The sequence below is a fragment of the Lissotriton vulgaris genome, chromosome 7, assembly GCF_964263255.1.
Source record: "Lissotriton vulgaris chromosome 7, aLisVul1.2, whole genome shotgun sequence".
Lineage (NCBI taxonomy): Eukaryota > Metazoa > Chordata > Amphibia > Caudata > Salamandridae > Lissotriton > Lissotriton vulgaris.
The window spans coordinates 1,195,821,398-1,196,109,755 of NC_141695.1; the positions used below are offsets into that span (position 1 = coordinate 1,195,821,398).

General features: G+C 48.2%; 1 protein-coding gene across 6 annotated transcripts; it reads left to right on the forward strand.

Annotated features, from left to right (window-relative positions):
- Window positions 1-15,356: 15,356 nt before the first annotated feature.
- On the forward strand, window positions 15,357-146,069 carry CD2BP2 (CD2 cytoplasmic tail binding protein 2). Of its 6 annotated transcripts, none has more exons than XM_086931693.1 (7): window positions 15,357-15,449; window positions 28,856-28,964; window positions 46,139-46,280; window positions 47,252-47,409; window positions 47,561-48,137; window positions 113,092-113,180; window positions 145,436-146,069. In XM_086931693.1, exons 2-7 carry the CDS (start codon window positions 28,887-28,889, stop codon window positions 145,544-145,546), a joined length of 1,155 nt encoding a protein of 384 aa, XP_086787819.1. In that variant the 5' UTR covers window positions 15,357-15,449; window positions 28,856-28,886; the 3' UTR covers window positions 145,547-146,069. The 6 variants fall into 6 exon arrangements, with proteins under 6 accessions (XP_086787819.1, XP_086787823.1, XP_086787821.1 ...); XM_086931697.1 differs by having other exon boundaries at window positions 15,381-15,500; XM_086931695.1 differs by lacking the exon at window positions 15,357-15,449 and adding an exon at window positions 28,449-28,572.
- Window positions 146,070-288,358: the final 142,289 nt, after the last annotated feature.

Below are 288,358 nucleotides of genomic sequence, written 5' to 3' on the forward strand. Positions count from 1 at the left end.
TTTACAGGGTTCATCAAATTATGAAGAATTATACTGTTACAACCACTATGGTCATCACTATTTGCATAAATCTGCACAACCAAGAAATATTTTTACTTACAATCAATGGGAACACTGCCCAACCGCACCTAAAGGAAGTTCTAAAACATTTTTCAAGAAATTTCCATACTTCTCAGGGTTTAACATCAGTGATGCAGAAACGTTTTATTTTAAAATGTTAAATAAGACAGGAATGAAAAACATGCTGACAAATACTAAACTGATTTATTCTGAAAAGTTTTATGACAAAATGTCTACATTTGGTTTTGAATTTTGGAAAAATAACATTGAAACAAAAACCATCTGGGGAACAAAAGACTGGCAGGTACAAGGTCTAGAATTATTATTTAGAGCCTGCATGAACCCAGAACAAATAATATTCCTGAATGATACCATTCAACAAACTACTTGTCTTGGTTTAGCTAAGATAAAAGACTTAAACAAACCGTCTATTCCGAAGCCCATACCTGATTACAATAGCACTACAGATGTGGAAATAGACGTATCCCACATTTTTCACCAAAACAGAACGAATCCTGATTGGAAAAAATGGTTGATATGGCCCACTGACACAAACAACTGTCAAAATAGATTCCTGAATAAAATACAGGGGTTCAAAATGACCAGGCCAGACCCAAGATATTCCCAGAGACAACATCCAGGGATAGTTACAACATACAGTGTAAAGAAATTGTGCCTTGAGTGGCTACATAAATCCACACTGGCTGAAATTAAGCAACACTTGACTTTACTTGAAGAAGGTGCTGACTTGTGAGATTTCATAATGGGACCTCGCAAACAGCGTCAAAAACGTTTCATAGCGGCTGGTATATACGATGCATACAACGAAGCTTAGAAAGTAATGCAAATTGAAACAGCAGAAAAAATACGAGAAATTCATCGTATACATTTGGAAAAATCACTTTCTGTTGTGGACAATGGGTTAACGACTCTGTCTTCCAGAATATATTCACTGGACGGTATTGTATCATCTGTCTTTGATATAATAGAGCAAGACCTTCGACACGGTCAGCCACGCAATCCTGATCAGGAGACTGGCGGAGGTTGGGGTATCTGGCCTGGCCCTTGAGTGGCTGGTGTCGTATCTTGATCACAGGCACCAGGTGGTAGCCCTGCCACCCTTTAAATCTAACATCAGGAGGGTTGGTCAGGGCGTACCCCAGGGGTCGGCCATCAGCCCCATTCTATTCAATCTTTACCTCCGCCCCCTGATCATGTTGATAAAATCTTTTGGCATAGCAGTCACCAACTATGCCGACGACACCCAACTTATCTTCTCGTTTGAGGGTAAGGAGGCAGTGTCACAGGAGGTCTTCCATCGCTGCATGAGCACCACGGCAGAATGGCTGGGCAATAACTCCCTGCAATTTAACAGCTCGAAAACCGAGGTGCTGCATTGCTCCTTGGATCGTACCCCCAGGCCTCTCCCACAGGATTTTTGGCCTCCTGACTTTCAAGGTACCAGCCTGCCTGCTGAATCCGTTCGAAACCTGGGGGTGATGTTCAGCTCCGGTTTGCAGCTAGACGTATCAGTGAAGAGAACTGTGGCCACTTGCATGGCACTGCTCTGTTTGCTGCGAAAGATCTTACACTTGCTCCCTGTACAGGCTAGACCAGAGGTAGTGCGGAGCATAATTTTAAGCCGGCTTGACTACTGTAATGCACTACTTCTGGGGGCACCTGCTACTTTGGTGGGAAAATTACAACGTGTACAGAATTTTGCAGCCAAATTGGCACTTTCGCGCTGACGCCTGAACTCTTCTGCCAAGGCACTTAGGGACCTTCATTGGTTGCCAGTCTCTCAACGGATTGATTTTAAAGCTCTGGGCTTGGTATTTAGGGCTCTTCACGGACAAGGTCCGTCCCCTCTGCAGGACCTTTTCTCTTGGTACACCCCGTCTAGAACACTCCAGTCAGCCTCGGCCTACTTGGTGGTAGTACCCAAGATTCTGAGATCCCGGATGGGTGGTCGGTCCTTCAGGTTCACCGCAGCGAGACTGTGGAATTCCCTTCCGCTGGGCCTGAGGGGTTTGGAAGACCTCCCTTCTTTTAAGAAAGCCTTAAAAACCTACCTGTTCCCTAGAATAATGTAAATGGATCGGATGCTGGAAACCTCATGTATGTGTCATAACAGTCTAAGCGCCAGGATGCCCGTCGGGTGACAGATACTGCGCTATACAAGAATGCCTATACATACATACATACTTGCTAATGTTACAACATGGTCAGTCCCAATTACGTTTTATTGTACAGCTTGGCTGGACGTTGCAAAACCTACGTTCAGGCTACGTGCCATGGCGTCTAATTAATGTAACGTCATTATTCTCTATCTTTAACCTTACTGATAAAAAAATCAGTTTGGCACAAAAAGGAGCAAACTATACAATTCTGAGCATTAAAAAACTTGAGAGATTACCATTGACAATGTCAGAAAGACCTGTCATTGAATGGATAATACATGGAACGATTACAATTCCGATAACAACTTTCCAGTTCAAATATTGCCAAGAATATATACCAGCAGGCCAGTATGAAAGGTTGGGTAAAGGATACATCAAATCAACCTGGGATTTACCTTACACACACAAATGTTATAGTGAAAGGAAAAAGGAGGTATTCCTTAGTGGTAATAATTGAAATAAATCACTAAGCGGTACACTTCTGTGTCAAGGTATTAACTTGCATGGAGCTTTCGAAGGGTCTTCAAATAACCTTTCATGTCACCTGCAAGGCACTCCTGCAACACAGATAGAACCATTCTTCAGACAACTCTCCAACGGTAGCTATGTTGTAATAACTGACCACAGCTGTTGTGGATTGGTGCCAGGAGAATGTTATCTCGTTACTGTTACTTCCAGGGTGGTTTGCTGTATGCAAGTATTGTATCCAAACAGCAATCCAGACATGGAGGCGGCAATATGGCCTCATGTGAATATCTCTTCTATTCGAATTGATACTTTAAGCAGAATGAAGTCTATTCTTTTACAGACGACTGTGCCTTTGACATCATCCAAAGAAACGTATGACCTGCAAGTTGCAAGGACAGCTGCAGAGATACATACCCTTTTATCGACAAATTGCCCTGTGCTTTTCGCAAAAATGTTAAGCCAAATTTTAAACATGTCTGATACCAGTGGCATCGCACATGTATTTAAGACCATTTTTTCAGGACTGTTAACACCTTTTGAAACAGTTCTGGGCATCTTGCCGAATTTTGTCCATTCTGTCTTTGGCGACCTACCTTTAATTTTGGGACTCGTGGCAGGAATTTAATTTTTGTTCCTTCTGCTCGGATATGGCAAGCCAATCCACAGACAAGACTCCAGCAACGATGGAAGAAACGATCCTATTAATACGATACCGAGACCGTATCACTAAGGTCCTCGGATTGGCCCGGCTAAGAGATCTGAATACAACTTGGTTTCTTTCATTCAGACCTATCTGGCAAGATTGCATCTTACCTGTGCTTCGATGTCTGCTATGCGGAGAAGAATTCGTGTTGGAAGTCTGTCTTACACTACCATCAGCAGTACCAATGGATATCGATACTTTGCTAGGTCCGGTAACGACTCATGCAACATGTTGTCCCAAGCGGCTACCAATTCTGATGACGGCATTCGTTGAGACTTCACCATTACGAATAGGTGGCGGTGAAGTACGAGAGGAAAGCAGCACCAAACAGGTACAACCTTCTGTGAGCATTGCTGATCCAAACATCGATGATAGCAATCACGCTCCAAACTGCACAGTTACAGCATTTTCAAACTTGGTCGAACTTTCACCTGATGTGGTAGACCAATTTTTTGCGAGTCTGTCTGATATGATGTTCTCCCCTGAACAACGAGAATAACTTTTTAGAACAACAATGACACAGCATTCCCTGAACTCTGAATTCGACCTTCAGTTTTGTTAAACAATGCTACTAAAAACATTTGGGACTATTTTTTTATTCCCTTCCCCTGAAAGCAAAATACATTTTTTTTCACTTCAAAAATATTTACTCTTTTTCTGGCACATGGTACTCTGCTTAAAGTAGAACTATTCTTGGAGAACAGAGCTTCTATCTATAGAGACGTTAGAGACAATATTTTACCTCAGCCTCTAGCACATGTACAATGTCGTATAAGTATGTGATGAAATGGTCTCGACCTTCTCTTCTGTATACAGAGCCATTTCATGTGTAATTTCATTTATCATTTTCGCAATTCATTCAGCTGATATACATGGACTTAACTGAAAGATAACCTTACTTGAAAACGTACAGTACCAATACTCATTTTCGTGTATAAACCATACACCATTTCAAATGCAATTATGTATTTTGGGGTGGGTTGGAAAACACACATGTATCGTATGTTTACTATTGCTTATTTTTTAGTAATGATGGACATTAATCCGTGGAGTGGGTGTTGTATTTCTATCTAGGACCCTAATTCGATATTCCCGATTCATGCCCTTATGTGGTTATAATCAATAATATTCTTATAAAGGCATAAGAATCAGATCCATATTTAGTAAATAGCCCATGCAGTCCAAAGCACGGCAAGGCTACTCCCATAGACTCCTAGAAAGCACAACGCGTTCTTTAAACAAACCAAGCCTTCAGCAGCCCAGGAAATCCCCTCCTGCTTCTATTTTGATTTACACAAGAAGTCCTGGAGTCCAGAAAGAACTGTTAGTTCTTAGTGACGTCTTATGTCCAACCTTATGTCAAACCCGGCACCCTTCAGGTATAAATATACCAATGTTGCCTTAAGCAAACACACAGTGGTGTGCAGCAGAGCGGTTATCTACTTATCCGGAGCCCAGCTGATGCGAGAGCCGAAGAAAACCGCCCCTCCCCTTTTGACGCGCTGGAGAAGCTGCCTTTTCTCACGCCGAGAAAATCCAGCTCCGGGGTTCCCAAGTTGCCCTCGCGGGTTGCTGGGAGATCGAGTCCTGAAATGCGAGATACAAGACCTCCTTCATTCTAGAACCAAGGTACGGAACTGATTAAAACCTTAGAGAGAATTCTTGATTCCTATACTTGGCAAAAACCCCAACATAACTTAAAAACTGCAACTTACTTACTCCTTCCCACGTATTAGGCTTAGGTCAGGTACACTGGGGTAGGCGTATCTTAGAAGCATCAGTTGAGTTTGTTAGTTAATGTTTTTATGTATGTATATATTTTATCCGTTTTAAAGTATCATATGGCTAAGAAACCATATCAATGCTTTTACAGTATTATTTCATAATACTACTTTTACTGTACGCACTTTACTTTATGATGAGTATTGCAATTATGGCAATTCATTTCTCTTGCATGAGAAAGAAGACTGCTCAATAAAATAACACCTTTTTATTGAAAACGCCTGTCTCTCTATTTCTCTGTACTCTGGTGAAACTAAGAATGCACGATTGACTGAGTGAAATAGCTGCCTATTGTTTTCACACGACTCTAGAGATACACTCTTTATTCTGAGGGAGCAAAGTTGTCATGTTTATGTGGTTGTCAGAAACTGAATCCCCTCTTGTCTAATCAGGGAAGTTCACTCCTCCCTGTTCATTCAAGAAAGTTTATAGTGACCTCTGAGCTAGCTGGCAAACCTAAATTAAGTTTAACATAGTCAGTAGAGACCTAGATGACCTCAGTCCTACGTCTACACTGCTGTTTATGTTATTCCAATGCACAGAGCCTATTGGAAAAATAGGAACTACACTTCACTGCGAATACGTTTCACTTTCCATATGCAGCAACACCACCCAAATATGCAGACTGCACATCTTTTACCACCCCTCCCCAGGCAGGAATGACACCTTCACTGACCACCTCATGAAAAGCATCATAGCCAAGATTTCCCCCAACTCTAAAAACATCGTTTTTGGCAACTTCAACTTGCACTGGAACAACCTCAAGGACCCTCCAGTCAATGCCGTCCGAGATTTCCTGGCCGACAAAGCCCTTACCCAAGCCTGCACACTCTCAACTCACTCGAATGGTGCCACTCTTGACTGGATCATCGATAAGGAATCAGTGGTCAAGCTTATCTCTATAGACCCATGCGATTGGTCTGACCACCACACCATCACCTTCCTTCTGCCTGGCACCCACCAGACCTGGGCTCCACAACCTGTGATTCCCCAACGTTGATTAGAGACACCAAGAACCTTGATCTCTGGAAACTGGCTGCTTGTTGTGAGACTGACCTCCCACCCCCCCTCATATCACTACGGCCAACAACTTCACTGAACACTATTCAACGACCATATCCAACAATCTTGATGACCTTGCTCCTCTAAAACGAAAAAGAACCCAAATCAAAGACAGGAACCCCTGGTTCAATGGATCACTCAACAATGAGAGGAGATACCTCCAACAGACAGAATTAAACTGGAAAGAGCACCCGTCAGCAGCCCATCTAAAACTTCTCCGACAGTCCAGAAATACCAACAAAAGGAAAATCCTCAACTCAAAAGAAGAATTCTTCAGAACAGAACTGGAGAACACCAAGAACAGACCGTGCAAACTATTCAAATTAGTCAAACACCAATCTAACAAGCTGGCAAAAACCTCCAAAGAACCCCCCAAATCTCTAATATCTTGCGCTCTGCCTCTTCTCTCCACGCTGCTCCCTCAGACATCACCCAAACACCAAGCTCACTGGTCCAACTTCAAATTTTATGACAAACATTCTGTTTTGAAAATTCTATCCTCCCTAAACCCGAACAACCACTTTAATGACCCTCTCCCCTCTAACTGCTTAGCCGCTGCCTCTCAGGCTATCATCCCTTCTTGGACGGCAATAATCAACGCCTCCATCCTACAGGTATTGATACCGGACTCTCTTAAAGCCGGCCAAGTCATCCCCATCGTAAAAAAACCTACGATGGATCCTACTTCACCTGACAACTATAGACCTATATCAAATATCCCACTCCTAGCTAAATTTCTGGAGAAATGTGAGCAACAGCAGTTGAGCCAACACATCACCAACTTCCACCTACTAGACGACTTCCAATCTGGGTTCAGACCTGGTCACAGCACTGAAACCACCCTCCTCCACATCGTGGATGATGCCCTCCAAGCCCTTGACCAAAGTAAAACCTGTCTCCTAATCCTCCTAGGCCCATCCTTGGCTTTCGATACGGTCAACCACGAAGAATTCCTTGAACGCCTCAAAATCAGGATGGGACTGGATGGCCCCATTCTTGAATGGTTTAGGTCCTTCTTCCGGAATCGTTCACAGAGATTCCTAATCAATGGTAACTTATCCGCTCCCTCTCCGATCACGGTTGGAGTACCCCAAGGATCAACACTGTCCCCCACCCTCTTCAATTTCTACCTTGAACCGCTCACAGAAGTGCTACTCACCGCCAATATCTCTTACCAAATGTATGCCGACGACACCCAGATCTACATTAAAATCTCTTCTCCTGAGGACATTCTTTCCCTGAATGAGGCCTTGAAGTTGACTGTCCTTGGCTCACCTCTAACCAGCTCTAACTTAACGCAAAGAAAACAGAATTTCTTCTAATCTCCCCACCTAAAACCAACCCTGACATCCAGGAATGGATCAAGGCGATCACAGAGTTAAACTGCCCGCCAACCATAGTGGACTCTGCTAAATCCCTTGGAATAACCCTAGACTGCAGCTTGAGTATGCGTGGCCACATCAACTCAATGGCCAAAACAGCAAGATTTCATCTGAGCTACCTAAGAAACCATAAACCCCTAAAAATGGCAATCCAGGCTCTAGTCATCTCCAGACTGGAATATGGATGCTCTACCCTTGAAGGTCTACCCAAGATCTCCCTGGCACAATTAAAAGCCTGCTTCAATGCTGCCGCCAGACTTCTAACAGGGTCAAAGAAATTCAACCACATCACTCCACACCTTAAAGCTCTGAACTGGCTTCCTCTAGAGGCCAGAATCCAACTTAAGCTGGCTTGCATCACTCACAAGGCTCTATACTCTAACTCACCTGTATTCCCCCCCAAAAAACTTGTGGTATCCAGAGGAGCCAGAAACTACTGGTACGCCAGAGACCTCTTGCTCCAACCAGCACGCTTGCAAAAATTTTTTTTTAGAATCGGGCCTTCTCTGGGGCCGCACCAAGAATATGGAACTCACTCCCGCCCGCCATTAGAAGAATTCCGCCTCTGGCACGCTTTAAAACTGAGGCCAAAACTTTCCTAATGGGCAAATTCCTCTCCTAATGCTTGCATTCAATCACCTCAGCAACTTTGTTCTACCTTCTGTTATGGCCTCTCCATGGTGTTCCGGATGATATCCACCTGGTACCTCTGGGCTTCCCACATGGGATTCAAGACCGCCTGTTTCTTATAAAATGTATCTACCTCTTTTTATCCCAAATGTATACACCTGTTTTTATCCCAAATGTATTCACCCCTCCTAAGTTCTTTTGTATACTACTTGTCAATCCTGTAAAGCGCTCAGATACCCTTACAGGTCTAGTTCGCGCTCTATAAAACAAATAAATAAATAAAAATATCATGGCACACTTTTTCATGTGCTATGGAAGCCACAGGCAATGATAATAGGGCCTGTATGTTGCTTATAGGAGCATATTTACAAGGATTGTCATGAAGCTGTTTTCACGCTGCTTGTCGTCAATTTTGGTACCACTGCATTTTGCCAATTCCTACCGCCACATTTGCCATATATTTACAATACGTGGCGTTAGGAACAGCTAACGGCTGGGGAAAATTACGCTAACGTCAAGGCAAAAGGTAACAAGTTAGCGTGGAAATAATGTCGCTCGGCCAATCAGCGGCAAGACGTTTCACACTAGTCGGCCTAAATTCACTTTTCAGCGTCTATCAAGAAACAAAAACGTACAAATACGCCACTAAGGGAAAAAGAAAACCTGAATGCAGAATGGAGCAGCCAGGACTAAGCACAGCATAAGATAACAAACCCCCCAACCCCACCAATGGACATGATGACCAGCCAGAGTCCAAGAGGAAAAGGAAATGCAGATTCAGTTAGGAGGAGAATGAGATCCTGATTGCAGAGGTGACGGAGAATCTACACCAGCTCTTCGTCAGCTCCGAGGTGTCATTGGGGACCAAAAATGCTATATGTCAGTCCATAGTCAACAGGGTGAACGCCGTCGCAGAAGTCAAGAGGATAGTGATGGACTGCAAGAAGCTCTGACATGATGACAAGCGAAAAACGAAGCAGAAATTGGTAACCAATCTACAGGCAGCATTGCAGAACGGAGGTGGGAGTCCAGCGCTCCAAGAGAAGCTCTATCTCTTGGAGGAGCACTTTTCCACAGTCATATTTGAGGAGTCGGTGGTTGGAGTAGAGGGACAGGACAGTGTCATCAGAGCTATCAAGGCTATGTATCTGGACCCAGTTGCAAGAATTACTGTTATGGGTGAAAAGTCGGATACGTTTAAGATACAGAGAGGGACGCGCCAGGGCTGTCCCTGTTCCCCTATCCTCTTCTCTCTGAATATTGACCCCCTTATTCAGAAAATACTAGACGGCCCCAGTATCTCCCCAGTGATTTTTAATGGTCATGCCAACAAGATATTAGCATATGCAGATGATTTGGCCGTTATCACGACGAATCCCCAGCAAGCACTCCCGGTTTTAGTACAGATGGCGAAGGTTTTTGGTCTAGGTTCAGGGTATCTCCTTAACGAGTCCAAAACACAGATAATATGTACAAAAAATATCCTGAAATCTGATTCAAGATTTGTGGACTCTGCTGTCTATTTAGGAGTAAAGACCAATGCTTCTGTGGCTAGAATGGTTGAAGAGAATTACCCCCCTTTAATTAAGTCCATAGAGGCTGAATTAAAAAGGTTGGATGTGATGCATCTTTCTCTGGTAGGAAGGGTTAATGCTCTTGAGATGGTAATGTTCCCCAGAGTGTTGTATTTGTTTAGAGTCATACCCCTTTTTATTGAGGAAAAAACTATGAAACATCTTGAATCTGTCTTTATTAGGTTTATATGGCAGTATGGCAAGGTCAGACGTTCTACGAGTCTTATGTCATTACCGAGGGAAAGGGGCGGGATGGCACTCCCAAATCTTAGATTGTACCATCGGTCTTGCCTCTTGATTCAAATGTCTATCTTTTTCCAATTCGATACTGGATCTGTGGAAGAAATCGCAAACCAGAATACTCAGGGCCCCCCCCCCACCTAATTTTTGAGATTCTGGGGGGGGGGGGGGGGGGGGGGGGGGGGGGCATAGCAACTGGCCTGTTGCTGACCGAAGTGGAATACAGGTTTTATAAGAAGGCCCGATTTAAGACTTTTATGGGGCTTGGCAGGTATGGAAAGCCATTCTAAATTGTTTTAATGCCCCTAAAATTAATCCCTATCTCCACCTGGAAAATTCAAGTCTTTTTCCTCAGTTAAGAGCTGATAGGAACCTTCAGGCCTGGAAGGGATGGGGGGTTAAGACCATTGGTGATCTAATGGAAGGGGGTGAGATAATTGGGTTCGAGGAAATGCAAAGGAGGTATGGCGTCCCTGCTAATCAGTGGCTCATTTACGGTCAAATCTCCCGTACTTTAATGGCCCTTAGACCAAAATTGAAGCCTCTGATCGAATTTCCTGTGGTTGAGGCCCTGGCTAGAGGGTGTAGGAAGATTAAAGTAGTATATAATCTTTTGGTCTCAAGGATTCAGGATGATGTAGGGAAGGTAGAAAGTGACTGGGCAATTAAATTGGGAAATCCGGATGTTGATTTGGATCTTGCACTATGTCTAAACAAAAAGCATTTTCGGGCATCTAATTTACGGGCTCAGCACTTTAAAACTGTTTTTAATCTGTATCATACACCAGCCAAATTATTTGCGTGAGGTGCTAGGAATGATGATTGCTGCCCTAGATGCAATACGGGTCAAGCAAACTTAGTACATATGTTTGCTACCTGCGTTCGGCTGGGCCCAGTTATGGATGCGATTATGAAGTTTTAGGAGGGGCTGCTAGGTCACAGAATCGATCTATCCCCAACACTGATGTTAATGGGCACAGATTCTAAACTGGCACTGACAGAGGATGAGGCAGCCCTGGTCTTTATGTTGGTTGCTGTGTTAAGAATTCTGATCTCTGCTGGGTGGAAAGATGTCACAGCCCCCACTTACCAGATGTGGCTCTCAAGATTTTTAGGTATACACAATATAGAGTCTTGTTTATATGAATTTAAAGGGGTTAAAAAACGGGAGATGGGCAGACGTTTTTTGGGCCCCTGTTACGAAGTGGAGGGACGACAGAATCTGAACCTGATCTGTATTGTTTAATATATTAGTAGACAAAATGTATTTTATCCCAATACTATGAATTGTGCTTTTATGTATTTGTATTTATACTATATTTGAGTGTTATTTCTTTGTAACCGCACTCCTGCGTCAATCGTTTTATCGCTGTGTTTATGCTAAATTAATTCCTATGTCCATTTATTGCACCGCATCCTTCAGTGATAAAAAAAAAAGGATTAGAACTGGGTCCTTATGACTTAGCCTGAGCTGTATATAAACAGGCTGTGGATGTTCCTTAATTATTGACGTCCACCTACGAGACCTACTGAGGTCATCCAGCAACTTAACAGTATTACTCATTTTGAACATCAGTGTAGGAAGGTGGATACCTGACTATGGTTACCCCAGATTTTTTGCCTAGTGTTTAGCTGGTTTTCGACTTAGTTGGACTGGGATCCTGCTAACCAGGGCCCGAGGCTATCTGCTCTCACTGTAAAATGGACTCCATGTATTTTAGGTACATCTCCAATTGGATATTGGGTCACCTTATGATCCCCTGTAAAGTGTACCATAGGTACCCAGTGCATAGGTGCATCCAAGGCCTACCAGGGGCTGCAGCATGTATTATACCACCCCTGACTGGCCATCCAAATTGACACAATTGGCTGATCACTCAGCTGGGGCAAGGTGGTGTAATCACCCTTTGCTTTAGATATAGTATACCTATATCTAACCTTATATATAAACACATATACACCTATAAGTCACTCCTATGGCAGGCCTTAACAATCCTGGAGGCAGAGTGCTTGATTTTATGTGAGATGGTGCTCTAGCATGAGCTGAGCCTGTCTGCAGCTTTCGGAACCATGTCCTTATAGCTGGTCTATGATATAGCCATACCATAAACTCTTAAGTGCATTATCATCCTCGCGGTTGAATGCTAACTTTAGTTTGGCTTTATCAAAACATGTCTTCTAAGGTGTCATGCGCTTTGTAATACTACCCCATCTCCAGTTCTGGCGACCGGGGTAGCATTCCACCCTTTTAGAGGGAGAAGACATGTTGTTCCTAGTAATCCTGGTAAAGTTAACCAGAGCCTCAGCATCACAAAATAGATGCTGCTGCCACAGTCACAAGTCTGACCTCCTGCTGCTGGGAGTCCTTCCAGCGAGGGAGGCTTGGACAATAGGTTTCCTGTCTTGGGAGGTGCAGCACCACCCCAGACAGGCCATAGTGTATTGGGACAGGGAGGGCTGAAAGAAATGAGACACTGCCTGGGGCACACAAGGTGCTCCATGCATAGTCCGGTTGAAACCAGTTGCTGGGGCACTCCAGCCCCAGCTCTGGTGCAAAACTGGACAAAGGGAAAGGGGTGTAACCACCCCCTTCCCTGGTCCCACCCATAGGAGGGACCTAGCAGGTAATCCATCCCCTCAGATTGGTTTATAGGTAGGAGCTGAGTCAAGGGACTTTAGATTTATCCTGAACTGAAACTTGAAATGAAACTCTGGACCTTCGACATTCTATTGCAACTAGAGGACTGAGGAATCTCCCTTGTGGTCAAGGAGTGACCACCCTGTGCAAACAGTCACCATCCAGCGATCTGCGGTTTACTTTGTCAGCGCTCCTGCTGGAGCCCGAGCACACAGTCCGACAAGAACCAACCTTCCAGACTTCCTTGAGCCCGATCCACAGCCACAGCAAAGCTGAGACCCGTGGAGGTGACGAGAGACGTGGGACCGGCCGTCTTGAAAAACCTGCACTTTGCTACTTGTGCAGCTTCCGAGGAACCCTCGAAGTTGTGCATTGGGGATTGAGAAGCCCCAGCTCCGAGCACCTTCTACACAGAAGCACAACCCTCCACACTCCAAGAGTGCCGTGTGGGGCCTGCTAGTGTTTTTGTGCTCGACGCAACTGTCTGGTCACTTGCCCGTTGCCTATTGACCTCTGTGACGACGAACCTTCGAATATACACCGCTGGCCTGGTTGCTCCAGGCGGGCCCTTGCTTCCCTGAAAAGGAGAAGCCCCCAGACCTTGCTGGTCTGCAACAGAAGCCATCTTCGATTCATGCGTTGGTTGCCTTTGCCAAGGCTTGTTGACTCCAATCCGGAAGCCGACACCGTCGACAGCGAGATCCTTCGTGGGACAGTCCGTGCCCAGCTCCTTGTCGTCGTCGACACCTCCTGGACCACGTGGCTGCAGCGACAAGCTTCACGACATCACCTGATTGCTTCACGACATCGCCTGGTTCCTTCCTGGTCACTGGCTAGTGACCCAGACTCTGTTCCCTCTGCTTTCAGGTACTCTTCATCCTCGATCCGCCCTTCGATCCAACCGGACACTTCTCTCCTGGTCGCCCGCAGCATCTTTTCACAGGTCTCCATAGGATTCAGCGCCGAAACCTGACACACTTTGACACCTATGCACCCGGCTCCTGTGGGCGAGGTAACGCGAGTACTCTGGTGCTCCTGTGGGTATTGACTATCCTAGTGTCCTAGTTTTCAGTGGCTTTCTCCTAGTCCATCCGGAAGTGTCCTAAAAGAACTAGTTTCCAATTATTTTGTTCCCATTGAATCCCTATGGTAACTCGCATGTGTGTTAAGACACTGCACACGCTTCCCGTGGGCCTCCTGCTTCCTAACCTTTGGTAGTACAGCGTAGCCCCAGCGATTCGCTAGGCCTATTCCTTGTTCGTGACGTGGTTCTTATACCACTATTTTAGTATATGGTTTTACGTGCCCCATGGACTCTACTGAATATTGTGTAACTAATTGCATGATAATTAGGTATCTTGTTATGTGTTTGTGCCTCTGACCTCATAAAGAGTTTAGAGGGGTTGTGTTAGTAATAAATACATATATATTTTATATATAACCTGTGTGGTGTCCTTTAATTTGGTATTAAAGGGGTTACATATGGTAAAACAGCTGGCTTCACATGCCCTCTTGAGTTTAGCCTAAGACTGCTTTGTCCATGCTACCACTAGGATAGCTGGTCTATAAGGTTGACTTTACAACCATCACCATAAGGGTTGTTTGGACTGATACAGGGTGTCCACTAGAATAGTGGACATCACATATCGGGCCAACTTCTCACAATCAGCAACACTGATGCTCCTGGGCAGTGCTTGAAATGGAAATATAGAAGTGCAAGTACTCCTTGTTCCAAAGTACCCGTTTGCTTTACTCTCCCATTAAAGGTATTAGAGCAGAGGGCGGGCGTAGCTTGGCAAGAAATACGGGGGGGGGGGGGGGGGGGGGGGGGTTCAGACAATAAAGTAGACATATCATGTCATCACATATCACAACTTATGTGAAGCAGCGCATGAATGAGGCTTAAGGGCCAGTGGAAAGGGAAAGCAGGTTTAAGACTTGAGAGTATGTGTGCGTGAGTTTTTGTCTTAGTATTTACAAATGTCAGTTAACTCCGACGGACACCTTACCATACCCGACTGAAAGCTCCTATACCCAACTATTTATTGAATGATCCATTGTTACCACTTCCAAATTTAAGAGAAGCAGGTAGGAAGTACAAGTACCTTTAGTACCTACAAAATAAAAGCACTGCCCCTACAGCGTATGGGTACGATGCAGAATGCGATCTGTGTATGTGCGCCATGCGAAATGTGACAGTGGTATGGGTGCCATGCAGAAGTTCATGCGCAAACGGCAAGTGGTCTGACATGTCAGGGGAGTAATCAACTTAGAAGCAGAGTTCAAATAGAACCAATGTCACAAAACTAACGGAGTACCTATTTTTACTACGTGTTAGAAATGCCGCATGTCCCTTAGCAAAATGCCACACTGGCCGAGACCCGTATGACTGGCACCTGTCCAGCCTGAGCACCAGGAACAGGGGTAGCAGCAGCCAAGGTGTCCGCCGCTGTCAAAAGAGTACATGCGTATGCCAGCCAGAGCCTCACAGCCGAATATCGCTTTAGAATTCTGTGGGCTGTTTCAGGATTGGCTGAGGTGTCAACAGTACTCAAATCACAGGTCGGCTTACACATTGGTGGTACCGCCTATTCCTAGACTCCGCAACGCACTTGTAAAGCCTTTCAATTGGTTGGTATTCGACCCGGAAGTTCTAAAATTATACATCCGTTAAAACTAAAACAGATCAACACACGACGGAATTGTTAAGCTGAAATCACAGGCGGTCGTGTAAGTTGTGGAGAGGTGGTTGCCCCCTAAGTAAATGCGCAGAAATACAGAGTAAATATACGTGTCTGCCCATGCTAGGTGTGTGGTTGAGTGCTCAAATTAGGACGGGTAATGAAAAACCCCAGTCGAAGAACATTTGCAGATCAGTGTGACTGAATGTTCTTAGACTGAATGAAATAAGAAGCGAGGAAGGGCAAGATTCAAATGCAGTGACCACTTCGGATGATTCTCAGAATTTTAATAAATGACTGTTACATTACAATTTTATTGTCCGCTGACGGTAGTATTGTTATAGTAGCCCGATTGATACAGATATTGGGATCCATTCAAGAAGATGTTTTGGGGGTGGCGTGGGTTGAGGTGCTGTGGTATTGACGTTAATTGGCAGAAATGTGTTCGGCGGACAGCATTAAAAAGAACTGATTCCGCAGGGATGATATCTGCCGATTTAAAATTAATGTGCTAGTTTGCCGGCATACAGTTAAAATGGTATTAATTTGGTCTCGTTTGAACTCTCAGCTGAATAGGAGTCGGCGGTGGCCTGCGTTTTTGCACTAACATTGTGCCAGTTTCAAATACTCAGTTTATTTTACATTATATTGGTAAACATGTGAATGTCTGGGTGAAATATTGTTTACACCTTCTCTCAGGATGTTTCACTTAGTACTGCCTAAACGCACTAATTTGCTTTGAGTTGATTAGCTGTCCGATTGCATGTTTACATTGGTTTTGCGTATTTGCGCAAACACTGTACTAGCTTTAAAACTACTTATTGGTTTTAAGATATACTGTAGACGTAATTATGTATTGTAGGGTATAATGATTGATTGCACTTTTCCTCAGGATATATTATTCTACGATGTTATACATAGTATAATACTCTGCAAAAAAAATACTAATGTTTTATGCTGGAAAATTGTTTTGGTTTTAATTAACTTAAACAATAAACTTGAACTTGCATACAGGTTTCTGATGGTGCCGTTCCAGTTATGTGCTGTTGGCAGAGCCGGCACTTGCTCAGATAGTGCCCTGGGCAGAAATAGATGTGGCGCCCTCGCTGCTGAATCATATGAGACGGAGTGGGCCCCTTTTGTGTTTACAGCTCAGTCTACAACTATATACAGTACGGACTGGCCTTTGAACACAAACATCTTTGATACTCTGCCCCACACTCACCAAACTCACCTACTGCTTAACTCATTCACCCTGATGCCAAGTTGTTTGGGGGCGGGTGAGAGGGAGATTGTAGTGTAACAAATTGAACTGATGAAATATTTAAACAACACATGCACCATGTTAAAATGAAACAAAGTACTTTTACACTAATGTACTGGAGCCAAGTGAAAGGGGCGCTGCTGTTTGCATGACCTTCAACAAGCCAAATCTGTTCCCCCTGTGAGGATTGGCTTCCTATTCCTGGGTCCAGCTTGCCCATAACAAAAGCTGACTCTGATTGCTGGATTGAGATGCTTGGGGGACACTAGCCCTGATAGTGTTACGATTAACCAGGCAGCACTTTATATAACTGAGTGTTTGAAGTGAAGTCCATAATCCCTTCTATAGATGTCTAATTGCTTCTCAGTCAGCACAGGCATCAATTAGGGTGAACATTTCACTTCAAGGCATTACCGACACTGCTTGCTGTCCTAAATATTAGGCATACAATTCATTTATTTAAGGTGTGTTAGTCTAATTAGTTCACTGGAAGCAAAGTAAGACTACTGTAGCCTGAATTCATTAGGTTATCTCACAAAAGTCCAGATCTGAAAATGTCTAATGACCTAGAAGCAGGTGGTCACCCTAACATTCACTGATCAACTGACTCCCACTCACGGTCTGCAGTAGTGTATAGACTCCCTTCACTCTTTGTGTTGCTAAATATGTGCTTCTCCAGTCCCTTCCATGGGGCTACGTGTTGCATTATCTACCGCCTTCATAGTAGTGTCTTTGCCTCATTCCATATGCACTGAGAAGTCATTTGTTTGTGGTGCCAAGACACCTATGCCTTTCTCACATCTTAGCAGTGCTTAACACTTTTTTCACTCCTCGTGTTCCCCGTGAGAGAAGAGAAAACAGTTTAAGATGTCCTACTCGAGGGGCGCCTTAAACGGCCTGCCCGTTTGACTCTGCAGCATGTACGCTCCTTAAACCGACTAAGGCATGTTTTGGATGACACTATCAGCAGTGCTAGCTCAGAAGACTCCTGTCCCATGGATCTTAGGAGGAGAGTACAACTGCGTCCTGGACTTGCAGCTTGATTGTTCTCACTCCCCCATACGATCAGACAGAACGTTTGGTGACTTGGGTGATGCTCTAGTTGTTGAAAGATGTGTGGAGGACTCTTAAACCTACCTCTCGAGTTTACTCTCTTCATTCAGCACTCCACTGTCTGTGCGACTCAACCTTGTATTGTGATCCCACATCCTGCTGGCCTTCCCAGCTGTAAATACTTAGGCCGCGTGGTGTTTGACCATGATACCACACCATAGACTTGCAATGAGGGTATCCCTCATCCTACGACCCCTTTTACCCCAAGACTGTCTGGAAGATCCAATATTCCGGGATGCCCAGTAAACATATATCTGCAATTAATTTTCTGGCAGCGATGGCGCGGCCTCTAATGCGCTCCTTGAATGGGATCTCTTCAAGGTGGTCTCCTGTGGTATCTGCCTTCAAGAAATAGTAGGAGTCCGTCGTACTGTTGAAAGAACACACAGAGGTGGAACATCGTTGCCATCATTAGAACTTCAGGCTGAGAGGGAAGCTTCTAGTCGGCCTGTACTGGAACAGGCTGAGCACCACCATGCCTACCGTTGGAGCACCTGCAGTGTTTTAACCCCACAGACTTTGCAGCTAAAACCCATATAGAGGGCGATAAATCTGGCCACCTTCTTACAAGGTTAATTTGATAGGAGCAAAGGGAGGCCCCCATCCCCAAGTTGGTCTCCCCTTCAGGTATGGTCCTCCATACACAAAATTCTTTCAGAATTCTAAAGATATTACTTCCACATCTATAAAGCACCCAAGTTGATACTGGAAAGGACAGCTGACTCATACCGTACACACCTCACTTGGCTAAATATCACTGTGGCTCAACGAGACACCTTAGATTCAATCATAACACCGGCGGATGTTAAGCGGGTAATCCAGGACCTGGCCAGGAACAAGACTCCAGACCGTGACGGCCTCCCTATAGAATATTATGCACATACGCTAATGTCTTAGCACCTTGCTTAGCTGTTGTATACAAAGAGGTCCTTCAGGAGTTTTTACTACTCTCCATCACCAAGCCAGATCGGGATCCAACCATACTGCTTCTCACTGCCCTATTGGGGGCTGAGTACAAAATCTTGGGTAAAATCTTATCCGCCAGATATGCTGAATACTACCACAACTTATTTACCCAGACCAAAATGGGTTAGTCCGAGGACGCAGCACTTCCCATAACCTTCGACGCCTGTTCCACGTTCACAATTAGGTCCAGAGACCTTTCCTTTTTGCGGTGTGCCTGGAGAAGGCATTCAACTCATTGGACTGAAGCTATATTTTTCAGGTCCTGGAGCGGATGGGCATAGGCAACCGCCTTCTGGCCTACCCCGTTCCCAATACACAACCCCCCTTTCGTGAGCCTGGGTGGAACAATACATCTCCAACGCCTTCTCAGTCGAACTCGCACGCCACAGTGGTATCCTTTCTCTCCCTTGCTCTTTGCAATGGCCATAAAACCCCTTGCTATCTGACTGCTGAGATGCTATACACTGGGGCATCTCCCCTGCGTACAGGATACACGCATTGTCAGTGTACGTTACTATCTTTTATTCTTTCTCCACAATGTCCACGTAGACCTCATCCAAAGTGCATTGTAGTAATTTGCCAGACTATCTGGCTTAATGGTCAACGGGAACAAATCCTCAATCTACCCACTTCACAAATACCTGACCCTACAAGAAATCATTCTGGGTGGCGCTTGTCTTACCTGCAGTTCGTGTTTAAGAATTTGAATATAGCATACTCTTTCTGGTCTTTTCGATAGCAATCTGCACCCCATACTTGTTTCGTTGAAATACCGGACGTCTTACTGGGAAAAAAAACACTGGCAACAACTGGGAGGATCACACTGTCAAAGATGATGATCCTACCATGACTATCGTACTATTTTTCAAATCTCCCAGGGATACCCCCTCGTAGCTTTTTTCGGGAAGTCGACACTGCTGACTGATCTCATATGGGGAACTGGTCGCCACTGGATTGGCTTGAAGAAGTTATAATTGCACACGGATAGGGCGGACTTGGTGCTCCTTCCTTCAAGGTATATTGTTTAGCAGTCCAACTGCAATTGATGTCTTGGTGGATAGCGTACTGCAATCTCAGAGAAACATGCCACCACTCCCCATCGCTTTCTGCCTCTGCTATTAGAAAACTCCTGCTCCTGCAGGGGTCCACTGGACCCCCCTCCCGCTTGCTGCAAGTACAGTTAGGCTACAAATGCTTGATTTGAACCCACACTGTAACACGTTCTCCCCTATGCCCCAGCGTTTCCTCTGCAGAGCCTTTCCCAGTTACCTGGGCACATATACAGCCTCAGCTTTACGCAGCTGGCGAGATTGCTCTCTGCACACAGCGATGACCTGTTTCCGGACGGCCACCTTTTTTCCTTTGAATAGCTCCAAGCAGACTTTGACCTTCCGGCTGGAAAGTTTGTCACCTGCCCCTAACTCCATAATACTTGTCATATACTATGGCTGACCAGTGACGAAGAGCCCCCTACACACGCACTACAGCATGTGCTCCTCACCTTGGGAGAAGGAAGTCATTGGATCCCATGGCTCTATAGATTGATCCGTAGCCACACCAGCATTTCCATAGGACCCCTTCACACCATGTGGGAAGAAGATATAGGGAGGATGCTAAATGACACGGAATGGACAAACTCACTGGTGTTCCTTCATACTGTCTTGAAAAATGGCAGGTTAAAAAAAATATTAAAATTCATATCCTTCACCATGCTTATTTGACCCCCCGCACAACCCAACCAGTATTTTCCCACTGTAACTCATGAAATACGGATTTCCAACACATGCTAAGATTCTTTCCCACCCTGTCCAACTACGAGTTATTCATGTCACACTTTGCGACGTCACTGAGCTCACTAAATTATACACTTGGGAGGCCTTTGGTTTTTTTGAATGCTGAAAGAAACCCACTGTCCACACTCGTTCTGCTGCCATTGCTTTGTAGCTGGCTAAGAAAACACTCACCCTGCATTAGAAGGACCTGTTTGCTCCAGGACTGTCAGCTTGGCAAGGTGCAGGACGTAAATGGGGAAAGACAGTGGAAACCGCCCTCTGCTATGAAGAGGCATGCCCCATCCGCAGACGTCTTGTACCCCTGGAATATGACACACTTTTGACACATTCCTGTCCTTTTTTTTCTTCCCCATTTCACCTTATGTCCCCTGACTATCTCCCTCCATGAATCCATCACACCAACACCTCTGCTCCATGAGCCCACCACATGCACTACCCCTGCACCTGTGTATGCAACCCCCCCACCCTCTTGTGCTCCCCTCTAATCTCCCCCTTGCCAACACTTGCTACATAATCACACAATGGACGTGCCTTCCTGCTTACCCTTGCAACGCATCTACATCGTAACCAAATTACCACATGCCCTACAGCAGTCAGTACCCATCACCGTATCAGCCTTTGAACCCACCTCTTCCCATCTAGTTAAGTGGTTTCACATTACCCTTTTCATATACTCTTTGATACTGATGGGGATTATATTATTGATTTATCACTCGAAAAACACATTATGACTCGGTGTCTCCAAATGTACTTTGTTTTCAAGAATGTTTGTTTATTGCTTTCATTGAAAAGCTTTGTTTCACCATGCGTGATGTGAACGTGGGCAAATAATTTAATTAATTGAGGCGACATTTTCTTCATTATCACATATGAGAGCACCTTCAAATGTGCGAGTTCAGCATGTCTGCTGTATAAAAAACTCTTTTGTATGATTTAATAGACTACACTTTCTTTCCATATATAATACAAATCTGGCCTCATACAGGATACGTATGACCCCTGATTTGCCTCTCAGTTCATTAACAGCATTTTCATCAGGGCAGGGACATGAATGTTTATCAAATCAGGTTTAAAAACTATCACTTTTAATACATAACTAATCAATCAATCATGGCATTTGTAGAGCGCACTACTTACCCGTGAGGGTCTCAAGGCGCTGGGGGGTGGGGAATGCTGCTACTGCTCGAAAAGCTAGGTCTTGAGAAGTCCTCTGAAAGTCAGCAGTTCTTGGATCTGCCGTAGGTGGGTGGGGAGGGCGTTCCAGGTCTTGGCGGCTAGGTGGGAGGACAATCTGGCGCCGGAGGATGCTCTTCGTATACGGGGGACTGTGGCGAGGCCGGCGGAGGGGAGATGGCCGGAGGGGGTGTAGATGCTGAGTTTTCTGTTGAGGTACAGTGTCTGGTGTTGTGGAGTGACTTGTGGGTGAGGAGCTTGAAGGTTATCCTCTTGTTGACGGGGAGCCAGTGCAGGTCTCTCAGGTGGGGTGTGATGTGGCTGTGGCGACGGATGTTGAGGATCAGACGTGCAGAGGCGTTCTGGATGCGTTGCAGCTGTCTCAGGAGTTTGGCCGAGGCTCCTGCGTAGAGGGCGTTTCCGTAGTCCAATCTGCTGCGGACGAGGGCCTGGGTTACCGTTCTTCTCGTTTCGGTGGGAATCCACTTGTAGATCCTGCGGAACATGCAGAGGGTGTTGAAGCAAGAGGAAGAGACAGTGTTGACCTGCTTAGACACGGAGAGGGTGGAGTTAAGGATAACCCCTAGGTTGCGTGCGTGGTCGGTGGGTGTTGGGGCTGTTCCCAGTGCAGTCGGCCACCAGGAGTCATCCCAGGCCGAGGGGGTGGATCAGAGGATGAGGACCTCCGTCTTGTCCGGTTCAGCTTCAGTCGGCTGTTCCTCATCGATTCGGCGACGGACTTCATTCCTTCGTGGAGGTTGCTTTTGGCGGTGAGGGGGTCTTTGGTGAGGGAGAGGATCAGCTGGGTGTCGTCGGCAAAGGATATGATGTTGAGGTTGTGCGGTCGGGCGACGTGGGGGAGTGGTGCCATGTAGATTTTGCACAGCGTTTGGTTGAGGGATGAGCCCTGAGGTACGCAACAGATGATCTTGGTGGCTTCGGAGCAGAAGGGGGGAAGGTGGTCGCTCTGTGTTCTGCCAGAGAGGAAGGATCTGGACCAGTCCAGAGCCTTCTCTGGGATCCTGGTGTCATGGATGCATGTTCGTAGTGTGCAGTGGCAGACCGTGTCGAAGGCGGCTGACAGGTCCAGAAGGATGAGGGCCGCTGTTTCTCCGTTGTCTAGCAGGGTCCCGATGTCATCAGTGCCGGCGATGAGGGCAGTTTCGGTGCTATGGTTGCTGCGGAACCTGGATTGGGATGGGTCCAGGATGCTCCTTGAGGTAGCGGGTCAGTTGCTTGTTGACGGTCTTCTCGATGACCTCCGCCGGGAACGGGAGCAGGGAGATGGGCCGGAAGTTCTGGAGGTCCCTGGGGTCCGCCTTGGGTTTTTTGAGTAAGGTGTTGATCTCTGCGAGCTTCCAGCTCTCCGGGAAGGTTGCTGTTTCGAAGGAGATGTTGATGACTTTCCGGAGATGGGGTGCGATGGCTGTGCTGGCTTTGTTGAAGATGTGGTGTGGGCATGTGTCTAACGGAGATCCGGAGTGGATGGTGTTCATGATCTTGATGGTGTCGTCGTTGATGATGTTGGTCCAGGCGAGCAGGCGGTTGGTGCGGATGGTGGTCGTGGGGGCGGAGGTCTCGGTGGTAGTCGGGGCGGTCGTGGCGTTGAAGCTGTCGTGGATGTCTGCACTCTTGCGGTGGAAGAAGGTGGCCAGCGAGTCGCACAGGTCTTGCGAAGGTGGGACGTCATTGGTGTTGGAGCTAGGGTTGGAGAGTTCAGTGCCTAAAGCATTAAGTGATAGCCCACTGTCATTTGTAATCAGCAGATTTTACATTGAAATGGCCACAAACATTCCCACTGGCATGCAGTTTACTGATAAAACTATAGTTAGGGCCTCATTATGATTTTGGCCAGAAAGGCTCAGAACGGCATTCGGATTTTCCCAATCCGAGTCGGAATCCATGTTTCTGACCGACTCGGAAACATTTCCGACCCGTTGATTACAATGGTAGATAACCGTTCGGTCTGTCCGACTCCGTTCCGGCTGGCATTTGGAGACTTCTAGTCGGTTGGAGCAGAATCGTACTGCTCTACGGACCGTTTTTCCGACCAACGTATTATGATGTCTGATTCGGACATCCTTTCCGACTCTGTTTGTCTGACACACCTGTAGGCCTCCAGTTGGGACCCCTAGGGGTACCCATGGGACCCCTCTTTTCAACCATGCATAGTGTGTCAAGCACCATGGGGTGCCTGCTGCAAGGTTTTCTGCAACCACTTCTTACTTCAGTGGGAGCCTGTGTTGTTGGTCGGAACACGGGCTCCTGTAGAAGTCAATGGAAGTCTGACCGAACAGTGTTCATAGCGGTTTGTTGGACTCCCTGGACCTGAGTTGGTCGGAAAAGATTCCGACAAGGAACCAACATTGTAATGAGTTCCATAGTGTGCAAACAATAGTTTCTACAAATATGTGTCATTTACGCATCAACAAGTAAAGTGTTCTGGTTTGTTTTGCTCCTATTTAACTCTTTGTTTGCATCACAATTCTTAAAAACAAAAAAGTGCATTTGTAATTCCTGATATATATTGAAATATTTGTAATATTATTTTACAGGAAATTTATTTAAATATTATGTCAGCAAAAAACTGATATCTTCAGAGAGCTCACTTGACAAAAATCTCGAAGTTTAGTAAGAGAGAAAAATAAGCATCATTTTCCAATCAGCAATTAGTAAAAAGACAAACTGATGTTTGCCCTTTTTCCTTAAACAGACAGCAAATGTGTCAAGATAAAAACAAGATTTAATGGTATCTTTATCGCTTATTCACTTTCTGAATGAACAGAACACCTGTTCCTTTCGAGCCTAAGTTTACTCGCCGGATGGGATTGGTAGGTCCTAAAAATAACTTGACCTGATAAAATTGTATTCACAATTGAGAGTGGGCAAGAAGATTTTTCAAGGCCCGATGACATTGGTCGCGATACCAACTTGTCCAAGTCCTGTGCTATTTCCTGTTGTTCTAAAATCTCCTGGATGTTCTCAATCCATATCAACAATATGTCTCTTGGCATTATCCCTCCATTTCCGTATTTAGGGGTGGTTTTCGTCAGTCATTTATTGTGGTTAACTTGAGTTTCAGCCTGGCACATAACGGCCAATCCAATGGTTACCTTAATAGGCAATAAGCCATTTGTTCCACTCTTGCAAATATAGAAGACCCAGTGTGTAACAATTGCTACGTTTTGTGCTGGGGGTTTGAGACTCACTAAAAACAGTTTTTTTTATAATTAAAAGTTAACACATTTTGTCGCTGTTTGCTGTTATTACCTTTGAGTTCCTCCCATTGTTTTTGTCACTAGGAGTTGGGTCTAGGCTACTTAGATGATCAAATTACAGTGGCCCCTTCTAGTATTGATTTCCATCTGGTCCAACCCCAACACTATATTTAACCACTGTATTATCCTGGATTGCTTCGAGATTGAGCACTGTATGAAGACCCCCTTACCATAGTGCAAACTGCAGTGGAATCGAAACATATCTCTTGTCTGATCAATTCAGAGGAAATCTTGCTCTTTGCTAGATATCAATTTGACACGATTTCAACTTCTGTGGTTCCCTTTAGGTCAGTATTGTACTACAAATACTGGTGTCCCAATGATTAGGACTCCGTTCAGTCTCTTTCATAATTTAAAAAAAATATATCATTCTTTCATTACCAAAACGTTGTTAATGCTAGTTCTTAGGAAATGCAATTTTACCAAATGCATTTCGGCATTCTGTTATTAACAAATTTCTGATTGACACTTGTGTTGCTGTTGGATCATTTGTAGAACTGGCAGTGCGTGCTCGCAATACCATGATGTTTTAAGCAACTGTGTATTTATTTTGTTGCATGACTTTTATGATTATTTTAATATAACCAAATAAAATGTTTTATCTATATATAATGTTCATTGCACTTTTACAATGGCAATGCTATTCACCACATCCTCCCTAGGCTATACCAATCACTTAAATACAATACTTCAAAGAGCAGCAGGATTGATCTTCAAGCAAAATAAATCTTACCACTATTACCAAATACTACTCTCCCTCCTGTGGGTTGCCTATCACTGCTGAATCAGACTATGTATTGTCCCCTTTTTATTTATACAAAGACAATATGACTTCCTAGTGTAACCTTCTGGGCCAGTGTCTACTCACATTAAATCTGCCTCCTCTTTCCTCCATTTTTGCATTCACTTCCCTACGACCTCAAATCAGTAAAATACTGTTATTTATTTTAAATAATTGAACAGGTTGCTACATTTTATGCCCAGCATCTCTTCCCTTTGCACTTACTTAGAAGAATGGGTTCAAATACACTTTATTCAGATGACATCGTATCCATAAAAGCACAAATAACAACAGCAAACAAATAAAAACGTGCAGGTTAAAAAGTTGTAATAATCATTAAAACCACAACAGCATACAATGTACAATGATATTATGATTCATTCATAAAAGGCATAAAACCTAGGGATTGGACATCGTTTGTCATGCTCGAGCAGAAATTTGCCAGTGCGAAAAAACAACTCTTCATCGTCCCGGTTAAGTACTTTTAAATAGGCATGTTCCAGACTGATGGGTGTGCGTTTTTTTAAAATAGGGAGTTACGAACCACTTAATATACTGTAAATAATATTTGCAGAAGAACAGAAAGTGATGGATAGATTGTCCGCTCTGACCATCGCACGGGCATGTAATATGATCAAGGTCATGATGGTAACCAAGAGGGAAACATAATTCCAATTTAATGGTACCAGCCCTTAAGAGAAAAAGGAGGCTCCTCTCCCAATGGCTCATTGGCAGTCTGATATAATTAGCCAACTGGTGTGCACAATCCGCAATGGCCATTTAGCTATGGACAAGAGGTTCATTGTATTCCTTCTCATATATTTCTGTTCTATATAATGAGTAGAGTGCGCTCCTGAGCTCACTTTTATTTGCGGCCATCGCAGTACTAGGGTCTGTGTAAAGGCTTTTCTTATTGACGCTACAAAGGCTCTGGTGCTCCCCTGACATCCATGGTATGTCTTTACTTAGTAGAATGTTATCCAGCACTGTCGTTTATTGACTACAATTAATTTCTGATTCTTCTGAATCAGATATACAGTGGCCAGGCCAGTGAAGGCTAACTTTTTCCTGCTTGGTTCTAACTAGTAGGCAGGGAGGGTGAAAGTCAAGCTGTAACTGCACGCACTGATCAATCAATTGAAGTGTAGCTGTTGATAAGAATGAGCACAGGGGCTTTTATTTTCAATGATATTTCAGGGTGAATCTGTTCAAATGCGCTATTCAGTATTCTGACAGTCGGTCAAATGGGGATGGAGAAGGGGGGGTGGGGTGTGAGGAGATGATTAATGGGTATTGTACCTGGCAGAGCTGGAGCAACTAGTTTGGGATTGAGCACTATGTGGGATCCAGCTCCCACAACAGACATCTGAAATAAAAGTCCACGTAGGCAGTACCTGCAGTCAGCAGGGCACAGGAGATGTGAGGAGAAGAACAAACAGAGAGAGGGTGGTTCGCTAGTGGTGGTACTTGATACCACAAGCAGCAACGTTTTCAGTCGCAGTTGCAGGAACACATATTTTGGATGTCCTCCAAAACTGTCCTGTTTGTTGGGAATAAATGGATTAGGGAAATTGTGCATCTTTAGACTTATTAAAAGATTCAGTTCGAGTCTGTGCTGATTCCTTGGCAAATAGACAAAGATTAAAGCCATCGTAAAGCTGGGCCAGATATCTTACTCTCTGGTGACAATAGAAACCCGCTGCTCCTTATCTGGCAGAGTTTGGAACTCTGAATAGCAACACTTTGAACTGGGCACAATCTTAGTGTCTGCCATTGGAGCCCACAGAATGAAAAAGTAATAAGGTAGCTGCCGGCACAGACAAATAGTTAAGAGTACAACTAATTCCTAACCAGTGATCGTGGATAAATAGTAAGATACCAATATTGGGTGTCACACATATCCAGCCAATGAAAGGGAAACATTAACACTCGCCCAATAATCATGAGATAAGTAATACTCAGTTAGTGATGGAGTCAATGATATGAAACTCCTTACACGATCAGTAGCACACAAGAAGTAATGTGCGAGCAATAATACCACGCCAATAAATAATTCTACTCAATATTTTGGATCTCTTATACCAAATAATAAGGGACACAGTCGTATGTAGCAAAGATGAAGAGTTATAATAGCAACACGTTGGACAGTGAGAGGGATTAACTGTACCCATCAATAACAGAATTTTGTAATGCCCACTCTATATTAGGCTTTTGGTAAGAAGTAATTTATAGTCGTCACCCCCAGCAAATTAAGAGGAGGATAATAACTCAGCCTGATCAATAATAGTAACAGTAATACATAATAAAATAATTGCTTGATCAATAATAGTTAAAAGATTTTACTCTGACAGATGACAGGTGATCCTTAATGACTAGCTAATGACAGAGGATCAAAATAACTATCCACTGCTGATGTATGAATTGTTTAAACATAACAGCCCTCTTTTCAGCCTCATTTTGTCATTCACTGTGTGTTCTGTAATATGAACACCCCGCCCGTACTGGCTGTTTCTATAGCCTACTAGTGCTAAGCCTAACCCTGCTTCCTGTTCCTCGAATATCTTAGCTTCTCTTAGGGGAGTTGTTCGGCATATTTGCTGCATGCGACTGATAAGAGTATCTTGTTGTAACAGATGGCAAGAATTACTGCCCGCCTACCTCATGACACAATTCGCACACATCAGTTTGTGTTTACTGCGCCACCACTGCAATAGTTTTTTATGGACACCTTATGTTAGCAGTATTTGACTGAACAGTAAAGGTGCATGCCGAAAGGAAGATCATTGGAAGAGCGGGACCTGAAGGTGGCTGTGACTGGGAGTAGTGGTGCAGGCTGTTGTATGCTGAGACTCTTAGACGTCAGTTGGTGTGCAGTTGCTCCTTCTTGCTTTGGTCAGGCTAGTACATGCTGCTACGTTAATTTCTTGCTTTGGGTTACTACTCACAGAGCCTTGTGTGCAGAGATGGATATGTTTCCAAGAAACGCTCATTTAGGTCCCTGACGCTTGCTTCCCTTCCTCCACATTTGCCTTGAACATTCACTCATGTCCTTGGTAGTCTTTGCCCTCATGTCTCTCTCTATTTCAGGTAAGGTGTGTCCACATTGAGAAGGCGGACCATGTCTAAACGCAAAGTAACCTTTGAGGAAGCTGCCGTAGATGAGCAACTGGAGGGCCTACACCTACCCAAGAAAAAGGTATGGGATTAAGTGTTGGAAATAAACGGGCGGCATTCTTGATCAGAGCATTTTTTAAACTCCATGATCACCTCTAACTTAAGCTTGGGACACAATGACAGCAAGGTATTGTCCACTTGATTTGTTTACACCACGGATATGAGATTTGAGCAGTCTTTGGATTTGCCCTAAATGTATCTTCTTGCGTCTCTAAAAGACCATCTATATATGGGGACTGTGAATTTGTATGCTTGGTAACTTCCTGATGTGGGGGAGCATGGTAGAGAAAGGTTATCAAAATAAGCACCACCGTAGCACCTTACACTTAACTCCTTAAGAAAATTGGGGTGCACTTGCATTTGAAACAGAAAGGAAGGGTGCCAGAATATCTCTGCCTCCCACCGGGACTAGTCCCTGAGTGCTGGGTAGCTCTTCTTTAGGATGAACTCTGTTTACTATTTTGGTCTAAATTATAGACAGTCAAACAAGGAACAGCTGTGTTGTCTTACAACCCAGAGGCTAGCAGCGCTACAGCAAATGTATAGATTGTGCCACAGGCCCAAAACCCAAACTTCCCTCCACCACCCCCCCCCCCCCCCCCCCCCCGCCTGCACTAATGCCAAGGATATTGTTTATTCTCTGACTCGCCAAGACCCACACAGGTGTCTTCCCACTCCACTCTGTTTTCCGACAGGGCTGCACGTAGCAGCTGCTTTACCAGTGCGGTGGGGACCATTTTCAACACCTTGATATATTGAGGACAGGTGAGCTCATTGAACTTGGATACGAAGACTGCTATGAAAGAGGGGCCCATAACTCTTGATACAAATTAAATGAATTCTCTAAAGTTAGGCTAGGATTTTCTATACTAAAAGGGTGCCATATTTGCTGGAGCCAAGCAGTGTCATCAGGGACTGTGAGTTCCCCTTAAGAACAAGATTGCCTGTTGTGCTGCTCCCAGGGCCAGCGCTATATGTCGGCCTTCCCAGGACCGCATGAATACTTCAGTGGATTGGGCAAGCTCAACAGCACATATGCTGGAAATTGTGGGATTTGTGTGTCCAAGAATTTGTCCACATCATCCTGGACCCCTCCTTAATACCTGATCAGTTTAGGGAAGTACCCAAGTAGGTGTTCCAGTACGCCTGTACCCCCACAACTTCTCTAACAAGTCTTGATTCGTTCGGGACCCCATTTCATTAACCTAGTGGGGGTCCAATACCAATATGTGGCTATTTTTACTGCAGTTTATGTGCCTGGTGTGTTGTGTAGCGTCTCATTCTGTAGTAGATATCTTCTCATTCTTTGGATATTCTCTCTCCCTATTTCTGCTTCTCACCTTTTCTACCCCTCGTGTTTCTCACGTTGCAAAGGTTTTGCTAGTAGGGAGTTTAGCTTGTAGATTTGTTGCATATCTCTATCCTTCAAAAATATCTATCTTTCGAACGATGTTGGTGCCCTGTGAATCTGCAGTTTAACCGTGGAGTGCAGCACCCAGTGTCTTATCTGTAAGTAGTGTGTCTATTCTCACTCGGGAAGCATGTAGTCTCTTTGCAACTGGTCAAATGAGATAATCTTAATGTCATCAAAGAGGTTCCTAGCTCTTTTACACCCGCCTCTTGCCAAGGCATGAATTGGTTGGGATGCATGCCTGAGTTGAAATTTGAGTTGGCCAATATAGGGGTCATCGGAGAGGGAAATGGAATCCCAAACCGCAAGGGTAGCTCAGGTTATGGGAAGGAATATATGCCGTATGCCCTCTGTTTAATTGACAACCAGGGTACTTTCCAAACATAGGTACCTGCCACTGCCTGGTCCATGAAGCACCCAGGTTTTCTGAGGATGCCGACCCCACTCCACAGTGTATATGAGTTGTGCCGCTTATTAGTATTGTGATATGTAAGGTATCCCCAACCCACCCGGAACGGGTGGTCTGTATGTTTGGAGGTGATGCATGCGGGGTCTACTCCCTTCCCACACAAAAATCAGTTGACCTCAGTATGTAGAGTCTTAAGAGTGCTGTGGGGAGGGGTGTTAGCGGAAGTGCTTGAAACATGAACAGCACCCTAGGCAAAATAGTATTCTGAATCCTTCCTATCCACAAGTGTCTGTAATGACACCACATCGGCAGGTTATTTTTCACTTGTTTGATTAGCTCCTGATAGTTGATATCTGCCGTGCTAGATGTTGTGGGTGCTACCTGAATCCTCAGGTATGATATGGATGCTTCTGCCCAGGTCACCGGATGGCTAGCACTCAGGTGATTTTGGTGCACCGGCAACACTGTCAAGTTGAGCACCTGAGATTTCTGTAAGTTGATTCAGAACTTCAACACCTCCCCAAGTCTAAATCTCAATGTTTTTTGGCAGTAATGGTCAAATCCCCACCACACCGCTGTATTATTATAAAATGAAATACAATTGGGTTCCTAAAGCCTAGGGTCGAACTGCCTTACAACCCTGTTATTCATGTGTAAAAATGCCTCATAAAGGAAGCACTCATTCAGTTAAGTATAATATCTCATCTATTCTGGATTCATTGAAATTAATTCATCCCAGTAATTATTTCAAGAAGAGAAGATGTCCACCTCTATGGCATCCAATAAGGAGACCAAGATGGCGAAAATTAAGTATTTTCCAACCTTTATTATTTGTCACCGCTTCCTTAAAATCAAACAATCTGCAGCCCATGCAACATGTTCCTCCTCACTGCAAGACTTCATCACGGCTATCAAGAGGTAGGGAATTTGGAGTAATCCTACTGGAACACTATCTTGCATCTTGAAATGCCAGTTTGTATGGCCACTCCAAAATGTTGATTCAAAAGGCACACTTTATTCTTTCCAATTTTGACTTTTTATTTGAAGGAGATTGGTACTGACAGATATAGGAAACAGGCATGGAATCCAGGTTTGCCCTTGTTATGCAAACCTTTTTATGACGTGGTTTAAGAGGAGGGCACGCCTGATCACCAAAAGCAGAGGAATGGTCCTAATATATATAATTCTGGGGTCACTTCATAGATGTTCTAATGCCAGAGGAATGGACAAGCCTGTGTTTACGTTTGTGGTCCTTTTTAGTCTTCGCCATTCTGGGGAGTACATAATGCACGTACGCTATACTAGTGGCCCCGGGGTTTGTCGCCTCTTGGGGGTTCTGTTGGTGTGCAGTGTCTCTGTGGCTAGCGGTGCTTGCAGTCGCACTATGCTCTTTGATGGCCCCCTTAGCAGGGGGTTGATGGCTGCTCACACCCTGGGCGGAATCTATTGCTTGCCTCCCCGTATTTTCCCACTCATCGTGTTCCGCTCTGGGGTGTATTATTCATAGGCCAAAGACCTGGACCCTGTATTCACCTCTTATGTTACCAATGGGGGGACACTCTGACATGGCTTCCCCTCTTCGGCAGTGCCCTGGGAAGTCTGCTGGTTGGTCTCAGAGTAGGTATGTTGTTTATAGGCCAGGGACCTGGGCTCTGTATTCACCGCTCGTGATTCCTGTAAGGGGGGCTTTGGGTTGATCCCCCTCTCCCCGACAGGGCCCAGGGAAGTTTATCTGGCAGGCCTCGGTGTCTTACCACTGTGTCGGGAGGTGCATGCTCACTATGCTCTGGGTTGGCCAGAATGCGCCTGCGTTTATGCTATTGCAGGCAGCAGGGTTGAGAACCCCCCCCCATCCCCCGCCATGGGTACAGTCTTGGCCCCTCTATAATTGTTCTGGGATCATACCCCGGGGTCGGTTGATGTTACTTGGTCAGGGCCTCAGCGCCATCTTGTGAGTGCTGTAGCCCGTTCTCTCGCTTGTCTGACGGCGATCTGTACCATCCTCTGCTGGCCGCCTGAGCAATGGAACATCCTGGGTCTCAGCACAGTGGGGGTTAGGGGTCGGTAATCACACTAGAATAACTTATTGCTCACTGGAAAAAGGCGCAGAAGGGTAGAGGAGCGAGAAGTGTCTTACACGGCCGCCATCTTACGCCCGCCTCCTGTTAGCTCTTTTAAACTCAATGTCCCTCCTCATCCCTCTCTGTTCCAAATAATTAGTGAACATTGTCTATTGTGTGCTAAACCAGTTGTCAGAAGGAACCCCATGATTGTCATCTTTCTGCACCCCTCAAGCTAAACGTTGAATAAATCCTGACCCATCCCCTTTCATTTGGGGTTTTTCTTTACTTGCCTCCTCAAGTTTGTCTCCCAGGACCTTGCCCTCACGTAAGTGTAATGAGATCACAGTGCTGTGTGGGTCTGTTATGTTAAATTCAGAAATCTGCACTGACTGTGGTTTATAGCCAATGAGGGCAATGTGGTGAATGCACTTTTCAAAACTGCGCCTGAAGTGTACAATCTCACAAAGAGTAATAAGAAGGGTCTGACCCGACCCAACACTGGTTAAACACTCTCCACACTGCTGCCTAGGGCGTATTTTTTGGACTAGCCTTTGTTAAAAATAGAATTACAATGAATTGGTTAGGAAAGGACCTGGGCTCTGGCAAACTAGAGATTAAGATCATGGCAGATGATAGGAGTCACAGTTGTGGAAACAGCTCCGAGATCCAAAGAGGGGCTAGGAGATCCCCGGGAGAGCACGTCTAATGGATGCAAGAGACTTGATGAAGTCTTTCAATGGTTGTGGTTCAAATGGTCCAAATCCAGCTCTGTTGAGAGCCGACACGACTTAAATCGAAAAGGTTACGAATAGTTTTAATGTTGAAGCAGGAAAAAAATATAGTTCTTGTGAACTTCCAGGGATGTGGTATAACACAAACTGAGCAATCCTACTTCTGTATCAAAAACGACTTAAGAAGAATTAATGTCCCAGCACACCCATACCAGAAATAGTATGGCATTGCTGTTCTTCTAGGTTGTTGTGAGGTTTTAAGCTCATAACCAATTCTGATCCCGTTTTTGGAAATGGGCTGCCTGTGGCGTGAATATTGATCTATCATATAGTTCCCGATTTCTGTATGATATCAGCAACTCTTGTCAACCGTTAGCCTGTGTGGACAATGCAGTCTTACTTGCCACAATGAAAAATCTCTACTGCACCTCATTTAAACCTTCCGTCTATTTTACCTGGCAAGAGACCTAGTTGAAAGCTGCTTCTAATCATAAGAAATGTTTATCAGCGATGTTAAACCACATTGGCCACATCAAACAGGAAAAATTTCGCAAAGGCCACCATTTTAATATCTTGGCCTTAATTTTTCATCTAATTCCAGATGGTTCAAATCTCTAAAGTTATCTACAGCACATGAACCTAATTCAGACTTTTCTTTTTAGGTCTCGCCTTTACCATTCCGCAGGAATGGGAAATGGGGAGAATTCAAGTCGGCTATTTTCTCTTCAAACCAAAGGGCTTTCAGTCGCGGTTTTCTTGCAGTTCACGTGAATCACGTGAGCAAACATGCACGAGCATTCACTCCTCTCCTAGCAGCACTCCTCCCACACCAGCAACTCCCCCCTCCCACACCAGCACCTCCCCTCTCTCTCCCCGCAAACACAGCCTTGCCCTTTCCCACACCAGCACCTCCCCCCTCCCACACTAGCACCTCCCCTCTCTCTCCACGCAATCACAGCCTTTCCCTAGCAGCACTCCTCCCACACCAGCACCTCCCCCCTCCCACACCAGCACCTCCCCTCTCTGTCCACGCAATCACAGCCTTGCCCTAGCAGCACTCCTCCCCCTCCCACACCAGCACCTCCCCTCTCTCCACGCAATCACAGCCTTGCCGTCTGGTATCTGCCTCATCATCCTTGTCCTCTAGTTCCAACTCTCCATTGAGGTGCGGAGGTTCTTCAAGCAGCGATTGATGCTGTTTCACTGCCGCCATGTTCAAGAGAGAGAGCCTAGGTCTGACCGGAACACTGTGGATCCTAAAACAACTCTGATTCAGGGGACCCGGGTTTCCGCTCTAACATCACTCTATGATTCAGCCATCACCAGTCAAAGGGGATGCCGGGACAGCTGCACACAACATTACGGAGCGCTCATCTGTAAACATACAAAACGGACTTCACCACTTTTTTTCCACCGAGGGCTCCTTATAAAAACACGGTAAAAATAACCAATTAAAAACAAATGACATCATATTTGTAACTGCAGCTCGTGAGAAACCATTTCAAAATGAGCTTTAAGTTTTCACGAGCAGCTGAGCTATACTATTTTCGATATGACAATCACATTGGAATATAGAGATCGTAATAACCATGCACGTATTCTGACGCTTTTAGCTAGTTAGGAATACATTTTCACAAACACTTGGAAAGCTCAGAGTATTCGGTTCTCGCATTCACGCCCCCCACCAGGCTCTCCCGCCCCCATCAGGCTTCCCTCCTAATCCGCCTGCCTCCCCTCGCGCATTCACACCCCCACCAGGCTCTCCCGCCCCCATCCGGCTTCCCTCCTAATCTGCCTGCCTCCCCTCGCTCGCATTCCCGCCCCAGGCTCTCCCGCCGTGGAAAATAAAACCTGAAAACTTTACTTTTTTCTTTAACACTTCATAGACTGGCCCTGCTATTCATTTTGTAATTCATGTTTTTCGGATATGAGAACATTAAGATTTACTTTTCGTCACTTTAAAACCAAAGCTCCCTTTAATCGTTTTGGAATATTGCCATTTAATGCGACACAGTGACAATAATCCCTAGCTGTTCTCCTCCCCTGCACTGTCCCCCCCAGCATCTGCGCTGTAATCTCACACCAACCTCTGCCTACCTCCCCATAGCCACTGAACCTCCGCAGCCCCGTCTCCCGCCGGCTTCCAACTGGCCTCCAATTTGTCCCAAGATCGTATTGGCAGCAGGATCTCGTGTGTGTAAGGAATATCTTAACGCATGGACACGCAGTTGCCCCGGGGCGCGTGGGCCAGACATGCGATGTCGCCCTTCCCTCCTGTTGTTTTGTATCCACAAGCGCTATGGGAGTCTGTGGGCAGCAGTTTGGACTGTGTTGATGCATATTTTGAAAGCCTGTTGCTCCCTGACTTTGCTGCTGTAGGTGAGCAGTCCCAAGTCCATTTAACCCACTATCTGCTATATTCCAGCAACTAAAAGCTACACATTTCCTGTGAGGAACAGAGACCACAGAGCCCCCACATTACGTTGAATTCGGACCGTTTACACCATGTTAATTGCACTCCCGCCCCCATCCGGCTTCCCTTCGGCCTCTCTCCAGGCCATGTTCCCTCCCCTGCCAGAGTCCACCCCGCCCCTAATTTATCTCTCACATCAAAGCCCCCAGGACCCCCTCCCCCGCTCCTGATCATCGCAGACTCCCACCCCCCCGCCCCCCCCCCCCGTCATCCACATCCTCGCGTTGCAGCTCTCTCGTCCCGGGCTGCTCGCCCTCTCCTTCGGTCCTTGCAGACCCCCTTACTGTCCGCCACATCCCCTCATCCCGACCACCACAGAACTCCGCCGTTTCTTCATGGACCCTTCAAAACACCAGATGCCATCGCCCTATAACCCTAGGAAACTACCCAGCTCCCCCTCTAACTACCCAGACTCAGTCATAACCCTTACCCTCAGCCCTCGCTCACCCCCGCAAGACCTCCAGCTCACGGCCCCCCCCCCCTGCAGACTCCTGTAGTATCTTAAAACCCCCCTCCGCGCATCAAGGAACACTACGTTTCATTGCCAATACTACACCTGCCGTAGAGCCGATTCATTGTAAATAGAATGTTCCTCCCGCACTGGCGGTGCTCCTAATAACGATGCTATCTTATTTGACAAATCATTAATAAAAACAGTTTTCTTCCCAATACACTAATATTTAGTGTAAATTTAGTCCGCCGGTGAGTCAGCCCGGATCGGCTGCCCTCCCCCCACCTGTGTGTCTCAGGGACACCACCACACTACTCAGGGACACCACCACACCACTCAGGGACACCACCGCACCACTCAGGGACACCACCGCACCACTCCGGGACACCACCACACCACTCAGGGACACCACCACACCACTCAGGGACACCACCACACCACTCGGGGACACCACCACACCACTCGGGGACACCACCACACCACTCGGGGACACCACCACAGCCCTCAGGGACACCAACACACCACTCAGGGACACCAACACACCACTCAGGGACACCACCACATCACTCAGGGACACCACTACATCACTCAGGGACACCACCACATCATCCCTCAGGGACACCACCACACTACTCAGGGACACCACCACACTACTCAGGGACACCACCACACCACTCAAGGTCACCACCACACCACTCAGGGACACCACCACACCACTCAGGGACACCACCACACCACTCAGGGAACCACCACACCACTCAGGGACACCACCACAGCACTGAGGGACACCACCATAGCCCTCAGGGACACCACCATAGCCCTCAGGGACACCACCATAGCCCTCAGGGACACCACCATAGCCCTCAGGGACACCACCACAGCACTGAGGGACACCACCACAGCCCTTAGGGACACCAACACAGCCCTTAGGGACACCAACACAGCACTCAGGGACACCACCACACCACTCAGGGACACCACCACACCACTCAGGGACACCACCACACCACTCAGGGACACCACCACACCACTCAGGGACACCACCACACCACTCAGGGACATCACCACATCACTCAGGGACACCACTACATCACTCAGGGACACCACTACATCACTCAGGGACACCACCACATCATCCCTCAGGGACACCACCACACCACTCAGGGACACCACCACACCACTCAGGGACACCACCACACCACTCAGGGACACCACCACACCACTCGGGGACACCACCACACCACTCGGGGACACCACCACAGCCCTCAGGGACACCAACACACCACTCAGGGACACCAACACACCACTCAGGGACACCAACACACCACTCAGGGACACCACCACATCACTCAGGGACACCACCACATCACTCAGGGACACCACTACATCACTCAGGGACACCACCACATCATCCCTCAGGGACACCACCACACCACTCAGGGACACCACCACACCACTCAGGGACACCACCACACCACTCAGGGACACCACCACACCACTCGGGGACACCACCACACCACTCGGGGACACCACCACAGCCCTCAGGGACACCAACACACCACTCAGGGACACCAACACACCACTCAGGGACACCAACACACCACTCAGGGACACCACCACATCACTCAGGGACACCACTACATCACTCAGGGACACCACCACATCATCCCTCAAGGTCACCACCACACCACTCAGGGACACCACCACACCACTCAGGGACACCACCACACCACTCAGGGAACCACCACACCACTCAGGGACACCACCACAGCACTGAGGGACACCACCATAGCCCTCAGGGACACCACCATAGCCCTCAGGGACACCACCATAGCCCTCAGGGACACCACCATAGCCCTCAGGGACACCACCACAGCACTGAGGGACACCACCACAGCCCTTAGGGACACCAACACAGCACTCAGGGACACCACCACACCACTCAGGGACACCACCACACCACTCAGGGACACCACCACACCACTCAGGGACACCACCACACCACTCAGGGACACCACCACACCACTCAGGGACACCACCACACCACTCAGGGACACCACCACACCACTCAGGGACATCACCACATCACTCAGGGACACCACTACATCACTCAGGGACACCACTACATCACTCAGGGACACCACCACATCATCCCTCAGGGACACCACCACACTACTCGGGGACACCACCACACCACTCAGGGACACCACCACACCACTCAGGGACACCACCACACCACTCAGGGACACCACCACACCACTCAGGGACACCACCACACCACTCAGGGACACCACCACACCACTCAGGGACATCACCACACCACTCAGGGACACCACCACACCACTCAGGGACACCACCACACCACTCAGGGACACCACCACAGCCCTCAGGGACACCACCATAGCCCTCAGGGACACCACCATAGCCCTCAGGGACACCACCATAGCCCTCAGGGACACCAACACAGCACTCAGGGACACCACCACATCACTGATGTACACCACAAAATCAATCAGGGATACCACCACACCACTCAGGGACACCACCACACCACTCTGGGACACCACCTCATCACTCACGGACACCACCTCATCACTCACGGACACCACCTCATCACTCACGGACACCACCTCATCACTCACGGACACCACCACATCACTCACGGACACCACCACATCACTCACGGACACCACCACATCACTCACGGACACCACCACATCACTCACGGACACCACCACATCACTCACGGACACCACCACATCACTCACGGACACCACCACATCACTCTGGGACACCACCACATCACTCTGGGACACCACCACATCACTCTGGGACACCACCACATCACTTTAATACACCACCACATCACTGAGCACCATAACAGCATCACTCAGCACCACAACAGCACTGTCCTTACTGGCTAACAACAAGCATTCCCATAGCCAATAGGACTCGCATTAGGAAAGTGTAAGCTATTGGCTTTGTAAATAACAATGCTATTAATTTATATATTTTCAATGCCAACACATATTAAAAAAAAATAATTGTCATTTACAATACCAATAGCTCACACTTTCCTAATGCGAGACCTATTGGCAACGCCAGTGCTTGTTTCTTGTATGGTTATCTTCCTGTGGCGCCGCTGCTTGGGGCTGACAGTGGCAAAGTCGATGGCACTATGACTTATGAAATTAAAATAAAGTGATCCTCTGCCAAGTTTGCAAATAATAGAAAATGTGTTTCTCAAATCTGTTATCTTTCCCAAAAGCTACATGACCTTCTTTCGTCTGGGTAGAAGTAATAATGAACGGTATGACATTAAAACAGCATGAAGCCAAGGCATTGCCCTGTCTGAGTTTTGTTTAAAACGGCATGAAGCAGAGACATTGCCCGGTCTGAATTTTGTTTAAAACGGCATGAAGCAGAGACATTGCCCTGTCTGAGTTTTGTTTAAAACGGCATGAAGCAGAGACATCGCCCTGTCTGAGTTTTAAATAGTTTCTATCCATTGAACTGGTAAAACGTTCTCCAGGTTTAGTAGGAGTTCGAGGCGGCTTTAGGTGACTCGCCATGTCCACTTTGTGTATAAACCCCTGTAACCTTACTCTTGGAGCAGGTCTGCTGGCAATTAAATCTTCAGGTAGTGGCACGCCAAAGAGAAGACTGGGCTTGTTCTTTCTGTAACAGGGCATCTTCTTTCTATTCCTAAATTGGAGAATGTATTAGACCTGCTTGAATATCTTACCTTACATTTGCTTCCTGAAAGGAGGTCAATGTAGTTGTATATTGGCCTGAACTTCTTTATGTTTAAAGATGTTGGAGGCAGTTGCCTAATACTGCTTTAACATGACTGGGGTTTTTAGATGAAGTAGAATCATTGTTTCATGTCACGATGGAGTGACCATTTCCAGGAGCATTAGATATTAAATTACCCAACTTAATATAGAAGGAAAACTGTGATAGCAACTCTATTTAGGTTTCTCTTTTGAGCCGCTATTATTAGGGTGGGCATTGGCATCCCCTCTTTACTTCTGTTGGGATTGAAAGCTTGCTGTAATTTCTTAGTACGTGTATATGAAATCTGGCATTCAGCAAGACCGTTTGATTTTACCTGTTCATCCAGCACTCTTCTTTCATTGGTCTGTTATGGTCATCAACATTTTCTTCCACCCACTGCACCATACAGGATAGAGAAATGGGTTGACCCACTTCAGCCATTAGCTAATTCACCGTGAGGGACCACATTCTGCACTTTTAGAAAGAACATTTCTTCCCTTCAGCTGCCGTTTTGCTCAATGACCTTTCGAACAGGGAGCAGAACAGATGACGTTTTAAAGCATGTCCTTACCTGCTTTGCTATGTTGTCGGAAGTGTGCCAAGCTGCTGGTTCTGATGTGAATCATGCCAGTACTTTCCTGGTGGCATGGTAATATGACTAGTGTACCTGTGAAATGTGGAGGTCCGCCCTCCCCCTGCTCCACATTGTGGCAGGAACCAGCACACTAACACTGGAGCCAAGTGTCAGTGGGTGGCAGTACCAGTTAGGGGGTGCAGGAGTGTTGTTCTTGAACACATACCAGAAGGCATTTGAAGGTACCCCTGAGTCACAAAACTTGACACACAAAAGTCTGCACTTGGAGTTGATTGGCAATAGTACCTTTTTGCGAAATATGCCCATTCTAAAGATCTGTAAATCTGCCACATTAAGCTGTTTATGTGCTCCCTGAAAATACTAGAGCAGATAGTCAGATGCAAGAATTCAAAGATTTGACAAGCAGCGCTAAAGAATGTTTTCAAAACTGCTGAAACCCTAATGCTTCTACATAATTTGTAGACATTATCTGAATCTGTAATTTGTTTGTGGTGCATATACTGCAACTTACCTGTAATAGCTTGTTTTGTAAAGTTCAGGTTCACTGTGGTTTTCTTGAAGCTAATTAACGTATGTTTGTTAACCAACACCACAGTATTATTTTTATCAACCCCTGGAGGATGAAAGACTAAATTGACCTGTCATCATTGAAACCTGTGACCACATGGTGAAACATAGATCCTTGCCGTGGATGCATTGTCCACCGAGTCACCAAAAGGTCGTCCCGCTTCAACTTCCGCCACCTTAACAACTGGCTAGATGGTACCCGGAACAGAGACAAACCGTTCCTGAGACGGCAGAAAAAGCGTTCAATGCCATCCATTGGCCCTTTCTGAAATCGGTACACAAGAGGTATGGCTTTGGGCCCCACTACCGAGCCTGGATTGATTGACTTTATACAGATCCGATCGCCAGAGTGCGACTGAATGGCGAAAGGGGCACGAGGCAGGGTTGTACATTATCCAATTACTATTTACTTTAGCACCAAAACCCCTGACGGTTAATAATACGTGTGCATCTTAATATCACGGGCGTCCCGGAAAGGGAAGAGATATCTGAGGATGAAAGGATATCCCTCTACGCGGATGATATCCTCCTATATGTGACAAACCTGTGGAGAACACTCCCCTTCTTGTTCAAAGCCTTTGAGACTTACCAGACCCATAAAGGATACAGGATACAAATGGACAAATCAAGTGTATTCACAGCAGGTCACGAGTTAGATCAAGCTAATGTTCCAGGGTGTTTGACAATAACCCAGGATGGTTTTAACTCTCTGGGCATGTACATTACCTTGAATATGTAAGTGAGCTTACATCATAATATATATAGAGTGGTGGCGAACTTTCAAAATGATGTGGACCGATGGAAAACGCTACCACTGAAGCTCCTCGGCAAAGCAGCTATGTATAAGACAACACTACCAAAGCACCTGTACATGCTTCAGAACACATAGCATAAACTGGCGGATGAAGTGTTAAATAAGGTAGAGGGGATAGTCCAGATGTTTATTTAGGTTGACGCAGCCCCTAGAGTGGTGCTCTGCACACTGCAGAGAAATCAGTACAATGGAGGCATATCCCTCACTGATATTAGAGCCTATTACTGGGCGGCGCACCTCGTTGTTATCTGCGACTGGATACACGCCCCAAGTGACCACCCCGCATATGCACTGGAGCAAACTCAGGTTCCTACTCTCACAGTCAGCATCTCTAAGGGGGGATGGGCATGAAGTGGTTACTCTTGGCAACGCAAGTGGTGATAGATATATGGCGAAAAGCAGAAAAGGGAATGTACTGGGATAACCGTGTGACACAGGAGACCCTACTATGGGCTGGAACATGTTAAATGGAATTTGTAAAGCTGCAATGTTTTAGGCACTGTGATACGTTGGGATCTCAAAGGTGGGCGCTATACTGGAGGGAGGGGCCCTTCCTTTGTTACATTTTTATAAAAAGTTTGAACTAGCCTCCACACACTACTATAAATACTTACAGATTACTCACGCCTGGAAAGCACAACAGATCGAGCCAGAGGCGATGCCTGAATATGCACCCTTGGAGGGGAGACTTCTTATGGGGGAAATTGGAGAAAAGGCGTTCTACTGGACCTATAAGACCCTGATCATCAACCAGCCAGACACATTAGTAAACCTGAGGTCTAAATGGGAGGGAGAACTAGGGTCCTTTGAAGACCTGGATTGGGAGGTGGCACTGATGCACCCCAGGGCAGTGGCGATATAAGCCTGCCTCTGCTTGATACAATTTAAGATCCTACATAGGACATATTACGATAGGGCCCGGCTACACTGTTCTGGAATGGCAGCACCACCTCAATACCTTCGATGCCACACTAAAAGGGGAACATATCTTCATATAGCAATGTAGGGTAATTGACGCTTACTGGGCCGCCCTCACCAAAGAACTTAGCAAACATACTGGATGCACAATACCAATGGACCCCAATATCTATTTCTAGAAATACCTACAGAGCGAGATCTTCCAAGAGCCAAATAACTTTTTGGAAATTTGGGACTAATGTTAGGAAAAAGAGACTTAGCAAAACACTGGAGGGCACCGACTCCTCCCACATTACCTGAAGGGAAAAGGGGGATGAACCTCTATATGAATTGCAGAGAAAGTAATTTACAATGCGCAAGGATGTCCGAGGAAATTTGAGAGAATATGGGGCCCATGGCGGAGACACTATGGAATTACAAATGCAGGAGGGGATGTGACAACATCGGGACGTTCAAATTATACCCATTAACAGAGTGACTGTTTATCCCAATGATTATGTCTAATACGCCCTCTCTACGTTTGTAACTAAACGATTTAAGTATCTACTGATCTCAAATAATACACCGCCTGCTATACTTGTGTGCATAATGAGACAGTTGTACAAGAGAAAATGTAATAAAAAAATATATTTAAAAAATAGTATGAATCTGTTACACATGTGGGAACTTGCAGGGTGCTGCAATGCAGCTATTGTGCACGAGAAAGGGTTGGAAGGGCGAGCGACTGCTATTTAATTAAATGCTCGGCACATTTCATACATGACATATGGCTTCCTAACTAGCAAACATCCCTTTAGTTTAAGCATGGGTGCGACAGAAACAGAACACTATAAACCAAAATTAGTGCTGCAAATTGTAACATGTGCTTCCATTAATCGTGTGAAAATGATTTCCCGGGGATCCCCAGTTCTTTAAATAAGTCTAACTTCACTTTTATCCGAGTCCCTTCCATCCTTCACATGTCGAAACAACTGGACAAAACTGAGAACCTTGAGCATTAATGGGCACTGAGATGGGGGTCTTGGCATTGTGGCAGGGGCATTGACACTGGTACAAGGACACTGGTCAGGGGAACTGTCTTGTGCACTAGCACAGAGGCGCCAACAACTGCATGGGTATAAAAGCGCCTTGCCAATGATACAGGGTTACTGACACTCTCGCAAAGATGCAAGCACTAAGGCACTGATTGCAGGGACACTGATCTGGGACACTTGTACACTGGTCTTGGGACACTGACAGGGGATCACTTACCTACTGACACAAATTGGTAGTGAAAACTAGGATACAGGAACAACAGAGCACTGATGTATCGTTATTTACACATTGGTACAGGCACAGGGAATCTGGCAAAACACAACCTGTGTCACAAGGACAATGACTTCACACTCTTGTATCAGAACACTGATACAGAAGTCGGAGAGCAGGAGATTGGTAATCCAAAACTGGTGCACAGTGACCATGGGATGTTGGACCGAGAGGCGCTGAATGAGGACATGGACCTAATCAAGGAGACAGGGAGCCATGCATAAAGGGAATCACCATCAGCACTAAGCTATGGGCCTGGCTAAAGAATACAATCCTGTAACAGAACAGCAGTCATACCTGTACAGCCAGCTCTCATGTTATCATCCTGAATATGCTTGTACTCCAATGGATTTCAGCACCATCGTGAAATAAAATAGTGACAATGACAATATCACTGGCTAATGTTTCGGCCCTGGAGGATAGGGGCTTCGAAATTTTTGTGGCTAGAGTACACGTTACACATCCCGTGGAGTTGGAGAGAGAGAGAGGCTGACCCTGCATTACGGATTTTGTTAATCTGAGGCTCTTTGTTTGACCTGTGCTGTGGAAGCCATCTTCAGCTAGTTCAAAATGCAGTGATTTTTTCAGCCAGTGCTCACAAGAGGAAAATTAAATCACACACTTCATAGAGTTGTAAAAAAAAAAAAAAAACAACAACAAAAAAGACCTGCTGTAGGCGACCCTCATGTCAGTTGGAAGCTGTGTCCGCTCCTTCACGGAGCTTTTGGCAGGAAACTAATAAAAATATGCAACTCTGCTGAGATAACGGCATGATGTGACCTTAGGAAAGCGCAGATTCACCCCAAATTATGGGCATCATGCCGTTTTAAATTCAGTCAGTTTGTGGTGCTGTTGTGGCACAGACAGGGAATTAAATTAACTAGAGGAATATTTGTTATGAAACATGGTGTGTAGGAGTACCTCTTGTAATCGAGATGTTTAACGTTACCAGTCTTGTTTTATTGACTAAAACAGTTGAGGTGTGCCGTTATTTATTGTTTGAAGTATTTCATTAAATGTATTGACTCTTTTCACTTTGTCAATTTAAAAAGTGTAATTTCTTTCGTTTAACCAACTACTGTGCGATAACCCATTCCACCTCCCAAAAATCCCTTTTGCACTGTTGTCATTACCAGTGACGGTAGTCGCCAAAACCTATGTTCCTGGATAGAGCCACAATTATCATACAGCGAAGGAGAATTTGACACTAGAACCGTCACTTCCTCTAGTGTAGTATTTAGAGCGGGAGTCGTCCGGTGTAGAAGAAGCAGCAGTCACTGTGGCAAGGGCCATCCTTTCCCAAGTGGAAGCCGTTCCACACAAGATTATGCTATTAGTGTTGGTAGGGTATTTTATTCAGTAAGGGGAAATGTGTAGAGAGGTGAATAAATAATGATGTGTGAATGCTGTCTTCGCTATGCCTGGCACATCACAAAAATAGTCTGGCTAATGTGTTCAGAACTAGGCAGCAAGTACTGCCTGACAATGTGCATTTTGTCAAAATAACTTTATTCGATTCAATCGAATCATAAAAGTTTGCATACATACATTAAAAAAGCAAGACGGAATATACACAGGAAACATTTTGTTCATAGATTAAATATACAGTACACCTATTTTCTTTTCCTAGGTCATATTATGCCTGACATGTGCATGTTCTTTTTCTTCCCCCTCACTCCTAGTTCGAGCAGACCACTGGGGTGAGTGGACCCGGCAGCCGCTTCAAGGTGAAGCACTCCCTGGACAGTGACGAAGAGGATGATGAGGAGGAGGGTGGCGACGACTCCACTAAGTATGATATCCTAAATGCCGAGGATGTGGAAGGTGAGTATATGTATGCCACACGCAGAGCAAGAGCTGGCCAAAGATTTCACCTGGAGCCAATGTAACTGGCGTTCTGCCCTGTAGAGGACTTGAGTTCGGAAATATGGCAGGGCAGTGCTTCCTGCAGAAACCAAATGCAAATGCTAAACTGATTGGACCCCCAGAACAAGACTTGCAGTATTTGATACCGTAAGGGAAGAAGCACAGCACTCCTAGTACTGCCTTCATTGCTCATCTCTCTGTTCATGCCACATGTTGGTAGGTTTACATTCAGGATTGCCCAGGGGAACAGGCTGAGCCTATGGGGTTGGTGATCTCTTTTGCGACCCTGCTCCATTCCAAGTGAGAACTGGAGATTTTGATCCCCTTACTCCCCCACTGCACACTCCAAAGGCACGGCTAACAGTGGAAAATTCTTGGTAGGAGGGGTACCTGTTTAACAGACCCTCTCCCCATTTTCTTCTCCCTCTCCACTGGATGCCATTGTTCATTGGGCACCTATTGGAGAAGTAAAGTCCCAATTATTGGAGAACAAGCACTTCCATGGTTTCAGGGGCTGCGTTGAATCCAAATTCATATGCGTAGAAGTAATAGGTGATATGGAGGCCCACGAGAAATGTATTCTCTCTAGATAAAACATGCAAAAAATGACATACATATATAATGATCTTTGTGCTTCCTTCTTATTTTCACTGAATGTCTCATTTTCCTTTACCTCTGTTACACTTGTCTCTGCCACTTTCTTTTTTCTTCCAAATGTCTGTTTCGCTGTTATTTCAGTATCACTTCCTTGGTCTTACTCTGACACATTTCCCATTTTTCTCTTGGGTCTCAATTTGCCCATGTTTTTCCTCTTGCTCACATTTTACCTGATCCATACCACGCATTCTCTTCTCACACCTTATTGCCACCCTTCCCAATGACTGTCTCTCCACTCACTTCCTTTCAACCTGGTCTCGCTTGTTCTGTAGGCCAGGAGTCTGCCACCGTGGACTTTGAGGATGGAGTGAGAATCACACCCTTTAACTTAAAAGAAGAGATGGAGGAAGGCCACTTCGACTCAGAGGGTAACTACTTTGTGAACAAGGAGACCCTAATTCGCGACAACTGGCTGGATAATATAGATTGGGTGAGTATAGCCCTAGCACTCCACCTCATTTTCCACCCAACCTCTGCCTCTTTACTACGGTGCTCGTTGAAGACTGCAACCTAGGTGGTTATGTACTAGTATCATTGTTCCCATTTTGTTTTTGACTATTTTTTATGTTCTTTCCCAAAAGGTGAGGGTAAAAGACCAGGGTGTTGGACAGCGAAAAACGATCTTTGTGAAAGAGGGAGATGAGGAAACAAAGGATGAGGATGATGATGATGACTTGGACACCAAAGGGAGGACTCCATTGGAAAAGAAGGCCCTGCTGGAAGGGTTGTTGGAGATGCTACAGCCTGGAGAGACAGTGGCTAAGGCTATCCGGCGGCTGGGTGTTCGTGGGCCCAAAGAGTTGGCTTTACCTCGCAAGTGGAAGCCCCGTAAACCAAAGGAAGGGGGACCACCCGTAGAGGTGATGGAGGAGGAGCCAGTGGATGAAGCAGAGAAGCTACGCAAGGGTCAACTAGAGCGTCTGTCTGGCTTAGCTGATCAGATGGTGGCCCGGGGTGTATACGAGATTTACCAGGACACCAGTGAAAAACTGGCCTACCGGCTGAAAGTGCTGACTGCTGTGCCGACACCTGTCCCCGCAACACCAGCTGCTATGGATGAGCCGCTTGACATGTTTGCAGATGAGATAGATGAAACCAAGCTGAGCATAACCCAGGAAAAAAAACAGGAAGAAAAAGAGGAACGTGAGATGGAAAAAGGTAAGCTGAGGCCATACTAAATTGATAGTGTAATGGGTTCCGTGTAGGGTTTTGGAGTGTACAAGAAAGATTGCCACCTATGCTGGTAGCGGTAAATGTAAAACAAAATAACAGTATAAAACGGTGCAACACGGTCAGAGTAGACCCAAAACTTCTGTGATAGGTGTTCAGGGCCCACCCGATTGAGTACAAACAAGTCCTGTGCACACGTAACGCTAAGTCAGCCGTTTAAAGGTTTTTCAAAAGTAAAACAAGCAAAGCAATAATCAATTAAACAAGATGGACTCATAAAGATGTTTTTTTTCAAAAGAAATGTATTAAGCCTCCCATTCTGGAGGGGTGACATCAAGACAAAAAAACAACCAGCCGACACGTGTTTCGTCAGGCGAGCACTTGGCTTGTGACTCTTCAGGGCTGTTGGTGGTATAAAGTATACAGGGTTAGTGGCCGGTGATAATTCCAACCCGGCATAAACGGGTCAAATTCGCAGTGTAGCTCGGGTGAGTATAAAAAAAGTAGGTCGACGAACGGGTACATTGTCGTATTAGCGATCTGTGTGGAAATTGATAGTGGTTTAATACATGATGAGAGGAGCTTTGGTTACAGATGGTGCCGCACGAGTGTGAGTTTCTGCAGTGAGCTACATGTGGGATCTCGTGGACTAGAAAGCCTACAGATTCTTCTCAACTTTTGAAACAAAACAGGTACACATTACTTCGAAATTAAACTTTCCTGAGGTTATTCCTTCTGTGAATAGCTAGAAAGCAGTTTCCATTCCAAAGCTTAGTGATTAACATTGTAAGAAATTAAGCACTTAGGAATGTATTAGCAGGCACCTAAGACTGCGCTTCATGGAGATCATATGGAAAGAGATTTGCATTTAGGAAGATTTAGGAAAACCATTTTTTTGGATAGACATTTCGAGAACCGACCAGTCTTTACGGTGTTAAGAGTGTCCTTATGTGACTGTTATATTGATAAATACTGAAATTAAAATATGTGTGATGCACTGCTAAAAAAACAAAAGACTGTGCTACCTTGCTTCTGCAAGTATGGCATTTTTCAGCTTATCAGACGACAGGGCAGCCTCCTCAAATAACAAGAGGTCATGCACTTTGTCTAAGTATTCTTGCCTCCAAAAGTTGCTGGGCTTCATTTTAAATGATTATCTTCATATGTACTTATCTGAACTTAATAGAAGTCAAATTCTTAGCTGGATCTTTTTCTCCTTGGGACTTGTTGCTTCCTTCATTAAGGGTAATTGGGGCTCCCCCTCTGTTTAGTCAGGAGAAGTGCTGGATTTACATCAGCGATACTGCCGCTGGCTCTGCCAATGTCCCTTCACCTGACAGCCTGTCTGTCAGATGCCCATCTGGTTGTAGTGGTAATCGCCCTGCCCTTTTTAGGCAGGGTCAACCATTTCTCGTTTTCTATACCTGGAGCCACTGTGCAATGCATGGCCGTATCAGCTAGGGAAAAAGCACATTGTCCCCCATTCACAGGGAAAAAACTCCCTTTGCTTCTGTATACTGTATTTTTTGTTTATTGAAAACTAGCTCCTGCTTTAGTAATTAGTTTTCAGAAAATAAACATTTTGCCAAAGGGGTGCATCAAACATGGCTTCCATCTAGCAAAACTTCAGGTTGTCAATCAGAACCACCACAGAGTCACCTATGCTGAACACACAGATCCCACCTACCCAATGAGAATCTTTAAATATGGTGGCCGGTCCTATGCCAAGTGGTGAGAGGGCATTACCTTCACTGACATGGCAGACCTACTGTTGTATCCTTAATGACACCCTTAGATTGATTCTTCAAATCCTTTTCAAGCTCTCTTTTTCTAAAGTTGGGCTTTTCTATGTAATTTGTAGAGTGCACATGTTCTTGTTGACTGATTAGGTACACACATCTCCAAGCAGTCTACGAACTGTGGTCCTTCCTTTAGTGCAGGCACTGGGGTTTTTACAGTCTTCATGCATCGAAGTCACCCTTCATAGCTAAATCTCAGGTTTCATGCCTGGATTTATTTTTTGAGGCGGTCAAATGGCTGCATTGTTTATCTTTATTTTAGCAGATGGTTTTCAAAATGTCTTAGGTTGTCAGAAAGGAAGGTAAATGCAATCCAGTAGCTCCAGAGGATTATTCTTCCATGGACTATGACGCCTAAAGTTTTAAAAGTACAGACAAATTCCAAGAATGCAAATAGTAATTCATAGGTCTTTCCAGAGGCTTCCTTTGGCACCACCTGCTACTGTGAAATGTGAATCTGGAATTTTTATTTGTTTTGCATGAGATTGTTTCGGAGGGACACCGGTTCCGGAGCAATACTTACTTTTCATTGAACCAGCAATGAGTTTTGCCTTATTTATTCCTCAGTGACCAAATAAGGCTTAATTTCCAACAATTATTTGTCTGCTGTGTGAGGAAATATACCTGATGCCTGCTTTAATGCAGCCGAACCTACTGTAGTAAGTAATGGCTTCTATAAGTCATCTGACCAATTATTTTGACTTCTTTCAAACTGCTCGGGAAGAGCAAGAAGATTATTTTCTTGTCTGAGATAACATTCGCGGAGGTTTTATGCTCTCTTTGAGCCTGAAGCTCGTGATTGTGGGAAAAGCAAAAGAACAATTGGATGGCTGTAGAAGGTCTCCTACTCATTCCAAAAACTACGTACAATTCTTAATCTACTATCCAAAGTTTTACTCCTTATTCCTGTCCAAGCAAAGCTTTAAGGTAATAGAATGGCAGTGCTTCAATCTTTAGCAGTAGAACAGTCATTGAAAGTTATTATCAGGTTTATTACTTCAAAGAAAGACTCGACCCCTGCTGTTCCACATGAACTAGAATCTCTGGGTGCTTCTGCTATTGCTTCTCCCAGCACCAATCTAACATGCCTCTACCCATTGCAGAGCCTCTAAATACCACCACTGATGTCCGTGTAGACACTGGAGAGGACGTCTCAGTGAGGCACAGGGGCTATTCTTTCCTGGGAATGCTGGACTTTATTATCTGGTGTCAGACGCTCTGGTCATTTCTCCCAAATAGAAATGTGCGTTTTGTTAGTGATATTATTATAGCTCTTTCCCACCACTTGTGTGGTCCAAAGCACTTTAGGAATCTGGGCAGTTTATGCTGTTGTGGGATTCTCTTTGACCGCATTTGGTGCCCTGTTTATATTGTATTTGGCTATGTTTATATACTTTTCTTTAGACGTGAACCCTGTTGGATAGTGACCAGCAAGCTTGGAGTGGTGTAGAATAGTATTTTATGATGGGATACATTGGATAGTTGCCGGCTAGATTTGGGTAAGGATTTGGGTAGGGCGTGATGGCTGTCTGCCAACCAAAGTTGCTGTTTCATTTTGCTGTGGTGTACGTTTGTCCATTGCTTGGCTTGGTGGTTGTGCTAATTGAAGACACCCTTCCCCAATTTGGCTTTGACTCTTTGTGTTTGTAGGTGCAGGATATATGTGACAGGATACACCACTGAAGCGGCAAGTGCTTAGCCAAGTAGATGGGTTTGAGCCTTATGTATATGTTGGTGCTGATAAATATGTAATGCATTCTGTTTGGAGGTTGCTTAGTGTTAAGTAATGCTGTGCCCCATGACAGCCATTGAGGATACATCTGAACTGTCTTCGGTATGTATGAGTGTGTTCTGTTGTGGTGCAATCTTTGGGCATGCTATTATTCTGATACAGAGAATATGGTGGACATCCCGCCTTTCAAACTAAAGTACATCACTATACAAATACAGCCTGTCCCTCTTGCATATGTTGCTGTTAAATTAGAGCAAATATTGTATCTGGAGAGCTGATCCTTCTAGGCATGACAGTCAGTTTCACAGGCTTGATGCCATGCAGATAAATGTTCTGCAACTTCAACTGTTAGTTTTGGCACTAGAGGGCTACGTTAACTTGACTGCTCTTTTCGTATAGTTGATTTGCTGATGTTTAGAGAGGGAGGGAAGAGGGAAAGGGAGAACGTTTGTTTGTGTGTCTCTCTCTCAAATTGAAGGTAGTCTGTTAGCGGGCTATTAGGCACAAAAGAGTCTTAGGGAATAACTGATTCTACAGCGCTCTCTTTCCCCCTCTCTGGCAGTGTCTACATTCAGCCCGCACAAACTGCAGCTGTTAATCCGAGCTTGAAAAATCAGTAGATTGACTGTAGACAAAGTGGTTGAGTACCGTAATAAAGTTGCTCGATCAACAAGGTCTCAGACCACTTTTCCATGAAGGTTGATTACAAATGTATATCTATGTTCGTTTTTAAATTTGCCAAAATCATTGCACTCTTCATTTTCATCATGTAAACAATGATGATGTGCCAAAGTCCATCAGGTGTCTGGGGCTGCTTCGGACATGAATGACATTGTTCCATCTGTCTCGCTTTGAGATGCAGGATTAACACATCAGTAATTCTGCTGCAACTCAATTTGTCTTCACAGGTGTTCCTGACATGTGACTCTGTGTTATCAGCTCTACGTATATTTGTCATTAATCTGACATTTGCCTCTGGAAGGCAGGTGGGGTTGTTCACATCTGTCACGTAACTGACTCTTAACCACCCCTATTGGCTTTTTATGACAAATCTGCATATTGAATATTATATAAACAGTCATCAACATACAAAGCATAAGACAGTGGAGTGTTACTGGGAAGCTGTGAGGCCTCGTACATTAGCTGTACAGAAAAGGGGGTGGCGATGAACAGAGTGTCTGAATTAAGCATACCACTCTTACCCAGTCAAGAGATCAGGGCTTAATCCATCACCGTTATTTAGCTCACTGCATCACCCCAGTTCAGAACCTGGCTATATGCAAATTAGCCTGACCCCTTGCCTCATGGGAACAGGGCAGACCAAACTACCAAGCCAATTCTTCACTTGTAAGGAGACAAGCTTCCGGGGACCGGTTTCTGGCATTTCAGCCGTCGTCGGCCCGGCTTGCTTGAATCCTAGTGGTGCAGTGAGCAAGGGACTCATGTCTGAGTATACCCTGCCACACCTGTAGTGGCCAAAAACGACACAGAAAAGGGGGTGGTGATGAACAGAGTGTCTGAATGAAGCAGACCACTCTTACAAGAAAAAAGAGGGAGATCCCCTATATGCCAATATGGGACAGGGTAGAGTAATGTTAAAACACAAGAAAGTCCCTAGTTGTCAGGAAATACCCTCTGTCACAGCCCCTTGTTCCCAAAGGACCTAGCGTGGCTTCAACACAATTGTTGTGTCACACCTGGTCCTGTCATTCGACCTAGACCCCAATAACTATATGAGAAACTTCTCATATAGTTATTGGGGTCTAGGTCGAATGACAGGACCAGGTGTGACACAACAATTGTGTTGAAGCCACGCTAGGTCCTTTGGGAACAAGGGGCTGTGACAGAGGGTATTTCCTGACAACTAGGGACTTTCTTGTGTTTTAGCAGACCACTCTTACCCAGTCAAGAGATCAGGGCTTAATCCATCACCGTTATTTAGCTCACTGCATCACCCCAGTTCAGAACCTGGCTATATGCAAATTAGCCTGACCCCGTGCCTCATGGGAACAGGGCAGACCAAACTACCAAGCCAATTCTTCACTGGTAAGGAGACAAGCTTCCGGGGACCGGTTTCTGGCATTTTGTCCTCCATAAGCGTGGAAGGGTATACTCAGATGTGAGTCCCTTGCTCATTGCACCATCAGGATTCAAGCAAGCCGGGCCGACGACGGCTGAAATGCCAGAAACCGGTCCCCGGAAGCTTGTTTCCTTCCCAGTATAAGAATTGGCTTGGTAGTTTGGTCTGCCCTGTTCCCATGATGCACTGGGCCAGGGACAGACTAATTTGCATGTAGCCAGGTTCTGAGCTGGAATGGTGCAGTGAGCTAAAAGACGGTGATGGATCAAGCCCTGATCTTTGGACTGGGTAAGAGTGGTCTGCTTAATTCAGACACTCTGTTCATCACCACCCCCTTTTCTGAATCGTTTTTGTCCACCATAAGCGTGGAAGGGTATACTCAGATGTGAGTCCCTTGCTCATTGCACCATCAGGATTCAAGCAGGCCGGCCGACGACGGCTGAAATGCCAGAAACCGGTCCCCGGAAGCTTGTTTCCTTCCCAGTATAAGAATTGGCTTGGTAGTTTGGTCTGCCCTGTTCCCATGATGCACTGGGCCAGGGACAGACTAATTTGCATGTAGCCAGGTTCTGAGCTGGGATGGTGCAGTGAGCTAAAAAACGGTGATGGATCAAGCCCTGATCTTTGGACTGGGTAAGAGTGGTCTGCTTAATTCAGACACTCTGTTCATCACCACCCCCTTTTCTGAATCGTTTTTGTCCACCATAAGCGTGGAAGGGTATACTCAGATGTGAGTCCCTTGCTCATTGCACCATCAGGATTCAAGCAAGCCGGGCCGAAGACGGCTGAAATGCCAGAAACCGGTCCCCGGAAGCTTGTTTCCTTCCCAGTATAAGAATTGGCTTGGTAGTTTGGTCTGCCCTGTTCCCATGATTCACTGGGCCAGGGACACACTAATTTGCATGTAGCCAGGTTCTGAGCTGGGATGGTGCAGTGAGCTAAAAAACGGTGATGGATCAAGCCCTGATCTTTGGACTGGGTAAGAGTGGTCTGCTTAATTCAGACACTCTGTTCATCACCACCCCCTTTTCTGAATCGTACATTAGCTGTGGCATGAACGTTTAACAAATGCAATGTATCTCAAGGCATAGATTAAAGTGAAACTCCTAAAACAACTGGGGAGGCGAAATGAAGAGAGTGTAGAAAACGTTAGTGAGGGAGAGTGGGAGGAGCCCTGGGGAATGAATATCGGCTAAGTTTTGTGTGAGGACTAGGGAGAGAGAGGTTCCTCGCTGGATCTGCAGGGTGAAGACCTAGACTGAGCAGTCCCTCTTTCGTATTGCAGGATTGCATCCTCAAAGATTTGGAGAGCCTGTAGACGGGGGGTGATAGCGAGAGTGCTCTAGCTTGCAGAAGTGATCGATTAATGGCTGCCAGGTGTTTGTTAATTTGGTTTCGGAATGCTCGATCGAACAGCCCCATTGCCATGACCTACCAGAGACGCAGGAACCATGCAGAGATGGGGAGAGGGGGGCGTGAAGGGCTTCTACCAATGGAGGGCATTGGCCTGTTTAGATGCCTCTAGTATGTGTGCAATGAGGCAGCAATCAGAATGGGTCATGGCTGCGAGTTGGAGAGGCCGGATGCCCAATAGAGTAATTGTGGGGGAGCTTGGTACTTGAAACCCAGAATGTCTTTAATATGGCTCAGGACTTCCTTCCAAAACACGGTCCGCATTGGGCAGGACCACCAGGTGTGAAGAAAATCCCCCAGCATTGACTGGCACCACCAGCAGAGGGGTGCAACGTCCGGGAGCATTTTCTGTAGACGTGCTGGGGTATAGTACAAACGTGTCATAAGTTTGTAGACAGATTTGTGTTGGGGATTGCTCCTGTAAATTTTGGGGCTGTCGTGCCAAAGTTGGTCCCAGCTTTCCGGGGGCACCTCCTCGCCCAAGTCAGCAGATCACTGCCTCTGGTATGTGTGAGAGTGAGTGGGTGGGGGAAGTGCTGTAATACCTGGTATGTGTGGGAGATCAGGCCCCGGGTTCCATTTAATGCACGTACTAGGGCTTCAAGGGGGGTGAGCGGTCTGTCGTACAGCTCCTATAAAAAGTATACAGGATCTGCACGTTTAGACAGCATACACTGTAGGATTGGTGTCTGAGTGATTTCGGACACCCCACTGGGCATGTTAGCTTTTTGTACCAACTAGCTCACAGTGCCACTAGACTCTCCTCTTACCAAGGAGAGAATAGTTCTTGGCAACCATCGAACATGACAACCCTGATCCCTCAGGACGGTAGAAGCAATATACTACTTTTTGCTCAGTCACTCCTGCTTACTTAGCTTCTTCTCAGAGAGATACACAGAATAAACAGGCTGGGCGTTTTCAATAAGTATTTATTAAACAGTTGTTATTCTGGTGTAGAATAGATGAGCGGCAACACCTGTAGGGCAGTATAAGGTATAAATGATTAGCAGTACTATTAAGGTAAATGAATGGTGTAGCGTTACAATCTTACAATAATCATGAATGCATACGAGTATATAAAACACATGATATAAAGATGCATACTTCTACGATGCGTCCCTAACTAGATGTACCTGGTTGTAGGACGTTACAACGCATGCTTTTACCCCGCATGCTGTTACAACGTAATTATTTACCCTGACTTGCTGTCTGGGGTGCTCTGGATGTTGGAATAGTATACTTCACTATTCTAACTCCAGTCTGTGCAACAGTAGGGAATTTTTTGGAGTTAAATCCAACACCTTATACACCAAGCCATTTTCGTTGTAATGGCATGCGGGGTAAAAGCATGAGTTGTAATTCCTGCGTTTAACGGTTGTTTCCCGATGTACCTAGCATGTGTGTAGGTGTTAAGCCAAGAATTCCTCTAGAATTTAGTCAGCCCCATTACCTGAAGTGAGAGACTGTGTGACCCCGTCCTGGTCTTGAGTTGGACACCCCACGAGGGATGTTAGACCACTGCGAGCTGGAGTGTCTGCATGCACAAATCTCACCGTCTCTGGTCAGTCTGTCGGCTGGGAATTCTCAGTCTCCTCTCCCTATATTTGCAAGATGTGATGTATATATACGCATAGGTCTCCCAGGGGTCCTACCTCGCTGTATTACTATGTCGGCCTAAGGATGACGTTGGACATGAACTTTATACATAGATATTATACAGGAGATGGTAGTCCTGCTGTGCTTCAGAGAACCCTCATGCATAATGTATGAGATTTCAAACTAGGGAAAACCAACGTTCTGAATGCAGGGTCGTATCTAGGTAAAAGGTCAGTCCCCGTAAACCGTTACAAGCGTAATGTAGGGAAGAATATTGGTGAAGGGTAATGAAGTTACCTGGGCCTATATTATGGTACCTATATGGAATACAACACCCACTCCTCCCACGAGCGAACTACTATAAGCATTTTGAAAGACATGCATGCTCAAAAGAATGCCAATTTCGTTTTGGAGTTGCAATGTTTCCAGTTTCTTCTCAAAATAATTTCTCCCAGCACACAACAGGCCAAATGTTTGTGTCCTGGCTGATACTCGCAACATTCTCGTTGCCTACCTCCGCAGACGACGATCCCTGTAACACCTCGCAGACGGTCAATTGAGCACAGATGATCTTTTGTACTTTCCACAAACGATGCGGTGGCAGCTTGTGCGCCATCCAGGGGCTGGGTGTCAGAGGAGGAGTCAATGTCCATACCAACACGAGCTGTTACTACCTGTGGTGGCTCTAGGAATGCCGCCATCAACATCGGAATACGACGGGGACACTGCAGAACATGGGCCGTTATCGGGTTCAGTAAAGCATCAAGGTCTGGTTGCGCACATGATGGGAGGGTCAGACAGAGATCCAACACGCATTCTTCTCCGCAAAACAGGCATTGGAGAACAGGTAAGATGCAGTCCATCCAGACTGTTCTAAATGACAAGAACCAAGATGCACTTAGTTCTCTTAGGCGAGGTGTGCCTAGAACTTGTACCATGCGATCACGGTATTTTCGCTCCAGGAGTACTGTTACCATCCCCTTGGTGATTGGGACGTCCATTGCGTAGCAGAAACATGATAATCGGGATACCTGCTATTAGAAACGGGATCAGCGGGAGCCCTCCAATTATGCTTCCAAATACGGAGTGTATAAAGTTTGGTATAACTCCGAGGACCGTCTGAAAAGTGCTAGTCCAGAACCTTTGAAACTGCAACACTATGGTTTAAATAGGTGGACGATGCCGGTCTTATCAGACATGTTAACCCCTTGCATGCTGCCGCGATTCTGCGCCGGTGCGGTCATGACGGCCGGGAGCCGTCATCAGCACACGAGCACTGTGTGCCAAAACGGCCCCCGGCAGTCATCAGCATGCAAGGGGTAAATATATAATTGACCATTTCTGCAAAATGGAAGGGGCAGTTTGCACGTATGAGTGCCTGTATCTCTGCCGAAGATCTTGCTTCTTGAAGATCAAAAGTCTCTTGAGCGGATGTTAAGGGCAGATTTTTGTATAAGCATGGCTATCATTCTGCTCAAAGCATCAAACCATATTAATGAAACATTTAGCGAAGGTCATAACGGCACCTCTCTGACTGTATGTGTTAGTGGAAACAATACTTGCATACGGCAAGTAACACTGGAGCTCACGGTTACCGGATATGCGATGCCTGGAAGCATCCCACAGCAACCTTGATCGTTCAGTATCCAGTAATTTCCGTTCGAAAGTAGCCTGAATACTGGAGTGATCACGGCAGCTGGGGCATCCCTTAAGTGACAGGATAAGTTCGCGCCTGAACTGTTACAGGCCCCATGAAGCATTCTATCCTGGCATATGAGTGATCCACTTAAAGTATTCTCGCAGTTTGTTCCTCTTAGAAACACTTCTTTTTCCCAACTCCGGCATCAAAACCTGTACAGTAATTCCCAAGATTCCTTGATTAATTACCTACCCATTTTTTCACATCCACCTACATTTGTTCAAGGCAATATTGGAATTGAAAAGTAGTGACCGGAAGAGTTATGTGGCCCTGGATTAACCTTTCTGTGAATGGTAACTCTGTCACTGTAAATGCTAATCTGTCCAGTTTTTCAATACGCAGCATTGTATGCTTTGGTCCCCTCTATGCCATTTCTATCTGTTTTTCTGTTGGATTGTATGAAGAAAACGGAGACATGCTGTTTATGGAACGCCAGGGCACATAGCCTGCGTGGCAACGTCCAGCTTAATAACATAATAGAACGCAATTGTGATTGCCTGTGTTGTAATATGGACACATCCTGTTCTAGTACATCAATAGCAGAATATACAATGTTGCCTGGTGAATATATCCTTAAGGTTAGTGTTGTTAACCCAGTGTCGACCACTGCTAAAGCTTTCTCTAAGTTTATGCAATCTATTTCTTGTAATCTTTCTGCGGCCTCTTGTTGTGATATCTCCCAAATCTCATTATAGGCAGCATAATAGAAACGTTTTTGACGTGGCTTCCTGGGGCCTAATAAAAAATCCAGTAGGTCGACATCCTCTGTAAGTAAGGATAAGTGTTGTTTCACCTCTGTGAGTGTTGAGGTTTTTAGCCAATTGAGGCATAACTTCCCAAGACTGTATGATGTCACTACCCCTGGGTGTTGTCTCTGTACATAGCGCAGATCTGGCCTGTTGGTTCTAAACTGTTTGGTTTTACCCATGAATCTTTCCTGACAGCTATTGGTGTCTGTGGGCAAAATCAACAATCCCTTCCAATCGGGGTCTGATATTGTATTGCTTGATCTCATCTAGCGTAATGCCCTCCTGTGTTATGTTACCCTCCGTGTGTGATGGTGTGGGCATCTGAGGTGTATTTAAATCTTTGTTTTTGGCTAGTCCAAGACGGGTTGTTTTTTGCACTGTTTCATTTAAAACATTATTTGCTGGGGAATAAGGCATGCTCTAAATAGTGCTTCTGTTCGCTGGACCTGCCAGTCTCTATTACCCCAGACATAATTTAAGTATATGGTGTCTTTCCACATGTCGAAACCTTGTTCAGACAACTGGGCAATAAAGGAAGTAAAATAAATCTGTTTGGTGTGTGCCAAAATATTTTTCTGTGCTGGTGTAGATGCAACCTTATAATAAAATGAGGCTGGGTCTGACATGTTAAACCCTGAAAAATATGGACATTTCTGTGCAAATGTCTATGAACTGCTTCTCGGTGGTGTTGGGCAATGTTCCAATTGGTGGTATGTGAAAACATTTCTGGCGATTGGCAGATTTATGCAAAAAGTGATGACCATAATGTTGATAGAAATACATTTTTTCAATATCTGATGTCTCTTCCAACATTTCATTATTAGAAAAAGCAGCAGATTTTTCTAAATAATAAAACATATTATTTACAGTTTCATAATCTCAATCAGTTTCAAGAGGAACGAGTTCCGTCGCATTGTTGCATGGTCCATCATTCCGTGCAGGTGACTCTTCAAACGTGATGAGTCTTTCTGTTTGAACTTCTTGTATAGTTGCGACAGGAGGGTGTCTGTTACTCTGGAGTCCACATGGCCTACTATTCAGTATCGGCCACATAGTGTGGTTTGATTAAGTCAATTGCGACAAATCTCTTCTCCTTTTTACTGGCAAGGGGCGGCAGAAGTACTGTTCTCGTTCCTTCAATTGCCAGGAAAAGTACAGGCTTTCTGTATGATGGCCCAAATTCTTTGTCCATTATTTTTTCCCCATACCAGGTTCCCAACTTTAGTAATCCAGACAGGTCTTGCCATGACAGACTTGACTTCTCCAGTGGCGGGTCCTTTTTACCTGGACGTTACTTTGTAGTGTCCTGGATTAATTTAGTATTAACAACAAGGGGTGGTGAGGGACAGAGTCTCTGAATTAAACAGAATACTCTCACCCAGTCAAGAGATCAGGGCTAGATCCAACACCGTTTTTTAGCTCACTGCACCATCCCAGTTTCAGAACCTGGCTGTATGCAAATTAGTCTGTTCCTGTCCCAGTGCATGATGGGAACAGGGCAAACCAAACTACAAAAGCCAATTCTTACACTGGGAAGGAAACAAGCTACCGGGGACCGGTTTCTGGCATTTCAGCCTCTTCGGCCCGGCTTGCTTGAATCCTGATGGTGCAATGAGCAAGGGACTCACATCTGAATATACCCTTCCACGCTTATGGTGGACAAAAACGATTCAGAAAAGGGGGTGGTGATGAACAGAGTGTCTGAATTAAGCAGACCACTCTTACCCAGTCCAAAGATCAGGGCTTGATCCATCACCGTTCTTTAGCTCACTGCACCATCCCAGCTCAGAACTTGGCTATATGCAAATTAGTCTGACCCTGGCCCAGTGCATCATGGGAACAGGGCAGACCAAACTACCAAGCCAATTCTTATACTGGGAAGGAAACAAGCTTCCGGGGACCGGTTTCTGGCATTTCAGCCGTCTTCGGCCCGGCTTGCTTGAATCCTGATGGTGCAATGAGCAAGGGACTCACATCTGAGTATACCCTTCCACGCTTATGGTGGACAAAAACGATTCAGAAAAGGGGGTGGTGATGAACAGAGTGTCTGAATTAAGCAGACCACTCTTACCCAGTCCAAAGATCAGGGCTTGATCCATCACCGTTCTTTAGCTCACTGCACCATCCCAGCTCAGAACTTGGCTATATGCAAATTAGTCTGACCCTGGCCCAGTGCATCATGGGAACAGGTCAGACCAAACTACAAAAGCCAATTCTTACACTGGGAAGGAAACAAGCTACCGGGGACCGGTTTCTGGCATTTCAGCCTCTTCGGCCCGGCTTGCTTGAATCCTGATGGTGCAATGAGCAAGGGACTCACATCTGAGCACCATCCTCTAACCAGTGAGCCACACTTCTCCACTTCTCTTGTGTGTTTTGCTGTTCACCCTATGTGGGAAGGGTATGCCCAGACGTGGGTCCCTTGCTCACTAAGTCACTGGAGTCAAACTATCCTGGCTGAAGACGGCTGATAGCCAGAAACCGGTCCTAGGATGCTTGATTCCGGTCCAGGAAAGACATGGCTTGGCAGTTCGGGCTGGTCTGTTCCCTTGAGGCACAGGGTCAAGACTGATTTGCATATGGCCATGTCTGAACTGGGGTGGCTTGGTGAGCAAAATAACCCCCAGATCTGTGACTAGGGGGTGAATGTTTTGCCATTGTGCACCATTCCGTCCATCATCTTGTGTGTTTTGAAGTTATTGAGTGTTTCAATAATCGCAGCCATTATCTCAGTCTATTCTTGTGTTTGAATGATTGATTGCAGGTAAGGAAGCTGTGCATACAGCCCCCTTTGAGGTTTAGTCAGCCAATGAATTCCCTTAAACGTGAACGCCATCACGTTGATGACTCGGTGTACGTATCACATGAGCCCTTTGGTAGTTCGTTTTTCACCTCCACTACCTGTTTCCTTAGCTTTTTGTGCTTTATTGTGCCACCTTTTGCATCTTTAAACCCATTCTGTCTCCAATGATGGAAATATTCATTGTATGACTGTACACAGTAAAAGGAATCACTCACGATTAGTGTAGGGAACTGTCGATCCGTATTTACCAGTGCCAGTAATAGTGCTTTAAATTCTGCCAGCTGTGCCGTGCAGTCTCCTAGGGATTACGTTTTTGTACAACTCGGACGAAACTTTCCATCCTGCATGCGTCCTTTAATGATAGCACACATGGCGCTGTCTTGTTGTGTACTCTCCATGCCCGGTTGACCAGAACTGTTAGTGTAAATTATATATTCATACTGATCTAGAGGCATTATTTCATTTGGCTGAGGATATTCTTGTTTGTATTGCAGAAATGCTTGTCTTTTTAAACTTGGGTCGTACCTGTATTCTACAACTGTCGCAGTAAGAGAATTAGCCCATTGTATCCATCTTGGATGTAAGTCTTTAGAGTTGGGAACACTAGCCTTTTGTCGCAGCCTCTAAGGCTGGAACTGGGGTAACAACAATTATTCGCTTCCCTTGAGCCAGTGCTCTCTCTTACTACAGCAGTCTGAACTGCTGTTAGAATTTTCTCTGTTGACACAAAGCGCATCTCAGCATTTGTGTACAAATGCTATTTGTATGCTATTGGTACTGTTTCACCTTCATTATATGTTAAATATGTGAACCCTGATTGACCCACAACAATATGGATCACCGGGTTGTGGAGGTTTGTAAGTGTCTGGCAGGTATCCTATCAGCTTGTAAATTGTTGTGTCTTGTAAAGCGCACTGCTACCCGGAGGCCTCGTAGCGCTATAGACCGCTGGGGAACCCGTCCTGGCTTTCCCTGTGAGATAGTCCCTCCTGGGGGTCTCCAAGGTGAAACCAGGCATCCCCGGCGTTTGTGTGGGGCCGTTGTGGAGATGAGGCAAGCTAATGCCCAGAGTTGCCGAGTGTGATCCCTGGTCGGAGTAGGCACCGATGCGAGAATTATCAGTCCGCTGATCCTGGTCCAAGACCCTGCCGCGTCGGGAATCGAACCCTGGTCCCGGGCCGTTCTCTGCACTCGGGTCTGCCGCCTCTAACCAGTGAGCCACACCTCTCCACTGAAGAGAACAAAGGATATCTGTGTGTTCCTGTGTTCATTGTCTAACTGAAAAGTCAGGTTTTATTAAATCATAGAAAGGTTTTACTCTTTCTGCGTAATCCAAAATTTATGTTCTGCCAAAGTAATGAATCCCAGTATTGTTTGAACGTTTTTTTAATGATTTGGAGGTTGGAGCAGCGTACACTTTTCTATTAAGTTAGCTACTAGGCTTTTCCCTTCACTTGATAGTTCATATTCCAGAAAAAGGACATTGAGGTGGGCTATCTTTGATTTTTTAAAGTTGACTTTGTAACCGTCAGAGGCAAATCACAAAATTATGGTATTTACTCTGTTCAAGTGTTCCTCTAGGTCATCATCCATTGGATAAATATCATCCACATAGGACAATGCCTCTTCATCCAAATTTTGAAGTAATTCAGTTACTCTGGGTGAAAATAACCCCGTGCTGTTATTATACCCCTGGGGGACTCAACAAAATTGTAGTTGAGAGCCTAACACGGAGAATGTGGTTAAATACCTGCTTTCAGGCGCTATATATTGGCAGTAAATCCATTAGAGATATCTATTGTTGTTTTGTATTTTTTCAACACAATTTTATTCATTAATGTGGCACTGTGTACATTTTGAACTACAAATGTCGTAGTGCAAGTGTTTAAATGTCTGTAATCCAAAACTGAATATATGAATTGTCCGGTTTTGATACAGGAAACAAAGGGTTATTCATTTGAGAGGTGCAAGTTTCAGTCACCCCTTGGTATTCAAGTTGATCTAAGATCTCCCTGACCTGTTTTTTAGCTTCTTGCTTTATGGGATACTGCCTTCCTGCAGTTGGAGTATTTTTTAATGGAATTCTGTGGTGGGTTTAATCCTCATCCCATCCAACATGGTTTTTGTATAATGCAGGGGCTTAAGTTACCGCCCAATCCCGCGCATATGTATATTTTAGGTGCTTGGGAATATGGTTTGAGAATCCTGGTAAAATTGCTGTTTCTCCTCTAGGGCAGTCCATGACACATGCTGGCAGCCAATCTTGTTCAGCTAATAAAATGTCATAGGCAAACGTTAGATTCTCCAAAAAGAGACCTCTAACTGTCCTGCATTTGTCCCCTTCAATTTGGAATGTTATTTCCTATAACGTTTACGGGACACTTATCCTAGTATCAGGTATTTTTACCATAATATAATCATTGAAATTTGCTGTCACCAGAAATTCCATCAGGTTCTGGAGAGCTATTGTTACTTCTGCTGCACTGTCTAGCATCGTCACAGCCCATTCCTTGTTCAGTAGTCGAGTCCTCAGAATTCTGGGCATGCCTGATCTTTAGACCTGCAACCTTCTTCCTTTTTGAACTGTGGCTTTTGTTTTGTTTTATCTTCTTTTTTGGAAATATATTCTTGAGCGTACTGCTTGTCTCTGGACTTTGTACGCTTGTCTTGTCTGACCGTCTTTCCCACCCTGAATGGAACTAGAGGAACGTGTATCAGTATCCTGATACCTGTCAGCTTTCCTAATATTGTCCCTATTCCTAAGGTTATACCTCCTTTCCTGTGGAGGAGATCTACATCTGGATTGAATTCTGTTTTCTTTAACCCCTTGCCTGCTGATGACGGAACCGCTCCGTCATCAGCTGCGGTGGCGCTGTGCTGATGACGGAGCGGTTCCGTCATGGCCCGCTCGGAGTGCCTGCGCGGCGCGAATTCCGCGCCTGCGCTGAGCGTTCCATTGAGCGGGGCGGGCCATGACGGAACCGCTCCGTCATAAGCACAGCGCCACCGACGCTGGTGACGGAGCGGTTCCGTCACCAGCATGCGGCGGCCGCCCCGCCCCATTAGCACTGCGGCGGAATAGCCGCCGCAGTGAAGGGGTTAACTTTTAGTTTTTTGTTATTGTCCCATTTCTTTTTTGATGAAGCAGGTGTCTGCTTGATGGTCTCCTTTTCAGGATTACCCATCAGTTGTGGTTTTAATGCTTTTCCACCCAAACTGTCCCTGCCTAATTCTGCATATGCAGTTACAATTATTTTCAGTAGTTTGTGTTCCTGTTGTAAAGGACTGAACTTCCTTAGGCGTTGGCGGATAGCCACTGATGCTGCCTCCCCTTTAATATTTGCTAATATTATGGCTGATACCTGAGCATAATTACCTAGTAATTTTATCCCTAAGCTCAGAGCAGGCTCTGCTCCGTACTTATTTTGTATTTGTCTTAATACATCTGGTATTACTGCTAATGATGGAATACCATGAGTTCTGGTATATAAGGCAGCGAAAACTGTACCCCAAGAGGTACAACTCTCTATCTGTGGCGTTATCCCCATGGGCAAGCAGATTGTTAGCATTCTGTGTTTTTTATATGGGCTAGTATTCGGAAATACTGCTTCTAGCTGTGTTCTTTTCCGAGCCACCCAGAATGGCATTTGTTCACGTTTTGCAGGCATTTTACCCATTACTGCATGTAACGTTTGTGGTGTAATTTTAGTTGCTGTATTTTGATATGGAGTTGTATTTGTTTCCGGTTGGACTGAAAGTGTCCTCATGACAAACTGCATTATGTTTCTGTAAAAGTTTATTAATTCTTTGTGAAGTATGAGTAAGTCGTCTCCTGGCATTGTTTCGATGTCAGGATGTGGTGTGTAGGCCGCTAATATTGGCCATGTTGCTCCTTCTCTTCTGAGCGCACCGGGTGTTACTCTACTTCTTGTATGGGGGAGGGAGACTTTAAACCAGTATAAGTGTTCCTGTTACCTGAGCAGAACTTCAATGTCCTAATACCGACAATATTTCACTGGTGGTTCATCTTCTGTGTAGTAATGAAATGTTTTTGTTCCTGCATTTGCTGCTGGGAATGTAACCCACAAATAAAATACCTCTGTTCTATATGATTCGTGTGTCTCAATCACGAAACCAACTACGCTTCCCCTAGGTGTTAGACCATGCGCAAGCAGTTTCAGGGTGACTGCGTTTCTAATGTTTGCCTCAATATGTAATGCGTTTGCCTCTTCCTCGTCTTCCGAGAGCGATAATGGCTGGTCTAGTGGGTCTAAGACTTGATTAGTCATCATGTTTAGGACACATAATTACTTTTCAAGGGAACTAAGATTTATTTATTTATTTATTTAATTTCTTGTATAGCGCTAGAATCGACCCCGGACGGGGTATCTCCGCGCTTTGCTCGCTAAGATGTAGAAAAGGAGGAACTATTGCAGATGAGCTGTAGTCTAGTAAGCTGATAGTCTAGTTATTCTTCTAGGAACAGGTTGGTTTTTAACTTTTTCCTGAAGGCGAGGTGGTTAGAAATTTGCCTAATGCTGAAGGGCAGGTTGTTCCATAGGGTCGGCCCCACCAGGGAGAAGGCACGACCACCTTGTCTGGTCTTTTTTACAAGAGGGGTTTTTATCAGCAGTTGGTTGCTTGAGCGTAGGGATCTGTCTGGTTTGTAGAGATGTAATTTTTGAGTCAAATAGTTGGGGGCATTCCCGAACAGGCATTTGTGGACAGTGCAACAGATTTTAAATTTGACACATTGTCGTATCGGTAGCCAATGAAGTTCTCTCAGCAGAGGCTTGGAGGGGGTTCTTGGAGGGACATTCAGAATCAGTCTTGCCGCTGTATTCTGTACTACCTGTAGGCGGTTTATGGCATCCTCGTTGGCTTGTATCAGGAGCCCATTACAGTAGTCTAATCTACTTATCACCATGGTCTGTACAAGGGTCTTTCTATAATTGTCCGGTAGATAAGGGAAGACTTGTCTCAACAGGCCGATGGTGTGGAAACATGCCCCAGCGATCGCATTCACATGTTCCTTTAAGGTTAGATTTTGGTCTAACTTCACCCCCAGATTCTTTACTGTCAATTTTGGGGAGGGTACTGGTCCTAGGTCCAGGGGCCACCAGTCAGGGGACCATAGTATAGATGCTTTTCCAAAGAGCATTACTTCCGTCTTCCCAACGTTGCATTGGAGACGGTTGGAAGCCATCCAATTAGAGATAGCCCTCATGCCTTCAGCAAAATTTTCCCTAACATTAGAGTTAAGGGAGTGGAAAGGGTAGAGGAGTTGGGTGTCGTCGGCGTAGGACACCGGAGTGAATCCGTATTTCCTCACAATCTCAGCAAGGGGGGCCACGTACACATTGAACAATGTGGGGCTTAGGCATGAGCCCTGTGGCACCCCCTTCGTGAGCGCCCTTGAGGAGGAACGATAGGGGCCCAAGCTGACGGATTGTGAGCGCCCGGACAGGAAACTCTCCAACCAGGAAAGGGCCTGTCCTCCAATGCCCACTCCCTTTAAACGGCTCATGAGAATCTTGTGAGACACAGTATCAAAGGCGGCCGACAGGTCTAACAGCACCAGAATCATTGAGCCTCCTCTATCCTGTGACATCTTGATGTTATCGGTCACGGAGAGGAGTGCTGATTCGGTGCAGTAGTTGGGCCTGAACCCAGATTGTGAGTGGTCCAGGCCCACTGTCGCCTCTATGAAACTGGACATGTGGGTGATAACATGTTTCTCGGCCAGTTTACTCAGGAGGGGCAGAAGAGAGATAGGGCGGAGATTGGAGAGCTCTGTCCAAGGGGAGGTGGAGTTTTTCCGTATAGGATTCACTACTGCCTCTTTCCATTGCTGAGGGAGTTTACCTTCTTTGTAAGAGAGGTTCAAGACTTTTTGAATAACGGGGCAGAGCGCTGTGCTCAGAGTGTTCATCACTCTGGGAGGGAGAAGGTCAAGGGCGGACCCAGTTTTTATATTGTTTAGTAATGATCTTATGTCATCCTCGGTGGTTTCAGGGATGTCAGTGAAGGTCTCAGTATTAGTCTGTGTGCAAGAGGCACTGGAAGTCTCTATAGTATTAGGGTGTTTTTTTTTTTTTAGGAACGCTGTGTCCTTCAAGCTTGATAACCAACAACTAATAAATAGGATTTTTCGCCTACTCAGGTTGGCGGGGTTTGTGCCCTCCCACTCCAGACGTCTCTGGCGATTTGTGAGTAGGGGTCTCTGAGAATAGCACTACTGAACTACTCAGATTGTACTGTTCAATAAGTACCCAACCAACGTTGGTGGCGCCATATCGTGTAGCTCTTATAAAAAGTATTCAGAATCTACGCGTTTTGTCATCATACACTGCAGGATTGGTGTGTGACTGATTCCTGAAACCCCCACTGGGTATGTTGGCTTTTTGTACCAACTAGCTCACAGTGTCACTAGAATCTCCTCTTACTAAGGAGAGAATAGTTCTTGGCAACTATCGAAGATGACAACGCTGATCCCTTAGGACCGTGGAAACAATATACTACATTTTGCTCAGTCACTCGTGCATACTTACATTCTTCTCAGAGATATATACAGTATAAACAGGCTGGGCGTTTTCAATAAGTATTTATTTAAAAGTTGTTATTCTAGTGTAGAATAGATGAGCCCATCCTGGTCTTGAGTTGGACACCCCACAAGGGATGTTAGACCACTGCGAGCTGGAGTGTCTGCATGCAGGAACCCCAGCGTCTCTGGTCATCTGGGAAGTCTTAGTCTCCTATCCCTATCTCAGCAAGATGTGATGTATATATACCCATAGGTCTCAAAGAGAGAGAGAGAGAGAGAGAGATCGAAAGATCGATCTCCTATCCCAGCAAGATGTGATGTATATATACCCATAGGTCAAAGAGAGAGAAAATATATTAGTCCTGCTGTGCTTCCAAGAACTCTCATGCATAATGTATGAGATTTCGAACTAGAGAAAACCTGCGTTCTGAATGCGGTGTCGTATCTAGGTAGAAGGGTAATGAAGTTACCCAAGCCTATATTATGACACCTATATGAAATATAACAGGTCTAGTTGCTCTCTGTGTGTAAATTGGCGTGAGCAACCAATGTCAGAGTTGGTAATATTGCAGCCTGGATGAGTCCGTAAGGTGTAAGGCGTTCTTACATTGCTCAAAGGTTTTAAAGTTGTCTCCCTCAAATAGATCCCGAATCATGCAGCATTCGCCCTCCCCCATGTTGAAAATGAGTGTGGGTTGCAGGGCTGGTGGGAAGGTAGGATTACGGGCCACTGGGGTATTAGGGGAGGGAAAAGATGTGAGGCCCCTAAGAATTTCTACTTTTTCCCAAATGTCGAGGACAGTTTTCGGCCGGGGTATTCTGGGGAGCCAGGCCAGGTCCCAGAGGGGTCTACAGGCAACAGCGCTGTCCATATGGAAGCAGTGTTTTTCGCTTTTGTGAACGACCCATTCTGAAATATAGCGGAGGTGGGATGTCCAAGAGTATTTCAAAAGGTTGGGGCAGGCTAGGCCCCCACTGTCTCAGGACCCCTCAGTCTATCTATCTCAGTCGCCCCTTTCCCTTGATGAAGAAGTTTAGATTGCATTGGAGTTGTTGGAAATGTACTTGGGGAATTGGCATGGGCAAGGTTTGGGATAGGTACAATACTTTTGGTAAAATGGACATTTTGACTGTGTTGAGGTGACCAGGCCAAGATATTGGAAGCTTTTTCCAACATCGTAGGTCTTCCAAATCGTCCCGCTTGCATAACGGCCAGTTAGCCTGGGACCAAGAGGACAGAGAAGGGTGTGGTCAAGTTTAGACCCAGATATTGAATTGAATGGGTGGCCCAGGGTAGTGGGACAAGGGTTTGGAGATGATGTGTCCTGTTCGGATGTGGCCCAGGTGCCGTCTGCTTTTTTGACCTTCTAGATGTGAGCTTTAGCTGAGTGCGTGCGGAGACGGCGGGCCAAGCATGATTCCACCTTGTATCCCCTGACGTAGAATTTCTCTTTTAATGTAATACGTGACTGTTCTGCTTTATTTGTCTGGTGGACCTTCAGCTGCATCGGAGTATGGCTAGGTGTTTCTTATGCTGCCTGGAGGATGCCATGTGGTCCAACCGCTCTAATGCCTTAATGTCCTCAGCCAGGCCTGTTTTAACCAGGTGTGCTTCCATGGATCGGGCAATGGCAATAGAGGAGTTGACTCTCCGAATGGTTGCCTTGAAGGCATCCCAGAGGGTGTGCTCAGGGGTTTCGGGAAGCACGTTTTTTTTTAAATGCTTTGATCTCCCATCATATCTCGGAAAGATCAACAGGGTCACGCAGGATGTGGGGTGGGAGGAGCCATGGCCCCCACCAGGGCACCGCAGGACCAGTGTTAGATGAGCATGGTCCGATATGGAGATATCCGAGGTATAGGCTGATTCCAGGAACCGTGCCAGGGAGAGAAAACAGTAATCAATGCATGCGTATGAGCGATGGACATGGGAGAAGAAGGAATAGTCCCGGGCATCTGGGGATTGGTAGTGCCAAGCTTCTATGTGCCCCAAGTCTGTAAGGTCTCACTTAAGGGCCGCAGACATTGTGCCTGTGTCCTGGTAGGAGGTAGCACTACGATCTATGTCTGGGTCCCAAACCAAGTAAAAATCTCCAAGGATCACATGCTCCTCAGGTTATGTTAGCTGCTCCTTCAGTAGGGATCTCAAGAAAATGTCTTGCAATTGGTTAGGTGCTTAGACCTTGAGTAGAGTTAAGTACCGGGCATCTAGTTGTATTTGAACCTTCAAGTAGCGGCCCTCGCCATTCCGCACCACCCGTGACCTTACCGATCCAAATCTAGATTTACATAGAATTGCAACCCCGGCTGATTTAGATGAAGAGAATGCCCAGAATTGTCATGGTAAGAGGTGGGCCATGTGAGGTGTGTCGGAGTGTAGTAGGTGAATTTCATGTAAGATGATGTCAGGGTCTTGTATGAGCAGGTAACGCCACACCTGGCGCCTTTTGTTGGAGAATTTGAGGGAAAGGAATTTAACATGAGGGGCCTCAGCCATTTTGGTCGGTAAAGAGGTCTGATGCGATCTCGGGGACAGGGTTAGGGGAGTTTGCCGCGTGGCAGAGGTGAAGTGGAGGAGGGACGCGGGCTGTAGCATAAGGGGACACAGCCTATATCCCAGCGAGCAGGGAGTTCCCTCAGTGTAAAGTAGGCAGAGGGCAGGACACAGGAGGCCCCCTCTTGTCAAGCAGACCCTCGGGTAAGGTGACAGGGGTGGGGAGGCTGGGGTATGGTAAGGTTACGCAAGGTGGCCGTCAGGGCCTATGCGTTCTAGCATTGACCTGGAACGGCCCAGAAGTCGAAACGGGGCCATTCTGAAGAAGTCACTCTTCAAAAGGACAACATGAGCGTAGGGGGCGTGGAAGGAGGTCATATCCATGGACCTGCCTCCACGCCCCGCAGCAGGGCTCAAACAGGCAAATGAGAAGCGCCAGCCACGGGGCCTCTCAAGCCGAGAAGGAGGCATACCGGCAAGTCTTTATTCGCGAAGGGGTGGCTTGGTGTGAGGAGGGCCCTTGCATAGTGAGTCCGAGTTGGAATCGGCAGACTTTGGAGAGGTGAGATGGCCACTCGTTGTGCTCCATGTGTCAAGGCCAGAGTGACCCTGCTCCTAGGTGGGGGTGCAAAGCAATGCCTGGTCGATTCCAGTATGATGTGGAATGTCGTTACTCAGAGGCCACTCGGGATCGAGCTGGTGATTAAGACTCGGCCATGGCACGGATGTGTTTGGTAATGCCCTGCTTCGCTTGAGAAGAAGCTTGCTCTATGATGCAAGCGCTGTGCTGTGGGGCGGAGGGCGTAGATCATTCAGGCCGTATATATTCTCTGAGGGATACCCGGGAGGGGCTAGTGTCTCTGGGTGATGTTGGGAGTTGTACATTTTGTTTCCTGTCTCGCAGGGAGCGAAGGGCCTGACGTTTGACCTCCCAGGTGAAGATCGGTACACAAGGGTGTCCCCATTGGTATTTGATGTTGAGGTCACTGGGTTAATCTGTAACTGGCTTAAAGTCTTTAAGCCTGCGTAGCGTTACTGGGGCAATGTCCTGAGAAATCTGAATAGGATAGCCATTTTAGACCAAGTCCGTTGCGCCTTGCACCTTCTGCAGGATTGCTTCCTATTCAGTGAAGAAGAGCACTTGAGTGAGAATGTCAGGGGTGAAATCTGGGTAGCCCCGGGTTGCAGCGACGGGATGGGGTCTGTCCAGAGCCAGAGGATAGGCATCACTTCGCTCCTATTCGACTGAAGTAGGTCTGCAGGGAAGGTCATGATGTCTGGTCCTTATGCTCCACGGAGGACCCCTCTAATATGGATGTTACTTCTGCTCCTATTTTAAGTCCTCCTGTTTCAGTTGAATGTCAATGTGCTGGTATTCCAGGGCTGCCATAGATTCTTGTGGTCTTCCGATCGTGCGTCTGTCGAGTGCTCAAGGTTTTCAACTTGACCCCCAATTTCTGCAACATCCTGCCGAAGTTCGTGAAGGCAGGCTTTAAAGTAAGTTTTGAGGGATCCAATTTCCGTTTTGATCTCCTGCAGGAAGATTTTCATGTAGGCCTGTGGGAGTGGGGCTGACGCAGAATCGCCATTAGCCATTGCCCGTGTGAGTTCTGAGGTGGATGGCGGGGGAGGGTTAGACTTAAGCCACAGGTAGGTCACAAGGTTGTCTTTTGCCGGGGTGGGCAAGATATCACTGCCACCCTTGGTACGTGCAAAAAGAACAATTGATGGGCAGAATGTTGAGCAGTGTCAAACTATCACCCCAGTACAGAGATCTGGGCCTAAATCCATATTTTTTTGCTCCCCAAGCCATTCCAGTTTGAACCCAGCCATATGCAAATGAGTCTTGACCCAGTTCCCCATGGGAACAGTCCAGCCCGAACTGCCAGGCCAGGTCAGGTCCTCTCTGGACCGGAAATAAGCATCCTGGGACCGGTTTCGGGGTTTCACTCCTCATCAGCCAGGCTAGCTTGACTCCAGTGGCATGGATAGCATGCTCTCACGTCTGGGCATACCAGTCCCACTTGGGGTGACAATTGCAAAAAAAAAACAATTGATACAACAATTGATAGACAGAATGTTGAACAATTGATAGACAGAATGTTGAACAATGTTGAACAATCTCAAACATTCAGCCCAGTACAGATCCATCGTGTTTTGCTCCCCATGCCATTCCTGTTTGAATCCAGCCATATGCAAATCAGTCTTGACCCAGTTCTCCATGGGAACAGTCCAGCCCGAACAGCCACGCCAGGTCCTTCCTGGACCGGAAACCAGTATCCTGGGACCGGCTTCAGGCTTTCACCCCTCATCAGCCAGGCTAGCTAGACTCCAGTGGCATGGAGAGCAAGGGACCCACGTCTGGGCATACACCAATGCTGCTTTTGTAATAGATTCTGTTCCAAGCTATACTCTCTTCGAGATGATCCATACCAGAGATTGCTGTGCTACCACGTTGAACCATGTCAAGTGTAGCAACCATCAGCCAGTCTAGCTTTCCTTTACTGGGAGAACTCTATCTTGGTCTCCATGGCTGCAATCAAAATGGACACTGGTGCCTACTCTGTGGGAATGCCCAGGCTTTAGGGCCGTCTGGTAGAGTATACAAGCCTCATAGAATGGGTGACGGGACAATCAATCGACTTGTCAGCACAAGTGGTTTATTAAGATAAATGGGGGAGTACAAAGTACCTAAGTATTCCGCTTGTGTTTTGCAGTGTGGCATTGACGGTGGCTGGGAGGAATATTATGCAGCTATGTAGCAGTGGGATAGTACCCTGAATTATTCAAAGGCTGTGTAATATCGATTGGTGCTAGCAAGTGGAGAGAACTGTGTACCAAGCACACAGGTGCCCAATAAATTCGATAAAATATGGACCCATGGCGGAGATTCGAGAACTGGAGGATTAAAAGGGGCTATAGGGAACTGGATCTCATCGTAATGAACAAATGAGAGGGTATGGTGGGCCACTGAGTTGATGTCCTGACCAGTCAGATGAGACCTGGGATGGGGTTGGGTAGACAGATGCATTCTTGTTCTGTAGATATCCCAGATATGTCAGTTTATTTACCACGCTTATGTATGGCATGCTGTTGTGTACTATCAAAACTAATAAAATGTTTAAAAAAGAGGCACTCTGGTTTTGTGGAACACACATGAAGCATGAAAGAGACTTAGTGCTTCCAGCACTTACGAAATCTCTTTACAGATCCAGGCTCTCGTAGGGTTATGAATTGTGTCCCCTACGTGCCGGTAAATTAACAACTGCACAGGTAGTCACACCTAGACGCCAGTGGAAGACTTTATGGTTTGGGATTTTGCGACTTCCAATGTATCCATTTAATGCTGCATCACATGTCTTCTGGGGCCATATGTATCAACACATTTCCCCATAGACACAGAATGGGCAAAACCCTTTGATACATCTGGCTCCTGGTCCTTTGAGGTTCTGATTGGAGACACGCCATGAGCCTAATTAAAAGTCTTGGAAGTAGTAATCAAGTGTTTCTACCATAAGTAACTTGAAGGTTTTGAAGTAATCTGGCCCTAAACAGTTTAGGTTTTGTGCTTTTTTTGTGTGTTTTACCCAGCTTTTATTTAGTAGACTGGTTGCATCTTGTAGTACAAGTTCATAGCAAGGGTGAAATATTCTATTTTACTGCTAGATGTGTAACTGCAGCGAATGGATATGATCTTTCTTCATAGTGCTAGCCCCCCTGCCAATTGGAGTAAAGATTACTTGGGTGTATTTTAATCTGTGGGCTATTGTTTCTGGCCATGATAATATTCATGGGTCTTTGTTGCTTTTGTGATGGCAAAAGATTACTGTCCACCTGAATGCAATCATCCATGCAGCATAGCTATATATTGCTCAAGGGTTTACATTCAGTAAACAATCCTTATAGACTGTACCACACAAGACGGCTACAACTGAGTTTAACTAGCAGATAGTGACTTACATTAAACATGCTAATGTGCCTTGTCATGAAATAGATCATACATTCTTTTGAAGTTAATTTATTAGGTCGAGCTGGTGTTAGCAGCGCAAAGTGCTGCGTCCAGCGAAAGACCTTATGTTATCCACTTGCTGGGAATGTTGGACAGGGGATGGGCACGCGCAAGCCATCGGCAATTTCACCTCGTGGACGCGCACATCCAGCCCTGCTCCGTGCACATCTCCTGTCCCACATTCCCAGCTAGTCAGCCTCTCGCCTCTCTCAATCACGCGCGCACACACACAGCCACACTCGCGCATGCACACATACACCCACATGCATGCACACACACACAGGCACACACACACACACCCCTCCCCCGTCCGACCTTTACCTCACTGGGCTCTTGTCGCTGCGCTGGTGTCACCTCTGCATCATCTGGCACACGCAGGGCTTCTCATGGGAGCCCCGCAGAGCACTCAAGCTCCTCTGCCAGCACGACGCGGGGCTCTCCCCTTAGGCATGGGAGCCCCGCAGTGCTATCCGCTGGTCTTCACTCGGTCCCCTCCTGGGACCCGATACTTCAGCTGCCGCACTACGCTTTGGCGCAGGGGTTCGCTCCTCCTAAAGAAAGTTAGGAATAACGCGCATGCGCGCAGCCCCCGCCTTCCCAGGTCTCCTCACAGCCCGGATACTGAGCTTGTTGTCAATGGTGGTCTTCCGTGCTCGCTGCGGTGGCTGTTGTCTCTTTTTTTGTTATATATTGGAATTGGTACTTGCTTGTTATTTTTTGGGGAGTTCTATATAGCGGGATCTAGACCCGAAGGTATCCCTGTGGTGATGCAAAGTCAGGATACAGCCCCGCGAATGAAAGTCTGCACTGTATTTGCGGCATAATTAACATTAAATCTGAAGAGTTGTGGCTGCAGTACTAGTTAGTGCTCATGTAAAGCGCTCTGATACCAAATTTCTTGGGTCTAGTTTGCGCTATATAAAACACTACAAAATAAATAAAAAAAATAGTGGTTTACATAAGCACCAGTTGAGTTACTGATGGACGCATTCATTGTTTTGTTCGGCACGTGGAGTTAAAGTGATTTTTTTCAATAGCGGTGAAATTCGCAAACCTGGCCCACATGACCATAAAACGGGCCTACAAAGAGTCCCAAAAAAGCTGTCAGGGGATCTTCTGACACTGCCCGACCCTGGGGCAAAGTGGGGCGGAAATTTCGCCACTTAAAGGTCTGGCCCCACCCCTGCTAGCGATGGGATATCAGGCAGGGCTGGCTGAACATCGCAGGCCTGATATGCAACTTTCTGAGAGGGGGGTCGCGGTTGAGTCCAGAGCCCATCATGGGAATGTGACACCATTTGTAAAGCTCCTACCGCCTCAGTGGGCTCTTGTGTGCGCTTCGTTATTACAGCATTGCGTTGCTTGTTACATGTGATTTGTTTGGAGCCCGGCTCTCCCTGCCCCATGTCAGCTGTGTTTCTCGGGAGAAGACCCCAGGACCAGAGGACAGTGCTCCCCTTCAGTGACCCCACAGCTCCCCACACACACGTGTTCTCCCATATTCCTTGCCCTTTCCTTAATCAGCGTTAGTCTCCAGACTGTGTACCATGTGACAGATGCCATATTTTCCCCATCGGACTCCCTCCCTGTACTTTTTGTGCTATACTCGGTTACCCCCACCTCCTCCTTCCCCGTGCCACGTTCTTGTCCCTTCATTTCTTTTCCTGCCCCTTTCATGCTCCCTGTTGACATCAGTTCTAGCACCTTGTGGAAAAGCTGTACCCTTACTCTGTCTGACGTTACTTTTGACCAATTTGTTTTTCCCGCCACTGGGTTTGGGGGCTTACAGAGCCCCATGTTTCCGTTCCGACATTCAACAGTAGCACCTAGATTCTGGTAATCAGCAGGTTCAACCCAACCAATAAAGGAGGACCGCGACCCGCCCCCCACCCCCGCCCAATAAACTCACTGGGGAGCCAGGCGACTGCTGACAAACGATTATGGCAACATGAAACCACGGTTCCATAGGACAGATGTGAACAGGCGTTTGAAATCTCTGCAACATCTATAAACTAATAAACATATAGAAACACAAAGCAAACATGCCAATCTATTCTTGTAGAAAGAAAACACGTTCTGCGATCATATAGCACAAAACATCAATAGGAGCTCAATACAGTGCAGAGAGTGCAGGATTGAAAGGTGACTTTAAACTCAACAATGAGTGTACAAGGAAACCAGGGCTTGGTACACAGTAGGTGACAGAGGGAATCCTTCAAATTGTTTCAGGCGTTAATTTTGAACATTGAATAAACAACCCAAGAGGTGTCGTCAACGTTTCGACCCAATGTCTCGCTCTGTGGGTTTAATCAGGACACAGCCATCTGTCAGCCTGCGAACTGAGTAAAAGTGGGCCCAACTGATTGTAGTCGCATGCGCACAAGTATTTTACCTATACCCATGGAGGGCAGAGCACCTTTGTGACATCTCTGCATGTGCTTTTTTCTTTAATTTTGCATCCCCACTTCTTGTACCTACAATATCCCTACATCTGTTTCTATCTTAAACTCTACATATGCTTCCTCTGCCATGCATCTGCGTTCTAAGTTAACCCTGCAATCCATGCCTCTGCTTCCCTGCCAAACCATGCATCACTGCACCTGCCTTCTTGCTAAAACCTGCATTCATGCATCTGCTTCCTCCCTTAACCCTGCATCTCTACTTCTGTTTCTCTCCTTTACCCTGTATGCGTTCATCAGCTCCCTTCCTTAGCCCTGCATCTCTACATTTGTTTCTCTCATTAACCCTGTATGCGTACATCTGCTCCCCTCCTTAACCCATCTCTACCTCTGTTTCTCTCTTTTACCCTGTATGCATACATCTGCTCCCCTCCTTAACCCATCATCTCTAGCCGTTTCTCTCCTTTACCCTATATGTGTTCATCTGCTCCCCTCCTTAACCCTGCATCTCCAACTCTGTTTATCTCCTTTACCTTGAATGCATACATCTGCTCCCCTCCTTAACCCATCATCTTTACCTCTGTTTCTCTCCTTTACCCTATATGCGTTCATCAGCTCTCCTCCTTAACCCTGCAGCTCTACCTCTGTTTCTCCCCTTTACGCATTCATCTGCTTCCCCCCTCAGCCCTGCATCTCTAACTCAGTTTCTCCCCTTTACCATGTATGTGTTCATCAGCTCCCCTCCTTAACCCTGCAGCTCTACCTCTGTTTCTCCCCTTTACCTTGTATGCATTCATCGGGTTCCCCTCCTCAACCCTGCATCTATACCTCTGTTTCTCTCCTGTACCCTGTATGGCCTGTATCTGCGCTCCTCCTTAGCCCTGCATCTCTACCTCTGTTCCTTTTCTTTACTCTGTATGCATTCACCTGCTTCCCTCCTTAATCCTGCATCTCTACCTCTTTCTTTTCTTTAACCTGTATGCCTGGACCTGCTTCCCTCCTTAGCCCTGCATCTCTACCTCGGTTTCTCTTCTTTACCCTGTAGGCGTTCATCTGCTCCCCTCCTTAACCCTGCATCTCTACCTCTGTTTCTCTACTTTACCCTGTATGCGTTCATCTGCTCCCCTCCTTAGCACTGCATCTCTACCTGTTTCTCTTCTTTACCCTGTATGCGTTCATCTGCTCCCCTCCTTAACCCCGCATCTCTACCTCTGTTTCTCTCCTTTACCCTGTATGCGTACATCTGCTCCCCTCCTTAGCCCTGTATCTCTACCTGTTTCTCTCTGTTACCTTGTATGCGTTCATCTGCTCCCCTTCTTAGCCCTGCATCTTTTCCTCTGTTTCTCTTCTTTACTCTGTATGCCGGTATTTGCAATAGGTCTTGCATTTACGCGAGTTTGAGCTATTGACATTGCAAATATCACTGCCTTTTATTTTTGTTTTTAAAATGTAAATAAAAGGCATTGTCATTTACAATGCCAATAGCTTAAACCCGCGTAATTGCGAGACCTATTGCATTTCAAATGCTTGTGTGTAATAGATTTCTCTCTTTGCTCTACCACGGTTTTTGTCCTGTGCCAGTTTTCTACTCGTGTACATGCACATGGGATGGATGTAGTCTAAAAATAGTGGTTTCATCTCAAAGTATCTGTTTGGGTGGCTTGCTTTTGTTAAACTTGCACGCATAAAGTTTTTAACGACCAAGCCATCAGCCATAATTTTAATCCTTCTGTAGGTTCTCTGTGTCAACGGAGCACCTGTAGCCTAGAGAACAAAACATTTGTATTGACAGGAGCACTGAGGTCTTGAAGGTTTCCCCTCCCAAGCTCAGTTTATTAGGACGCTAGAAATCAAGGTACCTTAATTTGTCTCTATATTCCACTTTGAAATGAAGGTGGTTGAGGCGCCATAAAAGCAAGACTGAACTGGGTTATAATTAATCCCCTCCTGGCAGCTAGACCATCCCCACCTTCTTGCACCATCATTTGTCCTAATGGTAAAATTGTTTAACGTGCCCCATCTGTTTCTCTTAGAATTCTTAATAAGGCTTACCTTCGTGCAAATACCTTTGATACCTTTTGGATCGGAGTGTGTGCCAATAATAATGATTCCATTTGAGTACAGTAGTTACTTATGGTTCATGGAGACCCTCAGAACTGTTTCACAGTGACCCTCAACTGAAAACTCACTGATGAACATGTGTATTCAAGAGTGATCATTGTTGAGCCGGAGCAGTTACTCTGCAGATTTAGTTCCCACTGATCTTTGCTTTGCTGTTCACCTAACATTTTCCTTAGAGATTATTTGGTTTATTGCTGGCACATGTCCGCTTCACTGCTTTGGGGTGCAAGTAGGACACTGATTTAGAGCTTCTCCACGCTCAGATGTGTCTCCCTCGTCAACATGTCTGTTAAATTTATGTTTTAAGCAAGAAAGTTAAAAGTTCTAAGAGAAGAACGTTGAATGTCCACAAGCGCATGTACCCAAGTAAAGAGCAAAAAGATCAGCAGTACAAAACTATTTGAGTTGTTAGGTATTGAAACCTTGGAAATAAATACAATTTTATTTTCTACATTGATAGTAGGCCGAGTTTATAGGTCTTGCTGACATCAACTGTAAGTGTACAATACCCCATTGTGAGTCTGCCATCTTCAGATTAATATTTCTGCCTACGGGTTTGAAAGTGAGATGTAGAGCTGTGCGAGTCTGTGGTCAGAACGGAGAGGGTTATGTTAGTTTCACTCATGGAGCATGTAAACCACAGCTCTAGACAATGCGTCTGTGGTGGTTGCAGTTAAAATAACATGTGTGTATGTATTGTTTGGGCTCTGGGTGTTCCGTGTCAGAGAATTAATCTTTCTGTGGGAATTATTTTTGGTATTGGTTTCTAACGTAAGTGTGCAGCTGCTGATGACCACAGGCTTTATATATTCATGCCCTTCAATTATCCATGTGGGGGTTCTGTGTAGGGCCCTTTTGTTTTAATCTAAAACTTAAGAAAACAGAGAAAAAATTATGGAAACAACCGGCATGTGCCTAAAATAGACTCCCCCCTATGGCACAATGTAAACATTCAACCATGGCGGATATGGGCCTTTTCGAATAGAAATGCTCACATTGTCTTGAAGACAGGAATTAAAATTCCACTATTAAGATGTGGGATAAACGGAGTCCTAGAGTATATAAATACTTTAATTGGATGCCAAAATATATTATGTCTATCAAAAAAGCATTTACCGCTAAGAATTTAAGATTATTGGACTAAAATGTTCCCCTTGATGTCAAAACACTTGATAGTTGAGAAGGGTTTATAGAAAAGGGTATACAGAAAAGATCTTACAGTTGAAGCAAAAAAACACTTGTATGGACAATCAACACCAGTTTGATAGTCGATAGACCTTGAATTCAAGGAGAACAAAGCTCCTACCCCAAAGATAAAGGGATACTCTCTGGTGTGAAAAGGTCTCGCAGTCCTTTGGCATTGCAGCAGAAAAAATTAATGAGAGCTGAAATAGCTTCCCTTTTTCAAAAGAAAAAACATTTGAGTCATTAAACTCATGGGAAATTTCAATAATACTAGGACCTAAAATACCTAGAGAGGAACTGTTGGAAACACATGGAGGTCAGTCACACTAGCACCAGAATCTGCTCAGGAGGAAAGGAAAGGCCCGGGGCAAGAAGAAGCTAATTGCCTTAACCAAAGGACAGTAATATACAGGAAGATCTTGTTGATGACACCATGTAGCACAATATAGAAATATGTTCACCACAGGAGAAAGTTAAACAAAACCCTTCAAGGCCTTCACCTCCGGATATCCTAGCAATTAATCATTTCATTATAAAAGCAGGTGGCACTCAAGAAGGTGCAGTTGGAAAAAAGGAGAAATCAAGCTTTGTATTGTAACCCCCCCCCATTTTATTAAGTTTTTTGGAGAACCAAGTTTTATTGATTTTATCAATTTTAAAGACACACAACTTGAGTGATACACAGTAGGTATTTTCCCATTAGACATTCATGAAGGTCACGCATGCAAACCATGGTATTCCCACCACTTGTCCAGATCTTCTTATGTTTTCGGGGCAGCACTGTGCCTCATACACCGATTGTTGCTGCTGGGCACACCAGTCTACTTCTCTCCTCCATTCAACCATCTGCAGGGGTTTTGAGGATTTTCAGTTCGAGCAATATCTCGTTTGGCCACCAGTGTTGCCACCCCAATAAAGGTATGCTCCATCCTCTTCCAACCCACCTCTTCCAATAAGCCTAGCAGGGCGACTCTGAGGGTGAGATCCATCTGACAGCCCAGAACCATGGGGGGTTCATCCCTGTACCTTTCCCCAAAAGGGGGCCAGATGTGGGCACGCCCATACCATATGGATAATGTCCCCCTTCGTCAAGGAGCGGTATGCACACTGGGCCTGGGAAACACTGCTGCTTTGGTGAAGTTGCCAGAGGTCAAATAGGCGAGATGGAGGTAATTAAGCTGAATCATGCAGAGGCACGAGGAGATAACCATTTCTCTAGGGGACAATCTGGCTCCACGCCAGTCATCATGGAGGTTGCCCACCCATGCCTTCCATCATGAACCCAATCCAGTGAAGCATTCCATAGCACTGAGAATTAGTGAGCAGTAGATTGTAGAGATAGCTCCGTTTTCCAGCCTCTCTATTATGATCCTGGCCACTAGGGATTGGAATTCTCGGATGTGTGTCCTATTTTAATTGAGTTTCAGTAAGGGTACAGCAAATAGAGGGTCCCACAAACAGTAATACATTCAGAAAATCAAACAAAGAAAGCAAACAAAGCAAGATCCTAGTAACGGCACAGGAAAACCAGAAACCTAGACAGCAGAACTATAGGTCTGTCAATAATCAACACTTGTAACCCAGTGGGCTCTCAGTATGTCATTACACAAGTGCAATAATTGCTATGGTCGTTAGATCGTATAACGCCAGGACCAATGGGATACACACCAAGATGGTGGCCAGTGCATTCAAAGATGGGGGTAAGTTAGCTATATAGGGGCGTCAGCATTCAGGGGGAGAGGCTCTCCCATATGCCGGGGGGTCGAGGGTGTTCCAAACTCCCAAAAATGAGTATGACATAAAAGGTATGCAGTGAAGGGGGACCAGATATCTACAGGGCGTGAGCTCGGGGCAGCAATTCCCAATATGTTGTAAGTTACTCTTTCTTGGCATTAGGTGATATCACAAACTAAGATATTACTTTGAAGTATAGAGCCACGCACCCAGTGTATTTATTGCGACTCTACGTTCAGCTAGGAGAAATAACATTTTCAGTCAGGCATCACACTCCACTGGGGATGTCCTTGACATAGCCTAGAAGAGCAATCAGCTGGGTCCCATGGGGCGGTAATCGGTGACGGAGCTTATGGCATATGTGAGGGACCAGAATGGTGTATTGCAGGGCATTCACGCGCCAGCTGGAGGAAGGACTCCCCATTGTGTCTACATTTACAGTAGCATGCATCATCTAAAAGCCACATACAGTACAACTGTGCAGGAGTACAAAACATTTTTTTGAGAAATTTAATGTGATTAGGCACAGTCGTTTGTTGGGAGAGAGGACCTAATGAGCCTGCAATAATATCGCCACTGTGCTGCAGTGAGGGGAGGATCAAGCACGACCTTCCAATAGGTGTACGCTCTGGGAGTGCATGTGGGTGACTTGTCTTGCATAATGCCATATAGGCGCGTGATCCATTTCCCCATTGATGGATTAGTCAGTAACATGTCAGGCGTATATAACGTGGGAGGGTCAGCCAGAAATGTACTGTGGAGGGCACAAATTGCAGCACGGAATCTGAAGTATGTGAAAACATCAAGTGGAGAATGTTACGGAAGTGTGAATATGTGTTGAATCAATAGGAATTGTCCCTCTGGATAAAAATCACCTAGCGTATTTAGTGTCAACCTGCTCGCTTGACAGCATGCTCCGTCATCATCTGCTGTCGGAAACCATGGGTGACCCCTCAAGAATTTTGGAAGAATGAGCATCTTAGTGATAGTAATTCTGCCAGCCATTGAGAGCGGTAGGCAATTCCTGGATAGCACACAAGCTTGAAGTCAAGGCATCATCGTGCCGTAATTCGTTTTCAATAGCTCTTCAATATCCCTGCTGATCTATACCCAGGAACTGTGCCATCCGCCCATTGGAGTGGGTAGTCAGTAATGAAGCGTCCGTCACAGTGGCAAGGGGAACATTTTTTTTTAGACCAGTGGATATGAACGTAAGTGAAGCCACCAAAACTGACAACCTCCCGCATCACTGGTGCTATATTGACCTGTGGGTCCCGTATACATAAGGTTACATCATCTGCATACATGGAAACTAAAATACTTCTGGCATGGAAGGGTACACCTCTGCATATCTGGGCCGCCAGTGGCTCCATTGCGAATAGGTCCTCTAGTGACTGGGAAAAGGGCAGTGACCTTACCATTGATGCGCAACCTAGCGCACAGTTGCGAATAAAGTAGTTTGATCCAACTGATAGAGCAAGAGTGGAGAAGTGTGGCTCAGTGGTTAGAGGCGGCAGACCCGGAGGCTGAGAGCGGCCGTGGACCAGGGTTCGATTCCCGACGCGGCAGGGTCTCGGACTCAAAATTCCACGGACTCGTTAATTCTCGCGCCGGTGCCTACTCAACTCACGGGGTCACACTCTGCGACTCTGGGCAATAGCTTGCTTAATTTCCACTACGGCCCCTCGCGGCGGGATGCCTGGCTTTCACCTTGTGGATACCCTGCCAGGGGTATCTCACAAGGGAATACCAGGACGGGTTCCCTAAGCAAGCGCCCTGAGACCTTCGGGTGATTTGTGCGCTATATAAGTCAAATTACATTACATTACATTACATTACAAGGGGTGAGACCCAACCGACCAAGCAGGTGGTACAAGAAGGGTTATTCCAAGGAGTCAAATGATAATGCCGTCAAGTAAGGGAGCCGCCACAGCAAGCTGTGCGTTAAAGGAGTGTATGAGCACAAACATAGTACGGAGGTTGTGAGATGTGTTTCACCTGGGCTCAAAGCTTGATTGATCTGGTCGGACGACATCAGGTAATAGTGGCGTCAAGCGGGTTGGGAGTAATTTGCGAAGGATTTTATTGTGGAGAAGTGTGGCTCACTGGTTAGAGCAGGCAGACCCTGAAGCAGAGGTCAGACCCGGGACCAGGGTTCAATTCCCGACGCGGCAGGGTCTTGAGCTCAAATGTCCATGGACTCGATAATTCTCGCTTCGGTGCCTGACCTAATCATGGGTTCACACTCTGCAACTCTGGGCATTAAGCTTGCTTAATCTCCACAACGGCCCCCCCGCGGCGGGATGCCTGGCTTTCACCTTGGGGGTGCCCTGTAGGGGCTATCTCACAGGGAAAAGCCAGGACGGGTTCCCAAGGCAAGCGCGGAGATACCCCTTCGGGGGTCGATTCTGGCGCTATATAAGAAACATAATAATAATAATAATAATAATAATTGTCCACATATATCATAGAAAAAACTGCAGTAGGAATCACACTGATAAGGGGGCTTTTTAAAACCTTTTAAAAGCCTCCCTGAGCATGGAATCAGAATACACTGAGTGGGAATTGATTGAGAAATATTGTATTATATTAGATCAGACCACATCCTTGAAAACCGGGTCGCGGAGAGTATGAGATAGGAGTCTCCATGAGTGTGCACAATCTCTCGTACCAAGGATAGCGAGTTCAAGAAGGACCGGTGCATGATCAGAGAGTGTCCTGAGTAGGTGCTCAGTGGTCCTCAGCCAAAGGACTATATCCTTTGTTGCCAGCCAGGAATCCGTCCTGCACCAGGTATTGTACGTGGTGCCTATGCAAGTGCCTTCCCTACCTCAAGGGTGAATGCGTCGCTATAGGTCTATGAGCCTGTGGTCTGTCATTGTGAGGCACAATTGAGCAGCTGCACCTGGGTGCTGACGCACCGTGTCACTAGAACGGTCCAGGTAATGATCTACCACAACATTAAAATTACTGCTTTGCCCGCAATATTGTCTCAGAAATCCTAACTGCATACCCATTGCGAGAGTTCTCTTAAAGAAAGCAGAGCAATCCGTATTGGATCCATAGAGAGCAGCCAGCAGGAGAGCTCGGCCCATGAGAGTGCCAAGCAGGACAACATACCTACCTTGTGTGTCGCATAGGGACATGTGTGTGTGCGCGCAAGTGTAAGCCCTTCCAGAAGTGGACGGTGATGCAGCAGGTGTAATTAGAATAAACTGCTGCATGTGTTTCTGCAATCCAGCCAGCACGCAGCCGGTGTGAGCCACTAGTGAGGTGACACATCGTTTTTTTGCACTCCACACCACCCCAGTTCAAACATGGCCATATACTAATCAGCCTTGACCCTGTGCCTCATGGGAACAGTCCAGCCCAAACTTGCCACTGAATTCAAGCAAGCCGGGCTGAAGACGGCTGATAGCCAGAAACCGGTCCTAGGATGCTTGATTCCGGTCCAGGAAAGACATGGCTTTTCAGTTCGGGCTGGACTGTTCCCATGAGGCACAGGGTCAAGGCTGATTTGCATATGGCTATGTTTGAACTGGGGTGGTGTGGAGTGCAAAAAAACGATGGATTTAGGCCCAGATCTCAGTACTGGGGTGAATGTATGACATTTTTCTGCATTCTGTCCATCAACTGTTGTTTTGCATTTCATCATAGAAAGGGCACACAGAATACTGGGGTTCAGGACACAGCCGGGAGCGCCACCACGGCCGCTGATCGACAGGTTTCTTAATTATCAGGACAGAGACACTATTCTCAAGGCATTCCGGAGGGACTGAAAAAAGTATGAGACATTGGGTTTGGGGGGGTGGGCGATAGACCTAGTCAATATGATCACGACACAGTTGGTCCTGTTGACCCTCTGAATGGTCGGATGGATGTTGGGGGGTGTGGGGGGATGGGGGGGTTGGGGACTTGTTATAGTACCATGGCAAAGCAGTGGGATTGCAGACACTTATGGTTCGCAGGGGTCACAGCAGTAGAGAGAGAGGGGTGGGCCGGACGACAGGCCTAATACTACACACTGTAACGATGGCTAGGCATTATCAAGGGCAATACTCTGTCCTCTCATGGAATGTGAATGGGTTGGGGAATAGGATCAAGTGATGATTAGTGGGCGCATATTTTCAGAGACTGAAACTTGATGTTAGCCTCCTACAGGAGACTCACTTAAAAGGTACTCTGCGTGGCTTCTTGGGCAGTGGCACATACAAAACACTAGCACACGCCGGGTTTACCACTGGAGCATGAGACATAGCAATATTGATTAGGAAAAGCCCACTCTTTCGCCTAGAATGCACCTGGGCAGATCCAAAAGGTACCTACGCTGCGGCTAAGGGAATATGGAACAGATGACCTATTACCTTTATTAGCGTCTATGCACCACCTAGGCTCCAACGTCAAGCACACAATAAGCTCGCAGAAATCCTGTTGGAGGCTGGCTCGGATACACATATTATTGGGGGCGATTTTAATGACGTGATGGACCTCACGATTGACCGTAATGAGTTGTGTTGGTAGATATCCTGCTCTCCTCGTACCTCGTCTGTTCGTAGAAAGTCTACTTTCTACGAACAGACGAGGTACGAGGAGAGCAGGGAGGCCGCTACTATAAGGAAAGGTCATACTAATGAGACCTACAGTGTAAATCGGAAACACAGCGCTGGTATTATAGAAGGAATCCAGTCACCACGCATTCATGGGAATTGTATCCCTACTTCCAGGATATCTACCAACATAACTCAGTGGCTCCTTACCATAATAATCCAGCTACAAGTCTCCCGAAGACCATAAATCTGGCTTCAGGCGATCCTGTAATTTAAGACGGTGGCTCCCTCGTCCTAATTTTCACCACAGACTTCCAGAAGTACAAAGAAATCTGTGGCTAGAAACGATTCAATAAGTAAAGCGATCTAGTAGAAGCACCGCCATTAACTAAGGTGGCCCGATAAGAAGAATCTCGAATTGATGAATGAGATTGAATTAACTCCTACGTATTTTAAAAAGAACCTTGTCCTGATGAAGGTGTTATAACAAAAAACCGAAACGCTGCGTCGACAACTTGTATTTTATTGTTTTCATGTGGATTGTCACATTTTTAAATCTTTACTGTATGGCATTGTATTTTTGATATCAAACAATATATTTGATGTAATAAATTGTAAAAATATTTTTTAATATTGGTTTCATTTTCATGTCTATTTTGTATATTTATTGACTATGTGGTTACTTTTGAATTAGGATCTTGAGTTATGAGGGGTAATATACAATAGGTCTTTCAAGTTTTTGAAAAATATAGGGACCCCCTTCAGTTTTTCACATATTTCTCCTTGTCCCTAATTTGATAACAAAGGAGTCCTCCCTCTTTTTGAGATTGGTTTCTGGCGAGAGGCCTCTCAGATCACTCGCCTCTGCGACTCACAGTGGGCACCAGTACACGAGGCCGATGTAGGGAATGGAAACTTAATGCATGGGATTTGAAAGACGCGCAGGTTGCTAAAGAACTTAGGACGGATACAGAGCTTGACTTTAAAGAAAATGGTAGGGGCAGTAGACTCGGCTGTCACGCTGTGGGAGGCATACAAACCCATACTCCGTGAAAGGGCACAAAACATAATAGCCCATAAAAAGCAGAGGGAGAAGGAGGAGAAGATCATTGGGATTGAGTCCCGACTACTGCAGCTCGAAACGCGAGCGAATGTGGACAATGATCCCTCCCTGCTACGTAGTCTGCAACTTCTTAGACCGGAATATCTTGCTCTGGCCAGAAAAGATGTGCAACATGCAATACGAGCTATGCAAAGAAGATTGTACGATACAGAGATAAGACAGGCAGGCTGCTTGCATGGCTTAGCAGAAAAGAGCTAGATTCTCGATGGGTAACCCAGATACAGGAAGAGGACGAACGGACTCACAATACCCCAGTTGAAATAGCTAACGCGTTTGCAGAGTACAAAGAGGCTTTTTATAAGCCACACGCCCTGGCCGAAACTGCGCAAATACAGGAATATTTACGGGCGATACAACTCCCCAGGCTAGAGGACGTGGACTCAGTCGCTAGATAGGAGGATCACAAAGGAAGAAATTGTGGTGGCCATCGACCAGCTAAAAACTTGTAAAGTTCCTGGGCCTAACGGACTTCCGGCAGTGGATCGCTGTATTATATGACAGACCTGTGGCGAGGGTCAGAGTTAACGGGGTGCTATCACTGAAATTTCCTATAGGCAGAGGCACTCATCAGGGCTGTCCTCTATCCCCTCTACTCTTCGCCCTGGTATTGGAGCCACTTGCTTGCGTGATACGAGCACACCCAGACAAAACAGGTTTATGGCCGGAGGGTACGACACGGCCCGACGAACGCATATACCTGTATGCGGATGATATATTAATGTATGTGACAAACCCGGAAAGAACACTCCCAAGCATTATGGTGAGCTGCGAAGCATATGGCGCACATGTGGGTTATAAGATTAACTGGGGGAAATCTTATTTGTATCCGGTGGGTGGGGGTGATGGGTATGCCTTAGGCCCAAGCCCAAGCCAGTGACCTGAGAGGGTATTAAATACCTAGGTGTTTATGTAACCACGAATGCGAAACTTGCGCTGGATCCTAATTAATACAGGGTGCTTAGGGGGTTTCGCGAGGATATGGAGGGATGGAGGACCCTGCCACTGACCCTACTGGGAAGGGCAGCATTGTACAAAATGATAGTGCTCCCCAAATTTCTCTACGTGCTACCGAACACTTATCAGTTAATACCAGCTGAAGTGTTCAATAGAATTGATGATGCACTGCGGACATTTCTTTGGGATGGATGGCCGCCGACAGTAGCACTGGCTACACTGCAGCGTAATCAATATAATGGCGGCCTTTCCTTGCCGGATCTTCGGGCATATTACTGGGCTGCTCATTTAATAGTTGTAAATGAATGGGAACACATGGAGAGAGATCACCCTACGTATGCCCTAGAGCGCACACAGGTCATTAAACACCCGTACACCCATTACATATATGGGGGCAGAGGGGCTGCACAACTCCTTACTGCGACCCGGATCATCCTAGCGGCATGGAAGCAATCGGAAAGACAGATGAAATGTGGCGACCGGGTCACTAGGGAGACCCCGCTATAAGTGGGTAATCGCCTGGCGGAAATTAAGAAACTGCGTAGTTTTAGGAAATGGTATCTGCGTGGCATCTCACAGCTTAAAGACATACTGTATCGCAAAGAGTTAGTCACTTTTACACGTCTTCAGACTGAATACGACATGAGCACTACTTAATATTACAAATACTTGCAGTTGACATATGCCTGGTGAGTACAGGGATTAGACACTGACAACATCCCCGAATATGCACCCTTAGAGGGACGGCTCTTGATAGGGGAAATAGAGGAAAAAGCGGTCTCTTGGACGTATAAAACAATAATAAACAATAAACCAGATAATCTGTTGAAATTACGAACTAAATGATAATCCGAGCTGGGGGAGATGGTCGATTTGGATTGGGAAATGGTGTTGATGCATCCTCGAGAAGTAGTCATCCGATCGCGCCTCAAGCTGATTCAATATAAATATTTCCATAGGACATACTACGTCAGGATGCGTTTGCACCGTATAGGGAGGGCAGAAACGTCCACCTGTCTGCGATGTCTAGGGTTGGAAGGTACATTTTATCATACTGTGTGGGAGTGTTATAAGATTCAAAGGTACTGGTTGATTCTGCTGGGAGAGATGGAAAATGTTTTGGGGAAAACGATTTCACTTAGTCCCTCGTTTGTTTTGCTGGGAATCTCCACGGACATTGACTTCCCTAAAACTAAGTTGGTCTTGCTGCAGCTAGGGTTGGTGGTCGCGAAACGAGACATAGCTAGGGATTGGGGGGGCCGCGGCAGTTCCCTCTCTTGTTGAATGGAGTAAGAGCATGGACAAGTATATGCTAGGAGAGAAGACCACCTATAAAGCACGGGGAAGCCCTAAAAAGATTTGGAAAATATGGAAGCCTTGGCTTACACATTATGGACTCTCGCACTCGGATTCACAGTGATCTTATATGGTTGGGTATATGGTTGGAATGAAAAGATGGGGCTCACGGTAATGATTTGGAGCATGCTAATATTGCTTATTTCTCCGTTACTGCTGATTAGATACGCAACTGCTGTCTACCTGCGCATGTTTACGTATTATGTTGATAACCACTGTTATTGTCTTGCAATCAGGAAAAATGTTAAACCTATTTAAAAAAAAAAACCCAAAAAACGAATGTCGAGCATATGACTGATATTAGGTGCACTGGGCACAGTAAGGGGCAGAGTGCATGTTGCAATGTGCAAGAGTGTGTTTGCTCTGAATATGAAAGGACAATATCCACTAATAAAACTTCCCTCCTGCCCCCCCCCCCCTTCAATCCCCCCAACTAGTTGAAAGTCCAGACGCTCCCACCTCCCTTCCCAACACAGAAATAGCGAAAATGGATAGAGGAACACATTCCTCAAGGCTTGGAGGCCTTGCAAACAACCCAACGGAAACCGGCAGTGTGGCCAAGAGAGGAAGCAAACAGAACAGCAGAGCGTCTGCTCAGTCACAAGTGTAACAGGATGTTTAACCGCATGCGCGCTAGCGGTTTTCCCGCTGAGCGCCTCGAATTTAAAAATCCCGCGTTACGTGACAAGGTCAACTCGTCACACGCACAGCGCAGGTAACGGCCATGACGAGCTGACCTTGTCACACGCATCGAAGGGGTTAAGGGCCATTCGAGGCTGCGCCCGAGCACAGGTGGCAGACTGGGATAGGAAAACTTATCAGACCTAATCCAGAGCTTGCAATGTAGGAAGTGAGCCCAGGTAAGTAATTTTCTCTAAGGGCATCGTCTTCCCTTTCTCCCATGGAACTGGATTCAGCCTCCCTGGGGGCACAAGTTTGCGGGAAAATTTCAGGGCCACCGTGGGGTCTGTGAAGGAATGGATTTGAACGCAACGGAGATGCGCAGTTTAGCTGGGTAGATCAGCAAATATTGCACATCAGCCTTCCGAAGTATGTGTTTAGCTGGGTGAAATTTGAGCCGGGCTACCTGGACAGACATCGTGAAATCTGGGTAGAACCAGAACACATTTCCTTGGTACTGGACGTCCTGGAGCTTTGTGGCCAACTTCAAGATAGTATCTCTGTCCGTATAATTAAGGAGGCATATCTATATTGGGCGCGCCAGCGCAACCAGTGGGGGCCCAGCAAGCGGTGAGCACATTCAATCGAGAATATCTGGGATAAGGCCTCATCACATAAAGAGCAGAGCATGCCCCCAGTGTAGTTGTCCATCCTATCCATGGCAGTGGCCTCTGAGCCCCAACGATGCAGAGATTGCTCAGCCGGGGCCTGGACACAAAGTCCCTAGTCTTATTTTTTTAAATTACCTTCAAGACTTTTTCCATCCATAACAGATGTTTGGGCATCCTCCACCTCTGAGACGCGCGTCTCAAGTTGGTCAACGTGCCCGCCATAATAATCCCGGTCTCTCCTTCATATGGTCCAGGTTTGTGGAGAGCGTGTCTATTTTTGAGTCTATAGCATTGAGACTATCTTATAAGTCCACAAACATTTCCCTGATGTCATGATCTAACCTGAAGGAGGCCTCCCCTGTGACCTTTTGACGCAGGGTCTCTGCATCTGCCACATTCAAAGTCTGGTCTTAAAGGGACAGCTTCAGCTGCTTACTAGCATGCTTGCTCATTAAGAGCCCAGTGGGCAGCAGGATCAACCCATAGAAAAAGGGGGAACCAGGGGGATCGTATCCAGCAGCCGCACTTAACACAGTTTGGGGCCCGCCACACCCCTACACCAGGGGGCAGGAGCAGACCCAAAATCCACCCCATGGCTACCATGAGCAGGCAATCCTACATGGTGTGCAATAAGTCTTCCCAAGCATTGCCCCGGGGCAGGCCGATGTCAGCAGCGCTCTGTACCGACCACTCCGCACCTTAAGCAGGAGGCACCTCATCCAGCAACAAAGAGGTCTCCCCACATCCGCAGCCCCGTTGAGAAGCAGCCATCTTGCTGTGCAGCTTTCTGGTGCCTCTCCTATTGGAAACGTTATATTCTTTGTAAAGGAAAAGTTGTTTTGAGTTCGTGAAAGTCCAGCAGCTGCTAATGTTGTAATACCCAGAATAGAAAGAAAATGCTGGATCTTGCAATTGACTCTGCCAAAAATCTTGTGAAGCCCGATTCGCTAATAGTGTGTAAAATAAATAAATAATCCAGCATCTTCTGGCCCATTAGCAGATAAACAAGCATTGGCATAGCCAATAGGTCTTGCCCTAGGGACCTTATAAGTGTTTAGCCATGCAGTATATTACCCAATACTTTATATTAGCCATTAAAGACATCAACGTTTGTGGTAAATCACTCAATGGTAAGCAGTGGGTGGACTATTAAGCACCTTAGTTTCCTGGTAAATTCACACATGGTATTGCACAACCACGCAGCTTGCACTGTCTGGTAGGTGAGATGCAAAAACAGAATGACAATCCTTTAACAGCAATATGCTAGAACAAGAGCTTAAACAGTAAACAAACCTAGCCCTAAACAGGTTGGAAATAGTTTATTTGAACCTAACGATTTTCAGTCTAAGTAGTTTGACAATCTATATTTTTGCAGACACTTATCACATGGAACCCTTAACCCCTTGGCCGCTGCGGTAATTCCGCCATGGCGCTGGGGGGGGGGGAGGGGGTGCCGCGCGGCGCCGCCATGCTTATGACGGAACCACTCCGCCACTGGCACGTTGTGCTTGTGACGAGTGGTTCCGTCACGGCCCCGCCCGCTCATTAGAACGGAGGCGCTGAATTCCTGCAGCGTGGGCGGGGCGGCCGCGCCGTGACGGAACCACTCCATCACCAGCACAGCGCGTCTGTGGCTCGTGACAGAGTGGTTCCATCACGAGCACGGAAGGGGTTAAGCAGGGCTGGTGGCAAAGTCATAACAAATTACTCCTAACACAGGAAGCAACCTAACGAGCAAAAAACACAATTCAGTGTTGATGGTTCCAGAATGACAAGGGGGATGCTCCCAAACAAAAATTAACTAAAAAAGGCATTTATTTAGTGCAGTTACACAGACATTTCACCATCCATCACCCATGAAAAACATAAAGCCAAACTTTATTAGCTCTGTCCACGATTCATTGATTAGTAAGCCTTACATAATGCATATTTTCAGGGGATATATATACTTAATAATCAAGTACTTCTGACACTCCTGTCTCAAAATCAGCCTTCTTGAGATGTGGCTCAAATAACAATTTCAGAGAAAACACTTCATAAGTGTGCAACCAGAATTTAACACATTTTTTCAAAGCAACAAACCAGTCTTTGTCGGCCATGTAAGGAACAAAATAGCACAGCTGTGTACTTCTTATTTTAACTACTGTTTAACACGCATGCTTCAAATATTGATTTTCGTTTTTCCCATCAATTAAATTATTAGAAAAATATATAGCTATATATAACACTAGTTCGAATTTCAAAGAATTGTTAAAAAATAAAAACCAGCATTGGTATAGCCAATAGGTCTCACCTTTTGGACCTTATGTGTTTAGCCAGAACTTTTGGCTATGTTGTAGAGCAGTGTGGCTGCTGTGCATTATGTTGAAAAGTTATAATAAAAAGTGTAAACCAAACAAACTAGAATTGTTGTTTTTAAAACCTGATTAAATTCGGTATACAAATGATTATGTATAACATTCGTGCTGCACGTGTAAGTAGCACGTGAAAGGCGCAAATTTTGTTAGATTTACCGTGCGCACGCAGGGAGCACTTATGCGCTTTCATCAATTTAATTGGAAAATTTACACCTCCGCTAAACCCTCACAATTATTGCAAAACATTAATATTGCAACTGCGGGAAAAACTGTTACATTCACTTCAAGCATTCAATTGAGTCAAAATGTGCAAATCCCTAAGCTGCTGGGAGCATTTCTCATATAAATAACCGCTGATCAGCAGCGTCACGGTTCTCCGAGACACACGCACACAATAGATCCAATCTCCAGATATGTGTTTCGTTATTTTATAGTTTAATAAGAGCACAATCAAGGCGGGTCGTGAACCGAGAGAACCGTCCGGCCCAAATCCCAGAACAGCAAAATCAAAGACTGCCAGAACCGGGCACGGAACCGCGAGCGTGCCCCAGAACCTCAGGAGCGCTCCCTGCTTCTAGGAGACACTGACTCACATAGGGGGAGCCGCCATGCTGCTCCCGCTTCCTACAATGCATTGCTAATTATCATCCCATGAAAGGTTAAGATCTTGTAGCGGGAGACGCCCTTGGCGCTTGGCACAGTGTCACGCCGCTGCCACTGAGCACTTTTATGGAGCACTACTTATGTCACCCTAATTGCACAAAGGTTGCTCCACCAGGCCCCCTCCCTCCCAGGATAATTCTAGGAGAAACTAAATAAATGCAACCCGCAAACCTTTGAGTCCGATGTTACTGGCACTAAACGATTCGTGAGAACCTCGGGCACACGCTTCTTCGCACCCCGAAGCCCTCACACACGACTGGTGTAACCACACCAGGCTCGGCTGTCACAAGCGCGGACTCCCAAAAACAAAACAAGAGAAAACTAATGGTCGGATCGGGGTAAAGCGGCATGCAGATGAAACTGTCAGCTGCTGCGATTTTACAGCAGTAAACAAAGGGCCGTAAACATGCCCTAAATCCATCACTTACATGGTCAGCCAGGTTTGTGGAGGACCCCGAGAGCACATCGTGGTCAGACTTTGAGCTGCCTTCTCGCACAAAATATGCTTTTAAGGCCAACATATAACTGCTTTGGGGGAAAATTGCGAGAGAAAAAAACAAGAATGGGAGACCAAAAGAAAGAGAGAAACAGGAAAAAAGGCAAAGAAGCAAAGAAATCTGAGCAAGAAATGCGAGGAAGCATTTGATTTTCTTTAAAGAAAGTAAGTATTTAAGGCACATAAATGCTGAGAGCAGGGAAACAGGGCATGCACCCAGGGGGACTGTTACTCTCCAGGAAAGGGCGGCACTAATGTGAGAACAAGCCCGAAAGTGGTACGAGCGCATTTGTGCCTGCTGTTGCAGGAGAAGACGCCATCTTTTCCCAATTAACGGGCGCAATAATTGCAAACAGATGGCGCTCATACTCGCTTCCGAGCACCCTAGGCCACAGAACAGAGAAGGTGGGACATGCACCGCCTGGGGCCAATTGCATGCAGTCTTTCTTAGAAAGGACGCATGCAATGCCCAATAGCAAGTGATAAACGAGCCTGAATATCATTATTATTACTATTATTTTTTTTTGCAGATTTATACAGCACGGATTGGCCCAATGGATTCAGAACGCTTTACATGTGCGCCAGTTGCATTACAAAGGGACACATTCATTTAGGGCACAGGGAGATTAAGTGATTTGCCCAGAATCAAACCTGGTTCCCCGGCTTTAAAGTTGAACGCTCTATCCGTTAAGCCACATCCTCTTCCGACTTTGAGTGTGTCCTTGGAAATAGAAACCACAGCGAAAATCGCATGTTACAGCACCTTAACTCTACTGTAGTCTGTAACCCTCTTCTTTTTTGTCTGTTCCAACTCAGAAGTATCACCTGATTTTAGCTGGTAAAATGTCTCTGAATGAAGCACTGGGAAGGCAGTAATTACGTGTGGCTTGGCTCGTTCAGGGCGCTAACTTCACTACCGCCCGAAAAAGGAACGAGGACAGGGTTGATGCCTTATATATGTCACAACCAATATTCCTCTCATCCTATAGATAGTTGAATTTCAGGCCCAACTAAATGTCACACAGAGTAAATAATAAATATTATGTAGAATGTGCTAAGTACCCAAATTCAAACAATCATTGTCGTTGTTTCCACGGTGCTAATGGCAGTCACTATAAATGTGCAATTTCCTTAGGTCCCAGAATCACTTATCCTGAGCACAGCTGGCAAAATCTTATAATCAGAGGAGTGAGACTCGAATACGCTCCAACTCGAGAATACAAAGTGGTGGTCACTTTAAAAACAAGCAGCGTGATCGCTTTTGTAAAAAAAAAAAAAATGGCGAGTGGTTTGCGCGCGCCACTGCCAGCATATGTTTTGAATTATCGTGGCTGTCAAACCGCGATAATTCAAAACATATGGCCTCTGGTGCGCGTAACAGACACCAATAGGCCGTGGGCGGAGCTACGCGACCGCCTATGGCCTATTGCGTGTTCTGTTTCAAAACAGTACGCACCCGAAGGCCAATGAAATTGGACCTTGGATTCCACAACGGCACAAGCGTTGTGGAATGCAAGGTCCATTTTCAATTCGCCCAGAATAGGCTCGCGCTGCGCGACACTGCATGCGTAGTGTACGCTAGGCCCGAGACGTTTAAAAAGCACACGCACGACTGTGTGTTTGGAGTTTAAAAGCCCTTACTAAATGCCTTGCAGAGCAGCGCATGCACGCTGGCTCAGGCGTTCCCATAAAAATGCATCAATAAAATCAATTATCTATCTAAGAATGAACTATGCAATGCACTCCTTGCATTTTTAGCACTGGATACTGCGTGTCGAATACCTGCTCCCCACTGGAAGATTATAGAATCAAGACACAGAGAAATAAACACGATTTGCCCAGGATCACACAATGTTGTTGGCACAGGTAAACATGTTTAAAACTCTGAATCCCAGATTGCATAAACTGCAAAGTAGCCTTGACAAATGTATGAGAGCACGCTCCATGTGCATTAATGCACAAACAGGTCATCTTCAGCACAAATGACACACCACGGACACGCCAGAGCCGCATGACCCATAAAACAGCTTTTATCGTGAGCAATCTAAAAGAGAAGGAACCCTGCCCTAACACCCAAACAAATACGCCATGCACCTGGGAGGGCTATTTATTCTTTACAGGACAGTAATGAAGGGTGCACAGATGCTGCCATTTCCACAGCACACACTTTAATGTGAACTATGTGAGGCCGAATGGGAGGGCGAGGGCAGGGTACCTGAGGAAAACACAATGGGTCAAAGTATATATGAGAGGGCTATATATAAGAAACAAAACACCTTGTGCGAGGGGCATCCGGGGCCATGCGTGTCAGCCCAGTAACTACCCAGGAAAACAAGCTGTCCAGGAACAATACTGTACAGAGCGAGACTGCGGGCACTGCACCCCTGAGCCACACGGCGAGCAGGTTCCAACGTCCGCTCTTTGACATTACACTTTTATCACTGCATGCAGTGCTCTGTGACATCAAAGCTTTAATCTCGGTGTGTCTAATCTGTGACAAGCACTTACACCACTGTATGTATTGTCCTATGGCATCAATCGATTGGAGACGGCAACATGTTTATGAGGAAAAACACATTTGGCAAGTAATGCAATTCAGCGGTGTGCTTTGTATATAAACGGGGGAGGCTGCAAAGTGTGGTTTTTGTTGGTCCCACTGCGGAAAAACACATAGATAAATTTGCAAATGATTGCTGAATTCTAAAACATATAGGGGTCACCTAAAGAGAAAGTGCGTCACCAGTGGCACATCCAGACAAGCATGGGCAAGTCGCTTCAAGTGTGTGAAAAAACAGATTAACATTTTTTCTCACGGAAACAACGGTTCCATGATTTTACCACACAATGCTTTTTTAACTGAAGATAGACTCACACATGCTCTCATTACATCCCTGAAAACAAAGGTTTCTACATTGATTTTACGTAAGCAGCATCACCATCTAACTGACGAAAAAAGACAAGGCAATAAATCAATAAAAAAGCAAAAGCACGGACCGTTGTGTGTAACCTGACCCATGAGGAATGGGGGCTGCCATCCTGCGCGCCCGCCACTGCTCGCTCCCGAGAGCAAAACGCTGTGGGAGTGAGCATTAAAAAAGAAGGTGGGACATGCACCCGCCTTTAGCCATTTGTGTGCTTTCAATAGCGAAAGACACACGCAGAAGCCAATCCTATGTGTGGGAGGAGTCAGACCCACACAGAGTACTTTAGAGTGCTCACAAGAAGCCTCGCAGAGCAGCGCATACGCGCTGGCTCAGGCTCGACCTAAAAAGGAAAAGACTGGATACAGTGGGGAAGAATGTTGCAATGAAGAATCACTTTTCTCCAAGAATTGCCTAATCGAAGAACAGGCCAACATAGCAACAGAACAAGGTTGCAACCATCAACAGAGTAATAACATAGCGTATATCAAAACAGTCCTTTTGAAGAATGAAGGTCATGACACAGGGCAGAGCTCAAGAGATTCAGGACGAACTAATAAGTGACTTCATCTCTTGGTACCCAAATCGCCACTGGTAGGTGGGGGTAGACTGATATATATTATCTAAAATAACGGTAAACAATTACCTCAGATGAATGGTTGTTTAATACAGCAAAACATGGGTAATACATAGAGGTAACCTGGGAACCTCCTACAAGCTAGAAAATTGTAAAAAGAATTACAATCCTCCATTCTATAAGGAAGTTCAAAAACTGATGTTCAGGGGAACGTTAGAAAGAATACCATAAAAAGAGAAATAAAGGTGTTCAGTTGGTGTGCAACTTCTGATACTGAAGCAAACTTAACATTGCATTCAATTCTCAACTTGTGTATTGTTAACAATTAGTGAATAGATGGATTCCAGATGACAACATTGCAAATTGTCCTCCCCTTGCTGGACCAAGATAATTTTCTCTCTACCATAAACTACAAGGATGTCTACTTCTGTCTTACCCTGCATCAGAATCATTCAAAATATCTCTGGTTTTTGAGGGCGAAATTCATCATCATATCAAAGTGTTCCAGTGAATCTATTTAGCCCAAGAGCGATGCCAGAACATTATGAATAGTCATAACACTTGTATACTAATTTGGATTCAAAGTGAACTTGAAAAATGTCCTCCACCATCCTAGTAAAAAGTATTCTTAGGAGCGTGATCGAACACAGCTGCAGCAAGGCAGCACTGACTTTCAGGCGATTACTGGCTTAGCAGGATAATGTTTTTAATTACCATTAGTCTCTTAGCAGTTAAAACTGTGATGACTTTTAGGGATGATGGAATCAAACAATCACTTGATACTTCAGTCACAACTGACCGACTGGCTGACATAGGAGTGTACAGGCGGCCTTCGATTGGCTGTAGGACTTCCTGGATGGTCGCTACCTGGTAGTCTCCGTTCCTTTTTATGAATCCATGGCAGCTGATATCTTTGGCATACCTCAGGTATCCTCCCTGACCCCTACACTCTATAACATCTATATATGCCCCTCTGGCGCAAAGGTGTTTGGACTTGAGAGAATGTCCTTTGCAGATGATGCGCAGTTGGTGCTGTCTTTTGTCCAGGAGACAGAGCATACTAAGATTATATTTGGGGGACTGCATGGGTGCCATGGCTATGTGGAAAAAACTTACTTTAATACAATTGAAGGGGGAGAAAACTGAAATGATACCTTTTTGGATAAGCTTCTAAGGCTTGGTCTGAGGACTCATGACCCTGAGAAATAGGCATCCCACCCTGCCTTAACAAGCATTTGCAATGCAATAGGTCTCGCATTAGTAAAGTTAGAGGTATTAGCCTCTTCAGCGCTGCTGACGGCCAATGGTCGTCACGAGCGCTACCTCCCCAGTGCTGCGCACGACCATTGGACGTCCATTCAGCACTAGTTCCAATGGACAGCGCAGCACTGGGGAGGGATATTTGCGAAGCAGCTAAGGTGCTATTATTGTAAATGACATTTTTTATTTATGTTTTTGTTTTGAAAATAGCGAAATGAATAACTTTGTCATTTACAATGCCAATAGTGTTAACTTTTGCAAACGTGACACCTATAGCATTTGTAATGCAATATGTGTTGTATTTACATGACTTAGATGTATTAATATTAAAAATAACAATGGGTTGTATTTTTTTCAATAATTAATACTTAAATAAAAGTTATTGTAATTTATAATGGCAATAGCTTAAACTTTTGCAAATAACTTTTTGGAAGATTATGTTTAGTGTATTTTATTGTGATGAAAATACAAGAACAGAAGTGAAATATTAAATTGTTTTGTGACATTTGTAATGAAGTTTGAAACATTGAGAGAACATATTTGAATCAGTTGTTGTTGAATGGTTGCACAGATTGATGCTGTGGTGGCTCTGAATGATGTTGTGGCGGAGACGAGTAATGCTGTGGCGTTCAGTGATGCTGTGGTAGCGCATAGTGATGTTGTGGTGCCCCTAAGTGTAGCTGTGGTGATGCGATGGATAGTGAGGGCGATAGAAAGACAGATAGAGGGAGGGCGAGAGATAGAGGCAGGGTGAGAGATAGAGCCAGGGCAAGCGGGCGAGGGATGGAGTGTGGGGCGGGGAGGGGTGGAGTGTGGGCGGGGGAGGGATGGAGTGTGGGGCAGGGGAGGGATGTATGTTGGGCGGGGGAGGGATGGAGTGTGGGGCGAGGAGGGATGGATGGAGTCGGGGGAATGGATGGATGGAGTGCGGGGATGGATGGATGGAGTGCGGGGATGGATGGATGGAGTGCGGGGATGGATGGATGGAGTGCGGGGATGGATGGATGGAGTGCGGGGATGGATGGATGGAGTGCGGGGATGGATGGATGGAGTGATTGGGATGGAGGGATGGATGGAGTGGGATGGATGGATGGATGGATGGAGTGGGGGGATGGATGGATGGATGGAGTGGGATGCATGGATGGAGTGGGGGGATGGATGGATGGAGTGGGGGGATGGATGGAGTGGGATGGATGGATGGATGGAGTGGGGGGATGGATGGAGTGGGGGGATGGATGGATGGATGGAGTGGGGGGATGGATGGATGGATGGATGGAGTGGGGGGATGGATGGATGGATGGATGGAGTGGGGGGATAGATGGATGGAGTGGGGGGATGGATGGTTGGAGTGGGGGGATGGATGGATGGAGTGGGGGGATGGATGGATGAATGGAGTGGGGGTATGGATGGATGGATGGATTGATGGAGTGGGGGGATGGATGGATGGATGGAGGGATGGATGGATGGAGGGGTAGAAGGGAGGTAGAGGGGTAGTAGAGGGGTAGAGCCGTAGTAGATGGGTAATAGAGGTGTAGTAGAGGGGTAGTATGGTAGAGGGGTAGTATGGTAGAGGGGGTATAGAGGTAGAGTAGAGGTAGAGAGGTAGAGGGGTAGTAGATGGGTGGTAGAGGTGTAGAAGAGGGGTAGAGAGGTAGAGTAGAGGGGTAGAAGAGAGGTAGAGTAGAGGTAGAGGGGTAGAAGAGAGGTAGAGGGGAGGTAGTGGGGTAATAGAGGGGTAGTAGAGGGGTAAAAGGTGTAGAGGGGTAGAGAGGTAGAGGTAGAGCAGAGGTAGAGGGGTAGAATAGAGGTAGAGTAAAGGTAGAGGTGGTATTCTGTGTGGTGTATTTATGTAGCATTGAGTAGAGTGTAACTATGTGGCGCGTTATTACGTGGCACAGAGTGGAGTGTGAGAGGGAAGAGTGATAAAGAGAGGGAGAGGGAGTGAGCGAAAGAGCTAGAGAGAGAAAGAGAGAGAGGTTTCGAAAAGAGACAAAGAAAGCTAGAAATAGAGGAGAGAGTGAAAGAGTGAGAGAGAGAGCGCGGGAGAGACAAAGAGAAAGGAGAGAGATAGAGAGGGAGGAGAGAAAGAGATAGAGGGGAGAGAGAGAAAGAGATAGAGAGGGAGAAAGAGAGAGGAGACGAAAGAAAGAGAAAGAGAGGGGGAGAGAGAGAGATAGCGAGAGCGGGAGGGATATTGGGATGATTTTCACTTCCGAAATGAATAAACTAAGGCTGTGAGAAATGTGGGCACTAGGAGGTGCTGTACAACTGGTTCTGTATTCTGCACCTACGTTGTTGAAACTCTGGCCCTCCCCAAAGCAGAGACTTAAAAAGTCCCATACATTAGAAGATATTTTTTTCCAAGGATGTTGCGAGATAAAAACCTGCAGTTCTAATCTGCCCTTATTATGAATAATTGTTAAAAGGAACTTCTCCCTCAAAGTAATTCCTTCTGATACGATAGCTAAGGTTTGCTTATTACAGCCAATTACGTGTATCCTGCAAACAAATGGCTATGCAGGATTGCTTTACAAACAAGACAAGCTGGTGTTAGCCAAATGTCGAGACACAGCCCACTGAGAACATCAAAGCTGTGAGAAGCTGTCTGAAGAGAAGGAAACAAATCCGTAATTGAAGGCAGATTGAAAACCTGGTGTAAAATAGCATCAGGGAAGGGGGCGGAGAGGAGGCGCTGAAGGAGAGCTGAAACACGCTTTAAAAAGCCTCAGTAATAATAAAAACAAGATAAAAACAAGCATTGGAAATGCAATAGGTCTCGCAGCATTAGAGTTAGTGCTTTTAGAATTGTTTATGGGTTTTTTTTGTAAATCTTTAGCATTTTTGTTTCCTGTAGCCAATGCTAAAGAATTACAAATAAAAAAAGCCATAAACAATTCTAAAAGCTCTAACTCAAATGCTCCGAGACCTATTGCACTGTGTGAGGGTGAGGGGTTGAGGGTGAGTGAGGGTGAGTGAGGGTGAGGGTGGGTGAGGGTGAGTGAGGGTGAGTGAGGGGTTGAGGGTGAGTGAGGGGTTGAGGGTGAGTGAGAGTGAGGGTGAGTGAGGGTGAGTGAGAGTGATGGTGAGTGAGTGAGAGTGAGGGTGAGTGAGGGTGAGGGTGAGTGTGAGTTAGGGTGAGGGGTTGAGGGTGGGTGAGGGTGAGGGTGAGGGGTTGAGGGTGAGTGAGGATGAGTGAGGGTGAGTGAGAGTGAGGGTGAGTGAGGGGTTGAGGGTGAGTGAGGGGTTGAGGGTGAGGGGTTGAGGGTGAGGGGTTGAGGGTGAGTGAGTGAGGGTGAGGGGTTGAGGGTGAGGGGTTGAGGGTGAGGGGTTGAGGGTGAGGGGGTGAGGGGTTGAGGGTGAGTGAGTGAGGGTGAGGGGGTGAGGGGTTGAGGGTGAGTGAGGTTGAGGGGTTGAGGGGGAGGGGTTGAGGGTGGGTGAGGGGTTGAGGGTGAGGGGTTGAGGGCGAGTGAGGGTGAGGGGTTGAGGGTGAGTGAGGGTGAGGGCGAGTGAGGGTGAGGGGGTGAGGGGTTGAGGGTGAGGGTGAGGGTGAGGGTGAGGGGTTGAGGGTGAGTGAGTGAGGATGAGTGAGGGTTGTGAAACTGAAAGCATGGCCGGCCGGCCGTGAAAGCCTTTGATGCGGCAGGGGAAATGCGAGACGGCGGGAAGGGGTTGGCTTTAAATTCAACATATTGCAATGTGTGCTCTCGATGTATTCTAAGATGTTTTATTTTGTTTACATAACGAAAATCAATAAAACTGTTAAATAAAAATTAAAGAAAAGATGTATGTTATTGAGTTACACATATTGTTTTGGTATAGAAAGATTTAGTATTTCGTCAGTCATAATTTATTGCATTAATGTAGCATGGTTCAGTTTGTAAGACAAAGAATATCAGCCAACACTTGTTTTGCTCCTTCTTTGGTGTGCAGGCCTGTGGCATTTCCAGGGCAAAATGGCTGTGGTATTCTCAGTTAGCCTGTAGCAGCAGGTAGTTGTTGCTAGTCATGTTAGAGTAGAACATCTGGGACAGGGGAGCCCAGGAAGAAATAGTCTCCTTGTTGTCACTGCTATGTACGAGGTGACTGTGCCTCTCTGTTAAGGTTGTTTGTCGTTAGCATTGAGCCTTCGGGGCAAAAAGAAGATATCAGTGCTGAAGAGCCATTCATTAGTGGGACCTGTAATTTGTATCTAATTGTTGGGGTAGTGCCTGAGTCCAAAAAACGCAGATCCATCAGAAGTGAGAGAGTAAGTCAAATTACAGGCCCCAGTAACATATCTTTATAATCCAGACCTACTGGGATTGTCAATACTTGTTATTTCCTTATGCTGAAATGATACAGTTTCACTAGTAAATATTCAATGATTAATTTCAGAACCGGATCATTGCCCTCTACAGAAACAATAAATAGCACTTGTGTACAAAGTTTACAGAAGCAGGATCAAGCAAATGGTTTAATGGGGAATGTAGACCATTTTCCACGATATTTCAAATACATAAAATGTTTATTGCGTGAAACCTTTTGACTGGCAGGTTCAGATTCATGCAATTTAAACTGTCGTGAGCTGGGCTCTGACCTTATCTGGTCCCTAATGTGGTTTTCTCAGAACAGATGATTTGATCTGCAGCCTACTTAACGTATTGCAGGCCTAGTAGAAACAGACAATAATGGATGGCTAGGCGAGAACTAATTACCCAAAGCAAGCATGGAGTCCAATGTTGTGAACTGCGCTAATGCAGCAGACACAGGATGCTTTTAGATCCACTGTTAGTGCTTGGAAGGGGCCGTCGGAGGCACACAACACGTTACAAATGACTTGGCATTACGGAGATTTAATTTCCTACCACAATTTCTGGTCAAGCTGTGCAAACACTTGCTCGTATGTCAGATCCAATGAAAAGAAGATATTACAGGTTCCGGAAAACATTCTGTTCCGGAGGACAGACCCGATATTCACAGTTTAAGAGCCAAACCATGAGCAAGGAGACTGTCTACAAGTCCTCAGCCAAATTCAAGGCTGCATCACAACACGAGTTAAACATGCTGAACGTACCTCCGTGGTGAGCAGAGCCCCGGATGTCCCTCTCTCTGCCTGCGTTACTCGACTGTGTGTTGTTGCCAGAAAGCATAACGAAAAAAACGAGAGAAAGCAGGGTAACCTGACCCAGGAGGGGGGAGGAGGGAGGAGAAATGCGTCTCGGCCGGAGCAGGGGGCGGAGCAGGGAGAGCGGGCTTTGGAATGTAATTCACACGGCCGGTCGTGAAACTGAAAGCATGGCCGGCCGGCCGTGAAAGCCTTTGATGCGGCAGGGGAAATGCGAGACGGCGGGAAGGGGAGGGGGCGGAGCGGGTAAACCAAGACGGACGTGCACGCGCTTTTAAGCTCAATGCGCATGCGCATTGAGCTTAAAAGTCACGGGCACTGCAAGGAATCGCCACGATTCCTTGCAGTGTGGATAAAGAGTGGATAAGTCCCAATACTCTCGCTTGCTCGATGCGCATGCGCATCGACAGGCGAGACCTAAAAATACGTAATCCTTTGCATAATGGACTGCAGGAAGGAATGCAGAGTGGTGAGGGAGGGAGAAAGAGCGAGAAGAGGGAACTGGAACGGAACTAAAGAATGCATGTATGTATAGGGATGGATTTGTGAGTTCCTTTTCTTAAACTGATTCCTTTTCTTAAAAGTTCAGTATAAGTCCTTGAAGAAATGGAAACTTTTGGGCTCACAGCCTCTTGAACAAGAAACGCTCTCAGAGAATTGATAAAATATATATAAAAAGTGCAGTTGGGAAATCGTTTGCTTTTAAACAAACGCTGGATCAAATGTTGAAATTAAAATATGTTCGGAAAGGTAATGGCGAGAGAGCAGCATTTGTTATGTTTGCGCGCCGCTGCTGAGGAGAACTGCATTAATGTCAGCCACCGATGGACTTCCAATTAAAAGCAAAACACGGCCAGGCAGAACTTCTGTTCCCAATCAATCAGCGGGAATCAGAAACCTCACTAGATCCTTTGATCTCCGATCCCCTTTTAGACACAGAATGGGGGACAGACCGAGCCCAGCCACCAGGACGAATGAAATAGCATGTACGAGACAATTCACTGCCACACAGAAGTCTCACGCATTCCACTGTGAAAACAGACATGCCTTCCGGAGAAAATAAAAGATGTTAGTCACCAGCAAAATGCTTCTATGTATTTGTTATAGCGCCTGTAAATAATTCTCCAGGGAGAAGTTGAACATTAAAAAAAAAGTGAAAGTACAGCCGGCCGGCCGGCCGCGGGCAGTGAATAATTAGGGGAGGAGAAATGCCTGAGGCAAAGCGCACACTGGGGGATGCCTGTGGGAGGGAGGCAGATGGCTTTGATGTGCACGCGCTTTTCACGGGCACTGCAGGGAATCGCCCGATGGTTAAGCTCTGGTTAAGCCCCAATATCTCTCGCCAGCAATGCGCAAGCGCATTAGCAGGCGAGACCTAAAAAGGTAGCGATAAATCTCAGCTTCGCAATGGATGACCAGCTTCAGATGGAAACCCATGTCAAGGCCACAAGTGGTGCCTGCTTTGACATACTTCACCTTCTCAGGAAGGTGTTCTCGTGGCTACATTTGGATTGTAAGAAGACTGTGACCCAGGCACTTATAACTAGTCACCTGAATTATGGAAACTCCTTGCTGGTGGATATGAGTTTGTCCCTGATGACATGCCACAGGTGGTTCACAATTCGGCAGTCTGCTAAGTTCTTTGCATTGGCTTCCAATCAGAAACATTAGCATTTGTAAGCTTCTCTGACACTCTTATAAGGCCATGCAAGGGGCTGATCTGCCAAATCTCACTCCAGTATCAGATTTTATCATCCAGTCAGACTTCTGAGATCAGCCAATTTCGCTTTAGGGGCCCCTTCAGGATTCAAACTACTTGTAATTGTGGACACATCTCTTCATATCTTGCCTTTGACTACTGGAACAAGTTGCTGGTTCCCAACCGCTCCTGCAGTACCCTTTCACTTTTTACAAAGCTTTTTAATCTTCTTTCTGAGAATCTAGTTGAGTTTGCCTCCTCTTCAGAAGGCTGCAGCACCAGGATACTCCATATCAAATGAGCTGTCTTAGCACTATACCAAATATCTAAAACGTGACGTAACTGCACATGCAACTTGTACAAGAAGGAAAGTGCCCAAAACAAGATAAAATGGTGGCAACTGTGACAACGTGACAAGGAAAGAGAATTCATACAAAGTAACAATTAAGGATACTGTATTTATTATAGGGTGGGAGAGACATCTCTGCAACCTTCAAGTAGAGCGCTATTGGACGTTGATGTAATCAAACATATTAACGTTCTACAGTACAAGGCAGTTCTGCGCACTAAAAGGATTTCAGGGTCAAATACAGGTCAAGGTACTGCTTTAAACCTCCTGAAACATACACTGACATTTTGCATAAGCAGAGAGGAACAAAATAATGTAACGTGTCAAACGTGGCACAGAACATTCGTCACTGGCCACTTCAGTTCCAGATTTTTCAGGTGGCACACCAATTACCAGCCAACTAGAATGTCGAAACAGGCTTATTACACAGATGGATGAGTATTTCTTATGAGTGGGAGCCTGATCAAAACGTTTTTAATTTCTTGACACTTGGAGGACTCCTGACAGACCGGTTTGTTCTAGCGTCAACGTTCCCCTAGCCTCACTGTTTTAAATTAGCCATCCATTAATTGAATGTTGCCATATGTTTCAAAACCATCATCAAAGAAAGCAACCGTCTATAATGCTTATTGTTGCCGATTGTTAGTAATGCAGGGGTGGGTAATATGAACAATTATTTTCGATTTCACTGGGTTGCCCGATTTAGGGGAATACATTGTTACTGAAGGAGTATGGGGTATTGATGTACACTTTTCCACCACCACTATTAATCCCTCCTGTCCTCAACAGGTGCCCAATAAGACAATCTTCTTCCAATACAATGAGCTTGACAAACATGGTATCTCACCTCATTGTAAATGTAAATGTGCTTCGATTTATATAGCGCGCTTTAATCCAGGGGTCTCAAGGCGCTTGCTTAGGGAACCCGTCCTGGTATTCCCCTGTGAGATACCCCGGCCGGGTATCCACAAGGTGAAAGCCAGGCATGGGTATCCACAAGGTGAAAGCCAGGCATCCCGCCGCGAGGGGCCGTAGTGGAGATAAAGCAAGCTATTGCCCAGAGTCGCAGAGTGTGACCCCGTGAGTCGAGTAGGCACCGGAGCGAGAATTGTCGACTCCATGGAAATTTGAGCCCGAGACCCACCGAGGCGGGGAATCGAACCCTGGTCCACGGCCGATCTCAGCTTCCGGGTCTGCCGCCTCTAACCACTGAGCCACGCTTCTCCACATAGTTCAACAGCAATCTAGTCCTCCATACTCATTTGTATGGGACATCAATGTGTAGCTATTGAGTTGCAAAGTGAAAACCAGGTAAGTCAGATAATCTTAACACACATACTTTTCATTACCCAGACTTCTCACCCTTCTCCACAGGAGCAAAGCAGTCACATAATTGATGCACAACATATGAATCTAGAAGGATTTCATGCTGCAAAAGTAACTGTTCACCTGAAGCAATAGTTTTGCACCTGGAAATGTTTTAGATTGACATGTGACCCGCCCTCGACCCAGTGGAGGACAGGAGTTAGTGCTCAAAAATATGAGCTATGTCATAACTTTACCCTCCCAGACATGTTTACTGTCTTCTGAAAGTCCTGGTTGCATCTTTATTATTTTGCGCATGTCTAATAATAGTTTAATGTACACATTGCAAATCTCTGGATATCCTGTTTGGAATTTGATCTGTTTGCCAGGTTTACGGTTTATTATGTTTACGTTCTTCACCCTTAACGTTTTTATAGAATAGATAGAAACAGTGCTGTATGTATAGTGTGGCTGTGGTTTACTTTTTATTTTTGGGCTAGAAAGCATGGAACTTGATTTGTTTTATTTTTGACTTTGACTTAAATATGGATCCTTTTTACTTCCATAAATGGTACTGTGCTTTCAAGTTGATGTCAAATGGGGTGCAAATATATATTTCATTACCATCTCCAAAAAGAGATGTTAATGCTGCTATCGTTACCAGTGGTGTTGACCATAAAAAGAGGGAAGCAATTTTTTTCCAGTCCCCGAACCGAAAAGCTTGGTTCCTAAAGTCAAGAAGCTTGGAAATCTTAACCTACCACAAGTATGTATGAATGTCAAAAAGAGTACTCAAAGGGCAGCAACACGTGTTATGCGACAAAAAGGACATGCTTTGTAAAGTGACATCAAGGCCATCAATTTCAAGCACAACATGCCCAAGCGAGGCTTGTATTGAATGTCATGCATTAGCTATGCAACAAATTATGGTAAGCCTCTTAACATTCTTTAGGTATTGCTGCTTTCACAAGGGAGAGTAACTTGTAATAAGCTATTTATACTACCAGTTATCAAGAGGTTCTTGAGAGAGCACAGAGAATGTATCCAGCACATGCTGCTCCAATAACAATTTAGATGTTTTAAATTTGTCGTAAGTAGTGTTATGAGATCTCCTTTTGAACAAGTGCAGAGGACAGTCTTGAAACATTGGACTTAAACTTTTTTCTTTTTAATTTACAGTACTTCATTATGCAAGATTAGTGGAAATCTAGATTCCTAAAAGAGCCTACCGTACAAAATTATAAAGATAAGACAGCTATGCACACAAATCCTACATTTATCGCCAAGTTAATATCTAACTTTCATATCAGTCAAGCAGTACTCTTGCCCTCTTTCTTTTATATCCAGCTCTGCCAGTTGAAAAGGCTTTACATTCCTAGACTGTTAAAAGGGCCATCTTGTATTACCTAAAGGATACAAGGTTAGCAACAGTTCTTTGTTGCTTGTGCACGCATGATTAAGGAGAAGCAGTTACAAAGCTAACTGTATGAATAAGGATTGTATAAATGGTTCACCCATGACAATCCTTAACTGGTAGAGTTCTTGACAAAAACACAGTCATATTCCAGTGGGAAGAAAGGGCCAACTTTAACGTACACTGTTAGTGTTCCCATTTACAACATTTGTTCAACAGCAATCTAGTCCTCCATACTCATTTGTATGGGACACCAATGTGTAGCTATTGAGTTGCAAAGTGAAAACCAGGTAAGTCAGATAATCTTAACACACATACTTTTCATTACCCAGACTTCTCACCCTTCTCCACAGGAGCAAAGCAGTCACATAATTGATGCACAACATATGAATCTAGAAGGATTTCATGCTGCAAAAGTAACTGTTCACCTGAAGCAATAGTTTTGCACCTGGAAATGTTTTAGATTGACATGTGACCCGCCCTCGACCCAGTGGAGGACAGGAGTTAGTGCTCAAAAATATGAGCTATGTCATAACTTTACCCTCCCAGACATGTTTACTGTCTTCTGAAAGTCCTGGTTGCATCTTTATTATTTTGCGCATGTCTAATAATAGTTTAATGTACACATTGCAAATCTCTGGATATCCTGTTTGGAATTTGATCTGTTTGCCAGGTTTACGGTTTATTATGTTTACGTTCTTCACCCTTAACGTTTTTATAGAATAGATAGAAACAGTGCTGTATGTATAGTGTGGCTGTGGTTTACTTTTTATTTTTGGGCTAGAAAGCATGGAACTTGATTTGTTTTATTTTTGACTTTGACTTAAATATGGATCCTTTTTACTTCCATAAATGGTACTGTGCTTTCAAGTTGATGTCAAATGGGGTGCAAATATATATTTCATTACCATCTCCAAAAAGAGATGTTAATGCTGCTATCGTTACCAGTGGTGTTGACCATAAAAAGAGGGAAGCAATTTTTTTCCAGTCCCCGAACCGAAAAGCTTGGTTCCTAAAGTCAAGAAGCTTGGAAATCTTAACCTACCACAAGTATGTATGAATGTCAAAAAGAGTACTCAAAGGGCAGCAACACGTGTTATGCGACAAAAAGGACATGCTTTGTAAAGTGACATCAAGGCCATCAATTTCAAGCACAACATGCCCAAGCGAGGCTTGTATTGAATGTCATGCATTAGCTATGCAACAAATTATGGTAAGCCTCTTAACATTCTTTAGGTATTGCTGCTTTCACAAGGGAGAGTAACTTGTAATAAGCTATTTATACTACCAGTTATCAAGAGGTTCTTGAGAGAGCACAGAGAATGTATCCAGCACATGCTGCTCCAATAACAATTTAGATGTTTTAAATTTGTCGTAAGTAGTGTTATGAGATCTCCTTTTGAACAAGTGCAGAGGACAGTCTTGAAACATTGGACTTAAACTTTTTTCTTTTTAATTTACAGTACTTCATTATGCAAGATTAGTGGAAATCTAGATTCCTAAAAGAGCCTACCGTACAAAATTATAAAGATAAGACAGCTATGCACACAAATCCTACATTTATCGCCAAGTTAATATCTAACTTTCATATCAGTCAAGCAGTACTCTTGCCCTCTTTCTTTTATATCCAGCTCTGCCAGTTGAAAAGGCTTTACATTCCTAGACTGTTAAAAGGGCCATCTTGTATTACCTAAAGGATACAAGGTTAGCAACAGTTCTTTGTTGCTTGTGCACGCATGATTAAGGAGAAGCAGTTACAAAGCTAACTGTATGAATAAGGATTGTATAAATGGTTCACCCATGACAATCCTTAACTGGTAGAGTTCTTGACAAAAACACAGTCATATTCCAGTGGGAAGAAAGGGCCAACTTTAACGTACACTGTTAGTGTTCCCATTTACAACATTTGTTCAACAGCAATCTAGTCCTCCATACTCATTTGTATGGGACACCAATGTGTAGCTATTGAGTTGCAAAGTGAAAACCAGGTAAGTCAGATAATCTTAACACACATACTTTTCATTACCCAGACTTCTCACCCTTCTCCACAGGAGCAAAGCAGTCACATAATTGATGCACAACATATGAATCTAGAAGGATTTCATGCTGCAAAAGTAACTGTTCACCTGAAGCAATAGTTTTGCACCTGGAAATGTTTTAGATTGACATGTGACCCGCCCTCGACCCAGTGGAGGACAGGAGTTAGTGCTCAAAAATATGAGCTATGTCATAACTTTACCCTCCCAGACATGTTTACTGTCTTCTGAAAGTCCTGGTTGCATCTTTATTATTTTGCGCATGTCTAATAATAGTTTAATGTACACATTGCAAATCTCTGGATATCCTGTTTGGAGTTTGATCTGTTTGCCAGGTTTACGGTTTATTATGTTTACGTTCTTCACCCTTAACGTTTTTATAGAATAGATAGAAACAGTGCTGTATGTATAGTGTGGCTGTGGTTTACTTTTTATTTTTGGGCTAGAAAGCATGGAACTTGATTTGTTTTATTTTTGACTTTGACTTAAATATGGATCCTTTTTACTTCCATAAATGGTACTGTGCTTTCAAGTTGATGTCAAATGGGGTGCAAATATATATTTGGAGTCATTGTTTTCAAGCTTAAACATTACTAGATCAGGTTTACTTACAAATCCAGGTGACTGAATCCTGAATTAAGGCCAAGGCAACCCTTCACACAGCAGCAGCTAATTTTTAAACTGTAGTTCTATTAATCACCGACCCATACCGTTACCCTTTTGACTATTCGTTATTGCTGCATCCCATTTCCATACCTTTGCCATCCAACTAGACCCCTTGCTATTCACCCCACTACTCATCTTTCCAATCTGCCCCCTCCCCCACTGCTACCCTGCCCTTAAGGTACCCTTCGACCCCTAAGCTCCTGTTCTCAGCGCGAGTGTGTGCCTTGTCCTAGACTTTCCCTTTCCCCTCTTCATCGAAGTCATTTTCCACTTCCTAAGCTTTTTCACCTTGCCATCCTCTTCTCGATACCTGAGCTGCATTGCTTTGATATTTGCTTTTATTTATTGAAAAGGAAAGTCAATATAATATATTGTTTTGTGTGGAGCTGTATCAGGTAACAAATGTGACAAAGGACATGTGAATCTTTCTTAACCTACTGAAATCTTCAATGCTTCTTTCCCGCAGCAATGTTGGATGACACAATGTGGGAATACAAGTGGGAAAATAACGACAAGGCTGAGCTGTACGGTCCTTTCAGCAGTGCACAGATGCAGGTGAGTCCTGGGCAGCAGACTGCTTCCATCTACTTTGTCAGCAGTTCTATGTCAATCCCTTTTCTCCTGCTCATCCACTGGTTGTTTGAAGTCTTTCCTCTGCCACACCCACTCATTGTGTGAGGCTTCCGGTCTCTACATCTGTTCTTCACCCACCCATTGAGGCCTGCGTTAGCAGTTGCTGTGCACCCCTACCCATACCTCCAGTCCTGATATGACATTTTCTCAGCACTGTCAGACACATGCTGATCAAGGCCTCCTTTGACATTTGCCACTCTTGGATCCTTTGTCTGAGGCCTACTATAGCAAACCTTTCTTTTTAAAGCAAATCTTTCTTTTGCTTTCCTTCTGATTTAAGCCTGTCACCTCCTCGCCTTCATCTCCAGTTTGAGACCTCGTTGGCAAACCACAAATTTGCATATATTTTTGACTAAGAGTGCTGGGAAAAATCTGTATTGTACAACAAATTGAGTCCTGATCTAGCAGCACCAATCTGCTGTTCACTCTCTTGTCTCACAATCTCTTATTTTAATAAACACATGGTAAGCTTTCATTCTGCTTGGAGTTAATAGAACACTGAAAACTTTTGTGATCTGTGAGGAAATGCAGGGTGTTTGACACCAACTGTGTTTCCTCCCTGAGAGCAACAGTGTATTATTGACTGGGTGTCTAGGAAGTGAAGTAAACAGCATTGCCAATCAGGGGAAGTGGAATTTTAGTGAATGCCTAATACTTAAAAAATCTGCATGTCCCATTTGGTGCCAAACAGTGATGTGTCAAATTATGGTAGTGTTATCGGTTTAGCGAGGCTTTGATCAGACTAGCTCATATTACGGCATGGTCTGGATTTTAGCAGTGCTCTGATAATGCCACTTCTCAGTTTATACCAGAGCTGTTTTTATGTCTGCTGTTTGAATATTTGCATTCTCTTCATTGATCTGCCATATTTATTGTAAAGCATTCAGTAAATTTTACAAAATGTACTCTAAATAAATTCAGATTGTACTTTAGATCCAGTGCCTCGGTTATTAACTGAGTATCAAGATACCATTTGTAGTCTGGCCATGAAGTGTAATCTTGGGCGAATGAATTGTTTTGCTCTGCCTCACTTCCCTCGTTTGCTCAAATTGTGAGCAATTATCACAATTTGTTTGCTGTACAAATGAACTTGGCAAGATGATAAATGCAAAAAAGTGATGGGTGGGATGCTTGATTAATCTCAGCCACTGGTTACTACTCTTGGCTGCATCCCTGTTCCTGTTTTTTTCCCATCATGCCACCTCAGATTAGACCCAGCCATACGCAAATTAGCCTTGTTCCAGCACCTATGGGAACAGCCCAGCATGAACTACAAACCCAGGTCCTCTCTGAACCAGAACACAAGCAACTCAAGACTGGATTTGGACTTTTTGGACTGATCAGCCAGGTGCAGATTGGCCCCAGTGGCTCAGTGAGCAATTAACCCACAATGTTGGTATATCCATGATACGTTGGGCATCACAAGAAATACAGAGCAGTGATAGAATGCTTGAATTAATCTCAGCCACTGTTTATTGCATGGGGTCGTAACCCAGTCCATTGTTTTTTTCTGCCCACTATGCCGCCTGAGATTATGCCCAACATATGCAAATCAGCCTTGGTCCTGCACCAATAGGAACAGACTTGCCCAAACTGCAAATCCATGTACTCTGAACTGAAATACAGCAAATCCAAGAACAGTTTTGGCACCTTAGATTGGGTGCAACTTAGTTCCAGTGGCACATGGCCCACATCTATCCCATTGGACCCAGCCATCGACCTCTTCACCACCACAGAAACCGCAAAATGCAGACGCTTTGCCTTCAGGTATCCAGATCCACAGTCCAAGGGCAGTGCAATATGGAAGAGTTTGTGAGGGATATTTGCCTGTGCTTTTTCTCTTCTCCTATCACACTCATTCTGTACGTGATGAGGAAGTTAGGCAGGTGTCTATGACCCTCCTTCTAGTGGCTCCAACAGCCCTAGTACTCAATGCTCCTGAAGATATTTAGCAGTCCTGATGAGAAGCTATAGATGAGGCTACATCTTCATGCGCCACAACACTAACAAATTGGGCACCCAGATCCCAGGCAGCTTGTACTGGCAGTTTGGCGCCTGAGGTCTTCGAGTTTGCTTACCTAAACCTCCCGGATGAGTGTATGACCATGCTGTGTGAAGCACTAAAACACATGCAAGCCATGCAGCCAAGATTTGTCCACTACTGCATCTTAAAGCAAATAGATCCATTTAAAGTCTGGGTTCAAGACATTATTTGTCACCTTTCACACATATAGAAGGCGTATCTTTCTTATACTGCCATACGTCTTCACATGGCTGCTGTCACAGCATGTATGCAGAACATCTAAAAAAAATCCCTGCAATTAAGGCATTCATGGAGGGGCTTAAAAGGGCAGTACCCCCCAATTAGACCCCAGTTCCAGTGTGGAACCACAACAGTCTTCACAAGGCTTATGGGTATACCTTTTGAATCCTTAGTCTTACAATCTGCGCTTTCTATTATGGACAGTGGCGTCTTTAGTAGCCATAAACGCACTCTGGTGCATCATCGAGTTACACATGCTCACCATTTAAGAACCATTCATTGAGCTAAATAAGGACAGGGTGGCCCACAGAACTAATCCAAAGTTGCCCCAGTATTGGAACTTTCATAGATTCCCATGCTTTGTATCATTCCCCGCCGTCGGAATGGGAGCCTCGGTAAATAGTAAAAAACCATAGTAGTAAGCACAAAGTGAAAAAATAGGCCTAGGCCTCATCTCATTTTGTAGCTTATCCACCTCTTTGTGTAAAAGAGACCAAATTTCTGCAGCAGCCAATCAGAGCAGCCTCACCCCATAGAACCTTCCTGAGAGAAGCTCAGAGCCTCAGATTTTCTACCGCACGTTGTGCAAGGGAGTCTCCATTGAGCTCTGCTCAGTTTTCTTCAGTTTTTTCTTCAACTACTTGGATTTTTTCTCAGCATGTCGGAGAGGAAAGCCCTTTTTAGAGCCTGTGCCACCTGCTCTAAGAAGAGGTTGTTTGTCGAGGACAAACATGAGGATTGTATCTACTGTTTATATCCGGACCATAAACCAACAGACTGTCCGATTTGCAGATCCTTCTCAGCCAAGACCCAGAGGGACAGGGAAGGACGTCTCCTCACATGGCTTCAGAAGGTGAAAGACCGGAAAGACATTATCTCTTCGGACAGTGAGGGCTCCTCGTCTATGGTGTCATCCAGAAGGTCTCAAAAAAGGGGTAGGTCCCCCCTTTCTGCTTCAGACGAGTCCCGACACAAGGCCTTACCAGGGACCTCTGACAGGTCTGACAGGCCGGCTGCCCAAAAATCTCCTCACCGAGGTGAAAAGGAGAGGCAGGGTAAGCCTGAGGAACTTCTGACCTCAAAAAAGGTGAGAAAGGCTTCTACAGTCTCTTCGCCTTCCTCAGAGAAGGATCGTGGGGTCAAAAAGCATTCAACCCCGACTCAAGAGGTCGCTTCAGACAAGAAGCAGAAACCGTCGACGACTAAACTCCCAGGTACGTCGTCTACGAGTGTTAAAAAGGACAGCTCTACCAAGGTTGCCTCGTCGACGGGCTCGTCGACGACGGCTGCGTCGACGCCTACACCGTCGACTGCTTTCAAGGCTCCGGAATCCTGCTCGTCGTCGACGAGGGTGACCACCTCCACGTCGACGACAATGTCTGCAAAGCTGCCGTCGACGGCGGTGTCGTCGACGAGAACGACTTCGACGACGATGTCGACGACGCCGGTTGCCATGTTGATGACGACGAGCTCGTCGACGGTCCCGTCGACGATTCCACCATCGTCGACGATGAGCTTCACCTCGTCGACGACGCTATCCTCGTCGACGAAGACAGTTTCTATGTCTACACTTCCACTGTCGACACTGACACAGAAGACCTTCCCGTCGACGACGGCCTCGTCGACGAGGGCCTCGTCGACGACGACCTCGTCGACGATGGAAATGGCGGGAAAACAGGTTTTTTTCGCGAAAAAGGAAACAGATCACGCCAGAGATGACGTCTCCTCGCCAGGTTCAGAAGCTACCACCAACACTACTATTGGAGGAGGACTCTGAGGAAGAGACTTTTAGTGAATTTGGGCAGGCCTATAGCCCTTCTGACCTCCAGGTTAAGGTGCAGGAGTTTAGCTCTGAGGAGGAGCAGATGGAACGACAGCACTATGCTCCAGAGCATTATTATGAGGAGGAACGTCCTGCTACCAGGCACGTGCCTCCACAACAACCGATGCGTCAGTTACCCGAGGGTATGGTGGCAATACCATCCACTTTAGTGGCGGATTTACAACTTATGTTGCGGGATTACAAGCAACGTTTCCCGGCACCTCCGGAAGCCCAACAAGTGCGCCCCACGACACCTCCGCCTCAGACATTACGTCCTGTGGCAGACCATTCTTTACCCCCAAGAGAGCGTGCCACTGCGCTGGAAGTGCGCCCTCAAGAGGTAGTACAGGTGCAAGAAACTGATGATGATGATGACGCTGCGTCTTCAGATGCAGACCAGCAAGCGGATCCTGATCAAGATCAACAGGCTCCATGGAATACTGCTGACCCTATAGATCCGGACAACACCGACCCGGATAATATTACTTCGCCTCCAGCGGACGTTGGAGGGTTTCACAACTTAATGGACAGGGCATCCAAAAGATTTGGTCTCCCAGTGACCACAGTGCAATCGGATTGCTTTTTGTATGACTTTAAAGAACCATTCAGGAAGTCAGTGAGGTCCATTCCAATCATCGAGCATGTCTGGTCTGAGGGCTTGAAGGCTATGCATAATCCGGCTACAGTCCTTCCGGTACTTCCGAGACTGGAAAAGAAGTATAAGGCACCGGATGGCAGTCCAGCATGTTTACTTGGCCAACCGAAACCGGATTCGGTCATTTCGCAGGCTGCCCAAAGCAAGTCCAAGAATCCTTCTGCGCCGATGACTACGCCGCCGGATAAGGAGGGCAGGCGCCTAGACAATGTAGGCAAGAGGTTTTCAGCTATGGCCAGTCTCCTGGTTAGGGCAGCCAATGCGTTAGCGATTCTGGGACGCTATGATCGACAAATGTGGTGCGATCTTGCCCCATTTGTTGACGAACTGCAGGATTCGTCTAAGGAAGATGTGAAGAAGATTTTGCTCGAAGGGGAGCGGGCCTCTTCGGAGGTCATTGATGTGGCAATGGATATTGCAACCACCGCTTTTCGGGCACTAGCTGGCTCGGCGGTTCTGCGACGCCAAGGGTGGTTAAAGGCCACATGGTTCAGGCAGGAGGTGCAGAATAAGATCTTGGATCTACCATATGACGGTGAGATGCTATTTGGCAAGCACGTCGATGATGCCCTGCAAGGAATCAAAAAGGACACGGATACAGCTAAGTCCTTGGGTACATTGCAGTATCGTAAGGTGCCCTTCAGAGGAGCTAGAGGAAGAGGTTTTTCTTCTTATCGTGGAGGTAATCAAAATCGCTACTCCTCTGGATCTCAGTCCAGCCAGTCGTATAAGCCACAATACACTCAAAGGGGCTCTTTCTCTCGCCAGCAGCCTAAAGGACGTCAGGGGCAGCAAAGGAGAGACAACACCAGGAAACAATAGCGGCCAGGTGGCTCTTTCCACTGTTCCTGTTCCCTCATTCACATCTGTGGGGGGCAGGATTTCCCATTGCCTACACAACTGGATGATTATTACATCGGATCAGTGGGTCCTCCAGATTGTCAGAGAAGGACACACATTGGAGTTTCAAGACCTTCCTCCAACAAGAGCGCCGGATGCCTTCCTTCCAAAACATCTCAAGCTTCTTCATCTCGAAGCCCACCAACTTTTCACCAAGGGGGCAGTAGAGCCTGTACCCCTTTCGCAGAAGGGGAAAGGGTTCTATTCCAGGTTCTTCCTGGTTCGGAAGACAAAGAACAAGTGGCGTCCAATTTTAGATCTACGGCAGCTCAACACTTATCTCGTGAAGTTGTCCTTCAGGATGGTCACTCTTCAGGACATCCTTCGTCTGCTCAATCCGGGGGATTTTATGGCGACCCTCGATTTGGAGGACGCCTACTTCCACGTTCCTATCCATCCAGCTCACAGGCAATATCTGCGCTTTACAGTGGGCAAGAGTCACTTTCAATTCAAGGTACTGCCATTTGGTCTCCGGTCCGCCCCACGGATCTTCACAAAGGTTCTAGCTCCGGTGGCAGCTTTTCTCAGAAAACAAGCTATTCAGGTATTTCCATACCTGGACGATTGGCTGCTGAAAGCTCCATCTGTTCAAGAAGCGTCCAGTGCAGTCCGGACGTGCAAGGATCTGTTCGAGCGGCTAGGTCTTCGACTCAACAGGGAGAAATCGGTTTTATACCCATCCAGGTCAACAAGGTTCCTGGGAGCCATCCTGAACACGGACAGTTGCTTAGCCCTTCCATCGGAGGAGCGCCAGACCAAACTAATGTGTTCAGCTCGTCTTCTCCAATCTCGAAAGACACTGACAGTTCGCAAGTACAAATCACTTCTCGGATCAATTTCATCTTGCATTCCTTTAGTTCCGCACTGCAGGCTCAGGATGCGTCCACTACAAGAGCAACTGGACAGGCAGTGGCGGCAGGTCACAGGATCCTTCGACGACAAGGTTGTCGTTACCAAGGAAATGAGAAAAGCAGGCGGCTGGTGGCTGGAAAAAGACAATCTTTCCAAGGGTTTATCGTTCCTCATTCCTCCATCTCCCCTGATTGTAACAACGGATGCTTCCATGGAAGGATGGGGAGCGGTCCTCCAGGAGCTGAAGGTCAGCGGTCACTGGAGTCCAGTGCAACGCAAGTTCCATATCAACCTCTTGGAACTTCTCGCGATCCGCTTGGCTCTTCAAGCTTTTCTTCTGAGGATTCAAAACAGGACAGTGCTGGTTCGTACGGACAACACTACAGCCATGCACTACATAAACAAACAGGGTGGCACAAGATCCTCCACCCTCTCCAAGGAAGCCCAAACAATATGGAATTGGTTAATACAGAACAACGTCTCCCTCTCAGCGGAACATCTAGCGGGGACACTCAATGTCAAGGCGGACGCTTTGAGTCGTCAGAGGACAGTCTCTCACGAGTGGGAACTGGATCAGACCGTTCTGGAGGAACTCTTTGCTCGATGGGGGACACCATCAATCGACCTGTTTGCGACTCCCCAGAACGCCAAATGCCTGTCCTTCGCAAGCAGGGTTCACCATCGGGAATCCTTGGGGAATGCGCTTTTGATTGCCTGGTCAGGCGCCTTTGTTTACGCCTTTCCTCCCATTCCACTGATTCCGAAGTTGGTCAGCAAACTCAAGGTGGAACCGTGCAGGATGATTTTGATCGCTCCAGCATGGCCCAGACAAGTTTGGTACCCGGAGCTTCTTCTCCTCTCCCAGGACCAGCCAGTTCTCCTACAGCCTATTCCAACTTTGCTAACAATGTCTCACGGTCAGGTTCTACATCCGGACTTGAAGTCCCTGCGATTGACAGCGTGGCTCCTGAGTTCAGAGAGTTCCAGGGGTTAGATCTCTCAAGTGAATGTAGAGACATTCTAGCTCAGGCTCGAGCCCCTAGTACCAATAAGACCTATCGAGCCAAATGGAAGAGATTCTGTGTTTGGTGCCAGAAGGAAGGTTTACACCCGTATACTTCTTCTCCACACAAGCTCTTGCCTTACATTCTTTCACTGGCGAAATCGGGATTGGCTCCATCGTCGATAAAGGTCCATCTGGCAGCCATCTCTAGATTCAGACGTTCATCTTCAGGGCCTTCCCTATGGTCGGCTAGGATTGTCAAGCAATTCCTGAAAGGTTTATTCAGGGTTTTTCCTCCGGTCCGGCCACCTCCTCCGACCTGGCACTTGAATCTAGTTCTGTCATCCCTCATGAAAGCCCCTTTTGAACCTGTGCATAAGTCTGACCTTAAGTTTCTTTCCTGGAAAGTGGCTCTTCTCTTGGCCCTGACATCGGCTCGCAGAGTAAGCGAAATCCAGGCTTTCACGATTGAGGAACCATTTCTCCAGTTTAAAAATAATGTGCTGATTCTACGGACGAATCCTAAATTTATCCCGAAAGTTCCTTCGGAATTCCACCTGAATGAACCCGTGGTCTTGAAACCATTTTTTCCAAAACCTTCTTCACCTGCGGAAAGAACTCTGCACTCTCTGGACATTCACAGATGCCTGAAATTCTATCTGGAGCGAACGAAGCAGTTCAGGAAATCTTCACAGCTCTTTGTTTCCTTCAGTGCTCCACGCAAGGGTTGTGCTGTTTCTAAGGCTTGTATTTCCCGGTGGATTTCCAGCGCTATACAATTTTGTCACCAGACGGCTGGGAAACCTCTGCAGCGAGCAGTTCGTGCTCACTCTACCAGATCCATGGCTTCATCTGCGGCGTTATTCGCAGGAGTCCCTATCAAGGACATTTGCAGGGCGGCGACGTGGAGCAGTGTCCACACCTTCACCCGCCACTATTGTCTGGATTCTTCTGTGAAGGAGGATGCAGCAGTGGGCCAAGCAGTCCTGAGGAATCTTTTCCAATAAGTCGGTGAGCTTTCCTTTCTATCCCGCCTTCCTTTGCATATTTTGTATACTGCATTATTGTCATATTTCATGATCCTATGTGTTCTGCTGTTTTTTTACAAGAGATGTGTCACATTTTCAGGTTCAGGTATGACAAAATATGTTTTCTTTACTGCTAGTTACTCTGATACAAAGCATGGGAATCTATGAAAGTTCCAATACTGGGGCAAGAAAACAAGTTACTTACCTGTAACTTTGGTTCCCCAGTATTGGTAACTTTCATAGATTCCCATGCGCCCACCCACCTCCCCTGGGAAAGCTCACTCTTCTGATCTTGGTGGATAGCTGTATACAACGGCTACGAAAATCTGAGGCTCTGAGCTTCTCTCAGGAAGGTTCTATGGGGTGAGGCTGCTCTGATTGGCTGCTGCAGAAATTTGGTCTCTTTTACACAAAGAGGTGGATAAGCTACAAAATGAGATGAGGCCTAGGCCTATTTTTTCACTTTGTGCTTACTACTATGGTTTTTTACTATTTACCGAGGCTCCCATTCCGACGACGGGGAATGATACAAAGCATGGGAATCTATGAAAGTTACCAATACTGGGGAACCAAAGTTACAGGTAAGTAACTTGTTTTCTTCCTGGTCAAGGTACCTTTCCATACTAACCAGACTGTTGAGCTGCCTATATTCTTTTCTCAACCAGATTTTATAGCTGAAAGGGCGTTACACACCTTCGACGTCAAGCAGGCGCTCATGTACAGTATTGACAGGTCTAAGTCCTTCAGCAAAACTAACCAGCTCTTTGCATCTTTTGCTGTCAAAAGGGTAAGTTTAGTTGGCCAAATGGTGTTAAGAATATTATTCCAAATAGCTGTATCATTTGCCCACTTAGAAACTGCGTTACAGTCATTGCATAGCATGTGTATCTACAGCCACATATGCTATAAAAGGAAAATGTTTCTTGCCCTATAATCATCTGTTCGAAGCATGTAGTGATGTAGATTCACAGCAAAGCCAGCTCCCAATTCTCTGTCTCTCCTCTCCTCAGACACCGGAGCTCAAGGAATCAAGTGGCACGGCTCCATAAGAATAGCATTTTCTCCTTATTTTTGTTAAGCCAATATACAGAATAAAAAGAGAACGCCCAACGCGATGTAGTCATAGCCTTCCACCGGGTGATAAAGTATATGGACAGATTCACATGCACTTACTCTTCTCCTTGGAAGGTAACAGTGATTGCAAATGTTCACTTATTTCATACTTTCCTTTTTAGGGCTCGCCTGCTGATGCGCTTGCGCATAGCTGGCGAGCTATATTGCAGCTTAAACAGAGCTTAACCATCTCGGCGATTTGTTGCAGTGCCAGAGAGCGCGTGCACATCAAAGCCACCATCCTCCTCAGGCATCTCAAGCTTCCCCCAGCCGGCATTTCTCCTCCCCTAATTATTCACTGCACAGTCTGCCGGCCAGCACATCAAAGGCTGCTGCTCCCAGCCCCTATTCTTCCCTTCTTGCCTCTGCCGAGGGCTTGTTTATATTGCAGCCTAACCATCTCGCACGCTGCTCTTGAAACAATAACCATTGTTGGTCATGATATAATTAAATGCTCTAATTATTTTATCAGGGCCACACAGAATTTTATAAAGTCTTTTGCTGGCATTTTCGTTTTATGCTGATTGCTATTTTACACCTTTCACATGCTGGCGATTTGCTCCAAAGGAATACATTCATCCTGAATCCCGTTACTAGAGCTTTCTCCTCTTCTGCTATATATGGGTTTTAGTTGAATTTCATTGATCACTTTTACTAATGATTTATAAAAAGTGCCACCCACCACACATCCACCTACACAGCTCCACCGATGCACCCACCACACAGCTACACCGATGCACCCACCACACAGCTCCACCGATGCACCCACCGCACAGCTCCACCGAGGCACCCACCACACAGCTCCACCGACACAGCTCCACCGATGCACCCACCACACAGCTCCATCGAGGCACCCACCACACAGCTCCACCGAGGCACCCACCACACAGCTCCACCGACACAGCTCCACAGATGCACCCACCACACAGCTCCACCGATGCACCCACCACCCAGCTCCACCGATGCACCCACCACACAGCTCCACTGATGCACCCACCACCCAGCTCCACCGATGCACCCACCACACAGCTCCACCGACACAGCTCCACCGATGCACCCACCACACAGCTTCACTGATGCACCCACCACCCAGCTCCACCGATGCACCCACCACACAGCTCCACAGATGCACCCGCCACACAGCTCCACCGATGCACCCACCACACAGCTCCACCGATGCACCCACCATACAGCTCCACCGAGGCACCCACCACACAGCTCCACAGATGCACCCACCGCACAGCTCCACAGATGCACCCACCGCACAGCTCCACAGATGCACCCACCGCACAGCTCCACAGATGCACCCACCACACAGATCCACAGATGCACCCACCACCCAGCTCCACCGATGCACCCACCACACAGCTCCACCCACCACACAGCTCCACCGATGCACCCACCACACAGCTCCACTGATGCACCCACCACCACCGATGCACCCACCACACAGCTCCATCGATGCACCCACCACCACCAATGCACCCACCACACAGCTCCACCAATGCACCCACTAAGTTCCACCGATGCACCCACCACACAGCTTCACCGATGCACCCACCACAGAGCTCCACTGAGGCACCCACCACACAGCTCCACCGATGCACCCACCACACAGCTCCACCAATGCACCCACCACACAGCTCCACTGATGCACCCACCACACAGCTCCACTGATGCACCCACCACACAGCTCCACTGATGCACCCACCACACAGCTCCACTGATGCACCCACCACACAGCTCCACCGAGGCACCCACCACACAGCTCCACCAATGCACCCACCACACAGCTCCACCAATGCACCCACCACACAGCTCCACCAATGCACCCACCACACAGCTCCACCAATGCACCCACTAAGCTCCACCGATGCACCCACCACACAGCTTCACCGATGCACCCACCACAGAGCTCCACTGAGGCACCCACCACACAGCTCCACCTACACAGCTCCACCGATGCACCCACCACAGCTCCACCGATGCACCCACCACACAGCTCCACCGAGGCACCCACCACACAGCTCCACCGATGCACCCACCACACAGCTCCACTAATGCACCCACCACACAGCTCCACGGATGCACTCACCACACAGCTCCACCGAGGCACCCACCATACAGCTCCACCAAGGCACCCACCACACAGCTCCACCGATGCACCCACCACACAGCTCCACCGATGCACCCACCACACAGCTCCATCGAGGCACCCACCACACAACTCCACAGATGCACCCACCACACAGCTCCACAGAAGCACCCACCACACAGCTCCACAGAAGCACCCACCACACAGCTCCGCCGATGCACCCACCACACAGCTCCGCCGAGGCACCCACCACACAGCTCTGCCGAGGCACCCACCACACAGCTCCACAGATGCACCCACCACACAGCTCCACAGAAGCACCCACCACACAGCTCCACAGAAGCACCCACCACACAGCTCCACTGATGCACCCACCACACAGCTCCACGGATGCACTCACCACACAGCTCCACCGAGGCACCCACCATACAGCTCTACCAAGGCACCCACCACACAGCTCCACCGATGCACCCACCACACAGCTCCATCGAGGCACCCACCACACAGCTCCATCGAGGCACCCACCACACAGCTTCACCGATGCACCCACCACAGAGCTCCACTGAGGCACCCACCACACAGCTCCACTTACACAGCTCCACCGATGCACCCACCACAGCTCCACCGATGCACCCACCACAGCTCCACCGATGCACCCACCACACAGCTCCACCGAGGCACCCACCACACAGCTCCACCGATGCACCCACCACACAGCTCCACTAATGCACCCACCACACAGCTCCACGGATGCACTCACCACACAGCTCCACCGAGGCACCCACCATACAGCTCCACCAAGGCACCCACCACACAGCTCCACCGATGCACCCACCACACAGCTCCACCGATGCACCCACCACACAGCTCCATCGAGGCACCCACCACACAGCTTCACAGATGCACCCACCACACAGCTCCACAGAAGCACCCACCACACAGCTCCACAGAAGCACCCACAACACAGCTCCGCCGATGCACCCACCACACAGCTCCGCCGAGGCACCCACCACACAGCTCTGCCGAGGCACTCACCACACAGCTCCACAGATGCACCCACCACACAGCTCCACAGAAGCACCCACCACACAGCTCCACAGAAGCACCCACCACACAGCTCCACTAATGCACCCACCACACAGCTCCACCGATGCACTCACCACACAGCTCCACCGAGGCACCCACCATACAGCTCTACCAAGGCACCCACCACACAGCTCCACCGATGCACCCACCACACAGCTCCACCGATGCACCCACCACACAGCTCCATCGAGGCACCCACCACACAGCTCCACAGATGCACCCACCACACAGCTCCACAGAAGCACCCACCACACAGCTCCGCCGATGCACCCACCACACAGCTCCGCCGAGGCACCCACCACACAGCTCCGCCGAGGCACCCACCACACAGCTCTGCCAAGGCACCCACCACACAGCTCCGCCGAGGCACCCACCACACAGCTCCGCCGAGGCACCCACCACACAGCTCCACCGATGCACCCACCACACAGCTCCACCGATGCACCAACTAAGCTCCACCGATGCACCCACCACACAGCTCCACTGATGCACCCGCCACCCAGCTCCAACGATGCACCCACCACACAGTTCCACCGACACAGCTCCACCGATGCACCCACCACACAGCTCCACTGATGCACCCACCATAGAGCTCCACCGATGCACCCACCACACAGCTCCACCTATGCTCCAACTAAGCTCCACCAATGCACCCACCACACAGCTCGCCAATGCACCCACTAAGCTCCACCGATGCACCCACCACACAGCTTCGCTGATGCACCCACTACAGAGCTCCACCGAGGCACCCACCACATAGCTCCACCGATGCACCCACCACACAGCTCCACCGATGCACACAGCTCCACCGAGGCACCCACCACACAGCTCCACCGATGCACCCATCACACAGCTCCACTGATGCACCAACTAAGCTCCACCGATGCACCCACCACACAGCTCCACGATGCACCCACCACACAGCTCCACCGATGCACCCACCACACAGCTCCACTGATGCACTCACCACCCAGCTCCACCGATGCACCCACCACACAGCTCCAACTACACAGCTCCACCGATGCACCCACCACACAGCTCCACCGACACAGCTCCACCGATGCACCCACCACACAGCTCCACTGATGCACCCACCATAGAGCTCCACCGATGCACCCACCACACAGTTCCACTGATGCTCCAACTAAGCTCCACCGATGCACCCACCACACAGCTCCACTGAGGCACCCACCACACAGCTCCACAGATGCACCCACCACTCAGCTCCACAGATGCACCCACCACTCAGCTCCACCGATGCACCCACCACACAGCTCCACCGATGCACCCACCATAGAGCTCCACCGATGCACCCACCACACAGCTCCACCGATGCTCCAACTAAGCTCCACCAATGCACCCACCACACAGCTCCCCAATGCACCCACTAAGCTCCACCGATGCACCCACCACACAGCTTCACTGATGCACCCACTACAGAGCTCCACCGAGGCACCCACCACATAGCTCCACCGATGCACCCACCACACAGCTCCACCGATGCACACAGCTCCACCGAGGCACCCACCACACAGCTCCACCGATGCACCCATCACACAGCTCCACTGATGCACCAACTAAGCTCCACCGATGCACCCACCACACAGCTCCACGATGCACCCACCACACAGCTCCACCGATGCACCCACCACACAGCTCCACTGATGCACTCACCACCCAGCTCCACCGATGCACCCACCACACAGCTCCAACTACACAGCTCCACCGATGCACCCACCACACAGCTCCACCGACACAGCTCCACCGATGCACCCACCACACAGCTCCACTGATGCACCCACCATAGAGCTCCACCGATGCACCCACCACACAGTTCCACTGATGCTCCAACTAAGCTCCACCAATGCACCCACCACACAGTTCGCCAATGCACCCACTAAGCTCCACCGATGCACCCACCACACAGCTTCACTGATGCACCCACTACAGAGCTCCACCGAGGCACCCACCACATAGCTCCACCGAGGCACCCACCACATAGCTCCACCGATGCACCCACCACACAGCTCCACCAATGCACACAGCTCCACCGATGCACACAGCTCCACCGAGGCACCCACCACTCAGCTCCACAGATGCACCCACCACGCAGCTCCACCGATGCACCCACCACACAGCTCCGCCGAGGCACCCACCACACAGCTCCACCGATGCACCAACTAAGCTCCACCGATGCACCCACCACACAGCTCCACCGATGCACCCACCACACAGCTCCACCGATGCACCCACCACACAGCTCCACTGATGCACCCACCACCCAGCTCCACCGATGCACCCACCACACAGCTCCAACTACACAGCTCCACCGATGCACCCACCACTCAGCTCCACCGATGCACCCACCACACAGCTCCACCGACACAGCTCCACCGATGCACCCACCACACAGCTCCACTGATGCACCCACCATAGAGCTCCACCGATGCACCCACCACACAGCTCCACCGATGCTCCAACTAAGCTCCACCAATGCACCCACCACACAGCTCCCCAATGCACCCACTAAGCTCCACCGATGCACCCACTACACAGCTTCAATGATGCACCCACTACAGAGCTCCACCGAGGCACCCACCACATAGCTCCACCGATGCACCCACCACACAGCTCCACAGATGCACCCACCACACAGCTCCACAGATGCACCCACCACACAGCTCCACCGAAGCACCTCTGTGCCTCTCGTTTCCCCTGCTTTTTTTACCTTTCTGCGCTTTTTTGTGACCTTTGACCCTGCTTGCAGGCAGGTCGCACCCACGCCACTGCTCGTGACCTGACTGCCTGGTACCTGCCTCCCTGCTGCCTCCTTGTTTCCTGGATTTTTCCCTTCCCTCTGCCCTGTGCGCCAGTTCCCCCTGCCCCCACGCCGCTCCCGATCCGGCCCTTTCCCACCGCTGCTTCCCTGCGGCCCTGCATCCCCCTTTGCCTCCCCACTCCCAGCTGCTCCTCCCCCCCCAAGGCACCTCATATGCAGGCCGAGAAGCGAGAGGTGGACAACGACTGGGGCGGGTCCGAGGGCCCTCTTGCCCGGCAATGTGAATCCGAGCAAGATTGGGTGGACGACCTGAAAGACGCGGGCGAACTCTGTGTCTTCTGACCAAGGGTTTGCCTCTCCTCCGCCTACTATGAAGGAGGGTGCTTCCTACACCATGGTGCTCCGTCGGGCTGCGGAGGCTCTCCATCTCGACCTCGCTACAGTGGCCCTCAAAACGAACCTCCTTACAGAGGTGCTCCAGACGGCGTCGGCATCGTCTGAGCCGCTGCTCCCTTTCAATGAGGCCCTTACCGAAGTCCTTTTGGGCACTAGATTGCGGTGGATAAAAATGTTGCCAGGCTTCATCGCCCGGCGCCTGGTGATCCAGCCTTCCTGAGCACTTGCCCTACGCCTCAGAGCAAGGTCATTCAAGCATCTACGTCGCAAAGTGCCTTTCCCACGGCTCCACAGGATAAGGACTCTAAAAGGCTGGAAAAATTTGGTAAGAGGTTGTTCTCCTCTGCCAGCTTAGGGTTGCAGTTAGTTAACGCTGCCTACTTGTTGGACCGTTACTTCCACGCAGTGTGGGATTCTCTTACTCAGGTGTTGCCTCAGTGTTCTGAGGAGGTCCAGGCTGTCCTTTCCAAAGCGATTGCTGAAGGGAAGGATGCAGCTAAGTTTGCCATCATGTGTGGTTTGGACACCGCTGATTCATTGGGCAGGGCAATTTCCATGACTGTGGCGTTGCGGCGCCCCGCCTGGTTGTGTTCGACTCGGTTCTCGCCCGATGTCCAGAGCTCGCTCATGGACATGCCCTTTGATGGCTCCCACCTCTTTGGCGATAAAGCCGACTATGCACTAGAGTTCTTTAAGGACTCACGGGCTTCGGCCAAGTCCTTGGGCCTTTCTATGAAGAACCCTGCCACTCCTGGGTTTCGTTCCTTTCGTGGCCAGGGCAGGTGCACCCAGGCACGCTCCTCCAGCAAGCCTGTGCAGAACCAGCCTCAGCGCGGTCGCAGCCGTGGCTTCTGCAGGGGCGGGTTTGGGAACCAGCGTGCGGGCCAGTCCACCTTTATGCCCGCTGCTTCTGCCTCCAAGCCTTCCTAATCCGAGCTTCAGGAAGCACCCCACGCCAATGGATGGCAGGGTCGGCTACCACCTCCACCACTGGCGCGAGATTACATCAGACAAGTGGGTGCTGCAGATAATCTGCAAAGGTTACTCCCTTCCTCTTCAGTCCTCCCCTCCAGCCATGCCGCCTCAGTGCCACAGCATGTCGGGGGATCATTTGACAGGAAGTTACGGCCCTCTTGGCCAAGGGGGCCATCAAGTACGTTCCGGAGCAGGAAGTAGGGAGTGGTTGTTGTTCCCACTACTTTCTGGTCCCCAAGAAGGACAAGGGGGGCCTGCACCCTATCTTGGACCTCTGGGACGTGAATCGCTTTCTCCGGAAGGAGAATTTAAAAATGCTGGCTCTGGCTCAGGTCCTTTCTGCCATTGACCCTGGAGACTGGATGGTAGCATTGGACTTGCAGGACGCTTATTTTCACATCCCCGTTCTGCCGGCCCACCGGCGCTACCTGCAGTTCACTGTAGGCCAGGAGCATTTTCAGTTTGCCGTGCTCCCCTTCTGCCTCACCAGTGCCCCTCGGGTGTTCACGAGGTGATGGCGGTGGTCGCAGCTCACCTGCGCAGGTCAGGGGTGTCAGTCTTCCCCTAAATCGATGACTGGTTGTTAAAGGCAGGCTTGCCCCAGGCATCCGTCAACCACCTCCAGACTATGGGCGACCGCCTGCATTTGCTGAGGTTCTCCATCAACATGCCCAAGTCGCACCTGAGGGCCTCTCAGAAGCTCCCCTTCATCGGAGCAGTTCTGGATTCGACGCTGTTTCGGGTTTATCCTCCTGAGCAGCGAGTCCTGGATATTCAGGCTATGATTCAGACCTTTCAGCCTCTATCCCGTGTTTCTGTCAGGATGACCCTACGGCTTTTGGGCCTCACCTCCTGCATCCTGCTGGTGACACATGCCAGATGGCATATGTGGGCTCTGCAGTGAGACTTGACGTTCCAGTGGGCGCAACATCAGGGCAACCTGGCCGATCATGTTCAGATCTCTGAGGGTACTGCATGGCAATTGCAGTGGTGGCTCACGAATCGCGATTGGGTCGGTGGCAGATCCCTCTCCCTTCCCTAACCGGAGCACACTGTGGTGACGGATGCGTCCCTCCTGGGATGGGGGGCCACTTGGGAGAGGTGGAGATCAGAGACCTCTGGTCTCTGGCGGAGTCACAGCTCCATATCAACCTTTTGGAGCTGCGGGTGATCCCACTTGCACTGAAGGCATTCCTCAACTCTGTCCGGGGGAGTGTGGTGCAGGTGTTCACGGACAACACCACCGCCATGTGGTATTGCAACAAACAGGTTGGGTGGGGTCCTGGACCCTATGTCAAGAGGCTCTGCACCTCTGGACATGGCTGGAACATCAGGGCATTACCTTGGTGGTTCAACACTTGGCAGGTTCTCTAAACGCCAGGGCGGACAAACTCAGCCGCCGGTGCATGATGCATCTTGAATGGCGTCTGAACTCGGACGTGGCGCAAGGTCTCTTTCTGCAGTGGGGAGAGCCTTGGTTAGATCTGTTTGCCACCAAAGTGAACGCGCAATGTCTTCAGTTCTCCGTGTTGGAATTTCTAAGGGGGCACTCGCTGGGAGACGCTTTTCGTCGCGAGTGGAGTTGCGATCTGTTATACGTCTTTCCGCCTATACCACTTCTGCCCAGAGTGCTGAAGAAGATCAGGCGCGACCGGGCCCAAGTCATTCTTGTGGCTCCAGACTGGGCTTGAAGCGTATGGTATCCTGAGCTACTCAGTATGAGCGTCGATCCCCCTATTCATCTGCCTCTTTGGGAGGATCTTCTGTCGCAGCAGCAGGGGACGGTCCTCCACCCGAACCTGTCCAGCCTCTACCTCCATGCGTGGAGATTGAGCGACGATCGTTGACTGCTTTCGACCTTCCTTCTGAAGTCTGTAATGTCATTCTGGCAGGCAGGCGTCCCTCCACTAAAACGGTATACGCCTGCAGGTGAAACAAATTTGTGGCATGGTGCACAGCGAAGGCTGTGGATCCCCTTTCTGCCCCTCTTTCTGAGGTTCTTCTGTGTTCGTGGCATTAGGGCTGCTGAATTCATATCTGTGCATAGATCGCCGCCTAGTGTTGGGTCCGGATAATTGTACATTGTTGTCCTGGAAGAGTCTTCAAAGTATCACGAGATAGGTGGCTCCTCCCCTGGACTACAGTGCGCATGGGCATCCTCTCCATCCTCAGATTGTTTTTTTCCGCCATTGGGTTTGGATGTATTTTCTTGACTCAAGTTCGGAATCGATATAAAACACTTTTTCAAGGCCAAAAGGCCTTCGGGGCGTCTGTATTGTCTTTCGTTCGGTGCCATGTACTTGATCCAGTTCTTCGAACAGGACGTCGAAGGCCGTTTGCCTTTTTTCGACACCAGAGGCCCCATCAATGATCGACAATGGAACGGAGCCCGTTCAAAAGATGCCCCGTCTGCAACTCCAAATACCCTCACATTGATGTGCACCCAGTGTGCAATAAATGCCTATCCCCAGACCACGACGAGGCCAGCTGCATGGCCTGTTCTACGTTCAGGTCGAAGAAGACACTTCGGCTTTGACGCGCCGCAAGACAGTCGGCGCAGAAGACGGCGCCCGACCCGGAGAACATCTTCGAGGCTGATGACGACGAGGGCGTCGATGAAGAGGATCCTGAATAACAGTCGGATTCTGCGTCGGAGCACGACTATATCTATGATGAGGACGAAGAAGAAGACTACGTCCATGAGGAAGACGTCGTTGAGGTAGGAGACGACGCACAGGCCATCGGAGCCGTCGATGACGACTCGAGCGATGAGCAAGGCCCTACCGCAGTCGCGGGGCCCAATACTGCCACTGTACTTTCTAAGGCTCAGGTCGAGGCATCGCCGGAAGGCCTTAGCCAAGATCTTAATCCACATTCTATAACCCCGCGTCAAGGCCCGGCTAAGAATATTTCTAAGGAGCCATCGGTCGATCAACCACAATCAGCGGTGAAATCGAAACCGAAACTGCTGAAGACAGTCCTCGGAACGACGGCTTCGGAGTCATCGGCTCCAATCAAACCAAAAGTGTCATCGACCCTTCGGGGTCACAAGGGGGCGTCGGCACAAAAGATCGGGGCGCCGAAGCATGTATCTACGGTCAAGCACGTCGCACTGACGACGTCTATGTCCAAAGATGGCGACACTGGCAAAGGACTCAAGGCTAAGAAGACTCTCGATCCAAAGCTTCCAGCCTCCAAGCCAATAGTCGGCAAGGCCTTCGAGTCGAAAAGCAAAATCGACCCGAAAGAGCATGTCACGTCGAAGCAGAAGAGCGTGCCTGCTGCGCACGGGGAGCTCGAGTCAACGCAAGGCCGCAAGCAAACTAGTGATCAGACGAAGTCGGTCGGATCGAAGACGGCGCCACCCTCGAAGAAGGTCGGTTCGTCTCCAACACCGGACAACATGACTGCCCTCAAGCTCGCCACCCGAAAACACCACCAACTCATCCACGCCACCAAGAAAACTGCATTCAAGGAACGACTGGACAACAACGCACACAACAGCAAGGAACTCTTCAACATCGTCAAAGAGCTCTCCAACTCCAACGCCGGAAACAACGACATCACCCCTTCGCAAGACCTCTGCAACTCCCTCGCCTCCTACTTCCACAACAAGATCGCGGACATACACAACGGCTTCAGCTCTCTACCGACGAACGCCACGACCGAACCACCGCCCCCCACCACCACCCTCCGCGCCTGGACTCCGATCAGCACCGAAGACACCGTCCGCACGATGAACTCCATCCACTCCGGATCTCCGACCGACCCCTGCCCTCACCACGTCTTCAACAAGGCCGACGCTGTCATCGCACCCCACCTGCGGGACATCATCAACACCTCCTTCGACACCGCCACCTTCCCGGAGAGCTGGAAACACGCCGAACTCAGCGCCCTACTCAAGAAGCCATCGGCCGACCCGACCGACCTCAAGAACTACCGCCCCATCTCGCTGCTCCCGTTTCCAGCAAAAGTCATAGAGAAGACCGTCAACAAGCAACTGGCCGCCTTCCTCGAAACGAACGGCTCCCTCGACCCCTCGCAGTCTGGCTTCCGAGCCAACCACAGCACCGAGACCGCCCTGATCGCAGCCACCGATGACATCCGAGCGCTACTCGACAACGGAGAAACAGCGGCCCTCATCCTCCTCGGCCTCTCCGCGGCCTTCGACACTGTCTGCCACCGTACCCTAGTACAACGCCTCAGCAACGTCAGAGTCCAGGAGAAGGCACTGGAGTGGATCATCTCCTTCCTCGCCGGAAGGACACAGAGAGTCCGTCTCCCTCCGTTCAGATCTGAAGCCACCGAAGTCATCTGCGGCGTCCCTCAAGGCTCCTCGCTCAGTCCAACCCTCTTCAACGTCTACATGAGCCCCCTCGCAGACATCGCACGCCAGCACAACCTCAACTTCATCTCCTACGCCGACGACACCCAGCTGATCCTCTCCTTCACCAACGACCCCGCTACCGCCAGAGCCAACCTTCACGAAGGGATGAAAGAGGTAGCCGAATGGATGAAGAACAGCCGCCTGAAACTGAACTCAGACAAGACGGAAGTCCTCATCCTGGGATCCTCACCGGCCGCGTGGGACGACTCCTGGTGGCCCCCGCCCTAGGCAGCGCACCCAAACCAACAGACCACGCACGCAACCTGGGCTTCATCCTGGACTCCTCCCTCTCCATGACCAGACAAGTCAACGCCGTCTCCTCGTCGTGCTTCAACATACTGCGCATGATACGTAAGATCTTCCGGTGGATCCCCACCGAGACCAGGAAGACGGTCACACAGGCCCTCGTCACCAGCCGTCTGGACTACGGCAACTCCCTCTACGCGGGAACCACCGCCAAACTCCAAAAGAGACTCCAGCGGATCCAAAACGCCTCAGCGCGACTCATCCTGGACATCCCCCGTCGCAGCCACATCTCCGGACACCTGAGAGACCTGCACTGGCTCCCGGTCAGCAAGAGAATCACCTTCCGTCTCCTCACCCACGCACACAAAGCCCTACACAACCAAGGCCCAGGATACCTCAACAGCCGCCTCAACTTCTACGCTCCCAAACGCCAGCTTCGATCGACCAGCCACGCCCTCGCCGCCGTCCCCCGCATCCGAAGAGCCACCACAGGGGGACGGTCCTTCTCCTACCTCGCCGCCAAGACATGGAACTCCCTCCCCACCCACCTCCGCCTGACCCAGGACCACCTCACCTTCAGGAAGCAACTCAAGACCTGGCTGTTCGAGCAGTAGCGGACCCCCCCAGCGCCTTGAGACCCTCTGGGTGAGTAGCGCGCTATATAAATGCGATGATTGATTGATTGAATGCTTACGCCACCAATCAAGTACGGACTACCCCCGACCGCTCGACCCAAGGCGTTCGAGCCACAAAAAAGCACCGACACAGCCAAAAAGTTGTCTGTAGTATCAAGAAATCAGCCCATTGAGGAGGACGTGGTGTTCCAATCGCCCTCCTATGACAATCATTCAAAACTATTCATCGACTCTGATTCTGGCAGACTCACTATTTACAAAAGAAAGATCATTCCAGAAAATCCTTTGGAGTCCTACAAGATCCCACTCAAAAAGAAAAGGGACTCTGCCACCTCACCTGTTCTTTTTGAACCTGTGGAGTCCTATGGACAACAATATGCCTATTCTCCCACTCGTACCAATGAGGATGTGGGGGAGGGTTACAATGAGGAGGAATTTACTTATCCTATTGACACAGATCAAGAGGAACCTCAACCCTGGACTGACCCTGTTGACCCTGGTGAGCCACACACCACGTCTGACACTCAGTCCTATACCGTCAAAACCTCGCCTACTGAAGATACTGCTGCGTTTAACGCATTGATTGAAAGGGCAGCCAATAACCATGACGTGGAAATGCACGCTGACCCAGTGGAGGAAGACTTTTTGTTTGATACTTTCTCAACTTCAGAAAGATCAGTAAAGACATTGCCTATGCTAAAGGGTGTCCTTAAACACGTTTGTGACATTTTCAAGGAGACCACAAGGGCAAGGGTTGTAAACCCAAGGATTGAAAGGAAGTACCGGCCTGCACCTGTAGACCCTACGTACATCAAGGGCCAGCTCCCATTGGACTCCCTAGTGGTGGCTAATGCTCGTAAGAGAGCGAACTCTCAGACAAGTGGTGATGCTCCTCCGGACAAAGAATCCAAAATCTTGGAAGCTTCTGGCAAACGAGTAGCAGCTCAAGCAGCAAATATTTGGAGGATCTCAAATACACAGGCCCTATTAGCCAGATATGATAGGGCTCATTACGACACGTTAGAGCAGCTACTACAACACCTGCCTGATGCTTATAAGGAGGGAGCAGAAATGCTGATACAGGAGGGGAAGCTGATTTCAAATGCATCCATTAAATGTGCGCTGGATGCAGCAAACACAGCAGCTAGGGCCATCAACACAAGTGTGATGCTCAGAAGGCATGCCTGGCTACGCATCTCTGGTTTCAAGCCAGAGATCCAAACAACTTTACTCAATCTTCCGGTTAACCCTGACTTTCTTTTTGGTCCTGATGTAGACCCGACCCTAGAGAAAATTAAGAGAGACACTGAGACAGCCAAATCCATGGGGGCTCTGCAGTCACAACAGTTCAGGGGCGGTTCCTTTCGTCGCTCTGGTAACAGGAGAGCCTCTAGAGGTCAAGCATCACAGCAAGCCCAATACAACAAAGGAGGCACACAGACCACCTGTAACAAAAACAATAGGGGTGGATACCGTGGGACCAGCACCAAAGGCAGAGGAGGAGGAAATAATAATGCCAGATCCTCCGCCACCAATAAACAGTGACGTCTTGTCACTGCCCCCAGACCATATAACACCAGTCGGGGGAAGACCTCAGCAGTTCCTGCCAGTCTGGGAAGGCATTACCACAGACAGGTGGGTGAGACAACGTATCCAATACGGCTATTGTCCAGAACTAACCTCCACTTCACCCAACATACCCCCAAGGCACCGTCCTATGTCCGCAGAGCACATGCACTTATTGCAGCAAGAAGTCATCTGCATGCTGCAAAAAGGGCCCATAGAACTCGTGCCTTTAGAACAACAGGGTACAGGGGTGTACTCACTGTACTTCTTAATCCCAAAGAAGGACGGGTCTCTCAGGCTCATACCGGATCTCAGACCCCAGAACCAGTACATCTTGTCAGCACATTTTCACATGCTGACTTTGCAGCAAGTTCTACCAATGCTCAGTCAGGGGGACTTCCTAGCAACCCTAGACCTAAAGGACGCATATTTCCACATTCCCATTCACCCAGGACACAGGAAATATCTCAGGTTCACGATAAACAACCAGCATTACCAGTTCAAGGTCCTGCCTTTCGGGGTCACTACAGCCCCCAGAGTTTACCAAGTGCTTGGCGACAGTGGCTGCGCACCTTCGGAGACAACACATCCATGTCTATCCTTATTTGGACGACTGGCTTGTCCAAGCAAAGTCAGTCCAGCAGTGTGCCAGCCACATGTCCCGCACGATTCACCTCCTACACAGTCTAGGATTTTCACTCAATTACCCAAAATCTCATCTTCAACCCGCACATTTACAACAGTACCTAGGAGCGACAATAAACACTCTGGCAGCAACAGCACAGCCAAACTCAGCAAGAATCAACAGCATGCAATTGCTGATTCAGAAATTCAGGCCCCAACACTCACTCCCAGCGCAAGTATTTATGCAGCTGATAGGTATGATGGCCTCCTGCATCTTCATAGTCCCTCACGCGAGACTACACATGCGTCCGCTTCAGGAGTGCTTGGCACAACAGTGGAACCAGGCTCGAGGACATCTCAAAGACCTAGTGTTGGTGACCGGTCGTGCATACAACTCTCTGCATTGGTGGAACACACAAAACCTTTGCAGGGGACGACCGTTCCAAGAGCCTGTACCACAGATAGTGCTGACAACGGACGCATCTCTCCAGGGCTGGGGAGCGCATGTCCTCCATTATACAGTGCAGGGTCTATGGACGACGCAGCAGCAGAAGATGCACATCAACCTGTTGGAGCTGATGGCAATATTCATGGCGATGAAGGCGTTCAAATTGCATTTGTGCAACAAAGTCGTGCTGATCCGGACGGACAACATGACTGCCATATATTACATCCAGAAGCAGGGAGGCACACACTCTCCACAATTGTCACATCTAGCCCAGAGCATCTGGAAGTGGGCCATTCAAAGAAACTTGTTCCTCATGGCGGAACATTTCCCAGGCAAGGACAACCAGATGGCGGACCTGCTCAGCAGGCACAGCCATCAGATGCACGAGTGGGAGATACATCCCTCGGTGCTCCAACCGTATTTTCAGCAGTGGGGTCATCCAGAGATAGACCTATTCGCCACAAAGGAAAACGCAAAATGCCAAACCTTCGCCGCCAGGTTCCCACACCCGCAGTCTCAAGGCAATGCGATATGGATGAACTGGTCAGGCAGATTTGCGTGCGCTTTTCCTCCAGCACCGCTCATACCGCTAGTGGCACGCAAACTGCGGCAGCACTCCATGACGCTCATCCTAGTTGCTCCAACATGGGCAAGGCAGGCGTGGTACACCACGTTCCTAGAACTTTTCAGTGGTGCCTCACCAACGACTGCGACTCACATCCAGTCTCCTCACTCAGAGCCGTGGAGATATTCAGAACCCAGATCCGCAACAGTTTAGCCTTGCAATATGGCTCCTGAGGTCATAGAGTTTGGCTACCCTGACTGTATGAACATCATCAAGGAGGCAAGAAGACCTACAACCAGGGCGTGCTATGCGGCAAAATGGAAGCGATTTGTCATTTATTGTTCCAATAATGACATAAATCCGCTAGATGCATCAACGCAAAACATTATATGTTATTTGTTACATCTATACAGATGCAATCTGGCATATAGTTCCATCAGTATACATTTAGCTGCAATGGCAGCTTATCTTCAGAACAGACAGCATCTTTCCCTTTTCAGGGTGCCGGCCATTAAAGCATTTATGGAGGGACTCAAAAGAGTGATTCCTCCCAGACACCCACCTTCACCTGTCTGGAATCTAAACATAGTTCTCACCAGACTAATGGGACCACCTTTTGAACCTCTTCACTGTTGTCAAATACAGTTTCTCACATGGAAAGTGGCCTTTCTAGTAGCAATCACATCGCTAAGGAGAGTTAGTGAGCTTCAAGCCCTAACTATTCAAGAGCCTTTCATACAGATTCATGCTAATAGGGTAGTGCTGCGTACCAACCCTAAATTTATGCCTTAGGTGGTGTCGCAGTTCCACATTAATCAAACCATAGAACTGCCCGTTTTCTTCCCAAATCCAGATTCAGTAGCAGACCGAGCACTACACACACTGGATGTTAAAAGAGCTCTCCTGTATTACATAGACAGGACAAAAGATTTCAGGAAAACTAAGCAACTGTTTGTTGCCTTCTCTCCACAGCACAAAGGCAACCCCATTTCCAAATCAGGTATAGCCAGATGGATTGTTAAGTGCATACAGATCTGTTATCAGAAGGCTAAACGCACATTAACAGTTCCCCCAAGAGCGCATTCCACACGCAAGTTAGGGGCATCCATGGCTTTCCTAGGTAACATTCCTCTAGAAGATATATGTAGAGCAGCCACATGGACCACCATACATACACTCCAAACAGCAAGCTGCTGTAGGACAGGCTGTTCTCAGAACTCTTTTTCAGACTGCTGCAGCTGGCACGGGCAACCACCGCTAAGGAGGAAACTGCTATTTATTCTATGCACAGATATGAATTCAGCAGCCCACATGCCTCGAACGGAATATGCTACTGACCAGTATACATCTGTTCTTGGCATGTAGGGCTGCTGACATACATATCGCCCGCCCTCCTCCCCGGTTCCTGTCTTAGCTGTAGTACTCAGAATCATTCTCAGGCATGGTCATCACTTACTGTACTATACTCCATCTCTGCCACAATGGCGAAAAACAATCTGAGGATGGAGAGGATGCCCATGCGTACTGTAGTCCAGGGGAGGAGCCACCTATCTCGTGATACTTCGAAGACTCTTCTAGGACAACAATGTACAATCATCCGGACCAGACACTAGGCAGCGATCTAAGCACAGATATGAATGTCAGCAGCCCTACTTGCCAAGAACAGATGCATACTGGTAAGTAGCATATTCCTTCTTCTGTCTTTGGAACAGCAGGGCTCTGCTTTGGGCACTATCAAATGTTATCTTTCTGTCATTTCCACCTTTCTAAGGCTTTCTGATCAGCCTTCTCTTTTTAAGTCCCCGGATGTTAACCGTTTCCTCAAAGGCATTACACACACGTTTCCTTCCGTGCCTTTCATAATGCCTCAGTGGGATATGAATCTTGTCTTGACTTATTTGATGTGTGCTCCCTTTGAGCCCTTTCATAAATGTCCTTGACGTCTTCTCACCTTAAAGACTGCTTTCCTGGTAGCTATCAACTCTGCCAGAAGAGCGAGTGAGCTCGAGGCTCTTTCTTCAAACCTCCTTTCCTTTCAGTTCATCTGGACAAGGTGGTTCAAACGACCCGTCCTTCTTTCTTGACAAAGGTTGTCACGCCCTTCCACATCGGGCAGACCATCACTTTGCCCACCTTCGCATCCTTCCAGGGAGTAGGAGAGGCTCCACCGTCTGGACCCAAAATGTGTGCTCTCATTCTGTCTGCAGCGTACACAACAGTTCCGGGATGATGATCAGCTCTTTGTTGGGTACGTGGGCGCCAAAAAAGGTCGGGCTGTGCACAAACGGACCATCTCCCGGTGGGTCGTTCTGTGTATCAAAGCATGTTACTCCTTGGCCAAGAAGGAGCCTCCTGTGGGGCTGCGTGCCCATTCGACCAGGGCAACTGATGCCACTACTGCCTTGGGACGCCGCGTCCCCTTGCAGGACATTTGTCAGGAAGCTACGTGGACCTCGTTGCACACGTTTGCAAAGCACTACTGCCTGGACAGTCGGGTCCGGAGAGACGGCTTCTTTTTTGCCGTTCTGTGCTCTGTGACTTTCTGGTGTAATCCTGTTTGCATACCCACCTCGGGGTTGGTATTGCTGGGGTATCTATTCTAAGGTAAGGAATCTATCATTAACGTGTCTCTTTCAGATGCACAAGTTACTACTTGTGTAACAATATATCTGTAAGAGAAATTAGTTAGTGATAGATTCCTTACCGCCCTACCCATCCGCCCCGTTCTGCGGACTGATTACTAAGGTTAAGGTCATCCCTTTCAGGGCCCTAGTTTTATGCACCAATGGTCTGTATCTTGCATGGCACTGTGTTCCTGGCGCGGAAAGTCGTGTACAGAACTGACATCAGCGCGCATGGGTGGCACCTAAGTATTCTCCGTGGCGTCATCTCAGCGCTGACGACACCAGTGACGGACGTGGAGCCGCAGGACGCCACCTACTGACGCGAGGGGTACGGCTAAGCAAAATTTTCCGGATCCAGTCTGACGCCTGGGGATATTCTAAGGTAAGGAATCTATCACTAACTAATGTGTCTTACAGATATATTGTTACACAAGTAGTAACTTGTGCTTCAAGCTGATGACTTCGTGTGACATTATGCTGCTCTCATAACAATCACACTTCTTCTAGATGCACATTTGTTTTAAAGGCCTCCCATACGCCGGAGAACTTTCATTCGGTAGCACTCAAAACACTTGCTCCCTTTTATTTAATCCCCCAAAAAGTCTGAATTACATTTGAATAATGTGATTTAACAACTAATTTTCTCTTAATGCTCTCACAATGCATAATATAATCTGAAACTCTTCAATTAAATCTATACTGATTTCAGTATCTGAATACTTCTACGTTTTTTGTCACATATACTGTTGCTGATGAAGGCATGGATGAAAAATAATCCTTACAGGGGATATCCCTAACATCGAATGGCCTTGGCACTAGAGGCATGCCAGTTTACGTTGCTTTCTTTTTGTGCTTCTGCCTGTTTTCTATTATCTTTCAGTCTAATGTCCTCACAGTTTGCTAATAGAAGACAAAGGACACCGTAGCCAGATTGTTAGCTTTATATTCGCTCAGATACCCGCACGGGATAAGAAGACATGGAAGCACACTACAAGGTTGTGAAGATGCAGTTTTCATTACCTCCACTAGATGGAAGGCTACCCACTGGTTTTTAGGTCTCGGCTAGCCTAGGCTGCGCACATGTGCAGTCTCGCTGGCAAGATTTAATGACTTGGAGTAGCGAGGTTAAGCCCCGCCCCTCTTCTCGATCGGCTGCCCTCCTAAACGGCGGCCAGCCATTGGAGAAGAGGTCCCAGTGATGTTCTTCTTTGGTTCTAAGCCCCGTCCTTTTCGGATTGGGGGTGTGTTTTTGACTTTCTTTCTACCTAGCGACGTTCTCAGTCAAAAACACGCGCCCCAGTCTGAAAAGGACGGGACTTACAGACAAAAGTGTACCTGTAAAACTGTAAGGCATGTGCTTTACATTGTTGCGTTTTCTAGTTATCTTTCCTACTGGCTGCAAACATGCCGCCCACCACCGGCAGCCGCGTGGACCTGAGGAGCCGTGGTGTCCAAGAAGACCAGCTGCCCGTACTGCCACAAGGTGCGAGGGGTCCGGCGGGAGAGGGGCCGGGGAACGGGTTACTTGCCGGGATACAGGCCGGTGTGGAGGGCGCCGGAGCGGGGCATGAACTTACTGCCGGTGTACCAAGGGAGGAGCGGAGAGGAAGAGCAGGGAAGGCCAGGAAGCGCTCCTCAGGCTAGGGGCATGCGGAGCTCCTGCTCGTGACTGAAATGGCTTGTTGGCGGGTGACATTCCTGTCAGAGCTTAGCCATCTTCCCCGTCATTTGCGCCCCCACCCCCTCCTCCTCCTCTGTTGATGTGTCGGACTGGTGAGTCTGAAGATCCTCGCCCGCAGTCACCATAGGCAGGGTGTCTTCCCCGCCATTTGCGCGCCCCCTCCCCTCCTCCGTTAATTTGCCCGACTGGTGAGTCTGAAGATCCTCGCCCTCACCATAGGGCCCAGCCGTCCTACTGTGTGTAGTTCTTGTGTAATCCTCTGCACTTTCCTGCTTCAGCATGCCCTTTCGCCACAAATCGTTACTCAATCCTATTTTCCGTAGTTTGCGCCATGCCAAGTAGTATGTCACTCCCTCATCACACCTTCGGGTAATCGCATTCAATTATAATTAAATCCTATTTTAGAACGCGCCGCGAGTGGTCTAGGAAAAGGAACCAGGGAAAGTGTACATCCCTAGGAACTAGGGAGCAGTCATGGGGTCACGGTATGTTGCTCTATGAATGAGGTGCCGGGGACAACGTTGCTGCCATAGGGAGTAAAGGGCAGTACAGCATGCTTCTCCTCGAGGGGCTGCCAGATATATCGTGCTAACCTAGAAGTCGGCACTAGACGAAGAGTGCCTTCTCAGACGGAGGTGTACAGGGAAATGAGCTCCTCTAGGAGGTAGGGTTAATAACAAAGCTCGCCTGCTCTGTAAGGTGAAGCAGGCAGTGGATTAAGGGCTTGAGTGGCTGACAGTGATGCTGGGGAACCAAGTTCGAGTCTGGTGGGAGATTCAGGCATCCTGTGATTCTGGGCAAATCACTTCATATTCTTGTGCCTACAAGAAAAATTGTATACAAAAAATGAATGTTTCCCTCTGTAGTGCAACTGGCGCTCGTGTAAAGCGCTCTGAAACTTTCGAATTCACGCTATATAAAACTGCCCAAAAATAAATGAAATGTAGAGTAGCCGGCACTGCTGTGTGTGTGTGTGGCTCTGTGTGTGTGTGTGGCTCTGTGTGTGAGTGTGGCTCTGTGTGTGTGTGTGGCTCTGTGTGTGTGTGTGTGTGTGTGTGTGTGTGTGTGTGTGTGTGTGTGGCTCTGTGTGTCCGTGGCTCTGTGTTTGTGCGGCTCTGTGTTTGTGTGGCTCTGTGTGTGTGTGGCTGTGTGTGTGTGTGTGTGGCTGTGTGTGTGGCTGTGTGTGTGTGTGTGTGTGTGTGTGTGTGGCTCTCTGTGTGGCTCTGTGTATGGCTCTGTGTGTGTGTGTGTGGCTCTGTGTGTGTGTGGCTCTGTGTGTGGCTCTCTGTGTGTGGCTCTGTGTGTGGCTCTCTGTGTGTGTGTGTGTGGCTGTGTGTGTGGCTCTGGGTGCGTGTGTGGCTCTGGGTGCGTGTGTGGCTCTGTGTGCGTATGTGGCTCTGTGTGCGTGTGTGGCTCTGTGTGCATGTGTGGCTCTGTGTGCGTGTTTGGCTCTGTGTGCGTGTGTGGCTCTGTGTGCGTGTGTGGCTCTGTGTGCGTGTGTGGCTCTGTGTGCGTGTGTGGCTCTGTGTGCGTGTGTGGCTCTGTTTGCGTGTGTGGCTCTGTGTGTGGCTCTGTGTGTGACTCTGTGTGTGTGACTCTGTGTGTGTGTGGCTCTGTGTGTGTGTGGCTCTGTGTGTGTGTGGCTATGTGTGTGTGACTCTGTGTGTGTGTGTGGCTCTGTGTGTGTGTGTGGCTCTGTGTGTGTGTGGCTCTGTGTGTGTGTGTGGCTCTCTGTGTGTGTGGGTTCAAATGCAATAGGTCTCGTGTTTGCGAGAAATTAAGCTATTGGGATTGTAAATGACAATGCCATGTATTTATCTGTTTTCAAAACCAACACATAAATAAAACGTTTGTCATTTATAATGCCAATAGCTCTAACTTTTTCGAAGGCGAGACCGTTGCATTGTAAATGCTTGTTATAAGAGATGGCCTCCAGATTGGGTGATACAGCCACCAGAAAGGTAGCTTTGTATATTTTCCACTTGATGCAAGTTTCCTTTCGAAGTGTAAAGGAGTGAGAACAGGATTCTCCCTAAGTAACATTTTCACTTCCAGTTTAGCAACTGGGCTAGGTTTTCACATGTCTCATTCAACCTTCTCATGAGGCAAATGCGGCACACCCTCAAAGCTGCTGTCAAAGCCTAATGGCACAACTGTGGTGTTGAACCCATGTCTGATTCTAATTCTTTCAATGCCATCTGGTGCTGGGTACAGAACTTGCCTTTAACCATGTACTGGGTATTTTGTGAAACTGTTTTAAACAAAATAAGGGGCAAGTACCAGGTGCAAGGATTAAAGATAACTTTCCAGGGTTCAGTAGCCACATTACAGGTAAGCAGCTGTTTCAATGCTGTGATCCTTTGACCTTTTCCTGATCTCTCGTCAGTTGCAGTAATGCCACATCTTTAACACTTTCCCTCTCTTTGCCTTGTAGGACTGGGTGGATCAAGGCTACTTTGAGGAGGGCGTCTACTGCCGGAAGGTGCTTAGCTCTGGTGGGCAGTTCTACAACTCCAGGCGCATTGACTTTGACCTGTACACGTGATGTGATCTTGCTGCCTGGGGGTGATGGGTGAAGCAATCCCCTCAGCTCATCTTCATCGTGCCTGCTGCAAGGACAGTTCATCTAATTTTTCTTCCTTTCTGAGTCCCTCCTTTTCATCATCAGACAAAGTCTACACTTCCATTGGGAGGCAGAGCGGCAGAATACATGGACAGAACGAGGGATGAAACTACTACCAAGATGGACATAGGGGAGGGGCGATTACGCTCCAAAGAGCATGGGCTTGTATTGCTCTGTCCACCTGCCACAACATCTGAGCATAAATAAAGGATGCAGAAATTGGGCTTTTGGCTTGCTTTTGGACTTGGGTTAGCAAGCTTTTGGTGAAGTAGGTCCTGGACAGTGTCTGGCAGAGGACCTCTTGGCCATTGCGCTTTTGGAGATGGCAAACCCCCTCTTTCCCTCAAATCAAGAATTCTTTGCTGAGAGTTTTTGTGTGTTTCGTTTGTTTTTATTTCGTTTGTTCATGTAAACAGTCTAAAAACTTAAAAGACTTAAAACACTACTTCTCGAAACATCGCTGTGATTTGTCTGTGGTGTATTGCCCCTTGAGTGTTGCATGGTGAATGATGAAAACTTTTTTTTAAAAACATCATTTTATTGAATTTTGACATCTGAAACACTACTGCTGTGGTAACCGCAAACAAAAAACCGATCTACAACATAACCTTTGTTTAAAGCAGCCTGGTTCAATCATTATACAAACCTTTTCATTTCCTGAGACACATATAAACAAACACCTGCAGGTGTAAATGTGAATATTATTTGGCAGGTGCACTCACCAGCAGGAAAATACATTTGAAAGACCCACTCTACTCCTTGACCCTAATATTCCCCGCACCTCAGTCCATACCCTCTGCCAGGGCTTCCCAAAAAGTCCCATAAGCACATGCAATCCGCCGCCTGCCATGGGCCACAGATTTTATTTAATTTTTGGGGCATTCTCTTGCCTGGTACACCTGTTTCTCGGCCCTCATGCACCAGTTAATACTGGTCACTCATTCCTGCACTGTTGGGACCACAGCGCTTTCCCATCTCCTGATTGGGTCATGCCGCACCATCATCCGGGCCACATTACCAAAGTGGAGCACGTAGCGATTCAGAGTCTGGCCCCCTCAAACGCCCAAGGCCCCCAGTTGTGGAGTGAGGTCTACTCTTATGTCAAGGGTTGCTGAGATTCTTTCCCCCACCCCATCTCAGAAGCCCCAGATTTTCGGGCATCCCCACATAGTGTGTAGTCATGTACCTCTTTGTCCACATCACTGTATACAGAGGTCAGTCTCCGATCTAGACTGACTAGCCGTGCAGAGGAGGATAGCAGTAGGTGAATGGCCTGCAACTTCGCCCGCAAACTAATAAGTTATGTCGGTTAGAAGAACTACCTACCCCCTGCCCGTTGAAGCAATTTAGAGGCTATTATCAAGTCTCTTTTTCCTTTTTGTAACCAGGCAGCTCTCATTATTTTGAATGAGCTCATCTACCACTGGTCATTTTTCCAGTTGGTATACAGGGGATCAGGATAGGGTGTGCCTTTTAGGGGGCACACACCTCCCGTCCACCTGTTTTTGGTCCTGAAGAATACCGGGCTACTGCCCTAATGGTAGAAACATGTCGACCAAACCACACAGACACATATAGAGATACCTGGGCCGTAACTCACCTACCTGTATCTCGCCAATAATTTTTAACATTGTTCTGATTACTTTAAAATAAAAATTTGATTTTAAGTTAAACCAGGACAATTTTTACACTTTTTTGCACATACAGTCACAACCTGCTCCACTGTAATCAGGTGTCGAAGCACATCCTGGTGACGCTAGGTCGCCGGGGTGGACCCCGATGATGAAGCAAGTCACCACTAGGTGGTGAGTGAGGGGTTTCTAAACAAAAAGGTTGACTCCTTCCTTTTTTTGCCAAACAACTCACCCTCCGGCTGTTTTCTTCAAAAAACACGACGTAGGGGATACTCCTCTTTTTGTTTGCATAAGTAATCCTATCAGGGGAATAGGAGGTATCTCTGTTCACTTTCAAGTGACAATATCCCTTGCTCTCTCCTTTGATTTCAAATTCAGTCTCCGATCTACCCATATGAAACAACCTTGTCCTGGTGACGTACGCCCAGTGCAATGAAAGATGAAACTTGAATGCACACATACCACTCTCAAACTATGCTGGTAATACTTTTTGGACCATATTAATGATTCATCATACATGCTGCCATGGAGCCATCCTAAAGCTTTGTGTGTCGGTCACTGAATCCTCCCTCCATGCTTCAGCTGTTTCTCTTCTATTAGGGGTACTATAAGTGAACACCCCTTTGACTTTCTTATTGAATGTAAGGGTGATCTCCACCTCAGTGCAAGTCAAAGAAAGGACATAGGTTTTTAATACTAGCCTCCCTGTCCTGGGCAGCATGGAAGATCTAGAATAGCACAACCACACAGTTCTCTATTGTATTAGAACCACTGTTGCCCCTGTATCTAGACTGATAAAAGCAGTCCCAGAGAATGCTAGATGAAACTCCAGTGGCACATTAGAAATGTAAAATGATTTCGTTATGCTCGTACATTGCACAAAATTACGTCCTAGAGTAAAAACTTGAAGGGCAGAAAAAGGACTGAAAAATGCATCCCACCAAAGCACCCAGATTATCTCATATGTGAAAGACTTGCAACCCTGTCTGTTAGCAGGGAAACAGTGTAGTACATGTTAAAATAATTGTATTTCTTTTCCTTTTTGTTGTGACAAAAATTTTTTTTGTAGAAGGTGACAAAAGTTACTGTAAAAGTTCTTTTCTCAACATGTTAAGAAGCTTTTTACAAAAATCTTTTTTTTTTTTTTTAAACAAATTTTATTGCTAATTTGCACCAAAGTCTCAGGGCTCTGTACCCCAGAGCCACTGCAGCAGCAATGTTACAGGCACAGAAGAGCAAATTACATTTTTTATAAACAGCCCAAGCAACTAAAGAAATTACCCAAGTAACCCTTTTTCGGTTTTTAAAGTTTTGATTTTGTCTTAAACCTAAACTCGAGAAACTTATAAGAATCAAGTCATGAATAGCAATAAAATCTACTTATAACTTTCACTACAGCTTAAAGGTAAGAAATAAAAAACGTATGTACAAACAGTCAGTTAGTGCACACCAAACAGTCAGTTAGTGCAACCACCAATTTATTTTTAAAGTACAAGAAACCACTCATTTATTTTTTGAAGTTGTTTAAACACATTTTAGTCTAAATATTTAAAGATGGGACCGAAAATGCATTATGGAGGATTACATAAAGCACAAATATAGGAAGTCATATAAAAATATAAACTAGTTGTTTATATAGAAAGAAATATCACTACATATGGTAGACCTTTCAAGCACCTTGTATGTGTGGAAACACTTTCAGGCAATGCATTGTTTTTCTTTATCAGATCAAAGTGAAATGTGTCTGACGTGTAGGTCTTTATGTTTAGTCCTTGGGTGTATCTCTGGTAGTTACCCAAGATATCTTAGCTATTGCTCCATGACTACTGGAGCCCATTGGGGATGATGAGCCTTGTGCTCACTCTACTTTGGGTCATTTGTAAACTACTGTGGCTAAACCTACCTCCCAAAAAAGCCCCTTTATTGTGGCTTCTAATTAATACATTTTAATGGCAGTGATTCTGACCTTCTTGGACATAGGTTTGTCTGGCTGGGTCAAAAAATACATACCCAGATTCCTAGTGACCTCCCATACTCTCTGGCATCCCAAAACGTTGTCCCTTCCACAATGCCCCCTTGCTCCCTCTGCTGTGCTCACTGAGATACCCTTTCATCATTGAGCTGGCTTGTGCTATCAGAAGCCACCCTTCCCATGTCCTCCACTTCTTTCAGGGCTCTGCTGTGGATCAGATAGTTTCTACTCCTAACCTTGTTACATGGAATTGAGTACAGTGATCATGGGTGGCAACTTGATATTGATTAAAACATTTCTCCCACGTTCAGTTTTCAGTTGTGCGTGGTACTTACGAAAGACGGGGTTAGTAAATTCTATTCTGAAGACTGGTTTTTCGCATCCCTACTGCGTGGCCTAATAGCAACAAATATAGGGGAATTTGTGCAGTCCATTATATTGAGGCCCAGGGCACTGCACCAAAAAACACAACTTCAAGCACTATTGAGATTTTGGACTGCTCCAAACCTCCGCTTCCATGGCAGATGGTAGATGTGATGGGATATAAATACGATAAATACATGATATTGGCCTAATATATACAATATAACCTTCTAGTCGCACGTTAGCCCTGCATTATTTACACTGCATTATTCAAGCTAGGAACGATTCACTTTAGTGTCGCCTAAACCTATTGGTGTGACTGAAGCCATCTTGTTTCGTTTCTCTGTGTCAAGTACTGTTTCCCTGAAATCACGTGATTAAGCTTTCTGCATGAAACAATGATGGCAGACCTAACTGTCTGCTCCACTCGTTAGTTTGTAGCTCAGGGAAACCCAAGGTCACACCTGCCCTTCTTGTGGGATGCGCACATTCTAGCAGAGCCCGTTCCTGCACTCCCCGGGCTACAGATAGAAAGGGAGGCACCTTACTGACCTTCTCCCGGAATAGCTTAGGCCTAGCTGCTAGCAATCAATTGTGCCTTATATGGGTCTTCCTGCTTGCTCACTGACAAGTTGTATCTTTCCTAGTGAGGTGACATTGTGCTATGTGTGAAACGTATATATGCTTTGCCCTGCTTGTATGTAGTCAGTCTCCTCTGCGCACCTCCGAGGGTCGTGTAGACTGAGGCTCCCCTGTCAGGGCTTGTATCTGCAGAATAAACGATTGAAGCTTCTCCATAGCCGACTGACTTATTATTTATGTATAAGGTATATGGGCTATTGGTGAGTATAGTCCATTAGTATAATATCCTGTTTCCTTCAGTTGGCGACTCCGCCGGGACTCCACGATAGGGTCGTCCCCTCCTGTAAACAGGAGTAGAAGGGACAGGGAGGAGTTCTGGCCGAGTGGGTGGACAGGAAGAGAATCCAGAATTGAAACACCCGTTTGTGGGACGAAAACAAGAAATTCCACTCTCGAGCCCAGTATCCCTCCCAGCTGCTGAAGACCCTACGCCGGAGTCCTACAGGCTTAACCCGAGAGAAAAACAAACTGTACCGGTCTGTCTAGGAGTTGGCAGTGGAGAACTCTCAATCGACCTGAGTGCACCAGGTGAGTGAATTTCGATTGTATTGGATAAGAAACACTTGGAAGAAGTGTCTCTTTGGTAGCGGTTAACTGTTTTTTTTTAAAGGTGGCCGGGGAAGCCGGACCACAAGGGGATCTAAGGGTCTGACGTTGCGGCGCAGTGGCTGCGCGGGTGGATACCTCACGGACTTGTTTGGTGAAAACTTGAGACAACACCTGGTGCCTTAGCGGAGTACTGAGTTACTCGCTCGGCCGAATCCTCTTCGGGAAAGCCTTGGGAGCAACTGGGTAAGCTAGGGTTCTGGAGCTACGCGCCCAGACGCCCGGCCCAACCAGAACAGGACCATGGGATGGCCTGTAAGAGGGTTCGTGGTTCGCCTACGAGGTGATCTCAGAACAGTCTAACAACTGTTCCTTTTGTTGTTGAATTTTGTTGGTCCGGAATTCTTTTGAATCGATTCCCCGAACAGGGCTTGACGGGCTCTGTTCGTTTTGAAGACATGTCATTTGCATGGAACAAGTAATCTGTACTGAAACGCTATTGCCTTGCAATGCTTTACAGCACTTTATTGTGAGAAAATAGAAGAATATGAGAGAGTGAGTGGTTAAGAGGACGCGTCCGAATGTGAATGATTTCTGGAGTTTATGAACAGAATTGTGTGAATATTACAGATTATGTCTTGTTTTAGTAAAATATGTTTTGGGTGCTGCTGCCGGCGAAATAAACGGCTGGAAGAAAGACAGCGTGCCCCTCCCGAGGGCAGCCCCAGTTTCGATATGTATGTAAAACACGGTCTCACACCGATTTTGTTTAATACAATTTGGAATAAGTACCCCAAAGATAATTCCGATTTGCAATGGCCTCTAACGGGGTCGTTTGACGAGAAAAAGATTAATTACATCCAAAACAAATTATTTATGAAGAAAAACCGCCAGTCGATGTTTGACTCCTTGAACCTATGGTTAAAGGAGGCAAAACGACGACGGATAAGAGAAGAGAAATTGGGAAAGCTTAAATCAGGACAGACAGTCACCCAGAAAGCTATAGCTTATGATAAAGGGAAGGTGGAAGAAAATATCGCGCAAATGGATAGACAGTTCCGTTTGGAGACGGACAAAAGCTATATGACTCGACCTGAGACGGGAGATGAAATAGAGGATTTATTAGAAACCCGACCTCCTCCTCCTTATGCCCCATAGGGATTGTACCCAGCCGTGCCTTTGTTACGGGGGAGCCAAGTTCGAGCAGCTTCGGCCGCAGGGGCACCCGTGACGGCTGCTACTGCCCCCGCTGACGGGTCGGTACGAAGCGCGTTACTTCCCCCCTCTCCGACCAACTACCTCACCTTTGATATCCCTACAGCCGGACGCGGCTGTCCCTTCCCCTTTGCACCCTGTATTTCTCTCCCCTCCGGCTCAGACCACCATAGATCCCCGATACCCAGCTTGCCTGGATACCACACCCAAGCGCCTTAGACCTGACTTGAGTGATCAGCGAGTCTATACTAGGTCGTTGTTGGGTACAGAGGAAAGGAAGGCCATAGTAGTTCAGGCATCCCAGTGGATGCGGAACGCAATTTACACCTTGGAGGACATTTGGAGCACCATGAAAGATTTTGAAGCAGTTGCGCAGCAACGGGCTTTGGAGAATATGGCGATCCGTTTAATTTCGCTATGGGAGCAGTGTTTTGAGGAAGGACTACCTCCTCAAATTCTGCGCGATATAAGAGATCGAGCCTTTAAATTTCAATTACAGGCTGATGAAGTATACCAGAACGTAGCAACTCTTGTGCATTATCGCGAACGAATGCACCGAAAGTGCGCTGACTGGGGAGCGCAGCACCCCATGAGGGAGGTGCATCCCCTCTTCTATCCTGAACTAACTGAATTAAGGGATGGCGCTGGCCAAGTAACTAGGGCTTGTGTGGACGCTAGGCTTCAGGAACAATGGGTTTATACCCCTTGGAAACCAAGCGAGGTCCTCACTCTAAAGGCTCAGCTCCCCGACCCCCGTAAGAATCCCACCGCTTACTATAAAGAATTGACTGAGGCCGCAAATTCAGCTATCATGACAATACCCGATATCGAGCTGTTCTTTGGCCTTTTGGTCCCGGTAGACATCTGGAGACAAATACACGATACGGACCATGCCCCCGAATTGGGAGGGACATGGTACCAACTAAAAACCTGGGACAAGGAACGAAAGCCTGGAGAAAAACCTAGAGATGAGGTACTAGCAGTACCAGCTAATATTATTGCTTAAATGCAGACTCTCCTCCCCCTAGAAAAGTGAACTGCCTGTCAACAGAAGAAGGATGAAAGTGTGTCAGATTTCTTTACCTGGTTTGAGAAAGTCTTTATAGACTTTAGTGGGCAAGACCTGTCCACGGAAGGTGGGGTACGGTTGTTTGTAAATCGGTTTGTTACGAATTTGCTCCCCGAAATTATGTCCCGCCTCCAAGCAGCCGAGAGCACATGGACTATGGCTTTCCCGTCAGTGATTCTCAGTATGGCCCATTATTATGAACATCGAGAGAATGAAAGTAAAGAAAAGTCAGAAAAGAAAACTAAAGATTTAAAGACTAGGGTTCTGTTGCAGCAAGTTAGCAAAGGACAGAGCGCAGGACGGGGAGGACGTGGCTCATTCCAGAGGGGTGCAATGACAGGAAGAGGTAGAGGAGGTCCCCCGAATATTGGTATAAATCAATGTTCCTTTAGCAAGCAGGAAGGACATTGGAGGGCAGATTGCCCTCTGTGGCTGGCAAAGAATGGTCCTAATAGAGGACGAGGAAGGGGCCGAGGGAATATAGACCGAAATAGTATGAGACGAGAAGAGATGCACCGTGAGGATTCCAGGAAAAATTATTTTGACAGTCCCCAAACCAGACAGTACTACAACGAAAATTATAGGGATGACGGGTACGACGGACAGGATCTGAAAGAGACGCGTTAGTGATAGATTCCTTACCTTAGAATATCCCCAGGCGTCAGACTGGATCCGGAAATGTTTGCGTAGCAGTACCCTTGCGCGTCGGTAGACGTCGTCTGCGGCTCCGCGTCCGTCGTGGGCGCCATGATGACGTCGTCGGAGTACTTAGACGCCACCTCCGCGTGCTGATGTCAGTTCTTCTTTTTTCCTGCGCCAGCAAGCGCAGATCTGGAAAAAGCAGTACTTCTAGTCCCTTTTTGACTAACTTTTTGGATCATTTTGATCATCTTTTCGAAGTCGAACGACTCCGATCGGTGCCATAGGGATGCCTGGATTCAAGCACTGCGAGGATTGCGACCGCACGATGTCGGTCACGGATCCTCACCGTCGGTGTCTACTCTGTCTTTGCGTCGACCATGACGACAAGACCTGCTCTGACAGCCGGACCCTGTCTTAGAAAGCCAGGCGGGAGCGGTCCCGCAGGCGACTCGAACTCAGGCAGTCCGCCCCGCGCCGTGAGAGGTCCCGGTCCCACGGGAGGTCGAGGGACATGTCGCGGGGTCGAAGCCACCACACTTCCGAGAGTCGGCACCACTCCTCCGGGTCGAAGTCGTCCTCAGGTAAGAAACACAAGAAGTCGAAGAGGCGTCATCGCTCTTCTGACTTCCACCCCCCCCCCCCCGACGCTCGCGTGACGTGGCCTGGGGTTCGGGTGGCACCGCCCACGCGCCTCCGTCGGAGTCGCGGGCGCCGCGTCCAGCTCCACACCCTCCCTAGCGGGTCGGGGGCTTCGCCCGACGCCGTCGAGTGCTTCGGCCCCGACGCCGTCGAGTGCATCGGCCCGACGCCGCCGGCGCCGCAGGGCCCGACGGTCCTGACGCCGCCGGCACCTTCGGGCCCGGCGCTGCAGGGCTCCGCAGTCCCGGCGCCGCAGAACCCCACTGGACCCGCTTCGGGATCCAGGTCATCGCCGGTGGACCTTACGACCCCCCCCGGCGTCAGTCCGTCAGGTGTCACCTCCGGCGCTGTCCTCGGGCGTCGCCGTCCCCAATGCCTCCCTCTATCCGGTTCCGGCGTCGGAACGGCGCCGCTTTCGACGCGGCTTGGGGAGTTTACCTTCTATGAACCGGCCTCATCGTTTGATGACCCGGACTATCAGGGGATGGGTGACGAGGAGTATTGGGAGGGGTCTGAGGACCTTCTGACCAGAGAGTGTCCGTCTCAAGAGGACTGGACAGGTGGACTTGGGGATGCCAGTGGTCTGGACACCTCACCAGACACTGGTTTTGTCTCACCTCCTACCGTGGCTTCGGAGGAGGGGGCAACCTACAGTGTGGTGTTGGTGAGGGCTGCCAAGGCCTTGGGCCTTGAGCTCCCCGTCTCGGCCGTGAGGACTAACCTCCTCACTGAGGTCCTTAAACCGTAGTCATACCCAACCGAGCCTCTGCTGCCGTTTAATGAGGCCTTGTCCGACGTTCTTTTGGGCACTTGGTCCAGGCCCGCTACGGGTTCGCCCGTAGATAGGAACGTGGCCAGACTCCACCGCCCGGCCCCGGGCGACCCAGTTTTTCTGTCCACCCACCCCACCCCTGAGAGCCTGGTCATCCTGGCATCCACTTCCCAGACCGCATTCCTGTCTGCTCCACCGGACAGGGAATCCAAGAGGTACGAGCAGTACGGTAAAAAGATCTTCTCCTACCTTAGTCTGGGACTGCTGTCTTCCAACACTGCATGCCTCTTGGGCCGCTACACCCACTCTCTGTGGGATATGGTTGCGGAAGTGCTGCCAGAGTGTCCGTTGGAGGTACGGGCCATACTCGGCCAAGCCCTTGTGGAGGGCCGGGATGCAGCCAAATATTCTATCTGGTGTGGGCTGGATACCACCGACTCACTAGGTAGAGCGATGGCAACGACAGTGGCGATTAGACGCCACGCCTGTTTGAGGTCCGACAACTTTTCGGCCGATGTCCAAAACACACTGATGGACATGCCGTTTGATGGCCGTCGCCTTTTTGGCGACAAGGCAGACCATGCGCTTGAGCGCTTTAAGGACTCCAAGGCTACGGCCAAGTCCTTGGGTCTCTCGGCCCCACGCCAGCAAACGGGTGCCTTTCGCGGCCAAGGAAGGGGCGCCCCCACACGTGCCGCCAGCCACACGCCGCAGGCTAACATCCAGCACGGTGGCGGCCGTGGAAATCGCCGTGGAGGCGGTCGGGGACAACGGCGAGGCCAGTCCACACCCTCCCCCGCAGCATCCGCCTCTAAACCCTCCTAGTCCGTGCTTTTCGGCCCACGTGACGCCAGTGGGGGGCACGGTTCGCCATCACCACTCCCACTGGCGCACTGTCACTTCGGACAGGTGGGTGCTGCAGATCGTCCGAAGGGGCTACTCCCTCCCCTTTGAGACGACCCCCCAAGCCATGCCACCGCAACACCACCGCGTATCGGGGGATCATTTCCGGCTTCTGCAGGAGGAAGTTTCGGCCCTCTTGGCCAATGGGGCCATCAAGCGCGTTCCTGGGCCAGAAGTAGGACGTGGTTGCTACTCCCACTACTTTTTGGTACCCAAGAAGGGCAAAGGGGGCCTACGCCCTATCTTGGACCTACGGAACGTCAACGGCTTCCTCCGGAAGGAGAAGTTCAAGATGCTGACTCTGGCTCAGGTCTTAGCTGCCCTCGACCCAGGAGACTGGATAGTAGCGTTGGACTTGCAGGACGCTTATTTCCACATCCCCGTCCTGCCGGCCCACCGGCGTTACCTACGGTTCACGGTAGGCCACGAGCATTTTCAGTTTAGCGTGCTCCCCTTCGGCCTTACCAGTGCCCCACGGGTGTTCACGAAGGTGATGGCGGTGGTCGCAGCTCATCTGCGCAGGTTAGGGGTTTCAGTCTTCCCCTCCCTCGACGACTGGTTGTTGAAGGCGGGCTCGCCCCAGACAGTCGTCAGCCACCTCCAGACGACGGCAGACCTCTTGCACTAGCTGGGGTTCTCCATCAATGTGCCGAAGTCACACCTGTGTCCCTCTCAGAAGCTCCTTTTCATCGGAGCAGTTCTCGACTCGGCGCAGTTTCGGGTTTACCCACCCAAACAGCGGGTTCGGGATATACAGGCTCTGATTCCAATCTTTCAGCCTTTATCCCGAGTTTCGGTCAGGTTGACGCTGCGGCTCCTGGGGCTGATGGCTTCCTGCATCCTTCTGGTGCATCACGCCCGTTGGCGGATGCGGGCTCTGCAGTGGGACCTGAAGTTTCAGTGGGCCCAGCATCAGGGCTTTCCGACCATGTCCTGATCTCGGAGGGCACTGCGAGACAGCTTCAGTGGTGGCTCACGGACCGCGATTGGTCAGCGGCAGATCCCCCTCCCTTCCCCAACCGGAGCACGTAGTTGTGACTGACGCGTCCCTCCAGGGCTGGGGAGGCCTCATGGGAGAGGCGGAGATCAGAGGCCTCAGGTCTCCAGCGGAGTCCCAGCTCCATATCAACCTTTTGGAGCTGCGGGCGATTCGTCTAGCACTGAAGGCATTCCTCCCCTCTGTCCGAGGGAGTGTAGTGTAGGTGTTCACGGACAACACCACCGCCATGTGGTACTGCAACAAACAGGGCGGGGTGGGGTCGTGGACCCTCTGCCAGGAGGCTCTGCGCCTCTGGCAATGGCTGGAACATCAGGGCGTGACCCTGGTGGTTCAACACCTGGCAGGTTCTCTGAACGCCAGGGCGGACGAACTCAGCCGCCGGTGCATGATGGATCACGAATGGCGTCTGAACTCGGCCGTGGCACAAGGTCTCTTTCTGCAGTGGGGAGAGCCTTGGTTAGATCTATTCGCCACCGAAGAAAACGCGCAATGTCATCAGTTCTGCGCGTTGGAATTTCCAAGGCGGCACTCGCTCTGAGACTCTTTTCGTCGCGAGTGGAGTTGCGGTCTGTTGTACGCCTCTGCGCCTATACCACTTCTGCCCAGAGTGCTGAAGAAGATTAGGCGCGACCGGGCACAAGTCATCCTTGTGGCTCCGGACTGGGCACGAAGGTACTGGTATCCCGAGCTACTCAGTATGTCAGTCGATCCCCCGGTTCGTCTGCCTCTTCAGGAGGACCTTCTGTCGCAGCAGCAGGGGACGGTCCTCCACCCGAACCTGGCCAGTCTCCACCTCCATGCTTGGAGATTGAGCAGCGACAGTTGAGGCCATTTGACTTGCCTCCTGAAGTCTGTAACATTATTCTGGCAGCCAGGCGTCCCTCCACAAATTCGGTATATCCCTGCAGGTGGAACAGATTTTTGGCATGGTGCACAGCAAAGGCTGTGGATCCTCTCTCTGCCCCTCTTTCTGAGGTTCTTCTCTTTCTTCTTTCTCTTGCCCATCAGGGCTCTGCTCTGGGCACTATCAAGGGCTACCTTTCTGCTCTTTCAGCCTTTTTGAGGCTGCCTGATCAACCTTCTTTGTTCAAGTCCCCTATTGTCAATCGATTCTTGAAAGGCATCACACATATGTTCCCTCCTGTTCCCTTTGTGATGCCTCAGAGGGACTGAACTTGGTTCTTACTTTTCTGATGTGCGCTCCCTTCAAGCCACTTCACAACTGTCCTCTCCGCCTTCTTACTTTAAAGACTGCCTTCCTGGTAGCCATCACCTCTGCCAGGAGAGTGAGTGAGCTCCAGGCTCTATCCTGTAAACCTCCTTTCCTTTCGGTCCATCCAGACAAGGTTGTGTTGCGGACACGGTCCTCTTTCCTGCCCAAGGTAGTCACAGCCTTCCACATCGGGCAATCCATCACCTTGCCCACCTTCTTTCCGCCTCCGCATCCCTCGAGAGAGGAAGAGAGGCTCCACCGTCTGGACCCAAAACGTGCGCTCTCTTACTATCTCGATCGCACACGCCAGTTCCGGGTGGATGACCAACTCTTTGTTGGTTACGTGGGCGCCAAGAAGGGAAAGGCGGTACACAAGCGGACCATCTCGCGGTGGATCATCTTGTGTATCCAGGCGTGCTTCTCCTTGGCTAAGAAGGAACCCCCTGTTGGACTGAGGGCTCATTCCACTCGGGCCACGGCGACTACCACTTTCCTGGGCCGACGATTGCCCATGCAGGACATTTGCCAGGCAGCTACGTGGGCCTCGCTGCACACGTTTGCAAGACACTACTGCCTGGACAGTGAAGTCCGGAGGGATGGCTTCTTTGGCCGTTCTGCCCTCCAGGACTTTCTGGTGTGATTATTGGTTCGCAGACCCACCACCGGGGTTGGTATTGCTGGGGTATCTATTCTAAGGTAAGGAATCTATCACTAACGTCTCTCTTTCAGATGCACAAGTTACTACTTGTGTAACAATATATCTGTAAGAGACATTAGTTAGTGATAGATTCCTTACCGACCCACCCATCCTCCCCGTTCTGCGAACCGATATCTAGGGTTAAGGTCATCCCCTTTCAGGGCCCTAGTTTCAAGGCACCAGTGTTGGTTTTTAGCATAGCTCTGCGTTTCTGGCGCGGAAAAGCTGTGTCTAAGATCTGACGTCAGCATGCGGAGGCGGCGTCTAAGTACTCCGACGACGTCATCACGGCGCCGACGACGGACGCGGAGCCGCAGACAACGCCTACCGATGCGCAAGGGTACTGCTACGCAAAAATTTCCGGATCCAGTCTGACGACTGGGGATATTCTAAGGTAAGGAATCTATCACTAACTAATGTTTCTTACAGATATATCGTTACACAAGTAGTAACTTGTGCATTATGCATGAGACAGCCAAGGACAGAGCGGGGGCCACTTTCCAGTACCAGTTGACCAGGAGTGACCATATGTGCAAGGGGAACTGTTGGGCAAATCGGGAAAATTTCTAGTGGATACTGGGGCAATGAATAGCTCAGTTGCCCATACACTGGTCCCAGGGGCTGCTCTGTCTGGCCAAAATAATGTATCAGTGGGATTCTCTGGAATACCGGTGGTAAGCCCTGTTTCTAAACCTTTGCCTTTCACTGTAAACCCCATTTCTATACATACACCTTTTCTTTTAACTTCGAATTGTGGAGAAAATCTTTTGGGATTCGACATTTTGAAAAAATTACATGCACGGATTTATTGTTCCCCCGATGGTGTCTATTTGACAATGCAGAAACCACCCCCAAGTGCCGCCCAATATTTTGCTAAAAATGAGAGCCTTCCCCCTGAATTTTCTACGATTCCTCAGACACTGTGGGCTACGGGAGATACCGATGTTGGGTTGTTGAGAATAGCCCCTGTGTCAATAACTCTGAAACCTAATGTCCAGCTGCCCCACATTCCGCAGTATAAGATTTCACCAGAAGGTGTACAGGCCTTGTTGCATATTATTCGCGACCTTATTCAGAAGGGGGTGGTGGAAGAGACAGCTGCTAATGTTTGTAACAGTCCAATTTTACCGATTTTGAAGAAAACGCCGACTGATGGTGCCCCAGACTATAAAAATACATATCTTTTTGTGATTGACCTTCGAGAGGTCAACAAAATTGTGGTCCCACAATATCCGGTGGTACCTGATATAACTGCTATTCTGACAATGATTCCCCCCCACAGCTCAGTATTTTTCAATAATAGATTTAAAGAATGCCTTCTTTAGCATTCCGATTCATCCTGATAGCAGACATATCTTCGGATTCTCATTAGCTGGCCGAAGCTTTAGATTTACACGCGCCCCTCAAGGCTATACAGAGAGTCCTAGCATTTATAGCCAAGCCTTGAAGGCAGTCCTTGATGAATTAATTTTGCCAGCGGGGAACACAATCATCCGGTATGTGGATGATATTTTGGTGGCCTCCGACACTCAGGAAGGCTGCAAGGAGGCCACGGTTTAATTATTACACCATTTGGCTGAAAAAGGTAATCAAGTATCCCTTTCTAAATTCCAGTATTGTCGACAGGAAGTGACCTACCTTGGCCACTTACTGTCGAAAGCGGGGAGGAGATTGACTCCAGAGCGAATATCTGTAATAACTAACATGTCTGTCCCTCGTACTCAACGTGATGTTCGTGCTTTTCTTGGCATAACCTCTTACTGTCGCCAGTGGATTACTAACTATTCACTTCTCTCTAAACCCTTGTTACATTTGACAACCAAAGATGTGCATGGACCCTTACCCTGGACGGATGAATGTCAAGAAGCCTTTGATTCTCTAAAGTCTGCTCTTTGTTCTGCACCTGTCTTGGGTACTCCAGAGTACCGGAAGCCTTTTTCACTTTATGTACACGAGGTGGACGGTTGTTCACTTTCAGTGTTAACACAGGATTTCGGTGGAAAACAGAGACCCTGTGCATTCTTTTCATCAGTCTTGGATATTGTTGCACGAGCCCTCCCGAGTTGCCTGAGGGCCACGGCTGCAGTAGCGGTGGCCATCCGGCAATCAGAGGGAATAGTTTTGAATACAGACCTCACAGTCATGGTACCGCATGCTGTGGATATCCTTTTGAACAGAACTAAGACCCAGCACCTTACGAGTGCTAGATTGACAGGGTACGAGCTGACCTTGTTTGCACCCCATATCACGATTAAAAGATGTGCCACTTTGAACCCAGCCACATTACTACCCCTCCCTTCAAATGATGAAAAGGACGATGTCCATGACTGTATATTTAGAACAGAAGAAGAAATGAAGGGTTGTCTAGATCTTACTGACAACCCTTTATCTGAACCTCAACGGGAGTTGTATGTGGATGGCTCTTGTTTTAAGTTACCAGATGGCACTGCGACAGCTGCTTATGCTATCACAACATTAAAAACTGTGGTGGAGACCGCAAGGCTTTTTCATCACTCAGCCCAGGCAGCAGAACTAATAGCCTTGTTAAAAGCATGCGAATGAAGTGAAGGACTGAGGGTGAACATTTTCACGGACAGCCAGTACACTTTCGGCATGGCCCATAGTTTTGGGAGGCTGTGGAGGGAGAGGGGTTTCTTTACTACACATGGCCAGAAAATTCAACATGGCCCCTTAATTGATCAACTGTTAATTGCCTTGACACTACCAGAGAAAGTGGCCATTATCAAGTGCAGCGCCCATAAAAAAGTTGTTGATTCCACTGGAAAGGGAAACGCCTTTGCTGATTCAGTAGCGAAAGAAACAGCCCAGACTAGAATGAACCCCATGTTCCCTAGCACATCGGCCCGGTGGGTAGCAGAAACATCCCTGTTTGACAATACTATTGAAAGTGTGAGAGAACTACAGAAGGAAGCAACAATAGATGAAGTACAGAGATGGGAACAGGAAGTAGGAAAACTAGACAAAAATGATTGTTGGATAGACTTATCTGAGAAGCATCAATGGTTACTGCCCAATGCATTAGTATATGCAGTAGTGACAATGGCCCATGGTCCAGCCCACATAGGCGCGAATGGTATTTGTGCCGTGTTGGATCCAGTATGGAACAACCCAAACATTGCCAAAACTGCAGCACATATAGTGAGATATTGCCCGGTGTGTTTACGCCATAATCCAGGAGGTGGAGAATCTGTTTTGAGTGGAAATTTTGCCCCACCATCCTTGCCTTTTGAGGTAATACAAATTGATTACATCCAGATAGAAAGCGTAAATAATTTAAAATATGTACTAGTGGTGGTATGTGCTTTTAGCAAATGGGTTGAAGCCTACCCTACTAAAGAAGCTACTGCAGTTGCAACTGCTAAAGCCCTGGTTAAAGAGTACTTGCCCCGATATTGCTTGCCTTGTGTCATTTGGTCCGACAATGGGCCTCATTTTAATGCTGAGCTAGTACAGAGTGTTTGTAAAGGATTACAGATAAGACAGAAGTTCCATGCCGCCAGACACCCCGTCGGCTGGACTAGTTGAAAAATATAATGGCACCCTGAAATAAAAAATGGCTAAAATCTGTGAGAGTACTAGATTAAACTGGCCTGATGCACTCCCATTGGCACTACTGTCTCTAAGAACAACTCCTCACACTAGAACTGGATTGTCTCCTTATGAGGTCAGCTTTGGCAGACCTGCCAAAGTGTGGGGAGTCCCTAGACCCCGATCCTTTAGGGATATTGATTACCCTTTGATGACAGACTACCTGTACGCCTTGACTAAAGATTTACGTTCTATTCATCAACAGGTATCGGACACATTGCAGCCACTACCGGAGGGTCCTGGACATCGGTTGGAACCTGGCCAGTGGGTACTGGTGAAGAACTACCAACGGAAATAGAGTTTGGAGCCCAGGTGGTCAGAACCTTATCACATCCTCCTGGTAACGAGAACGGCGATGAAAGTGTATGGAAGAAAGCACCGGATCCACGTCAGTCATCTAAAACGCCTGCCGTTGCCTTTGCCGTTTGATCTGCAAAATTGAAAAGGAATTTCGAGCCAGGAAGGAGAGCCGATTCAAAGCTTTGTGCCTTTTTCAGACGCCCAGGAAGTAGGGCAACCGAGTGAGGTGTTGCCCACCGTTGGAAGCGAGACAGCTCAATCAACGGAGGCTGTCATTTCCAAGGCACCACAAGTTTTGAACGCGTCAGATGCCCTCGCAGCAAAATGGTTTCCTGACCAGGAGCAACCTGGCCGTTGTAAATACGACCTGCGACCCCGAAAATAGCGCAGTACCCCAGTTTCCAATGGTAGGAGATAGACAGAGACTTGAATTAAGGAACATCGGATAGAATTACTGAGGTACTGAGCGAGATACTGGACTGAACCCGTTGAGAGCTTGGAACATTGTGATTAAATAGCTCTGTTCAGAAAGAAAGATTGAGTTAAGGGCCGCGGCCGTACTACTGGAATATAAAGGTCTGTTTTATTTTTTATTTTTTTATAAATCTTTTTATTATTTTAAAAAACAAGAAAAAGGGAATAGACATATCCGGTGCCATACGTACATATGTTGATAATAGGGTGAGCAGGAGCGATAGCAGGATAGACGTGGAGCAACAGAAGAATCCCTGAGAGGCCCGCGCTAATGAATACGAAATAAGACTTGCAACATTACAATCGATAAACAGTTTAAATGCGGACCCTCAAGACCCTCCCACCCATAAAATCAAAACCGCAGAAGAATCATGGCAACCAGACACTAGAGTTTAAGAAATAAAATCAGGATATTTCGCCAATATTACTAGTAAAGGAAAAACTAAAAAGAGATTGAAATAAAGGAAAACCATATGAGCGATAACAAAAAGAAAACAATAAACCCATCCCCCCACCCTGCACCCCTGCAACGGTTATCGCCTAACCCCCACTAGCAGTGTGCCTGTCGCCCCAACTAACTAGGTTCTAAAAGTAGAAAAGGGAAACTGTGGAGAAGGGCATTTCCATATGAGCTCCCGGTCCCCTTTCCCCCTGCCAGAGACCAGCACCCCCTATGATGAAAAGTCAATAATATCAATAATCACAAAAAAGAAATTAGGGGGAGCCGTAATGCACCGCCCAACCTTCTGTGAGACCAACAGCCACAAATTCTACATCCATTAAGGCCGTAAAACCAATTTACAGTCGATCACTCTCAGCCCTGGCCCTTCCGAACCATTATGTGAACCCTTCCCATTACTTCAGCAGGAGAATCAAAGTGAAGAAGGAGCCTGAGTAAATGCAGTACAATACAATTCAAAGTCAGCAAGTGGCCAAGAACTTCAGCAGCACAGGAACACTCCTTCATGGACGGATAGTTCCAATGTAGTTTTCCTCAAGTTCGTAAAGTCACTAAAGAGGAAAAGGATGGAACAGAAGTCCAAGGATAATCACCCACAGGATTCTCTGGGAAGGGGACGCAAATCGATTCTCCCAAAGTCAGCGATGTTGGTAGGTATGTCAATATGTTCAAAACAATGGGTTCGGGATTTTCCAGGAGACCAACCAAGGGCTTCTGCACCTCTTGTTGCACGGTGTCCTCGTTCAGAATCACGATGGCCATTGTTAAAATCGTAGCTTGTGGCAATACCTGAGATGTAACAGGGTCCGGTTCCACGCATTCCATCACCAATAAGCCCGTCATCATTTTGTGAATCAGGGCATCCACATGTGAATGAAATGCCCCGATGGCTACCAATATCATCTTTAGCGACTGCTCACGCTTTCTCCGGTCCATTTCTCCACGCTCAACACCAATCATGTTCACCTCCCCCGGGGAGCCGGCTTCTTCGGGGGGAACAGACAGGAGCGAAACGGACGGCGTCTTAGGGGACTGATCGGTTTCTGCGGCAACAATATGTATCTCGCTACCGCGAGCGAAGACCCCGGCCGGGCCACACCGGGTCCGCGGGTCAGGGACCTCCACCCCCGGACACTGTCGTGCCACGTCACTCCTCCCTCAATGTTGGTCAGGCAAAATGAGCGCCGTCGAGATCGGGCAAAGAAAAAACCTCCACTGCAGTAGACCGGACCCTGACTGCCCCTCACGGCCGATGTTGTTCAACTACGACAGGGCCAGATCAACACTCGAGGCCCCGGCTCTCCTGCTGGATTAGGCCGCAAACTTCAACTCGACGCAGCTCCGTCACCCAAGCAAGTTATGTTTTTGGAATTGCACCATCGGAGTGAGCATCGGTTCATCTACACAGAGGTCGGGCGTTAAATCAGGATTATCGACAGGATCTTCTGGCAGGATACGAATGTCGGCAGAGCCGGGAGCCTAAGCGGCCATCTTGGTTGCTAGCGTCGCTCCTCCCCCAAGGTCTGTTCTTTTTGATGAACGATAGGAGTCTGCCTGTGAGACTCTAACGGACACAGGGAGAAGATCCCTCAGTGGAAAGAAGAACCCTCTGGTGGTGTGCGTGCTTTGTGGATACAAAGATTAGTTTTTGGACTTTTAGAGAGGATCCAAGTTAGAATTTGGACTTATAGAGAGCATGTTTCCTTTTGCCCGATTTGTCATGGAGGATGAACGACCAAATGCTCCTCGACGGTATATTGATAATACTCAATCGTTCTCCGTATGGACCACCAGAGTGAAGGTGGCATTCGTTGCTTTTATTGTTGTAATAGCGGTAATTTTAATGTGTGTATTTGTGTATCTAGAATTCCAGCACCCTGTACAGAAACTGCTAGGAACTACCCCTGCCCCAGAAGAACATCTCTTTTATTCCCTACCTCCACATAAGGCTAGACACAGAGAAACATATGCAAAAAATGTTTTTATTGAAATGTTACATCAGACCCATAGCACTACCAACAAGACGAATTGTTGGGTCTGTGGGTTACTCCCGTCAGTAATGCATCAACATGAATTGTTTATTTCCCTCCCCTTGTCCCACCTAGCTAGCTGTGAAGCCTGGGTCCAATTATTGTCATTAATGTATTCCCACTACGTAGCCGAACCCTTAATATATACTGAAAAAGACTGAGGCCATTCTGAAATATATAGAGCGGCACCAGGGATTTGATGCTGAAGGAAATGGAGGAGAGGGATCCTTAGACCCAAATGCTTATATGAATGTATACACTGAATATGAAAATGCTACCTGGCTACGAGAGGAAATGCAGGATTTTGAACTTTTCAACTCCACCATGTATTTTCAGCATTTTAAAGAACGAAATGTCACCAATGATAAGGCTTTGCCAATTCCCATCATAAATAGCACTTCCCCTTTTTGCATACAAGGACGAGGTCCTATTAAGGTAGGACGCAGTAGATGTAATTATACTTACGCTTTGCATACATTTAGTACTCCTCCTGTGATTACTCCCCCTAATGTATATTTTGTGTGCGGCGAAAACGCATATACCTGGCTTCCCCGGGGATGGTCAGGGCGGTGTTATCTCTCATTCCTCTACCCCCCAGTTTATATTGCCCCATCTGATTATCATAAGACACACCATCTTGCTAGACGAGAGATAGAATCTAATAGAAGCATTAGGAGTTTTGATACTAATAGTACTGATCAGACTGACACCTCCTTGCAACAGTTTGAAGATATTTCCAAAGGTCTCACTCCTTTTTGGGGACCGATTTTCAATAGTCGCAGTATAAGACGCTTGTCGAGAATAGTGGAAAATGTGGTTCAGACCACAACTGGGATTCTGACCAGCATTACTGTAGAGCTTCAGGCTACGAGGCTTGTTTCGCTCCAGACCGAATGGTTCTTGACGTCATCCTGGCAGATAGGGGTGGAGCCTGCCGCGTGATCGGTGTTTTCATTCCTGATTCAGCCCCTACCATTCACCTTGCAATTCAGAAACTACACCGGTTAGCTAGTGAAGTCCATGTCGACAATGGTACGTGGTCCCTTAGTGGATGGTTCTGGGGTCTTTTATCTACCTGGGGTTGGAAGATATTCATGATTCTTGCTTGAGAGTTTGGAGTCATATTTACTTGTTGCCTGTGTCTCCATTGTGGCCCGGCTTGCTGTTCTTTCTGTGCAGCTCGAATAACGTCCGCCTTGAAAATTACTCGACAGGCTAAAGTCGACAAACAAATGATCTACAAGGAGGTCTCAGATCTTATGCAGATTGATGAGGGAGTGTTTGTAGAATACATCTAGTTATATTGGCTATAGTAGGCCAAAAGGGCCGTCTGATGGGATATAAATACGATAAATACATGATCTTGGCCTAATATATTCAATATAACCTTATAGTCGCATGTTAGCCCCGCATTATTTACACTGCATTATTCAAGCTAGGAACGATTCACTTTAGTGTCGCCTAAACCTATTGGTGTGACCGAAGCCATCTTGTTTCGTTTCTCTGTATCAAGTACTGTTTCCCTGAAATCACGTGATTAAGCTTTCTGCATGAAACCACGATGGCAGACCTAACTGTCTGCTCCACTCGTTAGTTTGTAGCTCAGGGAAACCCAAGGTCACACCTGCCCTTCTTGTGGGATGCGCACATTCTAGCAGAGCCCGTTCCTGCACTCTCCGGGCTACAGATAGAAAGGGAGGCACCTTACTGGCCTACCCCCGGAATAGCTTAGGCCTAGCTGCTAGCAATCAATTGTGCCATATATGGGCCTTCCTGCTGGCTCACTGACAAGTTGTATCTTTCCTAGTAAGGTGACATTGTGCTATGTGTGAAACGTATATATGCTTTGCCCTGCTTGTATGTAGTCAGTCTCCGCTGCGCACCTCCGAGGGTCGTGTAGACTGAGGCTCCCCTGTCAGGGCTTGTATCTGCAGAATAAACGATTGAACCTTCTCCATTACCGACTGACCTATTATTTATGTATAAGGTATATGGGCTATTGGTGAGTATAGTCCATGAGTATAATATCTTGGTTCCTTCAGATGACGATATACTGTTGCATCTGATGGAGACCTCTAGCTGCAGATTCCTTAACTTAGAATATCCCCAGGCGTCAGACTGGATCCGGAAAACTTTTTGCAGCAGCGCCTCTGTGTGCGGGGGACGGGGCCGTATGGCTCCGCCCTGACGTCGTCCACAGACGTGACGTCAGCGGAGCCATATAAGTCCCTCCCGGCGTGCTGATGTCAGTGTTACTTCTTTTCCGCGTCCCAACCTGGATCCAGGAAAACCAGTGGTTCCTTGGCCTGTTTTTCAGGCCATCTCGACGCCTTTGGCGTCACGGAACAGTGTGCGATGCCTTCGGGCTTCAAAGCTTGTGAGACCTGTACGTGGTAGATGTCGGTCACAAATCCGCGCGCGATATGTTTGGGGTGCCTGGGAATGCACCACGACTCCGAAGAGTGCGACGCCTGTCGGCTGATGAAACCAAAGTCCCTGAGGAAGCGTTGTATGAAGCTGCTGGCCGCCCGCATGTCTGGCCCGGCGCCTTCCGGCCGCTGACCTCCTTCTCGGGATCGGGTCCGGTCATGAGGTTGTTCCAGCGGACGTCGTACAGAGACGAGTTAGCACAAGCACAAGTCACGGAGGTTGTCCTCCCTAAATGTGGCGCTGGGTCCCGCTGCTCTCGGTCTTTGCCAGGCACATGCGCCCAGGAGTCTGCGCCCCATACCCACCCTTTCCGAGTGTCGGAGCGACTCGGACCCAGATGAAGGCCTGTTCGAAGGCCTCTGTGGCACCTTCGGGTCTCACAGAGGAGGTAGGCACTCATGTCGGGTCTTTGCTGGCAGATTCGTCCTGGGTGCCGGCTGCGTGCCTCGACTCCGGTTCTGGAGTCGATATGACATCAGGACACTGCCTGGAGGGGCATCCCAGTCGTCCGTCCAGCCCACCCGTCCAATCGATGCATAGCCCTGTGCGGCTTCCTGCGCTGATGTCGGCTGCGGCACCGAGTTCGACGCCCAGTTGACCTCTTTCCTCCCCGCAGGTTGAGGTCGAGTCGCCGCCGGTCCGCACCCAGCCTGAGTCACCTCTGGAGGTTCTCGACATCAATGCGACGCCGTCTCAGCATCGGTCGACGCCGGTGCCTACGGCTCCTCTTTTACAGGAGGTGCCTAGCATTCCATAGCCTTTGGATCGGCCTCAGGCTCCTCCACCTTTTTTTTTTTTTTTTAATGCTTTTATTATTTCAAAAAACAATAATAATAATAATAACAATAATAATTCGCAATGACACAGCACTTCGTCCCAAAGTCAGTCGAGTAGAACAGAATAGATGCAATACACACAATGGCAGATTTACACAGCCTTATAGCCAACAACCCTAATTGGGCAGGCGGCATTGTTCAGCAAATCAAGGGGATAGGGGGGATAGGGGGGGGGGGAAGACACGGAATCACACAGCTGTGCGGGCTGACACTGGAACCCAGCGCCACATGCTGAGGAGAACCCTCTTTATGAAGAAACAAGGCAGGACCCCCTGCTGACCCCAATATCAAAACAGTAGCCTTCCCCGTCAGCCAATCCCCGCTGGTTCAATCTCATTCTCCGGCTTTTCAACATTCAAGCCGTCCAGCTCAACATCTGCGCTCCGTTCTTCTCTCTGCATGTAAGTGACATACAAACCCCAGAAGTTTTTTGGTCTACTTCTGGGAGGCAGAAGTTCACTATATACCTCCGACTGTGTGGAGCAATAAATCATTTCTCGGGACCATTGCCGCAGCGTCGGGGAAGGTCCCCTCATCCAACACAGTGCCACTCGCCTCTTGGCTACCAGTAGCCCCGTATCAACCAATCTGCGCACCGCCTTGGGCAGTGCCTTGGTATATCCCAAGAGCGCCATCAGGGGGTCTAGAGTGAGACTCTGGTCGACCACTCTACTTAACTCCTCAAACACACTTTTCCAATAAGTATGGACTCCCGGACACATCCACGCCAAGTGCATAATATCTGCAACTGGCGCATCACACCTCTCACACTTTGCAGTGTCACGTAAGCCATGCCTACACAGCCATTCAGGAGTATAGTAGATCCTGTTCAAAAACTTAAAATGCACAAATTTATGCCGGCCATGTAAGGACACTTTCCTGGTGTTAGTACAGCAATAAAAACACTTGTCATCTTCCAATTGTACTTCCAGGTCACGTTGCCATGCAAGTCTAGCCACTGTGTATTTGTGAGACCTATGCGACATCGCAATCCTATAAATAGACGTGCTAAGCTTCCGAGGTGAAGTGCTTTTGATAACATGCGTCAGCTCCGGTACCTCCGCCGGCTCTTCCATGGTGTCGCCCAATTGTGCATGAAGCGCCCTACGAACTCTATGGAATTGGAATCTAGTCAACAGAGAGGGTTCCGCCATATCGCCCCTCATCTGCTCCAGCGTGCAGGCTACTCTTCACGGAACAGATCACCAGCCACCCCAATCTGCAAGTCACGCAATGCCTGTATGACACCCCGTTCAGTGCAGGGTCCTATCCATCTCATCCACTCTAATGGCATGACCGGGGAGTACAGCAATGCACCCGCCTGTCCTACGATCCACGGGCTCCATAATAGTAGCCGGTAGCGGGATTGGTTCAGCAAAAAGCCTCTCTCGTCGCAGATACGGGACATCAGCAGCGCCGTGTATCCAGCTATGTAGCTGCGCCCCCTGGGCCGCTCTGTAGTATAATTCAAAGTCATGCGCACCCAGTCCACCTAAATTATATGGCAACACTAGCACTTCCCACTTCACCCTAGCCTGCCCTCCACCCCACGCCAACTTTAACATCAATTGCCTCAGTTTATGAAAGAATACGTGTGGCAGTACCAGCAGGATATTTGTGAAGAAAAACAAGTCGGGCAGCACTACCATTTTCATTATGGAAATACGCCCCATCAGGGACAATGACAGTCGGCACCACAAGTCCACCTCATCTTCTAACCGAGATATGGCTGCGCCGTAGTTTTCCCTAATGACTATATCCGCATCTGTGTGCAGCCGCACGCCTAAATATCTCACAGAATCTTTAGTCCACAATAATGGGTATTCCATATCAAAGTCTGTAGTTATCGGTGTCAAAGGGAACACCAGGGATTTACCCCAGTTTACACGAAGACCAGACAATGCACCCAATCGAATCACCTCCCTGATAATCGGAGCTAAGTTATTCTCCGGGTCCCTTACGTACAACAGAGTGTCATCTGCGTATGTGGACACCACTATTCTGTACGCTGGGAATCAGATACCTTCATTCCCGTGATATTCCCTCAATGCGCAAGACAATGGCTCAGCCACCAGAGCGTACAGCAGAGGTGACAGCGGGCAGCCCTGCCTGGTACCTCTGGATATATTAAAGGGGGGCGTGACCATGTCACCAATTTGCACCCTGGCCGTTGGCTTATGATTGAGTGTCCCTAGCAATTGTTAAAAAAACGCCCCCAGCCCCATTCTCTGCAAAACTCGCATTAAAAAGGACCATTCAACAGAATCAAACGTTTTTTCCATATCAAGGAATACTGCTACCGCCTTTGTGTCTGGTCGGGTAAGACTGTACGAAGATTATATGTTTTATTCCTGAACGGAATAAATCCCGCCTGCTCGGGAGCAACCAAAAGGTGTGCCATCAGGGCCAGCTTAGTAGCCATGACCTTGGCGAATATTTTAACGTCCACGTTAAGGAGTGACAACGGACGGAAAGAACCGCACTCATCTAATGGTTTACCCAGCTTTGGGATTGCCACCAGCATTGCCTCCCGCATAGTCGGGGGCATTGTACCCTTTTCACACATGTCATCAAATAGGGTTGAGAGATGCGGGAGAAATTGTTCCAGAAAGGTCTTATAAAAGGCAACTATCAAACCATCCGACCTTGGTGCACTGCTCGCCCTCATACTTCTCACTGCTTCAATTATCTCATCTCTTTCTGTTGGGTGCATTAACGGCTCCCTGTGCACATTAGGGAGAAAGGGAAGCTGAAAATGCTCCAAATACTCCATAATTTGTTCGTCGGTGCCCGTCGATTGTGAAGCGTATAATTACGTATAATATTGACGGAAGCGCTCAGCCACCTCCGCTTCTTCTGTCAATAGATCCCCGCTATCCGACTTAATCTGAGTGACTAGCGTTCTACCTCTTCTTGCCTTCATTAATCGGGCCAAGACAGATCCCGGCCGTTCCCCCTCACCGTATACGCGCGTGGTAGAGCACTTGCCTAGATGTTTCACCTCACTATCTGCTGCCGTATGGTATTCCGTCAGTGCCACTTTAAGTTCGTCTATTAGCTCGCCGCCTCCTGCCAGTCTTTGCCGCTCTAGTTCTGTTAGTTTTGCCTCAAGATCTGTTGAGCAGTGCCCTGAGGACCCCTGAATGTTTAGCCATGGCCACCCCTCTTATGTAGACCTTAAGTGCCTCCCACAGAGTTTGGACATCTTCAACAGAGCCAGTGTTTGTATCAAAGAAAGTGTCAATGGCTTCTGCCATTTCCTCGCTGAACACCTGATCTAAAAGGGAGTAAGGGGGAAACCTCCATGTGAATGGCGGCAGCCGCCTACCCGGGATCTCTAACACCATCAATAACTGGGAGTGATCGAGAGCGTGCGTGGTAGCACTGTGCAGTGCCACACCTTATGTAACAGCGCATTTGTAACCATCCAATAGTCAATTCTAGTATGTCTATTGTGGTATGCCAAGTAGTGCGTGTAGCCCCCCCCTCTCTGCATTCCTTTCGCGCCACACATCGCACACATCCAAGCGTACCAAAACCTCTTCAAGCTTCCTGGCAGCCGCCAACGGGCACCTAAGTGGCCCTGCAGATCTATCCCTGTCCGGGTCTCTGACTAGGTTGAAGTCCCCTCCTCAAAGGATCTTTGCTTCCCCTAACTGGGCAACTATCGCAGCTATATCTCTAAAGAATTCTGGGCAGTCGAAGTTCGGGCCATAGACGTTAACTATGAGCAAGTCTAGCCCCCTGCCCACACATCTGGAAATGACATATCTACCTTCCGGGTCCCCTCTAAGTTGAGTGAGTGTGAGCGAAGATCTGGGGTTAACCCAGCTCAGGACACCCCTAGCGTGCGTGGTGAAACCGGCCGAGTTGGCATTACCCACCATCCCCCTATATTTTAGCATAGGACTCAATTGAGGAAGATGAGTCTCCTGCAGCAGGGCCAAATCAACCTGCTGCCTGTTAAGATAGCTCAAAACTTTCCTGAGTTTCCGCTGATCATGGAGTCCCCTAACATTCCAGGTTAAGGCTCTTATCTCCCCGCCCCCGGACCTCATGTTGTGAATCTGCCATTCGTAATATGTAGTGTGTATGAAGCAAACCGAGAACTGAGGGACATTAACGCACCGTGCTGTACCCCACCACCCCTCATCAAACATCCATTCCGTGCCTTCCCTGCAACTCAACCACCCCCCCCTTCAACCCCCCACTCACAACAGACCGCCCCCAAGTTGGCCGCATGTACAACCGTCCTCCAACCCTCCCTTACACTACCCATGAATCCCACAATGCAAAAGAAAACAACCACAGTGCCAGGCACACGTGGGCAGAGGTAGCTCATCGCTTCCAACTTAAAGAGGTGATAACAGCAACCGTAATTCGACCCCAGCCCCCTCTTGCCACACAATAACATTTACAGCTGAGGCTGAAAAGCTTCCCACCCCAACTAACAAGCTGACAAGCATCCCCAACTTATCTCAGTCTTCAAGACATGGTCCACTCTCCAAGGATCATCTCCAAGTGGTCCAATCACATGTCGCCTCGTGCAGCCCACCAATATACGGCATGTCCCCCTGCAACCCTTCAACAAAGAGACTAACGTATCGTGACCATTTCAGGCCGCCTATACCTGCACCAGGGACCCCCCTCGTCCAGAGGGCCCCCTATCAATGTAGTAAAATAGCTGCCGAGATATAATATGCACCTCTTTTGCCATCCACTTTAACATTTCGATATTTCAAAAGCTGTCAACATGAAGGTCAGTCTTGTTCGTCCAGCGTGACACCCTCCATTCCCTCGTGTTGCGGGCCCAGCGGACTGGACCTCCGGTGCTTGGCCCAGGTCTTGATAGCCTGATGCAGAATCTTGGGGTCTGTGAATATGTGCAACTTTTTTTTTTTTTTTTGCTGTGTTATCTTTGATTCATACTCCAGACAACCCTGAGTTTGATAGAGTGGGCATCCCTCCTCCATGCTTTTGAATTCATTTTGGCATTTGTATTTAACGCTATCAAGTGTTTACACCATGGAGGTCACTTTTCCAACCAGCCTCCACAACCATACACTTCCTCAACCCTACCCTGTTGGACTATACGCCAATCTATACCTCCCTTACATACCCTACAGGTTCATCTAACCTAACAGCGCTGGCCTCACGGGAGTATGCTGCGAGGCCCTAATCACTTCCCTTAGGGTAAGAACATGCTTGCTTTTTTCCTAGGAATGGGTGTCCTCTTGAAAGTTTTGGCATCACACCTCAGTTTAGTCTTTGAAAAGCACTCTGGGAAACCTCCAATGTGAGACATTAATCGTGCCATTAATAGACCGATTTTGAAGGGAATTTCCACCCAATGTCCGGTACGATTGGTTTCCCTTCACACACACACCCCCCCTCACCCCTCACAGTGTGGAGATTATTCACTGAAGTCACGTTATGTCTTCTGAGTAAAAAGTCACTTAAGTGAGATTTGACTTGACTTGTTCTTTTTTAACCTATTTTTTTCCCCTACCTCTAGGTCGCCTAAATAGAGCAGGACCCCTTGGCCCTCTTTACCTCCGACCCAGAGAGGTTGTATCTGCCTTCTTCATAGTGAATGAGCATCCAATTCAATTGTGTTTTTGTGTAGTACTTTGTTGTGGTCCTGACGAATCGCCGGTTGGCGAGAAACATGTGGACCACACCAGGGGGTTGAGTTAGTTTTCTGTATACCTATACGGTCTCTAGCTCCCCTCTCACCCCTTTTAACCAGGGAATCATTTATAAATCGTTAATAAAAGTCAGTGTGGATTGATCACCCTTTTTTAACTTTCACTCACGTTTGCACCGACTACACTTTCTTCCATCCTCACTCACACCCACCATCGGCAAGGAACAAAAGAACCCCGCCAAAAGAGTGCCTTTCGGTACTCCGTCAGACATTGCAGCGCCGGTCTGTCGAGGGGCAGTGAGTCGATGATGACACTGGACACCCTCCAGTCAGGGTGTGTTTCACACCTAATACTCTGGGTGTGTGAGGCTCTCTAAGTTCCGACAAGGGAACCCTTCTAGTCACATTACTTGTGATACTAACTCTTTTCTCCACTCTGTAACACCTTTCCTGGGGAACTTTGTATTCTGCTGTTTGCTCTAGTTTAGGACATGTACACTGGACCCCATTAAATATCGTCCTTTTCTGTTCCCCTCGTTGTTAAAATCTTTGCGTGGGCCCGTCCCACGGAACTACTTAGGTTACCTCCAGCTACAGACTGCTGTGAGGCCCAACGGGTACCTCGAATTACTGGTTTGCATTTGAGCGTACACCTTATCCCTCCTACCCTATCCACTACTTCCCCCGACTCTATCCCCCTGGTTGACTGTCCCATCATGGAGGACGTCCAGGGTATTAGTTTTGATGAGGAAGCTATAGCCGAAGCCTTGAGATCTACACCCTCACTCCTGGGTACATCAGAAGCAGCCGCCACTGGCTCTACTAATGACGACTGGACAACACTCACCACCCTGAAAAAGGAGTGGTTGAGAATCACCATACATGGACTAATGATGACCGAGTACCTGAGAGTTAACATTGCCCCCCAGGGACTCATAGTCAATCTCTTCTCCAGGATTTTTCTTGAGGACAACCAGTTCAAAGGGGACTGGTGCCAGGTTTCCTGGAAGTGCACAAAAGATCTACTATTCTTGATTGTCAAAACAGCTAAAAGACTGGCTGATGCTCTGCTGGATAAGATCACAGCGATAGAGACGACAATGAAGGCAGCTGTCAATAAAAATTCTAAAACGGCCTTCTCCGCTAAACTTGCAGAAATTAACCAGGAGATTGCCGATAATCAAGAGTATCTCCTCAAACAGAAACTGACTAAACTTGAAAAAGACGTAGCAAGGTTTGACAAGGAGAAAGTCTATCCTTACCTCAAGGAAGGGTATACTAATAAGAAAACCGGGTACTCCTCTGATGAGAACTCTGGCGCTGACAGTCGCAGGGGGTCTTCAAGCAGTGACTCCAGTGCAAGCACTACCCCTAACAACAACCGTTACCAACGTCGCCCAAATGGGAACCGAGGTTACCATCAAGGACCCATGTTTCATGGACCCCCCCAAATGCTGCCCCCTTGGCAATACCCCTTTTACCTGCAGGGACCCCCTCAAGTCTACCCCCAGAACCCCCCTTTTCACGACAGAGGTTGGGGCAGAGGAAAAGGGCGCAAGCGGAGCGGCACAAGAGGGGTACAGTGGCAAGATCAGCCATCGACATCCGCCCCGATGGAAACCAGGAGTGCAGCGAGGGGGAGAAGAGCCTAGTAGTCAACCTCTCCAATAGAGTACTCACCCCCATTGAAATGGCTACCCTTGAAAAGGGTTTAGGTTTTGTTCCTACTCCCACCCCGGACAACTTCACAGAAATGTGCGAGATAAAACAGCTTTTTCGCAAAGTACGCCTTAGGGCTTACTTCCAAGATCAGCCAGCCACTGAAAAGACTGATACAGGGCTATGCAATCCCTCTACTTTTACCCCCACGGATGGGATGGTCCCTCCAGAGGTGCTGACATTTGAGAGGGCTGTATTAAAGTCTTTGGAGACTAAACCAAATACCAGTAGTTTCAATAACCTGAGCAGAGCTGAAAGACAGGCAGTCTTATCCCTGGGTAATGACGCTTCCATCGTCATTAAACAAGCTGATAAAGGGGGAGCAACTGTCATACAAGACGCCACCGATTATGACACAGAGTGTAAGCGCCAACTAGCCAACACCACCCACTATAGACCCCTTCCAGCTGATCCAACCAACAGGCTAATCACAGACATTTCCAGTCTTATCATTGAAGGCGAGGCTAACGGCTGGATTTCGAAACATGAGGCAGAGTTCCTTCTGACGACGGACCCAGTGGTCCCCTATTTCTATACTCTGCCCAAAATTCATAAAGGTACCAGCCCAGTCCCAGGGAGACCCATTGTCTCGGTAATCGGATCATTATTGGAGCCACTGTCCAAGTTCTGTGACGTATTCCTCCAACCCATTGTAAAGAAAATACCTTCCTTCCTGCAAGACACGAGAGATGTCCTGCGTCTCATAGAGTCCATCGAAGGTAGAGAAGAAGTGGACCTACTCCTAACGCTTGATGTGGAAGCCTTATACACTAACATTCCCCAAGCAGCCACACTAGAAGCCGTAGAGTCTGCTCTTATGCAGCAGGAATGGTCCTCACCTACCCCAATATCATTCATCATGGCCTGTGCGAGTATTGCCCTAACGGAAAACTTCTTCCAATACGGATCACAGATGTACCATCAAATCAGGGGTACCTCAATGGGTTCTACCTTCGCTCTTAGCATTGCCTGTATTTATATGGCGGCCTTTGAGAACCAGTTTATCTATCCCGACTCAAACCCCTTCAGAAAACATCTAACACTATGGCGTCGTTACATCGACGATATTCTGATACTATGGAAGGGTGACCGCGATAGCTGCACCCAGTTCTGCACCTGGATCAACCAACCGAACCCCTATTTGAAATTGACAGGCTCCATGTCAGAGACAGCCCTTCCCTTTCTTGACCTCACGAAACGGCTGGGACCAGCCGGTCTGAGCACCACCTTGTTCCGTAAGGAGACGGACAGAAACAGCCTTCTTCTGTTCAACAGTCATCACCCTAGAGCACTACGCGAAAATCTTCCCTTTGGCCAATTCTTGAGGGTCCGTAGAAATTGCTCCTCTAGGGATGACTACAGACAAGAAGCCAACACCCTACAACACAAACTACATGATAGAGGGTACCCCACCAAACTGATACGTGACTCTAGTAAGAGAGCCCTTAACAACCATAGGGAGGCCCTCCTGGAAGTACATCAAAAAGAACGTGATGACCTAATAACGTGCGTCACAAGTTTCACCAGAAACTCTAACTTCATTAAAAAAACAGTGAACAAGCACTGGGACATTCTCAACTCAGGGGGCACTGATTTACCTAAGCCTAGGTTCGCTTTTAAACGCACGGCTAACCTAAAAGACTCCCTGATACATACACGCCCTAAAAAACAACCCGGTGCTGGACAACGGACACTGTGGGACCTCCCACCTGTTGTTGGACACTACCCATGTGGGGGCTGTGCGGTCTGTCCTCAGTCTAAACAATGCAAAGAAATCAAGCTTACTGATTCTTTCACATGGAAACTTAACAGACACACAAATTGCTGCAGCTCTAAATGTATTTACCTTCTTATTTGTCCCTGCGACAAATTTTACGTAGGGATGACCATAAGACAGGTGAAGCTCAGAATAACGGAGCACAAAAGCAACATACGATGCTCCAAGACCCACACGAGATTGTATGAACACTACCAACTACACAATCACTCTGCTGACCGCATTCAATGGTTAGTGCTTGAGTCCCAACCAGCCATGACCAACCAAGCACTGTTCAGGCTTGAACAGAGATGGGTTCACCGTCTCCAGCTTGATATAATAGGGCTCAATGATGCTATTCCCTGGGCTACCGTCTCAAGATAATATCCCCTAGACAGCCCCCCGCCCGCCCCCCGCCCCCCTACCTAGATAATATAACACACACAGGCATAAGTCTTCCCATGAAAGAGGGCTCTTGGCATGTCATTTGACTTCACGATTACATTCCTTTGGCATCGTATAAAGCGTAGGGCTTTCCGATGACATTCCCGGGGTTAACACCTCAAGCTAGCATCCTCTGGCCAGCGCTTTAGGTTACCTAACCACCCATTCCAGCCCCTTATTCTTAGTCTGATTTAACTATTTCCCCCAACAGAGGATCATTAAACTACATTTCCGTTGATTCATCAGTAATATGATGTCCTTACTTCGGGGCCCCATAAACATCTGATCGACTCCTGCGATCTCCCAGAAGAGCCATACAATCCGGCCAAATAGAGGGGCCTCCCATGACACTGACGAGGGCTCCTAATCCCACGATGGCACACCGCCCTGCCTATATCCTAATTTTAAATTTCTCCGCCTCAAATGCAATCCCCCGTTACCTGGTCTGTCGCTATCCCAGCAGACCCCACCCTTGGTATTAGCGCTTCCTCCAAGATGGCCGCCACACCGTGCCATCTGAATTCAGATACAGGTCTAGGCTACCGCATTGGTTCTGTGCATGCGCATGACGCGCGACAGGCGCGCCACTACCGATGCTGCCCTGACGTCTAAGAAAACTACCTACATATAGGCTGTCACCGGAGGGATTCCTCACCAGCTGCTCCGCACCCTGACCAGGTGCCCTGAGCGTGAGGGGTAGGTGTCCCGCCGATCCAGCGCCTGACTAGAGGTAAGCTCCTCCTCAAATCCCCGAGGCTCGTGCTCTTTCCAAAAGCCCAGTTCCACGGATAGCACCCGGAACTGCTCCCAGGTATCTCACTAGAATCGCTGCGAGTCTCCGCAGTTCTTATACCACCTCACTCTGTCCCGCAAGTCAGTGGGCACTGGCAGAAGTGTATATGACGCCCAACCCTACCTTTACCACTTTCCGCTCCCACGCAGCACGGCTAAGAATCGAACGGAGTACGGGCAGTACCCTGGGGCGTTTTCTCCTCCCCTCTTCGTTGGTTCCTCTTCTTCCCCCATGCCTCCGGGTTAACTTTATCTTTTGAAGGCCAAATTCGGCGCGGGTCACTCAATTAACACAGCGCGAGTGACAGCAAAGCGCTAGGCATGAGTTGAACTGACTCCTACTCACTTCTATGTTCACTCGGTAAGCTGGGATCAGCGCGTTGAAGTCCCTCATCATAGCGCCGGTTTCAGCATTACGCTGGATACTGGAGTATGCTGTGTTATCTTTGATTCATACTCCAGTCAACCCTGGGTTTGATAGAGTGGGCATCCCTCCTCCATGCTTTTGAATTCATTTTGGCATTTGTATTTAACGCTATCAAGTGTTTACACCATGGAGGTCACTTTTCCAACCAGCCTCCACAACCATACACTTCCTCAACCCTACCCTGTTGGACTATACGCCAATCTATACCTCCCTTACATACCCTACAGGTTCATCTAACCTAACAGCGCTGGCCTCACGGGAGTATGCTGCGAGGCCCTAATCACTTCCCTTAGGGTAAGAACATGCTTGCTTTTTTCCTAGGAATGGGTGTCATCTTGAAAGTTTTGGCATCACACCTCAGTTTAGTATTTGAAAAGCACTCTGGGAAACCTCCAATGTGAGACATTAATCGTGCCATTAATAGACCGATTTTGAAGGGAATTTACACCCAATGTCCGGTACGATTGGTTTCCCTTCACACACACCCCCCCTCACCCCTCACAGTGTGGAGATTATTTACTGAAGTCACGTTATGTCTTCTGAGTAAAAAGTCACTTAAGTGAGATTTGACTTGACTTGTTCTTTTTTAACCTATTTTTTCCCCCTACCTCTAGGTCGCCTAAATAGAGCAGGACACCTTGGCCCTCTTTACCTCCGACCCAGAGAGGTTGTATCTGCCTTCTTCATAGTGAATGAGCATCCAATTCAATTGTGTTTTTGTGTAGTACTTTGTTGAGGTCCTGACGAATCGCCGGTTGGCGAGAAACATGTTGACCACACCAGGGGGTTGAGTTCGTTTTCTGTATACCTATACGGTCTCTAGCTCCCCTCTCACCCCTTTTAACCAGGGAATCAGCCACGTTAATAAAAGTCAGTGTGGATTGATCACCCTTTTTTAACTTTCACTCACGTTTGCACCGACTACACTTTTTTCCATCCTCACTCACACCCACCATCGGCAAGGAACAAAAGAACCCCGCCAAAAGAGTGCCTTTGGGTACTCCGTCAGACATTGCAGCGCCGGTCTGTCGAGGGGCAGTGAGTCGATGATGACACTGGACACCCTCCAGTCAGGGTGTGTTTCACACCTAATACTCTGGGTGTGTGAGGCTCTCTAAGTTCCGACAAGGGAACCCTTCTAGTCACATTACTTGTGATACTAACTCTTTTCTCCACTCTGTAACACCTTCCCTGGGGAACTTTGTATTCTGCTGTTTGCTCTAATATGTGTGACTTCCCCTGTCTATTCACTCAAAGCTTTGCAGGGTATAACATAGCGTAGTCCACACCTAGTTCGCGCAACTGCTTCTTGAGGGTTACAAAATGTCTACGGGCCTCCTGTACCTGCGCTGTAAAGTCAAGAAATAAAGAGAGTTCCGATTCCCTCGTGTAGGAGAGTAGGGTCTGCAATCCTATGGTCACCCCAGATTTTTGCTTTTTGCTTCACTGGTTTACGACTTTCCCTAGCTGTAGGCCTGCTAATCAGACCCACAGCCTAACTGTTCTCTCTCTAAATTGACTTCCATGTACTTTAGGTGCATTTACCAATTGGTATTGGGGCACTCTTGTAAATCCTTGTACAGTGTACCATAGGTACCCAGGGCATAAGTGAACCCAAGGCCTACCAGGGGCTGCAGCATGTATTATGCCACCCCTGGCTGGCCATCCAAATCTGACACAACTGGCTGATCAATCAGCTGGGGCAAGGTGGTGTAATCACCCTTTGCTTTAGATATAGTATAACTATATCTAAACCTAAAATGGACACATATACTCCTATAAGTCACTCCTATGGCAGGCCTTAACAATCCTGGAGGCAGAGTGCTTGGAATTATGTGAGATAGTGCTCTAGCATGAGCTGAGCCTGTCTGCAGCTTTCGGAACCAAGTCCTTTAGCTGTTTCCATGATAACGCTATACCATATACTCTTAAGTGCATTATAATCCTCGCGGTTATTGTTAACTTTGGCATAGCATTATCAAAACATGTTGAGTAAGGTGTCATACAAATTGGAATACTACCCCCTCGCCAGTTCTGGCGACGGGGGTAGCATTCCACCCTTTTTTTTATTTTTTAAAAATTTTTTTTATTTAACAAAAGAAATCAACAATACAACACACAAACAATGACCAGGGTGTATCGGGTGACCACAGTTACATATTTATGAATGCTGCTCCCGACAATGACAGCGTAAAATTAAGAAGAAAGGAAATGGGCCTAGGTGTCCTCCCTGTCCATCTCTGTAGGTTCCATATCTGGCGGTTCACAGATATCACCACGATAGGCATTCCAGGCTCCCCAGATCTTGACCCATTAGCGGGTTCGCCCCCTGGATAGATACACTGACTTCTCACGAAACATAGACCAGTCAAGATCTTCCATCCATTTCCTTACCTGAGGTGCCCGAGAGGCACCCCAGAGCTGCACTATGTTTCGTTTAGCGATCACACATGCGAGAGCCACCTAGACCTTACCAGAGCTCGGTAGGTCCGTAGGCTCCCACACATTCAACAAGCATCTCCTGGCCTCCAGCTCAACCCTCACTCCCCATACTTCACTCATTTTGGAATGTATTTTGGTCCAGAATTCAGGAACCCTCTTACACTCCTACAATATGTGCAGGAACGTTCCAGGCAGCCCACACCCTCTTCGGCAATCAGCAGACCCAGCCAAGCCCATCTTCTGCAATCCCGGGCCCGTGACATAGGAGCGATACAAAATCCTAAGTTGGACCAAACGGAGCCTCATAGGGACCGCTACTTCCTTGGGGGACACAACTGCCTCCCTCCAATCCTCGTCATCAAGAACAAAGCCATCAGCAACCCACTGCCTGCGCAACAACACCAAGGGGTCCTCGGTATGGTTGATCAGCTTGCTATACGTTAGGGAGATAACTCTAGTGGGTACTAGGCCGTCAAGCAAATGATCCTCTAATGGGGAGGCCACTGGGGGTGTCTCACCACTGGGGACAGCTACGCTCAGAGCATGCCTGATCTGGAGGTACCTAAACCGTTCTGTCTCATTCAGTTGATATTTAGCCTGTAATTCCTCAAATGTCAGCACCCTATCCTTACCCCATATATCGCGAACCTGCGTTATACCAATTAAGTTCCAGCGATCAAACCCCTTGGTCTTCCAGAGCATCCCCAACATCTCAGAGCTCCACAAGGGAGTAGCCAAAGTCAAGCGACCAGCCCACTTAAGGTCCTTATTGGCCTCATGCCATACTCCAGTGGAGATCGAAGGAGGCCTGTAGGAAGGTGGCTACCTGACTATGGTTACCCCAGATTTTTTTCCTTGTGTTTAGCTGGTTTTCGACTTAGTTGGCCTGGTTCCCTGCTAATCAGGGCCCCAGGCTATCTGCTCTCTCTGTAAAATGGATTCCATGTACCCTAGGTGCATAACTACATTGGCTTGGGTCACCTTATCAGCCCCTGTACCGAGCACTATAGGTGCCCAGGGCATAGGTGCATCCAAGGCCTACCAGGGGCTGCAGCATATCTTTTGCCACCCCTGGCTGGCTATCCAAAATTGACACAACTGGCTGATCACTCAGCTGGGGCAAGGTGGTGTAATCACCTCTTGCTTAGATATAGTATGCCTATATCTAAACCTATCTGGACCCATATAAACCTATGAGACACTCCTATGGCAGGCCTTAACAATCCTGGAGGCAGAGTGCTTGGTTTTATGTGAGATGGTGCTCTAGCATGAGCTGAGCCTGTCTGCAGCTGTCGGGACCAATTCCCTAAGCTGTTCCGGGATAATGCCATACCATATACTATTAAGTGCCTTATAATCCTCGTGGTTATATAGCAACTTTGGTTTGGCTTTATCAAAACATGTCGTGTAAGGTGTCATACGATTTGGAATACTACCCCCTCGCCAGTCCTGGCGACGGGGGTAGCATTCCACCCCTCTAGAGGGAGATGACATGTTACTTTGCTAAAACGCGGTTGATTTTAAAAGAGCCTCAGATCCACAAAATGGATGCTTCTGCCACAGACAAAAGTCTGACCTCCTGCTGCCGACCGAAACTCAGCAGAGGAGGCCTGGACATAGGCTTTCCTGTCGCAGGGAGGTGTTACAGCACCCCAGACAGGAGATAGTGGATTGTAGCAGGGAGGTTTGAAAGAAACCAGACACTGCCTGGGGAGCACAAGGCTGCCCCTTGCATAATCCGGCCAAACCAGTTCTGGGGCACACCAGCCCCTGTCCCAGCGCGGCCTGGATCAAAGGGAAAGGGGTGTATCCACCTGCTTCCTGGGTCCCACCCATAGGAGGGGACCTAGCAGGTAATCCACCCCCCTAGATTGGTATAAGAATGGGAGCAGTGCCAACGCACTCAGATTATCCTGATGAAACATTTGAAACGAAACTCTGGACCCTTCGACATCCTACTCGACGTAGAAGACTGAAGAATCTCCCTTGTGTTCAAGGAGTGACAACCCTGTGCAAACAGGCACCATCCAGCACCTCGACGTCTGCTTTGTTGCAGTTCCCGCCGGAACTCGAGCGACAGAGATCGACGAGATCAAGCTTGCCTGCCTTCTTACAGCCCGATCCACAGTCCCTGCAGAGCTGAGATCCGTGGAGGCGACCGGAAGCGTGGGGCACGCCATCTTGAAAAGACCACGAGATGCTGACTAGGCAGCCCACGAGTGAGACTCGAAGCTGTACACCGGGGTTTGAGAAGCCCCAACCCTGAGCCACTTTTGCACCGAAGCTCACCCCTCTACACTCGACGAGTGCTGCGTGGGGCCCTTCTTCTTTCTTTGGCTCAACGGGTTGGCCCGGTCACTTGCCAGCTGGCTTGTGGCCCCTGTGCCGGCGAAAACCTAAATACGACTTGTGATTCTGGTTGCTCCAGACTTGCACCCGCTCCTCTGAAAAGGATTCAGAAAAGGGGGTGGTGATGAACAGAGTGTCTGAATTAAGCAGACCACTCTTACCCAGTCCAAAGATCAGGGCTTGATCCATCACCGTTATTTATCTCACTGCACCATCCCAGCTCAGAACCTGGCTATATGCAAATCAGTCTGTCCCTGGCCCAGTGCATCATGGGAACAGGGCAGACTAAACTACCAAGCCAATTCTTCACCAGAAAGGAGACAAGCTACCGGGGACCGGTTTCTGGCATTTCAGCCGTCTTCGGCCCGGCTTGCTTGAATCCTGATGGTGCAGTGAGAAAGGGACTCATGTCTGAGTATACCCTGCCACACCTATAGTGGCCAAAAACGATTCAGAAAAGGGGGTGGTGATGAACAGAGTGTCTGAATTAAGCAGACCACTCTTACCCAGTCCAAAGATCAGGGCTTGATCCATCACCGTTATTTATCTCACTGCACCATCCCAGCTCAGAACCTGGCTATATGCAAATCAGTCTGTCCCTGGCCCAGTGCATCATGGGAACAGGGCAGACTAAACTACCAAGCCAATTCTTCACCAGAAAGGAGACAAGCTACCGGGGACCGGTTTCTGGCATTTCAGCCGTCTTCGGCCCGGCTTGCTTGAATCCTGATGGTGCAGTGAGAAAGGGACTCATGTCTGAGCATACCCTGCCACACCTATAGTGGCCAAAAACGATTCAGAAAAGGGGGTGGTGATGAACAGAGTGTCTGAATTAAGCAGACCACTCTTACCCAGTCCAAAGATCAGGGCTGGATCCATCACCGTTATTTATCTCACTGCACCATCCCAGCTCAGAACCTGGCTATATGCAAATCAGTCTGTCCCTGGCCCAGTGCATCATGGGAACAGGGCAGACTAAACTACCAAGCCAATTCTTCACCAGAAAGGAGACAAGCTACCGGGGACCGGTTTCTGGCATTTCAGCCGTCTTCGGCCCGGCTTGCTTGAATCCTGATGGTGCAGTGAGAAAGGGACTCATGTCTGAGTATACCCTGCCACACCTATAGTGGCCAAAAACGATTCAGAAAAATTTGCATACAGCCAGGTTCTGAAACTGGGATGGTGCAGTGAGCTAAAAAACGGTGTTGGATCTAGCCCTGATCTCTTGACTGGGTGAGAGCTTTCTGCTTAATTCAGAGACTCTGTCCCTCACCACCCCTTTTTGTAAATATTTTTGTCCACCCTAAGCGTGGAAGGGTATTCTCAGATGTGAGACCCTTGCTCATTGCACCATCAGGATTCAAGCAAACCGGGCCGAAGACGGCTGTAATGCCAGAAACCGGTCCCCGGGAGCTTGTTTCCTTCCCAGTGTAAGAATTGGCTTTTGTAGTTTGGTTTGCCCTGTTCCCATCATGCACTGGGACAGGAACAGACTAATTTGCATACAGCCAGGTTCTGAAACTGGGATGGTGCAGTGAGCTAAAAAACGGTGTTGGATCTAGCCCTGATCTCTTGACTGGGTGAGAGCTTTCTGCTTAATTCAGAGACTCTGTCCCTCACCACCCCTTTTTGTAAATACCTCTGAAAAGGAGCACCCGCTCTGACCCTCCTGGTCCGAGTGAGAAGCAATCTTCCAATCCCGTGTGAATTGCTCTTGCCAAGTGTTGTTTGCTCCGATCTTGAAGCCGTCAGCGCCGACGGTGAGAGCCTGCGTGGGACAGCTCGTGACCTGCTCCTTGACGTCGCAGATGCCCCAGAGCCCACGTGGCAGCAGAGAGAAGCTCCTCGACAACCACCTGATTGCGCCCGACATTGCCTGGTTCCGTCCTGGTTCCACCCTGGTCACTGCTGAGTGACCCAGACTCTGTCCCCTTTGCTTTCAGGTACTTTTCTACTCTGATCCACCCTTGGATCACACCGGACACTTCTCCTTCACATTGCCTGCAGCATCTTCAGCTTCAAGCACCAACAACCTGCGTGACGAAACCCGGCGCCACTTCGACCCTATGCACCCGCTTCCTGTGGGTGAGGTAACTCAGCAACGTCGGTGTTCCCACACTGGTACACACCTCTAGGGTCTGTGTCTAAAGTTTGTCCTTCTAGGTTCAGCGGAAGTATCCTTAAACTCTATTTGTGTAACTTTTACGCACCCTTGACTTTGCATTGGTGCATGCGTGTGCTTTAAGCGCTGCACCCGAATCCCGCAGGCTTTTCCCGACTTCAGCATTGCTTGTCCCGACTGCTCCCAGCGATTCCCTAGGCCCTTGTTCGATTGGTATCTCTTATACCACTTTCTTAATATATGGTTTGAGTGGCCACCCGAACTCATCCATAATTGTGCAACTTTCATATGTTATACTGTGCTTTTGATTTAACGCTTGTGCCCCTTTGCTCATAAAGAGTACTGGGGATTATTTTAGAAATAAACACATATATTTTTATAATATATACTTGTGTGGTGTCCTTTCATTTGATATTACAGGATTGTGATTGGTAAAACGGCTCGCTTAACACGACCTTTTGAGTTTAGCCTTTCAGGCTGCTTAGTCCATGCTACCCCTAGGATAGCTTGTCTATAAGGTTGACTTACAACCAGACACCATAAGGGATTGTTTGGACTGATACAAGGTGGTTCCAGAATTGAAAACATCATATATCAGGCCAACTTCTCACATTGGTGTGCAACGGTGCTGATTTGAGCTTGCTGTTGTTTTACCATTGCAATCTTTTTATCAAATTGAAAGATCACATCAAGTACCTTAGGTACATATAAATCAAAAGCATAGCATATTTAAGTTCTACTGAACTTAGTAGTTGTAGATTAAAGGGATTAGCACACCCTGACTACAACTCACTAGCAAGGTACAGTAGGAAAACACTTAGTGTAGGTAAGTGCACCACTTATACCTCACTAGCAGTCATGTCTGGCACAGGAGGAGCTTCAGGCTCTGCCTCTGTGACAGTTGACCCTACCAAGGCAACTTCCAGTTATGACAAACTTAGCCATAAAGACTTGGGTGCCTTAGGCATTGCAAGAGGGCTAAAAAGGGGTAGAAACCCCACCATTCCTTCCCTGATAGCTATCCTGGAAAAGGATGACTTAGATAAGGCGAGTGCAGCTCCCTTAGATGCAGAAGATGGAGTGAACACCCCTGAGAATGAGAAAACTCCAGATGAGGAAGAAGAAGAGGAGGAAGAGGAGGAGGATGGCTCAGAAGTAGATGAGCCTGATCAGGATCAGTGGGGTAACCAGGTTGTAGTTGCCAGGCTTAACCAGGCCAACTTAGACCTACATGGGAATGGAGAGGGCCAGCACCTCCCCAGATCCTATAACATAATTCCCCCAGGCAACAGAAGGGTGAGATCTCCATCAGGAGGAGAGCGAATTGCGCTAAGCATATCCTTTTAAAAATTACTATTGTCACTTGAATTTGTGTGTGTATTTTAAAAACTCACCACGCCGCAGGGCACTGGACCAGCACGAATCGGCACGGGTAGCGGATATTAGCGCTGCCGCGTAGCCTCACTTGATCACTCCTCCCGACGCCAGCACCGCGAGGAATCAGGCCACGCCCCTTTTCAGGCCACGCCCATCTGACCCACCCCCTCGTCAACCGCATATATCATGTGCCTCGGCCGGAAGCGCAGCGGACGAGTGCAGCGGGAGCGCCGAAGGCACGCCTAAGGCAAGCCCGTCTGCGCCAGACCGAGCCCAGAGCCCAGGACCCCTGCTTCACCTACTCCATTACCTCTAAGATATACCCAGGAAACCCTGCACAGGCTAAGGGATCTCTCATCTGCGCCTTGTCACTGTACCATCTCCTTAGAGGAGGGACATTCCTGCTGTTCAAACTGTACATACAGGTTGACTCCACACTTCCCCCCTAAACCACGCTGGCTCAGGATGGCCCTGCTTAACTGCAGATCCCTCCCGAAGCACCAGGCAGAAATCAACATGCTCCTGCAGGATTCGGAAATCGGGGCCCTTTTTCTCACAGAAACATGGCTCACCTCAGACTCGGAGCCAGATATCATCCAATCACTCCCCCCTGGCTACCTTGTAAAGCACCAGGACAGACCGTCCGGTATTGGAGGTGGGATAGCGATTATCTACCTAGACTACCTGTCCTGCCAGTTTAAGGAAAGCCCCATCCTGGACTGTGAAAACGTACACTTCTCTATCCATTGGCCCCCATCCACAACCCTCTCTGGGATACTAGTTTATCGTCCACCAGGACAGCAACGACGATTCTGTGATTCCCTAATGGACACCATCTCCTCCCTCGCCTGTCTATCCCCGAACTTCACGGTCTTGGGAGACCTGAATCTCCATTTCGATGACCTCTCTAACAAAACAGCTGCCGATCTCAAAGCAGATCTAGCCTCCCTGAATCTCCACCTACAAAGTAACCTGTTCACCCACAACAAGGGCCACTTGCTGGACCCCATATTTACCAACCTCACGACATTGGTCGTGAATAACCCCTCCCTGCCCCATGGTCAGACCATTTCTTAGTCCCCTTTAAGCTGAAATTCTCGGCTGAGGCACAAGAGACCTCCCCCCCAAGCACCCTCCCGTGGAAAAATCTGGACACAAACTCTTGGGCACAAGTACTTACTTCCACCCTACCAGTACTGGACCCAGACCCCTCCAGAGCAGACGTCCAACTACACGAGTGGATTAACCAATCCCTCGACGTTACCCTGCCAGTCAAACCCCTCCCCAGTAAAAAGAGAACAGCCAAATCCCCGTGGTTCACCCAAGAATTACATAATCTCAGGAAGAAATGCAAAAAACTTGAGCGCCTTTGGAGAAAGGACTGGACGACGGAAAGCAAAAACGAGTATAGGGCCGCCATCAAGCACTACAAAAACTGTATAAAAAACACGCAGGCAACCTTCTTCGAGGAAAAAACATCAGTGGCAGCCAACTCTGCGAAAGAAACTCATCGCATCGTACGCATACTCACCAAAATTCCAGACCCCTTACCCACACCCGACCCATCGGGCACTAGATGCAACCAGCTTGCTGAGTTTTTCTCATCAAAACTCGATACAATTCTTACTTCACTTCCAGCCCCCAATTCCTTTCAAATCCCAGCCATCCCCCCCTCTGCCCCGAGGCTCCACGCCTTCAAACTTTTCCCCAGATTACCACAGAGCTATTTCTGTCCACTCTACAAACCGTAAAAAGTGGTGCTCCATCAGACCCAGCTCCCATGAGCAAATTAAAACTGGTCGCCTCCACTGTTGCCCCTCCTATAACCCATCTCATTAACGCCTCTTTCGTACTTGGCTCTGTCCCAGCCAACTGGAAGAAAGCCACTGTCAGGGCCCTTCTAAAAAAAAAACACCTCGATCCCACGGACCCAACCAACTTCACACCCACCTCTCTTCTTCCGGCTATCAGCAAAGTGGCCGAACGAATTGTCAACCACCAACTCTCTAATTTCCTAGAAACCAATAAACTCCTGCGCCAATCTCAGACAGGGTTCAGACCTGGACAGGGAACTGACACCGCCGTGGTCGAAGAGGCAAGAACCATCATAGACGCAGGAGGATCAGTGGCAGTGATCCTCCTCGACCTGAGTGCCGCCTTCGACACGGTGTATCATGCCATCCTCATCCACCGGCTAAGTTCGATAGGAGTCTCTGGCTCCGCCCTGTCCTGGATCAAATCCTTTCTGGAAGAAAGAACCTTCCAAGTGTCTGATGGCACAACCGTGTCCAAAGCCTGGCTGCCACTACAGTGTGGGGTCCCCCAGGGCTCCTCCCTGAGCCCCACACTGTTTAACATCTACATGTCCCCTTTAGAGGACATTATTGCCCCTTTCGGCATAAAAACAGTCATGTATGCCGATGACACCCAGCTGGTGGTCTCTATTAACCAGCTGAGCAAAAGCCTAGACAATCTGGCAAGGTGTCTCGAGAGCGTCTTCCACTGGATGTGTGAATTTCGATTAAAACTAAACGGAGAAAAAGCCGAGATACTTCTCCTGGGAAACCCACACAAACTCCCTCCATCCCTTTCTTGGCCACCATGCATGGGAACACCTCCTACCCCCAAACCCGAAGTCAAAAGCCTTGGCATCTGGTTGGATCAAGACCTCAACTGCAAAACTCAGGCCAGAAAAACCACCGGCACCTGCTTTGGCCTCATTCGAATGGCGCGAAAAATCCTCCATCTGATCCCCTTCCAATCAAGGAAACTGCTGTTGCAGGGGTTGGTGAATTCCAGACTGGACTATGGCAACGTTCTCTACCTGGGGACACCGGCATCAGTTATTTATAGACCGCAATGCGCTCAGAACGCTGCTGCCAGACTCCTAACCGGAACCAAATCGAGATCCTCTGCTAAACCAGCACTCAAAAGCCTGCACTGGCTTCCAGTTAAAGAAAGGATCACCTTTAAAACCTTATGCATTTCACACAAAATAATGCAAGGCAGAGGCCCCCCGATTCTGAGATCCCTCATCAAACCCCATCACTCTAACAAACAACTCAGATCAGGTTCCCTCTCCCTGGCCAGCGTTCCGAGAATAAAAAAGTCCCGATCCGGGGGGCGCTTGTTCTCCTACAACGCCCCAAAACTGTGGAACGCGCTCCCACTTGCCATGCGGAGAGAACACAATCTTTTGGCCTTTCGTAGGCAACTAAAAACTTGTCTCTTCCCATAAACCTGTTGTGAGAAGGTGGCCTGATATGCAGTGCTCACTATTCTAGTGAACACTATGTATCAGTCCAGCAACCCTTATTGATGATTGGTTGTAAGTCAACCTTATAGACCAGCTATCCTAGTAGCGTGGATACGAGCAGTCTAAGGCTAAAGACTCGAGAGGGCGTGTTAAGCCAGCTGTTATACCACACATATACCCCTTGAATACCAAGTGAAAGGACACCACACAAGTGTTATGAAAATAAACAAGATATTTATTAAGAATCACAACAGCCCTGTACTCTTTATGAGGACAGGGTACTCAGCACAAAACAAAACTCTTATGAAAATACTTAAGTTAGCACAGTATATACAAATGCCCGAGGGGCACGGGAAACCATATACTCTGAAAGTGGAATGCGAAATTACTAGCAGGTAAGTACAGTACTAATAGGCTTTGGAATTGCTAGATCTTGACTATAGAATCTTCAGATTACTTCTAGGAGACCCAGGGGACTCGGGTGCAGAGTGTGCACTCTCACGCGTGATGCGGGTCAAAGTCTTTGGTAGCTAGATTTCACAGAGTTAGTGTTCTCGGGCGAACCCGACCTGGTAGGAGGAAAACGAAAGTGGATTCTGACCCTTGGATAGTGAGGCTATGCTGGGGCACCGAAATGCCGAAGTTACCTAGCCCAGGGGCTGCAGCTGCATAGGTCTCAAAAGACGTCGGGAATCCTCGTAGACGGACCAGGAGCCTGGAAGAAAGATGCTTGCAGGCGACCAGTGAAGAGAGTTCGAAGTGATCCAAGCCTGGATCTTGAAGATGGACGATACCTGAAAGCAGAGGGGACCAAGTTCGTGACTACAAGCCAGTAGTCAGGTGGCACCAGGAGGGCACCGGATGGTAGTCACCTCGACTAGGTGTGTGGGCGACGCTGTGCTCTGCAGATCTCACGGACCAGGAGGCGTTGTCGGCGACCAGGATGGAGGAGCGAGCTGTCCCACGATGGATGAAGCTGTCGGCGTCGCTGGACCCAGGATTGGGCAACAAAGCCTTGGCAAATTCAAGCCCACGCGGTGGACTCAAAATGGCGTCTGGAGTGGACCAGGAGGGTCCGGGGTACCTCTCTTGAAGAAGGAAGCAAGGGCCAGTCTGGAGCAACCAGACCAGCAGCAGTGATGTCGTCGGGCGTCGTTAAGAAGGCCACAAGCCAGCCGGCTAGTAGCCAAACAACGCGGTGAGCAGGCAAAAGCAGAAGGGCCCCACGCAGATCGTGGAGATGCTGGAGGGCTGATCTTCGGTGCTGGAGCTGCTCAGGGTTGGGGCTTCTCGGACCCCAAAGCACTCACCAGTGGAAGACTCGGTGGGCTTGTTGCAAAGAAGTCGTGCAGTCTTGGCGATCGTCGGTCCCTCGAGGTCTCGTCGCACTCACGGTTCTCAGCTTTGCTGTAGAGGTGAGTAGAGGTCAGAGGTGCCAGGGAAGCCGGGTCTCGTCGAGCTGGGCAGTCGGGTTCCGGAGGAAAGACTTGCAGCAGACCGCAGTGTTCTTAGGATGGTGCCCGCTTGATGCAGGGTGACTACTCCTTAGCCACAAGGGAGAATCTTGAAGAAGAAATCTTGATGTCCTTTCGCAGAAAGTCGTGTCTTGATTCCAAAGATGATCTAATTTGAACAGGGGGCCCGCTCCTATCTTTATACTAAGAAAAGGGGCTGACCCGGTGACTAGGTTCTGCCTATGGGTGGGACTAGGAGGGGGGTGGTTACACCCCTCTCCCATGCCGGACTTCCCCAGGCCAGGGGCTGGGGTGCCCCTGGAACTGGTTCAGACTGGCCTATGCGTAGTGAGCACCGGGGTGCCACTCAGCAGTCACCTTCCTGTAAAGCCCTGCCTACCCAGGATACACAAAACCATGTCTGGGACGGTGCTAGCACCGCCCCTGACAGGAAACCCTTTGTCCAGGCTCCCCTCGCTGGAAGGACTCCCAGCTGCGGTTGGTCAGACTCGTGTCTGTGGTGGCAGCCTCCATTTTGTGGAGCTGAGGCTTCGTTTAACTTTAACCGGGGTTCACAGTTACATACATGTCGTGTCCCTCTAGAAGGGTGGAATGCTAACCCCGTCGCCAGAATTGGCGAGGGGTTAGTATTCCAATTCGTATGACACCTTACTCGACATGTTTTGATAAAGCAATACCAAAGATAGCATTTAACCGCGAGGATTATAATGCACTTAAGAGTATATGGTACGCGATATCATGGAACAGCTATTAGGACTTGGTTCCGCAAGCTGCAAACGGACTCAGCTCATGCCAGAGCACCATCTCACATGATTCCAAGCACTCTGCCTTCAGGATTGTTAAGGCCTGCCATAGGAGTGACTTATAGGAATCTATGTGTCCATTTTAGGGTTAGATATAGGTATACTATATCTACAGCAAAGGGTGATTACACGACTTTGCCCCAGCTGTCATGCAGCCAGTTGTGTCAAATTTAGGAGGCCAGCCAGGGGTGGCATAATACATGCTTCAGCCCCTGGTAGGCCCTGGGTACACCTATGCCCTGAGTTACAGGGTCTGATAAGGTGGCCCAGTACCAATTGGAAATGTACCTAGGGTACATGGAATCCATTTTAGAGAGAGAGCAGTAGGCCTGGGGTCCTGATTGGCAGGGCCCCAGGTCGACTATGTCAAAAACCAGCTAAAACACAGGGCAAAAAAGTTGGGGGCAACCATAGTCAGGAGGTACCTTCCTACACAACCCCCCCCCCCCCCCCAAACGAAAGGAGATAAGGCTATCCTTGTCCAGGTAAGCCTCTATTACCTAAGTGGCCATATAAGGAAGGACCAGCTCTGGCTTGGTTTCCCCCTGTGTCATGGTCCACTAGGCAACCCCTCACCCTAAGGGCATCTGAGGGTCTCCACCATAGGGAATCTCTGTCTTTGGTGTGTCTTGGGAAAGAAGAAGGCTGATGCTGGGATGGAGTACTGAAGTGAGGCTCCTCTACCTTTGGGCTCAACTTCCTCCAATCACCATTCATCTTGTGTGCCTTTCTTTCTTTAGCTGAGATGCACTGAGCTCTCAGGGTCAGTCCCTGGCTACCTAAAGCTGGAGGCTGAGTCCCTCTGTTTGGCTTACTGGAGGGACAGGTCAGGTCTGGGGTTTTTAGGCCCCATGTTTGGCTGTGCCCAACAGTATCCAGCTGTGGGAGGTCCCTAACTACTTTTAAGGGGGATCAATCAGGAGTCTGACTTATTTTCACTTGGCTAGGTTTACCAGCTTCAGTGATCCTAATCTGCTGATTAAGGGGTTCTTTTGGACAGGGGGCCCTTTGGGGTCCACCACTGGCCTCCCTGACCTCCACAGCCCTGGGCTGACTGAGGCAGGGTAGAGAGGTGCAGGTTACCTGCTCCAGACTGGGTCCCACCTGGGAAGGGTCCACTGCCATCAGGGGCTCTGTCAGGCTAGGCCTGACTACCTCTGGGGCAGTTCCTTCAACAGGGGTAGAGTCAGTTCCCTGAGGAGGCTGGCTCTCACCTAGTGTCTGGGAGGGGTAAGACTCTTCTTCCTCCTCAATGCTCTCTGTTTGAGTGGAGTGATCCATTGTTTCAGGCTTCACAACCTCACTATCTGTTTGAGTAGAGGCTGAGACCATTTCAACCTTGCCAACCTTTTCAGGAGGGCACTCAGTTTGTGTTTGGGCTGTGACTGTCACAGCCCTCCTATCCTGTTCTGGAAAGTCTGTCTGAGCCTGGGCAGTGGCTACCACTGCCCTTCCAACCTTTTCAGGGAGGAATGATGCTTGGACTGGGGCTGTAGCTATTACTGCCCCACTAACCTGTCTGGATAGGCCTATCATTCTGGAGTGAGTTTCCTGCTCCACCTCAGCCCATGCTGAGAGTTCCAGGTCATTCCCCAGTAAGCAATCTACAGGTAGGTTATCTGTCACTGCCACTCTCATGGGCCCTGTGACATTACCCCAGCTGAGCTTGACTACTGCCATGGGATGCCTTCTTTTCACTCCATGAATGTCTGTCACCTGATAAGTAAAACCAGGGGTCAGTTGAGCAGAGGGGACCAGATGGTCAATCACCATGGTGATGCTGGCCCCTGTGTCTCGGAATGCCTCAACTTTCTGACCATTCACTAGGACCTCTTGTCTATACTTTCCCAAAATGTGGGGTCCAGTAGTGAAGTTGGCAAACCCCATGCCAGTCTCACAGACAAGAGTGTGGTCAGGGGACCTGGCTAGGCCATAGTCCTCCTGATTGCCCAAAGTAATGCCCACCACATTCTTGGGGGCACTCCCACCACCTGGGGGATTACCACTAGTGGTAACAGGAGGTTTAGTAGTACTACCTGGGGGTATATTTCCCTTATTGCTATTTTTAGGGCAACTGGCATCACTTTTGTAATGGCCCACCTGTTTACAGGTATGGCAATAAGGTTTCTTTTGTTCTGAAGGAGTGTTCTGGGACCCACCACCCTTTTTGGAGTTTTGGGGCCCTTGGGAAGTCTTCTCTGTGGATTTATCCCCACCCTTCTCTTGAGGCTTGGTTGATTCCTTCTTTTGGTCACCACCCTGGTTTTTAGGCCTGACCCTGGTTCTGACCCATTTGTCTGCCCTCTTACCCAATTCCTGTGGAGAGGTCAGATCAGAGTCTACCAGGTGCTGGTGTAATAACTGGTTTTGACAATTACTTAAGATTTGCTCCCTCATAATTAGATTGTACAATCCTTTAAAATCAGTAACCTTACTACCCAGTAGCCAGCCTTCAAAAGCCTTAGTGGCACAATCAACAAAGTCAGTCCAATCCTGAGACTGAGTTTTCTGGGTGTCTCTGAACAGCATCCTGTATTGTTCAGTGGTTAAACCAAACCCATCAACCAGTGTATTCTTCAGGACTTGGTAATTGTTAGCATCCTCAACTCTAGTAGTGAGGAGCTTATCTCTACCTTTACCATCAAAGGAGAGCCACAAGATAGCTGCCCACTGACTTTGGGGAACACCCTGCACAGTGCAGGCCCTCTCCAAAGCAGTTATCCATTTGTGGATGTCATCCCCTTGTTTAAAGGGGGGTACTATCTTATTCATGTGCTTTGTATCAAAACTCCTTTCCCTATTGCTAGGTATATTGCTGCCACCAGTGGGGACTACCCCACTTAACTGTTGCTCTCTAGCAAAGGCAAGTCTCTCTGTGGCCAGGGCAAGTTCTTCCCTTTCAATCCTCAGTTTGACTGCCCTTTCTTCAGCTTCATACACTCTCCTCTGAGGGGAAGTCATCCCTCTGTGAGAAGAGTTGTGAGAGCCATTGGTTCGAAGGGATCTGTTAGAGCCTCTTGATAGAGATCTAACTCGTCCATTCCCAATGTTAAGCTGGCCTGAGAGTGGCCCCAGGGGTCCCCTAGTACCATTCTCATGCCTGCTTAAGTTGGACCTGGTTAGTCTGCTGACTTCTACCTGTCCCTTATCTGCCTCATCCCCAGACAACTCATCCCCATCCTCAGCATCATCTGCCTCCTGGAGGGGATGGTCATGGTTATCAAAGGGACCCTGTAAGGAGGGCATACTCCCATCTGGATTAGAAGAGCTAAGAAGTTTCTCAGCTTTCCTGGCATCATAAGTCTCTAAGAGACCAATCAGAAAGGAAGTTGTGGGGTTAGACCCCTGTCTTATCTTCCTGGAGGTACACACCTGTCTCATCTCCTGGAAGCTAAGAACAGCATATCTGGAAGTGGGGACCTGTGGAGGGTCCACTGACACAAGGGGAGACTCAGAGTTTCCTCCTTTGTCTGACATGCTGGTTCTAGTGTGGTGTAAGTGATGCACCTACCTACACTATGTGTTTGCCTACTAATCCCTTGCTAAAAGTTGCAGCCAAGGTGTGCTAAGCCTTGAGGAGCTGCAACAGCTGGTTCAGTAGAACTCAGAGTATTCTAAGCTAAGCTATATGTACCTAACAGTACTTATGTGATCTTTCAACAAGATATTCTTAGGATACGTGTGGTAGAACAACAGCAAGCTCAAATCCCAACCGCTGCTCACCAATGTGAGAAGGTGGCCTGATATGCAGTGCTCACTATTTTAGTGAACACTATGTATCAGTCCAGCAACCCTTATTGATGATTGGTTGTAAGTCAACCTTATAGACCAGCTATCCTAGTAGCGTGGATACGAGCAGTCTAAGGCTAAAGACTCGAGAGGGCGTGTTAAGCCAGCTGTTATACCACACATATACCCCTTGAATACCAAGTGAAAGGACACCACACAAGTGTTATGAAAATAAACAAGATATTTATTAAGAATCACAACAGCCCTGTTCTCTTTATGAGGACAGGGTACTAAGCACAAAACAAAACTCTTACAAAAATACTTAAGTTAGCACAGTATATACAAATGCCCGAGGGGCACGGGAAACCATATACTCTGAAAGTGGAATGCGAAATTACTAGCAGGTAAGTACAGTACTAATAGGCTTTGGAATCGCTAGATCTTGACTATAGAATCTTCAGATTACTTCTAGGAGACCCAGGGGACTCGGGTGCAGAGTGTGCACTCTCACGCGTGATGCGGGACAAAGTCTTTGGTAGCTAGATTTCACAGAGTTAGTGTTCTCGGGCGAACCCGACCTGGTAGGAGGAAAACGAAAGTGGATTCTGACCCTTGGATAGTGAGGCTATGCTGGGGCACCGAAATGCCGAAGTTACCTAGCCCAGGGGCTGCAGCTGCATAGGTCTCAAAAGACGTCGGGAATCCTCGTAGACGGACCAGGAGCCTGGAAGATAGATGCTGGCAGGCGACCAGTGAAGAGAGTTCGAAGTGATCCAAGCCTGGATCTTGAAGATGGACGATACCTGAAAGCAGAGGGGACCAAGTTCGTGACTACTAGCCAGTAGTCAGGTGGCACCAGGAGGGCACCGGATGGTAGTCACCTCGACTAGGTGTGTGGGCGACGCTGTGCTCTGCAGATCTCACGGAACAGGAGGCGTTGTCGGCGACCAGGATGGAGGAGCGAGCTGTCCCACGATGGATGAAGCTGTCGGCGTCGCTGGACCCAGGATTGGGCAACAAAGCCTTGGCAAATTCAAGCCCACGCGGTGGACTCAAAATGGCGTCTGGAGTGGACCAGGAGGGTCCGGGGTGCCTCTCTTGAAGAAGGAAGCAAGGGCCTGTCTGGAGCAACCAGACCAGCAGCAGTGATGTCGTCGGGCGTCGTTAAGAAGGCCACAAGCCAGCCGGCTAGTAGCCAAACAACGCGGTGAGCAGGCAAAAGCAGAAGGGCCCCACGCAGATCGTGGAGATGCTGGAGGGCTGATCTTCGGTGCTGGAGCTGCTCAGGGTTGGGGCTTCTCGGACCCCAAAGCACTCACCAGTGGAAGACTCGGTGGGCTTGTTGCAAAGAAGTCGTGCAGTCTTGGCGATCGTCGGTCCCTCGAGGTCTCGTCGCACTCACGGTTCTCAGCTTTGCTGTAGAGGTGAGTAGAGGTCAGAGGTGCCAGGGAAGCCGGGTCTCGTCAAGCTGGGCAGTCGGGTTCCGGAGGAAAGACTTGCAGCAGACCGCAGTGTTCTTAGGATGGTGCCCGCTTGATGCAGGGTGACTACTCCTTAGCCACAAGGGAGAATCTTGGAGAAGAAATCTTGATGTCCTTTCGCAGAAAGTCGTGTCTTGATTCCAAAGATGATCTAATTTGAACAGGGGGCCCGCTCCTATCTTTATACTAAGAAAAGGGGCTGACCCGGTGACTAGGTTCTGCCTATGGGTGGGACTAGGAGGGGGGTGGTTACACCCCTCTCCCATGCCGGACTTCCCCAGGCCAGGGGCTGGGGTGCCCCTGGAACTGGTTCAGACTGGCCTATGCGTAGTGAGCACCGGGGTGCCACTCAGCAGTCACCTTCCTGTAAAGCCCTGCCTACCCAGGATACACAAAACCATGTCTGGGACGGTGCTAGCACCGCCCCTGACAGGAAACCCTTTGTCCAGGCTCCCCTCGCTGGAAGGACTCCCAGCTGCAGGGGGTCAGACTCGTGTCTGTGGTGGCAGCATCCATTTTGTGGAGCTGAGGCTTCGTTTAACTTTAACCGGGGTTCACAGTTACATACATGTCGTGTCCCTCTAGAAGGGTGGAATGCTAATCTTCGGATTGCGAGCAGCCCGGTGGCAGTGGGCTTGCTGGCAGGAGCTGGGGGCTGCGATTGAGTATTGTGTTCTTAGCGCGCTGTCACGCCGACCAAAAGCGGCGACACGCAGTAATTTTTCAATTGCGTTTATTTTTATCTAACCTGCACCTGAAAATCAACAGGTACCTCTAACTTCATACCTTGTCTTCTAGGGGCTCAGCGGGGCTGGCTGGCAGCTGACAACATTCTAGGCGCCTAGCGGTAGTGGCCGCCATCTTGGATCGGGCTGGTTCGCCCAACCCCACCCACGCCACTCCCCCCACGCTGCTCCTCTATTTAGGAGTGATTCTCAGTCTCCCAAGTGATTGCGAGCAGCCCGGTGGCAGTGGGCTTGCTGGCAGGAGCTGAGGGCTGCGATTGAGTATTGTGTTCTTAGCGCGCTGTCACGCCGACCAAAAGCGGCGACACGCAGTAATTTTTAAATTGCGTTTATTTTTATCTAACCTGCACCTGAAAAGAGGGGGCGCTAGAGGGCGCCGGACAAGATGGCCGCACTTGCGTGAGGCTCTGTCGAGACCTAATAACATTTGCCAATTTATCCTGTCATTTCTCATGCCTGCACCCTGAAAAGACGCCGAGAGAACCCCACTGCCAGCGGGGGTCAGATGCGACGCTTTTTTCCGGCGTCTGCGGTGACTCGGTGAGCCCCTGGGGGTCGGAACGCTCTGCACCGCGTTCGCGCTAGTGCGGTCTGGTGACCTCGTGGAGGAGACGCCCCGCTGCCGGCCGACCTGAGTACACCGTTGCCTCCTGCGTGAGCTGTCCCGGAGGCGTGGAGTCGGCGGACTGCGGAGGAGAGGCGGAGGCGGAGCACGACAGCGGAGAGACACCGGAGTAGCAGCGGAGCGGCCTGGACCTGCCTGCCGGCGTTGGTGAGTGGGGCGGGGCACTACGCAAGCCCGGGGCTGCGGAGGTGGCGCCGGGCATGGTTAGGCCGCGCCGCGCGAGCTAGGGCTGGCGGGGGAAGGGCGGAGGAGCTACGGTGCGCGGAGATGGCGGAGCTGTGACCCTGGGGGGTGTTCTTATCGCCCTGGGCTGTAGCGGTAGAGCGTCCCGTGTACAGCGGAACCGCTGGGGCCCTGAGCTGCGCTGAGGGGCTGACGACCTGAGCTGCATCCGCCAATTCCAGGGGCTAACAACCAGATCGGAAGACATTGGCCTTAGAGGGGAGCCTTGTACAACGAAGACTGTACGGACTGTACACGCGGTAGTGGGGCTGAGCTACACTCCATTGGACACTGTGCTGGTGGTAGCGCATGAAGCTGCGGAGAGCCTGAAATTGTGACGAGGTGCACTTCTGCTTCCTCTCTCGGAGGGCAATTGGCCTGCCAGCGCCAGGCTGGGGTACATGGAAAGCGGCTGGAAGTAGCACTGGGCAGTGTTCTGGACCCGACCTATGAGCATAGCCTGAAATAGCTGCGTCTCTGCTTGGCATCTCTTCCTGGGCTGAATTAACCGCCACCATGGGCAGGACAGACAGGACTCAGCCAAAAATAACATTTGAGGCAAACAAAAAGACTGCGCACACATATTCCCAGGCGCCTGCTGACCCTGATCAGGGGGGGGCTGTAGGAGGCGCCCCAAACTTGGAATCCACCCTGGTGGCCATGCAAAAGACTTTACAATCAATTGAAGGCACCATGGAGTCTGTCAACCACCGCCTCGATCAAATGGCGACACAATTCGACCGCCAAAACGAACGCATGGGGGAGGTGGAACAGAGAGTGTCTGCCACGGAAGATGGTCTGGCCACAGTCTCTGCTAAGGTGTTCAGCATGGAGAGGGTGTTGGCAGTCATTCAGGCCAAGAACGAGGAGTTGGAAGGGAGGTCCAGAAGGAACAATGTAAGGGTCACGGGCCTGCCGGAATCCACAAATGTGGGTCGTATGGAAGACTTCATGGAACGTATGATTATTGATATATTCGGGGCTGATCAACTGTCCAAACTCTTTATAGTGGAGCGGGCCCATCGCTCTCTAGCCAAACGGCCTCCGCCTGGAGCACCACCACGCCCGATAGTAGCCAGGATACTGAACTACAGGGACCGAGATACCATTCTTCGGCTTGCGAGGGAAAAAGGGGCTATCGAATACCAGGGCAACAAACTCGAGTTCTACCCCGACTTCACCATGGCGGTGCAGACGGCTCGGAAAGAATTTGCTGCGGTGAAGCAGATGCTGCGAACTGAGGACGTAGCATATGCCATGCTTTATCCGGCACGCCTGCGGATCGGGCCCCCTGCGGACAATAAGATATTTTCCTCCCCAAAGGCGGCCATGGACTACGCCAAACAACTGAAAAGGAGAGCTAAGGGGCCGAGGGACCGTCGGGAAGACGACGATGGCGGGCAGGAAGAAGCCGCCTGAGCTGACGATGTGCAGTTGTCTGTGGAGGGGAACTTGCTGCGAGTCACTGCGATATGCCGCCTCCACTGTTGCTTGGGCCGCTGTCGCTGCTGGGACTCGGGGTCCAGTGGGGTCTGCTTTGCCCTGTTCAGCGACTGTGTACATTGTGGGCGGCGGGGCATGCTAACTGATGTGGACTCTGTGGATTGTGCGGCACTGACCCTTTATAGATCATTTCACCGGTGTGAGCATTACTAGGCCGGGCTGAGGGCCACTGGTGTTGTGCGTTGTGTGCACGTGCTGCGGAGCGCATGCGGTGCCCATTTGCCTATGAGCTCTGATCTGTTTGCTGAGGGCCCGGGCTGGAGCAAATCTAACTATGTGCTGGAGTTTACTCGATTATCTGTTACTTTTTTATTCACGAAATAGGATTGCAGGCATGGGGATGTAGTTCTAAATGTTAGGTCTACGCTCTCGTCAATACCTGGCGTGAGTGGAGTGCCACTACGCCCCCCAGGAAGGGAGATCCCCACACGCAGTTGTTGATATTGTTGGGGTTTGGGGCAGGGGGGACAATGGGATTGCTTTGGCATTTTGGGCACGCTGAAGTGGGTGGAGGGATGGGGGTTGAGTTTCTGGGGGATGTTGGGGGACTGTTCTTTTACCTGGTCAGGGAAGTGAGACCTATGTTGCTGTTAGACTGTGCTTGGAACTTCTGGTACTGGTTCGGTCTTCGGGGTGGGGGGTCTTATGTCCTTTCTGTGCTGTTGGTGGCTGTGGATGGGCCTCTGAGATGGAAGCCGGGGAAAGCCTATTGCATTAAGGGTGGATTGCGGGATTGGTGTTATGGAGAGGGGGGGTAAGATTAAATGCATTACTTGGAATGTGCGGGGACTCAATAGGCCGCAAAAGACTAGACAAATGCTTGCCTTTTTGAATAGACATGGCGTACAGGTGGCACTCCTTCAGGAAACGCACCTTCAGGGTAAGGCAGCCGAACAGGTGGGCAAACAATGGGCGGGGGTGAGACTGGCTACGAAATACTCTTCCTATGCTAGAGGGGTGATGATCCTGATCAAGAGAAATGTTCCCTTTGAAATTATGCATGAAGACATTGACCTGAATGGTAGATACATCATAGTGCAGGGTAAATTATGTGGCACACTGATAACTCTGCTCAATGTTTATGGACCAAATGTGGATGACCCTGAATTTTATGTAACTCTCTGGAACAAGCTATATTCACTTGCACCCTCGGCTATCATATGTGGGGGGGATTGGAACGTCACTCTGGATCCAGACCTAGATAGGAAACAAGACAGAACTCCTGCGCGTAAGAAGGCAGTGGATGCGGTGTGCGAGGGCATGGATGGGTTGCGACTGCTGGATGTATGGAGACTGCGTAACCCGACTAAGCGGGAGGGCACCTGCTACACCTCAGCACATGATACATGGTCGCGATTGGACTACTGGCTAATGACACGAGATGTCAGTGGTTGGGTGGTGAGTGTTGACCATTTACCTCGTACTATCTCTGATCATGCGCCCGTCGCACTGGTGCTACAGCTCCCATCTCATGTCCCAGCTCCTTTCACCTGGCGACTTTCCTCTGGGGTGCTGGCGGATCAGGTGTTGTCTGAGAAACTGAGGCAGATAATTGAGGAGTTTTTTACTAACAACGTGGGATCTGTAGATAAAATGGGTACGGTCTGGGAGGCCTTCAAGGTGACGGTGAGGGGTGCGTGCATTGGGCTGAGGTCAGGGGTGCTCACGTCCATTAGGGGCTCCATGACCAGGTTAGAAAGAGAATTGCTGATTCTGGAGCGGCAACTAGAGGAGGGAGCGAATGGCACGGTTCTCGCTGACATTCGAACGAAAGTGGACGAATATAACGATCTGGCAGAGCAGGAGGTAAAATTCCTCTCCAAGAAGGCCACAGCTAGGTATTATGGCGAAGGGGGCAGACCAGGCAAGGGCCTGGCGGATCGGATCAGGGAGCCATGGGCACGACACTGCACAGTGCAAGAAATTATGGATCAGGGGAATGTGGTTACTAGCACAGAGGGTATACTGACCTGCTTCTCCAAACATTATGAGCAACTCTACGCGCATAGGGATACAGCAGATGAGGAAGAAGTGAATCGATATTTGGAAGATGTAGCCTTAGTATGGCTATCTAGGGGGCAGCAGGAATTCCTTATGCATCACGTAACTGAGGCCGAATTCAGGGATGCAATAGCGGCCCTCCCTAGTGGTAAGGCGGCTGGTACGGATGGCTTACCCTCCGAGTTCTATAAAACATATGCAGATTTACTGATCCCGCAGCTGGCACAGGTGTTGGAAGAAGCGTTTGACTGCGGACAATTGCCGGCAACCATGAGGGAGGCACTGCTGGTGGCACTACCTAAACCGGGGAAACCGCCTGATAAGTGTGACTCATATCGGCCCCTTTCACTTATGAACACTGATGTGAAGATAATTGCAAAAGTCCTGGCCACACGGTTACGGTTACTGCTGCCTGTCATGGTCTTACCGGACCAATCAGGTTTCGTCCCACTCAGATCCACTACACATAATTTAAGGACACTCTTTGCCGTACTGCACCTGCTTAAACCTGAACTGCCTGCAGCTGCGGTCATGCTGGACGCGGCTAAGGCCTTCGATTCGGTGGCATGGAAATACATGATGGCTGTCCTGCACCGGATGGGGGTACCGTTCTTTTTCACGTCACTCATCGCCCTCTTATATACTGCACCCACGGCAAGAGTCAGGGTTAACGGCCACGTATCTTCCTCGTTCCCGATACAGAGGGGGACGAGACAGGGGTGCCCTCTGTCTCCGTTACTGTTTGCCATCATGATGGAACCCCTAGCCTGTATTTTGCGTCAACGATATGCTGAAGCTGCATTGAAATTCCCACTTCGTGCTCTGGCGGTGTCAATGTACGCGGATGACATGGTCCTGTACGTTAGGGATCCGGCTCTCCACCTGGAGAACATCCTACGCGAATTCATTAAGTTTGGTCGACACTCTGGTCTCACTATAAATTGGGACAAATCTGTGATCCTGCCGCTCACGGAGGCGACCAGCCAGACCCAGCTGGAGTTCCCCCTGGAGTGGGCAACAGAGTCAGTTCGGTATCTGGGGGTCTGGGTGCACAGGGACTGCCAGGAGGTTATCCGGGCCAACTATGGTGTTGCTGTATCTAAACTAGAAGATCAAGTAGCGCGCTGGACTCGACTCCCGTTGACTCTAGCGGACCGAATATCCTTAATTAAAATGGTGGTGTTGCCAAAATTTCTCTACCTTTTCATTAATATCCCTATCCCGTTGAAGTCGCATTTCTTTGCAAGGATCAGATCGCTCCTGATAACTCTCACATGGGCTGGCAAGAAACCAAGAGTGACCTGGGAGGTGCTGACCAAACCGTATGCACTCGGAGGGTTCGCCCTGCCGGACATGAGGCTGTACTATCTCTGCGCACAGGCGCATTTTGCGAGTTATTGGTTGAATGCTCCACCATACACCCCACACGTGGCACTAGAGGCGAGTGCGGTTCTGCCGTATCCGCTCAGGACCATGGTAGTTAATGAACACTCGGTTTTTGAGAAGGGAGAGATAGACACAGTGCGGATTACAGCGACAGCTTGGGAACACCTCGGTCAAAGAGCGGCCCGCCTGCCGTTATATGCGCCGGCTATGCCGCTACTCTACCACTCTGATATTTCTGTAACTGGTGAGATCGGAGGGTTGCAAGTCCTGAGGGAAGCCGGATTGCAATCCATGGGGGACCTTTTTCCCGGGGCGTCGTTTCTCTCTTTGCAGACCATGACGGCTGGATCGACTAACACGTGCATGCCTACTTTTATTTATGCCCGGCTGCGGGCTGCGATAAAGGATTTGTATCCCACATACCCGGAGGAGCCCCCAACACTCGGTGCATTGCAGTTACTTTACACAGCTAAGGACAGGGCTAAATTGGTCTCTAAACTGTACAAGGCTGCGCAGAAGGATGAGGGAGGGGGGGCGGACCTGGCAAGAGCACGGTGGGATAGGAGTCTTCCTGACCCTCTTACTGATGACGAATGGCATGAGTGTTGCAACATGACGGGAGGATATGTGATAAATGGAAATTTCCGGCTCTTACATTATAAATTTTTGCATCAGTGGTACTACACACCGGTTCAACTAGTGAGGTATGGGCTTCGCACTACTGCGTGTTGCGTGAGATGCGGTGCGGATGATGCTGATTTTATACATCTTGCCTGGGGTTGCCCGCGAGTGTATGACTTTTGGAGGGCGGTAACAGAGTGTCTGACGGTTATGACTTCAGTTGAGGTTCAACTTGGTGTGCGGCTCTGCCTGTTGGGTATAGCCTCTGGGGTGGTAGCACAATCACGACGACTAGTGGTACTGGCGCTCCAATTAGCCAAGAGGAGAGTCGCTATGGGATGGGGGGGAAGGAGGGCACCAGACGTGCAACTATGGCTGAAGGATATGGCGTACTGCAGAGACCAACTGCACTGTTATTATGAGGGTCTGCCGGAGAGGTCTCGCCCGCGAGACATATGGGCTCCATTTACGCTGTATGTCTTGTCTCTAGAAGATTCAGATAGCGAAAGGAATACGATTGCTGAAATACCGGAACATGATCTTGTATCGGATTGACTGTTGTTCGAAAGCGGTGAAGGAGGCTGCGTTGTGCGATGTGCTCGTGCTGTTGTGCTTCATGTGTGCTGAACATTTGCTGTGATAGATTGGCCAGGCCAGCCTGCCTTCTGCTGCCCAGCTGCGATCCGAGTATATGCTGTAAGAATGGCGATACGTTGCCTACGATGGCCTCGCACCCTGGGCCGTTTCCTGCAGCAGCTAAACCTTGAGCGTTGTGTATGTCCAATAGTAAGGCTCACTAAGACCAGGAGTGGGAGGGGTGGGGGGGTGTTGGACTTGTTAGTCGGTTGACTTTGTTCTACAAAATCAGAAAATGAGACCGAGATCACATGAGGGCTATACGGCCGACATCATCGTATGCTCTGACCACTGCAATTGGAACATATATGGTGCCTACAGGAGCTCAGTCTGGGACTGCATTTGTACCAAAGATGTGTATTACTGAGATCCAATGTGACTGTATGATGCACTGATTGCGGCCGGCCCTGCCAGGGGGTTGTAGGCACTCCGCTGTGTTTATACAAAATGTGCAATAAAGGTCTACCAAAAAAAAAAAAAAAAAAAAAAAAAAAAAAACCTGCACCTGAAAATCAACAGGTACCTCTAACTTCATACCTTGTCTTCTAGGGGCTCAGCGGGGCTGGCTGGCAGCTGACAATATTCTAGGCGCCTAGCGGTAGTGGCCGCCATCTTGGATCGGGCTGGTTCGCCCAACCCCACCCACGCCACTCCCCCCACGCTGCTCCTCTATTTAAACGTCCCCCATGTGTCAGCGCAGCGGACGAGCGCAGCGGGCGCGCCGTCGGCTCGCCGGAGTCGCTCCAGAGTCCAGCCCGTCTGCGCCCGTCCGCGGCAGGCCGGGGCAAGGGGCACCTCCTTATGCCCACCTGTTGACATACTCTTCCCTCGATCTCCTGTCCCACTGGACTCCAGGTACCATCCGCCCACATTTATCCTGCCTGCTGCAAAACTTAAACCTTCTCTCCTCCCCTCCATCTATTGCTCCCGCTGCCATATCAAGCTCCACTTTCTTGCGCCGTGCCACTTCCCCTGCTCTTTCCCTACCTTCTGCCCTTCACAAGCCGATTTTTAACACCACTGCAGCGCTTCTCAACACCAGATCAGCTGTCAGTCATCAGTATGAGCTATATGACTACCTTGACACCCACAATCCAGATCTGTTTTTAACAGAGACCTGGCTCAAGGCCGACTCCCTACCCAACGTCTTAGCCGCACTCCCTCCCTCATATTTCATCGTCCGAGCAGATCGACCGGAGGGCAGAAGAGGCGGTGGTGTGGCCCTAATAGCTCATACTGACTTCCACTTTCAGACTCTTCCCTGTCCCCCCACTCCCGAAGTCGACTGTCTGATAATTCGCGCTACTTCCCACGCGACTCCCCTAACTGCTGTTCTAATCTACCGCCCCCCTCACCTCACCCCCACTTTTGTTTCTGGCCTCCAAGACATCCTCGCAACCCTGGTTGTTAATAACTCATCAGTGTTGGTCCTGGGCGACCTCAACTTTTGGCCTAACGACCCTGCCGAAAGTTCCCAATCCAAAGAGTTCACCGACCTCATGACCAGCCTCAACTTTACCCCCCATGTTCACAGTTCCACCCACGTGCACGGCCATTCACTCGATCAGGTCTGGACCCTGAATATCCCCACCTCCCCTCCTATCATTTCCCCTTGCTCTTGGTCGGACCACTTTTTAATTTCTTTTTCCCTTGCCTTAGCCCCAGTGGTTAAACCTCCCCTTCCCAAGAACACCTGGGTTAGGAAATGGGGTAAGGCAGATATGCCATCTTTCCACTCATCCCTAGCCAACTCCTGCCCTGATCTTTCTGGCCTCGCCGCCTCGGATCAGTTGGCCACTATCGATGGGTGGTTGACCCGGGCTGGCGAAGACTTCGCCCCCTTGAGGCGGATCACGGTTAAGCGAGCCCATGCTGCTAACCGCTGGTTTACTCCTGACCTCAAGGTAATGAAACTGGCCGCTCGTAGAGCAGAGCGTGCATGGAGAACAGAATATTGCGCCTCAAAAAAAACTATCTATCTCTCCGCGCTCAAGGCATACAAGCAAGGTATCCTTGATGCCAAGACCCTATTCTATTCCAACAGGATACTGGCAGCGGAATCTCAAACTAAGGAGATCTTCGCTACAGTACACGAACTTGCTTCGTCCAACAGAGCTGCGGCTTCAATCCCCCCCTCCCAACCGCTTTGCGACTCACTCAACGATTTTTTCATTGACAAGGTCGCAAAGATTAAAGCCAATATTCCTCTCCCTTCCCCCACATTTACCAACCCTTCCCCGCCCGTTGTCACGTCCAAACTCCCCTCCATTCCTCCCTTAACCAAGGTCACGCTCTTCCCCCTGCTTCAAAAGGTAAAATCAGGCTCCCCCCTTGACTTTGCCCCCGCTCACATCCTAAGAGAAATCTTTCTAAACTGCCCCACACCTCCCCTCACACTTTTGAACGACTCGCTCAGCAACGGAGCGGTCCCTACTGCCCACAAATTCGCGGCTATCATTCCCATTTTAAAAAAACCCGGTGCTGACCCCTCTTCCCCTTCCAATTACCGTCCCATCTCCCTCTTGCCTTACCTGGCCAAGGTTCTAGAAACCCATGTGACCAGTACCCTGAGCACCTATGTGGAAACCAACCACTGCCTCTCTTCCAGGCAGGCCGGCTTTCGCCCGCTCCACTCCACTGAGAGGGTGGTGACCTCAGTGATGGACAGCCTACGCGAGGGCATTGACACCAATCGTCCGCAGGCCCTCATCCTTTTAGATCTGTCCGCCGCTTTTGACACGGTGGACCATTCCATCCTTCTCACCCGTGTCAAGGCGGCGGGCATCGAGGGCCTGGCCCTCGCCTGGCTTGAGTCCTTCCTGAGCGACAGGGCTCAGGCGGTTCACCTAGCTGGTTTCACCGCCACCCCTCGCAAGGTTGTATGCGGAGTCCCCCAAGGCTCCTCACTTTCCCCTCTTCTTTTTAATTTGTACATCTACCCCCTCATTTTTATGTTACAGCAGCTCGAGGTCACGGTGTTTAATTACGCCGATGACCTCCAGCTAATTTTCAACCTTTCCCACTCCTCTTCCTCCTCCCAGAATGTCCAGTTCGTCATGTTGTTCATCCAGGACTGGATGAACTGCAACCACCTCAAACTCAATCCAGACAAGACTGAGTTAGTCTTGACTGGAGGTGGTTGCAGTCCCTGGTCCCCTTCCCATTGGCCCTCCTCACTTGGTGTCCCCCCGCTCCCAGTTCCCAAGGTCAAAACCCTTGGTATTCTTCTCCATTCTTCACTTTCTGTTCACTCTCAGATCACCTCGGTTGTCTCTTCTTGATTTTTTTCTCTGAGAATTATCAGGAAGATTTCTCGCTTTTTCTCTCTGCCTGCGTTAAAAATCATAGTGATGGCCATGGTGCTCTCGCGCCTTGATTACGGTAACATCATTTAGAATGGCGCTCCAGCCTACGCCATTCACCGTTTGCAGCTAGTGCAGAATCAGGCAGCTCGCCTGATCCACGGTCTGCCAAAATTCCATCGGGTTACCCCCTTAATGCAGGCACTGCACTGGCTGCCGGTAAAAGAGCGAGCCTTGTTTAAACTTGGCTGTACCACCTTCCAGGCCAAAATGGGCACCGCCCAGGAGTTTATTTGCTCCGCCATCAAACCTTATATACCTGGTAGAGAGCTTCGATCCACCAACCAGGCCCTGCTAACTACCCCCCGTTTCCGTAAGAAAAAGGCCGGAGGAACCAAAATTTGCAGTTCTCGCTCCTGCGTTCTGGAACTCCCTTCCGACGGAACTCCGGATGACATCCTCCTATATCGAGTTTCGGAAGGGTCTCAAGACTCTGCTCTTTTCCCAAGCCTACAAGGTCTGATCCCTCTCTGCTCCTGTCACCCCTTGCAGTCCTAAAGCGCCAAGAAACCGCGTGGTATAAGAGCGCTATATAAATATTTTTAAATTCAAATTCTAACCCCGTCGCCAGAATTGGCGAGGGGTTAGTATTCCAATTCGTATGACACCTTACTCGACATGTTTTGATAAAGCAATACCAAAGATAGCATTTAACCGCGAGGATTATAATGCACTTAAGAGTATATGGTACGCGATATCATGGAACAGCTATTAGGACTTGGTTCCGCAAGCTGCAAACGGGCTCAGCTCATGCCAGAGCACCATCTCACATGATTCCAAGCACTCTGCCTTCAGGATTGTTAAGGCCTGCCATAGGAGTGACTTATAGGAATCTATGTGTCCATTTTAGGGTTAGATATAGGTATACTATATCTACAGCAAAGGGTGATTACACGACTTTGCCCCAGCTGTCATGCAGCCAGTTGTGTCAAATTTAGGAGGCCAGCCAGGGGTGGCATAATACATGCTTCAGCCCCTGGTAGGCCCTGGGTACACCTATGCCCTGAGTTACAGGGTCTGATAAGGTGGCCCAGTACCAATTGGAAATGTACCTAGGGTACATGGAATCCATTTTAGAGAGAGAGCAGTAGGCCTGGGGTCCTGATTGGCAGGGCCCCAGGTCGACTATGTCAAAAACCAGCTAAAACACAGGGCAAAAAAAGTTGGGGGCAACCATAGTCAGGAGGTACCTTCCTACACCTGTCACTTCTTCTACTCCTCCCTCTGGAACTTTAGGTCAAGTCAGCGCTGGGACGCCTTAGGGTAGCTACGCGCTTTACAAATCCCCATTCAAATTCAAATCAGGGGACTCTCATATTTCTAGTGTCTCAAGGGAATCTCAAAGGGGAATGACTTCCCCCCAGAGAAAAGAGCAGAGGGCCAGAATGAGGGCTGTCTAACTCCAGATAGAGAGGGAAGAGGTAGCCTTGGCCCAAGCTAAACTTGCTTTAGCAAGGGAACAGAAGATGTGTGGCTTAGATGCCACTGGTGGCAGCAACATAACTCCTAGAGAGAAAGACAGGTCCTATAATACTAGAAACCTGACAAAGATTGTGCCCCCCTACACAGAAGGGGATGACATCCACAAGTGGATAACTGCTCTTGAGAGAGCCTGCATGGTACAGCAGGTTCCTGAGGAACAGTGGGAAGCAATCCTATGGTACTCCTTTTCAGATAAAGGGAGAGATAAGCTCCTCACTGTCAGACATGAGGATGCTAAAAACTACAAAGTCCTGAAGAGTGCTCTAATAGATGGGTTTGGCTTAACCACTGAACAGTACAGGTTGAAGTTCAGAGACACCCAGAAGACACAGACACAGGACTTAACTGATTTTGTAGATTGTGCTACTAAGGCTCTGGAGGGTTGGCTACATGGCAGCAAAGTATATGACTTCACAGGATTGTATAATTTGATTATGAGGGAGCAGATCCTAAGTGGTTGTCAGAACCAGCTCTTACACCAGCACCTGGTGGACTCAGATTTGACCTCTCCCCAAGAATTGGGAAAGAGGGCAGATAAATGGGTCAGAACCAGGATTAGGCCTAAGAATCAGGACAATAACTAGAAGAAGGAGTCTACCAAGCCTCAAGATAAGGGTGGGGATAAAAGTAAAGAAAAGACTTCCCCAGGGCCCCAAAACTCCAAGGATGGGGTGGGTCCCAAGACACTACATCTACCCAGAAAAAGCCATACTGTCATGTCTGTAAACAGACTGGCCATTGGAAATCAGACAGCTGTTCTCCAAAGAATGGCAATAAAGAGAATATACCTCCAAAGCCAGCTCCAACACCTCCTGTTACTGTCAGCAGTAATCCCATAGGAAGTGGGAGCACACCCAGGAATCTGGGTGGGTTTACTTTTGGAGCACAGGTGGACCCTGGCTTATCCAAATGAGCTTGTTTATGAGACTGGCATGGGGTTTGCCAACTTCTCAGATTGCCCAAATACCTTGAGCAAATATAGACAAGAACCCATCATCAATGGTTTGAAAGTTGAAGCCTTTAGAGACACAGGGGCTAGCATCACCATGGTGGCTGAATGTATAGTCCCCGCTAAGCAACTTTTACCAGGTGCCACATACCAGGTAACAAACATTGATGGAATACAAACCAATCATCCCATGGCAGTAGTAAGTTTCAGCTGGGGAGGTGTCACTGGCCCAAAGAGAGTGGCAGTGTCACCAAACTTGCCTGTAGACTGTCTACAAGGTAATGATTTGGAAATCTCAGCCTGGGCTGAGGTTGAACAGGAAACCCATTCTAGAATGGTAAATGCCAGTGGAAAGGTTAGTGGGGCTGTAATGGCTACAGCCCCAACCCAAGATGTCCTTCTTGAAAAGGTTGGTAGGGCTGTGCAAGACTCAGCCCCATCTTTAGCAGAATCTCTTCCTAAACATAATAGCAAAGCTGTTATGATAACAGCAGAAACCCAAACTGAGTCTCCTCCTGAAAAGGTTGGTGGGGCTGTGATGGCCACAGCCCAAACTCAAACAGATATGTGTGTTGTAAAGCCTGAAATGATGGATCACTCAACTCAAACTGAGAGCATGGAGGAGGAGGAGAAATCTTCCCCTCACCAGACATTAGGACAGGATCAGCCTCCTCAGGGAACTGATCTTACCCCTGATGAAGGAACTGCCCCAGAGGTTGTTAGGCCTGGCCTGACAGAGCCTCTGATGGCAGTGGACCCTTCTCAGGTGGGACCCAGTCTGGAGCCGGTAACCTGCCCCTCTCTACCTTGCCTTAGTCAGCCCAGGGCTGCAGAGGACAAGAAGGACAGTGAGACCCAGAGGGCCCCCTGTCAAAAAAAGCACCCCCATCAACAGATTAGGGGCACCAAAACTAGTAGCCCTAGTAAGGTGAAAACTTTAAAAACTCCTGAGGGAGCCCCCTTAAAAGTAGTAAGGGACCTCCCACAGATGGATTCTGTTGGGCACAGCCAAACCTGGGACCAAAAGGGCCCAAACCTGAACTGTCCCTCCAGTAAGCCAAAACAAGGGACCCAGCCTCCAGCTTTAGGTAGCCAGAGGTTGACCCTGAGAGCATAGTGCAACTCAGTTGAAGAAAGAAAGGCACACATGGTGGAAGATAATTGGAGGAAGCTGAGCCCTAAATTAGTGGAGCCTCACTTCAATACTCCAAATCAAAACCAGCCTTTTTCCTTGCATAAACACACCCAAGGTAGTGATTCCCTATGGTGGAGACCCTCTAATACCCCAAGGGTGAGGGACTGCTTAGTGGACCATGAGACAGGGGGTACCCATGCTAGGGCAGGTACTTCCTTATATGGCCACTCATGCAATATAGGCTTACCTGGACAAGGATAGCCTTATCTCCTTTCGTATGGGGGGGGGGGGGTTGTGTAGGAAGGTGGCTACCTGACTATGGTTACCCCAGATTTTTTTCCTTGTGTTTAGCTGGTTTTCGACTTAGTTGGCCTGGTTCCCTGCTAATCAGGGCCCCAGGCTATCTGCTCTCTCTGTAAAATGGATTCCATGTACCCTAGGTGCATAACTAAATTGGCCTGGGTCACCTTATCAGCCCCTGTACCGAGCACTATAGGTGCCCAGGGCATAGGTGCATCCAAGGCCTACCAGGGGCTGCAGCATATCTTTTGCCACCCCTGGCTGGCTATCCAAAATTGACACAACTGGCTGATCACTCAGCTGGGGCAAGGTGGTGTAATCACCCCTTGCTTAGATATAGTATGCCTATATCTAAACCTATCTGGACTCATATAAACCTATGAGCCACTCCTATGGCAGGCCTTAACAATCCTGGAGGCAGAGTGCTTGGTTTATGTGAGATGGTGCTCTAGCATGAGCTGAGCCTGTCTGCAGCTGTCGGGACCAATTCCCTAAACTGTTCCGGAATAATGCCATACCATATACTATTAAGTGCCTTATAATCCTCGCGGTTATATAGCAACTTTGGTTTGGCTTTATCAAAACATTTCGTGTAAGGTGTCATACGATTTGGAATACTACCCCCTCACCAGTCCTGGTGAAGGGGGTAGCATTCCACCCCTCTAGAGGGAGACGACATGTTACTTTGCTAAACCGCGGTTGATTTTAAAAGAGCCTCGGATCCACAAAATAGATGCTTCTGCCACAGACACAAGTCTGACCTCCTGCTGCCGACCGAAAATCAGCAGAGGAGGCATGGACAAAGGCTTTCCTGTCGCAGGGAGGTGTTACACCACCCCAGACAGGAGATAGTGGATTGTAGCAGGGAGGTTTGAAAGAAACCAGACACTGCCTGGGGAGCACAAGGCTGTCCCTTGCATAATCCGGCCAAACCGGTTCTGGGGCACACCAGCCCCTGTCCCAGCACGGCCTGGATCAAAGGGAAAGGGGTGTATCCAACCCCTTTCTGGGTCCCACCCATAGGACGGGACCTAGCAGGTAATCCAGCCCCCTAGATTGGTATAAGAATGGGAGCAGTGCCAACGCACTCAGATTATCCTGATGAAACATGTGAAACAAAACTCTGGACCCTTCGACATCCTACTCGTCGTAGAAGACTGAAGAATCTCCCTTGTGGTCAAGGAGTGACCACCCTGTGCAAACAGGCACCATCCAGCACCTCGACGTCTGCTTTGTTGCAGTTCCCGCCGGAACTCGAGCGACAGAGACCGACGAGATTAAGCTTGCCTGCCTTCTTACAGCCCGATCCACAGTCCCTGCAGAGCTGAGACCCGTGGAGGTGACCGGAAGCGTGGGGCACGCCATCTTGAAAAGACCACGAGACGCTGACTGTGCAGCCCACGAGTGACCCTTGAAGCTGTTCACCGGGGTTTGAGAAGCCCCAACCCTGAGCCACTTTTGCACCGAAGCTCACCCCTCTACACTCGACGAGTGCTGCGTGGGGCCCTTCTGCTTTCTTTGGCTCAACGCGTTGGCTCGGTCATTTGCCAGCTGGCTTGTGGCCCCCCCTGTGCCAGCGAAAACCTAAATACGACTTGTGATTCTGGTTGCTCCAGACTTGCACCCGCTCCTCTGAAAAGGAGCACCCGCTCTGACCCTCCTGGTCCGAGTGAGAAGCAGTCTTCCAATCCCGCGTGGATTGCTCTTGCCAAGTGTTGTTTGCTCCGATCTTGAAGCTGTCAGCGCCGATGGTGAGAGCCTGCGTGGGACAGCTCGTGACCCGCCACTGGACGTCACAGTTGCCCCAGAGCCTACGTGGCAGCGGAGAGAAGCTCCTCGACAACCACCTGATTGCGCCCGACATTACCTGGTTCTGTCCTGGTTCCACCCTGGTCACTGCTGAGTGACCCAGACTCTGTCCCCTCTGCTTTCAGGTACTTTTCTACTCTGATCCACCCTTGGATCACACCGGACACTTCTCCTTCACATCGCCTGCAGCATCTTCAGCTTCAAGCACCAACAACCTGCGTGACGAAACCCGACGCCACTTCGACCCTATGCACCCGCTTCCTGTGGGTGAGGTAACTCAGCAACGCTGGTGTTCCCACACTGGTACACACCTCTAGGGTCTGTGTCTAAAGTTTTGTCCTTCTAGGTTCAGCAGAAGTATCCTTAAACTCTATTTGTGTAACTTTTACGCACCCTTGACTTTGCATTGGTGCATGCGTGTGCTTTAAGCGCTGCACCCGAATCCCGCGGGCTTTTCCCGACTTCAGCATTGCTTGTCCCGACTGGTCCCAGTGATTCCCTAGGCCCTAGGCCTAACCACTGTTCGATTGGTATCTCTTATACCACTTTCTTAATATATGGTTTGAGTGGCCACCCGCCCTCATCCATAATTGTGCAACTTTCATATGTTATACTGTGCTTTTAATTTAACGCTTGTGCCCCTTTGCTCATAAAGAGTACTGGGGATTATTTTAGAAATAAACACATATATTTTTATAATATATACTTGTGTGGTGTCCTTTCATTTGATATTACAGGATTGTGATTGGTAACACAGCTCGCTTAACACGACCTCTTGAGTTTAGCCTTTCAGGCTGCTTAGTCCATGCTACTCCTAGGATAGCTTGTCTATAAGGTTGACTTACAACCAGACACCATAAGGGATTGTTTGGACTGATACAAGGTGGTTCCAGAATTGGAAACATCATATATCAGGCCAACTTCTCACAAGGCCCCACCAACGGGAATCGACCACGCTTCGCATATAGAACACGGGTGTACTCACCCCCCGGCACCTGACCGCGGTCCAGCGCATAACCAGGGTCTACCGGCAAGCCGTATATAGCGTGGTTTATGGGGGCCAGCTGTGACGCCCAATAGTATTTCCGAATGTTAGGCAAACCAATGCCTCTGTCGTACCATGGCAACATCAATTTCGACAAGGCAATGCGCGGCCTCCCCTCCCACAGGAGGCTACGCTGTAAAGACTCAATCTCACTGAAGTACGACTGTGGCACAGGGTCGAAGGAGTTCTGTAGTGCATATAGGAATCGTGGGAGAGCCATCATTTTAAAGAGGATGGCACGGCCCAAGAGGGAGAGTGGGAGCGTTTTGCACCGTGCAACATCTGACCGGAGTCTAGCTAAGGCTGGGAAATAGATTCAACCGGAAGCGCACCTTGGGATCACCAGAAATCTGGATCCCTAGATAGCGAAAGCTAACCGACTCCAGTTTCACAGGACAATTTTCAGGTACTCTAGGGGGGTCTCCGCTCAACACAAAAAGGACGGATTTCGCCCAATTGATCGCAAATCCGGAATACCTGCCAAAAATGGCCAAAACGTCCATGAAGACAATAAGGGAGCTGCGCGGGGAGGTCAAGTATAGCAAAATATCATCAGCGTGAAGTGAAATCTTGTCCTCCCAGTCCGCGGTCTAACGCAGCACCCTGATCGAGCGGTCTCACTGCACCCAGGCTGCCAGCGGTTCCAAAGCCATAGCGAATAAAAGAGGTGAAAGGGGGCATCCCTGTCGTGTCCCCCTTCCAAGAGAAAAGTCACGCGACCTATGGTTATTCACGACCACGCGAGACATAGGGGCCGAATATAAAAGACGTACCCAACCAATGAATTCATGGCCCAATCCCAGCTTCGTCAAGACCGCAAATAGCTAAGGCCACTTCACGCGGTCAAAAGCCATGGTGGCGTCGAGTGACAACAAAACTGCTGGTTCATGGATGTGAGACGACCCGCCACCACTCCATGCAAACGACGGAGATTAAGTGTGGTGTTTCGCCGAGGCATAAAACCGGACTGATCTGGATGGATCAAGGTCGATATAACCTTCACCAACCGGGTGGCTAGCAATTTGGCCAGAATCTTGGGCTCCGCATTCAAAAGAGAAATAGGGCGGTACGAAGAGCAGTCTAGTCTAGGTTTACCCTTCTTATAGATTACAACAATGTTGGAGACTCGTTGGTCGTACGGCATCATCCCCCAATCCCGGCTTTCCATGTACATATCCTTCAGATACGGAGCCAATCGGTCTGCATGTGGCTTAAACAACTCGATGGGAAGGCCATTGGGGACTGAAGCCTTACCAGAGTGGACCCCCCTTATAGCCATTGCCACCTCATCGTCGGTGAGGGCGGAGTCTAGTAGATTCCTATCATAGTCAGACAAGGCAGGCATCGGTATATCACGGATCATGTCAGCGGTATCGACCTCTGTAAACGTTCCAGCCGCAGTGTATATCTCCTCATAATATCGTGCAAATTCCTGAACTATCGACTGAGGATCCGAAGTGACCGCGGGGCCCACATTCAGTTCCGGGACCAAACGAGACCCCCAGTCACCCTTTTTCAACCAGGCGATCAGCTTCCCCGCCTTGTCACCGTGCTCATAGATCCTACTCTGCGTTGAGGCGTTTTGCGCCTTCGCGCCATCACGCGTCATAGACTTGTATTCTTCCCGGAGTAGCCTGAGGCGATGACTCTCCCCAGGGTCGCTCCCCGAGGAAGCTGCGATTTCCAAGGCCACAAGCTCCACCTCCACTCTATCCAGTCCCTCCCTCCTCTTCTTCTGCCCGGATACAAGGGAGATGGCCTCTCCTCTTATTACAGTCTTGTACGCCTCCCAAAGAGAACACCTCGATGTGACCGAACCTTCATTTTCGCAGAAAAAAATATCTGTGACCCGCTTAAGTTCCTTTTTAACCACAGGGTCTTTCAGATGCCACGCACTTATGGGAGCTATTCTACCAACATCGCCCTGCCCCAAACACAGCCGAAGCCAAATCGGTGAGTGGTCAGAGACCCCCCTCGCCAAATGGGCCACTTCACTAATTAAGGTCGCCTGAGCCGCCGGCAAAAGCACATGATCAATTCTGGAGAGGGAATGGTGCGCCACGGAGGCATGTGTATACTCAGTGGCGCTCGGCTGTCTGAGACGCCAAGCATCTAACAACCCTGACATGGAAATGAAGTCGGGTAGCCACCTACGAGAGGGCAACAACACACGGGAGGGGCGCCTATCCAGTTCGCCATCCATGACTGCATTAAAATCCCCGCCCAACACCATAATGCCGACGGGCAGTGTGAGAAATATCCGACCTAAGTCACAAAACGTGTCAGCCTGCAATGCCAGGGGGACATAAATAGACACAAACATGACCGTCCTACCCTCCCAGAGACCAGATACACCTATATAGCGACCACGATTGTCAGACCAAGTAGATCGGATCGTGAAGGGAAAGGAGTTCTTCACTAATATACCCACTCTCCTCGATCCAGAAGTGAAACCAGCGTGAGCAACAAGCTTATACCCTCCCCTGTGCAACACCATACATCGCTTCCCCATTAGATGCGTTTCCTGCAACAAAATGGCATCCGGCAAGTACCGTCTAATGAGTTGACTCCCCATAGTGCATTTAACTTATCTCCCAACCCGTTCACATTCCAGCTAAGGACGGAGAACCCCAGGCCCTGTCTAGCGGCAGCCATGCATCCTTCCAATAAAGAACAGGAGATCCGAAGGCCCCCTTAGTAATCCCTGGTCACTTACAACAAACAAATCAACACATAAAAGTCCTCAACAGCCAGACCCCCAACCCCATACCCTGCACATCCCCAACGCACATCCCCAACTCGCAGTGTGCCTGTCTCCCCCACTAACTAGTATCTAAAAGTAGACAAGCATTTACAATGCAATGGTCTCGGCATTATTAAAGGTAGAGCTATTGGTATTGCTTATGATTTTTTTTTTCTAAATCTTAAGTAAATGTCATTGTTATTTACATTGCTAATAGCTTAACTGTTTGCATATGCAAGATTTATTGCATTTTCACTTACACACAGAGTAAGTGGTAGAGTAGTAGGGTGAGTAGTTGATAGTGAGGAGAGAGTTATTAGTAAATAGAGTATTAGATATCTAGTTCTAAAAAGTGAAAGAGTGAGTATTAAATAGTGAGAGAGTGAGTAGTAAAGAGTGTTAGAGCCACACACATTTACATGCACAGCTACACTCTTACATATCTAAAGTGTATTTTTATTTTTAGTAGTAAAGAGTGAGTAGTATAGAGTGAGTAATGTTGAGTATTCAAGAGTATAGCAGTGTGTGTAGTACAGTATTACAGTAAGTACTATACATTAGATGCTATTTAGTACTACAGTAAGTATAGAGTAGTAAGAGTTGTTGAATAAGTACTAGAGTGAGTAATAGTAGTAGAGTTATTATTTGTTATGTAGTTTTAGAGAGTGAGCAGTAGATAGTTATTAGTACAGTATTAAAGTGAGTAGTAGGGAGTAATATTGTTATTAACAGTGAGTAGTAGTCGGGGAATTGTGAGTAGTACAGTTAGTGCATTAGTATAGTTAGTAGTAGCGAGCAGGGGTAGACCCGATAACACTAACCTTTAAGTAAAGTTTTCACAATACATGTGGCAAAACAGAACATTCCTTACTTAAGTTAGAGAAGAAACAGAAAAATAAGTTTAAGGAGCACAAAAGAGAAAATGGATTACCTAACACGTGCAAACAGCATCAACTGCACAAAAACACGACAAACCGGACAGGAGCCAAGGTCGACCTGTAAAAGATACAAACAAATCCATTACATGAGCATAAAATACAACTTAACACGCACAAAGAACAGCCGATGCACAGAGACGAGACAAGCCAAACACGAGCTGGGGTAGACCTAGAAAAAGAAACAGAAAAGAACATTAGAAAAGCACAAAACAGTAGATGGCTTACTTAACACACGCCAACAAAAAAGAAAAAAATACATTAGAAGGTGAAAAAATACAACGTAACACGCGCAAACATCAACTGCTGTACAGAGATGACACGAGCAGTAAACACAACCCGTGGTAGACCTACAAAACAAACCAAAAAAAATACATTAGAGGAGCACAAAACATAAGATAGCTTTGCTAGAGATGACACGAGCCGGATTTGACCTGGAAAACAAATAAAGAAAAAACATTATAAGAGCACAAAACAAAACATGTCTAACCTAACTTGGAGATCAAACCGAAAAATTAATTCAAGGAGCACAAAAGAGAAGAGGGCTTACCTAACACGCGCAAACAGCACCAACTGCACAAAAACAATACGAGCCGGACAGGAGCCAAAGTTGACCTGTAAAACAAACAGATAAATCCATTTCATGAGCACAAAATACAACTTAACACGCGCAAACAACAACAGATAAACAGAGACGACAGGAGCCAAACACGAGCAGGGGTCGACCTAGAAAAGAAACAGAAAAGTACATTAGAAAAGCACAAAACAGTAGATGGCTTACTTAACACACGCCAACAGCAGACTACACGAGCCGGACACGAGCAGGGGTCGACCCGATAACACTTACCTTTAAGTAAAGTTTTCACAACACATGTGGCAAAACAAAACATGTCTTACTTAAGTTAGAAAAGAAACAGAAAAAAACGGTGGATGGCTTACTTAACACACGCCACCAGCAGACGACACGAGCCGGGGTACACCTAGAAAAGAAACAGAAAAGTACATTAGAGGAGCACAAAACACCAGTTGGCTTACCTAACACATGCCAACACCAGAATACATGACCCGGACACAAGCAGGGATAGACATGATAACACTTACCTTTAAGTAAAGTTTTCACAAAACATGTAGAATTCCCTGTAAAGTAAAAGAAACAAAACCTTAATGTAAAACAAGAACAGATTTCCAGCCTAAAATTAACGGACTGTAATACAAACATATAATCCCAATTAGACTTAGTAAAGAAGATGCAATTAGTAACAGCATTGGCAGAACATCCCATCACCAGTAACAATTCAACAGTTCTGTGTTAAGCTCTTGTACAGTGGGAGTGAAAAAGGGGGCTGGGAACTACATCCCTACTCTCAAGAGAAAAATGAAGTGCAACATTCAAGGACATTGACAAGTTCAGGCTGCACTTTAAATGGAAAGAGATTAAAACATGTAACTGGCAACTGATACAGACAATAAGTAACATCACACATTTCAGAAAACAAATACCAACAGTGATTTTTTGATTATAAACAAATCTCTCTCAGTGCTAATGAAAAGACAGCGGGTGATTACCGGCAAGTTGACTGGACTTTAACAAGTACTGAGCTTTCCAAAAGATGCAAGATATTCTATCGCAAGGGGCCCAACCACCTACTACAGTCCCCATGCTCAGAAGCAAAGACGCTGCACTGCAGTGATTTACGTCTGAATCTAAAAATAGTGGACGTATATACTCATAAAGCACAAACAAAGTAGAGAGATTTCACTCCAATCTTTCTGCTTTCTCTTTAAACAGGACTACATAAAACCCAGGCCGCAGTGCGTAGCGACATCTCACCAACAACAGTGACTTAGTTCAAACAGCATCACCAGCTCTGGTTCAGATAACAATATATAAATATAGCACTTACCTGAATTTCGCTGCATCACAAACAGTGAATTCTAGAAGTCTCCCGAAGAAAATTGGACCTAAAATACATCAAAAGCACTTTCCTTAAAAAAGCGTCAATTACAAAAACATTAGTTATATTTTTTAAAGAAACTACTAGCTATTTAAGACAAACAAAGGAAAAACTAGTCCCAATATAATGTAACAAAACACAAACACATTCCCTAACAATATATAAATATAGCACTTACCTGTCAGAACCACTTCGTGCACAGCTGTGCACACCACTGCACGTGGACGACACGGGCCATGTTAAACCTGGAAAGGAGACAAAACAACATTAGCTGAGCATAATAAAGCAGATGGCTTACCTCTAACATCCAAAAACAGCAGCATACCCACCGTCAGAAGCACTTCGTGCACAGCTGTGCACACCACTGCACGCGGACGTAACGGGCCATGTTAAACCTGGAAAAGAGACAAAACAACATTAGCTGAGCAAAATAAAGCAGATGACTTACCTCTAACATCCAAAAACAGCAGCATACATACCATCAGAAGCACTTTGTGCACAGCGGTGCACACCACTGCACGCGGACGGCACGGGCCATGTTAAACCTGGAAAAGAGACAAAACAACATTAGCTGAGCAAAATAAAGCAGATGACTTACCTCTAACATCCAAAAACAGCAGCATACATACCATCAGAAGCACTTCGTGCACAGCTGTGCACACCACTGCACGCAGACGACACGGGCCATGTTAAACCTGGAAAAGAGACAAAACAACATTAGCTGAGCAAAATAAAGCAGATGGCTTACCTCTAACATCCAAAAACAGCAGCATACATACCATCAGAAGCACTTCGTGCACAGCTGTGCACACCACTGCACGCAGACGACACGGGCCATGTTAAACCTGGAAAAGAGACAAAACAACATTAGCTGAGCAAAATAAAGCAGATGACTTACCTCTAACATCCAAAAACAGCAGCATACCCACCGTCGGAAGCACTTAGTGCACAGCTGTGCACACCACTGCACGCGGACGACACGGGCCATGTTAAACCTGGAAAAGAGACAAAACAACATTAGCTGAGCAAAATAAAGCAGATGGCTTACCTCTAACATCCAAAAACAGCAGCATACCCACCGTTGGAAGCAATTCGTGCACAGCGGTGCACACCACTGCACGCAGACGACACAGACCATGTTAAACCTGGAAAAGAGACAAAACAACATTAGCTGAGCAAAATAAAGCAGATGGCTTACCTCTAACATCCAAAAACAGCAGCATACATACCAACAGAAGCACTTTGTGCACAGCGGTGCACACCACTGCACGCGGACGGCACGGGCCATGTTAAACCTGGAAAAGAGACAAAACAACATTAGCTGAGCAAAATAAAGCAGATGACTTACCTCTAACATCCAAAAACAGCAGCATACATACCATCAGAAGCACTTTGTGCACAGCGGTGCACACCACTGCACGCGGACGGCACGGGCCATGTTAAACCTGGAAAAGAGACAAAACAACATTAGCTGAGCAAAATAAAGCAGATGACTTACCTCTAACATCCAAAAACAGCAGCATACCCACCGTCGGAAGCACTTCGTGCACAGCTGTGCACACCACTGCACGCGGACTTAACGGGCCATGTTAAACCTGGAAAAGAGACAAAACAACATTAGCTGAGCAAAATAAAGCAGATGACTTACCTCTAACATCCAAAAACAGCAGCATACATACCATCGTAAGCACTTCGTGCACAGCGGTGCACACCACTGCACGCGGACGACACGGGCCATGTTAAACCTGGAAAAGAGACAAACCAACATTAGCTGAGCAAAATAAAGCAGATGACTTACCTCTAACATCCAAAAACAGCAGCATACCCACCGTCGGAAGCACTTAGTGCACAGCTGTGCACACCACTGCACGCAGACGTCACGGGCCATGTTAAACCTGGAAAAGAGACAAAACAACATTAGCTGAGCAAAAGAAAGCAGATGACTTACCTCTAACATCCAAAAACATCAGCATACATACCATCGGAAGCACTTCGTGCACAGCGATGCACACCACTGCACGCGGACGACACGGGCCATGTTAAACCTGGAAAAGAGACAAAACAACATTAGCTGAGCAAAATAAAGCAGATGACTTACCTCTAACATCCAAAAACAGCAGCACACCCACCGTCGGAAGCACTTCGTGCACAGCTGTGCACACCACTGCACGCAGACGTCACGGGCCATGTTAAACCTGGAAAAGAGACAAAACAACATTAGCTGATCAAAATAAAGCAGGTGGCTTACCTCTAACATCCAAAAACAGCAGCATACATACCATCAGAAGCACTTCGTGCCAGTGGCGTAACAAAACATGAGGGGGCCCCCTGCAAACTACATGGTGGGGGCCCCCCTCCCATTCTCCGTGCCAGTCTAGAGCTCTCAGGCCAGCGACCCGCCATACTGCAGGGGATGCGGGGCGATTGTTATGCCACTGTCACCAATACAGCTGTTATAAGTAACACTTACCTTGCATCCTTCTCCTCTCTGCCTTGCACCCTTCTCCCCCGCCGCCTTGCACCTTTCTCTACCCTGCATCCTTCTCCCCTCTGTCTTGCACCCTTTTCCCCTCTGCCTTGCACCCATCTCCCCTTTGCCTTGTACCCTTCTCCCCTTTGCCTTGCACCCTTCTCCTCTCTGCCTTGCACCCTTCTCACCTCTGCCTTGCACCCTTCTCACCTCTGCCTTGCACCCTTCTCCCCCTCCGCCTTGTACCCTTCTCCAGCTTGCACCCTTCTCCTCTCTTCCTTGCACCCTTCTCCCCTCTGCCTTTCACCCTTCTCCCATCTGCCATGCACCCTTCTCCCCTCCGCCTTGCACCCTTCTCCGCCTTGCACCCTTCTCTACCTTGCACCCTTCTCCTCTCTGCCTTGCACCCTTCTCCCCTCTGCCTTGCACCCTTCTCCCCTCTGCCTTGCACCCTTCTCCCCTCTGCCTCGCACCCTTCTCCCCTCTGCCTTGCACCCTTCTCCCCTTTGCCTTGCACCCTTCTCCTCTCTGCCTTGCACCCTTCTCACCTCTGCCTTGCACCCTTCTCACCTCTGCCTTGCACCCTTCTCCCCCTCCGCCTTGTACCCTTCTCTACCTTGCACCCTTCTCCTCTCTTCCTTGCACCCTTCTCCCCTCTGCCTTTCACCCTTCTCCCATCTGCCATGCACCCTTCTCCCCTCCGCCTTGCACCCTTCTCTACCTTGCACCCTTCTCCTCTCTGCCTTGCACCCTTCTCCCCTCTGCCTTGCACCCTTCTCCCCTCTGCCTTGCACCCTTCTCCCCTCTGCCTTGCACCCTTCTCCCCTCCACCTTGCAGCCTTCTCCCCTCTACCTTGCACCCTTCTCCCCCTCCGCCTTGCACCCTTCTCTACCTTCCACCCTTCTCCTCTCTTCCTTGCACCCTTCTCCTCTTTGCCTTGCACCCTTCTCTTCTCTGCCTTGCACACTTCTCCCCTCTGCCTTGCACCCTTCTCCCCTCTGCCTTGCACCCTTCTCCCTTCTCCCTTCTCCCCTCTACCTTTCACCCTTCACCCCTCTGCCTTTCACCCTTCTCCCCTCTGCCTTTCACCCTTATCCCATCTGCCATGCACCCTTCTCCCCCTCTGCCTTGCACCCTTCTCTACCTTGCACCCTTCTCCCCTCCACCTTGCACCCTTCTCCCCTCAGCCTTGCACCCTTCTCCCCTCCGCCTTGCACCCTCCTCCTATCTGCCTTGCACCCTTCTCCCCTCCGCCTTGCACCCTTCTCTCTACCTTGCACCCTTCTCCCCCTCCGCCTTGCACCCTTCTCTACCATGCACCCTTCTCCTCTCTTCCTTGCACCCTTCTCCTCTTTGCCTTGCACCCTTCTCCTCTTTGCCTTGCACCCTTCTCTTCTCTGCCTTGCACCCTTCTCCTCTTTGCCTTGCACCCTTCTCCTCTTTGCCTTTGTTAGACGGGACCTGGAGGGTCGGCCCAGAACAGGGGAGAGGTCTCCGGGGAGAGCCGTCTCCAGCGATCGTACAGACGAGTAACTTCCCCCCCACAGATGTACACCACACAAAGATAAGGTTTAACGTTCTTTATAAGTAAGCTTTAAGTACTGTGGAATGGTACAAGGAGGTCTGGACTCAGGGGTCCCCTCGGTTCTAGTCTCTTGGATGGGAAAAGGGGGTAGCGGGACAGTCTTGTTACCAATCTGGCAGAAGCAATGATCAGATGGATAGCTCGCAATCCTCGAGCTCGGCGTTCTAGATGGTCGGGCCGCGGCGGAGCCAGCAGGTCCCGAGATGATCGAAGGTAGCGACGGTCCGCGGCGGCGCCAGCAGGTCCCGGTGAAGGTGGTGGTTACAACGGTCCGTGGCAGCGCCAGCAGGTCCCGACGAGGATGAAGGTTTCAGAAGGTTGTGGCAGCGCCATCAGGCAGGACAATCGTTCGCAAGGCAGGGCTACGGCAGCGCCAGTAGTCCGTCAAGGATGAGTTCTTCACTGCGTCTCTCGACTCCAGGATACAACTGCCTTCCTGCTCTGGAGCTGCCCCAGTTATAGGTCTGGCGCCCTTTGATGTCCGGACCCTCACACTTGGAGGTCGGGAGGTCCGGGATGAGGGAGTCCAGACACCCAGCAGGGGGGTGGAGCCAGCGCACGGGGGGGCTGGGGGCGATCGGCACCTGGCGGGGGAGAGCCATCGACACTTCTTTCTCTCATTGACCTGCCAAGTGGTCCCGGGATGTCGGGGCCTGGCCAGGCCCAGGGTTAGGGTCGATCTGAGGCCACGCGGCCTCGTGGTGCAGTGTCCAAGATGGCGGCCAGGCCGGGCGAGGGGGCCGGTAGTGATTCGGCCCCGTGATGCAGAGATGTCCGGGGGCAGGAGTCCCGTATGAGACGGGAAGCGGGTTGCTTCTGTGGGTAACACCTGGAGGGCCGGGGCTCGGGCCCTGTCATGCGGGGAGGGAGCAAGCCCTTCACGTGGCCTGTCCAACAGCCTTGCACCCTTCTCCTCTTTGCCTTGCAACCTTCTCCCCTCCGCCTTGCACCCTTCTCCTATCTGCCTTGTACCCTTCTCCCCTCCGCCTTGCACCCTTCTCCCCTCCGCCTTGCACCCTTCTCCTCTCTACCTTGCACCCTTCTCCGCCTTGCACCCTTCTCTACCTTGCACCCTTCTCTAGCTTGCACCCTTCTCCTCTCTTCCTTGCACCCTTCTCCTCTTTCCCTAGCACCCTTCTCCTCTGTGCCTTGCACCCTTCTCTTCTCTGCCTTGCACCCTTCTCCTCTTTGCCTTGCACCCTTCTCCTCTCTGCCTTGCACCCTTCTCCTCTCTGCCTTGCACCCTTCTCCCCTCTGCCTTGCACCCTTCTCCTATCTGCTTTGCACCCTTCTCCCCTCCGCCTTGCACCCTTCTCCTATCTGCCTTGCACCCTTCTCCCCTCCGCCTTGCACCCTTCTCCTCTCTACCTTGCACCCTTCTCCCCCTCCGCCTTGCACCCTTCACTACCTTGCACCCTTCTCCTCTCTTCCTTGCACCCTTCTACTCTTTGCCTTGCACCCTTCTCCTCTTTGCCTTGCACCCTTCTCTTCTCTGCCTTGCACCCTTCTCCTCTTTGCCTTGCACCCTTCTCCTCTTTGCCTTGCACCCTTCTCCCCTCCGCCTTGCACCCTTCTCCTATATGCCTTGCACCCTTCTCCCCTCCGCCTTGCACCCTTCTCCCCTCCGCCTTGCACCCTTCTCTTCTCTACCTTGCACCCTTCTCCGCCTTGCACCCTTCTCTACCTTGCACCCTTCTCCTCTCTTCTTTGCACCCTTCTCCTCTTTGCCTTGCACCCTTCTCCTCTTCGCCTTGCACCCTTCTCTTCTCTGCCTTGCACCCTTCTCCTCTTTGCCTTGCACCCTTCTCCTCTTTGCCTTGCACCCTTCTCCTCTTTGCCTTGCACCCTTCTCCCCTCCGCCTTGCACCCTTCTCCTATCTGCCTTGCACCCTTCTCCCCTCCGCCTTGCACCCTTCTCCCCTCCGCCTTGCACCCTTCTCCGCCTTGCACCCTTCTCTACCTTGCACCCTTCTCCTCTCTTCCTTGCACCCTTCTCCTCTTTGCCTTGCACCCTTCTCCTCTGTGCCTTGCACCCTTCTCTTCTCTGCCTTGCACCCTTCTCCTCTTTGCCTTGCACCCTTCTCCTCTTTGCCTTGCACCCTTCTCCTCTGTGCCTTGCACCCTTCTCTTCTCTGCCTTGCACCCTTCTCCTCTTTGCCTTGCACCCTTCTCCTCTCTGCCTTGCACCCTTCTCCTCTCTGCCTTGCACCCTTCTCCCCTCTGCCTTGCACCCTTCTCCCCTCCGCCTTGCACCCTTCTCCCCTCCGCCTTGCACCCTTCTCCTCTCTACCTTGCACCCTTCTCCGCCTTGCACCCTTCTCTACCTTGCACCCTTCTCCTCTCTTCCTTGCACCCTTCTCCTCTTTGCCTTGCACCCTTCTCCTCTGTGCCTTGCACCCTTCTCTTCTCTGCCTTGCACCCTTCTCCTCTTTGCCTTGCACCCTTCTCCTCTTTGCCGTGCACCCTTCTCCTCTATGCCTTGCACCCTTCTCTTCTCTGCCTTGCACCCTTCTCCTCTTTGCCTTGCACCCTTCTCCTCTCTGCCTTGCACCCTTCTCCTCTCTGCCTTGCACCCTTCTCCCCTCTGCCTTGCACCCTTCTCCTCTGCCTTGCACCCTTCTCCGCTCTGCCATGCACCCTCTCCCCTCTGCCTTGCACCCTTCTCCCCTCTGCCTTGCACCCTTCTCCCCTCTGCCTTGCACCCTTCTCCCCTCTGCCTTGCACCCTTCTCTACCATGCATCCTTCTCCCCCTCTGCCTTGCACCCTTCTCGGCCCCCCATTTCCCTCTCCCTGCGGACGCCCATGGTGTGTTCTAACAAGCGTGCTTACCTGAGGGCACCATTTTGCTGCCTCGTCCCTTCTCATGTGAGCTTTGCCCTGGAGAATACTCTGTCTGGGGGCCCCCACTCCCACCCTTGTCAGGGTCCCGAGCACTGCTCTGTGCTGTCTCTTGCTCTTGCTCTCTGAGGCCCCCACCCCATCCTTGTCCCTGTCTCTTCTCTTCTCTTGTGGGTGGGCCCCCCACCCCATCCTTGTCCCTGTCTCTTCTTGTCCCTGTCTCTTCTCTTCTCTTGTGGGGTGGAACCCCCACCCCATCCTTGTCCCTGTCTCTTCTCTTCTCTTCTCTTGTGGGGTGGGCCCCCCACCCTCTCTTCTCTTCTCTTGTGGGGTGGGCCCCCCACCCCATCCTTGTCCCTGTCTCTTCTGTTCTCTTGTGGGTGGGCCCCCACCCCATCCTTGTCCCTGTCTCTCTTCTCGGATGGGGGCCTGTCCCTGTCTCTTCTCTTCTCTTCTCTTGTGGGGTGGGGCCCCCACCCCATCCTTGTCCCTGTCTCTTCTCTTCTCTTGCGGGGTGGGCCCCCCACCCTCTCTTCTCTTCTCTTGTGGGGTGGGCCCCCCACCCCATCCTTGTCCCTGTCTCTTCTGTTCTCTTGTGGGTGGGCCCCCCACCCCATCCTTGTCCCTGTCTCTTCTCGGATGGGGGCCTGTCCCTTTCTCTTCTCTTGTGGGGTGGGCCCCCCACCCCATCCTTGTCCCTGTCTCTTCTCGGATGGGGGCCTGTCCCTGTCTCTTCTCTTCTCTTGTGGGGTGGGCCCCCCACCCCATCCTTGTCCCTGTCTCCTCTCTTCTCTTGTGGGGTGGGCCCCCCACCCCGTCCTTGTCCCTGTCTCTTCTCTTGCTCTTGCTCCCTGAGGCCCCCACCCCATCCTTGTCCCTGTCTCTTCCCTTCTCTTGTGGGGTGGGCCCCCCACCCCACCCCATCCTTGTCCCTGTCTCTTCTCGGATGGGGGCCTGTCCCTTTCTCTTCTCTTCTCTTCTCTTCTCTTGTGGGGTGGGCCCCCCACCCCATCCTTGTCCCTGTCTCTTCTCGGATGGGGGCCTGTCCCTGTCTCTTCTCTTCTCTTGTGGGATGGGCCCCCCACCCCATCCTTGTCCCTGTCTCTTTTCTTCTCTTGTGGGGTGGGCCCCCCACCCTCTCTTCTCTTCTCTTGTGGGGTGGGCCCCCCACCCCATCCTTGTCCCTGTCTCTTCTGTTGTCTTGTGGGTGGGCCCCCCACCCCATCCTTGTCCCTGTCTCTTCTCGGATAGGGGCCTGTCCCTTTCTCTTCTCTTCTCTTCTCTTGTGGGGTGGGCCCCCCACCCCATCCTTGTCCCTGTCTCTTCTCGGATGGGGGCCTGTCCCTTTCTCTTCTCTTCTCTTGTGGGGTGGGCCCCCCCACCCCATCCTTGTCCCTGTCTCTTCTCGGATGGGGGCCTGTCCCTGTCTCTTTTCTTCTCTTGTGGGGTGGGCCCCCCACCCCATCCTTGTCCCTGTCTCCTCTCTTCTCTTGTGGGGTGGGCCCCCCACCCCGTCCTTGTCCCTGTCTCTTCTCTTGCTCTTGCTCTCTGAGGCCCCCACCCCATCCTTGTCTCTGTCTCTTCTCTTCTCTTGTGGGGTGGGCCCCCACCCCACCCTTGTCCCTGTCTCTTCTTGGATGGGGGCCTGTCCCTTTCTCTTCTCTTCTCTTGTGGGGTGGGCCCCCCACCCCATCCTTGTCCCTGTCTCTTCTCGGATGGGGGCCTGTCCCTGTCTCTTCTCTTCTCTTGTGGGGTGGGCCCCCCACCCCATCCTTGTCCCTGTCTCTTCTCTTCTCTTGTGGGGTGGGCCCCCCACCCTCTCTTCTCTTCTCTAGTGAGGTGGGCCCCCCACCCCATCCTTGTCCCTGTCTCTTCTGTTCTCTTGTGGGTGGGCCCCCACCCCATCCTTGTCCCTGTCTCTTCTCGGATGGGGGCCTGTCCCTTTCTCTTCTCTTCTCTTCTCTTGTGGGGTGGGCCCCTGTTAGACGGACCGGGAGGGTCGGCCGAGGACAAGGGGAGAGGTCTCCGGGGAGAGCCGTCTCCAGCGATCGTACAGACAAGTAACTTCCCCCCCACAGATGTACACCACACAAGGATAAGGTTCAACGTTACTTTATAAACAATTCTTTAAGTACGGTGAAATGGTACAAGGAGGTCTGGACTCAGGGGTCCCCTCTATTCTAGTCTCTTGGTTGGGAAAGGGGTAGCGGGACAGTCTCGTTACCAATCTGGTAGATGAAATAGCTCACAATCCTCGAGCTCGGCGTTCTAGATGATCGGGCCGCGGCGGAGCCTGCAGGTCCCGGGATGGTTGAAGGTAGCGACGGTCCGCGGCGGAGCCAGCAGGTCCCGATGAAGGTGGTGGTTACAAACGGTCCGCGGCCACGCCAGCAGGTCCCGACGACGATGAAGGTTTCAGAAGGTTGCGGCAGCGCCAGCAGGCAGGTCTATAGTTCGCAAGGCAGGGCTACGGCAGCGCCAGTAGTCCGTCAAGGATGAGTTCTTCACTGCGTCTCTCGACTCCAGGATACAACTGCCTTCCTGCTCTGTAGCTGCCCCAGTTATAGGTCTGGCGCCCTTTGATGTCCGGACCCTCGCACTTGGAGGTCGGGAGGTCCGGGATAAGGGAGTCCAGACACCCAGCAGGGGGGTGGAGCCAGCGCCTGAGGGAGCTGGGGGCGATCGGCACCTGGCGGGGGAGAGCCATCGACACCTCTTTCTCCCATTGACCTGCCAAGTAGTCCGCTCACCTCCTGGGTGGATGGTGGTGCCGGGATGTCGGGGCCTGGCCAGGCCCAGGGTTAGGGTCGATCGGCGGCCACGCGGCCTCGTGGTGTTGTGTCCAAGATGGCGCCCAGACCGGGCGAGAGGGCCGGTAGGGAATCGGGCCCATGATGGGGAGATGTCCAGGGGCAGGGGTCCCATATGAGACGGGAAACGGGTGGTTGTTGCGTGTAACACCTGAAGAGCCAGGCTCGGGCCTGGTCGTGCGGGGAGGGAGCAAGCCCTTCACGTGGCCTGTCCAACAGCCCCCCACCCCATCCTTGTCCCTGTCTCTTCTCGGATGGGGGCCTGTCCCTGTCTCTTCTCTTCTCTTGTGGGGTGGGCCCCCCACCCCATCCTTGTCCCTGTCTCTTCTCTTTTCTTGTGGGGTGTGCTTTGTTGAGAGGAGAGAGTGGGGGCTGGGCTCTGTGCTGCCTCAGAGGAGCAGTGGAGACTGCTGTCTCTGGTGCCCCCATCCTCTTTCCGGGACTGCCTCTGGCTCTGACTGAAGAGAAACAATGTATATTGATACTTTGTTTCTCTTCAGTCAGAGGGAGGGGCGAGGGGCTCCGAGCAGGCTGCACCTGCTTCAAATGCAGAGAGAGAGAGGCTTGCTTCAGCGCAGACCTCTCTCACAGCTCTCAGAAGAGCTGAGGGGGCCGGGGATCCCTGGGGGCCCCTTCATTAACTGTAGAGAGTGAGGCCCCCCCGCACTGCGGGGTCTGCGGGGGCGTTTGTTACGCCCCTGCTTCGTGCACAGCTATGCACACCACTGCACGCAGACATCACAGGCCATGTTAATCCTGGAAAAGAGACAAAACAACATTAGCTGAGCAAAATAAAGCAGATGGCTTACCTCTAACATCCAAAAACAGCAGCATACCCACTGTCGGAAGCACTTCGTGCACAGCTGTGCACACCACTGGACGCAGACGTCACGGGCCATGTTAATCATGGAAAAGAGACAAAACAACATTAGCTGAGCAAAATAAAGCAGATGGCTTACCTCTAATATCCCAAAACAGCAGCATACCTACCGTCGGAAGCACTTCGTGCACAGCGGTGCACACCACTGCACGCGGACGACACGGGCCATGTTAAACCTGGAAAAGAGACAAAACAACATTAGCTGAGCAAAATAAATCAGATGGCTTACCTCTAAAATCCCAAAACAGCAGCATACATACCATCAGAAGCACTTCGTGCACAGCGGTGCACACCACTGCACGCTACGACACGGGCCATGTTAAACCTGGAAAAGAGACAAAAAACAAGCAAGCAAGCATACATACCATCGGAAGAAGTACTCAGCGACTTCTTGCAGAGACGATCAGCGCAAAATGGCATTTACAATACAACGGCCATTTTCGGACTTGGGGGCGTGGTTTTGCTGTCCTGAGTTACGGATGACGTCACTGTCTAAAGAACAGCAAAACTGACGCCCCCGAATCCGAAAAAGACGGAGCCTATTCGGAGGGACGGCTCTCTCTCCCAATGGCTGGCCTCCGTTTAAAAAGCCAGCCAATGGGAGAGAGGCAAAAAAGAGGCGGGACAAATAATCCACACTAAACAACATTAAATCTCGGACTTCCGGTCTGCCTTCGGCAGACAGGATATTACCTCGACCTAAAAAACGGAGGAGGACCTTACAACAGGCCAACCACCCCAAACCAACCATTGTCCCCCCCAACCGGAACAATCACATGTAAAAAGAGTCTCGAGCAAAATGAAATAATAGAGAAAAATTGTCCAGAAGGGGGGTGGGGGGGAGAAATAACGAACAGCCCCAACCAGGCCCCCTGCACCAGTGATAGCTATTCTTCGCTATCTGTTCGGGCCTGAGCCCCAGAGTCCGATGCTTCCACACGGCCCAGCCAGTCCGCGGCCACCTCAGGGTTATCAAAGAACCAAGTCTTTCCGTCATGTTCGATCCTCAATCTCGTGGGATACAGCATTGAGTATTTCAATTCCCTGTCTCTCAACCGCCGCTTTATGGACATAAAGCCTTGTCGCTGTCTCTGGACCATCTGTGTGAAGTCCGGAAAAAACAACAGCGAAGCGTTCTCGTAGGCCAACGGACCTGTGGACCTCGCCGTTTGCAAGATGGCGTCCCGATCACGAAAGTTCAAGACCCGAGCAATGATGGGAAGCGAAGATGCCCCGACCTTCGGGCGGCCTCCGGTAATCCTGTGTGCCCTCTCCACAGTGAAAAAATTACTAAGGCCCTTCGGCTTGAGATGGTTCAGGATAAGGTCCTCGACAAAGAGGTCCGGGGTCGCCCCTTCGGATTTTTCCGGAACCCCTAAAATGCGGACATTATTGCGGCGTGCCCGACCCTCGTACTCATCGAGCTTGCTATCAAATTGGTGCCGGGCCACCTTGAGGTCGCGCACTTCCTTCTGGAGCTCGGAGACGTCCTCAAGAAGGCTTGTTGTTTTAACCTCCAAGTTCTTGACCTTCTCGGTAGTTTTGGGGAGGTCAGCCCTGAGAAGGCCCACCTCAATTGCGACAGTGTCCAGTTTTGTGTCCATCTTGCCCAAGGAAGATTGGACCCCATTAGGTCCTTCATAGTGGGGTCGTCACTGACCGAATCCCCTTCTGTACCTCCAGCCGGAGGTCATTTCGCATCACTGGGGGACCCCTTGGAAATGGCATATTTATCGATGCGATTCGACTGGACCTGTCAATTAGTTTTTGAGGTCTTCTGTTGAGGCTTTTCAGAGTCTCTCGATGCCATCTCAAACGCAAATGCTGGCAAAACCCACCACTCCTCAATCGAGTATGGGTTGGTGCTGCGATGGTCGAACTCCAAGTCAGGTTGAGAGGCGCACGTCGTCGCAGTCGCGACTCGAATGCGACAAAGCAGTACCCGTCCGGCCACTTCCGGTCTCTGTGGCCGATGTTGTTGCACTCTGTCCCGGATGGTTCCTGAGCCGGGTCCCTGGTCTCCGAGACCACAGGCCCCAATTTTCTCGACGACGATATTCGGTCGCCGCGGCCACCAAATGAACCAGAATTTCGCCTAGTGACTCAGGCGCTGGTCCCCCACCCGATGGTAGGGACAGGGCTCAGGATAATGTGCCAGATAGTCGGTCAGGATGTGGCGGCCGGCGGAGCCGATGCTCAAGCGGCCATCTTGGTCGCTGGCTCGACTCCTCCCCGTGCATTCCACCCTTTTATTGGGACACAACATGTATGTAACTGTGAACCCCGGTTAAAGTTAACTCGACCCTCAGCATCACAAAATGGATGCTGCCACCACAGACACAAATCTGACCTCCTGCTGCTGGGAGTCCTTCCAGCGAGGGAGGCCTGGACAAAGGGTTTCCTGCCTTGGGAGGTGCTAGCACCACCCCGGCTGGCTAGTGGCCTCCTAGATGACGATCCTTGAAATCCACACAGCTGACGCCGATTCCACTCACCGCGTAGGTTGCCTTTGCCAAGGCCTGCTGAAGCCGAATCCGGAACCAACACCGCCGACAGCGAGAGCCTGCGTGGGACAGCTCGTACCTCCATCCTGGTCATCGAAGACACCTCCTGGTCCACGTGGCTGCAGAGTCCAGCGTCCACTCTTCACCTGATCGCGACAACAGCATCTGGTTCCTTCCTGGTTCCACTCCAGTCACTGGCTAGTGACTTTGAACATTGTCCCCTCTGCTTTCAGGTCTTCATCTTCCTTGATCCATCCTTGGATCACTCCAGCCAGCTTCCTCCTGGTCGCCTGCAGCATCTTTCTTCAAGGCTCCATAGACTTCAATGCAGAAACCCAACACACTTTGACACCTATGCACCCGCAGCCCGTGGGTGAGGTAACAAGAGCATCTCGGTGCTCAAGTGTAGATCAACTCTCCTAGTGTCCAGATTCCCGGACGTTTTAGTCCTAACTAGTCAGAACTGTCCGTACTTACCTTTTTCGTAATTTGTACTGTCCATTGACTTTGTTGCGCATCTCGCGTGTGAGTTCACACTCTGCACACGCGTCCCGTGGGCCTCCTATTACTTACCTAAGGTTAGGGTAGTGTAGTCCCAGCGATCCTACAGCCTCTGGACAGCTCCATTCCTTCTATCGAGTTTCTCAACCCACTTACTTAGTGTATGGTTTGACGTGCCCCTAGGGCACCATTGTAATTCGTGCAACTTAAACGTATTTTTCCTAAGAGGCTTGTCATGTGCTTAGCCCTCTGACCTCATAAAGAGTTCAGAGGTGTATGTTATTAATAAATATATTGTTTATTTTCATAACAACCTGTGTGGTGTCCTTTCACTTGGTATTTAAGGGGTTATATGTGGTAAAACCGCTGGCTTCACATGCCAAAAGAGTTTAGCCTAAGACTGCTTTGTCCATGCTACCATTAGGATAGCTGGTCTATAAGGTTGACTTAGAACCAATCACCATAAGGGTTGTTTGGACTGATACAAGGTGATCACTAGAACTAGTGAGCATCATATATCAGGCCAGCTTTTCACACCTCGTACTTCAAAATCTTTTCCCTGGCCACTCGCAGGGCAGCGTCTCTATCTCGATAATTGAGCAATTTCGTGATTATTGGGCGCGGAGGAACGCCCGGCGGAGGACGAGGTCCCAGGGCCCTGTGCGCCCTCTCCACAACGAACATTGCCGGGAAAACCCCTTCTTCCAGCAAAGAAACAAGCAATTTCTCCATGAATAACTCCATATTGCCCGTGGCGGTCGTTTCCGTAAGCGCCGAGAACGCGCTTTAATGTCCTCTTTCTTATCCTGCAGAACACGAATGACTTTCCCCAGCTGCTTATGGTCCGCGTCTAACGTAGTGTGGGCCTCCTCCACCACCGTGAGGTGCATCTCGGACATATCTAGACGTTCGGCGTGCTTGTCCAGGCGTTCCACCATTCTATCCATCCTATACGACATGGCGTCCCTTTTAGCGCCAAGCGCAGTGATGTGTTTATTATTGTCCCTTGGGGTAGAATTGATCCATTGCAATGATTGGTTCTCTGGGACAGCTGTGGGCGTAATGGACAGGCCCAAAGTCTCTTCGCTACTCTGTGCCCCTGGAGTCCCCCGCCTGCAGTCCTCCACTTTAATGCCAGCCCGATGCCCAAAAACCTTTCTTATGGTGCTCTCCCACGTCGTTGTGGCTACAAGGGCATCCAGGGCGTCACCTCTGTCCGGGCCCGGGCCTGTACTAGGCCGCCGCCACCGTCTCCCCCGGTATCGCGCTCCAACTGCGCTCAGCACCTCCTGCAGGCAATCTCGCCACACAGAGGCCATCCGTCGTCTTCCTCTTCTGTGGCCGCTCGCAGTCACTGCAGCCACTCCAATGTGTTGCTCTGCCCCGGTGCTGGCGTGGCTCTTCGTGCTGCCCGATCTCTGCCGCTCCGTCCACCTCCGGGGTCAGGTACCCCCCTAGGGCCGCACGTCACGTAGCCAGGCCGCCGAGGCTACTGTGGGCCGGGGATTCGCGGCCCGGCCGCGGTGTGCCTCCTCGCCTCCTTCTGCCTCCTGGGTGTCGCGGCTGTCACAGACCCAGGACAACGTAGCGCCCCCGGGTCCCCAACAAAGCTTCGGGAGCACTTGCGCTGCTGTAGATTGCCTCGGCTGCAGGATACATCGTCTGATCACTTGGTGGCTCGCGGGAGCTTCAGGACTAAGCGGCCATTGCACTCCCGAGCAAGCTCCGCCCCCCCTCAGGCTCCTCCACCTTTACTGTCTGGTGGACGAGTTAGCCTCCAACCTCCCCGACTGATGGTTTATTGTCGCCCCCCAGAATGGTGACAGAGGCTAGTGCGGATTTCGTGAGGGCTGTTCGCAGGGTTGCGGATATACCTTACTTGCAGCCCCCTGTGGTTTCCTTGCCCTCTGATCCTTTACTGCATTGGTTCCCAAACTTTTGACTCCTGAGGACCCCCATTGAGTCACCACTGGAAGCCGGGGACCCCCAAGCAATTTGTAGGATTTAAATTTCAAACATTAAAACAGTAATTCGAAAAAAAATAAACACGTGTGCACACAAAACTAATACATCTAATTACTAATGCTTTTAGGGGCATATTTACAAGCCTTATCACCATTGGACCATCACTTTTTGCGACGTTCCCGTGCTGATAGGGGCCTCGCCTTATTTACAAGGCAGCGTTAAGCCACTTAACATGGCTTAACGGTGCCTTGTAAATAAGACCCCCTTTCACCCAATGCTAAGCGTCAAATGGGGTGGGCACTGGGTGTTGCGGTAGGTGTTTCCCCTGCAACACCCATTGATTTTGACACTGTCCCCTATTTACAAGGGCAGCATAAATGGGAGGCAGCGCCAAAATTAAGACCAGGGAAAACCTGGTCTTAACTTGGTGAAACAAGGAGAAATGCTTTATTTCTCCTCGTTTTTGCAAAACGCCTTGGTTTGTTTATGTTCAGGAAGGTAACCCTTCCTGCACAATCAACAATCTTTAAAAAAAAAAAAAATTGTAACTTCCTGGTGTACTGCATTAAGCAGCACACAGAAGTGACAAAACGACATTTCAAGATTGTTTATGTGCAGGAAGGGGGACCTTCCTGTACATAAACTATCTTCCCCTGTTAAGTGTAGCGCCAGCGCAGGGGAAACGCAGGGCTGCATCGTATTCTTGTAAATATGGTGCAGCCCTGCGATTTTGAAATGGCGAAGTGTGTTGTTAAGCCAAGGAGGCTAACGACACACTCCACCACTTCTGGCTTATTTTTTATTGAAAGAATTTGCAAGAAAACAAAAAAGTTCATGGGAAGGTTGGTGCTGCATCTCCGTGACTAACTTTTCAATGGTTGGTTTTATTTTGCAGTACGAGGCTCCTGCTCTGCCAGGGCCAGCCTGGAAACCAAAAGCAGCCCTGACAAATGATTTCAGACCAGTCCCCATACGGTGCAGACCAAGTGCAGGTAGTGAGCCTGAGTGACCACTACAAAGGAGGCTTTGGGAGGCTCTCCCCCCAAAACATTTAGGAAACAATGGTGCAGTCTATAACACAATTATCATTATATATTGAATTATATTATCTTTTAAAAGAATAGTAAATGAAGACCTGAATATGCACCAGAATACGATAATCTTTCTCGGGGTTCTTCAATTATTCCCTCACTATCCCCCTCCAATAAGCATGGGCGAATTTTGCGGATCTCGCGTTCGCGGATTTTGCGGATTTGCGAACTCGCAATCCGCAAAATCCGCGAATTCTCGCGAATTTGCGGATTTTTTTTTTATGTTCGCACGGGTTTCTGCAAGTTCGCGAGGGTTTTGTACAATTTCGCAAATTGCGAAATTGTACAAAACGCGTGCGAACTTGCAGCAACCCGTGCGAACACAATAATATGAAGAAAAAGAAGCTCCTGGTCACAGGAACAGCACGGGGATTGCGCTCATGAAAGTCAAGGCTGCAAAGGCCTCTACCCAGCATCACAGCTGACTTTCCACGGTAGATTTGGGAAGAGGCACACCTGTCCAGCCTCGAAGACGCTCATGATTGTTTTTGGGCTAATGAATGAGTCAATGAATTTGAGCATCAACTAGTTCGAGCGACCATGTGTGTGTTACTATGCAATCGCCCCGAAGGGCGCAGGGGTCCCTTGAGTGTGCTGTAGAAGTCACAGGAAGGGCATGGTAAATATTTTAGGATGGCGCCGGCAAGCTGCCAGCGCCATCCTAAAATAGTTACTAAGTTAGCTTCAACAGGAAGCTCTAATAGATAAAATCGAGCACCTGCTTTATTTTATCTATTAGAGCTTCCTGTTGAAGCTAACTTAGTAACTATTTTAGGATGGCGCTGGCAGCTTGCCGGCGCCATCCTAAAATAGTTACAACAGGCCAGGCTTCAAGTTTTGAACTTTTGCCCCCGGAAAAATCCGCCGCTCGCGGATTCGCGAATTCTCGGTAAATTCGCGGGAGTTCGCGGATTGCGAATTTACCGAAAATCCGCAAAATCCGTGAGCGTAACGGATTTTCCGCCCATGCTTACCCTCCAACAGTGCCTCTCATCTCTCCATAGCCCCTCTGTCACATATATTTCATTTGTCTTATAGCATCTCTCATACCATTGTAGGATGTCAGAGCACTGTACATCACCCATATATAGATACAGTGAATCATACATGTAAATCAGTGTATAGAAAATGTTACATCAGGCACAGGCGACTACAATGTGTAGGGTTCACAGGCCATCCATACTGGTAGGCATTTTTAAAGAGTGCTTGGTATGGAGAAGCACAAACTCAGGAGGATTCAGAACATAGCACAGTGGTTAGCATTGACTTTAACAATAAAAATGTATTTCCACCCACATAAACCTTTTTAGCAGCATCGGGATAATGAAAGACTAGGAAAAAACATATGTCACAAACTTGTACGTTGCAGTTTGCAAGCAGCTGTTTGATGACAGTTTATAGGTCACTGTGCTAGATTACGATTGTCACTTATGAACAGCACAGTAACAAAAGAATCTCTCTGACAAAAGCAGTAACCCCCTGACCTATGCATATAAAATACTATTTTTTTAATGCATGGTACACTTTCTTTGCAGTAGGCTTATTAACCCTCTGTGCCAGGGCCGTTTCTAGATGTTTTGCCACCCTAAGCGAGAATTGAAAAAGGCCGCCCCTCCCGTGTTCAGGTTCTTTTGCTTTTAAAGTTGTAGCAAAAGCGCAGAACAGTATTGCGACAAGTCTGGAAAAAGTCACTGGATTTGCCTCCCTGGGCACATCCTGTTCTTGCGCTCTGCTGGGGTCAGGGATTCATGTATAAAACAGCTGCAATTTGAACCCAAGACAAGTGTTTACCAAGTGGAGCCCCAGAGCTAAGAAACACTACATGGCTTGAATGGGGTAGTGAGAGGAGATTTGACCTAAATCTGTACCAAATGCTTAAACACTTGTTAAACACAAATGAAGGACAATCAAATATAAACTTTATGTAACGGACATTAACCCCAAATTGTTTCATCCAGAAGTCCTAGCTGGGGAGCGCCATCAGATTAGGCATGTCTGCTTCCTTGGGATCGGGCAGGTGCATTTTGTGGATCTGTCCACTTCAGCTGGCCCCCACTCCAAAATTGCGCCCATGAGGATTACAGCTTTGAGCTGCCTGTGCCAGGGTGGGAGTGAGCCCTACTGTAATTTTCTGAGCACCTTCGGAGTCACGTGGAAGGGCCTAAAGCGAGGCCAGATTTGTACCCAATGCACGTTTACCTTTTGCAGTTTTTTAAAGGTAACCTCGACCCAAAGGTATCAGACCATTTACATGAGCGCCACTTATGTCACACAATGACAAATTCATTTTTGGTAGGCACTGGGAGGTTAAGTGATTTGCCTGAAATCACAGGATGTTCAGCCAACGCAGAGGCTCGAACCTTTTTCCCAGCTCCTATGTTGGCATCTCTGGCCCTTACCCAACATCCTCTCTCCTTGGCACCAGGAGCTGGGCTAAAAAGGGGGCGACGTTGATCCAAAAATAAAACAACTTATCAGAAGCACATTTTCAAGACAATGCCATTAAAAATAACATTTCTGGTTGAAATAAACTTCATATTGTTTACCACAGGAGCCCTAGGCAGCTCTAAGAAATGAAGCCTGTCTCTAGTGCTTTCTCAGGACCGGGCACATCTGTCTTCTGCAGCGTTGCACGTGCTACCTACATTAGAGAAGTCAAAGCTGCCACTGGACAGACCTCTCATCTCTCTCCAGCAGATACATTAATCAATGCAGTTATCTTCTTGACACTTTTATTGTTCTTTGAAAACTGCTAATTAAACAAGATACTTTGCAGTGTTTTTAAAACTGCTGCCTGCGGACCCCCTGGGAATGTGTCAGGGACCCCTGGGGGTCCGCGGACCACAGATTGGGAAACACTGCTTTACTGGATCTCCTCCACCTGGAGCCTGTGGACGCGAGCCTTTGCTGCCCCTTGGTGGGTCTTTGTTTGATATCCTGCTTGGTACCTCGGCACGGCCCTCCTTTGGTGACCCTGTTGATCGGGCCATTGCACGCTGGCATCAACCGGCTCCAGACGATCCTGTCTGCTTGTCCCTTCACCCTAGAGCTCAGGGTCTGGTTGTCCAGGCAGCTTTTTCCTTCCAGCCTTCTCCCGCTCCACCGTTGCTACCTCCCACTAGGGAGTCTCGGTGGCTTGAGACATGTGATCGCCACATTTTTGCGTCCGCCAGTGTGGGCATCCGTGCCCTAAACACTTCTTACGTGTTTGCACGTGCTTCCTTTGCCCTTTGGGACTTAGTTGAGCAGCTTCTTCCTTCCATCCCAGAAGGGCCTCGGGCTGACTTACATCGCCTTCTTCTTGATGGCCTTGGAATAGCACAATTTTCCATTTGATTCGCCCTGGTCGTTACTGACTCTGTGGGTAGGGCAATGGCCCGGTCGGTTGCTTTGCTTCGCTTCGCTATGCTTGGCTGCACGATGGTCCTTTTTACGACAATGTTCGGGAGACTCTTCAGGATCTGCCATTCAATGGCGTGGACCTTTTTGACTGTTGCGAAGATTCAGCGTTCTTCCGTCTCATGTCTGGTCTCCCGTGATTTTTTGGCTCTTGCGGCCTGGCTTTCTAGTCCTTGAGGCCTATCTTTTTCATACGTTGTATGACTTTGTATTGCTTTTTCTTGTGCGTAGGCAGCATTGCCTTGCTTGTTTTAGGGCCTGGGTTCATGAATTAATACCCAGATGGTCTGTGCGGCCACTCCACCATGTTTGGCTTTGTTAAGTACGGCTGGTCAGCTGGTTCTGCTTTCCTTTCAGTCCTCTGTCTGTGAGCTTGTCTGAAGAGGAGCCCCCTTGCCGGGGTTAAGACTTACCTTATGTGGGGTATTTGCTGGCTATTGTTTAGCTGCCTTCCTACAAGGAAGGCTTGGTAGGCTCCTGTGGAGTCTTCCTCGCAGAGGTTCTTCTGTGGATCAATCTGTCCTCTTTCTGCTGTTATGCAACCCACAGGTTGGCGTTGCTCTATTGCACTTTCCGTTGGGGTCTACGGTTGGCCCTGTAGCACTTCCATGCATCTGTAGAGGTTCACTGCCGCGAGAATTCTGCCTCGCCTGCCTATCCCAGGGGTGTTTTTCAGCTTCACTGTGGTAGTCTTTGTCGGCTGCTCTTCAATCAATCAATTTTTATTAACTGTATAATTAATTAAAATCATTACAGTAAAATCAACAATGAAACAGATTCTTATATATAGAAAAGGATAAATACTTAAAAAGCTGAAGTTAAAAGCTAATGCTAAATTCGGGACTGTGATTGGTTACATCATTTACTTGCATGAAATATTTTTGTTCAAGTGACTGAGTCCCGCATGATTATCCATTGCCCAACTTATGTGCCTTGAAGTTAGTCTATTGCAGGTGAGCGCATAAGCTACTCTCAATGGTGCGTTAAGTATCTTACTAGGTGCATTGCTTTCTTGGTAGGGGACGTGCAGATGGGACACTGTCAATGGTGCTGTGTGGGTGGATCCTGTTCACTGTCGCCCACAGCTTTTAAGGCCAGCCTGATTTCGTGGATGAATTTCGCCAGTCTTGCCAAGATCATTCTGCTGGTATTGGACAGACATAATACTGATGCTTCGCTACAAGACTTTATGTTCTTGCTGAGGCAAATTGGGTGCAGCAGTCGCCGTCGATCATTGTTGAGGTTTGGGCAGCAACAGAGAAGGTGCAGACAGGATTCCTTCTTGTAGGTGCACAATCTGCAAGTTATGGATTCCCCTTTTCGAGCCCAAACGGGATTGAAGTCAGCTATCCCCAGCATGGTCAGCCTCATATATAAAATTTTGCTTCGGGTCTGAATTGTGAGAGACTCACTTAAGTAGGGTTGTGCTGCTCCTGCGCTGTATGAGTCATTTAGTGAGATCAGGTGTGGACTTCGGCTAAGAGATTTGTAGTCAAGGTTGAAGGAAATTTCGCTCACTTGTCTATTAATGGCTTTCTTCCATGTGCTCAGGGGATGTCCTGCCGCGGCATACATTCTTCCTCGATCTTCAAGACTCGTATTGCCTTTCCCAGCTTTGTGTGCCATTCCGAGCCTGCTTTGTGTGCCATTCCGACCAGCTTTGTGTGCCATTCCGAGCCAGCTTTGTGTGCCATTCCGACCAGCTTTGTGTGCCATTCCGACCAGCTTTGTGTGCCATTCCGGCTGCTCTTCTTTTCGCCAGCCACTGTCCCTTGGGCCACCTTGTTCTGTTCCGTTCCGGCACAGTTCTTCCGCGGTTGACGTCCTGCCATTGTTTAGTACCAGGGCAGAGCCTGGTGGTGCGGCACCAGATACGCAGAGCTGCGCGGCACGACTCTTCAGTGCGCGTTGTGAGGGTGCACCCTGGCATGTTCGTTGTCATGGGGTGCCTGCATTCTTTCTTCCGCTTCTGCTGTGACTGGTTCTACCCTCCACTCTCTGGGATGGGTAGTACTTTCTCGTACTTCAGCTCTGTCTGGACTTGTCTGTAGGCGTGGTGTCTTCGCCACGTACGTCTAGGCTGTACACTGCCTTGTGCCCTCATTTTCTGGGCACTTCCTAAGCAGGAGTTTTCCCATTTCCCTGCTGCTTTCCGCGCAGGTGTTTCTCACGCTTCTACTTAGGGTTCTTGCTGTAATACTTTCAGTGGAAGTGTTCTCTTCAGGATACTCGTTGTCTTGGTTGGTCTTGTCTGTACACCCCTAGACCATTACGTTAGTCCTGACTGTTTCCACTTTCGTGTCCTGCTCCATCTCCTCATCTGTCTCGCGGGGGACCGTTGCTCCTCCCGGACGAGTGGCTGATGTCGCTTACGGATCTGGATATTGTTCTGTCCAACTCTACTTCAACATGACTGTTGGTACTTATGGCGTACCCTTGTCTTGTTTTATGCCACACATCTTTTTTAGATGTGTAACTTTCCTAATATATATCTGCCTTGTGATATTCCCACAGCGGGGTCATGCATGCAAGGTTCCTTGCTGTGGTGTCCGTGGTCTTCGCCCCTGTCTGCTCATGGTGCGAGCTCTTGTTTGTGTCCCCAGCTTACCGGAGCCCCATTTTTGCTGGTTGCCTACCTGGTGATGCGTCCTTCGCATCTAGCCTGCTCACGCTACCCTACATGGGGATTTCCCTATACTTGGTGTGGTTCTGGCACCCGCACTGTATGCTTATGTGTATTCCTGTCTTCCACATGAATACCAGTCTTACTGTGGTCCTGTTCTGGTTGCCTCTGCTTGTTGCCGTCCGCCCTCTCACATGTCTTTTGTGAAGGAGCGACTGCACACAGGAGGGTCTTGTGTTTCTGGTGATGCCAGCACTGTCTGGCCATGGGTCGGCATCGTACCAATGCTGCCCCACGTATCTTAGCTGGTGCAGGTTCAACAGTGCTTTTTTCCACTGTTGTGCATGCTCAACAGGTATGCGCTGACTCTGTCATACCATTTTGCCCTCTGTCTGGGTCTTGCTTCCTGTAGACACATCAGGTCCTGCAGATCCATCGGACCCTAGGCTCAGTTCATCTTCTTTTACAAAGCTATAAACTCTCACTTCCGCACTGGCATTCTGGCTCTGTGCTTTATTTCTCTCAACCCGCTATACATACGGGGGTTTTCGTGCTGTTCTTTCCGGCTTGTGGTGCCCTTGCCTCCCATTGTTTTCTGCTCTTTTCAGAGCTTCATGGTCTGGTGTTGGCTGCTCTAGCATTGCTGTCCCCACTGTGTTTAGTCACCTTTTGATGGCTAAGTTCTCTCTGGAACTTGGTGGGGTTCAGTCGCAGACCCGCCTCCTCTATGGGTATAGCTTTGGTATCTATTCTAAGTTAAGGAATCTGCGGCTAGATGTCTCTATCAGATGAACGAGTTACTTACTTTCGGTAACGATTTATCTGGTAGAGACACAGTCTAGCTGCAGATTCCTTAACGCTCGCCCATCCTCCCCGTTCTGCGAGGACCTTTTCAGGTTGGGTTTTCTGCATTCGCCTTACTCCGGGTGGCTTTGTCTTTCTGCGGGGTGACATCTTTCACTTCTCCCCTCGGCAGGATGCTCCATTCTGTTTTGCTTGCACTACTCCACTCATTCTCGTGATTGGGGCTATGCTCATGTGCCTTTTTCATCCCTACGCCCTGGGTCGTCCAGTGGGGGCTTACTCATGTTCTTCTTCCCTCCCCCCTTCTAAATTGCCTTGGGGTCATTTACCTCCCCTGCAGTCCATTGGTTTGAGGTCTATTTGGCTCTGCCTCAGTCTATAGGTCTCTTACAGTTGATACGATGTCCCTTGGTGGTGCCGACCTGTGGGCTGGATTGTCATTACTCATGTGTTCCGGACTTGTTGCCATTCACGGTTATATATTGTGGTTGCAGACTTTCTGTCGTCTGCCATGATGTTTTTCCACAACTTCTTCTGCCTCCAGGGAGGGTTTAGCCTTGGCTTTTGCAGGGTTGCTTCTCAGATCTGTGCTCTGCTCTTTCCCTTCACTGATTTTCAGTATACAGTGCCTGGCACTGTCCTTTATGGTGATGTTTCTAACCATTCGATTTCTTTTATTTTTTCCATCTTCTTCGCACACTGTTCCCATACTCTCACAGTTTTTGATGGTGGCTCCGTGTTGTGGCGCAGAAAAGTTTCTCAGAAGAAAACTGAAGTCAGAGTGCTGAGAGGGACTTATATGGCTCCGCTGACGTCACATCCGTGGACGACGTCAGGGCAGAGCCATGCGGCGCCATCCCCCGACGCGCAAATGTGCAGCGGCAAAAAAGATTTCCGGATCCAGTCTGACGCCTGTGGATATTTTAAGTTAAGGAATCTGCGGCTAGACTGTCTTTCTACCAGGTACATCGTTACCGAAGGTAAGTAACTCGTTATTTTGATGCAGTGAAGCCCTTTCCCTTAAATGTGTGGAATCTAAAGTTTTTATTCACATTTCTTCATATTGGCATTGGCTCTTAAGCTGAGTTGGTGTCTACATTTACTGCTGCCTATTTAAGAAACGAGCAGGCTCACCCCTTTGCATGTAGAGCCAAATTCAATTAATCAATGACTTCTGTACAATCTTGGTATAGTATGCCATTCTGTAGAAGTAATCTGTGCTTCTGTCAGTGTTTGTTTTCCCCATAACACTTATTTTCATATTGACGTTTCCCCAGCATTGTATCTTTCATAGGTTAACATACATGCTACAATTAGTCCTTGTTGTCAGGCTTGGAACTTCTGGCAAACAATGTTAACATAGTAGTATACATTTAAACTCAATAACATAGAATTTTACATAGACTATTTACAGCCCATTGATATCATTGTAAATGACCCAAATTCAGCTAAAGACCAGAACCTTTAGCTATTACCCTGTCTGAGACCTCCAAATCCCAGCTTTTCTACTGGACATTCAATATGAGGAACCCTCTTGAGAGTTGTCTCCAACTGAAGATTTCTACAGCATTACATTTTAGAACATTTCCGTCTTTAAGACATCATAGATAAGCATATCTAACCGATTTTTTTTTAATGAATTTGTTCGGATTCCTTTGGTCTAAACTGTTCACCATTCTCCCCAAAAAAATTTAATATGAGAAAGAATCTTGAAGGTATTATCAAGATTCTTTCTCATATTAATTTTTTTTGGGGAGAATGGTGAACAGTTTAGACCAAAGGAATCCAAACAAATTCATAAAAAAACAGGGTTTTGACATCATTAAACTGCAAGACATTATCCTTTTTCTCAAAAAAGGAGAATACTTTATCTCTAGGTTTAGAGGATTTCTTTTTCAACATCCGAATTCATGTTAGGTACTGAAGGTTCCTCAGATTCATGATTGCAGTTCACTGTTAACAGTTCAAGGCTCTTTCATTTGACTTAAAATTAGCCCTTTATATGTTTACAAAACTAAGGGCTCCAGTTGCAGTCTTGCCTTTCTGAGGAGGAGTGAAAATGTATCTATGCATTTGCTTCAATACAGATAGTTCCCATGGTGTTAAGCAAACTCAAGAGAGCAGTGCAAAAAGGATTCTAGAGGCACCAGCGTAGACCGGTCAGCCTTTGCATGCTGAGTTCTGGAACATGTCCACGAAAAAGCCAATCTATTTCATGCCAGGTGTGTGGCTGCACGTACATCACTACAACCTTCAGTGCCTTTAGTTAACAGCCTAGCTCATCAAGACTTAGAATTCAGACATTTACCAATTATTGAAGATTGTGAGCAAATTCTGAAAGCAGCTGGAGCTCCTTTAACTGTAAAAAGAAAAAAACTAACTTTTGAAAAGGAAACATTTTGTTGTATGGACAAAGAACATTTGAATCTTATTAAGATGTTACCTCATCAGCTCCTACCCTAATTGTTACCTAATGCCAACTCTGGGCTTCCCTACACATCAATTAAAGTTTGTTGGGATGGAAAAGTCCTATATATGGTAATGGACGTGCACCCATGTCCTGAGTGTCCCCTTACTGATGTCTGGATCCCTAATACTGATTTTTGTTGTCATGGGTAAACACAGATAATACGTGTGCGTCATGACCTAGCCCTGCCTCATGGACTGTGGGCTTGTTGGACTGGGAGGGGTTTCCAAACCGCTACCCTCATAGTGGCGAAGGTTACTGCTTTCACCAGGAGTTAAGCTGCTCGAGCACTATGATGTCAGCATACCATGCAGTGATCAGTAGGAGTGAACAGGTCCTATCTAGGTCGAAGCCTACTAGACAGTGCAGCACTCTGGTTTGCTAACAATATTTTGGGGACATTCAGGAAGCTGCCCTAAGAATGCATTTTGCTCATAGCTTCACATTGGCTTTGTGGTTTGTACTTGACACGTGCTTGCTTTCTCCTTGCTGGCTTTATTTGTTTTAGTCTGTCCGGCCTGAGCCCGTCCCTTTCCTTGCTCAAGCCCCATTTCCTGTATTCTTTTACAAGTACTGACTTTCTGTAAACCAGCCTTTAAATCTTGTTCTGATCTTTTGCTGCACATTGAAAGAGGTCAAATATCTGAAAGAAACACGTTAGTTAGATTCCTTACCTTGGAATATCCCCAGGCATCAGACTGGATCCAGAGTTTTCGTCAGCAGTACCCCTGGGCGTCAGGTAGGCGACGTCTGCGGCTCCGCGTCCGTCACCGGCGTCGTGATCGCCAGGATGACGTCGGAGTACTTGGATGCCGCCCTTGCGCGCTGACGTCAGTTCTTCTTTTTCCCGCGCAAGCAAGCGCAGATCCGGGAAGAGCTAGTCCCCATAGTCACTTTTTGACTAACTTTTGGTCTATTTTGACTATCTTTTTCGAGTCGACTCTACTCCTGGTGCTGGTAGGAATGCCTGGATTTAAACCGTGCGACCCCTGTCACCGCCGTTGTCTCTACTGTCTAGGGCGCGACCACGTTGACAAGTCGTGCCCCGACTGCCGGGCCTCGACCTCGAAAGTTAGGCGGGAGCGGTCCCTTAAGCTTCTCTAGCTCCGGCAGTCGGCTCCGCGCCGCTCGAGGTCCCGGTCGAGGAGGAAGTCGAGGGACCGATCGCGGAGCCACAGTCATCGCAGCTCGTCGAGCCATCACCACTCGTCGAGCTCCAAGTCCTCGCATTCCGGTAAGTCGAGGCATGGGAAGAAGAAGTTGAAGAGGCGACATCGCTCTTCTGACTCCCCTCGCCGGTCGCGCGACTCGGCAGAGGGTTCGAGAGGCATCACCCGCGCGCCCTCCTCGGACAATGCCGGTTCCGCCCGGGTCCGACGTCGGAACGACTCGATTGGCGCTGTCTCCAGCGTCGATGGGTGAGGCCTTCACCTACGACCCGGAGGAGGGTGCTACATATAGTGTGGTGTTGCGCAGGCAGCCAAGGCCTTGGCTCCTGAGCTCCCTCCTGCAGCTGTGAGGACTAATCTCCTCACCGAGGTGCTTTAATAGCCACTAAGCTCTTGGGAACCTATGCTGCCTTTCAATGAGGCCCTCAACGCCGTTCTGATGGGCACTTGGTCCAGGCCCTCCACAGTGCCCCCGGTAGATCGGAACGTGGCCTGACGCCACTGCCCGGCTCAGGGCGACCCCTGCTTTCTTTCCACCCACCCCACCCCGAGAGTCTGGTGATCCAAGCCTCTACGTCTCAGACCGCATTCCCGTCCACTTCCCCGGATCAGGAATCCAAAAGGCTTGATCAGTTTGGGAAGAAACTGTTCTCAGTCGGCTTGGGGTTGCGGTCCATTAATACCACATGCCTTTTGGGCTGTTACACCCACTCTCTGTGGGATACGGTAGCGGACGTGCTGCCTCACTGTCCGGTGGAGGCCCGGACACGGCTCGCCCAGGCTCTTGCTGAGGGGTGGGATGCGGCACGGTATTCCATCCAATGTGGACTTGATACCACGGACTCTCTGGGCAGAGCGATTTACACGACGTTGGCGATCCGTCGCCACGCCTAGCTGAGGTCTGCCAATTTTTCAGGGGATGTCCATAACACGCTCTTGGACATGCCCTTCAATGGCCGTTGCCTTTTTGGCGACAAAGCAGACAGTGCGCTTGAGCGTTTCAAGGACTCCAGGGCTACGGCCAAGTCCTTGGGCCTGTCGGGCCAGCGCCAGCAGACTTTTGCTTTTCGTCCCTTTCGTGGCCAAGGAAGGGGCGCCCCCACACATTCGTCCAGCCACAGGCCACAGAACCAACCTCAACGCGGACGTGGTAACCGCTGTGGCGGTGCAGGGGGACAACGGCCGGTCAGTCCACATCCACCCCGCAGCATCCACCTCAAAGCCCTCCTAGTCCGTGCTTTCAGGCCCATTCAATGCTAGTGGGAGGCAGAGTTCGCCATTACCTACTCCACTGGCGTCCTAGCTGCCCTAGACCCTGGAGACTGGATGGTAGCGTTGGACTTGCAGGACGCTTATTTTCATATCCCCGTCTTGCCGGCCCACCGGCGCTACCTGCGGTTCACGGTAGGCCACAAACACTTTCAGTTTACCGTGCTCCCCTTCGGCCTCACCAGTGCCCCTCGGGTGTTCACGAAAGTGATGGCGGTGGTCTCAGCTCATCTGCACATATCAGGGGTTCCAGTATTCCCCTATCTCGACGACTGGCTGTTGAAGGCGGGCTCGCCCCAGACAGTCGTCTCCCACCTCCAGACTATGGCCGATCTCCTGCACTCACTGGGGTTCTCCATCAACGTGTCGAAGTCACACCTGAGTCCCTCCCAAAAGCTCCTCTTCATGGGAGCAGTTCTGGACTCGGCGGTTTCGGGTTTATCCTCCTTCAGTTCGGGATATTCAGGCTCTGATTCTGATCTTTCAGCCTTTATCCCGAGTTTCGGTCAGGTTGACGCTGCAGCTCCTGGGGCTGATGGTCTCCTGCATCCTGCTGGTGCATCACGCCAGGTGGCGGATGCGGGCTGTGCAGTGGAACCTGAAGTTCCAGTGGGCACAGCATCAGGGCAACCTGTCCGACTATGTCCTGATCTCAGGGACCGAGATTAGGTCAGTAGCAGATCCCTCTCCCTTCCCCAACCAGAGCACACAGTGGTGACGGATGCTTCCTTCCTGGGATGGGGGGGCCACATGGGAGAGGCGGAGATCAGAGGCCTCTAGTCTCCGGCGGAGTCCCGGCTTCTGGAGCTGCGGGCGATCCAACTTGCACTGAAGGCATTCCTTCCCTCTGTCTGGGGAAGTGTAGTGCAGGTGTTCACGGACAACACCACCGCCATGTGGTACTGCAACAAACAGGGCGGGGTGGGGTCGTGGACCCTTTGTCAGGAGGCTCTGCGCCTCCGGACATGGCTGGAACACCAGGGCATCTCCCTGGTGGTTCAACACCTTGCAGGTTCCCTGAACCCCAGGGTGGACAAACTTAGCCCCGGTGCATGATGGATCACGAATGGTCTCTTGCAGCAGTGGGGAGAACCTTGGTAAGATCTATTTGCCACAGAAGAGAACATGCAATGTCATCAGTTCTCCGCGTTGGAATTTCCAAGGCTGCACTCGCTCGGAGACGCTTTGCATCGCGAGTGGAGCTGCGGTCTGTTGTACGCCTTTCCGCCTATACCACTTCTGCCCAGAGTGCTGAAGAAGATCAGGAGCGACCGGGCCCAAGTCATCCCTGTAGCTCCGAATTGGGCACGAAGGTACTGGTAACCCGAGCTACTCAGTATGTCAGTCGATCCCCCGATTCGTCTGCCTCTTCAGGAGGACCTTCTGTCGCAGCAACAAGGGACGGTCCTCCACCCAAACCTGTCCAGTCTCCACCTACATGCGTGGAGATTGAGCGGCGACAGTTGAGGACATTGGACTTTCCTCCTGAAGTCTGTGATGTTATTCTGGCAGCCAGGCGTCCCTCCACAAAAACGGTATATGCCTGCAGGTGGAACAAATTTGTGGCATGGTGCACAGCAAAGGCTGTGGATCCACTCTCTGCCCCTCTTTCAGAGGTTCTCCTCTTTCTTCTTTCTCTTGCCCAGCAGGGCTCTGCTCTGGGCACTGTCAAAGGCTATCTCTCGGCCATTACAGCCTTCTTAAGGCTTCCTGATCAGCCTTCTCTTTTCAAGTCCCCTGTTGTAAATAGATTCTTGAAAGGCATCATGCACATGTTCCCTCCTGTTCCTTTCGTGATGCCTCAGTGGGACTTGAATCTGGTTCTTACTTATCTGATATGCGCTCCCTTTGAGCCACTTCATAATTGCCCTCTTCGTCTTCTGACTCTCAAAACTGCTTTCCTGGTTGCCATCACCTCTGCCAGAAGAGTGAGTGAGCTCCTGGCACTTTCATCTTAGCCTCCTTTCCTCTCTGTCCATCCGGACAAAGTTGTTTTGAGGAATCGTCCTTCTTTTCTGCCCAAGGTGGTTACTGCCTTTCACATCGGGCAGTCCATCACCTTGCCCACCTTCTTTCCGCCTCCGCATCCCTCGAAGGAGGAAGAGAGGCTCCACCGTCTGGATCCAAAACGTGTGCTCTCTTTTGATCTAGACCACACAAGACAGTTCCGGGTGGAAGACCAACTCTTTGTTGGCTGCGTGGGCGCTAATAAGGGACGGGCGGTGCACAAGCGGACCATCTCTCAGTGGGTCGTTTTGTGCATCAAGGTCTGTTATTCCTTGGCTAAAAAGGAGCCTCCTGTGGGGCTGCGCATCCATTTCACTAAGGCCACGGCGGCTACTACTGCCCTGGGTCAGGGAGTCCCTTTGCAGGACATTTGTCAGGCAGCTACTTGGGCCTCGCTGCACACGTTTGCCAAGAACCACTGCCTGGACAACCAAGTCCGGAGAAATTGCTTCTTTGGCAGTTCCGTTCTCCAGGACTTTCTGGTGTGATCTTGGTTCGCAGACCCACCACCGGGGTTGGTATTGCTGGAGTATCTATTCTAAGGTAAGAAATGTAACTAACATGTTTCTTTCAGATGCACAAGTTACTTACCTTCGGTAATGATATATCTGTAAGAAACATTAGTTAGATTCCTTACCGCCCCACCCATCCTCCCCGTTCTGTGAACCGATATTTAGGGTTAAGGTATCTCCCTATGAGGGCCCTAGTTTCATGGCACCAGTGTCGGTTTCTTGCATGGTTCTGCATTCCTGGCACGGAAACCTATGTACGGAACGTCAGCGCGCGAGGGCGGCGTCTAAGTATTTCAACTTCATCGCGACGCCCCTCCACTCTACACCACTCTGTGCCAATGACCTCTACTGTATGCACCACTGCACTCTTTGTTGCTGCATTCTACACCAGTCCACTCTAAGCCACTTTAATCTACTATGCACCACTGCACTCTGACACTGTACTCTATACCACTGCACTCTACACCACTCTATTACACTCTGCGGCATTCCACTGTACACCATTGCAATCTACCCCTCACCACTCCACTCCTCTCCAGGCCACTTCACTCTATGCCTCTCTACTCTGCACCTCTCTTCTCTGCACCACTCTTCTCTGTGCCAGTGCGCCCTACCACCCTCTACAATGCACCACTACACTCTTTGCCACTGAACCACTGGACTCTGCAGCACTTTTCTCTGCACCACTCTACGCCCATGCACTCTACTCTGCAAGACTGCACTCTTTGCCACTGAACTCAAAAACACTCTACTCTTCACCTGCACTCTATCCTACTGCACTCTGCCACTACCCTACTCTGCACCTCTTCACTCTACTCTGGAACAATCTACCCCACACGTCTGCAGTCTATGCCACTAAACTCTCCGCCACTTTACTCCACTCTGTACCACTCTAATCTATCGTGCACCACTGTGCTCTGTGACACAGCACTCTACGCAACTTCACACCAATGCACTCTACTCCGCCAGACTGCACTCTTCACCACTGAACTAGAATGAATTATTTTATTGATTGGTTACTCAAAACCATTACATTAAAAACATAATACGAGGTTATAAAATTACAAAAGTTAAAACCAAAGGAATTTCTGCTGCCGACGGGGCAGGATTGCGGAGCATGGGGATCATGTTAAGGCATGGGTCAACAAGGTCTCTATGAACAGAGGCCCTCCGTGGGCTTCAGTAGAGTTCGTGTCTGGTAGATGAACTTTCCGAAGGAGGCCATATGCTTTACCGTTGTCAAGGTATAGATGTAGATGGTCGCCTCCTTTACAGTGCGGATTCCTGATTGTCTTAAAATTGGCCTAAGGTAGAGGCTGCGGGCTGTGCGCAGGGCCGGGCAGCAGAACTAGACACTCTACTCTGCACTCTGTCCTACTACCTACTGCCTCTACTCTAATCTGCACCATTCCGCTCTATTCTAGTTTATGCCAGTGCACCCTATGCTACTACACTCTACGCCATGGGTACTCGCAAACATTAGCTATGAGGCCACAAAGTTTGTAGTGTGACCGAAGGCTGCACTGATGCCAGCAGAGTGGCGGTAGGGGGTCTGGGTGGATCAGGAGAGGTGTAAGGAGGTCAAAAAAATTGTAAGTAAACGGGCAAGCATTTATTTGCATATTAACTAAAGTAAAGTGGTGCAGGAACTTCATAACTTTATTTCACCTGCAAACAAATACTTGTCCATTTATTTAACACTTTTTTTCTGAATGTTAGGGCTCAGCAAGGAAACAGCAGCTCATTCTGCTGTTCATCAGAGGGGCTGCATGTAAAGGTCGAGGGCCATAAGTGGCCCCCGGGCCGTACTTTGAGGATCACTGTTCTACGCCACTCTTTTCTGTATCACTACACTCTATGCCACTCTAATCTATGCTGCACCACTGCACTGCACTCCATGCCACTACACTTTATGCCACTCTACACCTCTGCACTCTACCCAGCACCACTCCACTCTGCACCACTCCGCACCTCTTCACTCTACTCTGAAACAGCCTACTCTACGCCACTGCAGTGTATGCTACTAAACTCTACCCACTCTACTGCACTCTGAGTCACTCTAATCTACTGTGCACCACCACACTCTATGCCACTTCACTCTACAGCTCTCTACTCTGCAGCACTCTACTCTACATCACTGCACTCTACGGGAATGGACTCTACACCACTTTACTCAAAACAAATGCACTCTACACCAATCTAATATGCACCACTGTACTTTGCTCAGTTTTACTCGAGTCCAATCTGACACTACACTCCACGATACTGCACTCTATAACGCTCAACTCCATTAAACTCTACTCCACTCTGACACACTACTCCACTCTGTGCCGCTCCACAACACTCTATTCCATACCAGTCTACAACACTTCTATACAGCGTTCTATACTACTATAGTCAAAGCCACTCCATGCCGTTCAACTTTACAACACTTCTCCACTCTATGCCATTCCTCTCTCCTACACTACTCTACTCTGCCACTCCACTCAAAACAATCTGCTCTACGTCTTTCTACAACACTGTACTCCACTCTACGCAACAGCCTCTTTGCCACTCCACTTTGCTCTACACCACTCCACGCCACATCACTTTTCTCCACTTTGACACTACTCCAAAACATTTTACTCCCACCACAACACTGCACAACATGTCCGGATTTGCTTCACGGAATCTGATTGATGCTCATAAGGGTCCACCTCCAAATGTCACAACACCTCTGATATAAATACACAGAGAGCTTGAGCCATTAGGCGAGGGAAAAAACAACCAGGAAGGGAAAGGGAAGGGCCAGCAGGGAAGGGAATTCCTGTAACGACAAAAACATACACTCTGTAAATACAATGGTATCAACAAGCTACTCTCAGATGGTCTCGCTAAGGAACAGGACATGTACCTTGTGGTCTGAATAAAGAACGATGTTGGACAAGCGTCTCCTCTATTGCCTTCTGCCACTTCAAGCAGCCTAAAGACACAAACACAGGTTAGCCAAAAGTCACACTCAACAAAAGACCTATGTAACCGTGTATGCAAGCCCCTATATTTGGCATACCATGAGATCAGGCAAGAGACACTATAACTGGATTCTGTTGTAGACACATTTCCATACTGCGTCAGTATTCAAACACGTAAACCACAAGGATAGGAGAACTTCAAGTGTCCTTATTATCAGACACGGTGGTGCGTGGGAAGCAAGAACCACTGCACTCCGCTCTGTGAGGCATAAGGAATAAACATTGGTTGTAGTCCCTTCCAGTTAAGTCAATAAGTAGAACACCGTCTTGAATAATCACAACAAGCAGTGAATCTCACCTCTTTGCTCCTGCTGGCAGACAAGGAAATAATAAACACGGTGGCGCGTAGTTGCGACCACCACTACGCCCCGCGAATAAGACACACGCTGGGTCCAAATCAAAAGAGAAATACAAAAGTCCTTCTCCGGAGTACTTTACTCCGTGACAAGAGAAAGAACGGTAACGCGTGGCAGCTTACCACTGCGCTCCGCTCTTTAAGACAAAACCCAGAGTTGGCGGTTACAGGCTCTTCGCCCGTCAAGGAGGCTTCCTGTCTGAAGCCGATCCTACCTGGCCCCACGTCTGGAAAGGAAACGAACAGTGGCTGAAGACCGCTCCCCGATCAGCGACCTCCTCTCCTCCTGTGCGGGCACCGGAACAACAACGAATAACACGCAACCGGATGCGTGTCTACAGTCTACAAATACCTTCCTCCTCCGGAGCTGATGGGAGTTGTAGTTTCACTCCCTAAATGATCGGTGACAGGCTTTCCTTGTACACAAATCCGCCGATGACAGTGCAGGCGCAATCAACCGCAACCTGACACAACACACTACACCACTCCACGACACTCCACTTCACTCAACTCTACGCCACTCCATAACACTCCACTCTACTTTACAACATTCCACTAACTGTTAGTCATTCTGAACAGCAGCCACGCTGGTGTACAACATGGCTAAAACATATTGGCAAAGCCAATAGCTCTTGCATAGGTGAGACCTAATGGCATTCCCAATGCTTGTTAACATGTGTCACTTGAGTGAGGCCTTCAGGCTCACTAACTTTTAAAAATTCCGTTGCTGTGTGCTTAAATAGTGTGAAGTGCTGCACAGTGCAGAAGTGGTGCATCTGCGAAGGGTGTGTCCGCGCAATACAGGGATAGTGCAGTGCCTGCATGAAATGTGCTTGTGCAGGATGCACATGTGCCTACAAGTGGTACAGTACCTGAAGGATGTAGTTTTGTGTAGTGCATGTATGGTAAATCCATATGCTGGATTATGTCTTCCTATGAATGGTACAGTACATGGGGGATAGAGTACTGTGCAGTGTTTGTGGCATGTGCACCTGTGAATGGTACAAATCATGGAAGGCCCTGGTTTCCATGTTTGGCGTTACAGACCTGCATGGTGAAACATGGAGAAGAGGTGGAGAAATCCCCTCAGATAGATTTATGTTTTGCTGGATTCCTGTAAACTGGGATAAACACTGGGGAGGGGGGGACCTGGCCTTCCCTGTACACTACAAGGTTGCTCTTTGATTCACTGAGAGGGGTCAAGGAAGGGGCCTGGGCAAATTTCAGGAAGGAGATTTGGCTGATAAGAGAATCATAAAGAGTAGTGCTAGGGCCCCGGGCTGACTTTTTGATGCACCTGACTAATATCCAGGTGTGAACTGCAGTCACTTCCATGTCCTGTGTTATGGGACTAACCACTTTGGGAACACTCCTGCAGTGACACACAAGCTTTTCAAGATGAAGAGGGAGCAGAGGAGTAGGCCCCTCAAAAGAAGCAAACCCCCACATTAAACTTCAAAGACTCAGACCCTAAATCACATTTTGTGTCTGGAAATGGACTATAAGAAGGCTAGGTTGAGACCTCAAAAATTGTAAGCCTCCAAGCAGACAGAATGGCTGTGTTAGGAGGGGAAGTTCTGCATGATTTCTATCTGTGTCCAGGACTGGGGGTGAAGGCCTTCTAGTCTCCCTGCTGGGTGAGGGGACGTCACCCTTGGAATCCAAGACCACCTGCCCTGGAGCACCAGCCTTTGCCTGCTAGCCAAGACCAGTGTTCTCTGTGAGAAAGAGGAAAGCGTGGGAGGCAGTGAGGACCAGTAGGTAGCCCTGTCAAGTGGACTCACTGCACTGCACCGATCGAGTCTTTGCCCTTGTACGAGACAAAGTTGATGATAACATTTTTATAAAGTGCATTCAAACCCTCAGGTGTCAAAGCAAGACACTCATCAACAGGGTCAGATCAACCAAGCTACAGACAACTACATTGAAAAAAGGCAGGTTACATTTTTTTTTAAGGACCTAAGGGAGTCGTCTTCAGAAATAGGATGGACAGGGTGTTCCACAACGTAGCAGCGGCAATTGAAATGGAGTGCCCTCCCCATCTTTCCTTCCTGGATCTGGATATTGTACGTTTTTTAGGGTGAGCTGATCTGAGAGTCCTACTGGGTGTGTACCAGTGAAATAGTGCATTCAGTTGGCTAGAGCCCTTCTGATGCAAAGCCAAGAAAACGGTACACAGAGCCTTTAAGGAAATTAGCTTCCTAACTGGAAGCCAGTGAAGAGAGAGGATACTGTATCAGACGAGAGCCTCTTGGGGATGTTTAGAATATGGTGGACAGCTGTGTCTGTTCAACCTGAAGTTTGTTCAGGGAAGAACTGTTAATGTTGAGGTACAGTGCGTTACAATTATCAAGCCCTGAAGTAAGTAAGGTGATAACTGGTGGGTGCAACTCTGCCAGGTTGTAAGGAAAGATCTTTTTCAAAATCCTTATGATCTAAAAACAAGTGCTAATAGTACGACTGACCTGTGTGTCAAAGCTCAAGGTATTGTCAAATATAACACAAGATTTTTTGCTGCATTCACTGGAGTGGCGAGAAGTTTACAGGCTTCCAGCCACCAGATAATAGACCAGATGGATTCCTAGTACCTAAATAGAGGAACCTCAGTCTTCTTTGTATTCAGTGTCGGAGAGTTGTCTTTCATCAAAGTTGGCGGCTACTCCATGTGCCAAGAGAGGGCTGCTGTGAAGTCAGCCATGTGTCGCTATGTGCTGATCTGGCCAGAGCTCATGCATGGTAGCGAGGCGGTGATTCTGTATGCCAGGAGGGCAGTCGAAGAAAACCTGCCATGTGGAAAAGGGCTGTAGTCCTGTGTTGTAGTGAACGGCCCAATAGCCCGGAGGGGCTGCAGTGGAGAGTATTATCATGCAGTTCGGGCAGAATCCCATGGACTTTGAGTTGCTGTGACCCAGTATGCCAGAGGAGGTCAATGGGAGCATCAAGGAATGCAAATTGTTCTGCCCCGCAGGAGAAGTGAGGACAGGGGGAGTGCCGTCCCTCAGGCGAGGGACGCAAGACAGGATTGTCATAGCCACCCCCTCATTGGGAGCTGAATGAACATTTACAATGCAGGAGGACCTGCAGAATGCCTCTGGTTGTTCCAGGAATATGAATGTGAGTGAAAGACTGCACCCGCTGAGTGCAGCTTCTTGGGTTGCGAGAGGCCGACTTATCTGAACTTGACTGCAGCCGCGGCGAGTGCTTGGGGACAGGGTACACTCAGGAACTACAAACGCTTCACACCTATTGATGATAATAAGACTGGTTTTGGGCCTATTGGGAACTTGCTCCTTGCAGGGCTGCAGCGCTGGAACACTGTTGACTTTAACTGAGAGTCAAAGTGGACTCTTGAGACTCAGACTGCTAGTAGGGCATACCATGGATTTTACCAATAGTGAATGGGGATTAACCACTATTGTTAACGCGAGCAGGGAGTGGGACAAAGGATCAGCAAAGAAAGACTAGACCCACTGACCTCTAGGAGAATGATGTGATTGTGAATGATGTATTTTGGCTTTTTGTGGTAGGGGTAGAAATTAAATACTTCTCTTTATTAATAAAAGTGAGTATTCTTGAACCAGATATGACACACACTTGTCGTTTTTAATTCGGAGGATTCGATGTGTGTATTAACAACAGGACATTTATTTGGAGCACTGACTGCTGGTGCTCTTTTGATATTGGAGAGCAATCATAAGAAAAGTCTGTGGATTTTGCACAACCAGAAGGACATGAGAATTCTGGTATTTTTTGATGAACAATAGGACAACAAACGTTTTTGCCAATCGCCTTGATAAAGTCTTAGGGGAGACGAAACATGTGTTGGCATAGTGGCAGTATTTCTTGATGGATGTAACGACTAAGAGGAAATAAAATGACATCAAATTGAAGAAACTGCACAGTGTGGACTGTTTATCTTGTTAACCTGGAACATTGAATGATCTACATCAATTGGCAGTATTGTCTGAGGGACAGACTTGTATTTGGAGTCTAAATTCAATATATTAACCCCACATTTGGGTGTCCTGGAATATTAGCGGTGTGCTGGACAGTTCTCTACCTTTTTGATATGTTTGTATCTGTTGTAGTTACATTTCCTTTAGTCTTGTAGTATGCTTTACAAGCGCACATACCTCAATCAATTACATAAATGTTGCCATATCGACTCCACAGTTATGAGATCTTGGTTGCTTACTTGAGTCCATTTTATGCAGTATGTGCATGGTTATGTATGCTCTGTAAAGTGTATGTGTTGAAGTGAATTAGATGGAACTGTGTATTGCTAGATGAATTTTACGCCTGCTCTGGCCTTCGCCCTACTTTAGGTAGAACGAGTCACCCCACAGCCTGTCATCCAGTTTACTTTTACAAACAAGTCTCCCATGGTGATGTCATTTTTGATGGCCTTAGACTGCAGTGTTAGAGCACCTTGGGACATGGACACATCCATCAATGTATTTGTATAGTCGTCCATACTGACGCATTTCTTTTAACCCAGTTGGACACACCCATGACACTCAAATGTCAACTCCGTTCAGACCAAAGCCATATTGGTGCTTTCGGTGTATAAGGTAATTTAATCCCGTATAAGAAAAGAGCCCTCCTTCACTGTTTAACTCCATCTGGATTACGTGTGTTTCATTTATTAGTTGAGACATTAAACTGAAGTTAACCTTGCAATACAGGACCTTCGAGAGGTCCAGTATCCAAACCCCTTCCTCTGAAAACCCTCCTACTACAAATGAAATAAGATCCCAAGTTTGGGACCTTTTGTCTACCTGAGGTTGCATTACAATAAGAGCCCCGTGGGCGCGACAGGTGTTTGTGCCCACATTGTGCACCCCCAGGACACTTTGGTATTATAAAAAGGGGCGCAGGCACTTGTGCGTCGCCTTCAGTAATACCGATATTGCTGGTGCACTTAAAGCGCCAGTGCTACCTTCAGGGGGTGATCCCTCATTTGCATAGTGGCATGCCCTATGCAAATTAGGGGATTCATGTGCCTCTGCGCCCACGCCATATTACAGATGCGGGCGCAGAGTCAAAGAAGCTCCACCTTCTAGGTGGTGCACTGTGAGTGCGCCTCTGAGAGCAGCCCTCTGGAGTAGAGAAAGGGTGTCCTATGGACCCCCCAGACATCTCCTTGCAGGCGGATCTCTAATTCCATTTAAAAGTGCCGGCAAGTGCTCTGTGTTTTCATATGAATGCTCTGCCCTGGGGGCACCGCAAATTCGCTGCTGCCCTGTGGGAAGCGCATCCATTGTAATAGGGCACATTGTCATTGGTAGCTCCCGGTGCACCTTTTAACCCCTTCACTGCGGCGGCTATTCCGCCGCAGTGCTAAGGGGGCGGGGCGGAAGAGCGGCGGGCGCATGCTGGTGACGGAACCGCTCCGTCACCAGCGTCGGTTGCGCTGTGCTTAAAACGGAGAGGTTCCGTCATCAGCACGGAAGAGGTTAAAAGTTACGCCCGTTGTAAACAATGACAAAGCATAATACCAGGTTCGTACCACAATTTCAGTGCGTGTAATTTGACTCCCTTTCTTTTCTCTGTACACTGTACTAACGAGTGTGGAATTCAGCTCCATAAACACTGAGGAGGCATAGCGTAAATACAACACTGAAGTAGATATAGGCTTTTGAGTAAGACAATTATCTTAGTTAACGGTACTCTGCCCAGTTGTAACGGGCGCACTGATTTCCAGAAATTATTGGATTTGATCAAATTTGGGATCATCCTATTGTTAAGTTTGTATCAATGAACTTCTGAAGGTATCACATGAATACTGAGGTATGGGAAAGACATCCAGTCGTACAGAAGCGGCAGCACAGGCAATAAGTCAGACTCACCAGGTGCACGTGCACCTAATGGGAAAAATAGCAACTTATGTTTTTTTGACTTTCTATCTTGATACTGTTTCAAAGTCGTCCAGTATGTTCAACAATTTCTCCAAATACTGCAGGGTTCCTTAAATATATGAGCGTATCTCTACCTTCATGTCATCCTGTCTTGAATCTTTCCTGAGCATATAAGCCAGTGGTTCTGCCATTAAAGCAAATAGCGGAGACAGCAGTTTTCTTTCTCATGCACTTTTCTGTTTCTCATTCATCCAAGATTATGGAATTTGTCTTCACTCTTGATATAGCTGCGTATAGAATAGTCAAATCCATCCCATAATCTCTGGGCCAAATCTTAGAGCCACCAAAACTAACATTCTGTGTTCAAATATCAGCAAATCAAATTCCTTTGAGGTCCCCAATGAGGTCGGCGCCAAGTTCTCCCCATTATCCCCCATCTCCACCATAGCACATGTCAGTCTCCATACGTTTTGGGTGATCCTACAGCTGGTCCTCAAACAGTGCTGTAAACCATTGTCAGTGTGTTCCACAATATTTTCCCTGTATTTAGATGTCTAAGTTTAACATAGATGATGCTGTAGAAGATTTAAAATCATGTAGGGTTTTTTGGCTTTAGAAGCATTACAGATGTGCTTCCTGCATTGATTTGGGGGTAAATCCTTTTCTTTCCATTCATTAATTAAAGCAAGTCAAAATCTACCACTCCTAGCGTTCTCAACCTCTAGTGGTAGATCGTCACCATCCAACGTGCTACCACTCAAAAGACCTTGGACACGTTTTATTTCTTCTGGCTCCATAGCGGATCCCAAGGATTCTCTTTGTTGTAAGCATTGGCAAGGCCACCTTGTTCATACACTTTCAAGCATAATACACGTCCTCCTTATTGGGATGTTTATACATGCGTCTTATGTAATAAGATAATACTAGCGCAGAATTCATGTCCTGTTGGATCCCTGACCATTATCAAGGAAGTGATTGAGGTGGTCCCCATTTCTGCAACCACAAGAGTAGCTGCCTAGCCTTTTTTTCTCTCTTGATGCAGCCTCTGTGTAGCTGTTCTGTTTTCCAATATGGACATATTTGCAAGGTTAATTTTTAGATCTGGTGTTACCTTTTATATTTTAAAAATGTATATGCTGTACATAGATGATTAAAGGGGCTTTAGTCAGACCTCTTCATCCATTGGTCTTCTGTAGTGTCATTCACATTTTGCTTCCACCCACCCCAACATAAAGCATGGACCCCTGGTCAGCTTGCTTCAACCATTGGCTTACATTGACTGTATGTGACTTATTCTTCTCTTGTGGATGGTCAATGTAAATGATGCAATGTATGCTTTTACATTAAAAAATGCATATATATATATATATATATATATATATATATATATATATATATATATATATATATATATATATATATATATATATATATCCAAAAGGTTTTTCCCACAGGTCGTCCCTTGCACACCAGCTGGCAATGCTTTGGAGAAATGAAAACGGACACCAGTTTGCGTGTTTGGCAGGTCTTGATTTATTAGACGCCTCGTCGGGCGCGTTTCGGATAACAGAGTATCCTTGATCTCATATGTCATTGAAAACTCCAAAGGTTAAATGGATGTTATAGTAAGGTGATGTCAGTCATAGAGTTATGTTTTAAAACCGAAAATCAACTGAGATTCACCAGTTATAGTTCAGTGAGCTATGTATAACTTGTGCCCCTGCCATGCACTGCTTATGACCTCACATATTACATCACTCATGACATATTCAATTATATCACTCAGGACAATCCAGCCGTCTAGTCTATTGCAAAGAAGGATATCGCAAATGCTCATAGAAAAAAGCATCATTTGAGTTAGATGCATATATACATAAAACATCCCCATTCGATCTAGTTGACTGGTTAGAATATGGAACCTACCATGTGGGTCTGATATTATTTTGGACAATAGCAACTGAGTCCCAGGAGCCTCCTACATCCCCACTGATATGAAATATAGTGGAAAAAAACACAATTTTATCCCCCCCCTCCCCTGGAGTTTGAGACATTTTAATACCTTGGTGGCCGCGGGATGAGGTAATCAGCTGGGGAGGTTGTGCCATGTTGCGAGGGTGGACGCTTGAAGTGGCGATTGCTTTCTCATGTTCCTTGCCTCTGCTGCTAAGGTGCATCACTGCCATCGCAGTGTGTGCTGAGTGAGTTGGGCCACACATCCGCCCCTGAGGCACTGTTCACACTGCCTCGAGTATGCCACATTTGCCGCCTTCATACTTCCTCCTTTCACTGACTGGTGCTGATCGTGAGTCAGAATGGGTTGCACTAGACCAAAACTGTGCAGCCCCTAACCTTACCTGCTCTCAATCTACCCCATCCAACAACTCCTCTATGATGGCGACTGAGGATCCCTAACAATGGCCGCCCTCCTTTGGACAAATTTCATGACATATCACAGGAGATATGCGACCCTAGGGTGGCCATTGAACAAAGACTTAGTGCAATTACCACTGATCTCAGTCTCCTTCAGGATGATCATCGTAAACTGGTTGACAGAGTCAAGACCAATTAAACAGCCTTATCCTCACTGACACCCTAGCATGCGGAGCAGGACTCTATCATTGCCCATCTCTATAAGCAGGTTACCACAGTTGGTAAACGGGCGGAGGACACCGAGGGGTGAGCATGCCGAAAAAACATTTGAATCATTTGTATGCCGGAAGGGGTGGAGTGCCCTAATGCCACTCAGTATATAGAGGATTGGCTTCAAAGCACAGTGTTGCCAACCGGCTTGTCAGAAATGTTCACCATCGAAAGGGAGCGCCAGGTCCCTGCGAGGCGACCCCCTCCAGGTACGCTGCTGCGCCCATTCTTGGCCCGCATACTAAATTTCGAGGGTCATAATGTGATCCTCTGGTGCACCAGGGAGAATTCATCCTTCACACCGGACAGTGTATGGATCTCGTTGTTCTCAGACTACACGCTCACAGTCAAGTGACAGTGCATCTCTTACCAAGTGGTCAAGCAGCAGTTGCTGACGGTGGCTATGTCATATGCCTTCATATCCCCTGCCAAACTTAAAGGTGTCCCATAACCAGAGTGCCCTCTTGTTTGATACACCAGAATATGAATGGGATTGGGTAAAGCAGCAGTTTTCCAATTTCCGCGGATCTGGGGCCCCTGGGCAGCTGCTGCCAGTGGAGCCCCCAGGGCAGCTGCACCCCCCTTGGAGGTCCTGCTCCCCATGCCTTCTTCGGTGTGGCTCCCTCGCCGCAGCAGACCCTGGAGGGCCAGAAGGCTGCACTTGTATCGGCGACCTCTATTAGAGACCAACATCTGCCGACCAGCTCCTGTTCTTCACTTATGGTAAGTCCTGTGGCATGGATTACGAGTTGATCTCCTCTGGAGATACTCCCCTGTGCACTGCATGGCCCCCATGGATGGGCAAGATGATATTCACTGTGGCATTGACTGGATGTAAGACTGCGATGCCTGTACATTGACACTGGTGGTATCCGTGATCCCTCGCTATATGTAAATGTAAATGTAAATGTGCTGGACTTGTAAAGCGCACAGCTGCCCGTAAGCGTCCCGGCGCTCGCTTAGGGAACCCGTCCTGGTATTCCCCTGTGAGAAACCACGGCAGGGTGTCCACAAGGTGAAAGCCAGGCATCCCACCGCGAGGGGCCTTAGTGGAGATTAAGCAAGCTATTGCCCAGAGTCGCAGAGTGTGACCCCGTGAGTTGAGTAGGCACCAGAGCGAAAATCGTCGAGCCGTGGAATTTTGAGCCCGAGACCCGCCAAGGCAGGGAATCGAACCCTGGTCCACGGTTGATCTCAGCTTCTGGGTCTGCCGCCTCTAACCACTGAGCCACGCCTCTCCACTATAGATGTCTTTACCTCATTTATTATGTGCAGTTATTGTTCTCACTCTATTGTTGTATTCTGGATTTCAGGGCCCTGGGTCTGGGTGTATACTGGTGCCTACATGGTCCTTTTCTTACATCTGTGGATCTATGGCAGGTCTGGTAGCAAATGCACACACTGTTATTTTGTTCTAATGTTTTTCACACAGTTTTGGTCGAACGATAGTTCTTCGCTGGACCTTGGATTGGGGGATTATGTAAGGTTGTATGTCATTGTCACATGCTGTTCCTGTAAATGATACTATTATACACTGGGTGGGGTGTGGATCAATAAGTTTAGTTGCATTTCAAAGGGCTGGATAGTGAAAGTAACTATAACTTGATTACTTGGAACATCAGGGGCATGGGGTCAATACAGAAGAGGTACAGAATGTTGGCGCAGGTGCACCTTTGCAAGGCACACATCGTTTATTTGTAGGAGACGCATCTTACTGACCCTGATGTCCTTAAACTTGCTCAAAAAAGTGAGTGGACAGCTATTTCATACATCTTTTACAGCCTTTGTTAGGGGTGCAGCAATCTGGTAGCGTGCAGGGCTTCCCTTCGCAGCTATGGACACTAGAATGTAGAATCTAGAGTGTATGGCTGTTATGTTCTTGACAAGGATACCCTTGACGGAACACCAGTGATACTTGGCAGTGTTTACATGCCTAATATGGAGCATGATTTTTTTTGGCCACACTTGCCCATGGTCCTCCCAGACTGGGCACAGTATCCCTGGTGATAGGGAGGACTTCAATCCCATCCTAGATGTTAATTTGCACTGCTCCCAACCCCCACTAGCTCATGTTCTGGCCAGCAAGTAAGGGCTTTGTAACAAATGGTTGCAGGGTGGATCCTGTCTGAGTTTTGGCTCAGTCGTAACACTGGCATGAGTGGATTTCATTTTATTCACTTCCACATAAATTACATGCACGCCTTGATAGAACCCGTTGCACCACATCTCTCCAGGCAAATGTGACTCATGCGATATACCTGTGTAAGATGCTATCTGATTATAACCCTCTGGAGCTCAGACTGTGGTGGGGTTGGGTGCCGGCTTCTATCCCCACTTGGAGCATGCAGCCCAAGCTTCTGAAGGATGCCCTGGCTAACACGATTGATACCTACTTTGCTGAAAACACTGACACTCCCTCTTTGCGAATGGTGGAATGGGAGACATTCAAGGTTGTAGTGCAGGGGGTATACATTAATACTGTAGTGGGGCTCCGTAAAACAGTCCATCATGACATCACTCGCATTTAAAGCAGTTTGGGTCTGCTGGAAAAGTCTGCAGTGGAGAATGAAGAATGTGCGTCTCAGTTGCCGAAAGCCAGAATTACTTATGCCGAGCTCCCTGAGCGCATGTGCAATATTGATCACTCGGCTTATATGCAGAGGACATATACCAAGGCTGACAAGTCCAGTGCATTGTTTGTGCGTATGATCCGACCGTCAACTTCTCCCACTCACACCTCAACATACTCGTGTGACTGGATATCAATGTGGCATTTCCTGACTTTTATACCACCCTTCACAGTAAGCCCCCCCCCCCCCCCCCCCAATGGACCCAGCTCTTCTTCACTTATTTCTGGAGCAATTGTCCCTGCCTAGTGTGTCGACCACAGATAGGAAAGCTTTGGGTGCTCAATTTACTCCAGGTGAAATTTGGAGTACAATCAATGATCTCTCCTGTAATTTGAAGCCAGGATTGGTTTGCCTTCCTAACCCAATATAGATGCCACCTTTGCTAAACGCCTGGTGTGCCATTGGAGTGGCTTTATAAGGCATCCCTGGAGGCAGGAATGTTGCCCCCCCACCACTAAACAGGTGTTGGTAAGCTCACAACCAGGTAGACCCCCCCAGAAGATATGACTTCTTACAGACCCTTGTCCCTGCTCAGTACTGAATATAACATCACAAGCAAGTGGCTGACATGCCTGCGTCTCCCCCTACTCCCACAGTTGATACACGCTTATCAGTGTGGTTTTGTTCCATGCCGTAACAATTCACTCAACCTATGCCGCTTTTATCGGATCATGGATGCAGTCCGTGATCAATAGCCATTGGCTGGATGCCTCCATCTAGATCTACAGCTGGATATCCTGGATTGGGATTTCATGTTTTCTGCATTAACTCGTTTCGGTATCCACCCTACTTACCTGTGTTGGATTACACTGCTGTACACTCATCCCACTGCTCGGGCTAGGACAGGGCCACATATTTCCTCTACATATCCAGTGTTCAGCGGCACTGGACAAGGGTGTCCACTTTCGCCACTTCCCTTTGTACTGGCGTTAGAGCCTCTGGAGCAGAGGCTTAGGCAGGATGTGCAGTGATGGTGGATCCCCCAGGGTCCAATGATACATGCCATATCGTAGTACACTGAATATATGGTATTGTTTGTATAGGATCTCCGTGTACATCTGGCACGGGTCTCTGGGCTGTTCTCCTTGTTTCGCCAATTATCTGGCCTTCATCTGAAATAAGGTAAATCCTGTGCCTTTTCTTTCACAGACATTTGTGATGGAGCAACACTGCCTTTTGGGGACGTTAGTATTCAGATAGCACCTCAGACATGCCAATATTTAGGTATACAAATATACAGAGACAAAGGATTTGCAGTCATTCAAATCTGCTTTTGGGTTACTTTAACATTGTCAGTGGCGGGTTGACTGACTCTCGCCAAGATGGTTGTGTTTCCCCGACTGCTATACCACTTTGTGAATATGCTGGTGATTGTGCCGGGCCATGTTGTCAAATCGTTGAATATAGTAATAATTGGTCTGGTGTCGGGCACTGGGTGGCATTGGTTTGCCCAATATGCAGCTACCCCAGACAGAGGTGGGATGGGCACCTCAAATTTCAAGGCCTACTGTTTAGCATGGCAGCTGTAATGGCTGTCGTATTGACAAGCTGGCCATAATTTGACTGAAAAAGGGGATGCGAACAGTAAGCTTAATCAGGGTAAACTGCCTCGCTGGATCTTCCTGGGTTCAAGTTTGTCCTCGCCTAGTTCTCTTCCACTGCGCACAGCTCTTGCATATTGGAAAGTGGCCCTACGATAAACTGACACATGCGCACACTATGCTCCGAACATCTTTTACAGTGTCGCCCCATGTCCCCGGGTACCCTGATGGTGAAGAGACTGCCGCCCTGGGAGCAGGTGTGGGCCACAATGATTGGTGCGCTCTTTGAGGACCATACCCTCATGGCCCACCAGAACATCACCCAAACTCATAGTCTGCTGGAAACGCTCTTTTTGGCTCATGCTAGACAACATTGGGCACCGTGTGGCTCTGAACCAGATACCCAAGAATGTATACAGGCGATGCATGATACGGGTCATAGTAACCACCTGATCCGCTGGTTGTACCGAGGTCTGAGTACACACCTGGTGGTTCCCTTGGCTCCTCCACGGACCAAGTGGGAGGAGGACCTCGCACAAGGTCTCCATGTTAAGGAACGGGCCTTCCTTATAGAGTACCCTAGTAAACCTCGCTGCAACTCCTGCTTAAAGTTCATACATTTTTTTCCATTTCATTTCTTTATTCAATCAAGGTAAAAATGATCATAAAAGTACAATTAAATACTTCATCATAAAATTGTACAGGTTTTTGTCTGTAAAATTACAGATATGTTGACAATGATTCTAGAATACGAACATAGATGCATTAACATCTTTAAAACAACAGAAACCATTTCTTATACACATGATCCTCTTCCTCTTCCTCATACAGGCCCATAAGAATGACGCCACTGAGTAGCAAACCGAAGGGTCAGGTAATGATTTTAAAAAGTAAAGTTCCCCCGACACTGCTTAAAATTCCCTTTCTTTAAAATTGGTTTTAAATATTCATTTCTTTCATTCTTATATAGCCTGCAGAATAAAACTAAATGCAATTCGGTTTGGGATGACAGGTTATCACAAGGGCATGCACTAAGCTCGGAATGATGATATGTTTTTTCCAGATAACCTAGCATAAGAAGGATCAAGTTAGTGCGGAACCTGAGTAATATGAATCTGTGTTGGGTCATATTTACATTTGCTAAATAAGAGAACCCCCCTTCTGTTAATGGTTGATTGAGGCTGTATATACAGATGGACAGATGGTGTGTTTCTCTTTTTGCTGGTTTCTACACTTGTACTCAGACATTAGCAGGAACATGTTGGCAACCTTCTGCTTGGAGACCTTCTAACAGGTCAATGGATCTTTAAATATTTCATGGAGGCCAATCTCTCTTAGCACTGACTCTACATAACTAAGCCACCTAGACCTTTTCCACATATCCATGGTTACGTATCCACGGTTAAGCGACTCCTTATTATTGATTAAGTGGCACTGTATCTCTTCTCCATATTGAGTGCCAAAGGAGGATTGGAGCTAGTTGTATGTAATCTGAAATATAGGGCGAACCTAGTTTTGTGTGGAGGATACTATTTGCAATAGATGAAGGGAGGTCCACTATTGATATAAAAAAATTATTTTCAATCATTTGTAGTGGTGTTGGTGCCACCACGCCCCAAACACCGGCTCCATAGGTCGCTGCTGACTTTACTCTTGCCGGGTAGATATTTTTTATTGGTAATAGGGGTTTAGCACCCAGTTTACTAGCAAAGGATTTTACAGCATTAATACCTCTCTCCATCACCATCTTTCTTCCTTCTATCAGTTTCGCCCATGTCAGATCTTTATCGAAACGAATTCCCAAATATGGACAAGAATCCACTACTTCTATTTTTTCTGCTTCTGCGTGGAATTTCAGGATTTGTTCTCTTTTTGTAGTTCCGGCTGCTATTATAAAAGACTTTGTTTGATTCACTTTCAGATAAAGTGAGTCCATGAATGTGACATACGCGGTTTTCAGCCTTTGTAACCCACGGCCTGTTCTGGCAATTAGCACCACGTTGTCCGCATAAGCCAGAATTGGTAGCATATGATTTTCAAAAAGACAGGCATCCCGCGTGGCCAAGGTGAGTGCTTTCTCAACTCCATTCGTGTATATGGAGAAGAGAAATGGGGCCAATACGCATCCCTGCCTTACTCCTTTGGAGATTTTAAAAGAACGAGTACAGTCCCCATTTTTGGTGTAGCGCACTGATGCAGTTTCATTTACATACGACTGCCTAATAAAATTTTATATAGCTGAGTCTACCCCCATCCTCTCCATTATGTTCCATAGCTTATCATGAACCACGCAATCAAACGCAGCGCTCAGGTCCATGAATGCCATATATATTTTCCCATCCTTCATTCTAGTATACTTTTCTATGGTCAATGCTAAATTCAAGCATTGATCCACAGTGCCCCTTCCCTGCTGGAATCCATATTAGGCCTGAATTAAGATGTTATTCTCCTTTGCCCATCCCTTTATTCTAGATAGGAGAAGGAGGCTCATAAGCTTTGATGTTGTATCCAGCAAGGAGATTGGTCTGTAGTTCTTTGGGTTGGCCATATCACCTTTTTTGTGAATGGGTACAATGACCCCTAATGACCATGAGGGAGGAGGGCCTCCCAGGGCTATACTGTTCAGGACGTTCGTCAGGAGTTGTATCCATAAGTCTGAATTTTCGTGAAAAAAGTCAATTGGGACTCCGTCCGGTCCAGGGGCCTTTCCCAAACTATATGAATCCAGCCCTGATTTAACTTCTAAAAATGAGAACAATAAAGACTCTGGGCGTATTTCCTACCACCTGATGGGATGAGATATCAGAATTACAGGGAAAAATATTTGTCAAAATGGGAGGCCCAAGCCTCCTCTTTGACATTTATATCTGTAGTTGGGTCACTAGTGGTTTAAAAAAAAGAGGCATTTACTAGCTTCCAGAAATCACGGCTATTTCCTGAGTTAGCTGCCTTATCTGGGTCGGCCCATAAGTCCTCCCTAATTTCCTTTTCTCTTATTTTGCGTGCTAGTTTATATGAGGCCCGCAATGTTCTTATCTGATCCTGGCTTCCAGATCTGGCCTTTAGGGTGTATAACAGAGCCTTTCGTGCTTTTGTACACGATGAGTCAAACCAGCCTCTACCTTTTCCTTTATTTTGCGCTTTTGTTCTTGAAGGGCCGATTTTTTGTTTCCTAGGATATCGCAGAAAGCTCTGACAGCCTCCCCTGCATCTGCTTCTGGATCTAAACACAATTGTGTGTTATCTTGTGCATTAAGTATGATTTCTGGAATCATCTTGATTTTGTCTATGTGTGCCCATTTTAACGGAGCCCCATTTTTCTTTGCCACGATTGGTGTTTCAACAATGGTGCGTCTTTGTTTCTCCTATGTTGATATTTTCAACTCTATTGAAACTATAGCATGATCGCTAAAAATTGTGAAGGAGTTACCTATCCTAGTAACCCTTACACTAAGGGGGAGGAATAAAAGTATGTAGTCAATCGTGGACTCAGCCCCATTTCGGTGGAAGGTGTTCAGCAAAGTATCTGTTGCGGGTCTGGGTCACAAATTATTTCCATGTTTAAGGAGGCTATTAGCTTATTTAAGCCATTGCCATACTCACTGTGTGAGAAATGGTGTATCGGCTTTCCCGCCATAGCTCAATTTCGCAGTGTGTTATGTTTACACTGGTATATATTAAAATCACCTAGCCATATAAAGTTTATGTTCTCATTCTTAATGTTGCGCACTGTGTCGGCAATTGCTTTATCGATCTCCCCCACGATTGAGTGCATATTTGGACCAAATCTATTATTATAGTAGTTTATTAATATCCATGTCCCTTCCTGTTGTACCTCCAGCGTCATGATGTGAAAGTTTAAAATTTAGTTGAGCATTCATCTTTACTTTTACAGGTAAGTCCTTCTGGATTAATGTCATACAGTTTTCCATTTTGTATAGGACCTATCTCACGTCACAGGACTTCCACTTTATCTTCCCTACTGTTTCCTTTGCCTGCCTCTGTTGCTGTTGGGAGTTAATTGAGATGGACTACTGGTGTACGGCGGAGCAATGTGTTCAGAGGTTATACCCTAGGTCTAAGGGCTCCAAGGTGGTGGCAGTTTTGTTGATTTAGTGCTCTTACTGGCATTGTTTTCCGCATGCTTATGGATTTGCTGCATTTGCCAAATACCCCATCATCAGATACATAATCTGCAGATTTTAACAAAAACTTTTGTTTCTTGGTCAAACAGATCAAAAGTTACTAAGAACATGATGCCCCAGGTACCTATGCAGAGGAAGGCTTGTTCGCAAGGTTGACTGGACATTTTTCAGTTGCTTATTGCTGTATTTGGGTAAACTGATACTAATAAGGCGAATTGTTTCCCAGAGTGTCACTATGTGTAAAAATGACAAAATATTGAAGTTATACTGTCACACAATGGCCCATTATACGCTGCACAATTTGCCTTTTTGTCACATAAATTGCTGCATTTTTTGGTCCTCCCCTGCTGCATAATTCCTGTGGTGCTGCCTACAGATAACAAAGCTCACACTGTAGTCCTCTCTGTAGATGTATCAGGTCCAAATAATTCTGCTCCACCACAGTGTCAGGATTTACCAAGGCGCCTACCTAACAGTTAATGACTACATCACCCAGAAGTCCTGAAGGTGGGAGTGGCACTATATAAGGAGGGGTGGGACCTTTCACCAATGTTCGTAATTTTGTGCTACAGACGTTTTTGTATCCTAGTCTATGGTTAACTGCAAACGTTTCCCTGTTTGGTTCCTGGGGTAACGTTGGTTGCTCAAGCAGAGCTGTTTTCAGCGTGTGAAGAAGACACGCATTTGTTTGTTTAATCAGCCTGCCTTCGGACTGCTGCCGGCTGACTCGGAGGTTCCAGGGTAGCGAGGCGATTCCAGGGCGTCTCTGTAGCGGGGACGGAAAGCAGCGTTCTGGGCTTCTCAATTATACAGGCTGGAGTCTGCTTCCGTGAGTGAGCGAACTTGTGGGACGTATTTCAAAGGCTCTGTAAGTTACGGGGAGCGCGAGATTAAATCGCGTTTTCCGGTGTTCTTTTGTTTATGCTCTTCGAGGAGCTTATGAACTGGATCCATGACTTATTAACTTGCACGGCTGTGTAGGTGTCTGATACTTGGGCAATACTAGAGCGGAGCGTTGTGGGGATTCTTTTCTACACGCTACCGTTCCGAAGAAAGTCACTAGTATCTAGTAAGCTAAGTGCCAAAGCGGAAGGTAGTGGGGCTCTACACCTTGCCGTGTTTGGAGTTGTGCATTCATTTGGAATCCTGTGGATTATTATCTATTAGAGCGGAGGACTGTAGTAGGAAGCTACGTCTTGCCGTGCCTAAGTTGGAACTTGTTGCTTATTCTTTGGAGAGACTTCGTGCACTTCACGTATTAATTCATTTTTTGATACACTTGGGTTTATGGTATGTTTCGGATGCAGCTTAAGGATATCACCTAATACAAGGAGGGGTACGTTGCAGAAAGTACAAAGAATACCTAGAGGGGTTCTTTGGATCACTGAAATAATATCGAGGGACAAAATATCGACTTGCAAAAATATCGTTGACAAAATATCGACAGACAGAATATCGAGTTTGTATCTAAAAACAGGTAAGTACAAAAATATCGAGTACAAAATATCGTTTACAAAAATATAGTTTTAAAAAAAATCGACTTTATTAAAAACAGTGTTAAATTAAATTAATATTAAAATTTAATTACTAAAATATACTTAAAAATACTTAAATTAACTTATAATAATTAAATAATAAATCAAATTATTAAAAATAAATTTTTACAATCATATTTGTTAAAACATATATATATAGTAACATACTATAATTAAATAAGATACTATTATATTACCGTACGATAGCAGAAGTGTAAAAAATACTATTCCCACTCCAAAGAGTGCAAGCGTAGGGAAAGCATTGGATAGCGTAGGGGTTAAAATTACTATTCCCACTCCAGTGTGTGCAACAGTAGGGAAAGGGTTGGATAGCGTAGGGGTTAAAATTACTATTCCCACTCCAGTGAGTGCAACAGTAGGGAAAGGGTTGGATAGCGTAGGGGTTTAAATTACTATTCCCACTCCAGTGGGTGCAACAGTAGGGAACGCGTTGGATAGCGTAGGGGTTAAAATTACTATTCCCACTCCAAAGAGTGCAACAGTAGGGAAAGCGTTGGATAGCGTAGGGGTAAAAATTACTATTCCCACTCCAGTGGGTGCAACAGTAGGGAAAGCGTTGGATAGCGTAGGGGTTAAAATTACTATTCCCACTCCAGTGGGTGCAACAGTAGGGAAAGCGTTGGATAGCGTAGGGGTTAAAATTACTATTCCCACTCCAAAGAGTGCAACAGTAGGGAAAGCGTTGGATAGCGTAGGGGTAAAAATTACTATTCCCACTCCAGTGGGTGCAACAGTAAAGAAAGCGTTGGATAGCGTAGGGGTTACAATTACTATTCCCACTCCAAAGAGTGCAACAGGAGGGAAAGCGTTGGATAGCGTAGGGGTTAAAATTACAATTCCCACTCCAGTGGGTGCAACAGTAGGGAAAGTGTTGGATAGCGTAGGGGTTAAAATTACTATTCCCACTCCAGTGGGTGCAACAGTAGGGAAAACGTTGGATAGCGTAGGGGTTAAAATTACTATTCCCACTCCAGAGAATACAACATTAGGGAAAGTAAATACTTCATAAATAATTAAAAAATGTATAAATGAATATCTATTAATAATTAATTAAAAATAAATAAAATTTGCTTACAATATAATAGTTAATATATTAAAATTACTAATTAACAATAATTATTTCAATTGATCTCCTATTAATACTAATTAATAAAAATATTTACAAATAATTATTTAATAATGAAAAAGTATTTAACAATTATTTGAAATTAAATAAATATAAATAAATGTAATTAATTAATTAATTATAATTTAATCACTTCCCACCCAATTCCCCTATAAACTCACAACCCGCTACAAAAATAATTTAGTAAAATTTACATAATTACCAATTAACATTTAATTAATTAACTATTATAAATTAATTACCAATTAATTTAAATTTACTATCAATAAATAAATTTAAATATTTAATTAATTATAATTAAAACACTTTCCACCCTATTCCCCTATAAACCCACAACCCGCTACAGAATTAAATTACGCAATAATTATAAAAACAAAAATCATTAATAAAAATTAATTATAACATAAATACACACTTTTCACACATATTATACCATAAAAATACACTATAAAAAATTAGATATTATTAAAAAATCGTTAATTTTTACTATCTATATTATATACTTCGATATTTTAACTTTCTATATTTTTAACAGTCGATATTATATCACTTACCTTAAAAACGATATTTTGGTCATCTATATTCTGTCCTGTCGATATTTTGTCCAGGCTATATTTAAAACTCGATATTATGTCCAGTCGATATTTTGGAGTCGATATTATGTCTGTGCACCGGGTTCTTTACGTTACAAGAGAATAACCTGCTTTTTGTATTCCTCAGGGACTAGAGGTATTGATATCCGACTCCCATGGTAACAGGGAAGAGGTGGAGAACACTTCATTCACAAAGGTGAACCTTACTGATCTGTTTAGCGAGAATGAAATGAGAGTAGGTTAAGTTGTGATTATCTTTAACCTGTGCATACCTTTTTTCTTGTCTTTCAGCTGTCCCTTCCCTGCAGTCCCCTTCTGTCCCCTCCTTGTTCTGTTTTATTTTCCCTCGCCCTATCCCTCGAACTCACTGTGTTTTAAGCAACAGTGTGTTGGTGAGGTCGGGAGGTGGAGTTCTATGTGCTACAACCGGATCCTGCAGCGTGGAGCCTGACAGAATTACGAACCCACGAATTGCATTCTGCCTGGTCCAGTTGTTGTACATATGGCCACCTTAGAGGATGTGCTGCATGCGCTGGTTCTAGTACAACAGGAGTTGGCGTCTTCTAAGGCAGAAACGGCGGCGCTCAAGGATAGGGTAGAGCAGTTATCTAAGAATCCTTTTTCCACTAGTCCATCTCAAATACAGGTCACTGTTCCCCCCCCCTATTCCTTTGGCTACCCCAGAAAGGTATGCGGGTGATCCGCGTAAAACACAGGTGTTCTTGACTCAGGTGTGTTAGGTCTCCACTGGCCCAAGCACTGCAGGGACGTAGCATGCACCAATCCCCTTAACCAGCCCCGTGGACCCCCACAGGTCAAAATACTATGTGGGCACCAGGGGACCTGAAAAGAGGGTGGTAATAATGTAAAGACACCAAGTCTTCCACCCTTGGCGACGAAAAGAAGACAGCTCCCTCCTGCTTTACGCTTCTGCACCAAACTGTAATAGAAAAAACAACACACCCCTTTAATCTCACTGCAGATAGGATGTTACCCAGCCCTCCATAATCATGCCTTGGATCACACACACAATCCCCTCTTACCGCCTTAATATGCAGGCTTGGCTTCGTAAAGCATCGGAGTGTATATCAGCTCCACACTCTTGGTACTGCAATATTCTGAAATGGGGCTTGCAGTTAAGGAGAGGACGCTGTCGTCGCAAAGGCCATAAAACCCATAAACAAAAGAATACTGGCCCGGAAAGGGAAAAAGGACACAGCCTGAAAAAACCCTCTTTATGTGGCCAAGTAGTAGAGCACTCGTATCACCAGCCGAGTCTACCAAGACTCAGCGCTGCTTTCGCGGAGTGACCCAAAACGTCACTTCCGCAAACAAAGAAGCGGAGGGCGGCAACAGCGAAGACGCGCTGAAGCCCGCCGGCGCTCCGTTCTGAACTCCGCGTTGCTTTCTCCGAAGAGAAAAAAGAATACAATGCAACGCTCGTGTGAGCGGGGGCCCCCGGACACACGCAAAATAAAAAAAAACACGAAGGCAGGAACTAAGTATCAAAAACGGGCGGAAGGGGGAACCCAGGGCACCCTACTAACTAGGACAGGGGGTGAAAGGGACAACAAGGAGGGAAAAAACGGCAAGCCTTCTCACGAGCCCGTGAGAAGGGGGAGGAACACAACCCAAGGAATGAGGGATCCAAAACAGCAGGGAAGAGCTCAATCCAACAGCAAAACGTCAGCCAACAACCAGGGTAGGAATCCAAACACTGGCAGATATCAAGCATCGAGCTAAAGGTAGGACCACCTTTTATCCTACTTCCCTGTCATGTGATCACAAGGCATGATCATAAACAAAGGACTACCCGACACCTAACAAGGTGATGCTTCATTTCTCATGCAAACCTGTTTCGTTCCCCACTAACCACTCAAGGGTGGCGTTTGCTATTTCCTATTTAGTGGGGGACGCTGCCAATTGGGCGGTACCCCTGATAAAGAGAGATGATGCTATATTGTCTAATTGGACAGCATTCAGGGATGAATTTGAAAAAGTGTTTGATCGAAGGGCCACTAACTTTAGCGCAGATAAAGAGTTGTTAACCTTGCGCCAAGGCCGAAGTGACTTAATAACATACCTAACAGCTTTTAATCGTTTGGTGGCTGAAGCAGAGTGGCCAGAAGGAAATAGGATGTCTTTGTTTTATCAGGGTTTAAGGGATGAACTAAAAGATGTGGTGGCGCAGATAGACCCCCAACCCACTACGTGTGTAGACATGGTGAATCTGGTTTTGAGGCTGGATGGTAGACTGACTGAGCGGAGTGGAGACAGGAGAAAATGGGACAGGGGCTATAACCGTACAGTGAGTTTCCCTCCTAGAGCTATGGGTACAGCGGAGGCCGGTTTGGAACCTATGGAAATAGGAGCTATTAGACCCCCTCTGTCTAAAGATGAAAGAGAAAGCAGAAGAGTACAATGCCTTTGTATGTACTGTGGCAAAAAAGGGCACTACGTACATGAGTGCCCTTCCAAGCCCAAGAATCCCACTAGTTGGAACAAGAATAAGAGAGTAGCTGTTTCCACTACAGCTAGGGAGACAGACAACTCGTTGGTGCCCTCACCTAGAGAGATAGAGACACCTGATTGGAAACTCACTTCCCTATCTTCACCTGGGATAGGAGAGACTGAGTCACACTTGGTTCTTACTATGTCCTTAGAGTGTGAGCAGAAAATCCATCAAGTAATGGTTATGTTGGACTCAGGAGCTACAGGTAGTTTTATTGATAATGGGTTGGTGTCTCGTTTGGCTATACCCAGAGTACCTAGAGACAATCCAGAGGAGGTTTTGGCAGTAGATGGACAGCCCATAAAATCAGGTCTAATAGTTGAGAAAACAACTGAGGTGGTGTTATCAATAGAAGTGTCAGAAGGGAGACATGTGGAAAAGATAGAGTTGAACATTATAGATGCTCCTCAATATGAGATCATATTGGGGATGCCGTGGTTTACGTACCACAACCCTTCTATTGACTGGAAAACTCGAACGGTGCATTTTTTGTCTGGGTATTGTCAGGAACATCTGGTGCCTTATGCATCCTTACCTGTAGCGGTGTTAGCGTGTCAGTTCATGGTGGCTACAGCGGCAGAGAAAGAGGTGGCTCTTCCGAAACAATATGAAGCTTTTCAGGATGTGTTTAGTGAAAGTAGAGCCGAAATCCTACCACCACACAGAGAATATGACTGCCGGATAGACTTGGTTGAAGGTGCTACGATCCCAACATGTAGAGTGTATGCCTTGTCGGTCCCTGAAACCACACACTTAAAGGAATATATCAACCATTACGAAAGCATAGGGTTCATAAGACCATCCCGTTCCCCTGCAGCATCTCCCCTTTTCTTTACAGCGAAAGCCAATGGTGATCTGAGAGCCTGTGTGGACTACCACGTCTTGAATAAAAACACCATTCGTAACCGCTACCCTCTCCCCCTCATTACAGTTTTGATCGACCAAGTGAGGGAAGCTGTGATCTATACTTGCTTGAACTTGCGAGGTGCCTATCACTTGGTCAGGGTTCGTGAGGGGGATGAGTGGAAGACAGCATTCAAGACGCGGTACGGACTGTATGAATATCTGGTCATGCTGTTTGGGCTGTGTAACGCCCCTGCGGCTTTTCAGTTCCTGATTAATGATGTCTTGAAGGAATATATAGATCTGTTTGTAGTTGTCTACATTGACGACATCTTGGTGTACTCTATGGAGGAAGACAAACATGTGGAACAAGTTTGCAAAGTACTGGCTAAATTGAGAGAGCACAGTTTGTTTGTGAAACTCAGCAAATGCGAGTTTGGGGTGTATAGTGTAGAGTTTTTGGGAGTGATGCTCAGCCCACAGGGTCTGCAAATGTCGGAGCGCAAGTACATGCAGTTCAGGACTGGCCATTTCCGAAAAATGTGAGAGAAGTCCAGAGTTTTTGGGGCTTCGCGAACTATTATCGTTGCTTTATCTTGCATTTTTCGCAGATAGCGGTGCCCATTACAAGGCTTTTGAGGAAGGGAACACCGTTTGTGTGGACACTGGAGGCCGGAGAGGCTTTCCAAACTCTCAAGAATTCGTTCACTACTGCCCCGGTCCTGTCACACCCTAATTTGGAACATCCCTTTGTGGTAGAAGCGGACGCTTCGGATGAAGCCATAGGGGCGGTGTTGTCTCAGAGAGATGTCAGTACGGGGCAATGCACCCCGTAGCCTATCTGTCAAAGAAGTTGAGTTCGGCTGAACTCAACTACACAATAGCAGAAAAGGAACTGTTGTCTATAAAGAGGGCATTTCAAGAGTGGAGGCAATATCTTTGGGGTGCTCTTCATACCATCACAGTATACACGGACCATAGAAATCTACAATATATGTCCTCGGCAAGGCACCTAACTCAACGACAAATGAGATGGATGCTCTTTTTCGCTGAGTACAACTTTGTGGTCACTTTCCGCCCTGGGTCGGAAAACCGGAAGGCTGATGCCTTATCCCGACAGACACTGCCAAATACGGCGGGAGTGGAAGATCAACAGACTATCATTACTACAGGGAAGGTTTTTTGTGTGGTGAGGGCTGAACCTTTCTTGGATGACGTAAAGAGTCATCAATATCCTGGAGGATGGAGGACCTGGGCGCATGGTACCACTGACAGGAAGGTGAGGGACGGGCTGCCGTTCTTTCAATCCAGGTTGTTCTTGCCCTCTGTCCCTTTGCAGAAAAAGGCGTTCAGCTGGTGTCATGAGGGGGTTCTAGCAGGACATCCGGGTATCCGTAAGACCATTGATATTATCCAAAGACATTTTTGGTGGGCTACTCTGATCAAGGATGTTACTTTGTGGGTGGCTCGGTGTGACATCTGTGCGAGAGCCAAAGGAGTAACCACAAGAAAAGCGGGGAAGCTCATTCCTATGCCTACTCCCAATCAACCGTGGCAGAACATTAGTTTGGACTTTGTGTCAGGTCTCCCGCTTGATCAGGGTTTCTCGGCCGTTTTGGTGGTAGTGGACAGTCTCACCAAAATGGGGCATTTCATCCCTTGTAAAAACCTTCCCAATGCGAGCCAAACTGCACAACTGCTGGCCAGTAACATTGTTCGGTTGCATGGAATACCAAGAGTCATTGTCTCAGATAGGGGGCCTCAATTCATTGCTCAATTCTGGCGCATGTGGTGTCGGGCCCTGAATATTGAATCTAATCTGTCCACCAGTTTCCACCCACAAACAGACGGGCAGACGGAACGTCTGAATCAAACTTTGAAGAAGTACTTGAGATGTTTCTCTAAGGAACCTCATGAGTCTTGGGTGGAACTGTTGTGGATGGCTGAGCTGGCCTACAATAATGCGTGGCATAGTTCCACTGGGATGTCTCCCTTCAAAGCTAATTTCGGATTTGATGCTAACACATTGCCTGTTGACATTCCTGCCGATCTCCACAATCAGCCTTCTGTTAAGGAAAAGGTCTTATTGCTGAGGAAGGTTCACAAGGGGGTGCAGGTGCATTTGAACAAGGCCAAGGAGGTGTACAAGAAGTGGGAGGATCGTCGCAGGGTAGAGAGCCGTCAGTATGTGGTGGGTGACAAGGTATGGCTGTCAACCAAGAACATTAAGTTTAAGTTGCGCAGTGTTTTTCACCCCAGGTACATCGGCCCTTATCCCATTGTGAAACAGGTGAATCCCGTAACATACAAACTGAGACTGCCGGGTTCACTGCGGATACACCCTGTGTTTCATGTGCAGCTGCTGAAACCTGCTCTTACATCTCGCAGGGCGGCCCCTCCTCCGGTGTTATGTGATGGGGGAATGGAATATGAGGTCAAGAGCATCCGTGACTCTAAGTGGCGCAGGGGTGTGCTTATGTACTTAGTGTCGTGGAAAGGGTACACCGCTGAGGACGATTCTTGGGAGGTTTGTTCTGATGTACATGCTCCTGGAGCGGTGCGGTCTTTCCACAGGAGGTATCCTGCAAAGCCTGGTCCTAGGAGGCGCTAGGGACGGGGACATACTGTCAGGATTTACCAAGGCGCCTACCTAACAGTTAATGACTACATCACCCAGAAGTCCTGAAGGTGGGAGTGGCACTATATAAGGAGGGGTGGGACCTTTCACCAATGTTCGTAATTTTGTGCTACAGACGTTTTTGTATCCTAGTCTATGGTTAACTGCAAACGTTTCCCTGTTTGGTTCCTGGGGTAACGTTGGTTGCTCAAGCAAAGCTGTTTTCAGCGTGTGAAGAAGACACGCATTTGTTTGTTTAATCGGTCCGCCTTCGGACTGCTGCCGGCTGACTCGGAGGTTCCAGGGTAGCGAGGCGATTCCAGGGCGTCTCTGTGGCGGGGACGGAAAGCAGCGTTCTGGGTTTCTCAATTATACAGGCTGGAGTCTGCTTCCGTGAGTGAGCGAACTTGTGGGACGTATTTCAAAGGCTCTGTAAGTTACGGGGAGCGCGAGATTAAATCGCGTTTTCCGGTGTTCTTTTGTTTATGCTCTTCGAGGAGCTTATGAACTGGATCCATGACTTATTAACTTGCACAGCTGTGTAGGTGTCTGATACTTGGGCAATACTAGAGCGGAGCGTTGTGGGGATTCTTTTCTACACGCTACCGTTCCGAAGAAAGTCACTAGTATCTAGTAAGCTAAGTGCCAAAGCGGAAGGTAGTGGAGCTCTACACCTTGCCGTGTTTGGAGTTGTGCATTCATTTGGAATCCTGTGGATTATTATCTATTAGAGCGGAGGACTGTAGTAGGAAGCTACGTCTTGCCGTGTCTAAGTTGGAACTTATTGCTTATTCTTTGGAGAGACTTCGTGCACTTCACGTATTAATTCATTTTTTGATACACTTGGGTTTATGGTATGTTTCGGATGCAGCGTAAGGATATCACCTAATACAAGGAGGGGTACGTTGCAGAAAGTACAAAGAATACCTAGAGGGGTTCTTTACGTTACAAGAGAATAACCTGCTTTTTGTATTCCTCAGGGACTAGAGGTATTGATATCCGACTCCCATGGTAACAGGGAAGAGGTGGAGAACACTTCATTCACAAAGGTGAACCTTACTGATCTGTTTAGCGAGAATGAAATGAGAGTAGGTTAAGTTGTGATTATCTTTAACCTGTGCATACCTTTTTTCTTGTCTTTCAGCTGTCCCTTCCCTGCAGTCCCCTTCCATCCCCTCCTTGTTCTGTTTTATTTTCCCTCGCCCTATCCCTCGAACTCACTGTGTTTTAAGCAACAGTGTGTTGGTGAGGTCGGTAGGTGGAGTTCTATGTGCTACAACCGGATCCTGCAGCGTGGAGCCTGACACACAGTGCAGGTCCCATCCAGCTGTACCCTCACATATGGGATCTGTTCCACCTCCACCTCCTAGTCTGCAGGTGCTTCCGATTCTGTTTCTCTGCCATAGGTTGTGTCTGTCTGGCTCTACCACCTGACATTCTCTGCAGTACATCTAATACAACCATTCTTCTCAATCTATCAATCAGTGTCTTGTAGAGTGCAACTACTTACCCATAAGGGTCTCAAGGCACTGGAGGAAGGGCCGGGGGCTATAAGGGAGAGCTACAGGTCCGCCGAGGCACTGTGCTTCAGCCAAAGAGCCAGGTCTTGAGGTCTATCCTGAATTGAGGCTCTGAAGGGGATTGCCTGAGATGGAGAAAAAGTCTTCAATGTCTTTGCTGTGATGTAGGACAGGGATCTTCATCCGGATGTGGTCTTGCAGAAACGTGGGACGGTAGCCTAGGCCAGTTGCACAGAGTGGAGGTCTCTGGTGGGTGTACAGAATGCGAGGCGGTGGTTGAGGTACGCAGGTCCCATGTGGTATAGGGCTTTGTAGGCATGTGTGAAGAGCTTGAAGGTGATTCTCTTGTTGACTGGGAGCCAATGGAGGTCTCTTAAGTGGCTGGTGATGTGGGTGCGGTGGAGGATATTGAGGATGAGTCAGGTGGCGGCGTTCTGGATGATCTGCATTTTCTTGAGGAGTTTCTGGGTGATGCCGGTGTAGAGTGCGTTGCTGTAGTCTATTCTGGTCCTGACGAATGTGGGGGTGAGCATCTTTCTGGATTCGGTGGGGATCCATTTGAAGATCTTTCGGAGCAGGCGTAGTGTGTGGAAGCAGAATGATGAGATGGAGTTGATCTGGTGGCTCATGGTGAGTGAGGAGTCCAGTATGATGCAGAGGTGCCGCGCGTGGTCTGTGGGTGTGGGGAAGGTTCCAAGTGCTGTGGGCCACCAAGAGTTGTCCTAGGCGGAGGAGAACCCATGATGAAGATTTTGGTCTCTTCTGAGTTGAGCTTGAGGCAACTGTACTTCATCCAGGCGGTGACAGCCTTCATCCCATCATGAAAGTGGTTCTTGGCGACTGCTGGTTCGTTGGTGAGGGAGGAAAGCAGCCAGGTGTTGTCATCATGGTAGACGATGTTGATTACGTGGTTCCTGATAATGGCTGCGAGCAGGGCCATGTAGATGTTGAAAAGCGTGGGGCTCAGGGAGGAGACCTCAGGTATTCCACAGCTGATCTCTGTGTGGTATGAGAGGAACGAATGTAGTCTGACTCTCTGTGTTCGGCAGGTGAGGAAGGAGCAGATCCTTTCTAGGGTTTTGTCGTGGATGCCGGCGTCATGTAGTCTTATGCATATAGTTCAGTTAGATACAGTATCGAAGGTGGCCGAGAAGCCCAGGAGGATGAGGGCTGCAGTTTCGCCTCGGTTGAGGAGGGTGTAAATGTCTCTGTGCTGCGGTTGCTTCAGAAGCCGGAATGGGAGAGGTCCAGGATGTGGTTTGCTTTAATGAACTCAGCAAGTTGGGTGTTTCTGGCCTTCTCAATTACCTTGACTGGGTAGGGGCAAAGCGAGATGGTTCTTTAGCAGGGGGTTGAGCTCTGTGTGTTTCCAGTCTTCTGGCAAGGTGGCGGAGTTGATGGAGAAGTTGATGGTGCTGCAGAGTTCGGGGGCGATAGTGATGACTGCTCTGTTGAAGATGTGGTGCAGGCAGGGGTCCGTGGGTGCTCCGGAGTGGATGCTCTTCATGATCTTGAGGGTGTCGTCCTCTGTGAGGTGGATGCAGTTGAGTTGGGTCTGTAGGGGTCCTGTGTCGTAGGGTGCGGTGGGAGGGTCTTGGGTATCGAGGCTGGCAAATCTGTCATATATCTACCTGATCTTGCGTGAAAGTAATTGCAGAGGTCTAGGGAGGGGGGATGTCTGCTGGGTCTGGAGAATTCTTTGACCATGGTGAAAAGTTCCTTGCTGTTGAGTGCATTGATGTTGATATATTCTTGTAGGGCCGCTTTCTTCATTGTTCTGATGAGGTGGTGATGTGTGGTGATAGTGGTCTTAAAGGCTGCATGGTCTTCCGGCGTCTTGCTGCTCCTCCATCTCTTATTGAGCCTTCTAAAGATGCGTCTGGACTCATGAAGGGCGGTAGAGAACCAGCTGGCTTTCTTGGAGAGCCGCTTGCTCGGGGCTTTCTTCAGGGGGTGGGGGTCTCTCAAAGGCGCGTGGCCAATGCAATTAAGTTGTGACTTAACAACACGTAAGCTAAAAATCGGTGCTTAGCATAGTGTGCCGCCCAACTTGTATTTTCCTGTTTCTGTCATTGCATCCAGATATGTGATACCACAAGTAACATCATGCCTACAAGTCAAGACTATTGGCTTGGTCAATGGTTGTTAGTTGAATAAGATAGATAAGCAGCATTTATGGCTTGTATATAATATTGAAAATGCTTCCACTTATAGCCCTGGTGACACCACAACAAATTTGCTGCTCCTGAGTTTCAAAAAGAGAAGCGATCTCCAGAGAGAAAATTACTCTCTTTAAAAGATTTCCCTTCCCCTACAACGCTCGACTGGCATGAGGCCATGCCCTAATTTCTCCACTAGTGAGAAGTGAGCAGCGCACATGGATGTGCCTGCTGTCACTGCAGTCCAGAAAAAACGGACTGCCTGTGCCAGGGCTCAAAACAGAGCCCGATAAAGACCCATTTCGAGCCCCCCCCCCCCTTTAAAAAACTGCTGCTGCTCAGCACCGGTCAGACCCTGCCCACTTAAAGCCCTTGATGTTGGCATCTGTAGATGTCGGTGGAGGGGTTTCGTTGAGGGCGGTGATGAGCTGTTCTTATGTGACTCTGTTACAGCTTCTATGAGGGTAGAGGTTGGCGTGGTGGTATGCGATGGGTTTGGTGAAGGAGAAGTGGACGCAGTGCTGGTCGGACCGCTGGAGCTCGGTGGTGTGGCTGAAGATGATGTCACTGGCCGAGAAGATGGGGTTGAGTGTGTGTCTTGCTGAGTGGGTTGGGGAGATGCCCAGTTGTTTGAATCCAACAGTGGCAAGGTTCTCCAGAGGGGTGAGGTGTTTTTGTCGTTAGAGTTTTCCAGGTTAAAGTTGAGGTCGCCAGGAAGGATGTAGTCTGTGTAGAAGATGAAGTCAATGATGGAATTGCTTAAGGGTCGGCGGGGTCCGGCGGCTCTGTAGACGAGGGTGCCTCAGAGGGTGGTGTTTGGGTTGGTCGGGACCTGGAAGTGGAGGTGCTTCATGTTGGCTGTGAGGTCGTCTGCGTGGGTGGTGAGGTGGAGGGTGCTTTTCTGTATGATGTTTTTTGTGTACAATGGTGATTCCTCACCCCTCTCCAGCCAGCTGCCATTGCTGTTCTGGTGCTTGAAAGAAATGTGACTTGCATTCAGTAAGTATTTTCAACTTTGACAAAAAGAACGTCATATACTTCATAATTAAATCCCTGTATTTCTATCTGACCGCATCATAAGAGTTTTCTTTCTTTCTACTGCTTGTATGTCCTTGCGGAAGAGCCTCAGTAAACAGTCCTCTTGCTGAAGTTTTCCTTTTGAATTGTGTAGTAACTGACTCTCAGGCGAGGCTAATTCAAACAGGATTTATTAGGTTACACGGCCGTGGAGCAAACACAGGAGGCTCCACCAGGCTCAGCAGTTAGACCAAGTATAAAAGTACATTCCATGTGGCTTAGCAACAGAAGCCACCTAGCAACCTTAGTATTCTAATGCACTATAGGTGCATAAAGAATACTACATACCTTTCCTTGTTCTTGAAAGAAAACAAAATGTTAGAGAAAATATATATTTTTAAAAAACTAAAATTAAAAAGAAACATATTATATTATCAACATAAATATTAAATATTATCTGAAACAAACTGGCAAAGAACATTTCCTTGAACTCCTCCTGACACCTTCATTATTTAGAGGAACCTGACTGGCAGGAACAATTTGAAGTATTGGGTACATCAACACGTGTTAATCTAGGTACAGTAACATTCTGTTGGAATGAACTTGAGTAAGAACTATGCAAAACCTTGGAAACTTTATTTAGGTTCCCCCAGTACCCTCCTTCAACTTGCACAGCATTACCATACATTTTTACTACACAATGTGGTTTACCAAATTTGCTCTCACCTTTCTTAGTATGTATAGGAGATTTCATTTTCACAAAATCTCCCGCATTGAGAAAAGACATCTTGACCCCCTTTTTACATCAAACCAAGCCTTTTGCTTTCTTTGCGAATTGGAAACATTTTCTTTGACCTGAGACATCAGATCATCCACATTTGTGGTAAACTTCTGTAAATTACTCATCCACCCAGGGTTGAAAGATGTGTTAGCAATTCTTCCCCTCATGAGAACAAAAGGAGCAACCTTGGTAATCGAATGTGGTGTCGTTTTGT

What these genes read in the sequence shown, in the direction of transcription:
- CD2BP2 (XM_086931693.1), top strand. Translation starts at nt 28,887, where the DNA reads ATGTCTAAACGCAAAGTAACCTTTGAGGAAGCTGCCGTAGATGAGCAA. An exon ending in AAATGCCGAGGATGTGGAAG is followed by an intron (nt 46,281 to 47,251) that starts GTGAGTATATGT and finishes CTTGTTCTGTAG; the next exon opens with GCCAGGAGTCTGCCACCGTG. An exon ending in GGCTGGATAATATAGATTGG is followed by an intron (nt 47,410 to 47,560) that starts GTGAGTATAGCC and finishes CTTTCCCAAAAG; the next exon opens with GTGAGGGTAAAAGACCAGGG.